We start from the raw sequence: 211,528 nt of genomic DNA, 5'->3' as shown, positions 1-211,528 counted from the left end.
ATCTTGGCTTCTCAAGCAGTCTTATCCTCAAAGTGTAAATCTGTCTGTAAGAGCTAAGGGAGAGAAGTGTGATGAACTGGCCAAGGATCAGATGAGAAATGTCCAGGATTTTGCCTGTAGGGGGTCAACTGTTACGGTCAGTTCAGGCCTGCAAGGAAAGAAGGGTGCATTTAAGAATGTAAGCACATTCATTTTTAATGCCTGATTCATTTCCATTCCCTAAACTGTAAAATAAATAATAAGACCTTGAAGCCAGATAGCATCGCAATGCCAAGTTTCTTATATAATGACAAACACCACTCTTCCACTCAGCATGTTCCTCAATGTGAATTGATTGAATATATGCCACACATTTGAAAGGCACTTATGCCCGCTTTTAATAGAGGCGGCATTAACTAATTGCCTAAAGCCATAAAGTGTTTACATGACGAGCAGGGACAGGATCCCCTCCCTACACCTTCCCGCTTCTGCTTTTTCCGCGGGCCCCTCTGCGCTCTGCCTCAAAAGCTATCCAGACCGAAGACAAAAATCAGATGTCGTAATACGCGTTCTGTTGCACCGATTGAGTACAAAGAGATGCTGTTCAATTTGTAAGTTTTTATTAATGCAGCTCAAACATGACTCCGACGTCCCGGGAGCTGGGCCAATGCAGCCGCAGACACACCTTTGCAAGGCAGAGGCTGTCAGGCTTCAAGGCTGGGGCACGAACACGCCGGGGGCTGCTGCAAACGTGTGAGCCCTCTCTAACAAAGCAGGAGTCTTTCCCGTCATAAAATGCAAAGTAGCCAGCCGTTTTCCATTTTCCCCATCCCCAGCCCTCCTCATCAGGTGCCCTAGGAAGGGGCCGGAAGGATGTTTACTCTCCGCTCTGGCGGCCTCCTATTTAACCGAACCCAGAGGCAGCTGCCTCGCTGAGCGCAGTGCCCTCGGGGTCAGGCCCAGCCGCACCTTGCTGGCAGGCTGCCCAGCTGACCAAGCGCTCAGGCCAAACCTGAGCCGGGCTGAGGCGTCCGGGAAGCGGAAGGAGCCCGTCTAGGAAACGAAGGGTGTGTGGTCGTGTCGCTGGTGTGCAACCCTCAACTTAGGGGTGAAGAGTTCAACCTCGCCCCGGGCGCGAGGCTTCCCGAGGCGGACGCCCGGCTCGGTTCTCCTCTTCCTGCAGCTGGGGGGAGTTGAGGCTGAAGCGGGCGAAACGCGCTCACCTGTCAGAACCCGGATCTGGGTAAGAAGCAGGGCCCCCAGGCCGGAGCGCGCTGGTTCCCGCAACCTCGGCAGGCGGCCCTCCGGGTGCAAGGACTTCACGGCCACCGAGGCAGGTGTGGGAGCTGCTCCCAGGAACCCCAGACGCCCGGCCCGTGCGCCCCAGCTCGTGACTGGTTCCTCTCGCCCCCCAGGCGCCTACGGCTTGGCGTGCCCCGAAGGCCTACTGGGGCGGGCGCCAGGGCTGCAGGTCCGAGACGCTCCGCCTCCTTCTGCCACTTAGAGCCACCAGCGCCAGCAGAAACCCTTGAGCTCGGTCTTAATCTGCGGTCACTTTCAGAACTTTCCAGGCAAGGGCGAGCTAGGCCCTTTGCCTCCAACCGACGCCGTGCCTGTCGCCTGCCTGGGACCCTACCGGGACGCGGAGATCCCGCTCTCTCCCCCCTCCCCCCCCCCCCCCCCCCGGGCACCGACGCCCCAACTTTTCCCGCGCGGTCTGCGCCCCCGGACCTGGTGTCCGCCTCCTGGGCTAAGGGGCGCGCGCATCTTCCGGGTGCGAGCCCTCCTCCTCCCCCGGGACGAGTGTGGGGCTGGTGCGCCCGGAGCTGCGGGGATCCCCTCAAGTTCCTGGCGCTCCGAATTCGCCCCCGCCTCGGCATCGACCCTCGAGGAGCGGACTGAGCCTCCGAAGGCCAGGCCTCGTACTCCCCTAAGTCAAAGAGGTCTCGTCCTTTTCTCTCCGAACCCGGGTGCCTGTCGCGGCTCGGCCGGGCGAGCGGCCGGCGGAGAATCGGGGCTCTCGGGACCGCGTCGCGCCGTCGGGTGCAGCGCGCGCCATGGCCGGCTGCTGCTGCCTGTCCGCGGAGGAGAAGGAGTCGCAGCGCATCAGCGCCGAAATCGAGCGGCAGCTTCGCCGGGACAAGAAGGACGCGCGCCGCGAGTTCAAGCTGCTGCTGTTGGGTGAGTGACTGCGACTCCCGGACCCCCACTCGCCGAGCGTTTTCCTCCCTCCCTCCCGGCTGCTCCCCTCTCTCAGATCCCCTCCGGGCCTGGAGCCAGAGGGGTGCAGCGTGGCTCCTTCCTGCCCGCCCCCACCCCGGGGTGGGGGGGCTCGGTGGCCGGCCCCTGGGGGCCTTCGGCACCTGTCCTTCGCACCTCCAGTTGGGCGACTTTCAAAGGCACCCTTTCCCTACCCCAAAACGGGTGAGACCTAGCATTTGACCAGGGTTTGCCTTGTTTGCCCCCCTCCCTAACACTGCCTTCACCCCACTCTGCTGCCCCCGGCGCGCACAGCTGCTTCAGAGCCTTTTCTTGGATGTCGGGGTAGGTGGTGGGGAACTGCCTCCTGTACCGCTTTGGGTTCCGCTCTGGCCGCTGTGCTCCCGGTTTTAAGTACGGGTGAGTGAGTGCTCACCGAGTGCGGACTGTGCTAAGTTGTCACCGCGACACTGGGCCATAATGCGGGCGGGTAATAACATCCCCATCCCGGAGAATTAACTATGGAGGCCCGGAAAATTGGTAAACTTGCTTTGAGAAAAGACAAAGCAGATACCAGGTCAGTAACGGGGGTGATGTGCAGGCTCTAGCCACTCACCCTACTGTGATGACAATTGCCTCCCTTCGGTGACTCCCTTTGGCCAGGCCTGTTTGCACGCAGCAGGCCCAGACCTCCCTTGTTGGGTTTCACTCAGCCTGCGCCCCTTCCTAGAGTTTGGAATGGGCTGCCCCAGCTGCAGTGCCTAGTTACTCCTCTGGTTCTTTCAAAAACAAAGAAAATGCTAAGGTTTGCCCAATTTGTGGAGCCCACCTTTTCTGATTTTAGTTCTAGAACCCTGTGCATTCCGTTGGCTGCTTAAGGAGTATTGACATTTTCTTTGAGAGGATGATAGTAGCCGTGAGATCTTTCTAGAGAGTTGGAAGCATTTCGATTCTTTCATCCCTTCCAGACAGGAACCCTCTCACACCAGTTGATGTTTGAATACAAGGAGTGACCCTGTGGGAAAGCTTCAAGAAAAGAAAAGTTGGTCTAGTTACAATAAAATGGAGAAAGCTTTTAGTCCGTGTCGCCTTCGGGCCTGGGCAAAGGAAGCCTTTTGCTCTTACTCCCTGGAGTTCAGAGAGTTTATGTAGGGGTGTCTGGCCTTCACTAGGGTGTACCCCTCCCCAGTGGGCTTGGTGTCTGCCCATGGAGGGGGCTGTCCCCCCAGGATACTCGTTGCCACCCCCCTCCCCACTCACATCGGAATTCCGTGCCCAAAGGCACCAAGCCAGCTTCCACGGCCTCCCCAAGTGTGGGGGGGCAGATCCCATCCCTAAGGAATGCCCAAGGGCAGATGTGCTGGGGTGATGGAAGAGCTTGGAAATGTGGGTTGAGGGTCTACAGGTGTGCCCCACCCCCCTCACCAGGCCTCCCTGGGGGGAGAGGGAGCCTGGGTGGGGGAGGGAAGAGCTTGTGTCCATTGGCAGGGCTGTTTCATGTCTGGCTGGGAACTCCCAGGGATCTGCAATTGTAAATAGTACCTGGCCTTTCAGGTTGTTAAAAAGCTCCATTTGTTAAGGGAGGAGGATTGTGTGACAGTTGGCTAGCTTGATGACCTCTTTAAAGTAATTACTTGGGCCTCCATTTGTACCCTTGCCTCAGGCCCCACAGACTGATAGGGGCTCACCTGGTTTCGGCCGCAAGCTTCTTTTCAAGGGAAGTCTGAACCGTCTCTCGTAGTGTGAAGTATGTTGATTTGTGTCAGTGTATGAAGCACAGTGTCTGGAACATACCAGGAGTTTCCTGTGAAGATTTGAGCGGTACACTGAGCCATACTGAATTGGCATCAAGCCTGGTGTTTGTTTTTTTTGGGGGGGAGGTGTAGTAAGATGCTTGCGTTTGCACTCAAACTGGGGTAAAAATATTGTAGGGAAGTTGTTTGCCCTGGAGGTCAAGTTTAATACTAGTGACTAGAATATCTTCTTTGCCTCCCCCGCGCCTTTGCCCCAGTCTTCCTGCACCCTCCAGGCACTGCCTGACCTCTCAAGATCCCCGTTTTCATTGTGTCCAGCTGTGACTAGCATATTGGCTCCGTGCTAGTTACTTAGAAACCACTAGAAATAGTTTCCAAACCACATAGAGCCGTCAGGAACCCCAAGGAGGGACTTCAAAACCTCTGGTTTCTTCCAGGGAGCAGGGCACACTTGCATTTCTTCCATTTCATCCCTTTCAGACAGGAATCCTCTCTCCCACCAGTTTATTAATTTTGAATACAAGGAGTCACCCTCCTGGAAAGCTTCAAGGAAAGAAAAGTTGGTCTAGTTACATCAAAATGGAGAAAGCTTTTAGTCCGTATCGACTTCAGGCCTGGGCAGGAGCCTCAGGTATTGAGGAGGAAATGACTCCACAGATCCAGGAGGAGGAAAGGACTTCATAGATACAGAAATTTGGGGCGCCTGGGTGGCTCAGCTGGTTAAGCGTACAACTCTTGATTTCAGCGCAGGTCATGATCTCAGTTCGTGAGATGGACCCCTGGGTTGGGCTCCATGATCACCGTTCAGAGTCTGTGTGGGATTCTGTCTCTCAGTGTCTCTCAGTGTGTGTCTGTCTCTGTCTCTCTGTCTCTGTGTGTGTGTGTGTGTGTGTCTGTGTGTCTCTGTGTTTGTGTCTGTGTCTCTCTCTCTCACACACACACACTCATGCGTGCACACACACAACAAACTTTAAAAAAGCTTTTAAAAAAATACAGGAATCAGGACCTGTTGTATGTTGATTTGTCTCTGTGCAGTTTGAAGAATTGATCGGAGTCTCTTTAATGGCACCATTACATAACCCACGCCTCAGATGCCTCAGGTGAAAACCCCACTTTGCTAATGGGAGTGGAGGACCCTGTGTGGAGTATGGAATGACCTGAAAAGCCACCAACTCAGTGACAAGGAAGCATGCTTTTTCAACAAAATGATTTGAGGAGGTTTCCGAAGTGCATTCAATAGAGCCGTATCCTGTTTGCATTTATAATAAAAGCCTAGATTCCTGTCAGCCAGGAAAGCTAAAAGCTGCTGTCTGGTTAGGGCTAGTAATTGTGAAATGTCAGTGTAACACTCTTAGCTGAAGGAGATGGGGGAATAAAGAATATGGTTGAGTTTAGTAGGAGAGATTCCTTATCAGCTCTTCAGATAAAAGGACTGAAACGAGTTCTAGTAAGAATCTTGATGAGTACTACTCAGTACAGGAAGAAAGTGTCTGGACAATGGCAATTAAGGGGGAGAAATGGGATCTTTTATTGATTTTTTTTTTTTTTAAATATTAGACGAGGCTTAGTAAATTGTTAAGACTTAAGCCGTCAGTCTCTGGAAACACTCAATTTTGGATGTAGACCTTCGTGTGGGAACTGTCTGGGAGGCATGTGTGCTGGGGAATTGGTATTCAACTTAGACTGGCATAGGGACTGCAAATCTAAGTGCTGAGGCCAGACCACCTGGGTTCAAACCCTGGCTGTACCCTTTCTTAGCCGTAGACTAACTTCTCTTGGGTTTGTCTGGCAGTGGTTAAATTTCTGCTGCCTTCACTCCATTTTTGAGCATTTTTTTGCCACCAGTGAGGTGTTACTCTCTATTTTAGTCGATCGGTTGCAGGTTGCATAGCAGTTGACCTAAAATGTCCTGGTAGTGCTTTCACGGTAATGTTTGGCTTTGAGTTTCCCTTACTTTCTGAACCATAAGCTGATTTCAGGGTCTACCTTCATACTTACGCCAAAATGGGTGAAAATCTGAGTCCCCTAAAATTTTATTGCATTGGTTATAACAAAATATCATCTTGAGACTAATGATCACGTTCATAGGCTGGAAGTCTGTTAGAGGAAAGGGTGGAGGGAGGGTGGTTGTCTCAGTAGAAAGTGACTTTTCTGGCTCGGAAGAAGCAAAGGAGTGAAATGGTTAAGTATGCCCATGTTCCTTACTCTTCTCTTGGTTCAAACCAACACTTTTCCCACATGCTGGAGATCATTTGTAAGTGCTAAGTTGGAGGTGTTAGTTTGCAAGTAACTGTTGGGAGGATTGTCAAATGCTTAATAGAGAATAAAAGGTGGTTCAGGCAGTGCATGAAGGGGGATCTTCTGGCGGGGGGGGGGGGGGATCATGTGGATAGGGCCGTAAGAAACTGGGTGGTTAAGGTACTGATGGCTGCCCATGTGTGGACTTGTGCAGGACACATAGAAACTTCTCCCCACTATGAAGAGAAACTTTGGAGAAAAGTAACAGTGTTCTTAGGTTGTGGGATGATACGAAGGGGTCCTTGGAGGCAAGATTTCGTTCAGTTTTTGTATTTTATTTTAGCCCTTTACATGAATATTCTCTAAACTGCTAAATAGATGTTACTGTAAAAATGCTTAGTTTTTTTTTTGTCCCGTAATGTGCTTCAGAACGGAGGACCGTGTGACTTTATCTCTGGCTTTTGTCCATTGTGGGTAGAGATGGTCTCTTCAGAGGTCTTCAGGGGACTGCTGTATCATGGATACAAGCAGAGTATTCCTTTTGCCTCTAAACTAATGCAGAACCTTTTCAAACCATGGACTATGAAAGGTACTTTTTGTACCTTTTCAAATAAGCTATACTGAGGTATAATTTATATCCAGTATGGAACTCTGGATATGTGATGTTGTGTTCTCTGAAGGTCCTCGGTGGAAGCACACCATCTCCATCTGCCCCACGGTGATGTTACATTCAGTCACTTTTTCAAGATGTTGCACATGGTCTATTGTCTACCAGTTTTGCGGGGAGACACTTCTTAAGGCCAGGCAAATATCCTGCTCCTCACCATATATCCCTGTATACACCACGATGTATACACCACGATGGCTGCAAAATGATTTTCCAAATCCAGCACTCTCTCCACGTTGACCAGTTGGCACCGCATGTGTTACTGTAAAAGCCTTCCTTTTGTCCCTATTCATTATTAATACATACTCCTGAATCCCTCACTGGTTTTTACTTCATTACTGTACTTAATTATTTTGACACTCAGATTGTACCCAATTTGTGCAATGAGACCACCTTCAAGCTGGTTCTTACGTTGCTGCAACGTGGCCCATCATGGTTTCCACCCCCCACCCCCCAACTCATAATCTCTGGCATAAAGAGGAGCCTGGACCTCCAGTTGACGACCTTCCCAGTTGGGTATTCAGCCATTACTCTACAGGGACTCAATTACTTTGGGTGGAGAACGGTACTTTGTCTTTTCAGATGTTGAGGGCACTAGAAACAAAGCTAGCGGGTTCCCAATTCACATCACTCACCATTATCTACATATCTGAAGAATCCCATTCCTAAAGGCATGGAGTTAGAGGATGAACATCTTAAGGCTGTAATGCTGTGAGCAGATAAAGAAGGGAAAAACTTGACAGTAGAGTTGGGTGAAAAAAGCAATGTTAAAAAAAAAAAAAAAAGCCTTACCCCACAAGGTGTTGTTTTTTTTTTTTTTTTTTCTTTTTTCCCTTAAAAGATGCCTTGTGGTCAATAAAACCTTTTTCTCTTCCAGTTGTACTTGAATGACAGAAGTTTTGTCGTAAGAACCCCCATGTGTGGGGTTGCAGGGAGGAGGGTAGCTAGATTGAGAAGGCAGAGAGGGGTTTTTAGTGAGTCTGTAGCAAAGGTATTACTAAAGACAAAAATTGAAATCCAGGCAAAAAGGGGACTTGAGTGGGAGAATTCTCACCAGGACTTTTCATGAAATGGAAAGATTTGAATAATAAAGACTGGGAAAGAACCAGTAGCAGGGCATTTCTGGGGCCCTTCTCGGGGACACAGCAATCAGCATGGGTTGGTCCATTGCCTTCCAAGCTTGACAGCTCTCTGAGCCTTACTTGCCCCTGTGAGAACCTCAAGTCTTGGTGCGGCATTAGGGCGCATTCCTGGGTCAATCGTTTCTGGGTGGTTGCTATAAATCAAGATGTGCTCTGTGATCTGAGTGCTGATGGCCTGGGGTGGGGCTCCCTGGGGGTCAAGCAGCCCTTGCTGCAAAAACTGTGGAAGGAATCGAAGGGTACCAGCAGAAATCCAAGGGCTCTGAAGGTGGAAGGCACTGCAGGAGGCTTTGTGGGAGCCCTGATTTTGATTAGGATCAATTGGCTCTCTGCTGATGGGTAAATTAATGGGTTGTCCTGTCAGCCAGTGTTCTTGGTTGCAGACCGTTTAAGTAGAAGAATGATTTATTGGAGGGAAAGCAGGAAACTCACAGGACCGATGGGAATTGGAGAGCAGGCTCAGCCAAAGGGCACGATCCAAGGGAGTTTTGACACTGGTAGCAGCCTACACTGCCAAGCACACAGCCAGGGACGATTCCACCCGGGTGGCAGTTGAGGCTGCAGTGGACACTTCACAGCAGTGCTGCAAATCATCTGTGACCACTTCCTGTCTCGTGTGTCACCTTGCAAAATCTCAGGCCATCTGTTTGTGCTCAGCTGCCGGGGAACTGGGGGAGGGCAGGCAGCATGGCATGATGGTAAGGACATGTTTTCTGGAGCCATGCTTCCTGGGTTTAAAATCTAGGCAAGTAGTTCCCGTTGGGCTGTGAGCACCCTGTCTGGGCTGAGGCCACTTGCCTACCACTACAAGGTCACTGGTAGAACTGACATGCAGTTCTTGGAAGGATGGGTGGATAGGAGGGTCAACAGCAAGGAGGCTCTGCAGATGACTCTTCTAAGAGAACAGGCTCCTGATAAGTTGCCATAACTTAAAACTATGAAATGAGCAGTGTCTTAAGACTTTGGAAACTTGAATTGCTTTTTTTCTTTCTTTTTTTTTTTTTTTTTTTTTTTTTGGTGGGAGGGGGTGTCTCTGAGTATGGGATGTGTAACCATGAAGAAGACATTACCTCTCAACCTCAGGGTCCTCAACAGTAAAATGAAAGGTGTGGGTCAGGTGACCCTTGATATCTTTCCAATTCTGTTAGCAAATATTTTATACCAGTGGTTCTCAAAGTCTGTTTCCAGGAGCACACACCTGTGCTCCTGTTTTCAGCACCTCCTGAAAACTCATGAGAAATGCGAACTCGGAGTCTCCATTGTGGTCCTCTGATCAACTTCAGTAACGGCCCCACAATCTGTGTATTAATCCCTCCAGATGATCCTGATACATGCTCAGATGTGAGAACAGGATTGGTCTGGCCTTAAGGACTGGGCAGCCTCTTACCGTACCTCTAGGGTCTAAGGCCGATAACCTTATTTTTCAGCAAATATCCAGGAGGTCCCCAGGACTGACCTGCCTAGGGAATGATTTGTTGCTTGCAATCGAATAAACCTCTCTCTCCTCAACTTTATGAAGGATGTTTAGAGTCTGAGCTAGGTAATTAGTAGGGATATTTAGCATTTGTCCCCATGTGCCTGGTTGGTAAGCAAAGAGAAAGCACATATTTACATTTACCTCAGTAAGAGTCCTTATAAAAACAAGTGTTCGCATTTGTATGCACTCCTGTACTTTTATATACTACTCCAAAATCTATGTTTCTATAAACTGCAGTGGCCTTATGGCTAATAACCATTAAGTAGTTACTTTGTGTCACGGAAAGTGGTGTACAGGAAGCCTATTCTAGTAAGAGCTGCCATATATCCGTCTTCTCTTTGAAAAATCACATGGAACATTGGCTGGTATTTCCATCCAAGGGAAATAAAGGATGATAAACTTTGTCTTAAAAAAAATGTTAAGTGGGGCGCCTGGGTGGCACAGTCGGTTGGGCGTCCGACTTCAGCCAGGTCATGATCTCGCGGTCCGTGAGTTCGAGCCCCGCGTCGGGCTCTGGGCTGATGGCTCAGAGCCTGGAGCCTGTTTCCGATTCTGTGTCTCCCTCTCTGCCCCTCCCCCGTTCATGCTCTGTCTCTCTCTGTCCCAAAAAAAATAAATAAACGTTGAAAAAAAAAAATTAAAAAAAAATGTTAAGTAATGGATGAGTTCTACTTTGTAGTCTTAAAAAATGAATAGGAAGAGAAAACCTTTATCTTTGATTATTTTGCCTGAACGGTGTATTCTGTATTGTTGGCTCATTGTCAATGACCCACAGGTGGATTAGCCATGCTACTGCTCTCTTGAATCTGCTGTGAATAACACCTTCATTTTGAGTAACTCATTCCCCGAATACTTCTGTTTGGCTACTATGTAATAGGGAAATACAAGCTAATTGCATTACTAAGCAATATCCAATTAACAAAGGTGATAAATCATGTGCAACATCATTGTCTAATTTATATAGAATTGTATCTCATAAGTGTATCAGCATGCAACTGAATGGAAAAACTTAAGCTCCTCTCTTATCACAGAGTTTAAGAAAGTGCAAACTTTGATTTTGTGAATGGAGTAGAGAAGGTCCAGAGGAGTGAAGGGGCTTGGCATATGTCATGGGGCTCAGTAACTGGTAACTAATTGGCAGTAAGCCAAGACTGGGAGTCCAGTATTCATTGCCAACTCCTTTTTTTTTTTTTTTTTTTCATGAAGTCAGTCTGAGTCCTCTTGTTGGATTTCTTCGTTTCTAAGGCAACATTGCTTGTAAGACATGCTATTGATTTGAAAACAGGTTTTCAGGAAAGCAAACACCTTAATAAATGCTCACATCAATGCAAAAGCATCTCGACCTTAAAAATGTTAATTTCTGTGGCAATAAAACTTGGAATCAAGGTATTCATCCCCTGCCCCTGACCCCGCTGGCTCCCAGATAGTACAAATTTAAAATAAGCGAAACTACTCCAATTATTGACATAGAATAGAATTTCATGAAACCAGTTTAAGTGCTGAAATTAGAAAAGAAACCTCTGTGTATTGCCATCAGTCTACTGGGCTCTATTTCAAGTAAAACTTGAAAAAAACTGTTTCCTGGATTAGTGGGGCTGTTCTATATAAAGAAGGTTAAGAAAAAAATGGGAGCAACCAACTGTGGTGACAGTGTCTGAGTGATGGTGGATGGGCCACGTCCAGGCAAATGCTTGAGTCTGGGAAGAGTTTTATATGAGACCTTGAACTCCTTGAGGGTTTTGTTCACCACTTACTGACCTCAGCCCCCACCCCTGCCCTGCTGAGGATAGACCTTAGCTTAAATATTGGCTGAATGAATATGTGTGTCTCTTTGTCTCCATGAACTAGCAGATGGTTAGTATCAAGAATTCCATATAGAAGCTAGAGGTCTCTATTGTTTGAGCTACTTTAGGAACATTCATGAAAGGAAGACTGTCATGGGTTGGGTCTTCCAGAAAAGCAAGGTGTAGATAATTTCAGAAGTGATTTTTTTTTTAACATGTCCAATATGTTAGCTACCTATTTCTGTTGAATGTTTATGCCTAGATTAGTGGTGTCAGAATATGAAAATTGAGCCCAGGTCGTAGAAGTGAAATGCTACCTGGAAAATAAATTCCTTGTATTTCCATAAAGAGTTTTCCTAATAATCATACATAAGATTTTGATACGTAACTGGAATCATAGTTGAGAAATTCGTTAGTCTTTATTGCTTCGTTCTGAAATAATTTGAAAAAAATTCTAACTCCTCATCTTTTTCATGTAACTTTCCTAAATTTGTGGTAGGTCTGTCTCTATAAAAATTAAGGAGTTAGGCCTCATGATTTTAGAGGCTCATCTCCTACTTAATTTTATGGATAAGAAATTTGGAAGATCTAAAAAGAGAATCAGTCATTATTAAGACCTAAATGTTGTGCAGCGTGAGACCTAGTTTTGTGAGTTTGGAGCCATACCATAGCCTGATCAAATTTCGTAGGAAATTGACCTTTTTCTGTGCAGCTAATAGAAATCATCATCTTCTATTGCACAGAGTGGGGATGTTTAAAGTGACAAACATGATGTACTCCATGTATATTTGTATTTGTTGATGTAAATCTTTGTAATCGGTGTTATTAAAATCAGTGGCTTGTAGATTTTAGGATTTTGAGTTGGTTGTAAAAAATTGGAGAAGGTTAACAGAATAGTACTATTCACGAAAAAACTTGCCATGTTTGAGAGTGTTAAAAATACTATAGCATATTCATCTACAAAACCATTTAAAAAGTGACATCAGACAGAGTTAACAACTCATTTCTTTCTTTTTTTTTTTTTAAATTTTTTTTTCAACGTTTATTTATTTTTGGGACAGAGAGAGACAGAGCGTGAACGGGGGAGGGGCAGAGAGAGAGGGAGACACAGAATCGGAAACAGGCTCCAGGCTCCGAGCCATCAGCCCAGAGCCCGACGCAGGGCTCGAACTCACGGACTGCTAGATCGTGACCTGGCTGAAGTCGGACGCTTAACCGACTGCGCCACCCAGGCGCCCCAACAACTCATTTCTTAACATACCAAAAATGGAACTGCTTGAACAAAACTGAAAGGTCTTCCCTTCTGTCCCTGATTGATCCAATTCTACCTATCTTTATCTCCATTATTGGGACCACTGGCCACTGAGGTGCTCAAGACAGAATCCACAGAGTGTTGAATTTTCTGCTACACTTAACACTAGAAATGGAAATTAGAATAATAAAACAGTAACATTTATCCATCCAATTCTCCGTCTGGGCACTTGAATGATCTCATTTATTCCTCATCATTTGAGGTACACTTAGTATTATCCTTTCCATTCTACAGATGAGGGAACTGAGGCCCTAAAGAGAGGTTGCCAGCCAGGGCAGAATTTTGAATCCAGGCAATCTGACTCTAGAGCCCTGGTTTTTTTTGTTTTGTTTAACTTTTAAAAATTTTTTTTAACATTTATTATTGAGACACAGAGCATGAGCAGGGGAGGGGTGGAGAGAGGAGGAGACACAGAATCCGAAGCAGGCTCCAGGCTCCTAGCTGTCAGCATAGAGCCCGACGCGGGGCTCGAACTCACAAATCATGAGATCATGACCTGAACCGAAGTCAGACGCTCAACCGACTGAGCCACCCAGGCACCCCTAGAGCCCTGGTTCTTAATCACAGTCTTGCTCCTGTTTCCCAGAGCCAATGTTTCACCAAAAATCTACTCCAGGAGGCCAAATCTCTACTGTACCTGTTTCTTAGAATTCTTTTTGTCCTATCTCTCCTCTGAATTCACTAACCTGTCCCTAGAGTCCATTCTCCACACTGCAGTCAGAATGACCTTGTAAAAATGGAAATTGGATTGCTGTTTTCCTGCTCAAAATCTTTTTAGGGTCTTCTCGTTGCCCTTGGATGCAAATCTAAAATCTGTGCATGGTGTGTGAGACGTCTATCCTGTCCCTTCCCACCTCTGTGCCATTATTCCCTGTGATCACTCATTCTTAGCTGTAGGGCTTTCTTTTAGGAAATTCATTGGGCCAAACTCATCCTCCTTAGGCCTCTGCTCATGCTGATCTATCTGCTTCCAACATGAATACCTAAAAGTCTTCCAGCTAACTTCTACTTATTTTCAGAATGCTTCTTAAATATCTCTTCCTCCTGGAAGCCTTCTCTGACTCTGATCCAAATTAAGTTCCCCCAGAAAATTCTTCCATAGCCCATTCTGGGTTTTTTGAGATTTTTCTTGTTTCTTGAGGTAGACCTGTATTGTTAAAAACTTCCCTCTAGAACTTCTTTTGTTGCATCCCAGATTTAGACTGTTGTGTTTTCATTTTCATTAGTCTCTATGTATCTTTTTTCTCTTCGATTTCTTGGTTTACCCATTCATTGTTCAGTAGAATGTTATTTAGACTCCATGTACTTGTGTTCTTTGGAGATTTTTTTCTTATAATTGACTTGTAGTTTCATACCTTTTGTGGTTGGAAAAGATGCACGATAAGATTTCAATCTTGTTGAATTTGTTGAAACTTGTTCTGTGGCCTAACATAATCTATCCTGGGGAGTGTTTCATTTGCATTTCAAAAGAATGTATATTCTGTTATTTTTAGATGGATTGTTGTGTATAGATCTGTTACGTCCATCTGGTCTAATGTGTCATTCAAAAGTACTGTTTACTTGTTGATCTTATGTCTGGATGGTCTGTCCATTGATGTTAGGGTATTAAAGTCCTCTATTATTGTATAACTGTTGATAACTTGCTTTTTGTCTGCTAATAATTGCTTTATGTGTTTAGGTGTTGTGATACTGGAAGGCAGCTATGCTCACCACTATACCACCAATGCTAGGTACCTCCCATATTGGGTGCATAGATACTTAAAATTGTTACACTCTTTTGTTGGGTTTTTCCTTTTATCATTATGTAGTATCCTCTCTGCTTCTGGCTACAGTCTTTGTTTTAAAGCCTGTTTTGTCAAAGTATTGTTACCCAGCTTTCTTGTTTTCATTTGCATGATAAATGTTTTTCTATCTCTTCAGTTTGAATCTGCATGTGTCTTTAGGTCTGAAGTGAGTCTCCTGTGAGTAGCATATAAATGAGCCTTGCTTTCTTATCCATTCAGTCACCTTATATTTTTTGATGGGAGCATTGAGTCCATTTACATTTAAAATTCATTATTGATAGACATGTACTTCTATTTTGTTACATACTTGTTTTGTGGTTGTTTTTGTAGTTCCTTTCTTCTCTTGCTCTCTTCCTTTGTGGTTTGATGATTGTCTTTAGTGTTAGCTTTGAATTCATTACTCTTTATTTTTTCATGTATGTATTACAGGTTTCTCACTTGTGGTTACTGTTGGAGTCATACATAACATCTTCAGATACAGCAGTTGATAGCTGATGGTCACTTAAATTTGAACCCATTCTGAAAGCACTGAAGCGCTGAAATCTTTACTCCCTTGCCCTGTTTGCTGTTTGTCCTATTTTTACGTCCTTTTATTTTGTGAGTCCCTTGACCGATTTTTGTAGACAGAATTGATTTTTAATGCTTCTGAGTTAAACTCAATACTGGTTTTATAAGTGATTAATCTACCTTTATCATGTTTGCCTTTACTTGTGAAATATTTTTTTCATGATTTTCCTACTTCCTCTTATGGCCTTTTCTTTCCACTTAAAGGGTTTCCTTTAAAACTTCTTAAAAGTCCTGGGACACCTGGCTGGCTCAGTTAGCTGAGCGTCTGATTTTGGCTCAGGTCATAATCTCATGGTTTGTGAGTTTGAGCCCTGCATTGGGCTCTGTGTGGACAGCTCAGAGCCTGGAGCCTGCTTCAGATTCTGTCTTCTTCTCCTTCTCTGCCCCACCCCCTCCATCTGTCTGCCTAAAAAAAATATATATTTAAAAAAATTTTTAATTTCTTAAAAGTCTGGTTTATTGGTGTTGAACTCTTTTACCTTTTGTTTGGCTGGGAAACTCTTGCTGTCCTTCTATTGTAAATGAGAGCCTTGCCAGATAAAGTTTTCTTGGATGCAGTTTTTTTCCTTTCAGCACTTTGAATATATCCTGCTACTCCCTTCTGGCCTACAGAATTTCTGCTGGTTAATATGCTGAGAGCTGTAGGGGGTTTCCCTTGTATGTAACTGTTTGCTTTTGCTGCTACTCAAATTCTATTGATCATTACTTCTTGCAATTTTAATTACTACATGTATTGGTGTGCATCTCCTTGGATTAATATTAAAGGCTTTCTGTGCTTCCTGGATCTGGATGCCTGTTTTGTTGCCTAAATTATGGATATTTTTAGCTATTCTTTAAATACATTTTCTGCTCCTTTTTCTCTCTTCTCCTTTTGGGATCTCTATAATGCAAATATTATTCTCGATGTTGCTGAGTTGCCTTAATGGATTCCTATTATTTATTTATTTATTTTTGGCTGTTAGGCTAGTGTTCCATTACCCTGTCTTCCAAATTGCTGATCCATTCTTCTGCATCTTCTAATGTGCTTACGATTCCCTCTAGTGTATTTTAAAATTTCAGTTACTAAGTTCTTCATCTCCGACTGGTTCCTTTTTTTTTTTTTTTTTTTAATGTTTTTATTTATTTTTGAGAGGGAGCACAAGCTGGGGAGAGGCAGAGAGGGAAATCAAGAATTTGAAGCAGACTCCACTCTCTGAGCTGTCAGCACAGAGCCTGATGTGGGGCTTAAACCCATGAAATGTGAGACTGTAATCTGAGCCAAAGTTGGATGCTTAACTGACTGAGCCACCCAGGTGCCCCAGGTGCCACCCCCCCCTTTTTTTTTTTTAACTTTGAAGTTGAGTTGAAAACCTCACTGATACTGGCATAAAAACAGACACTCAGATTAATGGAACAGAATAGAGAACCCAGAAATGGACCCACAAAGTATGGCCAACTAATCTTTGACAAAACAGGAAAGAATATCCAATAGAATAAAGACAGTCTCTTCAGCAAGTGGTGCTGGGAAAACTGGACAGCGACATGCAGAAGAATGAACCTGGACCACTTTCTTACACCATACACAAAAATAAACTCAAAATGGGTGAAAGACCTCAATGTGAGACAGGAAGCCATCAAAATCCTCGAGGACAAAGGAGGCAAAAACCTCATTGATCTTGCCCGCAGCAACTTCTTACTCAACACGTCTCCGGAGGAAAGGGAAACAAAAGCAAAAATGAACTACTGGGACCTCATCAAAATAAAAAGCTTCTGCACAGCGAAGGAAACAATCAGCAAAACTAAAAGGCAACCAATGGAATGGGAGAAGATATCTGCAAATGACATAATAAGTAAAGGGTTAGTACCCAAAATCTATAAAGAACTTAACAAAATTCAACACCCAAAAACCAAATATTACAGTGAAGAAATGGGCAAAAGACCTGAACAGACACTTCTTGAAAGAAGACATCCAGATGGCCAGCTAATACATGAAAAGATGCTCAACATCACTCATCACCAGGGAAATAGAAATAAAAACCACAATGAGATCCCACCTCACACCTGTCAGAATGGCTAACATTAACAACTCTGGCAACAACAGATGCTGGTGAAGCTGTGGAGAAAGAGTATCTCTTTTGCACTGCTAGTGGGAATGCAAACTGGTACAGCCACTCTGGAAAACAGTATGGAGGTTCCTCAAGAAGGTAAAAATAGTGGCACAAAAACAGACACATAGACCAATGGAATAGAATAGAAACCCCAGAACTAGACCCACAAACGTATGGCCAACTCATCTTTGACAAAGCAGGAAAGAATATCCAATGGAAAAAAGACAGCCTCTTTAACAAATGGTGCTGGGAGAACTGGACAGCAACATGCAGAAGGTTGAAACTAGACCACTTTCTCACACCATTCACAAAAATAAACTCAAAGTGGATAAAGGACCTGAATGTGAGACAGGAAACCATCAAAACCTTAGAGGAGAAAGCAGGAAAAGACCTCTCTGACCTCAGCCGTAGCAATCTCTTACTCGACACATCCCCAAAGGCAAGGGAATTAAAAGCAAAAGTGAATTACTGGGACCTTATGAAGATAAAAAAGCTTCTGCACAGCAAAGGAAACAACCAACAAAACTAAAAGGCAACCAACGGAATGGGAAAAGATATTTGCAAAGGACATATCGGACAAAGGGCTAGTATCCAAAATCTATAAAGAGCTCACCAAACTCCACACCCGAAAAACAAATAACCCAGTGAAGAAATGGGCAGAAAACATGAATAGACACTTCTCTAAAGAAGACATCCGGATGGCCAACAGGCACATGAAAAGATGCTCAGCGTCGCTCCTTATCAGGGAAATACAAATCAAAACCACACTCAGGTGTCACCTCACGCCAGTCAGAGTGGCCAAAATGAACAAACCAGGAGACTATAGATGCTGGAGAGGATGTGGAGAAACGGGAACCCTCTTGCACTGTTGGTGGGAATGCAAATTGGTGCAGCTGCTCTGGAAAGCAGTGTGGAGGTTCCTCAGAAAATTAAAAATAGACCTACCCTATGACCCAGCAATAGCACTGCTAGGAATTTATCCAAGGGATACATAGGGGCACTTGTACCCCAATGTTCATAGCAGCACTCTCAACAATAGCCAAATTATGGAAAGAGCCTAAATGTCCATCAACTGATGAATGGATAAAGAAATTGTGGTTTATATACACAATGGAATACTATGTGGCAATGAGAAAAAATGAAATATGGCCTTTTGTAGCAACGTGGATGGAACTGGAGAGTGTGATGCTAAGTGAAATAAGCCATACAGAGAAAGACAGATACCATATGGTTTCACTCTTATGTGGATCCTGAGAAACTTGGCAGGAACCCATGGGGGAGGGGGAGGAAAAAAGAAAAAAAAAAAAAAAAAGGTTAGAGTGGGAGAGAGCCAAAGCATGGGAGACTGTTAAAAACTGAGAACAAACTGAGGGTTGATGGGGGGTGGGAGGGAGGAGAGGGTGGGTGATGGGTATTGAGGAGGGCACCTTTTGGGATGAGCACTGGGTGTTGTATGGAAACCAATTTGACAATAAATTTCATATAATAAAATAAATAAATAAATAAATAAATAAATAAATAAATAAATAAATAAATAAATAAATAAAGGTAAAAATAGAACTATCCTACGACCCAGCAATTGCACTACTAGGTATTTACCCAAGGGATATAGGTATGCTATTTCAGAGGGGCACATGAACCCTAGTGTTTATAGCAGCACTACCAACAATAGCCAAAGTATGGAAAGATCCCAAATGTCCATTGATGGATAAATGGATAAAGATGTGTTGTGTATATATGTACAATGGAAGATTACTGGGCAATCAAAGAGAATGAAATCTTGCCGTTTGCAACTATGTGGTTGGAACTAGAGGGTATTATGCTAAGTGAAATTAGAGAAAGACAGAAATCATATGACTTAACTCCTATGAGGACTTTAAGAGACAAAACAGTTGAACATAAGGGAGGAGAAGCAAAAATATTATAAAAACAAGGAGGGGGACAAAACAGAACAGACTCCTTAAATATGGAGAACAAACAGGGTTACTGGAGGGGTTGTGGGAGGAGGGATGGGCTAAATCTACCCCTGAAATCACTATTGCACTATATGCTAACTAACTTGGATGTAAATTAAAAATAATAATAATAATGAATAAAAAAAAAAAAAAGGGAAACCTCACTGAGATCCTCCACTCTTAAGTCCAGTGAGTGTCTTTATAAGCATGACTCTGACTTTTTAAAATCAGGCATATTACTTACCTTTGTTTCATTCAGCTCTTTTGCTAGGCTTCTTTTATCCTATTCTTTATTGGGTACATATTCCTCTGTCTCCTGATTTTGTCTCTGTGTTTATTGCTATGTGTTACGAAGGTCAGCAACATCTACAGATCTTGAAAGTAGCAGCCTTATGATTCAAGAGGTCCTGTGGTGCCCTGTGTGCAGGGTGCCCTGGTCACCAGAACCACGTGCTCCAGGGCTGTCTGCTGTGTGGGTTGTGGGCACTCTGCTGTTGTGGCTGAGCAGTGTTTGCCTTTGGTCTGGTCCGCAGCAGTGACCTGCTTGGCCTGCTCTGCATGCACCAGGCAGGTTTGGTGTCTGTGCTTGGAGGAGCCTGTCTTTGGCTATTTTAGGCCTGCAGGCCAGTGGTGTTGGCAATTGGGCTACCTGCCCGCATTCTCCATCTGTTGTGTGCACACTGGATGGTAGGGTACTCTGTGTGCGGCCCCCGGAGCTACTTGAGTTGGTGGTGGCATGGCAGTCATCCCAGATATTAGCCTGGGATGGAGTCCTACCATCCCAGTGCATGGGGCACTCTCCCCGCACTGCCAGCTAAAAGGTTTGGCTGCTGGAACTGCTGGCATGTTGGTGTATGGTTATGTCCCTGTCCCCGTAGGGTGGTAGGCACTTGGGAGTGGTGGCAGTCCCTTCCAGGGCTGTTTGCGAGGTATATTGGGGTAGGAGCTGCTTTGGGGGAATGCGTGACAGTTGGGGGGGGTGGTGAGGTTGGATGGTCAGGGCTGCAGAGGAATGCGGGACCAAGCACACCGTCTGAGCAAGATGCGCGGAGAGTGTTTATGCTGGTTCCTGCAAGTGTCGAGCTGTTTAGGCTTGGGGAGGGGAAGGGAAAGGGTGCCCACCAGCACTTTTTGTTCTTAGAGAAGTCTCTTGAGGATCTCTGCACCTCTGGGGCACATTCTGAGGTTAGTGAACAAATCTCCTTCACATATACCCCAGGCACTTTTCAAACTGTGGCTTGTGAGCTGTGTCTCAGCAGAGTTACTTATTATGCTGGTTCTTTAAGGGCAGGGACCCAGTTTCTGATTGCCCTCTGGCTCTCCTGGAGCTAAACACGCTGATTTTAAAAGTACCTGAAGTTAAGCCCCACTGGTTTTTAAAAGCTCACAGAGTTAAATCCCACAGGTTTTCGAAGCCAAATGTTAGGGGGATTTGCCTTCCCAGTGTGTGTCTGCTGTGCATGGGGTGCCTGGGGTGGGCCTGATCCTCTCCCTTGTCCGTACTTGAAATGACCCTCGCACTTGTAATCCGTCTAACTGGGGGTTTAGTTCCCAGCAGAGTCTCTGCCCCTCCTATTCTCTTCAGTGTGGCCTCGTCTCCACAATTAACTGTGGAAGGTCTGTTCTGCCAGTCTTCCGGCTGTTTTCAGAATTAGTTGTACGAATGGAGCTGTTGTCTTAAAGTGTCCTTGGGATGAGGTAAGGTCAGGATTCTCCTATTCTGCCATCTTTCAGACCTCCTCCGTGTTTCTTTTTTAAAATCATGCTCATCCTGGTTTGAAACTGTCTCTGATAGTGTATTTACAATGGGTCTTTCCTTATAGTCTCTAAATTTTGTGGGGTGTAGGGACTACCGGAATCAGTGAATCTTCAGCATTTCGTATAGTGCCCGGGTGTTCCAGAAACATTTGCTAAACAAAACAAATAATTAGCCATGTGGTATCAACATTCTCACGTAAAAAAAAAAAAAAAAAAAAAAGGGCTATTTTACCACAAAAAGTGGAAAAGGCTTATTCTTAGTAGAAGATAGTGTTCTAATTTTTTTTTTACATTTATTTATTTTTGAGAGAGAGAGACAGAGCCCAAGTGGGTGAGGGGCAGAGAGCGAGAAAGAGACACAGAATCTGAAGCAGGTTCCAGGCTCTGAGCTGTCAGCACAGAGCCCCACATGGGGCTTTAACTCACGAACTGTGAGATCATGACCTGAGCTGAAGTCGGACGCTTAACGGACTGAGCCACCCAGGCGCCCCGAAGATAGCATTTTATATGGAATAAGCCTATGACTATTGGTCCGTTTTAAACTTTTACTTTTAGACGAATGAGCTTCATTACGTATTGACATTGGACTGTGAGCTGACGTTCTGGAACAAATGATCTATGCATGCATCTTACTTGTTTCTTAAGCTTTTAGATTTATGCACAGAAGTGGATACTGTCAATATTAAAAAAAAATATTTTTTTTTACTCTCTTAAAAAGAAAACCACAGGCCCAAAATGACGTCACTTAGGTTAAGGCCCCAAGTCTGTAAACCAAGACTTAATACCTAACCTAATTGCAGTTTCAGTACCTCTAGATCCGTAACCTTTAACCAGTCTGTGTTGGTTAACGCGAGAATTTCCTGGTCAGCGCTGGGAAATGTACTGATCGACCCCTTCCATTCCCCTTTTAGGCAAGTTTGCCTAAAACAACAGATTCTTTGCTAATAATTTCCTTTTCCCTCACTTTCTACCTTTTAAAAACCTTTTATGTAGCCCTTTGGAACTTTGTTCTATTTATTAGATGTGATGCTATTCAGTTCATGAGTTGGTTAATAAAACCAATTAGATCTTTGAAATTTACTGAGTTGAATTTTTGTTACCAACTTGAAAAGTGGAATATTTGTAGCAGAGGCCGCTAGCAGTTTTCTGAATGTGTGTTTTTCCTCCTTCTGTAATACGAGAAGTTTTATCAGGGCCATGGACACCCAGGTAAAGACTGTTGTTTCTTGGCTTGCCTGCTGTTAGGTGTGGTCATGTGGCTAAGTTATAGCCCATGAGATGTAAACTGTGGTCATACAGGCAATTTTGAGTTGTGACCTTAAAGGAGCCTTTCTTCCCTTGTGTAGAACGATGCTAATGTTGGAAGGAGCTAGAGCAACATCTTTTACCATGAGATGGAAGTTGGGTGTTAAGGAAGAAAAAGTTAAGAGGGTAGAAAATGTCCCTAAAACCCTGAAACTTCCATATTAGCCCTGAGCTAGGAATGACAGGACTCTTGTAATAGCTGCTAAACTGGTATCCTGGCTAATACAATACTAGACATTCTGTTCTGCAGTTACCATTTGCATTCTCCATGATCGATCTGGAAGTTTTTCCCCCAGTCACTTGCAATTCTAAGGCACAGAAACCGGAATGTAGTGTGTGTGTGTGGGGGGGGGGGGGGGGCGCGGATCTAAGGTGATAATGATATGGGCCAGCTGGTGGGCAGCACTGTATCTGGGGCTCTCATTCTCTGTCATGAATATTGTACTGATCTGTGACAGACTTGCCAGGATTTTCTGCAACTGAGTTGTCAGATGTCAGGGGCTTTTCTGTGAGCAAATAAACATTTGAAGCTGCTGGTTGTAATTGATAGGGAGTTTATGAAAACTGAAAAATATAAAAAAACCTGGCTTTCCTAAGCATGTAATTGTTCATTTTAATTTTTAAAAGTCTAATAATTTTTTGTATAAAAATAATCATGCATTTCACTTAATTCTTTGGGTTGGTAACCTACTAAGTTAACTCACAGGGAATTAAGCGATTAAATTTCCTTTAAATGTTTTAAAACCTATTTATACATTTAAAAACCTGAGGATCATATATTTCAAGCTTCTGACAAAGGGGGCAACTAAGGGGCGCCTGGGTGGCGCAGTCGGTTAAGCGTCCGACTTCAGCCAGGTCACGATCTCGCGGTCCGTGAGTTCGAGCCCCGCATCAGGCTCTGGGCTGATGGCTCAGAGCCTGGAGCCTGTTTCCGATTCTGTGTCTCCCTCTCTCTCTGCCCCTCCCCCGTTCATGCTCTGTCTCTCTCTGTCCCAAAAATAAATAAACGTTGAAAAAAAAATTTTTTTAAAAAAGGGGGCAAATAAGAGCTAAACATTTAAGATGTGCCAGTAGATCTTTAAAGTTAGAGGTTAAATTCTACCTCTAAGTAGAGGTAATCCTACCTAAAGTAGAGGTAGAGGTACCTCTAAAGTAGAGGTAATCCTACTCTTAACATTCAATATATGATCTATAAATGTAATAAAATACTATTTCTAAATGAAATAATCATTTATACTTTTAACTCTTGTAAATTTATCACAACTCTAATAGATTATTTCATAACAGATTGAATGCCTTCAATAACACAAAACTCAGTCCTGACTCCTGGCTTCCATATTTACTCTTGAAATTGAGTAGAAGTACTATATGTTTGGTTGACTTATTCATACAGGGCTTGCAAAGCTCAACCCAACCAAGAAGAGATTTACAATCTCAGACTGAGAAGATGGTTTTTCAAGCCCAGGCTTCCCCCCCCCCCCCCACTCCTACCCCAAACCAAAGCAGCACTTCCTCCTATATTCCAACTTTACTATTGTAAAAAAAAAAAAAAAATATATATATATATATATATATATATGTATATCTTACTTCCCTAATCTTTTTTTTTTTTTTCAACGTTTATTTATTTTTGGGACAGAGAGAGACAGAGCATGAACGGGGGAGGGGCAGAGAGAGAGGGAGACACAGAATCCGAAGCAGGCTCCAGGCTCTGAGCCATCAGCCCAGAGCCTGACGCGGGGCTCGAACTCACGGAGCGCGAGATGGTGACCTGGCTGAAGTCGGACGCTTAACCGACTGTGCCACCCAGGCGCCCCTTACTTCCCTAATCTTAATTCACTGGATTCTGTATGCCCTCTCACCTACAATGACAACTAGTTTCTTCACCCCCTGATTTGTATTGAAGAGACTCCTTTCTTTTCTTTTTCTTTTGTTTCTCTTTCTTTGCTTTTTTCTTTGCTTTTTTCTTTGCTTTTTTCTTTGCTTTTTTCTTTGCTTTTTTCTTTGCTTTTTTCTTTGCTTTTTTTCTTTGCTTTCTTTGCTTTTTTTTCTTTGCTCCTTTCCTCCTTTCTCTTTTCCTCCTTTCTCTTTTCCTCCTTTCCTTTCAAGAGAAACAAGGACACAGTGGGGGGGAGGGGAGAGAGAATTCCAAGCAGGTTCCTCTCTGTCAGTACAGAGCCTGATGTGGGTCTCTAACTCAAGATATCATGAGATCATGACCTGAGCCAAAACTGAGAGTTGGATGCTTAACCAACTGAGCCACCCAGTTGCTCCTTTGTTGAAGAGATGCTGTACTTTCTAAGTTCTTCTGTCTCGAGACCATCATTTCTTTTACTGTCCCTGAACTTGAAAGAAGAAAAATTCAGATCACAGACCCAGGAGATGAGAGAGATGAGGTCATGTCTTAATGCTTGTCTGTATTCTGCTTTTGGATATGCTGAGTTTAAACACATCAGTCTAACACTGCTGGCACGTTTTTTCCCCCTTTCTGTGGAAACTTTAGGCCATTTATTGATTTTAAAAAAACACAAGATGAAATGGAGTGAACTAAATATGAAGTTCTAATCACAAATCATGAACTAGCAAAAACTCCACTAGCTGCAAACCTTCACATCAAGTACTTGGGTTTAAATGCTGCTTCTAAAACGTCTAAAAGTTGATTGACTCACTCCTTTTAATAACTTCTCTCTCTTTGTATTTGTCACTATGGAATTGGGGGGCTATCTATACGTAGCTCATGCATGAAAAAACTGCTCAAACTTTCTATGACCATTTTCAAATTACCATTCATTTAAGGTAATGAGCAAGTTTTTTCTTCCTTGCAAATTGGTGTTAGAATTGGAGGATGGACAGGCAGAGAAAATGAGGAGGGAAGCTATGGTTTATTTGACCCAAGTTCTACAGGGTAGGACTGGACACTAAAGGTAATGTCTACCAATTGGGAATGGCCCCAATGAAACAAATTTATTGTATGTGTGTGGGCGTGTGACGAGACAGATGTACGCCTACCACCCCAGATAATTTGAAATCGATTAGCACTTACAAGGCAGTTTGAATTTGCTATTAGAATTAAACCACTTCTGTCTATGATGGAATTGTGTCTTGGTACAAACCAGAAAATGGCCAGAAAGCTTTTTATCCAAGGAAAGTATATTTATTTGTTCAAAGTTTTTATCTTGAGTGTCTCAATTTCTGTTTAAAGTCCTCTTCCTCTTCAAGGAGAGTCATGTTGGCCAAAACGAAGGGTTTTGCATTCATTATGATGGTGAAAACTCAGTACCTTAATTTAGATTACATCTCTCAAGCTATAATTAGAAATAATTTCTAATTTGTGTTTTTTCCAGAATTCTAAACATTCCTTATTATACTTACTGCATTGCCTGTTTAATGAATTGCTTTTCCCCTTAATACTCTTTAAAAAAGCTGGATGTTGTCTAAAGCTTTGTGGGTAAATTGCCAAAAACCTTTGGTATGAATCCCAGTTTGGCTTCTAATTTGTAGTGTGACCTTGGGCAAGTCACAAAATCATAGAGGCTCCTCATCCATAAAACATGCAGCCTGGATTGAGCGGTTTATAAATTCTTCTAGCTCTGAGTTGCCATGGTGATTCTTCATTCATAGCATAAGCGTTAGTTACCTTGATGACTCAGGATAGACATGACTGTGTGTGTGTGTGTGTGTGTGTGTGTGTGTGTGTGTGTGTAGCGTGCCTCCACAAATGAAGAAATAGTATCTGGTTGCTGTTTGCCTTGGTGATAGATGACAGAAAGAGTTCTTCATATTCCTTTGTTCTCTAATTGTGTTTGAATTTTCATGTAACATGAGACTTTACATGTGCAGGAATCTTAGTGTATTAGAACAGGTTTGTCAGGGACAGAAATGTATTGCATTGGTAATCTGGAACTTCTGATGGTAGAAATATCTATTGACATAAAGATGACTCCAAAACTAACACTATTTGTCACTAGCCAGAACCCTTCCAGCCTTCAATTTATTTTAAAACAGATAAGCACCTGAATAATAATAAGAATAATGTATAAATAGTAAATTTAAAAATCCCTTAGAATTGTATCTGGCATATAGTCAGTGTTCTATATCTACTAATGCATTTCATCTTTGCAAGTTAGTGACGTATGGAATAAACTTTTTTCTATCTTAGGAAAACGAGGTAAAGAAAGACTGAATGAGCTGCCTGAAGCCACTAAGTGTGGGGCTGGGATTTGACTGACCCAGGTAGTTAAGGAATTCCTAGAACCTACCACTCTTCCCCACTGCCCCTGGTAAAGAACTCACTATAGAAGCACCTGGATGACTCAGTCACTTAAGTGTCCGACTTGATTTTTCACTCAGGTCATGATCTCATGGTCAAGAGATTGAGCTGGCATCGGGCTCCATGCTAAGCATGGAGCTTGCTTAAGAGTCTCTCCCTCTGCTCCTCCTCTGCTTGTGAACTGCTTACGTGTGTGTGCTCTTTCTTGTAAAAACAAACAAACAAAAAACCCTCACAAAAAAAAACAAAACAAAAACCCTCATTGTAGTGCATCCGTAGCTGGATTGGGCATTAGAAGTCTGAATGGAGGAAGGGTTCTGGTGTGTGGTCGTCTGTCTTCCATTACATACAGTGTGTCCTTGGGTAAGTCCTTCAACCTCACTGAACCAGTGCTATTCAATGGAAATGGAATATTTGCTGGAAGTGTGAGCCACATATGTAACCTCAAACTTTGAAATAGTCCTATTTAAAAAACATAAAAAGAAACTGGTGAAATTGATTTTAATAATTCTATTTAGCCCAATATATCAATATAATTATTCAACATGATCAATAATATTTAGAATTGGGATCTTACATTTTTACACTTTAAATCTATGAAATCTGATGTGGGTTTTACACTTAAGCACATCTTGGTTCAGAGTATGTCTATTTGAAGTGTTCACTGACCCTATGTAGCTAGAGTCACAGCTCTGAACCCTTGAGAGCTACCATAAAAATGAGACCACAGTGATGGATGATATCTAAAATATCAGCTCTGAAGTTCCAGAAATCTATAATGAGAAGTACCTGTACCCCTTAATGGTTTACCATGACATTACTTCTTCTCTGCTTAAGTAGCATGGAGAATGCACTCTAAGATGAAAATTCAACAGTGAAATGATTTTTGAAGCATCACAGAGGCAGTATAATGTCAAGAGACACATCGAGTAAGGACTTTCAGAAAGTGACTGTGCTCTAGTGGGTTAAAAAAATGATTCCACAAATACCCAAGAGCTTACTATGGGTCAGGTCCTGTTGTAGATCTCTGGGATTCAGAAGAGAACAATTCATGGCCTCTGCCTTTATGATACTTAAACTGAAGTGAGACAATAAATGGATGTGTGGATGGTTTTAGGTTAAGTACCAGAAGGAAAAGTAGAGTAAGGGGTTATAGAGGAGAAACTGAAGACCCAGGGGGTTGGTAGGTCTGGTTTCAACAGGAAGACTTCTCTGAGGAGGTGACTCTTGAAGTTGGATGTGGTTGAGAGAAGGGACAACCTTCATGAAGACCTGGGAAAGTGTATGCCAGGGAGGGATACAGGAGTCTAAGCTGGGAAACAGCCCGAGGTGGAAGAGACTCCGTGGTGTTGACGAAGAACTAAAGGCATTGTGCTGATTTGAGCGAGGAGGTGACAGGAAGCATAGTTGGGGAAGTAGGAGTTTGGATTTCATTTTAAGTGCAATAGAAGGCCCAGAGAGAACCAAGGTTGGCAGAGAGAGGTTGATTGGCTTGTTTTTATGAAAAAAACTCTGACTGGTGGACAGAGAATAGTCAGTGTTTGGTCAAAAGACATCCAGATGGCCAACAGACACATGAAAAGATGCTCAACATCACTCATCAGGGAAGTGAAAGTCAAAACCACAATGAGATAATCCCTCATACCCATCAGAGTGGCTATAATGAACAACTCGGGCAACAACAGATGTTGGCAAGGATGCAGGGAAAGGGGATCTCTTTTGCACTGCTGGTGGGAATGCAAACTGGTGCAGTCTCTCTGGAAGATAGTATGGGGGTTCCTCAAAAAATTAAAAATAGGGCTACCCTACAACCCAGTTACTGCACTGCTAGGTATTTATTCACAGGATACAAAAATGTTGATTCAAAGGGGCACATGCTCCCCAATGTTTATACCAGCACTATGAACAATAGCCAAATTATGGAAAGAGCCCAAATGTCCATTGACTGATGAATGGATAAAGAAGAGGTGGTGTGTATGTATATACAATTATATATATGTATATATGTAACATATACACAATGGAATATTACTTGGCAATCAAAAGGAATGAAATTTTGCCATTTGCAGCAACAACATGGATGGAACTAGAATGTATTCTGCTATTCTGACATCAGAGAAAAATACAATATGATTTCACTCGTGTGGAATCAAAGAAACCAAACAGATGAACATAGGGGAAGGGAAGGGAAAATAAGATAAAAAGAGGAAGGCAAACCATAAGAGACTCTTAAATACAGTGAACAAACTTGAGGGTTGCTGGGGGGGGGGGGGTGTTGGGTGGGGGGATGGGCTAAATGGGTGAGGGGCATTAAGGAGGGCAGTTGTTGGGATGAGCACCGGGTGTTATATGAATCACTAAATTCTCCTGAATCCATTATTAGACTATATGTTAACTAACTTGGATTTAGATTTTAAAAGATTATTTGGTCTTCCTGCTCCCACTCTGACCAATCAGGATACCACAGGATAGTCTAGGTGACTTTTCATGGTGACTTGGAATAGTATGGGAGTTAGGGAGGTTGACTGAGTTGGTTAGGTTGCATATATGTGTTGAAGGTAGACTTGATTGGATGTATTGGTAGATGGCCCAGGGGTATGCAAGGACAGAATCCAAATGGCCCCTGGGTTTTTGGCTTGAATGACTGGGTCAAAGGTGGTTCCATTTACCCAGATGGTGATAGTGAGGGGAAAAATGGGTTTGGCAGCAACAAGGGGTTAAGGGGATAGGGAATCAACTGTTCTATTTTTAGACTTTTTGAGATAGGTTTATATGAATTTAGACAGCAGGATTGAAATTGGGGTAGAGAGGTTTATGTCTTTATCTTAAGCATTCAGAGAGAAGACTTTGCTGTGGTTTCATCTGGGTACTGACTTTGTTTTCTCCAGGATAAAGATGAGGCCTTTATGACACTTGGTTTTGGATAATGATAGAAGTGTTAGGGCTAGGAATCATGACCTAAAGAAATGTTTTCCCTCTAGTGTTAGAAGGTTTTGGCTCTGGGCTTGAGAAAGAGCTGGAACCAGTGCTGGTAATGAGCTGGTGAGCATGAGCACACCTATAGTAGGGGTTAAACACTGACCTATTCTTATGCTAATTGGTAAATAGCCATCAGCCACAGCACCCTTTCCCCTGAGGCTATCAACCTAGTCATCAGGGCCTCATCTCTGGAACACTCTAGACCTCTCTCTACTAAGTAATGCCTCACACTGCAGTTAACTTGCTTGGCCCCATTCCACCCACTTAGGTGGAACAGCAACTGTTCTGATTGGTCAGTGCTCATACTGTGCCATATGCATCACTAACGTTTTGAGTATTACCTATGGTTCTACCCTAAGTGGGCCATGACCAAACCATTGGAATGGGAAAGAATCACCTTCATGAACCGGTCACTTTGAAAATATCTGAGGTGTTGAAATCCTTCATCTCTTGCATGAATTATGTTTCCTTTTACTTTATTCTGTGAACACCGCACATATTTGATCTAGTAGTGAAGTTGACAAGGCCTTACATGCTTAGATTACTTGTATCCTGGCATAAATATTGCAGACTGAAGACTCCCTGTATTACTCTGTGACCAAGAACTATGAAATTTCAGACCGAGCCTTTATTCCTTCATACCATGTTTATACCATAAACTGTGGCTCCAAGACTGAGGAAATACTTGATTTACTATAACAAAACAAAAGAGCTTGCTTGCTCCCTTTGACTCCATGTTCTCTCTTGTACTTTGGGCTTTCTCTGATAAAAGATGAAAAGAACCCCCAAAGAACTGATGATTCTGTACTACCTTGAAAGCTTGAATTCATAGTGAAGTCTTGGGCCTGGTAAAATTCTTGAGTCATTATTTAAACAACTACACTTAAATGTAACATAAATATAATATGCAAATATCTGTATAATTCCATGTATTTCATTTTCAACCACCAACGCTGAGATGGGATATTCTCAGTACAGACTGTATATGATGATAAAGAGGTTGGTGAAGGGATAAAAAGCCTTGTGACATGGGGTGAGGGGAGTGAACTCAGTTCCTGCTTGTCCATTCTGCTCTAACAGAGGGTCCCATCCTCTTGGAGAGGGGACACAAACATGGAGTAGTGATGTACTGCAGGATGAAACACTTTCCGATTGCCTGGTGAGGGCAGAGCAGAATGTGCTGTTTCCCAAGGCTTTGGGCCGGAGGTGGGAAGAACTGATCAAGATCTTGACATATCCATGGTACTTGAGTAGAAAAAGAGAGGAGGCACTTCTGATGTTCTAGACTGTAAATAAATGTCCCTTCTGACTGATTTCTCTTCAATGGCTTAAAAAACATTTTCTCTTACCTCTCAGTTGGGGATAATTGATGAGAGGCACTGGGAGAATTTATTCTCTGAAAAGTTGAAGGAATCATGTGGCCAGTCACATTTCTTACTGTATAAAGGTTCTATGATAGTGTTCTTGGCACATCTGTTTCAACAATTTGAGAACTTTATTCCACTGGCAGTTGAGAACTTTCTCTATGCCAAGAACTGCATGTACAGAGAAAAGATAGACAAATGTAAGTGGATTTTTGGTTAAACTAGACTTTTAAACCCCTTGGTCTTTCCAAGTCTATAACCCTTTAGGAGGCAGGCTGGCTTCTGTTGCTTTACATACTTTTGGCATTTACATTTGAGAGTATTTGCAATCTATCACACCCATCTTCCTCTTTGAGGACTATATTCTTTTTTTTTTTTTTTTCAACGTTTATTCATTTTTGGGACAGAGAGAGACAGAGCATGAACGGGGGAGGGGCAGAGAGAGAGGGAGACACAGAATCGGAAACAGGCTCCAGGCTCTGAGCCATCAGCCCAGAGCCTGATGCGGGGCTCGAACTCCCGGACCGCGAGATCGTGACCTGGCTGAAGTCGGACGCCTAACCGACTGCGCCACCCAGGCGCCCCGAGGACTATATTCTTTTTGATTAGATCAGCTGATAGGCTCTGGATCTGTAAAATCCAGGTAGTGGATGGTGCAGCGAGAATGCTAAGGAGAGGTGAGGAAGGCCAAGTTGATTGGTAATACAGAACTGAAGTGGGGGAGAGGAAAGACAGGGAAAAGCCAAGTCAGGAGGGCTTCTCTGGATGGGGTGTTGAGACTAGGAAAGTGTCAAGGAACATTTTTCTGATTGTGGAAAATACTAAAAGTAACAGTGATGAAGAGCGATCATTCTGAGAGTACATTCTGAAAGTTAAGAATTCACCTCCCTGTTGGCATTTTGTAAACATTGGGATGGAATTGGAGAATTAAATCCACATTAGTTGACTCATTAGTGGTTATTTGAATGTGACACACTGTCAAAATTGAGGCTCACGGGGCACCAGGGTTTAGAGAAAACACCAAGATAGGAGATTTGGACCCAGACACCCCAAGAATGGAGGAGCCAGGGCGGTTTGGCTGACTGTATAACAGCCACAGTGACATGGATGGGACATGTGTCTAGTGTTGGTCATTGGAATGTGGGAGCAGGTGATGTGTACCATTTCCATTTATTAATTGGTACATCAGGATAAAATGGTTTTTAAGCCATTAAAGGGAAATCGATCTTCAGAAAATTACTTACAGTCTTCCCTTTCTACCTAGGGAAGTACCACCTCTTTGGCAATAAAAAATATGTAGCCCATAATAAATCCCCTAGTCACAGTCCTCTTAATCTTTTTGTGTAGTCACATTTGAGTCCATTAGCTAAAGAGAGCAATGCTACAAGATTCACACTGTCCGGTGGTTTGAGTCATCACTTGGGAGGAAAGCTGCCCAACTACGAACAGGGACATTGGGCTTGATATATGGGAGTGAAAAATAAGTTTTTGCTATGTTAAGTCACCAAGATCTTGGGTTTTATTCGTTGCTGCAACAGAACCTTGCCTTCTCTACTGGTCTATTTTTAAACAAGTTCAACAATAACCCCTCTGCTCCCCTCACTGACTGTGCTGTTAGCTGCTGTTTCTTCCCTTATACTGTGGGAGGAACAGCTGTTAATCTTTAATGAAAATGATGCTGTCATCTCCAACATGTTTTCCAACTGGATTAAAATTGTTTTTTTTTTTAGTTTACTTAAAAAAATTTTTTTAATGTTTATTTTTGAGAGAGAGCATGAGCAGGGAAGGGACAGAGAGAAAGGGAGACACGGAATCTGAAGCAGGCTCCAGGCTCTGAACTGTCAGCACAGAGCCTGACACACAGCTTGAACTCGTCAACTGCGAGATCATGACCTGAGCTGAAATAGGATACTTAACCAACTAAGCCACCCAGGCACCCCGAATTTTACTCATTTTGATAGATTGTGCGAACCAGGGGAGGGGCAGAGAGTGAGGGAGAGAGAATCCCAAGCAAGCCCCACATTATGAGCACATAGCCCAACATGGGGCTCGATCTCACTAGCCATGAGGTGAAGACCTGACCTGAAATCCAGAATGGAATGCTTAATCAGTTGAGCCAGCCAGGAGCCCCTTTCCCAACTGGATTCACGTTCTTCATGATCCTGCTTTGTTCTAGGGGAAGACTGGGGTAGGGGGGAAGCATATGGAGCAATTCAGTGGCAAATGGTTAGCACATACCGAACTATAATGGAATTTTCCTGAGGCCAGTTCATGTTCTACAAGCCCATGAATGAGTGTTTGTCTTACTTTGTTTTGCCTGTGTGTCTTTGTATTTGTTTGCACTTGGTTTTTGTTTTTGTGTTTTTTATTACATATTTGGCCTGGTTATAGACTCAAAGAGCACAAGATCTTGCAGGGAAGCTTTTGGCCTTGCTAGATACAGGTTATTTGGAGCTGCCTACCTTTCTGGGTTGGTAGAAATGATCTGGAACATGATCTTGGGGGGAAAACCTTTTCCATAGTTGTGTCATCTTGGCTACCTGCTAGCTATGGTCTTGGGGGAGGATTTTGCTTTTGCTTCTGTAGATGGGTGTGATCTTATTTTTTTAATTTTTTTTCAGAGACAAAATAGTAGATTTTATCAGAGCTCAGTCTTTGGTGTCTATATTCCATCTGTTACTTTCTGTCTATATGACCCTTGGTGAGTGACTTAATTTTTTTAGGAGTCCATTATTTCCTTATTTGTAAAATCAAGTAAGATTAACATATAGGTCTTTCACATAGCTTATACTTAAAAATTTTTTTTTAAATCTTTATTTTTGAGAAAGAGACAGCGTGTGAGCAGGGGAGGAGTGGAGAAAGAGGGAGACAAAGAATCTGAAGCAGGCTCCAGGCTCTGAGCTGTCAGCACAGAGCCCATTGCAGGGCTCGAACCAATGAATTGCGAGATCATAACCTGAGCCACAGTCGGACGTTCAGCCGACTGAACCACCCAGGTGCCCTGCTTCTGATTTTAAATAAGCATTCAGTAGCTTTTTTGTTTATATTTTCATTGGCACTACTATGTTTCCTCTTTAGTTTTTCTTTTTTTTTCAGTTGTGTGTTGATATGGGTCCTTAGTACCTTGTTGGGGCACTTGAAATTTAGAAAATTCTAGATCATGAGAGCATTCTGAGTACATTTGTGAACATAATAGCAGCTCATTGTAGAAGTCCAAATGGCTAGATGCTGTTTGGGTCACCCAGAATATCATCATCTCATTTTTAGCTTGAACATCAGGCTGTGTTGGGTGCAAGAAGAAAGACAAGTTACCCAAATCCACCACCAGCAGAATAATGAATTCTCACTTGTGTTGCCTTGCTTTGCCTCTTCCTTTTTTCTTGGGAGTGACATGTAAGAAAAGGGCTGGAGAGAGTGCAGTACAAATGGAGGGTAAAGTCAAGGGATATTCATTGTCTGAAATCTCTCCTTTCCACCTCACTGGCCAGAGTTGGGAGGCAATTTCCCATGGACCTCTCATGATTCTGCATGTCTTGTAAGCGAGCTACTGATAGCCTTTTGCCAGTACTTTATTTTCAAGGATGTTGGTATAATAAACAGTCTGAAAGATAAAGTGTCTTTCTCCAGATAAAAACAACAGGTTGTCTTATTGCCCACTATATAGAATTTAAGTTTCCTAAGCCCAGGATTTTCCTATAATGCAGCCACAGAGCTTTCAGGCATCCATCTGGTCCTGTTCACATGGGCTTCTTGGGACTTTGGAGGCAGAAGAACTGATAAAAATTTGCCGATGCTCATGGTTCTTTCTATATTATGAGCAATAAAGTTCATTGTCTTGGACCCTGGAGTCTCATGTCTTCTGCCATTGTGCATGAAAACTGTGGCAGCTAACTTGTTAGAGTCAGATCTCAGATCTTTCTTATTTATTTTTATGTTGTATTTATTTAGAGCAGGAGCCAGAGAGGCAGAGAGAGAGAGAGAGAGAGAGAGAGACAGACAGACAGACTCCCAAGCAGGCCTTGCACTGTCAGCGCAGAGCCTAATGTGTGGCTCAGACCCACGAACCATGAGATCATGACCTGAGCTAAAACCAAGAGTTGAAGGCTTAACCCACTGAGCCACTTTGGTGCTCAAGATCTTTCTTAGTTCTTGACAGCCATCATCTTACTTTGCTTTTAAGGCAACTCGAAAACTATTGAGAATAAGACTGGCTAAAACAAATGTAGCTGGATTAAAGCCATAAGCTATGTGGTACAGTCTTAGTGTTTCTTTACCACTTCTCATTCCTCCTCCTCTATCTTGATATAACATTGTTAAAAGCCCAGTTTGACAAGGGCAAAATCATCCTCAAGGGGAGAGGGACAACCTTGATTGAAACCAGAACCCTTTTTAATACAAGTGAGATGGGGGAAAATAAGGGCATTAATATGTTTTTTTTTAATGTTTTTAAACTTTTAAAATTTATTTTTGAGAGAGAGGGGTGGGGGGAGAGAGACAAAGCATGAGTTGGGGAGGGGCAGAGAGAGAGGGAGACACAGAATCTGAAACATGCTCCAGGCTCTGAGTTGTCAGCACAGAGCCCGATGTGGGGCTCGAACTCAAAAACCATGAGATGATGACCTGAGTCGAAGTTGGATGCTCAATTGCTTGAGCCACCCAGGCACCCCGGGGCATTAATATGTTAAATCCTCTCTGCTCCATCACAAGTAAGAGTCCAGTCTTTTTAATTTTTTTTTTAATCTTTATTTATTTTTGAGAGAGAGGGAGACAGAGTACGAGTGGGGTAGAAGCAGAGAGAGAAGGAGACACAGAATCCAAAGCAGACTTCAGGTTCTGACTTGTCAATGCAGAGCCCGATGCGGGGCTTGAACTCAGACCGTGAAATCATGACCTAAGCCGGGTGTTGGACGCTTAACCAACAGAGTCACCTAGGTGCCCCCAAGAGTCTGATCTTTTATCTCACAAATTGTTAAAATAGATGATTCTTGTTTTTCTCTGCTCTAGTCTAGAACATAACAAAAATATATAACAGAGGTAGTTTACCTGTATTTAATCAAACTCTTACAGATGTTGGCATTATTGAATGAATGGCTTATTTAGCTTTGGTTGGTGAGTGTAGAGGAGCATGTTTTGGACTGAATGGTTGTGTCCCTCCTAGATTCATAGGATGAAGACTTAATCCTTAATGTGATATATTTGAAGATAAGCCTTGAGGAGGCAGATACAGTCAGATGTGGTTATGAGAGTGGGGCTCTACTCCAGTCAGATGAGTGCTCTCATGAAGAGACACCAGAGAGCTTGTGCAGCTGTGCTCTTTGTCTGCCCCCGCCTGTCTCTCTCTCCCCCCCATTGTCTGAGGACATCTTGAGAAGGTAGCCATCTACAAGCTAGGAAGAAAGCTCTTCACAGGAATAGCAGTGATCAGCACCTTGATCTTGGACTTCCCAGCCTCCAGAAATAGAAATTTCTTTTGGTTAAGCTCCCTAATCTGTGATATTTTGTTATGGCGGCCCTAAGAAACGAATAGAGAGCAGCATGTATGCATTGAAGGGATACTGGGCAGTCAGAAATGTTGGTGAAGGTCTTGGGAGTTGGTCTCCTTAGGAAACTAACTTCTGGTTTCATAGCCATTCTTTATGAGGCACAGATGATGTTAAGCTGCCTAAGGCATACCTGAATGGGTTGGACCCAGCATGCCTTCCTCTAGAACTTTGACTAAGCCATCCCAACTCCCATTCATGCGTACTTGAGTCATCTGCCTTAAAGAGTGTTTTCCGCAAGCCACCTTCCCTGTTCATTGATTAACAGTGGGGTTTTCCCCCCCTGGAATTTCACTTACTCTGGTTTCTTACTCGTGCCTTTTCAGCATGTCCCTTGTTATCTCTGGTGTGTATGAGCCAGTGACTAACTTGAAATTCTCTTACTCTATTTATGTGGTAATCTGTTCATTCTTTTATTATAATAGATTGATGAAGCTCCATAGAACCTCAAATCATTTTATGCAAATTCGTTGTTTTCCCAAGTTTCCTTATAGAGATAAGGAAGGGGAGGTGTCTTAGCTTGAGCTGCTGTAACAAAATAGCACAGACTGGGTGACTTAAAACAGCTGACATTTATTGTTCAGTTCTGGAGGCAGGGACCCAAGATCATGGTGCCATCATGGTTGAGTTCTGGTGAGAGCCATCTTCCTGACTTAGGGATGGCCACTTTGTGGATGTATCCTGATGTGGTAGAGAAAGGAAGCTCTTCTGTCTCTCCATCTTCTTAGAAGGGCACTCATCCCATCATGGGTACTTTACCCCTATGACCTCATATAAACCAAATTAACTCCCAAAGCCCCCACCTCCTAATGTTATCCTACTAAGGTTTAGGGATTTAACATAAGAATTTTGCAAGGACCCAGATACTCGTTGGAAAACAAAAAGCTTCGGATGAAGTTTTGGAGCCATACAGCACTTTGTTCTTGCGCATCTACCCAGAAAAGAATTCTTCCATGAGCTGCAACTAATTAAGCTCTTTATAGCCCATTTCATGGCAGCGTTCATGCAACAATTCTCTTTTGAGCCTTTGCTAAGACACACTGGGTATACCAATATGCAGAAGACACAGCATCCGAAAATGGATCTCAGTTTTGATATTCATTATACACTCGTTTTAATGGTAATGGCCACTAAACTTTTAAAAAGAAGGAAGCTGTACATATTAATGAAGAAATAATCCAATAGGTTGAGTTTCTGGTTTTGTATAATCACAGGACAATATCCATTAACTAGCTCCAAAAATAACAACCACCTTAATGGGTTTGTAGGGAGAGATGTTGCTTGACTTGAAAGAGATTTGTACATACTTGGACTAAAAAGATTTATTAAAAAGGAATCTTATTTTTTTTTAGTCATAGTAATTGGAAAATTACTTCTTTGAATTTTCTTTAGGATAGGAGTTTTTTTTCTTAGAAAAAAATAATTGCTGGTACTTTTTTGAGAATAATTAGATGCCTTGTTCTGGGTCGAGATCCTAAAAGAGAATAGTTTTCCTTCTTTGGGGAGAATAATAAAGCACTTAAAATGTTTCTGCTAGATTTCATGGCTGCCCACCTTAGGATCTAGTTCATCTTGCTAGAAGAATCTAGTTCATTAGGCTTTCTGCCTGCTACCTCTTCTGTTAAAGGGAAAAGGAGAGGTGTCTCAGTATATTACACTTATCAGAAATTGTTCTTTGCTGGGGCACCTGGGTGGCTCAGTTGGTTAAGCGTCCGATTCTTGGTTTCAGCTCAGGTCATGATCGCACAGTTTTAGGAGTTTGAGCACTGCATCAGGTTCTGTGCACTGACTGGGTGGAGTTTGCTTGGGATTCTCCCTCTCTCCTTCCATTCCTCTCTCCCTCTCTCTCTCTCTCTCACCCTCCCTGGCTCCCACTCTGTCTGTCTTCTTGCTCAAAAAAATAAAATTGCTCTTTGCCATTGCATAGTCCTGGATAGTCTTTTACCAAGTTTTGTTTCTGGAATGGAAAGGTAATACTGCTTATAATAGGATCTGAGAACACGGGAGGAACTTAGAAATCATATAGTTGAACTTGATTATCTCAAATTGAGGTAACCAGCACCCAAAGAGGAAACTTCATAATTCATAAAGACTCAGAACTAGAACCAAGGTTCCTTGGCTTCCAGTCCATTGTGGTTTCTGCCCCATCATCCTGCCCTCTTTTCTCATTGGATGGGCCTTTGTCATCCCTATTTCATCCTCATCCATGGTAGAGGACAGAAACAAACAGCAAATCTCATGGCAATGCTGATGCAGTGATTGTTCTTGGAGCCTTCTCCATGACTCAAAGCTATATGCAACATGTCACCAGAAAACAGAAACTAACCTCTGGGAAAATTCCACAAATGTTTATGGAGCATTTCTTTGTGCCGTGTGCAATGTAGGTTCCACATCCATCCCTGACGATCATGCCAAGTAGACATTCTTGCTCAGATTCTTCTTCATGGGATGGGGAGAAAAAAGAAAATCCTGACAGTGACTGTAGTGTGGGAAGGTGTCTGCTAGTCCAGTGAAGAGACGATGGGGGTTTACTATGCCTCAGAGTACAGAGGTCCAGTTCCTGAAACACGAGCTAGTTGTAAAGCTGTGTGCTAGGTTATTCTTCCTCTTTGACTTAGCCTGAGAGAAGTTTCTCTGGGGTTTCCAGCCTCTTCTTCCTTGACCTTTTCACCTTCTGCTCATTCTTTCCCTTACCAGAACTTTGGAACATACTTTCCCATGCACCTGCTGGCTTCCCTGCATGAAGGGAAGACTCCGTTGCTGGGCATTTGCAGCTTATAATTGAAGCCAATCATTCTTGTTTACCAGGGCTATTTATTTTTTAAGCCTAATCTCTGGAAGTTGTGGAAGGAAAGCTTTTTTCATGGAAGGGCAGGGACCCAAGCTTTTAAAAATCTGGAGTGGCTGTGAAGTCTTCTGTGTATCAACATCTTCGTCCAAGCACTTAAAGTTGAAGTAAGGAGTCTCTTGTGGCCATCTTTCCATCCTAGGATTGGTAATCTTTTCAGTTAACATAGCTGAGATGCAGATAGACTCTTTATTGTAGAAAATTTGACAAATATGTGAACAAAATGGAGCACTGGTTCCCTTAGTCATGTTAGCCCAGTTGGTCTTGCATATTTAAATATTTTAATTTGGGGCACCTGGGTGGCTGTCTCCATTGAGTGTCAGACTCTTGATTTTGGTTCAGGTCATAATCTCATGATATGTGGGACCGAGCCCCAGCTCAGGCTCTGCTGACAACTCAGACTGCTTGGGGGGTCTCCTCCCTCTCTCTCTCTGCCTGCCTGCCTTTCCCCTACATGTGTGCATTCCCTCCCCCTCCCCCTCCCCTGTATCTCAAATAAACATTAAAAAAAATAGTAAATATTTTAGTTAAAAATGAACGGTGAGGTATTTAGGTGGTTTTTATAGGGTTATAGACCAATTTTTATTAAGTTGGACTGTTGGGCAATGCTGAAATCAATGAGGGTAGAAAAAATAATGGTTACCATCCTACAGTTCACATAGTGATTTCCTCTCTTTAGTTTGATCCTTATAATGATCCAATAGGCAGTCAGGTATTATTTGTATGTTCCTTTTGCAGAAACTCAGACACCTTTTAAAAATGTTTGGTGTTTGTTTAATATTGAGAGACAGAGTGTGAGTTGGGGAGGGGCAGAGAGAGGGAGACACAGAATCCGAAGCAGGCTCTGGGCTCTGAGCTGTCAGCACAGACCATGAGATCATGACCTGAGCTGAAATCAGACATTCAACTGACTGAGCTACCCAGGTGCCCCAAAACTCAGGCACCTTTAACCAATGGTGGAGCCATGACTTGATCCTGGAATTTGGAGCTCTGTATTATGTGTTTTTGCTTCATGTTCTTCTGCTTCCTTGATAAGAACTGAAATGTAGGCCAGCAGGACTACCAGGTGGTGAGTGATGAGAGAGAAGCCAGGTGAAGTTGATCATGCCATGTTTTCAGACCATATCCATGGCAACGTGGACTTGAGAGAGTAATTGGCCAGTCCTGTTGCCCGTGTGACCAGATTCACCTTAGTGATGATGTGTGTAAGGAATAGCATCCGCTCAAAATCCCGCTCTCCTTGGCTGACTTTGCACTTCTACCTAGGGTTTTACCAAAATGAGAGTGGCTCAGCTTGAACTTTTGAAGTCGTCACTTTAATTGGTTTTGGGAACCTCTTTTTCCACCAGATAGGTGATTTCTTCTAAATACAAATCACGGACTGTCCTCCTGTGAGAGCTTGTCATTGCTCTAGTTTTGGGCATAGCAGAACTGAATATCTCAAACTTGTTCATCAGAGTATCCTTAACAGCAGGGGAGAATAAAGGATGCATCCTGGACATAAGCTCAAGCAACCGTGTGTCAGCAGGAAATATATCTGAAATCTCACGTTCATGAAAATTAATGGGGAGTTTATATGATGCTCTGAAATACTTATTTCTACATTAAAGATTACATTACAGGGGCGCCAGGGTAGCTCAGTTGGTTAAGCGTCCAACTTCGGCTCAGGTCATGATCTCATGGTTCTTGAGTTTGAGCCCCGTGTCCAGCTCTGTGCTGACAGCTCAGATCCTGGAGCCTGCTTTGGATTCTGTGTTTCCCTCTCTGCCCCTCCCCTGCTCATGCTCTGTCTCCCTCTCTCTCAAAAATTAACATTAAAAAAAAATTTCTAGATGAATTATGGTGAGTGATGGTGACATTTTGTCTGTGACTTTGTGTACCCAGCTGCCCTTAGGTTGTTCTTCCCCGATTGAATAAGCATAGACCCAAGCTAGCACTGGAGCTCCTCCTGTTTCCATCAGGACTATAGGATTCTGGGGTCATTCCTGATAAACAGGTAGGTGTGGTTTGGGGTCTGCATCAATGGCTCTTAGATAATTACAGTCACCAGACCCAAATGTTAGATCCCACACCAACTTGTCATTTTCCACACATGAACCATCACAGTGGAATAGCTAGGAGGAAGGACATTGCTTTAGTTAACAGGAGGAAGTGATGTCTGGTTTTAATATAAATGTAATTGTTCTTGGGAGAAGAATCTAACCATGCCCATGTTACTTCAGTATGAGCCTGCTGACTGGGTCAAACTTTGACAACCATTGATTTGTCTGGAGTCTGGTGTGACCAGATGTTTGCCCTACTTTAAAGAAGGCAATAAATAGCTGGCAGTGAGGAAATCAAATCCATTGCATGTAGGGCGTTTATGAGTTGGGTGCCAGGTTAAATAATATTCGGGAGTGGCTACATAATTGGTGGGCCGGTGAAAAATGAAACTGTCACATCCTCTCCAAAAATTAGAGATTGCAAGATGGCAACAACAGAGCATTAAATCAAGCACAGAGCCCTCTCTGCATGAAGCCCTGTACAATTGACAGCCTGATCAAGTTTGTTAAGTTGGGAAAGTTCTGTGTCTAGCTAGAATGAGAAGGAAGAAACCATAACCACAAAGGTTATAAGAGAAAAAGGGAAGGAGAATGACCAGGGGAATAAAGTTTTCCTGTAGGTGGAGTGCAGAATGGCTGTGGTCCACATGTGACATGTGGGAGAGGAAAGGAGAATGTTGCAGCTGGGAAGAATGGAAGCGGATGGAACACTGATGTTGTAAACCAGGTCTATCCCAGAAATTGACTCTAAGGGCTAGTGGTTACATCCTAGTGGACAGCATAACACACAAAGCACAGTATTGGTTGATTGATTGATGGTAAGATTCTGTTTTACACCATTCATGAAAACTTAGTGGCATTTAGTTGCACCTGCTATGAGGTCAGAGAATGGTGAGTTACTACCGTCAGTTTTGTCCACCTTGGAACAATATTTATAGTGTGGAGAGATTCAGGAAATTGGCATGGATGGGGGTTATGGTGTCTTTCTAAAAGATGGAAACTTGAACATCAGTGAAGTATAAAGAGCATGAGCATGATGCAGGCTTTATGGAAGATGGTAATCAAATGCAGTGCTCATTTATTGCTCAGTCAATATCATTAATGGGATGAGAGGCAAAACTCAAACATAAATAAGACCAGACAGGGAAGGTGTATGCGTGAGGACGATGAGGAACACTGGTGACTAAGGCATGCCAGAGAGCATAGAGCCTGTTTAAAGATGCTTGGAATCCTGTAATTGCAAAACACAGAGCAAAATCCTTCCTTAGGTTAGGTTTAATTGCCTGACCATCAGTTTACAACCGCTGATAGATGAGTTTTGGGGAAAAAGCAGGCACATTGGTGGCTCTGGAAACTATTGAAGTGAAGCCTTGTTACCAAGAGTGGAGAGGTTGAGACGATTAATATCCTCTCATGAGCTTAATGCTACCAACCAGGAAGCAGGTGCCAGGGGGTTCTACCAGGTGTATATACACCACCTTCAACTGCTCAACACCTATGTTGTCCTCGGTCCATAAGGTGGCTTTTGGATTCTGTTGCCAAGAGAGATCCCATAGGCTACTAACAAGATTGAGTAGGTTTTAAGGACTAATCAGGAAGTTTTCTTTAATTGCTCTGCATAAATTCACTTAAGTTTCAGCCTATTTCCTCATTTTGTAGAGCTATCTACTCTGAAGAATGATGTATTTATGTAGAATAAATCCACTTTGTTACAGGAATGTGTCATTTCCCCTATTTGAAAATATTGGAAACCTTAATTCCTAAAACAGTATGTATGGCCAGAGAGTTTTAATCTAATGCTATTTATCCTATCAGAATAAATGTTCTGTCTGTGAACACTGATATTAGTGACTGATTAATCTTGAGTAAAAAAGATTCTTCCTTTGACTTCATTCTTTTGCCCCAAATCCCTAGATCTCCTCATCACTCATGTTCTTTTCCATGCTCTGGTTCTCCCAGAGAACCCTGCGTGTCCCAAGCGCAACTGCATGGGAATGTTCGAGCAATTCAGGTTGCCATGTGAAAAGCAGAGTTTGCACATTTGGGGCCCAGGAAGGAGAAAATGGAGGCCACAAATTTCCCAGTTGTGTTGAGAACCCTCACACATACCTGTGTACTCCAGTGGGTAGTGAAGGAGAAATAAATTGCTTCCAAACTGTCCAAAGAAAATAGAGTTTAAAACAAAAAACAAAAAGAGCTTTACTGACAAAATCTCTACTTTTGGTAAGCATGCTTGAGCTCTGTTGCCAGAATAAGAATTTGACGATCACTAAGTTTTCCTGGTTTGAATCACAAGGATGGAAAGGATATGCTTGAACTCTGCTCTCTTCCTTTACTCATTAGGTAGATAAAATGTTTGGACCTCAAGAAATCTGGACCTGCAAAAAAACTTTTTTAAGTAGAGAGCTGTGGAAAGTACCCCCAAACAGGGACATTCAGGTCTAGTTACAGATGGATCTTAATTAAAAATAAGGAGATGGGGGCCTGGGTGGCTCAGTTAAGTGTCAGACTTCTGCTCAGGACATGATCTTGGGGCCCGAGGGTTAGACGATGCTGTGCCCTCAGGACGGGGCATATCTAAATTACAAAACTGGTTGCGTTTGTCCCCACTCAGCTGTTTTCTGCATGGTGACCAAATTTTGTTTACCAACAGAGCTGCATTTAGCCTATATTCTACATACATAATAGATGTAGTGTCTTTGTGGGAAGTAGGAAAACGTTGCCTCTCAGAGCTAATGTATTGGGCCAGATTCAGCCCTCATTTTCCACCCTTGGTGCTCGGTATTTGCTCCAGGGTTTAGCCTTTCTCCTTTCCCCCTACTCAACGCTTCCCTGTTGTGTGGCTTTTGCTTCTAGGGCCTTCATTTTACCACATGACCTAATCAGACAGTGAATAACTTCAAACCAAGATCTTAATAGCAATGGCTTTTCCAAGCATGCTGTTACGTTGCCAGTGTTATTGCCATTGTTTAGAATACTGCTTCCGGACTTTACATCTGGTAAAAAACAAAACAAAAAAATTCTATTCCTTTTTGCAAGGCTTAACTCTGATGTCAGTTTCTCTGAGAATTCCTGATGCTCTCAACTGACTGACTTCCCTCCTTCTCTGATTGCTGGTACTTGTTGGTGTGTGAATCTATTTGCATATTTCTTATATTGCTTACTAAGTACTTGCACTTAGTGGGCTATAATACACTGGTCAGATTTTAGTAAACACAAAAGGAAAGTGGTTCTCTCTGTTCAAAAAAAAATTTTTTTTTATGTTTGTCTCTCTCTCAAAAATAGAGTATGAGCAGGGGAGGGGCAGAGAGAGAAGGAGACAAAGAATCCGAAGCAGGCATCAGGCTCTGAGTTGTCCGCACAGAGCCCGATGTGGGGTTCGAACTCACAGACCATGAGATCATGACCCAAGCTGAAGTCGGAGGCTTAACCGACTGAGCTACCCAGGCGCCCCAAAAAGTTTTTTTTTTAATAAAAAAAAGTTGGAGAAAGTTAAAAGGGAGATTTCTATCAAATCTTACTTTTCTGTATGCTTGGAAAGCTTCTGCTAATAACACTGAACATGAACACCAGGCTAGACCAGTATTTGAAAACTGGCTGAAGAAGATGGATCAGAAGGAGAATCTTTTATTTTATTTTTTTAATATTATTTTTGAGAGAGGGAGGGAGGGAGACAACGTGTGAGCAGGGGAGGAGTAGAGAGAGGGAGACCTAGAATCCAAAGCAGGCCCCAGGCTCCAAGCTGTCATCACCAACCCCGACGTGGGGCTCGAATCCACTAGCCATGAGGTCATGACCTGAGCCAAAGTCAGATGCTTAACCGACTCAGCCACCCAGGGGCCCCAAGAGAATCTTGAATTGAGGCAGAAGCTGGTTGTCAGGTTTGTCAACACGACTGTGTACGGTACTGCTGGTTTTGTTAGCAAACCTCTGCTTCATCTTGGAAGTTATCTTATGCCGGTCAGGTCCATTTGATGAGCCATTTCTGTGAACCTTGTTCTGCCACCTGCTAAGGAGTTCAGACTGTGAGACCCACAGGGTTTCCTGTGGGACAAATGCCACATCTTTAGAAGGGACCTGGATGCGACCAAGAGGAACTTGAGTGTGTCAGGGAAGTTGTGATTCGTCAAGGTAGGTCCTGAATAATGTGGTCAGTCTGGAGCGCAGCCAATAGCTATAAAGTCATCTTTGAACAAATTCACCCAGGCTTGAAATTCAAAGCTGGGAAGAAGATCATAAAATGGCCAAATACTTTTTTTCCCCTCCATTGTGATTATTTGAGGGTCTGTTGACTCCCTCATTCCTGTTTCTTTCCCCTTATATGTGCACCTGAATATTCCAAGGAGCATTTCATCTATGATACATCACAACCGTATCTGAAGCATGGTTATGGGATGCTGGGGGAGGACACTGAGGGGGGAGCAAGAACCTGGGTTAAAAAGGGACTTTTATGACTTCTCAGGTTTCTGTTGCTAACGCTAGATGAAAACTGTCAACAAATAGCTGTTGTGCAATAGTATGTTATGTACAACTAGTCCCTTGGACAGAAACAAAGAAATAATTGTCAAACACTGTTGTCCTTTGAAGGTTTTACCATTCACTTAATGAATGTGACTTAATTTGTTCAGTCATTTAGAAAATTATATTTTTAAATTCCAACATTGATGTTGTATTTGGTACAGTCAATAACATTTGTTTAGGGACCCCATCTGTAGACATAGAGCTTAGGTGTCGCTGGCATTAGGAAAGAAGCATGTCCGAGCATAGGAAAACGTGAGTGGCTTTGCATTTTTCTGTTGAGAAACGTTTGTGGTGCTGGAAACCTTCAGGTGCATTTCGTGATGTGTCCATGGACTCGGAACAACTTGATCCCTCCAAGTCCGAGAGAGTCCCAGCCTGCCATTTCCAGTCTCCTTGTCCTGGAAGAGAAACCTATCCCTGTGCTTGGGCAGTCTACCAAAGGACTCCTAGCTTGTCTTTGTTTCAAAAACAAATCAGGCTGGGTCCATGAAGAGGTGCTTGTCTTGAAAACCTCCCCAAAAGCCTTGAGTGCTGCTTTCCTGTCTTCCTCTTGTCAAAATGGTTGCAATTGGAATTTTGCCGTAGCGAAATCCATTTCCTGTCTGTGGTGCTGTCCAGATTGACTTCCTCACACTCACATGCCTTTCAAGTGCTAGCGTGGGTGAGTTGAGAGCCGCAGGAAGTGAAAAGGAAATGAGAAGCACCGTGTTCTCTAATCACACCATCAGTATTTCACTTTGTACACAACGGTTTGGAAAGGAGTACGATGATGGACTGACAGGCTGCCTAAAAGCGGGGGCTCTGAGGCCAAATCCCACTGCTACTCCTTCTCACCGTGGGATCACAGGCCCAGAGAAGTTAAATAGCTGCCGGTTTCCTCCTCTTGAAGCTGGGTGGAGTGTGTGTGTGTATTACCCTTAGGACGGTATCCATGGAAAGGCCTCAATGAATGGTAGTTATCATTAATATAAATAAAAAGGAAGAAACAGTGAAGGCATTTGTCACTGAGAATCCTCCCCTGTGCTCATGAAACTGTGACAGCCCCCATTTGGGGTAGAGAAGGCACATTCCCATCTGTAATCCATCCATTTAGCTCCTCGAATCCTTACCGAGCTAAGCCAAGGAATAAATCCAGACATGAATTGAGCAAATATTCATTAAGCATCCGCTGTGTACTTGGGGTTCATGCCAAGTGGTGTGGAGAATGCAAACATAAAAGATGCGGAAACAGTAGCCAATAGCCCCATGGGAGCGTGAGGCCTGGCGAATGGCTATATCACAGGGCGTGCCTTGTGCCCAGCGAGGGGTGTGAGGTGTTGTGGTTGTTGGGAATTTGTCAGAGAAGATCTCTTGTAAAAGGTGGCATTCGAGCTGGACATTGAAGAGTGGTAGAGATTCTGAGGAGTGGCAACAGTGAAGGTCAGTTTAATTCTCCACAATTCCACACAATCTGCTGGTCCCTTTGTTTCCAGGGGCCTTCAGTATTCTTGATAGCACAGTGTCTTCTTGATTTAAGCAAAAACAGTTGTTGGCAGTGGGCAGGGACTTGATAAGTACAGCCTGCTCTCCCACACATGTGGGGAAGACCCTAAAACTTGAGCAAGCTTGCCAGGGTCAAGGTCAAGTCCGGGGTCTTACTTCTTAAGCAACGGTTCCTAGTGACAAATTCAGTTATAACTCAGGAGAAGGTTTCTCATGATCACAGAGTCCTTCAATTTCTTTTCCCTTTCAAAGACACCAAAGTATTAACTTTTCAAAGCCTTCCTGGGATCCTTATCAAAATGGGGAGGTTAAGGAAGAAGAACATTTCACCACAACTGATGGGGTCCTTGGCTTTGGTGTCCTCTAAGGTTGTTCAGGACTTAGAAGCCTATCCAAGGACACCTGAAACTGTGGGTGTAAGACCATTCTGATTTTAGTTGTTAACCTATTTAGGGCCAGCTAGAGGGCAGAGCAGGAGTGTGATCTATGGAGACCTACCTTTTCTGTCCACTGCTCTGAGCTGTGGTAGGGAAGCCTGGGGAGTGACGTTGTACTTTGGAAACTCTGACCCTGACTCAGCAGAGTGGACGTAATCTCTATCTTGGACTAGAATAACTGAATATCTGGAAAAACAGAAACCCAGATTTCAGAAATGGGCCTTTCCCAATCTCTAAACTCAGTTTCTGTTCCCTGAGCCTTTTTTTAAATTTTTTAAAAAAGTTTATTTTGAGAGAGAGTGTGAAATGGGGAGAGGGTCAGAGAGGGAGAGAATCCCATGCAGCCTCAAAGCTGTCAGCATAGAGCTGGACACGGGGCTCGAACCCACAAACCGTGAGATGAGCCAAAACCAAGAGTAAAGTCAGTCTCTTAAGCAACTGAGCCACCCAGGTGCAAACCCCTACCAGTTCCCCTCCCCCACCCACCCACCCCCGCCAGATTTCTTGAGTCCTGCTGTTCCAGCACATTACTGCTGAGTTATTTCCTTATCCCTGGCAGTGATGCATTCTGGTCCCTCCCCACCACCCAGATGAGAAGCCTCCAGCAGATGAGGCCTTGCTGTGAACAAGCTTTTTAGATGCTGATGCGTTCGGCAAATGGAAGTGGTTCTAGGAAGTCTTGTCTGAACAGTGAACGACAGTATAATACAAGGTGCTTTCAGCTTTTTCAGACCTTTGCATTGCCTCACTAAGAGGGAAGAGGAAAAAAAAAAAAAAACCCGGCAAACAAAAACTTCCAAGAGAGTTTTGAAAACAGTGTGCATTTTTTGGCCTGGATGTGTCTTTTACCCCCCTTGTCTCTGCTTTGCCAAGATGTAGCTGGAAGTGAGAATCTGTAGAAAAGAGAGGGGTTGTGAACGTTGGCAGGATGTGTTGTGACAGCCTTGATCACCGTAGATGGACATACCACCGTCAGCTCGGAGATCGGATATCGGAGTGCTCCCTGCTCTGCCCTGCCCTGTGCAGGGCTGCACTTGATTTCTGCCTTCAGAAGTCGGGAGCTGTTTGGGAGGACGTTTTGTTCTTGCAAAGTACAGCTTGGGCTTCCAGCTCTAGCTAGAGGGAGTAACACTGCCTCCATAGCTCAGGGTTTTTGTGCGATTCTGAAGGAATGGTATCTGTGACAACACAGAGAACAAAATGAAGTGCTAGCCAGACACAGGGATGCAACACAGCTGCTAAGAAACAGTTGAAGGAATTGCTTCCTGCAAATGAATCTGGGACAAAATTTAAAACTACATATCAGGCCTATAAGTATGGCTTCTTCTTCTTCCTGTCCTCTCCTTCCCCACTGCCAGCTCTTACTATTTTTTTTTAAAGTTTATTTTTGAGAATGTGCATGCATGAGTGGGGAAGGTGCAGAAAGGGAGAGAGAATCCCAAGCGGGCACCATGCTGTAAGCACAGAGCCCGCTGAGGGGGTCGATTCCATGAACTATGAGATCATGACCTGAGCCGAAACCAAGAGTCAGATCCTTAACCGACTGAGCCCCCCAGACATCCCCTATTCATTTTTCCTAGGAGGAATTGATGGGAAACTTAGCCCAGCCCAGGGGAAAAAAGTCTGCATGCCTTGTGATGTGTGAATTTCCTATGATTAAATTTAGCTGGTTTTTGTTCATTTAAAATGATTAATCCAATACCTGCTTGTATTTGGTGCTAAGCCAGGCACAGTCCAGCCACGGGTTCCATCTCATGGGGCTTGTACTTGAGGAAGGGCAATACAGCGAAAATACACCAAAAACGGTTCCAATATACTGCAGTGACATGCACCTTAGCAAATACAGCTGTGAGATCTGAAAATGAAAAAGAAAAATCATTTTGAAGACAGAAGAATCAGGAAAGAAGTCCTGGAGGGCTGAGGACAGATAAGATGTACATGAGGGTTGGCAAACTCCAGAGCCTTCAGAGGACCAGGCAGGTAAACTAGTGAGTAAGTGAGGCAGGTGTAATAGTACAGGGAGTAGAGCGACTGGGGTGAACTGGAAAAACTTTGTCTCTCCCAAAGAGGTGGCCACCACTCAAGCCAGGCCAGAGGTTGCCACTTGGAAATAAAGGTCCAAAGTCACCAGATACTTTATTTCATGAGGATGTAGAAGTGCAGTCTTAGAGGTGAGGTGTTCCCATTGACAACTAGTAAAAGCAAGCTAAGATCCTGCGAGAGTAAGCATGCATGCGTGCATGCGTCCACATGGTTCCGTGCACCTACACATTAGCTCACAACCCTGGAGTTAAACGTTAGGGGATGGAGTCTAGCACCCTAGGCACAGAGAGCAAAGTTTTGGATGCAAACAAGAAACTTAGGTGGTTCACAAAAAGCAGGAACATTGAGTATATGCAGGACCTTGTGGGGAATGTATATGGAAAGCAGGTCTGAGGACCTTGAATGCCAAGTAGGAAGTTTGAACCTTATATCAGAATAGAGAGCCAATGAAGATTTTTGAGCAAGGGTGTGTATTTATCAGGTGGAAGAATAAACTAATCTACTGTAAGGGATGCATTAAATCAGAGTGCTAGGCACTATCCTACTTGATGGCATACCACTATGTCACATGGTTTATACATGTTATAGCACTCATCCTAACACACTAAGGTAGAGGTATGTGTTAATTCTGTTTATTTAACACTTGAGAAATGGAGGCTTTGGGGGATCCTCTAAAATCTTAGAACCAGGAAGGGAGGGGACAGGATTTGAATCCGGGAATATTTGATCCCTAAGCTTGGATAGTCAGCCTCTCTGATAGATTCAGATTTAAGAAAGAGAAATATATTTCTCTTTTAACTTATTAACTATCTTCCTATAAACTTCACCAGATCTTTAACGATCCAAGAGCAAGGATGGAGCATTCAGTTCCTCCAGCAGGGCTGATAGGACGTAGCAATTTGATGTAGGAGGTAGAGCCCTGGCAGGGGGAAGGGTGTGATCAGTATGGTTTTTCATTTGAATAGCGGGAGATTGTCCTGATAAGGGGATGTCTGCCTCCCTGGAGGATGAGGCTCCTCTCTTGAGAGCATGTTACCATTGTTGTGGGTCACCTGTTGCTCAACAGGCAAGGACTAAGTTTACCGATTGTTTCCAGGTTGTGACCCATGTCTCCCTATTCCTTTGGGAAGAATGTGGACTTTCTGACACGAAAGTCCAGTCTCGCATATTGTCTGTGCTCCTGATTTGTGTCAGTAGTGATGTCGGGTGTTTAAAAATAGGTTTAATATGGGTCTGATATCATTCTTAGGTGTATGCTTGACATGTGGTTTTCTAAATGGAAAAATCAATAAGATGAGGTGTGAGATCCACTAACATTTCAGAATTTGTTTGAACATGTGTTGATTGGGGGTGTGGGTATGTTTTGGTAACTAATAGTCTCTTCCTAATGACTTCCTGCATAATCTTTTTTTAAAAGTATGACCCAGGGATATCTTTTGCTTGTCCCCATAAGTGTATGGATGTTTGAAGAAGTTTCTTCCCTTGCCCTGTGCTGTGCTATGTCTGCCTCTCATTCTGAGGGAAAGACTGGCTCACATGTTTAGACAACTGTCAGGAGACTTCGAGGATAGCAGGGCAGAACATAGAAGTTTGGGCTGCCATGGAAAAAGCAGGCCATCTGGTCACCATCCCCTGACCCTTCCCGGCAGAGATGAAAAGAGGAAGGCAGCTCCATGGCATGTAAAAACAAAACAAAACAAAACAAAACAAAAACAATGAAACATGAAATTGGGGCAGCTGGGTGGCTAGTTAGTTGAACGTCTGGCTTCAGGTCATGATCTCATAGCTCGTGTGTTCAAGCCCTGCATTGGGCTCTGTGCTGACAGCTCAGAGCCTGGAGCCTGCTTCAGATTCTGGGTGTCTCTCTCTCTCTCTGCCCCTCCCCCACTCATGCTCTGTCTCTCTTTCTCTCAAAAATAAATATTTGCGTGAAATTGCCCTTCTATAAAATGAAATTATACTTACTACCTATGTCTTGAGGTCATGTGGTTTTGTTATGAATTTTATCTGCCCTCCTTCAACAATGTGGTCCTACCAGCTGCCCTCAGTGCAAAGCCTGAGCCCAGAGACTGTATTTTACAGGGAGAAATCACTTAGGAATTGACTATAAAGGGTTAGGAAAATGATGGCAAGTTTGGCTGAGTTGAAAACTGGCGCTATACTAATTTTCATATCCTTGGCGTTAGTCTCCTTATCCTTTCTGGGGAAAAGGGGCATGACTTTACTCTCAATGTTTCCTGGCTATAAAGGATGTAAGTTGCAGAGCATCATTTTAGGGAGTTACCTTCTCAGTACAGAAGGCAATAACCCTGATGGTCATACTTAATTAATTCCAACTATCAGTGTTAGTTTAGGTAACCTAGGGGTTACCCAGTGTTTACCAACTAAAGGTTATAACCAAGGGGAGAGGAAAAAGGCAATATCCAGCCATCCTCCGAGCTTTCTCCACCCTGGATGAACAAACACCCCCTCCCCTTTCGACAAACACTTATCTATAAAGGCAGAGCTGACTCATGCTATGGCTTTTGAGAATGAAACACAGTAATACCTGAACCCCAAGAAGATACATGGAACAAAGAGTGTTGTTTGCCCTTCCAGGAACCCTGACTTCCTAATAAAAACCTAGCTCACTCTGTTTTGCATGAATAAAATTTCTAGGTCAAAGTCAAATGAATTGGCAATACTAACAGTTTGTTTAAGGCAGAGGTAGTTAAATAGATTTGCTCTTAAAAGTCTCAAGGAAATGAAGTGGCCTGGCCTATAACAAAGGTACACTCTGCACAATTGATGATTTGCTCACTGGGACAACAGGGACCTGGCTCTGTGAAAACCAATGCCAGGTTTTGGTAAACTGGTCCTAAAAGTTAGTGAGATTGCTGGGGCATCTGAAGGTTCTATGATTCCAAGTCTGATTTAAAATATATATATATATCCCAGTCGGTAGAAAAAGAAAAGGAAGATGTCTTTAAGTGCTATCTAAAACAAAATAACTCTCCTTTTTTGGCTCTGCTGGCACTTGACTTTTCTCCCTGTAGTTAGCATGTGAATCCCCCACCCCTACCCCCACTATGTCTCCTGGCACTTTCAGGCAGTGGCTCAGAGGTCTGAAGTGTCTTCCCTCCTTTGAAGAAATGGCCATGGTGATGAGAGTTGAGAGCAACACAGTAAGTGCTCAGTACATAGGTGTGGAGCAGAGAAAGTTGTTAATTCTGTCTGGGGACAGAAGAATGACTTCCTGGCTGAGGCGACCTGTGATTCAGGTTCAGAATTCAGAGTAAGAGGGTATTACCCTTAAGGGAAGGGGCGGGGCGGGGGGGGGGGGGGGAGTTGTATCTTCCATGCTATATGTGCTTAACTGTGCTCTAACTTGGATTTTATATTGAAAATCTTGTCTTGTTGCCTGACTCTTGTCTGTACAGTCTTATCCTTGCTTCTATGGCCTCTGATGAAGTGTTTGTTAAACCTGCCTAATTTTATCCTCCCCCTTGTATTCATTCAGTCCTTAGCTGCTTATTAGGTATCTCCTTATCTGGCTTCCTTGGTCCTTGGGAAAGCACTGTACCAAACATAAAGTCCCTATAGATTTCCTCTGCCATTTTGAGGTATGGTCAAGAAGTCCTTGGACACTGCTGGCTACTTTCATATTCCCTGTTCGTTCAATAAGAAATGCTGAAAAATAACAAGCATTTTATTGGTTGGGATTCTGTGGTTATAAGCAACAGAAACTCTCTAACTTAAGAAAAAAAAATTCATTGAAGGGACAAGGGGTATGTTAGATGGAATAATGGCCTCTCCAAAATGTCCATGTCCTAATCCTGAAACGGGTGAATATTTCCTTATATGGCCAAAAAGACTTGGCAGATGGATTACGAATCTTGAAATGGGGAGAGTATTGTGGATTATCCACACCGGTCCAGTGTTATAACAGGGTCTTTATAAGAGGGAGGCCAGAAGGTCAGGGTCTGATGAGGCAGGATGACTGAAGCAGAGGTGAGAGGGCTGCCATCACTGGAGGAGATTACAAGTCAAAGAATACAAGTTGGTCTCTAGAAGATGGAAAAAAAAAATCAAGCTTTTTCTGGATTCTAGAGCCTCCAGAAGAAATGCAGACCTTGACAGGTCTTGATTTCTAGGACTTCTGACCTAAACTGTGAGATCATAAGTGAGTGTGCACATGCATATGTGTTCACTGAGGTGCAATCTGCCTAACATAAAATTAACCATCTTAAAGTGAATATATCAGTGGCATTCAGTACATTCACAAAGTTGTGCAACCATCACTATCTGACTTGAAAATATTTTCGTCACCCCAGAAGGAAGCTTTGGAGCTATCGGGTAGTTGCTTTCCATCCCTCAACCCCCTTTTCCCCAGTAACCACTAATCTGTATTCTGTCTGAATAATTTTACCTGTTCCAGGTGTTCTGTGTATATTATATATTTATGTGACCTTTTGTGTCTGGCTTCCTTCAATGAGCATAATGTTTTTGAGGTTCATCCATGTTGTAGCATATATCAGTACTTTATTCCTTTTTACAGCTGAGTAACACTTCATTGTATGTCTGCATCAGTTTGTTTATCCATTTGTCTCTGGATGGCCATTTGGGCTGTGTGGACCATCTGGCTGTTGTGAACAGTGCCGCTATAAATATGCACGTGCACATTCCAATGAACACTTGTTTTTAAATTTTTAGGTATACCCATAGGAGTGAAATTGCTAGATCTTGTGATAACTCTGTTTAACTGTTAGAGAGTGTGTGCTTGAGCCAGGGGATGGGCAAAGGGGGAGAGAGAGAATCTTCATGCTGAGCCCAACTCAAGGCTCAGCATGCCTCAGAGCTGTGATATAGTGACCTGAGCCAAAATCAAGAGCTTAACTGGTGCTTAACTGACTGAGCCACCCAGGTACCCCTCTCTGTTTATCTTTTTGATCAACCGTCAAGCTGTTGTCCTTAGCACCTGAACCATTTTATACTCCTACCTGCAATACACGAGGGTTTCAATTTCTCCACATCCTTGTTAACATTATTTTCCTTTTTAAAAAAATTTTAGCTATTCTAATGGGATTGTCAATGTGGTTTTCATTTGCATTTCCCTAATGACTAATAATGTTAAATGTCCATTTTTATGTGCATATCTTGTTTGTAGAAAGGTATACTTAAGTCCTTTGCCCATTTTTAATTGGGGTTTTTATTGAGTTGTAGGAATTTTTTTTATATATATTTGGAGGCTAGAACCTCATTCTGTGTTGTTTTAAGACACTAGGTTTGTGGTAATTTGTTACAACAGCAATAAAAAATGAAGGCAGAGGGATTCACAGAGTTGAAGGAAAAATTGAACAACTAAGTGTGGAAAAGATGTTCTGGGATTCAGGTAGCAGGAATTAATGGCTGATCCATTTGAGACGTTCCTTTTAAGATGTAGCTATTCTATATGCCTTTAATTCTCGTGTCCCTGATTTAGAAGAGGAGAGTTGCTGTTGAGCTTGAATAACATACAACTGCTAGGTCAGAAGGAAGCAGCTTCCCTTGATTGCTAGGACCACTAAGACTGCATGTAATCAAAATACAAGTGTTACTACCAGAAGAAGAGCAAATGGAAGCTGCAAAGGCAAAAAATAAAAGGGATCTACATAGGCATCCAAAGAAGGTCATTTTACAGAATAACAAAACAAACCTAATATGATAAAGACTTTAAGAGCTTTGATAGCCAAGGAGATAAATCTGGAATTATAAAATGGGGAAGATGCAGCACCAGGCAAGCACAAGGAAAAAGAAAATCACATAGGTTTAGTGAATAGACATCATAGACTCTATGAATAGAGGCATACCATCTGAGAACAGGGAGGTGGTGATCCTGTTCTGTTCTGCCCTGAGCACAGCTTACTTCAGTGAGGAATTCCACTTGGGGCTCTGTACTTTGAGAGTCATACAGGCCAAGTAGAGCATTTCAGAGAGGAGAGGCCAGAAGATTGGAATCATTCCACTGGAGTGATAAGAGAAAATGGGACGTTCAACTGAAGAAGGCAAGATACTGGGCAAGAGGAGGTAGACCATGATAAATGTACTCAAAGCAGAGAGAATTAAGACCCAAATCTCAGTAGTTCAATAAAATATAAGTATTTCTTGCTTATCTCACAATCCAGGTGGGCCAGTGGTAGTGAGAGCTGAGTTCAGCTTCTTAGGCCATAGTGTTCCACCTTCCTCCAGACCTTTGCCTCCTCATGCAGTTAAGGAAGAGGGGTGGGAAAAAGGATCCTGCATGCCTGAGTTGTGTATGGGTGTTCGTAGACCACACCTGGCTGTTCTGTACATCACTCCTTGCCTTCCATGGGCTAAAACTCATTCACATGGCCATAACCACTGCAGAGAATGCTGGGAAATGTAGTCTTGCTGCTCAGAAAAAAAGCGACCTAGACGTTAGCATGTGTCACTTTCTCAAGACTGTACACAGTGGGCCCACAACTCTGGGGAAGCTAGATTGATTAATTATTGACCCCAGGAGGAAAAAGGGAGGAAGCAAACAGTGCCTTTAGCTGTTTTGTTCTCATTAGCTTGGCTTCTTCATCTTCTTTCTCCCTGCCTTTTCTTTGTCTTTTCCTTCCCTGTCACAGGACTGAGCTTTGTGTTGACTCTGGCTTCATGACTCCTGAACCTTGCTCTCCCTTTTTTGCTCTTTGTCTTAATTATGATTTTGTGGCTACTGGTAAAAGTTGTATTCTATATACAGTGGGTAGAGCACACTGATGACTCATCGTCCAAACGTGGCTTGAAGTCTTGGCAAGTTTGTGTGTGTGTGTGTGTGTGTGTGTATGTGTGTGCACACGTGCATGTGCATGCATGTATACAGCATGTTTAAACATTGTATATCCAGGAAAATTTCAAATGTAAGTTTTCCTTGAAATAGATTATCTGAGACTGAGTCTGCACGTCCCCATAGGCAAAGAATGGAAGGCCAGCATTCTGCTGCCATGGTCTCTACTCCTCTCTACTGCCTTTACAGTACTGGGACCTAGAGTCAATCTCTGCCTGTCACATTTGTGCTGTCATTTTGTTACACTCTTCCCTCCTTATGATTTTGTGATCCCTCCTTGACTGTTGCAGGCATAGGAGTTTGGGATCCCTTGCTTTTCCTCCTGTGACCTCAGCTGAAACCCTTAGTGGCAGTGGAGGATAGGGAGGTCACAACACCAGAAACTAGGTGTGTGGGGAGAGGGGTTGACCAAAGAACACCAAGATGTTTATTCCATGTGGAATGGAGGGCAGAGAATAGGATAGAGCAGTGGTCTCCAAGGCTTGATTGTGCACCTCATGTGTAAAATCACATGGGCACATATATCCCTCAAAGTAGGAATTATTACTAAAAAATCACATGTATATTCTCCTTTTACTTCTGGATGCAGTGTACTCTCAAGGTCGTAGTTAAAGATGACCATAAATCCATATTCCAAATAATCTTCATTATAATTTTGGATTTCTGGGCCAACTTTTCGGTTGGCGGATATAGATGCTTAATGTTATCTTTAATTAGCAGTTTCTTGGCATTATTTAAACCTCTTCTACATTTTGTGAGAGTTTTATTGAAGCTAGATAATGTATTCCATAAGCTCTCTGACATGCAATTCAGCATATTGCAGTAAGCTGAATGGCAATGAATATGTAGGTCTGTCTTTGTCAACCCCTCTGAGATGCAGAATTTTATTTCTACTCTTTTTCTCAGGATTCCTTTGACTCAACCTCATGGGAGGTCATCAGACAGGTGAAAGTACCTGTGTTTAAGACTTAAAAGTTTTAGGGGTGCCTGGGTGCTCAGTTGGTTATGTGTCCAACTTTAGCTCAGGTCATGAGCTCACTGTTGGGGAGTTCAAGCCCGCATTGGGCTCTGTGCTGACAGCTCAGAGCCTGGAACCTCCTTTGGATTCTGTGTCTCCCCCTTTCTATTCCTCCCCCATTTGCACTCTGTCTTTCTCTCTCATTCTCCCATAAATAAACATTTAAAAAAGTTTAAAAAGACTTAAAATTTTTAGATAGAAACATTCATGTTAATTTTAATACTTTTTTTTCCTGTGCATCAATGGAACATCTTGCCTGTTGGTCTTCTGGATGACCCTCTTGGGTCCACTGGTAGAGGGTTAGAGCTTTGCTCTCAAGCAGTGGTCTGTAGGGCAGCGTGGGCATTGCTTGGGAAGATGTTAAAAATGCCAACTCTTAAACCTCACCTCAGACCTACTGAGTCACAATCTGCATTTCAACAAGAGTTCAGGGAGATTTTGTACGCACAGGAAAGATTTCAAAACACTAGTTAAGGGGCCAGCCAAGGATTTGGGGTGGGGAGGGAGGGGACAGTGGAGGGCTGAAGGCATGAAGAAGAGATAATGGGATCTCATCATAACCTATAGACACTGGACACAGTAGTTGGGGCGTTAAACATCATGCCTAGACCCACACTCAGAAATGGGTCAGTTGGAACCCAATAGGACTAATCTGGAAAGATCTTCTAAAAAAAAATCCCCAACCCCTCCACCAACAAGAAGATAAAACAAAAACAATTAAAATTGCAAATAAATGCTTACAGGAATTTCATGAACTTAAACAGAGAAAGCATTTGTTTTGGAATCTGGAGTCAGAGGAGTCCAGATTCCCCCAATGGTATTTTTTTTTGGCTGCCAGAGCCTCTGCCCGTTTCCCAACTGTTTGCAATTAATCAGCCTGAAGTGCTAATGACCTCAGATGTAAATTTGATGCTTTCCTTGCCTCCCTTGATTGTTTTCTTTCTTTCCCATCCTCTCAAACCTGAGTTCATTCTTGAAGACCTTGCCTCCATTTCCTGAGCAGATTCACAAAACAAAGGCTTGACTGTCTCTTAATTTGTTTGAGAATTAGGCCAATTAGAGAGGGGTGAAGCTTTTGCCTATCCCAAGACAGCTAGGCCTTAAACCAGCAAGTGTTGCTGGGAAATTGCTCCACATCCTTCTGTATGCAGTTCAATCAAAACAAATGTCAAATGGCACTGCAGAGATCGGTGTGGAACCTGATTTAACATGCCTTGGGTGGAGGTGTGAGAACTCAGCCCTTCCATCCAGACTGGGGTTTGTGTCAGTACAGTCAAGGTTTTGGACCTCTCCTGGAGACTGCTCAATGCCCTGAGAATTCAAAGATGAGCAAGACCAGGCATCTGACTTACAGAGCCCAACGTCATAGGGCAATTAGAGATACATAGATTCCATGGCAACCATAGATATGTTGCACAACAACCAGAATATGTAGAAGATGTCAAATATTTAAGAGTAGAGTGAAGGATCAGGGGCGCCTGGGTGGCGCAGTCGGTTAAGCGTCCGACTTCAGCCAGGTCACGATCTCGCGGTCCGTGAGTTCGAGCCCCGCGTCGGGCTCTGGGCTGATGGCTCAGAGCCTGGAGCCTGTTTCCGATTCTGTGTCTCCCTCTCTCTGCCCCTCCCCCGTTCATGCTCTGTCTCTCTCTGTCCCAAAAATAAATAAAAACGTTGAAAAAAAAAATTAAAAAAAAAAAAAAGAGTAGAGTGAAGGATCACACTTTGTAGTAACTGAGAGGAGGGGGAAAAGCGGGTTGTTGTTTTTGAAAATTTGGATGGGGCGCCTGGGTGGCGCAGTCGGTTAAGCGTCCGACTTCAGCCAGGTCACGATCTCGCGGTCCGTGAGTTTGAGCCCCGCGTCAGGCTCTGGGCTGATGGCTCAGAGCCTGGAGCCTGTTTCCGATTCTGTGTCTCCCTCTCTCTCTGCCCCTCCCCCGTTCATGCTCTGTCTCTCTCTGTCCCAAAAATAAATAAACGTTGAAAAAAAAAAATTAAAAAAAAAAAAAAAAAGAAAATTTGGATAATCTTTGTCCAGTGGACTGTCTAGATCAGCTTCTGCAAGATAGATGTACAAATCAGCATAGTGTTGGCCAACTTCAAGGCCAAGGTGATGGATAGGGTCTCAGGAGAGGCAGATGGGGACTGGATTTTATCCTGGTGGACAGTGTCTCTTAAACCAGGGTGTACTTCACTGGGGTGTAAAGCAGAGGAGGAGAGGGAAAGGTTGGTAAAATTTTAAGAGGGTAGTGATGACGTTGGGCGAACTGACCAAAATTGAGGGAAAGCATGGCTCTGAGGGCCTGCTGAAATTGTAAGCTATAATTGAGTAACAGCACACATTTCAAGAATTCTGTCATTTCTTAGAGCCTTTTTGTGTGTGGAGTACAGTCAGTGCAGGTTTAGAAGCTTTGGGTGCCTTGGGCAGACAAACACAGGGAAGTGACGGTCAAATGCCAGGGAAACAGTGTTGAAATGATGAAACACACAATCTATGCAGAAAAGAAAATGAAGCAACAAGGGAAAATAATTTAAGGAATAGGGAGAGCTTGGAGGAAGTCAAGGTGCTTAGTAGTTCCGGGAGCTGAGCTGAGCTGAAGTTGTGGTCAGAGTGTATGATAGTAGCATTTAGTATTTCACAAGTAGAAGTTTCTAGGTGATGTCAAGATTGGAGTCCCAGCTTTTCCTCTCTGTATTAAGTTTGGTCTGTCTCCCTGTATTTAAGGTGGTAGGGGAGGCGCACCAACAGATGAAGTTGGGTAATGGGGAGATTATAACAAGGGTCCACAGGAATTTGGGATCAAGTCTGTTTTTTCTGGGAGTTCAGGAACTCTGGGGCTCAAAGAGTCCATGTGTAGGCCAGACTGTGGGAAGAGGAGCTTCCTGTCACTTGAGATTCAAATGCAGTGACCTAACTTGTTATCAAGCATTTCTTTTTTTTAATGTTTGTTTTTGAGGGGGGGGTGGGGTGGGGGGTGGCGGAGGGAGAGGGGGGGGATGTGTGCACACACACATAGGGGAGAGGGGCAGAGAGAGGGGATAGAGGATCAGAAGTATGCTCTGTGCGGACAGCAGAGAGCCTGATGTGGGGCTCAAACTCATGAACAGTGAGATCATGACCTGAACTGAAGTCAGTCGCTTAACCAAGTGAGCCACGCAGGTGCCCTAAGCATTTATTTCTTACAAGAGAATCTGATCTGGTTGGTTTTTGTTAATACCCAAACCAAAGTCACTTGCACTAAATCTCCGAAAGTGGACCTTCCTTTTGTCTGCCCATTATAGTTGTGTGGGACTCGGATATGGATCCAGGGCCATCCTTTGTGGCAGAAAACACTTGATAGCAGTTAGTTTTCTTGGGCATATGGACTCCTTTTATCTTCACAACAACCTCATGACTTTCATACTGTTGTTATATTTTTTGCATGTGGAGAAATAAGTGCCGAGAGGTTACATGACTAACTCGGGTGTATAGGATTCCAAACATGTTTCTTAAAAGTGGCAGCAGGCTTTATGGTTTCTTCCCTCAGCCTGTCACAGAATAGCAGATAACCAAAGTTTCATGTGGTCCCTGTAAATGTGGGTCCTTCTCCTCCCACACACCTTCACATCCCCAGACTCCACACAAGGCCAGCCACATGGTCTGCTCTCCCAGTTTGATAGGAATGCCATAGGAATACCACTAATGTCCCACATCTCAGAGTTCCCTGGCAGAGACCTGCCCACCCCATCTCCTGCATTTGCCAGGGCTAGATGACCAGAGAACAGGGTAGAGGCAGTGACTTTGCAGGTGCCTCAAACATTATAGTCTGCATCATCCTGTAATCTGAGATGACAGCCATAGCCCGCTATAGACCCGTGAGGCTATGTTTTGGATGAGAGTCAGCTTGGAAGGATTTATCACTTATGAAAATGATCAATCTTCAGTTTTACTGGAGTATTCTAGGTGGACTTATAGTCTCTGTCCCTCTCTCCCAACTGGTTCATTCCTTTTCCAGGTTATAAATCCTCTCTGTGTTACTGTGTTTGAAGTGTGTTTCTTTCTAAGGACAAAATTTGTTCAGAAATGAGGTGCTTGAGGGTTTCAACTAAATTCCAATATGGGAAACATTGTATGAGGGCAAGGTTTTAAGTGAGGTCAGCATTGAAAGAATAGTCCTCATGGCTTAAACTGAGGGTCTGGATGCACTTCCATGAAGTTATGTATTTTTTCACTTCCATTCAATTTTTTAAACTTCATGAGTTTTTTTTAATGTTTATTTTTTGAGAGCGAGAACACAAGTTGGGGAGGGGCATAGAGAGGCAGACAGAGAATCCAAAGCAGCTCAGGCTCTGAGCTGTCAGCATAGAGCGCTACGTGGGGCTTGAACCCATGAGCCATGAGATCATGACCTGAGCCAAAGTCAGACAATTAATCGACTGAGCCACCCTGGTGCCTCTTAAATTTCATGAAGTTTAAGGCAACCCTGTTAATCTGTGTCTCCAAATGGTAGCAGTATGAGAACAAACTTGTTCTTTTCACTTTATAGATTGCTGTTTCCCCATTGTTCCTATTCCAACAGTTGAGTCATATTTGAAGCACAGAGTAGAATAAGTTCTAAACAAGTTTTTCAAGTGATATAAAACTGTCATTGATCCTAGACATAATAATACAGTTTTCTAGAATTATGTGAGAGATAGAAACCACAGAGCCACTGATGCAGGAGAGTCCCAAAGGTCCTCCAATAAAAGCAAGACAAGACTTAATCTTGTTGCTGTGATCATTCGTCATTTCACTCAATCACCCTTGGCCTCCTGTTTGTAGGCTCTGATGATGAGTGTCCTCACACTGCAGTGATAAGAACTCTTAATGGTGAAAGGAGAGTATTTACGATTTCTATCTTTACTTCCATAAAAGACATAACTCCTTGGAGAACAAGAGTTGTGAGATCATTTTATGGGAAAAACAAGTTTACTCAGAGCTGTGTAAGTAGCAGAGTCAGTCACTGGGGTGCTGGGATCCATCAGAGCCTGAGGCAATAATGAATTTACCATCAAAACAGCCCCTTGGAGCCCTGATACTGCTACCAGCAATTCTGAAATACTCTTTCAAAATCTTTTTCTGTCTTTCTGCTTCTAGATTCTATAGAGCCCTCTTTGGAAGTCTTCAATAAATAGGCTCCCAGAGAGTTTGATAGGAAATATCAGAAGTTTAAGGAGGCTATACTAAAATGATTCTAATTGTGTTGATGGTAAACTAGCTCCCTCCTAAGAACCCTTTTGGGAAAGAGAAAGAAGTCTTATTTGATGGGTGACAGACTTGGTGGGAGGGTGTCCCAACGCTGGAAGATGGTTGGACTTGGTTATTTTTTTTCAAAGCACCTTGACTTAAATCCACTAAAAGGCTCATGGCTACCAGACCCACCCATTAAATGTCTGAATATATGAAGGGTAAGGTGTGGTCAAGGCCTGACAACTGTACTCTGTTTTACTGTTATGATAACCAAATTGGCAAAGCTGTGAACTGTGATTAATGGGAAATGGGATTTATCTGATTGTTTTGAAGTGCAGAGTGTTTAAGAAAGTATGGATTAATTGTTCATTCTGACTGAAGGAGGCAGTAAATGCAGGTGTCCAAACTCATACAGTCTGGTAATAAGTAAAATGAGTTTCTGAGTAATTTTAAGATGAGGGACTATTCTCCCCATTAACTCTTTAAGCATCTTGTGGATCTACATATTAGCAAGTGCCTTGATGTCTAGCGTAAAGCTCTTATTTTCCAATTGCTAGCAGAGGACTAGGAACATAATTGTCCCAAAGATACTCATGCATTATTAGAGTTCTGTGCATACCCATACATGCCTTATGGGAAATGCTAGAATTTAGCAAGGAAGAGACATATGTTTGGGAGCTATTTGCTGATAATGTGGTGTTCAGATGTTTGGCATGTTTAGGTTACATCAGGCTCCTATTCTTGATATCATTTACTCTGGAAAACATTTTCTATATTTCTGAGAATGTTCATAAATTTGAGAACACTTAAAACATTCATTTAGCCTTTTTAGCCTTTTTATTACCTAGTTGTTACTTGATAGAGTCATGGAATACATTGCATCTCCATAAAAGTTTGAGGGAATGAGTATAGGCTTTTAGACCATGGAGAATAGAAGAAATTACTGAATGGACAACTCACTTGTGATAATGAAGTAAAGAATGTGGAAGAGAATGTGGGAAACATTAACTGTTAGGTCATATCTAATTATTGGTCTTATAACATCACGTTATCTCATTTATCTTAAAAAAAACTACTCAAATTCAAAAACTGGAAATATTCAGTGGTGATATGATTCAGTAATATAAGATGAAGATGTTACTCTGTGAAAATGGGCTATTTCTTTAAAAATGTCACTTCTCTCTTAAGCAGAAAAATGAAAACTATAAGCATCCATGCATTCAAATTGTAGATGGGAAGTAAAGCATCTCATTTTTAAAAATTCTGTTGGTTTACACTGTGGAAACAATATTCAGACACTGTTACTAACTAAAGAAGTGTTTGGACTTTCCAAGAGCATCAGTCATACTTACTTTAATCTTTGCCCTATGTAATCTCTGGACAAACAGCAAAGAATCCTCTTGAAACCTAATTCTCTACTCCCCATCCACCCCTCACTATATTCCTCAATCTCTGTCCCTTTACAAGCCAAAATATAAACTGAAAATCCACAGAACAGTTCCTGGATTATCATAAGTTTTATATATCTCCAGTTAAAAAGATACCACCGTGAAAGATTTTATCATCTTAGTAAATGCTCATCACCCCGATGATAAAAATTTACTGACATTTCAGCACCACGGACAGCACCACTCAGTGCTGCATCCCCTCCCCCAATTGTAGTCATGTTACCTCTGGTCTGACAAGGGGGTGAGAGATAGTTGTGCTGCCATAAAATGGCAGTTCTTATACTTGACTTCACATTAAAATCACCTGAAGAATTTTTAATATCCCAAAGTCCAGCCCTCACCACCCTGAACCAATTAAATTACAATATGTGGAGTGGATCCCGAGCATTAATTCTTAAAGCTTTCCAGCCTTACAACCAATAAATTGGTAATTGCTAGGTGATGATTGAAGTTTGCTTCTAAAATAGAGGTTCTCAAACTTAATTGCATCTTAGAATTATCCAGGTGACTTAAAAAAAAAATCATTGCTGGTACTCATCCCTGGACATTGTAGCTGAGTTGGCCTGAGTTAAGACACAAACATCAGTAGTTTTAAATAGTTCTCCAGGTGATTCTAGATAATAAGGGTTAATTAAACACTACTCTAATGTAACATCTAGAATTAAAATTTTATTTCATGTGGAATGTTTAGGCCACTTTGATATCTCATAGGAGTCCTACATTCTAGAAGGAAGCAATGTCTAGTTTGCATGACATTGGACTTAAAGTTGGGAAATTTTGGCTCTAGCCAGATTTGCAATCAACGAAGCTACTTTCTGATCATTGCCTACGCCAAACCCAACCCTAAATGTTGGATAAGAGCATGAGGTATGAATTCATAACTTACCAACTTGTTTACAAACATCATCTTCTGTCTTTAACACTAGAGATTTCAAACTATGTTCTAGAGAAGTTAAAAATTACCTTAGCAGCTTCCTTTACCTTCCTTCACAATAGGGTATATCTCTGGTTTATTCACTCTAAATAAGTTGAGAGTGTTCGGCAGACATCAAATAGTGTTTACCAAATACTCTACATGCTCCCTTGTGTTTTCAGTCTTATCTGCAGTAACACTGGAGCTGTGTAATTCTGAGCATGGAGTTTCTTCTTGTATGAGGCACATAGAACTCCCATACATGCCCAATTCCCCTTTATTGCTGCAACCACATGTCGCAGATAAGGTTGCTTCAACATGGAGGAGGGCTGCCTGCCTGCATGAGATTGAGAATAGACTGAAAAGCTACTGAGATTATATGTCAGAGCTTGACTGGTGTGATGGCTGTTGTTAATTATATATAATGAGATATTCAAAGATGAATGAATATTCCTGAGATTTTGAGCTAATGAGAATCCCTATATTCCCATCTATTCAAATTAAGAGGAGAAACAGTATATACAATATATAGATTCCAGATTGTATAAATTTTTCCCATTAATCATTATTAGCTGTACTAATGTGTATATTTAACCACCTTTCCAGATTCATGGAAACTTGGGGAAAAAAATCCTTCAGTGCACTTGGAATTACCAAACAACTTCTTGAAATCATGAATAAGGCACTGAAAATCATGATTTCTCTTTACCTTAGTTTGCCTTTTTCTTTATACTTTGAATATTCTTAAGCTTGATCATTTCTGTTGCTGAGACTAGTTTTAAAGCCATGCCCTTCAATGAGAAAGAATGAAATATGGCCTTTTGTAGCAACGTGGATGGAACTGGAGAGTCTTATGCTAAGTGAAAGAAGTCATGCAGAGAAAGACAGATACCATATGTTTTCACTCTTAGGTGGATCCTGAAAAACTTAACAGAAGACCATGGGAGAGGGGAAGGGAAAAAAAAAAAGTTAGAGAGGGAGGGAGCCAAACCATAAAAGACTCTTAAAAACTGAGAACAGTCTGAGGGTTGATGGGGGGTAGGAAGGAGGGGAGGGTAGGTGATGGGTATTGAGGAGGACACCTGTTGGGATGAGCACTGGGTGTTGTATGGAAACCAATTTGACAATAAATTTCATGTTAAAAAAATAATAAAGCCACGCCCTTAGATACAGTCAGTGGCAACTTGCTCCCCTGTGTTCCTTCCAGGTCTTCTCTTCTGCTGAACTGATTGTGTGCTACATTCCCTACTGGTTCCCTTCTTCCCTGAGCTTAAACTAGTAGCATGCCAACCTCCACATTTCCCCAACTTCTGGTCTAATAACTACAGAGAAGCAGAAACAGGTTAAAACAAAGAAACAGAAGTGGCATTTATCAACGTTTTATTTTTATTTTTGGGACAGAGAGAGACAGAGCATGAACGGGGGAGGGGCAGAGAGAGAGGGAGACACAGAATCGGAAACAGGCTCCAGGCTCTGAGCCATCAGCCCAGAACCCGACGCGGGGCTCGAACTCACGAACCGCGAGATCGTGACCTGGCTGAAGTCGGACGCTTAACCGACTGCGCCACCCAGGCGCCCCAGAAGTGGCATTTAAATGGCACAAGAAGTCTAGTGATTAAATAATAATTAAATAATAGAAGATGGTACTCTGTGAAAATGGGCTATTTAGCCCATTTTTGGCCACTGATAATTTTTGAACTATGATGGTTCTTAACCTGATGTCAGGCATCTTAGTCTCTTGGAGGTTTTGATGAAAGATCTTCCTCATTCTATTGCTCATCCTTTGACTTCCGCAATTTCTTGATCACTCCATCACAGAGCCTGCAGATGCCCTGAAAAGTGGAGCCAGCTTATTAATACTCACTTCTTTGAGCATAGGTCAATTACATCCCAATCGGAGCTGTAACCTAGGTCTTAACCATCAGTGCTCCCCTCTCTTGCAACTCCAGCATCCTTTGTACTTAGTAAACTTAGATTATTCTCTGGAAGTTTTCAAGATTTGAGAAAAGTAATTTTCAAGCAGGCTATTAAAGTAAACTATAATCTAATTTTAGCTTAAACAATATCACTAAGTATTTATTTAGCACTAACAGTGTCTTTGTGGTTTATACCTGCAATTCCTAATCACTTAGTTCTATAGAGTTGTGCTTGTCTATCTGCAATACTATTTCCATGAAGCCATCAGTGGAACATTTAGCAAATTATTGCCATAGCTTGCTAAATTATGACCCCAAAGCATTCAGAAGCATACTGTGTTCACTTTTGTAATTGGATTTGGCCTGACCTTGTTTTAAAATGTGTAGACTCCCCAGGAGACACACAGATAGCAGGTTTTTGCAAGATTTTCAAGTCATGGGATACCTTTTAGGCTAATTATTGCTTTAAGATACTTAATTTCTTTGATAGACTCAATTACCTTGGCTAATTCAAATTATTTGGATATTGTAGCTAGTTAATTTCCATTTCTAATTAGATTGTGATTTTGATATAAACATTTAAAAAATCTGTGAGTCATGGGTCACAGATCAATTTATTACATATTGAAACAAAACTGCCTCTTCTAAGATACCTCTTGAGGTATTCTTAGAAATAGAGTCTAGTTACATACTTGGTAGACCTAAGAGTATATATTTGTTTTCATCTTAGAAAGAGGTGGAAAGAAAAATAAAAAGGTAGGAGTGATCCAATATGGTTTAGTCCATGATCCTTAGTCCATGATCCAAGATGTAAGGTTTAGTCTGGATTTCTTTCCCATTCTAAATAGTTTCATAGACACATCTTATAATCTTTTCTCCCTCCCAAATTGGATCTTCCCCCTAATATTTTTTTTTGGTGAAACATTTTTGTTACTTTGTCCCTTTTCCAATTCCTTATCACTTGCTGACCCCAAACCACCCACTGCTAATGAAGACCAATTGTAGTTTTTCAAACGACTTTTTTTTTTCCTGCTTAACTTACTTTCACAGGTTTCCAGTTCACACTGCTCAGCGCTTCCCCTTAGTACTTTGGTCTCCCCACCATTCTCTTTTGATTGCTCCTCAGCATTGACCAACATTTTCATAGTATAAATAAGGAAGCAGGTTGAGATGGGAACACATTCTCCTATAATGCAGCACCCTAGCATTAAAATCGAAGACTGGTGGGGCGCCTGGGTGGCGCAGTCGGTTGGGCGTCTGACTTCAGCCAGGTCACGATCTCGCGGTCCCCGAGTTCGCGCCCCGCATCGGCCTCTGGGCTGATGGCTCGGAGCCTGGAGCCTGTTTCGGAGATTCTGTGTCTCCCTCTCTCTCTGCCCCTCCCCCGTTCATGCTCTGTCTCTCTGTCCCAAAAATGAATAAACGTTGAAAAAAAAAAAAAAAAAAGACCAAGGCTGCTTGGTATTCTAAAAAAAAAAAAAAAAAAAAAAAAAAAAAAAAAAAAAATCGAAGACTGGTGACTTCTGTCCATGCCCTGAAGGGAAAAATCAATACCTATTTTCTTGGCTTGTCTATAAACACAAGTCTCAGCTTGTGGAATTTGAATTCCCAGGATAAAAGTTTTGTTTCAGGCTAAACAAAATGTGCATTCTGCATTCTGTTGTTCTTAGATATTCTCCATATTCCCAACTACCAGAACCTGGCATATTAGTGGAATATCAGAAAGACTGATGGAATTGAAAAGCAAAAGGGTTGAAAGACAACAATTGCTATCTTACTTGTATTAGGTCTCTGTCTTTCCCCCTCAAAAGTTGACATATGCTTACCGCTTATGCAAATGACTATTGAGTATAAATATAAGTGGCAAAATGAGTATTTTTTCTTTTGACTGTTAATGGCTCATGATATGTACATGGAACAGATTGGCCTTTGCCGTGTGCTATATTTTCTGGGTCTGATCTCTATGCTTCAGTGTCTGCCTAGTCTCTCAGTCTGTCCATCTAGGTTTGCTTTCACTTGTCCCCATTCTGAATTCTTAGTGGGACTTCACTTCTTCATTCTGTGGGCACTTTTGCACCCAGCCCTGTGTACCTCTGGAAAACCTGGGTGTTAGGTGCACTTTGTGAGAGTATGATGGCAGCCCAGTCTTACCTGCCACTTAGCCCCATTCATGGGGATCCCTTTCTCTCAATCCAAAAGCAATAGCACCAAACCTTCTTACATGTCCTCAGCCACCTGTGTCCCCACTCCAAAATAGCCCCATTGCCTAAATGAGTATCATTCTGTACCTCTGGTGGACCTCGGTAGCCCTTACCTTTAGAAGAGCCCATCTGAGATTGTCATCATCCCCTAATTCTCCTGCTTTGATCCTTCTTCCTTCCTTGATCTTTAGAATCACTCTTCTGACTTTGTCTAAATGGGTGTTGTTGCTAAAAAGAGATCATTTAACCTGCATCTCCATCGAGGTGACCAACAATCCATTTGTTCTCCTTGCTTTCTTCTGCTCTAGCCACTGTGCTGATACTGCTGTTTTTGAGGATTTGGGTAACCCTAAGCCCCATGGCAGAAGCACTGTATCATCTTTGTTTTTTTTTCTGCTTGTGTTCAGCGTTTGGCACCATTGGCCCTCCCTCCTTGACACGGTCTTGACTTACTACGCAGCCTCATCTCCCAATTTTGTGGTGCTCTTCCTTTACAAGACCCTACATTAGCTCCTTTATCTTTTCACTGACCTCTCTTTTCCAAGCTCATCTCCTTGCCTTCATTGGGAGGACTTTTTCTAGTGTCACTTATCTGCATATGATTCCATTTCCTATCCTTGTATGTGCAGGGCAGTGACCTGGGTATTGTATTTGATCCAGCATTTTAATGAATTTTTTGGGGGGGTGTGTTCTTAAGCTTCAATTTCAATAATATATTTTATTTCAGTCAGTATACAAAAAGTATTTTAATATGTACTCAATAAACATTGAGGGATTTTATTTTTTTGTACTAAGTCTTTGAAGTCCAGTGTATATTTACAGCACTTTCTGGTTTCAAGTGGCCACATTAAAAGTGCTCAATAGCCACATGTGGCTGGTGGCTACCATATGGGATAGAATAGTCTTAGGGTATTGATTTAAGATGCTCTACCCGTATGTGCCCAACAAGGCCTACCTTCAGTCCCACTTAACCCAAGATACTGGCAATTCCCCTCTGTCAAAATGAATCTCTGCCTCGTCCAGAGTACTCTTTTTGACTGTGAACTCATAGAACTCATGAACTCATAGAACTCATATTACCCCTTGTTCGTCTTAGAAAAATGCCATGAATGGGGCATCTGGGTGGCTCAGTCGGTTAACCGTCTGACTTGGGTTCCGATGATGATCTCATGGTTCGTGGTTCAAGCCCCGTGTCAGGCTCTGTGCCGACAGCTCAAAGTCTGGAAACTGCTTCCATTTGTGTCTCCATCTCTCTCTCTGCCTCTCCCCTGCTTGTGCTCTCTTTCTCTCCTTCAAAAATAAATAAAAATGAAAAAATGAAAAAAAATACCATGAAAATAGAGAAGAAAATTGGACTTTGGCAGAAAACCGACCCAAATGCAAATGCTAATCCTGCCACCTTGCAATGGTGGTGGCAATATGGTGATAGCCTATTTTTTTTTTAAATCTCCATTTCCTCATCTATAAAGAAAGGTAATAAATCTCTAAGACTCCCTGAGCATTAAATAAAGTGTGCCTAGTACTTAGTTAGGGCTCAGTAAATAACTTATCGCTATAGTTCTGTTATTCTAGGATGCGCTAATTTAAGATAGTCCATTAATTTAATAACAAGCCTCTACTAAAGAATATAAAGAGGAGATCCACTATATTAAATGTGCACATGAATTGTAAATCACACACTTATTTTAGAAACATCAAAATTTGAGATATTGCTAGTGGGAATTTAAAATGATGCAGACACTTTAGAAAACACTTTAACAGTTACACGAAAGGTTAGACATGGAAGTACCATATAATCTAGCAAATTTACTCCTATGTATTCATCCAAGAGAAATGAAACCTATGTCCACACAAAACTTGTACAAGAATGTTCTTCTTAATAGCCAGAAAGTTGAAATGACCCAAAGTTCTATCAACTGATGAATAGATGAACAAAATGTGGTTTATCCATACACTAGAATATTTGGCAATAAAAAGGAATGAAGTTCTGAAGCATGCTATCCATGGATGAACCTCAAAACACAAGATGCTAAGTGAAAACTCCACTTGTAAAAGACCACATATTACATGATCTCACACTGAGATGTGAAAAATAGGCAAATCTCTACAGACTAAGTTGTTTAGTGATTGCCTGGGCTGGGGTGTTGGATATGGGGAATCACTGTTAATAGGTTCAAGGTTTTTGGGGGGGGGATGATGAATATGTTCTAAAATGAGATTATGGTGATTGTACAACTCATACTGTACTAAATATATTAAAAACCACTCAATTATACGTATTAAATAGGTAAACTTTACAGTGTGCAGATTAGATCTCAACAGGGATATTAAAAATTTGAGATGCCTGGGTGGCTCAGTCAGTTAGGCATCTGGCTCTTGATTTCTGCTCCGGTCATGATTCTAGGATTGTGGGATTGAGCCCTGTGTCAGGTTTGGTGCTGGGCATAGAACCTGTTTAAGATTCTTTGCTTACTTTTCCCTCTGCCCCTATCCTGCTTGAGCAGTCTCTCTCTCTCTGTCTCTCTTTCTCTCAAATAAAAATGGGGGAGGAAATTGGTTTCATATTAAGGGCAAATATATTTATCTACTTCATAGAGAGATGAACAACTTCCCCAGAACAAGCAAACAACAAAGCAAAAGCTTATCACAGTAAAATTCTTAGAGCAACTGCATGGCTCAGTTAGTTAAGCATCTGACTTCAGCTCAGGTCATGATCTTATGGTTCGTGGGTTCAAGCCCTGCATCAGGCTCTGTGCTGATAGTGCATGGAGCCTGCTTGGGATTCTCTCTCTCCCTCTCTCTCTGCCCCTTCCCCTGCTCACACACACGTTCTCTCAGTCACAATAAATAAATAAATAAACTTAAAAAAAAAAATGCCAGTTCTCATGATGGCCACAAAACTTAAAAAAAAAAAAAAAAAAAAGCTCAGTCCTAAAGTATATGGACACTTTGCTCTGTGCAAGACAAGTAAAGAAAAATAGAGATTTCTCCCCAGAAGATGACTCTTCCTGTGGGTTAGGGACCCAGACACAGAGACTTTTCAAATCCACTGGGCCCATCAGAGAAACTCAAGCCCAAAGGGAGCTTTGACCCTTAATTTCTCAGGGAATTGACTCCTCTTCTATACACTGAAGTGGTCTCCTGTTGAGTTGTCCCTGCCTCACCATTCTTGAAGCTCCTGGGGAGCACAGACTGTCATCTTGTTCACAGCAATCTCTCAGGACCTGACCTGTAGCAGGTGCTTAGGAAACCTGTTGGGTGGGGGCAATTCTGGGACCTCCAGCACTGGAGAGGAGTGACTGAAACACCAGCATGTTCCACCTTGTTGGATCTGGCAATGTGTACTTGACTTTGTGAGTTATGCTATCTTAAAGGCCCAAGTGCTTATAACCTCTATGCCATCATGCTACCAGGACTACAGTCCTCTTGGTCTCTCTTGTTAGTTGTGAGGCCAAGAGCAAGGAGAGGGCATGCCAGATAACGGTTTCAGAAGATGTGAATAGCAAGAGTAAGTTCAAGCCACCTTCTGCAGGGAAGAAACAGGTTTTTCCACCCCATTTATAAAAAAGAGGCAGAGAGCTACATGAGGCTGTATATTCCACTTAAAATTCATTTGGGGGGTTAGAGCCCTAATGTAGGCTAAGAGTGAGCTTCTGGGTTTTGGGTCTGTGATCAAAGCTAAGCTAAATAGAAGACCCTATCTGCCTGGGCATTGGCAAATTTGTCTAATTTGGAGTTGCAATTGAAACTGTCAAGTAGCAGAGACCCCTGTTTATTTCAGAAGCTTCCAAATGGAATCTCGTAAGCATTTTCTGAAGGGTAATTTTGCCTAAATTGCATCTTTGCTACATCCACCAGACTTGCCAAAGGGAGTTTGCTAGGGCCAGCCATGTTTGTGTTAGAGCCTATAGGGAGGGATGAATAGGCACAGAACATGGGAGGGTCCCCCCTGCTCCCCAACAGATGGGTCCTCCCTCCCCAACAGATTCTTAGAGACTTGACCATTCCTACCCAGCCTCCCAGCTTTGTGGACCCCAGTAAGGCACAGCCAGCATCTCTTCCTCAGGATGATTGTTGAGGCAGGCTCTGCCACCCCCCACCAGCCTATCTAGTGTGCACAGCCTTGCTGGGTCCTCATTCATGCTTCTGAATCAAAGTTTTGGTCTAATTCGTATGCTTTTTTACCTCAGTAAGTATTTTACTCCATCTCCCATTCTTTAATCAAGTATTTCAGTTACACTATATGTGCCACGTCATGCCTTAAGAGCTGTGGGTAAAATGATGAACAAGAGGGGCCATTCCCTTTCCTGGGGGTTCGCAGTACAGCCTTTCTTTCTTTCTCATCTCCCTCTTTCTTCTCCTCCCCTTCCCAATCCCCTTCTTCTTTCTTTTGTTATCTAGAATCTATTAAGCCCCAAATAGGAAAATCAGTAAATACCAGTTGAGACCAAGACATGATGAAGGTCATCACAGCTCTTGGTGGCCATGGTTTGAAAACTTGGACTCTGGAAACTACCCCACAAAACATAATTTTTAAAACGTTGTGGGGGGGGGGGGAGCAGAAATGGTGACTCATCAGAACTAATTGTGATTGTTCCAAGGGCTCATCATCTTTTGCATGCTCTCCTGAGAGTGAGTGCATGATTCAACTTCACTCCGGGAAGAAAGTTAAAATGAGCTCTTTATTAGGAGTTCATAGCAGAGGAACCTCAGAAGAGTTACAGTGCTAAAAAACTTTATGGCTGTAGAATACCTTACATTTGACTTGTCATGGAAAAAACTGGGAACATGAACCATGTTGGCTATGATTTGCATTTTTGTAAATATGGAAATTGAAAATTGGTGAAGGTAAATAATCTTGCTTCCTAAAAAAGACTAGGTAAAATGCAAATAGGGGAGTAATGCATTTCCTATAAATTTTACCTTTGAATTTGCATAATGGATTTAAATCTGTAATGTATTTCTACTTGCTGATGTGTCAAGATCATCTCTAGCTAATAAACACATAGTGTTTGAGAACAAACACCTGGCCCTGGCACATGACTTGTATGATCAGTTACTACACATGAAGGTCATTCCAAGGGCAGCATTTGCTGGGAAAACAGTGCTTTAGGGTCTGTGTGTAAGAGAAATACAAGTAATTTTTTGAAAATTGGCACAGTATTTAAGACACTCCGCTTACTCTCCCAAGATGCTAATTTTGGCCACAGTTGAAAAGCAGGGAGAGATATTAGTTAGGTTAGTTATATATTAACATTGCAAAGACCCCAAATGAATTATGTTCTGAAACCAAAGAAGACAATTTTTCAAATATTGAAACTCTGGGATTTAGAGTTGCATGATCATTCCTGTTGATACTAGAAACTCAGAAGCCTTTTGAACTTTTCCAGGCTGGATTTATTTATTTGTTCTTTAATGACTGTTTAGAATATCCTTCTGCTCTGCTGGGAGAAGAAGCTGGCATATTCATCCTGGAGGACAGCTTTGGTGTTTGTAAACATCTCAAAAGCACAGACTATTCCATGACTTACGATTTGCCTGTGAGGGGCACCTGGGTGGCTCAGTTGGGTTAGTGTCTGACTTCGGCAGGGGTCATGATCTCACAGTTCATGAGTTTGAGCCCCGCGTAGGTCTCTGTGCTGACAGCTCAGAACCTGGAGCCTGCTTCAGATTCTGTGTCTCCCTCTCTCTCTGCCCTTACCCTGCTTGTGCTCACTTGCTCTCGCTCACTCTTGCTCTCTCTCTCTCTCTCAAAAATAAACCTTAAAAAAAAAATGATTTGTCTTTGAGAAGCACTGTCATAGGTGGACAAGGATTCATACATAACTGAGTTTCTCATCCTCAGCACTGTGGATACTTGGGGCCAGATAATTCTTGCTGTGTGGGCTATTCTGTGTATTGTGAAATGTTTAGCAGAATCCCTTGCCTATACTCACTAGATGCTAGTAGCATCCATAGTTGTGACAACCCCAAATGCATCCAGGCATTGCCAATTGCCCCTGGGGCAAAATCACCATCCCCCCCCCCCACCATTTAGAACCACTGATAGATAAGAATGTCCACCAGAGTACTTTTTTGTAATGTTACCTGAATGCAAATATCCTAAATGCCCATCATTTGGAACAGAGCCATTTAATAGAACTATAGTGTGAGCCACAAAAGTATTTTCCTGTTTTTTTCATACTTTCTTTTTTATAAAAGCTTATTTATTTTGAGAGAGAGAGAGCAAAAGAGCAAACAAACATGAGTGGGAGAGAGGGAAAGAGAGAATCCCAAGCAGATTCCATGCTGTTAGCCCAAAGCCCTGTGTGGGGCTTGAACTTATGAACCATGAGATCATGACCTGAACTGAAATCGAGTGGGATACTTAACCGACTGGGCCACCCAGGTTCCCCGTGAAATATTTTAACTTTGAAAATGAGGAATATATTGACGTATAACTTGTGCAATATGTGCTTTAAGAAGTGAGCTCACTAGGTCTAATCATCCCCACAGTTTCTTGTTGCCAGTGGTTCTGGTTTCTTCCTGGGTTGTGCCTTAAAATCACTAGGGGAGCTCTCTAAAAATACCCTGCTGCCACCCATTTTGAACCAATTAAATAAAAATCCCTGAAGGTCGGACTTCTAAAACTTATAAAATGATTTTAAAGTGTGGCCAGGACTGAGAACCACAAATATGGCAGAAGGGGTAAACTTTGTGTCCTTAAAGCATCATCTGTGAACATAGATTTTTTCAAGAGAAAAAAAAATTTCATAAGGATCTGGTAGAAAGTACTTTTGAGGCACATTGTCTGGTCATGGTTTTCTTTTGTTGAATAAGGGCAGATCCATATTTTAAAGATAAATTAGGGGTGCCTGGGTGGTTCAGTTGATTGTGTCTAACTCTTGATTTTGGCTCAGATCATGATCTCATGGTTCGTGGGTTTGAGCCCCTTAAGGGCTCTGTGCTGATGACACTCAGAGCCTGCTTGGGATTCTCTTTCTCGGCCCCACTCCCACTTATGCATGCTCCCTCTAAATAAATAAATAAATAAATAAATAAATAAATAAATAAATAAATATTTAAGAAAGATAAAGTAGATCAAATGAACAAATGGATGGGTTTGATATCATTTTGTGTAAATAACAATGCCTGACAAGACTCTTAATTCACAACCATCCAATTTCATATAAGTTTGGCCAAAGAGTGTGTGTTAAAGTAATGCTGGTATTTTGTTAAAACAATTCTAGATAAACTTTAACAAATGAACATACTGGACAGCAAGACCCCAAAGTTGCACTCCATAGGAAATTGTCAATTAGGTATTTCCCAAAAGAAAGGATTATAGACTTAAATTGTTCACTGACATTCATGAGCTTATTGTCCCCATTTGAAAACATGACATTCACCATCCTAGTGTTTAGAAAGCACCAGTGAAAGCCTCTCAGGGCACAACACAAGGTGCCCTGCAGTTTGGTGTGGCTGCAGCCCATATGGACTGGCTCAGGGCAGACCTGTGGTCTGACTGCTGACACTACCCAACTACAAGACCACAGCAGCCCCAGACTGGCCCATTAAAAGCACAGAACCCAGGCTGGTGGGCCTGCAACAGGCAAAGTGGGCTATTGCAGCCTACTAGACTAAAGGCAAACGGTACTCAGCCACAAAAGTAGGGGGCACACAACCCACATGGACACCCCTGAAGTGCCTGCTTCTTCTGGTGAACAGGGGGCATTATATTACAGGACACAACAGGACTTCTTTTTCATAAGGCCACTACTATTTAGGAAACATGGCAGACTTTCCCAATAGAAATAAACAAAGAGTTAGGCAAAATGAGGAGACAGAGGAATATGCCCTAAATGAAAGAATAAGACAAAATCTTGAAAAAGAGCTAAATGAAGTGGAGATGAGCAATATGCCTGATACAGAATTCAAAGTGATGGTCATAAAAACACTTACTGGACTTGAGAAAAGAGAAGAGGACCTCCAACAAAGAAATAGAAAATATAAAAAAGAACCAACCAGAGATTAAGAACTCAATAATTAAAAATAAAAAAACACTATGGGCCCCTCGGTGACTGAGTCAGTTAAGTGTCTGACTTCAGCTCAGGTCATGATCTCAGGGTTTGTGAGTTCAAGCCCTGCACTGGGCTCTGTGCTGACAGCTCAGAGCCTGGAGCCTGCTTTGGATTCTGTCTCTCCCTCTCTCTGTCCCTCCCCCACTTGTACACTCTCTATCTCTCTCAAAAATAAATGTTAAAACAATTTTTTTAATTAAAAATACACTAGAGGGAATTAATAGTAGACTAGATGAGGTGGAAGAATGGATTGACCATCTGGGAAACAGGGTAATAGAAAGCAACCAAGTTGAAAAAAGAAGAATAAAAAATAAGAACAGGTTAAGGGAACCCAGAAACATCAAGTGTAATACATGCATATTATAAGGATCCCAGAGAAGTGGGGGGTGGGCAGAAAACTTCACTAATCTGGGGAAGGAAATGGACATCAAGATCTAGGAAGTGCAGAGAGCCCCCAGTAAAACTAACCCAACGAGGTGCACATCAAGATACATAATAAATGGCTAAAAGTATTGATAAAGAATTTTAAAAGCAAGAGAAAACAGTTAGATACAAAGGAAATTCTGTAAGGCTATCAGCTGATAGTTCAGTAGAAACTTTGCAGGCCAGAAGAGAGTGGCATGATACTTGACAAGTATTGAAAGGAAAAAACCTGTAACCAAGAATACTCTACGTATGAAGGTTGCCTTTCAAAATAGAAGAAGAGCTAGTTTCCCAAACAAAAGGTAAAGGAGTTTTTCACTGATAAGTCTTAGAAGAAAGGTCAGAGGGAATTCTTTGATAAGAAAAGGACATAATCAGGAGTAAGAAAATTAGGAAAGGAAAAAATTAGACCAGTAAATGCAAACATGGAATAAAGGTAGTAGATTAATCACTTATACAATCAGTATGGAGGTTATAGCACAAAAACAGTAAAATTATATTTAGAGAAATCAGTTAAAGGATTCACAAAATAATAGGATGTGAAGTATGACAACATATACTTAAAATATTGATGGGGAAGAGTAAAAATTCAGTGCTTTTAGAATGTTCAGCTTAAGTGACTATCAATTTAACATAGACTGCTATATGCAGATGTTATAAATGAACCTAATGATAACAAAACTGAAAGGAATCCAAGCATAATACTCAGGATAGCTGTCAAACAACAAAGGTAGAGAACAAGAGAGGAAAAAAAAAAAAAACCAGAACTACAAAAACAATTGTAAAACAAGTAACAAAATGGCAATAAGTACATACGTATCGATAATTACGTTGAATATAAATGGAGTAAATGCTCCAATCAAAAACTACAAGGTGACTTGGGCACACGTGTTGCTCAGTAGGTTAAGAGTCCAACACATGATCTCGGCTCAGGTTTTGTTGGTTTTTTTTTCAAATATTTTTTAATGTTTATTTTTTGAGAGACAGCATGTATGTGAGCAGGGGAGGGGCAGAGAGAGATGGAGACACAGAATCTGAAGCATGTTCCAGTCTCTGAGCTGTCAGCACAGAGCCCAACATGGGGCTCAAACTCACAAGCTGTGAGATCATGATCTGAACCAAAGTCAGACGCATAACCAATTGAGCCACCCAGGAGCCCCAATCTCAGCTTAGGTCTTGATCTCACAGTCAGGAGCTCAAGTCCCAGGTTGGGCTCCTCACTGGGTGTGAAGCATACGTCAAAAAATCTGTCTATATATATCTATCGATCAATGACAAATAGTGATTGTTGAATGAATAAAATAGCAAGACTCGTTTATATGGTGCCTATAGGAGACTCACTTCAGACTCAAAGACACATGCAGATTCAAAGTGAAGGGATGGAAAAAATATTTGCCATGCAAATGGAAAAAAAAGCTGGGGTAACAATAGTTACATCAGTCAAAATAGACTTCAAAACAAAGACTGGAGCCAGAAAGAAGGACACTATATAAGGTAAAGGGAAAACGAGAGGATACAACAATTGTAAATATGATCCACCCAACATGATAGCACCTAAACACATAAAGCAATGCTTAACAGACATAAAGGAAGAAATTGACAGTAATACAATAATAATAGGGAACTTAGACATCCCACTTACATCAATAGACAGAAAATCAACAAGGAAATGGTGACTTTGAATTACATGTTAGATCAAATGGGCATAACAGACATATACGGAACACTCCACTCAAAAACAACAGAATATACATTGTTTTCAAGAGCATTTGGAGCATTCTTCAGGGTAGATGACATGTGAAGCCAGAAACAAGTCTCAGTAAATTCAAAGAAATGGAAATCTCATCATGCATCTTTTCTGACCACAGTGGTATGAAATGAGAAGTCACAAGAAAAAATCTGGAAAGACACACATATATGGAGGCTACATAACATGCTACTAAACAATGAATGGGTCAATCAAGAAGTCAAAGAATAAGTTAAAAAAAATACACGGAGACAAGTGAAAATGAAACACAATAATCCAAAATCTTTGGGATGCAGCAAAAGCTGTTCTAAAAGAGAAGATTATAGCAATACAGGCCTACCTTAAGAAACCATAAAAATCTCAACCTAAGCTTACATCTAATGGAGCTAGAAAGAGAGGAACAAATGAAGCCCAAAGCCAGTAGGAAGGAAATAATAATAACGATTGGAACAGAAATAAATGAAATAGACACTTAAAAAAACCCACCAGTAGAGCTGAAAGCAGGAGCTGGTTTCTTTGAAAAGATAAACAAAATTGATAAATCTTTAGCCAAACTCGTCAAGAAAAAAGGACTCAAATTAAATATTCACTAACATTCATGGGCTCATTGCCTCCATTTGAAAATACAAGATTTATCATTCTTAGTATTTAGAAAGCACCACTTCAATTAGACTGATAGGAAAAAAATCTCATTAAAAAAAAGGTTTTCTTATTGCAGTGTTCTTGAATGCATGAATATTACAGTGTCAGTGCTCTCTGGGGGTGAAGCCAACATAATTTCACTTGACAGGATAAGCTTCTTTGAGAATCAGGCAAATTTCACATTCAATCCAGGGTCAATATTGATTTGGAATGCAGTTCTCTTACATTTCCCCATCAGTGGCCGCCTCTGCACTTAGAAATGAAGCAAATCAGTGTTTGGCAAGACGTATGGCCATTATGTGTTTTTTTCCTAGGCTTTGAAAATACCCAGAAATTGCCTGATTTACTGAATGCTCCATTCATTTGTCCTGGAGTTTAAAGGTACACACGCTTGTTACCACGCAAGTAGACTCACATCCTAAGGAAACAGATTCATTGCCTCCCTTCGAATGGTAATATATAGTGTAAGATCTGAAGAGAAAAAAGGATCTACATTAAGTTCCATTGTTGAGATCATAGCATTCTATAGCTCCTTGAATCTCCTCTTCATTTGGTTTTAGGGGGGTTTATGTTCACTGGGCAATAGCACATGGTGAGAAGTTTGATAGTTTAATCCCTTCCTGCTTAATTTGTGTGAACAACCCCAATACTGGATTGGTTTCATACAGGTTCTGAAGTTGTTAGATATTTGAGAACAGATACCCATGTTTGCTCCCAGAGGCCCAGAAATCTGATACTGGGATTGAACTCTGGGCTGGGGCTGGAATAAACTAGTTAAGATCTATAGGAGGCCCCCTGATAAGATGATTAATTCAGGGAAAAGTCCATTTTAACTGAGACCATTTACAATGGGGCCCAAAATCCACAGTAAATAGAGGACAGGTGGCTTAATTAGAATTTTATTTTGAAAAATAAAACAAATTATGAACATAAAGTCGCTCTTGAAAAAATTTTAGGTTTTAATATCAAGAGCGGTTGAAAATATAGTTCGAATCAAGCATGAAGCGAATACTGCTTTTATTGTTACAGATTTTCCAGGTGAATACTTAGCAGGTACCTTCCTGTACATGGGACCTTTGCCACCCACAAGTAGACTATTTTCAGTCATTAACACCACTCCCTCTTCCATTTGGTTTCAGCTCCCTCCCCTGACTTTTCGTGTTATTTTGTCCTTCTTAGAACAAATCCCCTATTTTAGCTTGGTGGCTCTCTTCTATGCCCTCCCCCTACCTCATATGTGATCATCCTTTTATTTTCTGTCTCTCTGTGTCCTTGAACCTCATTCCTTATTCGCTTTAGGTACTCCACGCTTGTTAGGATTATGGAGATTCCATCCTTTCTCCATCCTTCCCATAGCACTTACCTGTTCCACTGTGACTCTTGATAGCACCCTACTTCCCAGCCTCACATAAATGATGTACGGTTATGTCTTGCCTACTTACACAGTGTCCCTGAGAGAAAAAAATAGTGTGTCGCCAGGACTCTGGCATAAAGTCATTCATGTTACTGGAATTCAAGATCCTGCTGCTGAATCTCATTCAAGTGATTGCTGGGTTTCCTGAATATATAGTGTTAACCTATGACTTTTAAAACTTTTTAGAAATGTTTATTCATTTTTGAGAGACGAAGCATGAGCAGGGGAGGGACAGAGAGAGACAGACAGAAACTGAAGCAGGCTCCAGGCCCTGAGCTATCAGCACAGAGCCTGATTTCAGGCTCAAACCCGTGAACCATGAGATGATGACCTGAGCTGAAGTCGGACACTTAACTGACTGAGCCATCCAGGCGCCCCTATGATTTTTTTTTTTTAACAACTCCTGTTTTCTAATGAAATCCCATAGGTAGCTATTCCAGAAACTTCTATAGACTCACAAGATGATTCCAGGGAACCAGTTTTAAATATATGTGGGTAACTCATGTGGGTAATAACTTGACTATGGATTGGAAACTTTGTAATTCATCAGGCTTTGGAACTCTCCAAAGAAATTCAGTACATATATTGCTTGTGCTTTATCTCAAAAGAAAGGTGAAGCAAAACAAAAGAGGGGAGCTTTCCTAAGAAAGAAGGGCCCTCTGTGAGGCCCCATATGATTGGTGGAAAATGGGCAATAGGAAAGTAAGATCTAGATTTGATAGTTTGTTAGTGTAGTGATAAATTAGCCTGCCTAAGGAAAATGTAATCAGATTCTAGCTTCCTGGGTTTTATGCTAAGCATGGTCCTCAGAGTTAGAAGATACTTATTGTTAAACATACTTTTTTATTGTGGTGAAATATGCATGACAAAATTTACTGTCTTAATCCTTTTCAAGCATAAAATTCAGTCACTAAGTACATTCAGAATACTGCACATCCATCACACCTATGCATTTCCTGAACTTTTTGTCTTAATCTTTTTCAAACATAAAATTCAGTCACTAAGTACATTCAGACTACTGCACATCCATCACACCTATGCATTTCCTGAACTTTTCATCATTCCAAAGAGGAACTGTGTACCCGTTAAACAACTCTGTTCCCTTGTCTCCACACTCCCCCCCCTCCCACCCCCGCCCTGGGAACCTTTATTTTACTTTCTGTATCTTTGCCTATTCTAGCTAGGTACCTTGTGCAAGAGAAAGCATATTTGCCCTGGCTTATTTCACTGAACATGATGTTTCTAAGGGTCAGACATTTTGTGGCTTAAATGTGAATTTCCTTCCTTTTTAACACTGAATGATATTCCACTGTGTGTATATGCCACATTTTGTTTATCCATTCATCTGTTGATGGACAATTTTTAGACTATGAAATATTGATACCACTTGCTTGGCATTTTATGGTGTTTTTTCCTGATTCACTACTACTGTTCTCCCTTCTTTAATTTTTTTTTTTAATGTTTTTATTTTTGAGACAGAGCATGAGCAGGGGAGCAGCAGAGAGAGAAAGGGAGACACAGAATCTGAAGCAGGTTCCAGGCTCCCAGCTATCAGCACAGAGCCCGATGCAGGGCTCAAACTCACTGACCTTGAGATCATGATCTGAGCTGAAGTCCGGAGGCTCAACGGAATGAGCCACCCAGGTGCCCCGCTGTTCTCCCCTGTTTAAAAGACTTCTATCCTCTGTTAGGCACCTACAGAGGAATTTGACACATTCGTTTGTTCTGGGAAGGTATTCTGACCAAACAGACTTGGATGGATGAGACCAGGTGTGATGAGCTAGCTTAACGACCCCTCCTTATTGCCCTGCTCAACTTAGGGTGTCCTCAGAGGCCTAGAGGGGATGGGCCATGCCATATATTTTAAAAGGTACAAGGTGATGATGCATGAAGCTTGTTGAAATCTCTGCATAAAAATATTTTTAAAAATGTAGGTTGGTGTTTAGAGTGAAAGCTCTCGAAGGGAAGACCAAACATTTGAGAATTCCCATCCCAGCGAGGCAAGCTCTCTGACAAGGGCTTAATGTGGCTTACCTTTTTTTCATTTAGCCATGTGGCAGCTAGAAAAATTAAGCTCAGGATGTCAGATAGAGTGGGTTTATTCTTTTCCAGAAAGTTAAGGAAACTTTTGTTGGGATGATATTTTTCTTTATTAACTCCCTGCCCCAGCTCGTTACCTTGGGGATATTGGAAACATAGTGTCTCCTCACCGAAGGGAGAGATGTATCTCTGTGTGCAGAGGTCTTTCTGGAGATGCTTGTACTACTCCAGCTAGAGAAGGACTGAGTAGATCCTCCTGCTGTAATAGCTGTCAGAATGGGGGTAGCATGCTAACACGGTGAATTATGTTGGTAAGACTAGTAAGCACCTGTTTCTATCTAAATAGTTTATCTCCATTCTGATTTATACATATATTCATCAAATATAATGCAGCTTATTGTTACTCTCAGAAAGTTAAACAACAACAAACGTTTAAAAAGTTTGTAGCTCTAGCCTAGTAATTGTCAACCATAAAGATGTGATAGAATCACCTTGGGAATTTCTAGGGGTGAGCCCTAGCATAATATAATTTAAAGCTCCCCAGCCATGAATACAAGCATCCCTGATGTAATATGTTGCAAGAATCATCGTCTGGTCTAAGCCCAATGGTTTATGTCACATAACAAGGCTACACTTAACACCACCTGATGGAAGCATTTTTCCATTTGTGGAATTAGTTCAACAGCTTACAATCAGACACTGAAAATGTAAACCTATCAGTCCATGACTGTCCAAAGGAAGGAGCTGGAAGGGCCATTTATGCTGCACTGTAATATTCAGTAATTCGAGGGGCAAGTTGCATATATGAGGTTGTTTCTTTTTTTAATTTGTTTAAACATTTTTTTTTTCATTTTTTGAGAGACACGGAGTGTGAGCGGAGGCAGGGCAGAGAGAGAGGGAGACACAGAATCTGAAGCAGGCTCCAGGCTCTGAGCTGTCAGCACAGAGCCCAACGCGGGGCTTGAACTCATGAACCGTGAGATCATGGCCTGAGGTGAAGTCAGATGCTTAACCGACTGAGCCACCAAGGTGCCCTGAGTTAGTTTCTTTTATTGTCATTTTTTTTTTTTTTTTTTTTTTTTTTTTTGGTAAGCTCCAATGGGGGAAAATGGCCAAGGAAATGGTTTTGTTGAATCAGTCACTTTGACTTTAGCAAGCTCAGAGCTTGATAAAAGAATTTCTTCCCTCAACACAAGCATGCAGAGGGACCTATACACACAGGGTTGCCATCACTCCATGACATACACTGTGTTACTCAAATGCCTTTTTGTAAGCCATAGTCATCTTTGGAGCACATTCCTCTTCCATTTCCACCCATCAAAGTGCTACCTATCTCTTGGCATACAGATCAACTGCCCTTCTTCATTCTGCCCTCTGGCCAGAGAGTGCCCAGTTTTTTGTTCCAGCCTCCACCAGACCTTTGTTTCACTCTTATGGTCTGTTTCTGGTGGTCTGTCATCTCTTGAGTTCACAATAAATTTCTTGAAGCAGAGGCCATCATTTGGACCTTCTGTCTGTGTGCTTCCCCAGGTTTGGTGGTGGGCATAGTGAGCTACTTCCAAGCCAGAGTCTTCCCAGGAGTTGTGCTGCTTGGTAGCAGATGGAGCTTAGGATGAAGCCCATAGAAACAGCCTCTGGAAAGATGTGTCCCATTCTGAGTACTGGGGTTTCAAATGGTTAATTGATAGAGATAAACAATTGAATTTCTTATACATAACAAGACTTGAGGCTCAGAGGAATTTGTGGAATCATAGCTAAGAATCCAGAGAAAAGATCTGTCCTCTGATGCATGAGAGGTGGTAAGAGCTACAGACTTCAAATCAGGCTCAAAGGGAGGAGAAAGAACAGAGTCAAGTAACACTGGATGGAGCGGATATTCAGCCCCATCTGCTCAGATGCTTAGGATAGTTTTTCTGTTTTCACTATGGTGCTTCCTAGGGGAGATACAACACTGGGTTAGATGCTTTGAAGTTGTTTCTCGAGAATACAATGGTAAACAAAAGCAATGACTCTCTTTGTTGGAAAAATCATTATTTTCTATATTCTGCTTTTTATAAGCTACTTCTGACTTTCTATAGAAGGCAGACCTCAGCCTCCCCTCCCCTCCCCTATTCTTATGGGAGGAGTAGTATGCAAAGACATCTGGGTGCAAGCTCTCCCTATTGACTCTGAGTGGACAGCCTCACCTGGTTTCTACTACTCCCTAGACATACTTTATAGGTAAGATTTTGTTATCATTAGGTTTAGATATACTATTTGGGAACCCCATAAATCCTTTCCTCTGGAAGTCCTGATAGGTTATATCACATGAGGCATCTGAGCACAGAGGTGGCTCTGGGCACAATCTGTTCTTTGTAGTTCTGAATGATTGCTCTGTCTTTAAGGCTTGGCTGTGGACTTAAAATTTTGCTGCTTACATTTTATCCAGATTTTCTGTTTGTAGTGGCATAGTGTCCATCTGCATCAATACAGTCTACCATTTTGCTGGAAGTATCACTCTAGAATTTTCTAAGCAGTCAAATAGCAATCTTAGCTCTGACTATCCGATATTTATACTGTGTATTTCTTTTTCTTGTCTTATTTCTTTGGCTAGGACCTCCAATACAATATAGAATAGGAGCAGCAATGGCAGATATGTTTCACTCTTGAGTATAGTGGGGATGCTTTAAATGTATTTCTGTTAGGAATAATATCTGATACAGGTTAATAAAGTCACTTTTCATTCCCAGTTTACTAAAATCAGGCACAGGTATTGAATTTTATCAGATGATGTTTAAATTGATAGGTTAATCCAATAATGGAGCAATATATTTCCTAAACCTGAAGCAGTCTTACCTACCTGAAAAAGAGTCACTTATTCTCAGTTACTGCCATATGTTGTATAATAATGTTGTGTCTAGGGTTAGGTATGTTTTAAAGATTACTTTTCTGCCACTCAAGGCTTTTACAGAAGGAAAAAAAATGAGGAATTTTGTGTTTCCTTATTTCAAGAAATAAGGAATCTGGAGGTATTGCTATGTCTAATAGTTCTATAACAACCAATCCCTGCCAAGACTTTGCAATGGGCCAATTTTCCAAATTGCATTTGGAAAAAACAGTGGCAAAGGTCGTGAGAGAGGGGGCAGATTTCAGCACTAATACACGATTTAGAAAGGATTATTATTAGAAGAAAAAGAATCACAGTTCACTCTTATTGGAAAGTAACAATCAATTGCTAGAAAATTATAGCAAGTTTGAAATAAAAAATCCCTACTCTTAAATATGGAAAAGCTTATGGAACATTCCAGTATGGTGCATGCACCTTTATATATAGTGTTTCAGACTCCAAGATTCTGCCTGACCAGTGTCCTACTTGAATGGGAAGGGTACTACCTGGGTTGAAAGTTGTGTTAATAAAGACAAGGAAAATGGTCCCTGTTATTGGGCCTCACCATGTCCTCTCTGGACTCTGTTGTCTAAACCCAGCTCCACAGTTGTTGTTTTTTTTTAAGTTTGTTTATTTTGATTAAGGGGTCTATCCACCAAGAAGACCTAACAATTGTAAACATTTATGCACCAAATGTGGCAGCACCCAAATATATAAATCAGTTAATCACAAACATAAACTCATTGATAGTAATACCATAATAGTAGGAGACTTCAACACCCCACTCACAGCAACGGTGTGACAGATGCAATGGACAGATCATCTAATCAAAAAATCAACAAGGAAACAATGGCTTTGAATGACACACTGGACCAGATGGACTTAACAGATATATTCAGAACATTTCATCCTAAAGCAGCGGAATATACATTCTTCTCCAGTGCACATGGAACGTTCTCCAGAATAGACCACATACTGGGACACAAATCAGCCCTCAGCAAGTACAAAAAGATGGAGATCATACCGCACATATTTTCAGACCACAATGCTGTGAAACTCAAAATCAACCACAAGAAAAAATTTGGAAAGGTGACAAAAAATTGGAGACTAAAGAACATCCTATTAAAGAATGAATGGGCCAAACAAGAAGTTAAAGAGATAATTCAAAAGAACATGGAAGCCAATGAAAATAACACCACAACCCAAAACCTCTGGGACGCAGCAAAGGCAGTCATATGAGGAAAGTATATAGCAATCCAGGCCTTCCTAAAGAAGGAACAAGGATCTCAGATATACAACCTAATCTTATGCCTTAAAGAGCTGGAAAAAGAACAGCAAATAAAACCCCAAACCAGCAGAAGACAGGAAATAATAAAGATTAGAGCAGAGGTTAATGCTATTGAATGGAAAAAAAACAGTAGAACAGATCAATGAAACTAGAAGCCGGTTCTTTGAAAGAAATAACAAAATTGATAAACCACTAGCCAGTTTGATCAAAAAGAAAAAGGAAAGAACCCAAATAAATAAAATCAAGAATGAAAGAGGAGAGATCACAACCAACACAGCAGAAATAAAAACAATAAGACAATATTGTGAGCACTTATATACCAATAAAATGGGCAATCTGGAAGAAATGGACAACTTCCTAGAAACATATACACTACCAAAACTGAAACAGGAAGAAATAGAAAATTTGAACAGACCCATATCCAGTAAAGAAATCGAATTAGTAACCAAAAATCTCCCAGAAAACAAGAGTCCAGGGCCAGATGGTGTTCCAGGGGAATTCTACCAAACATTTAAGGAAGAGTTAACACCTATTCTCTTGAAGTTGTTCCAAAAAATAGACACTGAAAGAAAACTTCCAAACTCTTTCTGTGAGGCCAACATTACCTTGATTCCAAAACCAGACAGAGACCCCACTAAAAAGGAGAATTATAGACCAATTTCCCTGATGAACATGGATGCAAAAATCCTCAACAAGATATTAGCCAACCAGATCTGACAATACATTAAAAAAGATACTCACCACGACCAAGTGGGATTTATACCTGGGATGCAGGGCTGGTTCAATATCCACAAAACAATTAATGTGATTCATCACATCAATAAAAGAAAGGACAAGAACCTTATGTTCCTCTCACTAGATGCAAAGAAAGCATTTGACAAAATACAGCATCCTTTCTTGATAAAAACCCTCAAGAAAGTAGGGATAGAAGGATCATACCTCGAGAACATAAAAGCCATATATGAATGACCCAATGCTAACATCATCCTCAATGGGGAAAAACAGAGCTTTCCCCCTAAGGTCAGGAACAATACAGGGATGTCCACTCTCACCGCTGTTATTCAACATAGTATTGGAAATCTTAGCCTCTGCAATCAGACAACAAAAAGAATTAAAAGGCATCCAAACCGGCCAGAAGGAGGTCAAATTTTCACTCTTTGCAGATGACATGATACTTTATATGGAAAACTCAGAAGATTCCACCAAAAAACTGCTAGAACTGATTCATGAATTCAGCAAAGTTGCAGGATATAAAATCAATGCACAGAAATCGGTTGCATTCCTATTCACCAACAATGAAGCAACAGAAAGAGAAATCAAGGAATCGATCCCATTTACAATTGCACCAAAAACCATAAAATACCTAGGAATAAATCTAACCAAAGAGGTGAAAAATCTGGAAAAAGATTCCATGCACCTGGGTAGGAAGAACAAATATTGTTAAAATGTCGATACTGCCCAAAGCAATCTACATATTCAATGCAATCCCTATCAAAATAACACCATTCTTCACAGAGCTAGAACAAACAATACTAAAATCTGTATGGAACCAGAAGAGACCCCGAATAGCCAAAGCAATCTTGAAAAAGAAAACCAAAGCAGGAGGCATCACAATCGCAGACTTCAAGCTGTACTACAAAGCTGTAATCATCAAGACAATATGGCACTGGCACAAGAACAGACACTCAGGTCAATGGAACAGAATAGAGAACCCAGAAATGGACCCACAGACATATGGCCAACTAATCTTTGACAAAACAGGAAAGAATATGCAATGGAATAAAGACAGTCTCTTCAGCAAGTGGTGCTAGGAAAACTGGACAGCGACAGACAAAAGAATGAACCTGGACCACTTTCTTACACCATACACAAAAATAAGCTCAAAATGGATGAAAGACCTAAATGTAAGACAGGAAGCCACCAAAATCCTCGAGAAGAAAGCAGGCAAAAACCTCTTTGATCTTGGCTGCAGCAACTTCTTACTCAACACATCTCTGGAGGCAAGGGAAACAAAAGCAAAAATGAACTACTGGGGCCTCATCAAAATAAAAGCTTCTGCACAGCAAAGGAAACAATCAGCAAAACTAAAAGGCAGATGACGGTGAAGATAATTTGCAAATGACATATCAGATAAAAGGTTGGTATCCAAAACCTATAAAGAACTTAGCAAACTCAACACCCAAAAAACAAATAATCCAGTGAAGAAATGGGCAAAAGACATGAATAGACACTTTTCCAAAGAAGACATCCAGATGGCCAACTGACACATGAAAAAATGCTCAACATCACTCATCATCAGGGAAATACAAATCAAAACCACAATGAGATCCCATCTCACACCTGTCAGAATGGCTAACAATTAACAACTCAGAAACAACAGATGTTGGCGAGGATGTGGAGAAAGAGGATCTCTTTTGCATTGTTGGTGGCAATGCAAGCTGGTGCAGCCACTCTGGAAAACAGTATGGAGGTTCCTCAAAAAAGTAAAAATAGAACTATCCTACGACCCAGCAATTGCACTACTAGGTATTTATCCAAGGGAAAGAGCTGTGCTGTTTCAAAGGGACATATGCACCCCCATGTTTATAGCAGCACTATCAACAATGGCCAAAGTATGGAAAGATCCCAAATGTCCATTGATGGATGAATGGATAAAGAAGATGTGGTATGTGTGTGTATATATATATATATATAAATATATGTATATATATGTATATATATGTGTATATATATATACATATATATACACACATACACACACACACACACACACACACACACACAATGGAGTATTACTTGGCAATCAAAAAGAATGAAGTCTTGCCATTTGCACCTGGGTGGATGGAACTGGATGATGTTATGCTAAGCAAAATTAGATAAAGGCAAATATCATATGACTTCACTCACATGAGGTCTTTAAGAGACAGAGATGAACATAAGGGACAAGAACAAAAGTAATATAAAAAACAGGGAGGGGAACAAAACATAAGAGAACCAGAAATATGGAGAACAAACAGGGTTACTGGAGGGGGTGTGGGAGGGGGGATGGGCTAAATGGGTAAGGGGCATTAAGGAATCTACTCCTGAAATCATTGTTGCATTATATGCTAACTAATTTGGATGTAAATTAAAAAAATAAAACTAAAAAAAAAAGTTTAGTTTGAGAGAGAATATGCACATGGGGAAGGATCAGAGAGAGAGGGAGAGAGAGAATTCCAAGCAGCCTCCACTTTGTCAGCACAGATCCCTATGCAGAATTCAATCTCAGGAACTGTTTGATCATGACCTAAGCTGAAACCAAGAGTCAGTTTCAAGACTGAGCCACCCAGGCACCCCTTGGCTCCAAGATCTTGAATGAAACCACTCCCCTGAGCTTTCAAATCCCATATTCCTCTGTCCCCAGCCCCTTTGCCACCCTGTGTCTTACTAGATGTGGTGGTCAAGCACCATGAGTGCTTGCACACTGAACCCTCGTGTCTCCTCCATAGCTAGAAAAAAATCCCTCCTTCTAAAGACTACCAATTACTCTTTGTTAGCCTTCCCTTTTGCATTGAGGCACCTTATGGCCTACGGGGTGGCTGTAGGGAGTCTATTACTCAAAATTTAAAATGCTTTAAAAGGATTATTTTTAAAAACATTTTTATTTCCTCATTTGTATTAAACATTTTAAAGATTAATTGAAGCCATATAATGAACTCCTCTTCTTCCGTCTACACTGTTATTATACACATGTTGCCATATTTGTTTACCTATCTATATGGCATTTTGCTGAACCATTTAAAAGTTAGCTGCAGACTTTATGGCATGGCACTTCTAATACTTAAGAACATTCTTCTACATAAAATACCATTATCCCATCTAAGAATATTAATAACATACTATGAAATGTCCAATCTATATTCAAATATCCTTAAGATTTTTTTTTAATTAAGTTTCCTAAGAGAAGTCTCAGAAGACTGGAAAACTGAGATAGTTTTCCATGGGTGGAGAAGGTGAAGGAAAAACTGAAGTGGTACCATGCAGAAAATAGAAAATGTAGAGGTGGAGTCCTAGGTTGTGGATGTAAATTTTTACCATACCTTGAGCTTTCCAAGTTCATTGGTAAAATGTGGGAGTTGGGGAAAATAATCCCTAAGGTCCCTTCTGTTTCTCCTCATAAATAGGGTTATAAATCGCAAATGTAAAAACATTTTAGAAATGATACCCTCTCTTGGAAAGCATATATTTTTTCTTTCCTCTTCATTCTTGATTAAGGATTGTCTAGTTTAGTGATGGAAGCTAAAGGTAACCTACCCTTCTCTGGCGCCATTGTCTCCCATGAAACAATCATCTTTGAACCGTTGTACTCCTTGTTCCACTGGGGGAGGAACAGTTTTTAAACTTCGCTTCCTTCTTTATAGTGTTTATCCAGGCCTACTCTTGTTTTTCCATCATATTTTCATCAGTCGTTTAAAAGACAGTTTCATTCCTTGCCAAGAAGATTCCCAAATGTGGGCCATTCATATTCCCTGCTAACCAATATTTTGTTCTTAATGATATATGGTTTGAGTAATTATGGAGAGAGAGAGCACTGAGCAAAATGCCTGTACTTGCCCTAGAACATAAAAACACTAGGGGCGCCTGGGTGGCGCAGTCGGTTAAGCGTCCAACTTCAGCCAGGTCACGATCTCGCCGTCCGTGAGTTCGAGCCCCGCGTCGGGCTCTGGGCTGATGGCTCAGAGCCTGGAGCCTGTTTCCGATTCTGTGTCTCCCTCTCTCTCTGCCCCTCCCCCGTTCATGTTCTGTCTCTCTCTGTCCCAAAAATAAATAAAGGTTGAAAAAAAAATTAAAAAAAAAACACTAGAAATAGCAAGGTGGTCTTCTCTGACTTCTCTGTGATTTTGTTGATACATACCACATTATGGTTATTTTCCCAAGGGGCCCAGAATCGTTCTTGGGCTTAATAAATCTGGGAGATGTGGCTGGCTTTGCTAACTCACCGTAGTCCCACTAAATCAGTTGCCTCTTGATCTTTCTATTTTTCTCTCCTTCCCTTTTACCCTCTCCTGTCTCCTTTCTTTCTCATTCACTTATTCATTCATTTGTTTATTTGGTACACATATCTATTGTATGCCTCCTCGCCAACAGGCACAGAGCAGGGCTGCAGTAGAGGGGCCTCCCTACCCCCATTGGTTTATTTCTACATTGACAATAGCCCATGTCAAAAGAAAGGGTTTCAGGAGGGCTATTGTCTTTTTTTTTTTTTTTTTTTTTTTTTTTTTTAGTATAATTTATTGTCAAGTTGGCTAACATAGAGTGTATACAGTGTGCTCTTGGCTTCATGGGTAGATTCCTGTGATTCGTCACTTACATGCAACACCCAGTGCTCATCCCAACAAGTGCCCTCCTCAATGCCCATCACCCATTCCCCCCTCCACCCACACCATCAACCCTCAGTTTGTTCTCTGTATTTAAGAGTCTCTTAATGAGTCTCTTTAAGAGTCTCAGCTTACCATAATGAAAAAGAAAAGGAACCCATGGCATGCGTATGGCATGTTAATTACTCCCAAAGCAATTTCCAAGCAAGCTTCTGATTTGTGAAAGCTGGGATTGGTTAGAAAACACAAGTGAGAGAGCTCAGGGCACACAGTTGTGACGGGCCTGGGTTGTAAAGAGGAGGAAGGCTTGGCTCTCTGGGATTTGCAAATGTACAAATGGAGATGCATTTGTGATGCCATGATGGTAGCCTGAAATGATTCTGTTGTATAATGAATCCATTTTATTCCTTTCTAAAACATTGTATCCATTAAGCTAAAAATAAAATACTGTAAACTTTCCCAGATATACTCAGAATTGGATGGCTTTCATCAGTATTACCTATAAACTGTCTCATGGCCCCTCCCTTTTCTTCATGATCCCCACATGCACCTCATTAGTATCCACCTTCAGGTGCCTACCATGACTTCTCTGAATCCATTCTCCGTATTTTTTATAGCTTTGCAACTATGAAACAACTCAGTTTGTGTGTGCTTATAGAACCTCTAAAATATATAGTAGGTGACCCTTGTTTAGTAACCTGCTTTTATTTATTTAACTTTGATTCAACACTGATTTATAAGATCTATCTATGTAGCTATACTCCAGGTCCAGTGCTCTCTTTTTCATTGCTGGAAAACATTGCCTGCAACAAATACCCATTTGTTCCTACACCGGGGCCATGTTCAGTCCTGTGCAATTACAAACAGTGCAGTAGTGCATGCTGCCTTGTACATGTGAAGATGTGCCACATTTTTTCTTCAACTCATTGGTTTTGAAATTTTCAAACCTGTGGAAAAGTTGAAAGAACATATAATACTCAACTGCTTTCATTTTACCTAAATTTTCCAGTTACTTAATTTCACCATATAAGCTTTCTCTCCTTCCTCCCACCTCTTCCCCCTCTTCCTCTCAATCTCTGTGTCCACGTGCATGCTCAAGTTCAGAGGTGTGCGTGTGTGTGCTCGCGTGCGTGCATGTTCAGGCTGCTGTAACAGAATACCATAGACTGGGTGACTTGTAAACATCAGACATTTATTGCTCTTAGTTCTGGAGGCTGGGAAGTACAAGATCTAATTGCCAGCAGATTCTGTGTCTGGTGACAGGCCCACTTCATGGTTCATAGACAGCTGCCTTTTTGCTGTGTACGTACATAGCAGAACGGGGAATAGATCTCTCTGGAGTCTCTTTTACAAGGGCACTAATCCTATTCATGAGCTAAGAAATTCCCAAAGGACCCATCTCCTAACACCATCACCTTGGGGATTAGGTCTCAACTTAGGAATTCTGAGGGAGGGCACAATCATTCAGTCTATGGCATTTTTAAATATAGATAGAGCATACATACCCACCTACATACATACATGGGTAAGTTAAGAAGTTTTGGGGTTTTTTTTTAACTGAATCTTTTAAAGTTTTAGACCTTCCTCCTAAATATTCCATCATTGATCTTCTAAAATAGCCAGGTCATTCCCTTATGTAACCACAGTAAAATGATCACATCTAAGAAAATGAAATAATAATTCCAGAGTATCATATAAGGGCAATCCAGATTAGGGCATATTTTTAATTTTATAAATGTTGCCAAAGTCTCTCCAGAGCATATGTACTAATTTATTGTCCCCAACAGCAATGCATGAAAATTTCAACTTCCATATACATTTACCAGTGTTCAATTATTATCTGAGTTTCACTTTTGCTAGTCAGATGGACAAAAAGTATCACTTTTACATTTGCATTTTAAAAAAGAAAAATCACCCACAAAAAACATGTAATTCGAGTATAAGATTTTATCTTTAATTGTCAAAGTAGAAATGAGATCCCAGTTTGGCCTCCAGCATAGTGCAATAAGCTTACGTGTCTGTGAACAATTGAGAGCACAAAGCTCATATTTTTCTGCAGGTTTAGGAAGAAATATTATGCAACTCAAGTCTTCATTTTAGAAATGTAGATCTTTGGGGCACCTGGGTGGCTCAGTCGGTTGAGCGTCTGACTTCAGCTTAGGTCATGATCTCACCGTCCGTGGGTTCGAGCCCCGCATCGGTCTCTGTGCTGACAGCTCTGAGCCTGGAGCCTGCTTCAGATTCTGTGTCTCCCTCTCTCTCTGCCCCTCTCCCACTCATGCTCTGTCTCTCTCTCTCTGTCAAAGATAAACAAACATTAAAAAAAAAAAAAAAAAAAGAAATGTAGATCTTTAAGCCAAGTCTTATCAGAGAATGTTTTGACCCAATTATCTTGGGGATCTGAAATTTTTACTAAAAGTTAATATCATTTTAAGGTTCATATAAAATGGATAACTTTAGTATTCAAATAGCCGACAGGTTATGAAGCCCTCACACTGAGAATACGGAGGAAAAAAAGACTGTATCCCTGTTCTTCCTGACAGTAAACTGATCCTAATGCTTTTTAAAACTTTTCTGCAGAAACTCTTAGGTTTACACTTTGACATTTAATGTGTGTGATATGCTCATAACCAAATGGGAATGGGATTTTGTTTACTTTTTTGTGCATATGCGTAAGTAATAACACTGTATGCTTACTACCCAGTGACTGTCACTGGTAACTATGTGTATTTATGTGTGTACACGTAAGCATAAAAATAATCCAGATAACTTTTGCCTTAAGGTAATACACTCAGTATTTATTATGGAATAAGCACTGGTCTAAGTGTGCCTACCATTCCCATTCCCACTTTCCTGAGGGAGCAATGAGGTTCAAGTTTAGGCAGCTGGTGAGTGGCAGACCTAGAATTTGAGCAGAGGGAGCCCTCTTAATCTTTAATATACTCCCTCCTTGCAATGTAGGTTTTATGCATTACTTTCTCACTTACTGAACTAGGAATAGTTCCATGTCAGTAAGTACTCATTTGCATTGATTTTCTTGGCTGTACGATATGTCCATTGGGTAGTGTCCCTGTAATTGATTGATTTCATCTCCTACCACTGTGCAATCTTTTAAATTTATTTTTTTGGTGTTACGTATAACATAATCACTGTCCTGTTATGTATGTCTTTGCTACACATCCAACCATTTCTTTAGGTTACATATTCTAGAATTGGAATTTCTGCATAACATAATACCACATTTTGAATGATGATGTAGGCTGTCCTTCATACTCCCATGGTTTTAATTTGTGCTCTTTCATTATAGTGAAGGCAAATATTTCTCATATGCCTCCTTGCATTTTCTTTTTGTGAATTGCCTTTTTGTACTTTCCATGTTTTCTCTGTTGATACTGTCTTTTAAAAATTGATCTGCTCTTTAAATGAAGACTAGGGGCGCCTGGGTGGCGCAGTCGGTTAAGCGTCCGACTTCAGCCAGGTCACGATCTCGCGGTCAGTGAGTTCGAGCCCCGCATCAGGCTCTGGGCTGATGGCTCGGAGCCTGGAGCCTGTTTCCGATTCTGTGTCTCCCTCTCTCTCTGCCCCTCCCCGGTTCATGCTCTGTCTCTCTCTGTCCCAAAAATAAATAAACGTTGAAAAAAAAAATTTAAAAAAATAAATGAAGACTGTAAATTCTTTGTTATGTTGGAGTAGATTTTCCCTAGCAAGGTGTCTGGTTTTTTTTTTTTTTTTTTCATTTTTTTAAATGGTGTATTTTGCATTTTGTTTACACCAAAATAATCTGAATTTCTCCAATGTAACATTGGACCAATATTCACCTTTACTTCCTTGAAGTCTATTGATTATTGAGTGTTTTATTTGTGCATATAAATCTTCAACTCATCTGGGATTTATTTTGATGTGCCATACAAATCTGACTTTTTCCCAGATGGTTAAGATCTAGGTGCAACACTATTTATTGAGATGCCATTTATGAGAATGGCAGGTGTGGTGGCTGGCACAGAGTTTGTCAGTAAACAAACCTTTCCTCACTTTCTCCCTGTGTGTCTCTTGCATAGTCTCAGGCAGAGGTGAAGTGTAAGGAGGCTTGTCTTATTCAAGAGTTGGGTGATAGGAGGAGAAACAAAACAAGATTGATAATTGAGGTTTTACCATTTCATTAATAATAAATATTTATGAACCTTCTCTGAATGATGTATGAGGGTTGTTAGCTTCCAAAAACCTAGTTTGGGATTTTGAGAAGCCTTTGGGGACACACATTTCTTTAGAGTAGATCATGTCACCGCTAGATAAATGGCAGTGGTCCTTTCTGGATTCACTGTGTGTTAACCAACTTGAATTTAAATGAAATCTAAGAAAGAAAGGAATAAAAAGAGAGAGAGGCAAAGATAAAAAGAAACCCCTGGATTGAGTTACCTTTGCTTTTACCTGTCAGCCTACATTACAGTGTTCCATTATCTGCCAAGATTTCCATTGCTAGATACTAGTTGGAAAGCAGGTGAGATCAGATTAGAGGCATTTAATTGTGGTGCTGAACAGGTCTAATTAGATTTGGTTATAATAATGCAAAATGTCTGAGACATTTTAAAAAACCTAAGGTAGGATGGTAATGATTTAATTTTTTTTCATGTTTATTTTTGAGAGGGGGAGAGAGAGAGAGAGAGAGAGAGAGAGAGAGAGAGAGAGAGGGAGTGTGTGTGTGTGTGTGTGTGTGTGTGTGTGTGTACGCGTGCATGAACAGGGGAGGGTCAGAGAGAGAGGGAGAGAGAGAATCCCAAGCAGGCTCCACACTTGTCAGCACAGAGCCTGATGTGGGGCTCAACCCTAGGAACCATGAGATCATGACCTGAGCCAAAATCAAGAGCTGTATGCCCAACCACCTGAATCACCCAGGTGCCCCAAGATGATAATGATTTTTAATTTGCTCCTGTTTCTCTGAGGTATCAAAGCTAACCAGGGCTTCACCGGTAGATGATTCTGGAATAAATTGCCTCTGCTTGCTGGATGAACTGGGTCTTTTATAGCATTTGATTCCTTTATTCTATCAGAATATATATTTGGTGAGGTGAGCTTGAAATTCTTAAAGGGATAGAAAGTAATTATTATAAAAGATATACCATAAGAAAAATCATCAAATTTACCAGCAGGTATAACATGTAACATCCCTCAGATACAGGACCAAGAGGAGCTTATCATTCTCTAACTCCAGTTAGGAAAGCTCATTAATAAATTCTTTGTTTGGTGCCCCAAACCAAGGCTTTAAACCTAAAAATGCTCCAAGCATCTTTTCTACCATTATTCTCATATTTAAATCTTTTTCTTAGATTTGCTCATCTTAGTCTCTCAAGGCCTCTGCATTTTCCTCACTGTTGACCAAACTCCCCATCAAACAAACCAAAAAAAAAAAAAAACCCACCAAAAATCCCACAAAAACAAACAAAAGCAGCAGATAAATAATCCCCCAGAATCTGGATATTGTATATTCTTTGTATTTTATCTTAGAAATTTTTGGAAACGATTGGCTGCCTGAGTTGAAATTCTTTATATTAAGGCTGTATTGCAAATACTGTCATTCTAAAACCACTACATGTATTTTTTTACCAAGTAAGCCAAAAAGAATAAAAATGATTGTCATTTAAGAAAAATGAAGAGCACACTATTCACACACTGCCCCCTTTAAAAAATTGGTTCTAAGGGGGGTCTGAGTGGCTCAGTGTGTTAAGCATCTGATTTTGGCTCAGGTAATGATCTCCAGGTTTGTGAGTTTGTCCCACATGGGGATCTCTGCTATCAGCATAGAGCCCACTTCAGATCCTCTGTCCCCCTTTGTCTCTGCCTGTCCCCCACTTGTTCTCTCTCTCTCTCTCTCTCTCCCTCTCTCTCTCTCTCAAAAATAAATAAATATTGTAGTTAAGTCTGGCTCAGTCAGTTAAGTGTCTGACTTTGGCTCAGGTCATGATCTCATGGGTTGTGAGTTTGAACCCCATTTTGGGCTCTGTGCTGACATCTCAGAGCCTGGAGCCTTCTTCAGATTCTGTGTCTCCCTCCCTCTATCTCTGCCCCTCCCCTGCTTATGCTCTCTCTTTCTCAAAAATAAATAATAAACATTAAAAAACCTCCCTCCCCCAAAATAAACAAAATAAATAAACGTTAAAAAAAATTAACAGCTGCAATTAAAAAATAAATTGGTTCCCAAAGATCTAGTAGGAAAACAATCATTTTTAATGGATTTTTTCCATGACTTTTCCTCCCTGGGCTGGACTTGACCTGACTTTAGGAGCAGGGCAGGTTTCCATGTAAAGAGAGCTTAGCTTCAATCCATAGGCAGCTTCCACACCTGTTGGTCTGGTGACTTGAAGTTATGCGAAAGGATGGGTGAGTGAGTGTATGTGTATGTCTTTGATGAGATCCCAGTTGTTGTGTACCCTTAATGAGTCTTGTATCTGTCACAGATGTATTTCATGGGGGAAAGGGGCAGGATAGGGTAGATAGAAGATGAGTTTATGTCAACTGGTGGTTGACCAGATGTCACAATCTACATAAAGAAAAACCCTGCTTATCTGCAGAACAGAGTTTAAATGATAAAAAATTGATGGATGAATGAAAATTGTATCCTCTGGGAACCCAAGAAGATCCAGAATCTGAGAAAGAATGAGGAGGGGGAGGAGGAAAAGAACTAGAGAATGTACATCAAACTGTGTCAGAAAACATAAGCCAAGGATTTTTGGTTTCGGTTGTTGATATGTGGGCATGTAAGTTCTGTACAAAGTTGAATGGAAATTCTTAGCTAATCTGCCAAGGAGATTGAATTTTTTCCCCTTAAGTCTATAATGGAAAAGCATTCATTCGTGTATGTTCAGGTGGGGGCAGGGACAGCCAAAGACTACCAGGCTGCTTGAAAATACTCAGTTTCATCAGGAAAATCAGAGCTGAATTGCATTTCCATAGAGGATTTAAAGCACAAATTAGGCTTACAGTATCATAACCAGTAAGGGAAAATCTCAAATCTGAGCTTGAGACCTACGGTAACTAATTTTTCAGTGTATGAGAGTGAATATGGAAATGACCATTTTAATATGCACACTGTAGCCTATAACTAATCGTGTTTTTCCTGTGGACAATCTGACTTGGGTGAAATCCTGCCAAGACCATCTCATTTCCATCTCCCATTAGATTCTGTTTCGATTTCAAAGTATAGATAATGGTTGGATCCTAGGAAAATATATGAAGTACAATTTAATGGCTACTTCAAAGATATTTTAAATGCATTTTTCATTAGTATTGTCAAATTGATTTCACACTGGAGTGCCTAACTTGAATGTATTTTATGATAATGCATGCGTTTGGAACCTAGATGTACCCTGTAGTGATGGTTATTTCAGAGTGGATATTGATTTGAATGTGACCATGTGACATCATTCCCAATTTTCCTGGGTAATGTGGCTGGTCCAGAAACACTGGCTAAGTCAGAAGACTCTTAGCATATTTAGCCAATAATAGGTACCATTCTTCCATGCTTTTGAAGTTTTTTCTTCAGTTCTTAGAAGCCCTCTGTGAAAACAAGTACTCATTTTAATCTATAGTCCTTTCAGCAAATAACTGAAAGTCAGTTATTTCTCTAATGAGTAGATCTATGCCAAAATACACTGAGGCTGGAGAGTATGTCCTAGGTAAAAGTGAGAGATAAGAGAATTTTGCCATTAATATTTACCTCTTCAACCCTGAGTGCATATTGAGCCACTTAACATTTGCTGGACCCGGGTGAGAATACACATGGAAGCTGGATGCCAAGCTGTTGTCTCCTTGCCACCCCTACCCCCACCCTCACCCCCACCCCCACACAGAGTGCAGAAGGTTGACATGCACTCGGGCTAACACACCAAGCTTTGTCAACACCCCCTCAAAACATCTGTCCCTTAGCTGTACTTCAGGTTTAGGGATGCGCATTCCAGTGGCATGTTCATGCTCAAGAGGATGGATTGGGGAAGGGTCCACATGGGCAATGGAAGTGGGCCCAGGGCCAGTGGAATTCTAGGATCTTAAGCACCTGGAGCATGGCTGTGAAGCTGGGGAGAGGACATAGACTACAAGTGGCCTGTCCCCTTGGTCCCATAGCCTTGCCATTACATTGGGTAAGGAGGTGAAGGAGGTTCAGGGCAAGGTCGTCTAAAGTTGGGAGCGTCTCTGTCTAACTCTAAGCGTGGCACTGTGTCAAGTCCTGGAAGATGAGAATAATGGCAGGATGTTGTCTTGCTGGCCCTTTGGTTTTTAGCCAGCGTGCATGTGTATGTCTGTTCTGTGCAGATGGTTAGGCTAGGTGCTGTGGGAGGATACAAAATACAAAGCTATTTTTAATCTAGTTGTGGGGGAGACAAAAGCTGAACTGAGAATAATTACAAAACAACCGAATAACCAGGGAAAATGGTTAGCCCCATAATTGTCAAGTGAGGGGATTTGGGGTGAAATGGAGTAAAGTGATGGTCGTAGCTGGGGTGACGAGGGCTAGTTTCAGGGCCATAGGGTATGAGAGGTCACAGAGTTCAGGGCTGGCAAACTCCTATTTTCAGAGCTCCAGCAGGTACCTTAAATGTGTAGTGGGACCTGGGATAAGACAGTGGGGACTAGGGATAGAATGTGGGAGAGTTTCTGTTGAACTAGTGAATGTATGCCTTCTTGAAAGATGTTCAAATTAAAAGAGAAATTGTTTGACCAAATCTCATGGGGATGGGACCCCTGAAACTAAACTTCTGGGGTTGTTGGTGATAAAATTAAAATGATGTTGCCACATCGATGTGGAATCTTAATTGGTCACTCACATTTACTCCTAATAAAGTAACTTCACTGAAAGAGGTTGTTTTACATAGGACACAAGTGTCAGGACAAAAACTGTGAGCATGATGTGAACATCATGGGGTGCCTGGATGGCTTAGTCAGTTAAATGTCCCCCTTTGGTTCAGGTCATGATCTCATGGTTCATGGGTTTGAGCCCTGCATCAGGCTCAGCATTACCAGCTCAGAGCCTGGAGCTTGCTTCTGATTCTGTGTCTGTCTGTCTGTCTGCCTGTCTCTCTCTCCCCCCCGCCTCCTGGATTGTGCTGTCCTTCTGTCTCCCAAAAATAAATAAATAAACTTTAACAAAACAATATAAACATTATGATCAGTGCAGCAATAGTGGTATGTAAAAATATAGTCATAACAAGAAGAGAATGAGTGTTTCTACCTGGGAATTCTGGGGATTCATGGAAAAAAGTGATGTTGCAAGAGGAGTTGGATATGTTGGCAGACCACTGTGGGAGAGGAAGGCAGGCAAAAATGATATGGCCTGACTTTTTTCTAAGGTTATTTACTTATTTTTGAGAGAGGGAGCGTGCACACACACGCATGCACGTGCACGCACGGGAGAGGGGCAGAGAGAGAATCCCAAGTGGGCTTCGTGCTGTGAAAACAGAGCCCAACAACACAGGGCTCAATCCCACCAACCATGACATCATGAACTGAGCTGAAATCAAGAGTCGGATGTTTAACCAACTGAGCCACCCAGGCGCCCCTATAGTTTTCATTCTTAACATGATTCTACGTGTAACTGCACTTTTGTTTAAGTAACACTTAATTTATTTCCATGTAAATTTATCTTTGGGGTGGGGTGAGGGTGAAAGGAAGAGTCAGGGAGTTGTTTTAGCAAAATGCTTTCGCGTTTTAAAAGTTACCCTGCCTCCTTGCCTGCTTTTACTGAGGCTTAAGGATTTTAAATCCGTGGCCTCTTCTGAGAGCTTCTTTATTTTCGTTTAAATAATTTTTGCCTTTGCTGTCCTCTTCCTCCTCTTCTTTTTCAACAGGAGCAAAATCAAACTTTCAGATGATGATAGCTTGAACAAGAACAAGTTTTCCCTTAAGACTCACTATGGTGTTAACCATTCGCGTGTCAATTATTCCTCATGGAAAGACAAATATCACATGATTTCAGTTACATGCAGAATTTAAGAAACAAAACAGATGAATGTGGAGTTGGGGGAAGAGAAGTAAACCAAAAAACAGACCTCCTGACTATAGAGAACAAACTGGTGGTTAGCAGAGCAGTGGTGGAGGGAGCGGGATGGGTGAAATAGATGATGCGGATTAAGGAGGGCACTTGTTGTGATGAGCATTGAGAAATGTACAGAATTTTTGTTTTTTTAAAGAAATTGTTGAATCTCTCGGGGCACCTGGGTGGCTCAGTTGGTTAAGCATCTGACTTCAGATCAGGTCATGATCTCACATTTCATGAGTTCAAACCCCACGCCGGACTCTGTGCTGACAGCTCAAGGCCTGGAGCCTGCTTCGGATTCTGTGTCCCCCTCTCTCTCTGCCCCTCCCCTGCTCGTGCTCTGACTGTCTCTCAAAAATAAGCATAAAAATAAATAAAATTCTACACCTGAAACTAATATTACACTGTATGTTAACTAACTTGAATTTAAAGAAAGACTTGAAAAAGGAAAAAAAAATACTCCTCAGGGATGCCTGGGTGGCTTAGTTTGGTAAGCTCTGACTTCAGCTCAGATCATGATCTCACTGTTTGTGAGTTTGAACCCTGCATCTGGCTCTGTGCTGACAGCTCAGAGCCTGGAGCCTGCTTCAGATTCTGTCTCCCTGTCTGTCTGCCCCTCGGCAACTTGAACTCTGTCTCTCAAAAATAAACATTAAAAAATTTTTTTAAATGACTCCTCATATTCTTCCAAAGGTTGAGAGGTCAAAGCATTATCTGTGCCCTGGTGTTACTATTTCTTGGTGAACATTTCTGTAAGAAGTGGGGAGGGGAATGTTAACTTTTCAGCAGGAATGGTGAAGAGTGGAAGATTATAAAATCATTTATTAAAATGCTTACCATTTGTGTTTTTGGAAAGTAAAACAATGATGAGTCAGAATCATAGAGCAGAAAGTGATCTCATAACCCTGCTTCCAACTGAAATGAGTTGTACTTCTAATGAAATTGCTAATATTTTAGCTGTCAGCTATAGAGTTTGAGTAGTTTTCTCCCTTCCCTTGGTATGGCTTAACCATTTCTAGAAAAGTAATTGATGTCCAGGACATTTTCCAAAATAGAGCATTTGATTTTTAAGATTGTGTATATTGTGTTACTTTTTCAGAATCTGATACAGATGGACTATTGGTACAGAATGAGCAAAATTCTCAAAACTGTGTAACTCTTTATGGAAGGGTCAGTTATAATGTTTGGTAAGTAACAAACACCTCTGGATCATGTGACTACATCCAAGAGGTCAATGACACATCCATCATTGACAACTGTTTCCTGACATAAAGCAGTTAAGAATTCAAAAAAATTTTATTGAATTTGTAAAGAATACCACGTTTAAAACAAATTATAGAAATTTGGTTGCATAGGTAAATAACTCAATTTAGAGTAAAAATTAGCCTCATTGTTCCACTGCAGTTGAACTTTTAAATACACATATGACAACTCTGAGAAGGACATTGTTTTTGATATTTCAAATCAGAAAAATTAATCGATTCTTCACAATTAAAATTGTCAGCATGACTTTTTGGCTTGGCTTTGATATAAGAACTCAGAAATCGTTTTAAACCTGAATACATTCTTCATCAGAATGTCACCCAAAGATGATAGAAAATGGCAGGAATTGCCATTGGAATTGTTGGGAATTCTTGTTCTTCTTGGTTAGTCAGTGAAGATGATTTTGCAGGTTAATGAAACAGAAAGACTATAAAATCTAATACAGCATCTTGTCATTCCCCATTGTTTTATTATTAGGTTTTTTAAAAATCTCAAACTATTTACTGAGCCTTTTCACTTAATTTCTTGTGGCTTCTCCTTTTTGGTTTCAAGAGCCCCATAGTCACCTCTTCTGTTGAGAGAGCAGCCGTGAACCCTGTCTTCAATTGTTTCCAGTTCTCTGTTCCTAGGACACTGCTCCTCCTTTCATGGTGAAAGATCACACCCCCTCTGTTTGTAAGCACAGAAGCTGGAGACCGGTGACATGATTATGCTGGTGACATGGGGGCTGGGCACAAACAGACAGGACTGACTTAAATAAGTGAGTCTTTATGGCACTCAAAAAATGTTTTCCCTCTAGAAATTGAAAAACAGAGCTTCTGTGGGGATTTTATTCATGCAGAAATTAAATTGGAACTTGGTGTAAAAACCCACCAACTGTGAGATCATGACCTGAGCTGAAGGTGGACGCTTAACTGACTGAGCCACCCAGGCACCCCTTATTTATTTTTTTCAAGTCTATTTTTTTTTTAAAGAGATAGAGAGCAAAGAAGGGGAAGGGCATAGAGAGAGGGAGAGAGATGATCCCAAGCAGATTCCATACTGTCAGTGCAGAGCCCAACATGGGGCTCTGGGGCTCCAACTCACAAACTGTGTGATCCTAACCTGAGCCGAAATCAAGAGCCATAAGAGTTGGATGCTGAACCAACTGAGCCACCCAGGCACCCCGCCCCCGCCATCCCAAAGGACCTTTTAATACCATCACTTTGGGCATTAGGTTTTCAACATGTGAATTTTGGGGGAGCAAAAACATTCATTCCAGTGCTGCAGTAAGGAATCATTTGGAATTTCCCCCAACATTAGCCAGCTTGTCTCCTCCATCAGTATCTTGAGAATAACCAGCCCTAGGATTGTAGCACTCACAGGTGCGGAAATTCCTACTGTGTGGGGTGGCTGCTGTCCAAGGTCACCGGTGAGTTACAGGAGCCAGTGCACCCAAGTCCAGGCACTCTCCCGGGGCAGCCCTCCTTGCCGCTGAGAACTGCTCCTGCTTAAAAATTTTACGAAAAGAATTTTTTTTAACTTATCCCTTTACCAGGAAACCCTGATATGGAAGTTGAACCTCCGTGCCTGGCTGGCACGGGGTCTTGCGTGGCCCGGTGGAAAGGGCAATCGGCAGGAGGCCTGCCCCTGTGTGGGGTTGCTTCGTCTACTCACCAGACTCACCCACCGAGTCCTGAGTCTTCTCTTGGTTAGACAAACCTGTTTCCTGTTGCTTTCCGAGATCATGACCATCCTGGTTGTCCTGGTCAATAGATATCCGTTTGCAAATATTAGTTAGGTTTTTCCTATGTGCTGGGTTTTAGGCTCCAGAGGTGTCAGGGAACATGAGCACTAAGGCCCCACAGAGCCAGCCTGCCGGTCTTCATGGTAGGTCCACACCCTTGTCTGCCTGTAGGTCTCCATCCTTTACATCAACATCCAGAATCATGTCTTCATTTATGTTTTGACTTAAACTTTTGCTCTGTGTTTGTCCTCTTGTAAAGCTGAGCTAAAAAAAAAACAAAAAACAATGGCTTCTCACAGATGGTTTCAGAAAACATCCCAGGACGCTGGAGACGGCTCTGCCTATCTGAGAAGCTTAATCAGCTCCTTGCTTTGGCTCTTGGGGAGGCTGTCTTCGCAAAAGATTGTAGGTGAACTTTAGAACAATTGATGTACTGTTCAGATGTCCTTGGTCTATCACTTGCAAAAGATTTATTTTGCTTTGGCCTCTGTTCCCTCTTGGCTCCTAAAAGGCAACGTTTTTCTCCGTGAGCCTTTCTGTGTATTTAACAATAAGTTGAAAGTTGAATCTCACATTGCTTTCTCAAATCTGAGAAAAAGTTTAGAGTTTTAGTGCTGAGACATTTTGTTGGCCCTTTTTCAGTAACATAAATTTTAACTCTCAGTGTTTTGTTTTTTTTAATTTTTTTGTATCTGGATGTGGTTCATGGGGAGAATTCCAGAAGCCTCTAGAGAAAAAGAGGGGGAAGCTCCTTTAAGTAAATGGGTAAATTTCACATAAAGAGGGCAGTAATTTGTGTCTGTTATTTATCAAAATATGATACCTGATCACTGGTGGTAGACATGATTTTTTTTTAGTTGTAATATTGCTGAAGTCTTACTTTATTTTAATACGTTTAATTAGATTAATCATGGCAGATGATACTGGTTTTTCACCTATAATACCCATGTTTCCTTTCATAACAAGCTTATTTGAGTAAAAAATTTTGCTAAATATTAAAATCATACAGGTGGCATATGAGTATGGCAAACAAAAAAAACATCACAAGATGGGCATACAAATGACAAGGTCTTGGGAAACAGTGGTTAAGTACATGCCAGGGACAAGAGTCGTGTAAAACAGCCTGTAGCCCTGCAAGGTCAAAGATGTATACCCCTCACCCACAGAAAGCAAGAAGCCTGTGGTCTATGTTAAGTATGCTAGAGTAGCAAGCTGTGTGTGTGCAATTTTTAACTACTTATTGAGTGGCTATTCTGGGAAAGGAAATGACTCCTATTTAAGGGGCTGGGGAGAGGCAGAGATCCCAGGCAGAGGTTTACAGTGAGAGACTCAGAGGAGTGTGTGAGCCTTACTTGAGAGGCATTTTGGTCTCCTGCCCAGAGCCAGGGAGCAAGGGGGCAGAGAACTGGTACTGGGCCTCCAGGGGATCTGTTACCGGCCAGAGTGCTTTCCTGACAAGTTATCTGCCGATTTGATTACAGAGGACGGTTGCAAGAGGATGACGATAAGCAAGAACCTCAAACTTAATGCAAGTTTAAAAGTACTTATAACCATTGTTGGGTTTTTCCCCCCAAATATGAAAACATTGAGCTAAAAACTAAATGGGACAAAGAGCCGTTTCCTTTATTAATACTTGGAACAGAATCTGGAAATGGAATGGTAATTTTATTCCTTTGCCCATCTGGTGTTTTAACAGAGTTGGGTCCAGGAGTGAAAGTCCTGCCAGTCTGTGGTCCACTCCCTGTCCCGCCACCTCTCCCCCTCCCCGACTGGCCCCTGTTGCTCAGATTGAATCCCTCAGTAACCTGACACCAAAATGCACCTTCTAACCTAAGGCTTTGCCCTCCCTGTGAGTGAGAGGCCCCCAGGGTGAGAGCTCAAGTTGTCTTCACTATCTGTGGATTTTGTGGGCAAGCCTGGGAGAAAGTCTTCACAAAGAGACAAGAAACAAAGCAGAGTAGACTGCGCTCCTGACCGAATCACACATTGTAAAGCGTGATGGGGTGGGGGTGGGGTATGTAAAGCTAAGTCACCTAATCCTCCAGTCACCAGTAATTTTCATTTAAAAAATCATTTCCTTTAGATTTTTTTCCTTTACTTGCATAGAATAGATAGTCGTAGTCAGTGTATGGTTGTCGAGTTTGTGCTGAGAACAGATGAGGAAGCTCAATTCAGATCCTTAGCTTGAGTTTGTTGGTTCCTCTGGTCACGGTCACAGATGTCATTGCAGAGAGAAGCGCCCCCTCCCCCCACCTTGCCCCTCTCTTGCCCCCATCTGCTTCTGGAGACCTCTCATTTAGAGCAGAGCTCTGAAGGATTAAAGATAAAGTCCTAAGTGTTGCAATGTCGGTACCAGATGAAGACTGCTTAAAAAGATGGGAGGGTGTGACTCGACCATTTATTTGGGGAAACGCTCAGTGTAAAACTAGCACATGGTGTTAACATGGGAAGTGCACATACCAGCACAGACCTGAATTTAGACCCAAGACCCAGCACTTGCAAGCTGAGCGACTTTGGACAAATTTCGACCTTGGACAAAAATTTAAAAAAACTATGTAATCTTTATAATTTTCAGTTTCCCTTTTAGAGATAGAAGGTTCTAACTGGGTTGTGCGGTGCCTTACATAAGATCCAGTGCACCTCCCACCCTGAGTCACTCTTCTCTGGACTCGGCCCCCAGGGGACTGTGTCTTTCAATCTCTCTTTCTGCCTTTAACCGAGCCTGTTTTGTTCCATGTTTGGTTTTTTTGTTCTTCAAATAACCACAATATAGAACTGAAGAATATATTAAGGTATTGGTATTCATCAAATGAGTTTATGTCTTCTTTTTGTGAATATTTTTTGATGTCTGTTTTTGAGAGACAGCATGAGTTGGGGAGGGGCAAAGAGAGAGGGGGTACATCAGATCTGAAGCACACTTTGCTGATAGCAGAGAGCCCGTTGTGGGGCTCAATCTCATGAACTGTGAGATTGTGACCTGAGCCAAAGTTGGACACTTAACCGACTGAGCCACCTGGGTGCCACTATTTATATCTTCTTTTTCAATTAACCTTTAAAATCATTTTTAACATTTTCTTCTTGAAATGCTCCATGTCCCAAAGCAAAAAGCAATGACTTGTAAAAAAAAATGTTCCTATCTTTGGGACTAGTAGTGAGGTTGGCTTTAACCTCTTGTAAGTGAATGGCCTGTAAAGCTAAAAAGGATCTTTACCTTGGTAGAAGTTTGGGCTGAGTCTCGAGTGATTTTTCTGGTCTCAGGGCCAAAATCACAGTTTATGCCTTGAGATAGTTACATAATCTCTCCTTTCACATCAGCTTTGTGGTGTATAATATGCAGAAGGATTAGTATTTGCTTGGGGTAAGGTAGCACTGGACCAGAGGTCAACCCTGTGGGGGTGGAACAGAAGAATGCATGGCAGTGTCCTAGTGAGAAGGTGATTCAGGGACCCCAGAATTCTGTAAGAGCAGAGATCTTGTGTCATCTGGAACAGTGGATGAAATTCAGACAATAGAGAGTCTTCAACAGGTTCTCATGTTATCGTATGGGATCTGGGCAGCCAGGAGTAATCATGAAATGGTGGCTTCAGGGGCCGCTGGTGTCACTGCAATCCTCTGGAAAATTCATATCTTATTTTTATGTGATTGATCATGATATAAGACCTATGGAATAAAACTGTGGCTTCTCACGTTTGTTCTCTTCATACCTTTATTTAGCCATCCTTTGACAGCCAACTATGTAGCAATCAGTGTACCTGGCACCCAAATGAGTGACCCTCAAGCTTTACCCTTAGGTGACTAAGTAGCGAGAGGTCTGCAATTAGGGGATGTGCTCCACTGGGGTGTTCCAGGTGCTTAGATTGCTTTGAGGGGACAGGCCTGAGTGTTGAGGGGATGGAGGGGAAAACAATTCCTTCAGGAGAGGTGGTATCCTTGGTGAACCTGAAGGCTGAGGCATTTGTCGCCTGGCTTCTGGGCCCAGCTCTGTACTGGCACCCACCTTGCCTGGTTTCCTGACTCGCAGCCAGTTTCCTCATCTCTGACCCACCTTTCTGCCTCTGGAAGTGGAAGTGAGGTAGCAGTGAGGCTACCTGTGAGAACATGCACCTGTCTGAAGGTTCTTCGTGCTCCAGCCGTATGTCTACAAGATGGTGGTCCTGCTGGGGCTCAGAGTTCAGTGTGGCTGTGAGCTTCCGATTTGTCTTCATTAGACCAGTCTAATGAAGTCCTTTTGGTCATGACCCTGACTTTCTTCCCTGACCATACAGTCTGTCATTAGTCTGACTGAATAAAGCCCTGTGATTACACACATCTTGTAGGGTGGTTGTGTGAGAGATAGGGGGTCGTTTGTCTAGAGTAGCTGCTACACAGTGACTTCTCGAATAGTCATCATTATTGGGAAGGAGGAGTAATCCAGAAAGGGTAACAGAATCAGGACAAGGCTCCTGCGTGGCCACTTGTTGTGCTGCTGCCTGCAGTGGTTGACGGCACTGCTACTCACATAGTACCCTGGGCAGTTGAGAGGGGATAATCCCCTCTCTTTCCCCATGTTGTAGATACTACAGGTAGTTGAGACTAGGTATACTCTTAAGTACTATCATGTACTCAAATACTGCTGTATTATTCAGGCCTTTAAAAGGAAGGAAATCCTGGGGCCCCTGGGTGGCTCAGTCAGTTAAGGGACCGATTTTGGCTCAGGTCATTCTGTCATGGTTTGTGAGCTCGAGCTCCATGTCAGGCTCTGCACTGACAGCTCAGAGCCTGGAGCCTGCTTCAGATTCTGTCTCCCTCTCTCTCTCTGCTCCGCCCCTGCTTGCACTCTGTCTCTCTCCCTCTCTCTCAAAAATAAACACATTTAAAAAAATTAATAAAAGGAAGGAAATCCTGGGATGCCTGGGTGGCTCAATTGGTTAAGCATCTGACTCTTGACTTTGGCTCAGGTCGTGATGTCACGGTTTGTGAATTTGAGCCCCACGTCAGAGGGCTGCATTAGCAGCATGGAGTGTGCTTGGGATTCTCTCTCTCTCTGCCCCTCCTTCACTCTCTCTCTTTCTCTCAAAATAAATAAACTTGATATATTAAAAAAAATGAAGATGGTGAACTGTATGTGTATTTTACCACAATTTTAAAAAGTAGTTTAAAAGCTTATTAAGTATGTGCCAAGTGTCAGACATTATTGTGATTTCTCTCTCTATATCGAATGGGGACTCCCAAATGTAGGGTGACGATCAGGTGGGAGCCGGTGGTGTGGGCGGTGAAAGGATTCAGCCAAGGCAGAACAAAGGAGATAGCAGTTTATTGAATACATTGCAGGAGAGCGGTGGGCAGGACCACAGAGGAGAGGCCATCTGCAATGAGGCAGTGGGAGGGGGCTGTTTCTAAAGGAAGAAGATGAGGAGGTATGGGGATGTATGAATTTTCCCTTTTATGGTAATTAAGCCTGGTTGTAAGTAGCCCATTGGTCAATTAGGGCTTGTGAATATTTTGAGGTGGGGCACCTGGTGGGTCTGTCTCCATTCAGCCTAGTGGTCACTGTGGGCCCTCTTCCCCTGTTCAACGTTCTGTTGCTCAAGCCTGTCGCCCAAAAGTGGCCTCTACAGTAACACCTGGCACAAGGGGAGATGATGTGAGTTAAAAGGAAGGTGGCCCCTGTCTCCCCTTATGGAACGTGCGGACTGGTAGGGGAAAACATGTCAAATGGAGAACGGCATTAATGAGCACAAGTGTGGCTGGAGCACATGCTATGATTGGTACCTGGAGAACTTACAGTCGGGGAACTTGACCTCATTAGGGAGGCCAGGCCAAGAGCCAAGGTGAGCAGGACGAATGTGCAGAGCATGAGCAAAGGCAGCAAGAAGACCAATGTGTCAGAGAGCAGAGGGTGAGAGAATGTGTGTTGTACGAAGAGGGTGGTGAAGACCCAAGGGGCCAGACCACACAGCCTTATGGGCCAGAGTGAGGAAGTTTGTCTTTCTTTCTGAGCAGAGTGGGATGCCACTGAGAGTCTTGAGTGAGGGTGGGGAGGTAGAAGAGTAGGTTTGGGTTTTGAAAAGGTCAGTCTGATGGAACATGTTTTCTTAGAAGGAAAAATCTTAACAAATGTTCACAGTTGTATCTCAACTATCCATGTGGAAAACTTGAGCGACTCTGTTTTTCAGGGCCCTTGTGCTAGGCCCTGCCCTGATGTTTGCAGAGACATCACAGAGACCCACATCCCATAAGTCCAAATAGTTGCAGGTTATAATTAAGCTAACAAACTATTATCACTATGTTCTATCCTCTGACCGTGGCAAACATGTCTTTAAAATGTCAAAAAAGATGTGTACAACTATGGTTTTTATGTGACTAAGTGTTAGCAGAGTTCCAGAGGATGAATTTGTCTGTAATTGCATTGTCTGGTAGTCTGTTGGGCCAATGAGATGTGGATGAGTAGTAAAGATTTTATAATTAATCATTTATGACGCCACAATTTTTTTGCTGCCATTATGGAAAAATCAGTATATTTTAATTAAGGTTTTCATATAATTTGCGCTCTTTTGACAGAAATACTGAGTCAGACAACTTCTTTTTTTTTTGCAACAGCTTTGTTAAAATATAATTTGAGTACAGCACAACTCACCCATTTGAAGTTACAATTTGGCTTGAATCATTTTAGTTCTGAGATAGCTTCTCATAAATCTTCAATTTGAAGAAACTTTGCCCTGCTGGGGGCATATTGACATGAATTGTTACAAAATTCTTAAAACAATACTGAGATTTGAAAATGAATCATGAGTATAATATAACATGACTTGTTCCAAACATGGTAATGGGATCTCCTACAATAAATTATCTTTTTTTAAGCTATAATTGACATGTAACATTATATTAGTTTCAGGTACAATAAATTATCACAGAAAATGTTAGAAAATATTTTCATTGCATCATATCCACCTTTATCACTTACACTGTAACTGTCATTGTCTTGTCAAGCATTATCTCAATCTAATGTTAATGTGGAGTCCTGGTTGAGGTGCCTGGGTGGCTGAGTTGGTTAATCGTCCTACCTCAGCTCTGGTCATGATCTCAAAATTTGTGAGTTCAAGCCTCACATCAGGCTCTCCATTCACAGCATAGAGCCTACTTGGGATTCTCTCTCTCTCCCTCCTCTCTCTGCCCCCTCACACTTACACTTTCTCTCTCTGAAATAAATAAACTTTTTTTAAAAAGTGGAGTCCTGGCATCTTATGTCCCACATGTTATGCCTGGAAATCTCAGAGCAGCAGGAATGGTTTGATCCTGTAAACTGTTCCTCTGCTGCCACATGCAGGTGTTGTGAGTTTGGAGGAGGCCCTGAACAAGTTGGAATAGGAGGAGTAGCCAGAATACAGTCACTTGGCACAACCGGGGATGGTGCTGGATTGTGCAAGGATCACTTGTGCTCACGTATCTGAAAGGCAGGAACTGACGAGTGAATAAGACTTTGATCCTGTTGCTGAGGTCCTCCCCGTGCACTGATGCAGCCTCCATCACCACTGCTGCTGTATTAGCGGTAGTGAAACCCTTAGACGTTTGGGGCTTTCAGACACAGTTGCCAGTTATCAGAAGGAACTTAGGAAAAGGGATGTAGGGGAGCAGTTTCCTGGGGCCTAAACAATGCTGGTTATAAGAGCTGATGGTTAGAATTACTCCAAGGAACAGAGACACTCACGTACCCTTAAGTGTGTGTGTGTGTGTGTGTGTGTGTGTGTGCGCGCGCGCATGCATGCTCGCATGTGTGAGAGGGAGGGAGGGAGAGAAGGAGTGGGAGCACAGGGTACAGAATAGGGACTCCTCTGCCTAGGGTCAGGATACTGACACCATATTACTGGCAGGATACTGGCAGGCCCCTTCCAAGTTGACCCAATCAACCCTGTTCATCACAATACATACCAACACAGCCAGGAGGTCCCCTCTTTCCTAGCGTGTTCCTTTTGAAGACTGCTGACTGCATTCTCCCCTTGTGTTGTCTTACCAGGAACTGGTGAAAGTGGCAAAAGCACCTTTATCAAGCAAATGAGAATCATCCATGGGTCTGGCTACAGCGATGAAGACAGGAAGGGGTTCACGAAGTTAGTTTACCAAAACATATTCACCGCCATGCAATCCATGATCAGAGCCATGGACACCCTGAGGATACAGTACGTGTGTGAGCAGAATAAGGTAAGCGCCACAGGGGTGTTGGCCCTATTTGTGGAGGCATGCGTTCCTTCTCTAGAGAGCATGTACATCTTTTGACAAAAAGATTTATAGAGTGCTTTGGTTTTGGAGGCCAAAGAAGATCTGGGGCCCAAACTTCAGAGGAGTGTGATGAACTTAGTTAGCTCTGTAGTCTTGTCTTTCTGCAGGAGTTCTCTCATGGAGGTACTGTGGTGCTCCCCAGTGCGCTGGGATTCAGAAAGGTGGGCATTAACATTGCTTTTTTCAGGTGCTGAGAAAAGGTAACCCATTAATTTCTTCATTGGCACAGTGGAGATCGTGGGCTTACAATGGCCAACTTTCCCAGAATTCCCAGTCATGGGAAGCAGGGTCATAAATGATCTGCAGACCACTCAGAGCAATTGGTGGGTTTTCTTTCTTTATTTTAGGAGCTAGGTAATGGTTGAGGAGAGTGATACTTACGTCCCAACTAGCAATGGGCTCTCATAAAGTACTAGTTTCAAGCTGGCTTTACTTTTGCTATCACCACTGGTTATTTAAGATATAATTAAGTTTAAAGTCATAGGAAAATAAGATAACCAGGAATGTGGAAGGACAAGGGAAATAAAATTGTATATGGTATGTTGGAATGCAAATCTATTGCCAAATACTATATCTGAGTTCATTAAGAAAATAGAGAGGAAATAGTTTATTTAAAATAGTTGATACTGAGGGAGACGCCAAGGTGGCTCAGGCGGTTAAGTGTCCAACTCTTTTTTTTTTTTCTTTTATAATATATGAAATTTATTGTCAAATTGGTTTCCATACAACACCCAGTGCTCATCCCAAAAGGTGCCCTCCTCAATACCCATCACACACCCTCCCCTCCCTCCCACCCCCCATCCACCCTCAGTTTGTTCTCAGTTTTTAACAGTCTCTTATGCTTTGGCTCTCTCCCACTCTAACCTCTTTTTTTTTTTTTTTTTTCCTTCCCCTCCCCCATGGGTTTCTGTTAAGTTTCTCAGGATCCACATAAGAGTGAAACCATATGGTATCTGTCTTTCTCTGTATGGCTTATTTCACTTAGCATCACACTCTCCAGTTCCATCCACGTTGCTACAAAAGGCCATATTTCATTTTTTCTCATTGCCACGTAGTATTCCATTGTGTATATAAACCACAATTTCTTTATCCATTCATCAGTTGATGGACATTTAGGCTCTTTCCATAATTTGGCTATTGTTGAGAGTGCTGCTATAAACATTGGGGTACAAGTGCCCCTATGCATCAGTACTCCTGTATCCCTTGGATAAATTCCTAGCAGTGCTATTGCTGGGTCATAGGGTAGGTCTATTTTTAATTTTCTGAGGAACCTCCACACTGCTTTCCAGAGCGGCTGCACCAATTTGCATTCCCACCAACAGTGCAAGAGGGTTCCCGTGTCTCCACATCCTCTCCAGCATCTATAGTCTCCTGATTTGTTCATTTTGGCCGCTCTGACTGGCGTGAGGTGATATCTGAGTGTGGTTTTGATTTGTGTTTCCCTGATAAGGAGCGACACTGAACATCTTTTCATGTGCCTGTTGGCCATCTGGATGTCTTCTTTAGAGAAGTGTCTATTCATGTTTTCTGCCCATTTCTTCACTGGGTTATTTGTTTTTCGGGTGTGGAGTTTGGTGAGCTCTTTATAGATTTTGGATACTAGCCCTTTGTCCGATATGTCATTTGCAAATATCTTTTCCCATTCCGTTGGTTGCCTTTTAGTTTTGTTGGTTGTTTCCTTTGCTGTGCAGAAGCTTTTTATCTTCATAAGGTCCCAGTAATTCACTTTTGCTTTTAATTCCCTTGCCTTTGGGGATGTGTCGAGTAAGAGATTGCTACGGCTGAGGTCAGAGAGGTCTTTTCCTGCTTTCTCCTCTAAGGTTTTGATGGTTTCCTGTCTCACCTTCAGGTCCTTTATCCATTTTGAGTTTATTTTTGTGAATGGTGTGAGAAAGTGGTCTAGTTTCAACCTTCTGCATGTTGCTGTCCAGTTCTTCCAGCACCATTTGTTAAAGAGGCTGTCTTTTTTCCATTGGATGTTCTTTCCTGCTTTGTCAAAGATGAGTTGGCCATACATTTGTGGGTCTAGTTCTGGGGTTTCTATTCTATTCCATTGGTCTATGTGTCTGTTTTTGTGCCAATACCATGCTGTCTTGATGATGACAGCTTTGTAGTAGAGGCTAAAGTCTGGGATTGTGATGCCTCCTGCTTTGGTCTTCTTCTTCAAAATTACTTTGGCTATTCGGGGCCTTTTGTGGTTCCATATGAATTTTAGGATGGCTTGTTCTAGTTTCGAGAAGAATGCTGGTGCAATTTTGATTGGGATTGCATTGAATGTGTAGATAGCTTTGGGTAGTATTGACATTTTGACAATATTTATTCTTCCAATCCATGAGCAGGGAATGTCTTTCCATTTCTTTAAATCTTCTTCAATTTCCTTCATAAGCTTTCTATAGTTTTCAGCATACAGATCTTTTACATCTTTGGTTAGATTTATTCCTAGGTATTTTATGCTCCTTGGTGCAATTGTGAATGGGATCAGTTTCTTTATTTGTCTTTCTGTTGCTTCATTGTTAGTGTATAAGAATGCAACTGATTTCTGTACATTGATTTTGTATCCTGCAACTTTGCTGAATTCATGTAACAATTCTAGCAGACTTTTGGTGGAGTCTATCGGATTTTCCATGTATAATATCATGTCATCTGCAAAAAGCGAAAGCTTGACTTCATCTTTGCCAATTTTGATGCCTTTGATTTCCTTTTGTTGTCTGATTGCTGATGCTAGAACTTCCAACACTATGTTAAACAACAGCGGTGAGAGTGGGCATCCCTGTCGTGTTCCTGATCTCAGGGAAAAAGCTCTCAGTTTTTCCCCGTTGAGAATGATGTTAGCTGTGGGCTTTTCATAAATGGCTTTTATGATCTTTAAGTATGTTCCTTCTATCCCGACTTTCTCAAGGGTTTTTATTAAGAAAGGGTGCTGGATTTTGTCAAAGGCCTTTTCTGCATCGATTGACAGGATCATATGGTTCTTCTCTTTTTTTTTTGTTAATGTGATGTATCACGTTGATTGATTTGCGAATGTTGAACCAGCCCTGCATCCCAGGAATGAATCCCACTTGATCATGGTGAATAATTTTTTTATATGCCGTTGAATTTGATTTGCTAGTATCTTATTGAGAATTTTTGCATCCATATTCATCAGGGATATCGGCCGGTAGTTCTCTTTTTTTACTGGGTCTCTGTCTGGTTTAGGAATCAAAGTAATACTGGCTTCATAGAATGAGTCTGGAAGTTTTCCTTCCCTTTCTATTTCTTGGAATAGCTTGAGAAGGATAGGTATTATCTCTGCTTTAAACGTCTGGTAGAACTCCCCTGGGAAGCCATCTGGTCCTGGACTCTTATTTGTTGGGAGATTTTTGATAACCGATTCAATTTCTTCGCTGGTTATGGGTCTGTTCAAGCTTTCTATTTCCTCCTGATTGAGTTTTGGAAGAGTGTGGGTGTTTAGGAATTTGTCCATTTCTTCCAGGTTGTCCAATTTGTTGGCATATAATTTTTCATAGTATTCTCTGATAATTGTTTGTATCTCTGAGGAATTGGTTGTAATAATTCCATTTTCATTCATGATTTTATCTATTTGGGTCATCTCCCTTTTCTTTTTGAGAAGCCTGGCTAGAGGTTTGTCAATTTTGTTTATTTTTTCAAAAAACCAACTCTTGGTTTCATTGATCTGCTCTACAGTTTTTTTAGATTCTATATTGTTTATTTCTGCTCTGATCTTTATTATTTCTCTTCTTCTGCTGGGTTTAGGCTGCCTTTGCTGTTCTGCTTCTATTTCCTTTAGGTGTGCTGTTAGATTTTGTATTTGGGATTTTTCTTGTTTCTTGAGATAGGCCTGGATTGCAATGTATTTTCCTCTCAGGACTGCCTTCGCTGCATCCCAGAGCGTTTGGATTGTTGTATTTTCATTTTCGTTTGTTTCCATATATTTTTTAATTTCTTCTCTAATTGTCTGGTTGACCCACTCATTCGTTAGTAGGGTGTTCTTTAACCTCCATGCTTTTGGAGGTTTTCCAGACTTTTTTCTGTGGTTGATTTCAAGCTTCATAGCATTGTGGTCTGAAAGTATGCATGGTATAATTTCAATTCTTGTAAACTTATGAAGGGCTGTTTTGTGACCCAGTATATGATCTATCTTGGAGAATGTTCCATGTGCACTCGAGAAGAAAGTATATTCTGTTGCTTTGGGATGCAGAGTTCTAAATATATCTGTCAAGTCCATCTGATCCAATGTCTCATTCAGGGCCCTTGTTTCTTTATTGACCATGTGTCTAGATGATCTATCCATTTCTGTAAGTGGGGTGTTAAAGTCCCCTGCAATTACCACATTCTTATCAATAAGGTTGCTTATGTTTGTGAGTAATTGTTTTATATATTTGGGGGCTCTGGTATTCGGCACATAGACATTTATAATTGTTAGCTCTTCCTGATGGATAGACCCTGTAATGATTATGTAATGCCCTTCTTCATCTCTTGTTACAGCCTTTAATTTAAAGTCTAGTTTGTCTGATATAAGTATGGCTACTCCAGCTTTCTTTTGGCTTCCAGTAGCATGATAAATAGTTCTCCATCCCCTCACTCTCAATCTAAAGGTGTCCTCAGGTCTAAAATGAGTCTCTTGTAGACAGCAAATAGATGGGTCTTGTTTTTTTATCCATTCTGATACCCTATGTCTTTTGGTTGGCGCATTTAATCCATTTACATTCAGTGTTATTATAGAAAGATACGGGTTTAGAGTCATTGTGATGTCTGTATGTTTTATGCTTGTAGTGATGTCTCTGGTACTTTGTCTCACAGGATCCCCCTTAGGATCTCTTGTAGGGCTGGTTTAGTGGTGACAAATTCCTTCAGTTTTTGTTTGTTTGGGAAGACCTTTATTTCTCCTTCTATTCTAAATGACAGACTTGCTGGATAAAGGATTCTCGGCTGCATATTTTTGCTGTGTAGCATACTGAAAATCTCGTGCCAATCCTTTCTGGCCTGCCAAGTTTCAAAAGAGAGATCAGTCACGAGTCTTATAGGTCTCCCTTTATATGTGAGGGCACATTTACCCCTTGCTGCTTTCAGAATTTTCTCTTTATCCTTGTATTTTGCCAGTGTCACTATGATATGTCGTGCAGAGGATCTATTCAAGTTACGTCTGAAGGGAGTTCTCTGTGCCTCTTGGATTTCAATGCCTTTTTCCTTCCCCAGTTCAGGGAATTTCTCAGCTATTATTTCTTCAAGTACCCCTTCAGCACCTTTCCCTCTCTCTTCCTCCTCTGGGATACCAATTATGCGTATATTATTTCTTTTTAATGTATCACTTAGTTCTCTAATTTTCCCCTCATACTCCTGGATTTTTTTATCTCTCTTTTTCTCAGCTTCCTCTTTTTCCATAACTTTATCTTCTAGTTCACCTATTCTCTCCTCTGCCTCTTCAATCCGAGCCATCGTGGTTTCCATTTTGCTTTGCATTTCGTTTAAAGCGCTTTTCAGCTCCTCGTGACTGTTCCTTAGTCCCTTGATCTCTGTAGCAAGAGATTCTCTGCTGTCCTCTATACTGTTTTCAAGCCCAGCGATTAATTTTATGACTATTATTCTAAATTCACTTTCTGTTACATTATTTAAATCCTTTTTGATCAGTTCATTAGCTGTTGTTATTTCCTGGAGATTCTTCTGAGGGGAATTCTTCTGTTTGGTCATTTTGGATAGTCCCTAGAGTGGTGAGGACCTGCAGGGCACTTCCCCTGTGCTGTGGTGTATAACTGGAGTTGGTGTGCGGGGCCGCAGTCAGTCCTGATGTCTGCCCCCAGCCCACCGCTGGGGCCACAGCCAGACTGTGTGTGCCTTCTCTTCCCCTCTCCTGGGGGGGGGGGGGGACTCACTGTGGTGTGGCGTGGCCCGTCTGGGCTACTTGCACACTGCCAGGCTTGTGGAGCTGGGGATCTGGCGTATTAGCTGGGGTGGGTAGGCAAGGTGCACGGGGGGCAGGAGGGGCAGGCTTAGCTCGCTTCTCCTTAGGTGATCCACTTCAGGAGGGGCCCTGTGGCAGCGGGAGGGAGTCAGATCCGCTGCCGGAGGTTTGGCTCCGCAGAAGCACAGAGTTGGGTGTTTGCGCCGAGCGAGCAAGTTCCCTGGCAGGAACTGGTTTCCTTTGGGATTTTGGCTGGGGGATGGGCAGGGGAGATGGCGCTGGCGAGCGCCTTTGTTCCCCGCCAAGCTGAGCTCTGTTGTCCGGGGGCTCAGCAGCTCTCCCTCCCTTTGTCCTCCAGCCTTCCCGCTTTCCAAGCAGAGCTGTTAACTTATGACCTCCCAGACGCTAAGTCGCGCTTGCTGTCGGAACACAGTCCGTCAGGCCCCTCCGCTTTTGCCAGCCAGACTCGGGGGCTCTGCTTGGCCGGCGAGCCGCCCCTTTGCCCCGGCTCCCTCCCGCCAGTCCGTGGAGCGCGCACCGCCTCGCCGCCCTTCCTACCCTCTTCCGTGGGCCTCTCGTCTGTGCTTGGCTCCGGAGACTCCGTTCTGCTAATCCTCTGGCCGTTTTCTGGGTTATTTAGGCAGGTGTAGGTGGAATCTAAGTGATCAGCAGGACGCGCGGTGAGCCCAGCATCCTCCTACGCCGCCATCTTCCTCTTCCCCCAAGTGTCGAACTCTTGATCTCAGTTCAGGTCTTGATCTAAGGTCATGATTTCAAGGCCCAGGTTGGGCTCCATACTGGGTATGAAGCCTACTTAAATGAAATGAAATGAAATAAATAAAAAAATTAATACCAGGATACAACATGACATGATAAAGGAATATTCTAAGATGAGTCTTTTGTGGGTCTACTAAAAAGAATTTAGCTGCTACAATGCCAGCATTGCATAGGCTTTAGGATAGACCCCAACAACAACTTTATCACAAACTTGTAGCACCTACATTCATGTATATTTTATACATGATATACGAAGAGTTTCAGAGCAATCAATCTAAATTTTTATCACTCAGTGACCAAGTTACATAGGAACATAGCATGCACCCAAGTTTTGACTTGACTTTACATGATGTCTGCAACCTCACGTCTTTACCACCATTTCCTTGCACTTTTGAAGAAATGAAGGAATGGATCTTGCTTCAACCTTCAAGAACGTTGTGCTGAAAAATGTGTGTATGTGGGGGTGGGGTGGAGAATTAGCCTTTAGTGTATCTGGTGCCAAGCAGTGTAAGAGGTTACACACTGAGCCATTGGAAGCTTCTAGAGGTGACTGTGATGATTCCATGATACACTGGTTTTGTATCTGATTGAAAGTGCAGAATTATTTTTTAATCACTTATCCAGTTGACCCTTGAACAACGCAGGTTTAAACAGCGCAAGTCCGTATACATGGAGATATTTTCAATAAATACAGTACAGTACTATAAATGTATTTTCTCCTATGATTTTCCTCACATTTCCTCTAGCTTCTTTCCTGTAAGAATACAGAGTATAACACACCTAACCTACAAAATATGTGTTCATCAACTGCTTATGTTATCAGTAAGGCTTCTGGTCAATAGCAGTCTGTTAGTAGTTAAGTTTTGGGGAAGTCAAAAGTTATATGCACGTTTTTGACTGTTTAGGGGTAGATGTCCCAACTCTGATGCCGTTCAAGGATCCACTGTACCAGGGATTTGGAAAATGAGGCCACCTGTGGAAATTTAGGATTATTTCAAAAAAGAAGTATGTCAGGAACATCCTTGTGAAGATTTTAGTTAATCCATTTGCCTTTGTTGGAAAATGCATTTTGTTTCTCGTTCATCGTGGGGTGATGGGGGAAGCCTGGAATTTAAGGGATGGACTTGTAAACAGGTCTACTGGGAAGGAAAAGCTCAAGTGTAAGTTCATTCTATTTGCCTTGGCGACGTGTTTTTTTTTTTTTTTCCAACGTTTATTTATTTTTGGGACAGAGAGAGACAGAGCATGAACGGGGGAGGGGTAGAGAGAGAGGGAGACACAGAATCGGAAACAGGCTCCAGGCTCCGAGCCATCAGCCCAGAGCCCGACGCGGGGCTCGAACTCACGGACCGCGAGATCGTGACCTGGCTGAAGTCGGACGCTCAACCGACTGCGCCACCCAGGCGCCCCGGCGACGTGTGTTTTTAAAACCCAATCAGGTTGAAAATCAGCGTCTCTGGATTTTGGTTTTGTGTCGTTTTCCCTCAAGGTCTTCCAGAAGTACTAAGGGGTTTATGTTTTAAGCAAAAACATTTTTATGGGGTTTGTCATTCGACCACTTCCTCTTTCTCTCTTGGTCTTAATTCTTCCTCATAAGGCCGTGTCCACTTGACCACTAATCTGCATTAGGTTCCCAGGGCTGCTGTAACAAAGTACCTCAAACAGGGTGGCTTAAAACAGAAATACATTCTCTCTTGGTTCTGGAGGCTACAAGTCTGAAGTCATTGATTGGTTCCACCTGGAGGCTCTGAGGAAACATTTGTTTCAGGCTTCTCTCCTAGCTTTGGGCAGTGCTGGATATCCTCGGAACCCTTTGGGCTTGTAAACATGGCATTGCAGTCCCTGCCTGTCCTCACACAGGGTTCTCCCCTGTGTGAATCTGTTCTCATGGCGTTCTCCTTTTTGTGTCCAAATTTCCCTTTTCTTCTAAGGACACCAGTCATTGGATTAGGGCCCACCCTCATCCCAAGTAGGATCAGAACTTGATTACACCTACAAGGATTTCCGAATAAAGTTGCTTTCTGAGAAGTTTGGGATTTGCATGAATTTCAAGGGGATATTATTCAACCCAGTACAGTCTGCCCTCTGCGCCCCACCCCCCATTCATGTTAGTCCCATATGCAAAATATATTCGTCCTGTTCCAATACCCTCCAAAGTGAACCCATTCCAGCATGAACTTAAAATCTTGAATCTAATCGCAACCTCAACTGAAAAGGTTTCAAATCTCATCATTTAAATCCTCTAAATGAGGTGAGGTTCTGGATGTGGTCTATGCTGGGGCCAAATTCCTCTCCTATCTTCTTTTCATTTGTTGCATCTGGCTCTCTTCTCAATGCCTTCTTTCTATTTCAAGTACCTACATTTATGCTTCATAAACTTCCTCTTATCCCTCAAACAAATGCCTGGGATGAATCACAGGCTTTACAAAGAGGCATAAGATTGAGTAGAAACAACATTGGTGGTTCGTTCCCAAAAATCTGGGCTCTATTCATGGCTCCCCTGTGGGTCTGGGGCAGAAGTCAGCAGTCTTTCTGTAAAGGGCCAGAAAGTAAATATTTTTGGCTTTCCGGGCCATATAGTCTCTTTCCTGCTCTGCTGTTGTGCAAAATCACCCATAGGAGAGGTGTCAACAAATGAATAGACTCATTGGAAGCTCTATTTGCAAAATGTAAATGCTATTCTTAACCCATGGGCCGTACAAAAACAGGCCACAAGTGGATTTCATCCACACTCTGTGGTTCTCCACACCCAGTCTTAGGGGAAGCCATATAACCTCCCTGGTTTTGCACTTCCCCAAATGTTAAATGTGGACAACACATGCTGTTTCTACATCATAAGCCAACATGAGCAAAAAGAAGTGCTTTACAAATGAAATGGCACTACAGAAATACAATACAGAAATATTATTGGGGCAGTGTCAAAAACCAAAAGTGGACTCATTATTTCTTCTATTTGTTAAGGTCATTTTCATCCCTTCATTGTTTTTCAGATAATTTTTTTCTGTGGGCTAATCCTGATTCCAAATGAGAAACTGTCACAAAGTACCATCCTCAGATCACAAAATGATAAAATGATGAGTGTTCATAGTATTAAATAACTTAAAGAAGCATGGGGTCACCGGGGTGGCTCAGTCTATTAAGCATCTGACTTCAGCTCAGGTCATGATTTCACAGTTTCATGGTTTCCAGGCCCGCATCCAGCTCTGGAATGCTTGTGGTTCAGAGCCAGCTTGGGATTCTCTGTTTGCCTCTCGCTCTACCCCTCCCCCACTCTCACTGTCTCTGTCTCAAAATAAATAAAACTTTAAAAAAAGCACGATACACGTTTTCTCTACCAAGCATTGCATCACTTGAAACAAACGATTAATTAGGAGGGAGATGAATAAAACCTTAAGTAACTTTGAGTTTTACAAACATGCACTCCTTTCCTCACTTCTTATTATGGACTATTTAATTACATTTTCTTGGTTTTTTTTCAGAGGTGGAAGCACTTTCTTAAATGTAGAAGAGAAGTAACTGATTTTAGAGGGTCTTATGTTAAATGTTAGTGATTTTATTGCTCAGCTAGGTTGTTAAAAATCTTTGCCTATTTATTTGACAGGCTCCTTAGGAAAGGAAATTTATCAGAAATTTAGTTGAGCTTTTGGTTTTTAGCCAACATGGTTTTTCAATTAAGATATGTAGCCTGGGGGTTCCTGAGTGGTTCAGTCGGTTAAGCGGCCAACTTCGGCTCACATCATGATCTCACGGTTCGTAGGTTCAAGCCCCACGTCAGGCTCTATGCTGACCGCTACAAGCCTGGAGCCTGCTTCGGATTCTGTGTCTCCCTCTCTCTCTGCCCCTCCCCTGCTCATGCTCTGTCTCTCTCTCTCTCAATAATGAATACATGTAAAAAAAAAAAAAAAAAGATATATAGCCTGGAAGATTATTTTCTTATACCTCACCTTTTATTTTTTTAAAGAAATGATGCACAGATGTTTGCTCACTGTGTTGGTAAGCCTTAACTTTCATGAATGTCTCTCAGGAGTGTCATATGAGCACAGAGTAGAAGTTATGGCTTCTTGAATAAACACTGCTCAGTGGCAGGGCTCCCAAATTGGAGTCTGCTTCTAATTCATGTTTACTAGTGATGATTTCACTGAAGTCCGAAGAGCTTCATATTTTTTTTTGCTGTTTGTAGTGTGTCCAGCTTGGGACATTCTCATTCTAGGCCTGTCCTGCAGTGCAGAAATGCATTGCTTTTTATCCTTCTAAAGGTTCTGCAGAATCTGCATGGATGACGCAGATTGAGCGTTTCCCAAGGGGAAAGGAGAACTCTGCCTGGCTTCTCAAAAACCTTTTTGCTCTATAGTCGCTGATCCCTGGAGAAAAGAGTAAGGTCTTCAGGATCTTCGGCAGCTGACTCTCGCTTCTACCCTGCCTTCCTGCTTATGGGAGTTCATCACAACACTGGGGTCACCTCATATTTGCATGTCATTATGCACAGATAATTGCAAGGGCTCATCACAAAACAAAAACAACATCTTAAAAAGGAGAGTTAATAATTAAGCAACAAGAGGTCTGTTTTGCCTGCCATCCACTCTGAGAACCTAATTAAGGTCTGAAATTCCCTTCAAAAAGCATCTTACTGTTCCATGATTACTTTTGCTGAATTCCAAGGTTCAGCTGAGAAGATGGGCTTGGGCCATCCTGTCAACCACAGCTGAATGGCAGAACTGGGAGCAGGGGAGGGGTGTTGAATTTCCTGACAAGACCTCTGCTAGTTTTGTTTGAAGGTCTGCGGGTCCTGCATTTGGGTAGCAGGATGACTTTGTCACTGGCTCCTTGCAGTGTCTTGAGTTTGGGCACCCACATCCCCCTCTCCTGACTTGTAGGTTTCTCAGGATGTTGGAAACAGTCTTTCTCAGTCTTGGCTGTACATTGCAATCCCCTTGGCGGGGGGGGGGGGGGGGGGGCTGCTGCTAGGGTACCACCCCCAGAGAGTCAGAACTGAGTGTTGTTGGAATGTGGCAACTTAAAAAAATTTTTTTTCAATGTTTATTTTTTCTTGAGGGAGAGAGAGAGTGTGAGTGGGGGAGGGACAGAGAGAAAGGGAGACACAGAATCTGAAGGAGGCTCCAACTCTGAGCTGTCAGCGCAAAGCCCGACGCAGGGCTTGAACTCATGAGTTGTGAGATCATGACCTGTGCTGAGGTCGAACGCCCAACCAACTGAGCCACCCAGGCACCCCTAGATGGACTTTTAGAAGCTTCCCCAGTGCTTCTGATTAGGCAGCCACAATTGAGAACCGCTCCTATAAGTACCTTAACATTATTTGAGGTGTTCAATCTGGGTTCTGGTTTCCTGTCAACCTTTCCAGAATGGGGAGGGAGAATTCTGGTAATCTATTCCATGGAATTACCCAATTAATCTCTACCCAAAGGTAAATTGAATGGCCAGCCCTGAGGATGTTTGTTTTGTTCAGCTGAGCTGGGCTGCCTTGATGAGTTTTGTGATGGTGGCATCTCCGGGTGACATATTTCATTTCAGGGCAGGCTCTGTGTTTGTTTGCTTTGAATTTTGCAGGGGCCTCGCACTACCTCATACTGGGATCTTCCAAGGGTGGGGTGAAGGGAGAAGAAGGAGCTGTATCTTAATCTCCGGAGGTTCTGTCACCAGTGCTTTCTTATCCTCCGTTTCCTGTTGTTACAAAGAAATGATCATTTCTTTTTTGATCAATAAAGAATCAGGGATGATGGTTAGGTTGGTACTATGCCCAAGGTATAGATGCCATTTGTAGTAAAAAATACCTTGCAATGTTGTAAGTGGAGATATTACACTAGGAAATTAAGTGGTTAAATCTTTTTACTCATCATTAATAAGATACTTGTATTTATTGACATGGTAATTCACCAGGTATACAACTGAAATATCAAATATCCTGCTTCAGGGGCACCTGGGTGGCTCAGTTGGTTGAGCATCCAACTCTTGCTTTCAGCTCAGGTCATGATCTGACAGTTCATGGGATCGAGCCCCACATCGGGCTCTGCTCTGACAGCATGGAGCCTGCTTGGGATTCTTTCTCTTAGCTCTCTCTCTGTCCCTCCCCCACTCACATGCATGCTCCTGCATGAGCTCTCTCTCTCTCTCTGAATAAATAAAAAAAATCCAACTTCACATTAAAGCAGTGAAGTGTAGTATTTATGGGTCAAGGTCACAGGACATTACATTTTGTATATAACTCTTCCAGCTTAACTTTATTCTCAGAAGGCAAAGGGATGAAGTTCCAGAAGGATCTATTAAAGACTCATGTGAGGAAGTCAGGCACAGTCAAATGAAAATGGTAAATTTATGTCACTTTTTTTATAGAAGAGTTTCTCAGAGCTTGAAGTATTTTAAGACCCTCTTAATTTCTAATTTTTAAAACATCTGTTTAAATATATTTTTCAGTCCCACTTCCTCATCCAGTTTGAAAAGTCAGCTTCTGCATGAGCTTCTGGGAACAGGGAGGCCAATGTTCAGATTTTGGCTGCAGCCCAGGGTTGCTGGTTCTCTGGCAAATGTGAAATTCAGCCTCTTTCTTTCTTTGTCCATTGGATATTAAAAATTGTGTGGTACATTTTTCTTCTTACTAAGAACTTGGAGTTCTAGCTAGTGTCACAACAACAACAAGAAACTCTCCACCAAAATCTTGGGCTGGAGTTTTTCCATTTATGCCAATTGTTCTCTGATTAATCAATGTTGACTTTAGTGTGAAAATTGCTATCATCAGAACTTGAAATGTTAAGAGTTTGGAAAAGAAGAAAGAATAAGATGGAGTAAGAACTGGGTTTCTCCTTCATCACCATCAAGGGGACCACCCTCCCCTCACCCCCTCCACCACAACACCCCCCGCCCCCCGCCCACCCCACAAGTACCCATTCAGCCTGGATTGGAAGATGAGGAATGTTTGGAGCCAATGAGGAGTGATGAGATTGATTTGACCATTGAAATAATCATTCCTTCCCCCACCTCAAGGCAAGATGTGAATCTACCACATCCCATGCAATGCTTCTTAAAATCTCGTGGAAAGGGTAAATGTCAACAAAGTTACAATCCCCAAAACGAATGTGATCATCAGTCGATTCGAACGTCATCCATCCGACATATGTGAAACATTTTCCTGGAGTCTTTTTTTTTTAATTTTTTTTTTTAACATTTATTTATTTTTGAGACAGAGAGAGACAGAGCATGAATGGGGGAGGGGCAGAGAGAGAGGGAGACACAGAATCGGAAGCAGGCTCCAGGCTCTGAGCCATCAGCCCAGAGCCCGACGCAGGGCTTGAACTCACGGACCGTGAGATCGTGACCTGAGCCGAAGTCGGACGCTCAACCGACCGAGCCACCCAGGCGCCCCTTTCCTGGAGTCTTTTGAGTTGCATCCAACTTTGTTGTCATTCTAAAATATAAAGGGGAACATGTAAAACACCCTCATGATCAAACTCTTTAATAAAATCTAGAATGATCTTCGGTGATGCTACATCCACATTTTCTGATGGTAGAGGTGACTGGTGTGATGGTGGTGCCCTCAGACCTGCCTTCTCTGAACGCCCAGTTACCCCACTGATGAATGAATGTCATAAACATGTGCCAAGGCATATATTCCCACCGCCCAAGGTTTTTTATTGGAGTCCTGCCAAGGGAGGCATGTTCATCTGGTATTTTTTAATTTAGACGTAGATTTTCTTATTAACTGGTTAATAAACTCTGCATATTATCCGAGGCAAAACATTCTAGAAAGCTGCTTCTCTTTATTAAAAGTTTTTGTTGGGGGGAGGGGGCCTCAAACGGTATACAGTAATGAATCCAACAGAAACAAATTGTTAAAAGGTTTTGTGTGTGTGCGCGCGCACGTGTGCCTGCAGGTGCATAGCTGTGTTTAGCAATAAACATACTTTTAAAGTAAAAACCATGTTCCTTGGAAGCCAGAAGAGTTGCCTCTCTTTTTTTCATTGACACTTCTTTTTGGAAGCTCAGAAGTTTTGAGGCAGCTTTGAGACATTGCATATCATGTACTTGCTCTTGATTTTTGACACCTAAAACTCTGTTGGGTTTAGTTAAAAATGATCTAGAGTAATGTAAGATAGCTTCATGCCATTACTATTACTTTGTGTTTTGCCTAAATCAAATCCTAAAATATTTGGGCACTTTGATTGGAAGTAAATATGTGGTGCGTTTAACTTGGCCATGTACAGGGTCTGGTTAGGAAATTGTTTGCTTTTTTGTGTGAGTGTATAATGTATTAAGGTTAGAGGACTTAAAAAAAAAAAAACTAGAGAAACCAACTTCGAGTTTTTTAAATCACTCAAATAATTGAGGTGGCTTTAGTTGCAAAAAGGTTGAAGATGATAAGAATGATGCTGATTATATTTTAAGTGTCTCTGAGTTTCCTCCCTTTTATACTGGCTGAATGATGGTATGTGTGGGAGACCATTGTGGTTGGGCAGTGGCTCCCCCTTTGCCCCAGGGACCAGAACTTCTGCCCTGTCCCTTTGTATCTGTGCTTTGTGTTGACATGGAATGCCTTTCCTGTTGAGTCTTCCCTGTTGAGCTGTGGGGAGGCTTCACTTGAGGGTTTATTATCACTGTGATCGTTATGATTTGGATTAGTTGGGGTGTAGAGTCCTAACAATGTTAATAATTACCCCAAACAAAAAAGTCTTTCTTTCCAAGGTCAGGTTAGCTCTTGGTGTACTGGAATGAGACAATAGCTGACATAAAGTTGAATTCCTGCCCTGCCTGTCATTTACATCCTTAATAGCTTTGGGCACATCACCAAAGCTGTGTTTTTCTTTTTTTCCTCAGCTGAGGGCAATGTTGGCTCCTACTGATAATACAAAATATATGGGTAACCTACCTTCAAAAGCAAAAATCCTATTCTGCTATGTCTTCAACATGTTACTTTTTTCACCAAAATTAAAAAAAAAAACTTTTATTCTTATTTCTTTTACTCTTATTACTAACTTCCTGGTTAATGAGACTCTACATCAAAGTGTAATTATTTTTGAGGTATAATTAACATTCAGTGTTATATTAGTTTCAGGTATACAGTGTGTTTCTGTACATTACTCAGTGCTCATCAAGGTAAACGGGAGTTGGTTAAGCATCAGACTCTTGATTTGGGTTCAGATCACGATCTCACAATTTCATGAGTTCAAGCCCTGTGTCTGGCTCTGTGCTGACAGTGCTCTAGAGATGCAGATTAGTGCAGCCACTGTGAAAAACAGTATGGAGATTCCTCAAAAAATTAAAAATAGAATTACCATATGATCCAGTAATTCCACTACTGGGTATTTACCCAAAGAAAATGTAACACTGATTTGAAAGGATACATGCACCCCTATGTTTATTGCAGCATTATTTACAAGAGCCAAGATATGGAATCCTGCTTGGGATTCTCTCCGTTTCCCTCTTTCTCTCCCCTTCCCCTGCACACACTGTCTCTGTCTCTCTCAAAATAAATTTTAAAAAAGGGAAATGTATGTATTTTGAATCTCCTTTATTTCACCCATCCCTGCCCCACCCCCGCCACCTCCCCTCTGGCAACCACCAGTTTATTCTCTGTGTTTGAGTCTGTTTTTCTTTGTTCATTTATTTTGTTAAATCCCACATAAGAGAAAAATCATAAGGTATTTGTCTTTAGCTGAATGACTTATTTCATTTAACATTATACCCTGTAGGTTGTCCATGTTGTTGCAAATGGCAACATTGATTCTTTTTAATGGCTGAGTAATATTCTTGGGTGTGTGTGTGTGTGTGTGTGTGTGTGCGCGTGCACGACATCTTACACATTCATCTATTAGTGGACACTCGGGTTGCTTCCCTATCTTGGCTCTTATAAATAACACTGCAATAAACATAGGGGTGCATGTATCCTTTCAAATCAGTGTTTTATTTTCTTTAGGTAACTACCCAGTAGTGGAATTACTAGATCATATGGTAGTTCTATTTTTAATTTTTTGAGGAATCTCCATCCTGTTTTTCGCAGTGGCTGTGCTAATCTGCATCTTCACCAACAATACATAAATGTTCCTTTTTCTCTACATCCTCAACAACACTTGTTATTTCGTGTGTGTGTGTGTGTGTGTGTGTGTGTGTGTGTGTGTGTGTTTAATTTTAGCTATTCTGAAATCTTGGTTTTGATTTGCATTTCCCTTGATGGTTAGTGATGTTGGGCATCTTTTCCCCTGTGTGTTGACCTCTTTGTGTATGTCTTGTTTAGAAATAAGTCTCTTCTGGTCCTCTGGCCATTTTTAAATAGAAGTATTTGGGGTTTCCTTGGCATTGAGTTGTATTAGTTCTTTATATATTTTGGGCATTAGCCCCTTATCAGATACATCATTTAAGAATATCTTCTCCTATTCAGTAAGCTGCCTTTTTGTTTTGTTGACGTTTTCTTTGCTGTGTAAAAGCCTTTTATTTTGATATAGTTCCAGTGGTTTAATATTTGTTTCCCTTGCCAGAGGAGACATATCTAGAAAACTGTTACAATGGCTGATGTCAAAGAGATTACTGCCTACATTTTTTTTTCTAGGACTTCTATGGTTTCCGGTCTCACATATAGGTCTTTAATCCATTTTGAGCTTATTTTTGTGTAGGGTGTTAGAAAGTGGTCCAGTTTTTTTGGTTTTTTTTTTCACAATAGCTATTCAGTTTTCTCAGTCATTTGAAGAGACCAGACTGTCTTTTCCCCGTTGTACATTCTTCCCTTCTTTGTCATAGATTAATTGACCACATAAGCATGGGTATATTTCTGGGGTCTCTGTTCTGTTCACTTAATCTATGTGTCTTTCATGGTGTCTGTATCATACTGTTTTGATTACTGTAGCTTTGTAGTATATCTTGAAATCTAGGATTGTGACACCTCCAGCTTTGTTTTTTTTTTTTCAAGATTGCTTTGGCTATTTGGGGTCCTTTGTGGTTCCATACAAATTATAGGATTACTTGTTCTAGTTCTGTGGAAAATGTTGGTATTTTGATAGGGATAACGTTAAATCTGTACATTGCTTTGGGTAGTTTGGACATTTTAATAATATTTATTCTTCCAATCCATGAGCATGAGATGTCTTTCCATTTGTGTCATCTTCTATTTCTTTCATCGATGTTTTATAGTTTTCAGAGTACAGGTCTTTTACCTCCTTGGTTAAGTTTAGTCCTAGGTATATTATTGGTTTTGTGCAATTCTAAATGGGATTGTTTTCTTAATTTGTCTTTCTGCTACTTCTAATATTATTGGTGTATAGAAATGCAACAGATTTCTCTATATTAATTTTGTGTCCTGCAACTTTACTGAATTCATTTATCAGTTCTAGTAGTTTCTTGGTGGAGCCTATAGGATTTTGTGTATATAGTATCATGTCTTCTACAAATACTTCTTCCTTACCAATTTGGATTCATTTTATTTCTTTTCCTTGTCTGGTTACTATGGCTAGAACTTCCAATACTATGTTGAATAAAAGTGGTGAGAGTCGACATTCTTGTCTTGTTCCTAACCTTAGGGGAAAAGCTCTCAGTTTTTTACCATTGAGTATGATCTTAGCTGTATGATCTTTTTTATCTTTGGCCTTTTATTATGTTGAAATATGTTCCCTCTAACCCTACTTTATTGAACGTTTTATCATGAATGGATGTTGTACTTTGTCAAATGCTTTTTTGCATCTATTAAGATGATCATAAGGTTTTTAACCTTTTCCCTGTTAATATGCCCTATCGTGTCTATAGATTTGTGAATATTGTACCATTCTTGCATCCCTGGAATAAATCCCACTTGATCATGGTGATGATTTTTTTAAATGTTTTATTGGATTTTGTTTGCTAGTGTTTCATGGAGGATTTTTATACCTGTGTTCATCAGAGACATTGATCTGTAGTTTTCCCTTTTTTGTAGTATCTTTATTTAGTATTGGTATTGGGGTAATGCAAATAATAGGATGAACTTGAAAGCTTTTCTTCCTCTTCTGTTTTTTGGAATAGTTTGAGAATAATACTAACTTTTCTTTAAATGTTTGGTGGAATTTACCTATGAAGCCATCTGGTCCTGGACTTCTGTTAGGAGTTTTTTGATATCTGATTCAATTTTATTCCTAGGAATAACTCTGTTCAAATTTTTCTATTCCTGATTCAGTTTTGGAAGGTTAGTTGTTTTTAGAAATTTATTCATTTCTTCTAAGTGGTCCAATTTGTTAGTATATTACATTCTATAATACTCTTTTATAATCTTTTGTATTTCTGTGGGGTTGGTTCTCATTTCTCCTTCATTTGTTTTTATTTGCATCCTCACTGAATACAGTGTCAACATAGCCTGTTTTATTTCATATAATATAGGAGTTTTTTTCAGATACAATAAAAATTACCAGAAAGATACATATACCAGCCTTGAAATAAGGAAATCCATGTTCCAGAATGTGTGTGGTTTGCAGATAGGTTCTCACTGCCTTCCTGAGGATAATACCAAGTTTTACATTTTTAGTCCTTATTTTTGAAGGAAGAAAATGAATGAATGGCCCTCCTTCCTGCATATGCTGGCATCCACATGTCCCGCAGCTCTTACATATTACCATGAGAACATCTGTTGGCAAGAACATGCCTCACATAAATTGTGGGTCAGATAGGCAGAAGGATGAGGCAGAATTCATGAAATACCTTTTAAGTTGCTTGATTCCTTAAAAAAAAAAAAAAAAAGTTTTCTTGTAATGACAAGCTTAAAGGATTGGAGAAAGAATCTTCCCTAACAAGTGATGCTAGTTCTGGTGATTTCTTCACTCCCTCACTCAATGAGAAAAGTCCAGGCTGGACCAGGCAGCTGGCTGGTTCTGGTTGTCCAAATGTCTGAGTCTCCCCAGACAATGGGCTTTGTTTTAAGGGAAACCAAGAGCTTATCCTTTTGAATTATGCTCTCCAACTTTTCATCTATAAGGGACAGGTCATCATTACAGCAGCTGGAGTGGTTTGCTTTTATTTTTTCTATTTGGCTAGAAATGACCCTAGTCACTATTGCCCTCCCTTAATTTCGTTATGGAAAACTGCTTGCGATAGTTTTGCTTCCTTCCTTCCGGGTATTTCTGCCACTCAATGTGAATAGCTGATAATGCCTACTCGTCCCTTCCAGCCAGGGAACTCAGAGCAAGGACCCAACTCCCAGCAGGAGTAGGCATCTGATGCATATTTTTTTTATGAAGTAAATGAATGGCACCAGCTAAAAATACTCTTCCAGTGAAAGTTGGGCCCAAGAGAAGAGAAAATGGGGACAACTCGTTTAGAATCCTAGGTTTTCAAAGATTTAATGGTCTCTGTTTCCCTTGAAGTACAGTCCCCTGAGTGAAGGTTTCCCAGTGGCCTTTAAGTCCTCAGTGATTCCGCCACATTCCCAGGGCATGTGCCGCATGCCTTGATGAGTGCATGTCTCTGTCCCCATGGTGTGAGGCTGTTACAGGGCTGTCTCCCCCAGCTCACTCTGAGCTCCTCAGAGGCAATGCTGTGTTCATGTCTGTTTCCTCCAGCTCTCAAAAATGGTGCCAAAACAAAACAAAAAACTGCTTTTTAAAATTCCACGTGGATGACATCAGAAATTTCAACTACATCATAGTTGTAGTGTTTAAAAAAATCCACCCATTAAAACAGAGCAGACTTTTTTAAAAATCTTTTTTAATGTTTGGGGCTCCTGGGTGGCTCAGTCAGTTGGGTGTCCTACTTCGGCTCGTCATGATCTCACTGCTCATGGGTTCGAGCCCCACATCGGGCTCTGTGCTGACAGCTCAGAGCCTGGAGCCTGCTTTGGATTCTGTGTCTCCCCCTCTGTCTGCCCCTCCCATGCTCGTGCTCTGTCTCTCTCTGTCTCTCAATAATGAATAAATGTTTAAAAAAATTATAATGTTTATTCATTTTTGAGAGAGAGATAGAGAGCACAAGCAGGGGAGGGGCAGAGAGAGAGAGGGAGACACAGGCTCCAGGCTCTGAGCTGTCAGCACAGAACCCGACAGTGGGACTCGAACTCACAAACTGTGAGATCATGACCCGAGTGCTGAAGTTAGACACTTAACCAACTGAGCCACCTGGGCCTCCCAGACCAGACTGTTACTTATTTTTTTAAACTAGCATTATGGCTGTTGATGGCAGCAACATGTCTGCTGCCCTGATGCTTGCTCATTCAGGCCCGATCACAGTGACCTCCTCTCTTTTGGCCTGGTATTGACGACAGTCCTTCAAGTCCTAGCCTTGACACACACTCTTCTCGCCACTCTACCTTTCTCTCCTTGCCTGGCCGTCTTTCTTGTCTTCGTCCAGAATGGAAGCTTCATGAAGGCCCGTGACGATGTCTGTCTGTATGTGCCTCGTTAGCTCCGGTGTCTGACTAGGATGCTGGCCGATTGCCAAAACCCTATCTACTAATTACTATAGCAAAGGAATCTGATTTTTTAATAAGCCCGTGCAGGTGATGTTAGGGTAACATTTTGGCCTTTCCTGAACTTGACTCTGATACTTTGCCGCCTTATCTGTCTTCCCTAATCGACTGCGGTTTGCTGCGTATCCCATGCCAATTTTTGCCAATTTTTTCCACCTGTTGGCACATCTTGACAGCAATTCCCTCTACGCTCATAAATAGATAACTTCATTTAGGCATCTTCAATAAGCCGTCCGGTACTGTATCCAACTTTGGCAACCTCCCTCTTGCAGAATTCTCCCTTGGGTTAGGCACTCTTTCCAGTGTACCTATAATACCTTACATTTACCATACTACATTATACTTCTTTAATTATGCATCTCTTCTGCTTCAGACTAAGGATTCTTTGAGATTGGGAATCATGTTCTGTTCATCTCTGCATCCCTTTTGGGCTCATTAATTGTGGAGTGATGTTAAAACCTTGTGTGAAGATAATACAAACTCAGTACTTGGTTAGAGGTTTGTCCAAGGACTGATACCCACAATTTCCCAGAGGATGACTGGACTCTTCTTTCCTCTGACTCATTTTTTGCCTCCTTGGCTTTAGGATCGTGATACTGGGCAAAAATGAAACTGAGAGTCTATGTGGTCATGTTTTTCTTTTCCAAAGAAATATTTGGCATTTGGAAATGTTGCTTCTGAATTGCATGATAATCAAGAAGCCTTGCATAGTCATAGGACTCAATAATCCAGTGTAGGAAGCTTGGGATTGGCCAGTGCAGCTCTTGAAATGTGTTTGGTGAACTGCAGATGTACTCTGCCTGTGAAAGTTAGGCCAGTGGCAATGATTCTTTTCAAGCTGACTCACCAGGCGGCTGTTTTGGAATCCAATGGGTCCAAAACATGGTGCCATAGAGAAGGATGGCTTGCTTATGAGCTAGAAGAGAGACTCCGTAAATCACATCCTTTTCACCAACCAAGTTCTAAAGTAACTGAGAAATAAGACAAAGAAGTAAGGCTTACGGTGATTACAGTATCGTGTATTAGTGCCAAAGCTGCGAATAGAGAATGTGGCCCATGAAGGAATCGTGTGAGCTTTCTACTCCTGACCCCAGAATGTGGTAGATTCACCCATGAAGTCATCATTAGTTCTGGAAGACCCCAGGCTTCACCCCCAAGGCAGGTCTCTAACAGCACAGAAGAGAGGAAAGGGCAGGGGTTAGGAGTAGGACTCAACTCCCATGCCTCCACAGGGAGAGTGTTGAATGTGTCACCTGTGCCATCACACTTATCACAGGCCATTTCCTCTCCTGCTCGGTGGCTCCTTCTGGGTGGGGGCTGTATATGCTTTTGGGTGCCAAAACATATATGAATCTCTGCCAGGCTTTACTGAGAATGTGTCATTCCATCCTAAACAGTTCTTCAGTGTGGGTACTATCAGTTGCTGCATTTTGGAGATATGGAAACTGAGGTTTATTGGGGTTAAATAATTGCCCCAACATTGCCCAGGTATTACATATCAGAGCTGGAAACTGAACCCAGGTGACTTTACTTCCCAAGTAAAGTGGGTAACCACAATGCTTCATGCCTCTCTACAGGTAATAGAAGGCCATGTCCAGTGGGAGGTCTTGGGTAATCATTTAAAGCTTTGATTATGAAAGCAATAAAGGATATGAGTGGAGGGTTCTCTGTCTCAAAATCTCTATTCCTGGCCACTTTCATTAATTTTCATTCTTCCTGGCTGGGATCCAACTAGCTCACACAACTGTCAGTATTATCTCTATCAATATTTACACGAAGGGGTCATGCAATTAAAAAACGGAAATATCAGGATTAGGGCATCCACTGAATGAAGTTTGAGGATTGAAGAGCTTACTTAAGTGGATTTGAAACAGCTGCATGGAGAATATTTAAAAATTTTCTTGTTAACTTAGAGGAGAGTCATAAACAAGCCAGAGATGACTTAAAATTTATTTTGAAAATGGAGAGAATCAGAGCATGACATTGACCCTTGAACCAGTGCTGGAGAGTCAGGAAGGATCAGATAAAACCTGGAGAATATGTTCTGATAGTAGTGTCAATGGGACTCATTTTAACTTTGGGGTTCTGCCTGGATTATATCTCAAGTACGGTATTAACTTGCCCCACCCTCAGTCTGTTCAGACTCTCAGACCTGCTCCTCAGTTGGGTTTACTTTAGGTGGAAAAAACATACGAGGAAAAAGAAGAGAGACATGGACACGATTTCTCCCCTTCTCCCAGAAAAGCAAACATGTTTTGCACCTCCAAGTTCTCTGTCTTACTGAGAATGGTCTCTGATGCCCAACACCTTTCAATGAACTGGTGGGTGGGACCCATATGAACAGTGTGTCTTCATTTTGTGTGCCACCTTAAGAACACTTTGATGTTCTTGGAGTTTAAAAGTAAAGTCTGTTCGGGGGAGCAAAGCAAGAATTGGGGTCGTGCCTCCGTGGCTGGTTAGCAGGATAACTTGGGTACGTTCCCGGCTCTTGCTGAATCCGCTTCCTTGTTTGTAAAATGAGGGAACTAGACTAGATTATCATTAAGTTCCACACTCTGGAGGAATAGAGGATGTGTCTTAGAGTCGGAGAATAGCAAAATGTAGACATTCTGGCATTTCATAAGATTACGGTCATTTTGGCAAGAAGGTTCTTTTACCCTTCTTTCCTTCTTGCCTTAAAAAAAGAACTACATGGGTTTGGGCCCTGCGTCGGGCTCTGTGCTGACAGCTCAGAGCCTGGAGCCTGCTTAGGATTCTGTGTGGGTCTCTCTCCCTAACCCTCCTCTGCTTGTGCTCTGTGTCTCTCTGTCTCAAAAATAAATAATAAACATTAAAAAAAATTTTTTTAATGAACTAAATTTTTTGAGATGAGAAAATGTCATGTGCCCTGTGATTTAGGGGCCTGAGATTCAGCACTACTGGGCAGCTCTACTATGGAGACAGTTTGGCCCCTCCCCTACTTTGGTTAGTTCTGAGGGCATCTCCCTTTCTCCAAGAGCTGGATTGCTTCATCATTTATCACATAATGTTAGAATCTTAGAATCTCCAGACAACATGCCTCCTTACTCTTTTCCCCTTTCTCTCTGTGGATGCTTTCCAACCTAACTCCCTACACATCTGTTAAGGGAGCTGCCTCCTAATTATATCCTAGGAGCTTGATATAGAATAGACCAAAGGGAGCATTCCATCTCTGTCTCCCTGGATGTCCCAGGGGCTTCTTAGGTCATAGATGGAGATTTGCTCCTTGGTGAGATGCCCAGAGGCCACAGACTGGGAACCAAACCTTAAATGTACAATAGGACCCATCTGAGGGAAGTGTGATTTGGCATAAGGGCCATGGAATGTTTCCACCATGTTTAGGCTGATATGTATAAATGTGATTAAAGATTTTTGGTCAACATTAAAATAAGGTGCTCATGCCTTTTGGGATGAGCACTGGGTGTTGTATGGAAACCAATTTGACAATAAACTTCATATATTGAAAAAAATAAAAAAATAAAATAAGGTGCTCACGGGATGCCTGGGTGGCTCAGTTGGTTGAGCATCCGACTCTTGATTTTGGCTCAGGTCATGATTCTAGGGACGTGGGATCACACTCAGCACAGAACCTGCTTAAGATTCTCTCTCCCTCTGCCCTTCTCCCTCACTTGCATTCTGTCTCTAAAATAAAAAAAAATAAGGCGCTCATTCCATGTAAAGTTCTGTGAAGAGAAGAGAAGCCCTAAAATGTCACCTCAATAAGAATATATTCAAAGGGAGATTCATCCTGAGTTCTGCTTAAGAATTATGATCATAGAGTCATAGAATTTCACAGCTTGATGGGACCCTCAAGTACCTTCTAGGTCAACCCAGATTTTTTCAAGGTCAGAGAACCAAGGACTAAAGAGGTTAAATAATGTGCCTAAGGCAAGTTACAAGGACTAAAGAGAGTCTCAGTAGGGTTCTGTTTCTTGTCAATCTAGCCTGGCACTAAACATGAGTCTTAAAGTGAGTTTCCAAGGCAGCTGGTAATTTTCCATAAAGTATTTCTTCTTCCTCTTTTTAAAAATATTCTGGGCCTCAAAAAGTTAAACATAGAATAGTCCTCTGATCCAGCAATTCTACTTCTGGGTATGCATCCAAAAGATTTGGAAGTAGGGACCCAAACAGATACTTATATGCTCATGTTCATAACATTATTTACAATAGTCAAAAGGCAAGAATAACCCTCATGTTTATCAACAGATGAATGGTTAAATAAAACGTGGTATGTACATATGATAAAATGTTACCCAGCCTTAAAAAGGAATGACCCTTGCTGGGGCACCTGGGTGGCTCAGTTGGTAAAGCTTCGGCTCAGATCATGATCTCACAGTTTGTGGGTTCGAGGCCTGCATCGGGCTCTGTGCTGACAGCTCAGAGCCTGGAGCCTGCTTCGGATTGTGTGTCTCCCTCTCTCTCTGTTCCTCCCCCGCTCATGCTCTGTCTCTCTCTCTCTCCTTCAAAAATAAATAAAAGCATTAAAAAGAAATTTAAAAAGGAATGACCCATGCTACCGCGTGGTTGAACCTGGAAGACCTTATGCCAAGTGAAATAAGTCAGACACAAAAGGGCAAATACTGTATGATTCCGCTTACATGAGGTGCCTAGAGTGGTTAGATTCATAGAGACAGAAAGTAGAATGGTGGTTGCTGGAGCCTTGGGGGAGAGGGGGTAGGGACTTCGAGTTTAATAGGTATGGAGTTTTAGTTTGCAAATTGAAGATGTTGTGTAGACGGGAGACGGTGACGGTTGTCCAATAATATACTTAATACCACTAAACTGTACATTGAAAAACGGTTAAGATGGTAAATTGCATGTATATTTTACCACTTTAAAAAACCCTCTTATTAGATTCTTGTTTATTTTTACTTCAATGAATTGTCATAATTACTCCTCTTGATGCCAGAAATAGGCCACTGGTAGCCCCTTCATGCTGCTCCTTGTCCCTCATTGTTCTTTGAGTGTTTTGGATTTGTTTGTTTGTTTGTTTGTTTGTTTGATTTGCTCCTTGGCACAAGAGATTTCCGGTCAACTCTCACTTTCTGCATCCCAGTCTTGCGCACAGCTCTTTCTCCAAGGAGACCAGGTTCCATTTACAGGGAATTGTAGTCATAACGCAAGATCTGGATGCTAGGTGTGACTCATTGCTACTTGGTTATCATGTGCTTCTCCCCGTTTCGGTGGACAGAGCTAGGAAAACAAACATATAGTCACATATACACATGTCCACACACACAATAATATGCACATATGTGCTTATACACACACTTAAAAATATACACAGACTTGTTAATCATTAATCTCCAATTTACATGCAACACCACATTTTCCCCCACTGCACGGCAATCCATATTCATTGCTCTTCTCCAGTAGTGACAGCTCTTGTTCCCAAAAATACCCACACATTTACTCATTTCCTCCATCCTTCAGTAAATAACATAATTTTTGATGTGCTGCCCCAATACCACAAATCATTTTAAAAACTAAATAAAATTCACATCTCCTGATTCTCAGTATTGCTGTGTGCATTTTCTGGACCTGTTTTCTTTTTTTCTTAATGCGGGAGGTGGGTGGGAGTGTGATAATGGTGGTATTGGTAGTGATGACAACAGAGAATAAAAGAAAGAGGAAGAAAGGTGGGGGGTAGGTGGGGAAGAGAGAAGGAGAGAGGGAGGGGTAGGTTGGGAGGAGAGAGGGTGGGGGCAAAAGAGGGAGAATGAGGCAGAGCTTTTTCAACATTTAACACTCTCACGTGACTGAAGGCCCTAAATAAGGGTGAGGTGTGTAAGAGGTAAGGGTTGGGAAGAGAAGAGTCAAAAGAAGCATTTAAAAAGACAAGAATCTGGTTTTCTGACTTTTGGAACACACGCTTTGTTTACTTCAACAGAAACTAATATGTAATAATACAGTGAAAATAGAGCAAAAGACAGCTGTTTTTTATGAATTACTGATAAGGTTTTATCCTGTTTGGGGAGGTTCAGTTGCTGTACTTGGCTTTGATGGTGACATTTTCTCGGACGTGGCATTTGATCCCAGCACACAAGCTCTACATGGTTGTTCTTAAAATGAGGAATTGATTTATTTTAAAAAGGTTCCCCTGCCTTTGGAAGAGAACCAAGTATCTCTTTCAAGTTGGGGAAATGACTTCCTTTGGAGACCTAACCTCTTTCTCACCCCAAGCAGGCACTTGGCCTTTTGTATTAGGAATTGGCTAAGCATACTGAAACGAGGAGTTCTTTTTCTCCACTAACTCCCGAACAAGCTGTTTTCCCTGCTATGAAAAATCCTGATTCCTATGGGAGAGGGTGATAGAAAAACAAAGACACTCTGGAGCAAGTGTCCCAAGACCTAGTTTAAAAAAAATTTTTTTTTAATGTTTGTTTATTTTTGAGAGAGAGACAGAGACAGAGTGTGAGCTGGGGAAGGGGCAAAGAGAGGGAGACACAGAATCCAAAGCAGGCTCCAGGCTCCCAGCTGTCAGCACAGAGCCCGATGTGGGGCTGGAACTCACAAGCCACGAGATCATGACCTGAGCAAGAGTCGGACGCTTAACCGACTGAGCCACCCCGGTGCCCCCCAAGACCTAGTGTTTAGTTACCACCTGAGACTGACTAGCTGGGTGACTCGAGGCCCCTCAAGATCAGAGCTTCAGCACTTCACCTGTGACATGGGGAGAAAACCTGCTGTGGCTTTCCTTTCATTTAGATTTTGTGCCCTATACAAAATTTCCAGAAAAAGATTTCAGGTGAACTTAAAAGAAATGACACAAGTCTAATGACTCTGGTAATGTCAGGATTTTTTTTTTTATTTTTTTATTTTTTTTTATAATTTTTTTTTTCAGCGTTTATTTATTTTTGGGACAGAGAGAGACAGAGCATGAACAGGGGAGGGGCAGAGAGAGAGGGAGACACAGAATCAGAAACAGGCTCCAGGCTCTGAGCCATCAGCCCAGAGCCTGATGCGGGGCTCGAACTCACGGACCGCGAGATCGTGACCTGGCTGAAGTCGGACGCTTAACCGACTGCGCCACCCAGGCGCCCCTGGTAATGTCAGGATTAAGATGAAGATGATTAGTAAATTAGGAGGCAGGTGGAAGAAATATTCATGACACTAGGAACCCAAACTACAAGCAGCTGCTGCAGATGTGAGCACAAACTTTGCTGTTCCCTATGTGGACCACTAGCCCTGTGTGGCCAGTGAGTCCTTCAGCTGTGGTTAGGTTGAAGCAGGATGTGTGCTAAGTAAAAAAAACACACTGGGTTTCAAAAACCTGGTACAAGTACAGGCGGTTATCACAACAATTTTTTACACTGTTTATATGTTGAAATGATGTTTTGGATATATTAAGCTTAAACATATTAAAATTAATTTTTCTTATTTCTTTTTAGATATTTTTGTACAATGTTTTTTAACATTTATTCATTTTTGAGAGGCAGAGAGAGACAGAGTATTAGCAGGGAAGGGGCAGAGAGGGAGACACAGAATCTGAAGTAAGCTCTGGGCTCTGAGCTGTCAGCACAGAGCCTGACGCAGGGCTTGAACTCACAAACTGCGAGATCATGACCTGAGCCCAAGTCGGACACTCAACCGACTGAGCCACCCAGGCACCCCTTGTACAATTTTTAATGTTTATTTTTTTGAGAGAGAGAGGGACAGACAGTGCAAGCAGGAGAGGGGCAGAGAGAGAGGGAGACACAGAATCCAAAGCAGGCTCCAGGCTCTGAGCTCTCAACACAGAGCCCAATGCTCGGCTCAAACCCACAAACCACGAGATCATGATCTGAGCTGAAGTTGGATGCTTAACTGACCAAGCCAACCAGGCACCCCTCTTTTTATATTTTTAATGGCTACTAGAAAATTTTAAATTTCAGGAGAGATGGTAACATCACATGTTTTCTAAACATCTCATTATATTTCTCTTAGTGCTGGTCTAACCTGTTTTCATCCAAGGCCAAGGGAAAAAAAAAAAGGAGTTTGTTTTGTCAGCCTGCCATACATTCATCGTTGAGCTGTGGGCTTAAAGGTTTTGTATAAAAATTTGCCAAAATGATGGTGTCTTGCTATAACTATAGTCCTTTCTCTCTATTGGAAAATCTGTGTCACATAGGGAAATTTCTTACTAGCAAACAGTCTGTGGCATAAAATCTGCTAATTTGTTCCTCAGCAGTCATTCATTCATTCATTCATTCAGACTCCCATTTATTCAATCCACGAGTTTTATTTAGGTGCTCTGTTTTGTCCTCAGAGTACAAGTAATTACGACTCAGTCCTGCCTTGAAGAATTTAAAAGAGTCGGAATTGGAGATGAGCATCAGGCATGTAAACCGTAGTTGAGAACACAGCACTGTGGGCCCTGGTCTGGAGCTCTGTGCAAAATATAACTGGGAAGAGAGAAAGATGACCATGGCTTGACTTGGCTTTGGGGTAATTCAAATTTGATTATTCATACTGTTATTCTGAGAGGCTTTGCCAAGTTTATTTAAGGAGATTGAAAGATAGCAAATATAAACATTAAAATAGTTTCTTATTCAGTCTATACTTTCAAAAGATCTTTACTGTAAATATTTTTTATTCATCAGATTGGTTCTACTTACGCTCGGAAATTTAGTCTGTCCACTAAGCTGTACGTTGGCTGGATTCGTTCTTTATAAGAGCAAACATGGGTTATTTATTGATGACCAATTCGTCAGAAACCCACCTGGTTGGCAAGAGTTTCCCTTGAGATTCCCTTGTTTGGATCCATACGTCTAACTCTGTGTCCTCTCAGGCAAGGGTGAGTACAAATGATCAAGGGCAAAGCTGAAAAGAATTTTAAGTAGGCCAGCCAGCCAGAACTCCATAGCCCAGCAGGGTCATGGACTTCTCCAACAGAGGATACAGTCAGTTGAGTTGAATATGGACTTGTTTCTCAATTGAAAAAAAAAAAAAAGCGGGGAGATCATACTTTCAAAAGCTGTTTCTTTTGGTTAGGAATATGCTGAAAACTTGGTCATGGTAATGAGTCTTCTGAGGAGCTTTTCCTTCTTTAAACATTTCTGGCTCTTGGCCTTTGGAAGAGAGCTCTGTGTGGTCTTAACAAGGTTGCCCTGTGGGCTGAAGGCTTATGGGAAGCAGGTTCCTCGTGAGAGCAAGCCTTGTGAAATGAAGATCTGGTTTGTATAGTCTCGAGCAAAAGCGATCAAATATTTAAGGCTTTAAAAAAATGATAGTGTTTATAAGGGCGCTTGAAAAGAATTTCTGATGGAAGGTGGTGAAAAAGATTTGTTTCCATTACTCAGAGCTTAAGTTGGCTGTGATGGGAGTTGTTTAAATTTTCACTTCTCAGATGGAAACCTAACAAAAGTGGGTGTTGAAGCCTGTTGGAATGGGTGATTTGGGGCCAGAAGAAGTTGAGAGGTAGATACGGTCTTACTGGAGGCCATTTTGTGTACTTGTTTTTATACACATCTCCTCCATTGTCTTCTGCATTGGAATCCTGGTCTTCTGGCCAGTGTGGGGCAGAAATACCTTTGTGTGCTTATGCAGTCAAGTTAAGTATTTGTTATATTTCCACAGAACATTTTTGGGAATCTAGGCAGGCGCATAGCTTGTGTCCAGAGGAATAGGGAAATGGGGAGAGACATTACAATTACATATTCCATAAAAAAGCAAACAAGCACGGATTTCCTGAACTCTTTTCAATTTAGCAAGTTTCTCTATATTTCTGTGGGAAGTGCAGTTGAAGCTTTTGAAATCACCGACACTTGTATAGAAGTGGTTGGTTAAGTAGGAAAGGGTTTGTCAGGTGCTCCTTTCTGAGTCCCTTACCTTTTGCATTTTCATCTCTTCCTAAAATTCCTTGAGGATCAACCCACAGGGGCTGGTTTTCCTCACATCTCAAGGGCACAGTTGGTCAAGCTGGGAGGACTGGCATTTAGCACAGGTGCTGCCATGTTTGTGCCTTAAAATGAAAGGAGGACTTCTGCTTTCAGAAAGTTGGAATAGAGGTCCTTTTGCCTAGTCCTCCTGTTAAGTACAACTAAAAGCCTTGGATGTCATATAGGAAACAAACATAAAACTTGGAAAGGTGGAGAGGAAAAGGAAGACCAGCAGGGACCTGAGGACCCAAGGAAAAACCAAGTGGGAAGTTCTTGGGTTTCCGTGTTGCCTCATATGTTCCAGACTTGAGGTTGAAGACACCAGTAAGTTGGCAACAGAACACGATCAAACAAAAAAGAAAAACAAAAAACCCTGCTTTCTCTGGCCAAAGGACCAGGAAAAGGCAAACTTAGCAAGACAGAAAACTTCTAAGCAATGGCCACTCTATTCCAGCCAGATACATTTTTAAAAACCTGGGGCTTGGGGCTCCTGGGTGGCTCAGTCGGTTAAATGTCTAACTTCAGCTCAGGTCATGATCTCGAGGTCTGTGAGTTTGAGCCCTGTGTCGAGCTCTGTGCTGACAGCTCAGAGCCGGGAGCCTGCTTTAGATTCTGTGTCTCCTTCTCTCTCTGCCCCTCCCCTGCTTTCACGCTCCCTCTCAAAAATAAACATTAAAAATAAATTAAAAACAAAATGAAAAACAAAAAAAAAAACCCGTGGCTCATCCTACCCATGCCAGCTAAGGCCCAGTGGGGAACTACATGTCCACTCTCACCAGGCTGTAACAGGATGCCCAAACTCCCTTGCTGGGGCAGTTCAGAGAAAGCCATGACTTAAATCCCCACAGGGAGGTAACGAGGAGAGCTCCTTCTTACACTGGGTTGATGTCAGAGGAAGCCGAGTGGAAAGTTGGGACTTTGCTATCCAGCAGTGTTTTAAGGGTATCCAAGATTTGTTTTAATCAGGTGTGGTAAAACATGCAGATATGGAAATAACTATCATGAATTGCGAAGTTTATACTGACGGCTCCCTAGAAGTAGGAGGCATGGCACGCCCATTATGCAAGGCCACATGGAGAAGCACCAGAGTGGCTCAGGAGGCAGAAGGAGCAGGAGAAAACATGGGCAAGAGCCTTTCTTGTGGTTTCCATGTGAAGGAGCAGGTGAGTCCAGGTAAGCAGGCTTAGGAGTGGCTAGTTTGAATAGTTTCAGCAGACTTTGTCCTGAGTTGTCTGATATCTGGAATAGGGCAGAAGAATAGTGGCCCAGAGTATAAGAGCCCAGTAAAGGAGGTGGTTGTGGATCTGGGCTCTGGATTGCTTCGTTTGTGTATGGAAGGTGCTCCTGTTGGGGAGTTTTATGGTCTCTAGGAATTGGCTAGCCCAGGGTGGGGAGGCCATGCCTCCAGGATCAACAAGGCACCAAGAGGTCAAAGCATCAGAAAGGCATGGTTGATACAAAGAGTAAAAAGATCACCCCTGCGTGGGTGGTATAGATGGAGATCACATGGGGAGGAGAAATGAGGCTGTCCTACCTCTCCCAGTGGCAAAGTGTCAGCAGAGGTCAGGAGGAAGCTTGGACTCCAGTCCTCACCCAGCAGTATCAAGGAGCCCTGGCCACCTGTTGCCAGAGCAGGGTAAGCCAGTTGAAACAAAAGTCAGAGATAGATCATATAATAGCCAAAAATTTCCAGGTTCATTAAAAATCACTCATTATTCCAAGTATCTGGATGATCTCAAACTGATGGAAAAAGATAATCTATGCCAAGAGCAAATTACTGAGATGTTCGTATTATAGGGAAAGATTTTAAAACAGCCATGATCAGAGTTTTGCAATGAGCAATTACAAACACACTGGAAACAGTCACAACTGCGACAACAAAAATAAAAGATTTAAAGAACTAAATGGAAATTTCAGGATGACCAAATACAATAACCAAAATGGAATACTCAGTGATAAGCTCTACCACAGAAAGGAGGAAACAGGGGGGCACCTGGGTGGCTCAGTGGGTTAAGTGTCTGACTTTGGCTGATGTCATGATCTCACAGTTCATGAGTTCAAGCCCCGCGCTGGGCTCTGTGCTGACAGCTCAGAGCCTGGAGCCTGCTTAGGATTCTGTGTCTTCCTCTCTCTCTCTGTCCCTCCCCTGCTCATGCTGTGTCTCTCTCTGTCTCAAAAATAGATAAATGTTGGGGCGCCTTGGTGGCTTAGACAAATATTGATAGCCACTTTATTTGTAAGACTCCCATACTGGAAAGAACCCATGTTTTTTTCTCACAGGTGAATGGTTAACTCTGATGCATCCATACCACACAATACTACTCAGCCATAAATAGGAATGAACCATTGATAGGCTGAATGAATAAAGCCAATCCTAAGAGGTTATATACTATATGATTCCATTTATATAATATTCTTGAAATGACAAACTCATAGAAATGGAGAACAGATGAATGGCTGCTGGGAGTTATGGATGGAATAGGGGAGGAATGTGTTTGTGGTTCTAAAAGGCAACATGAAGGACCTTTGTGATGGTAGAAATGTTCTACCTTGACTGTATTAGTGCTGCTATCCTGGTTGTTGGAGGAATCTGGGTAAAGGGTACACAGGGTCCCTCTGTGTTATTATTTTTCTTAACTGCCTGTGAATCTATAATTCTGTCAAAAATTTAAATTTAAAAATGGTTATTGGGGCACCTGGGTGGCTCAGTCGGGTAAGCGTCCGACTTCGGCTCAGGTCATGATCTCATAGTTTGTGGGTTCGAGCCCCGCATCGGGCTCTGTGCTGACAGCTCAGAGCCTGGAGGCTGCTTCAGATTCTGTGTCTCCCTCTCTCTCTGCCCCTCCTGTGCTCATGCTCTCTCTCTGTCTCTCAAAAATAAACTTAAAAAAATTTTTTTAAATGGTTATATATCCTAAGCCCCATAAGTTCACTCCGAAAAATTCATCCTAAAGAGATAACCAGAGATTTGCACAAAGATTCTAGATCCTAGATATTTAACAGGGGAAAGATTAAATTATGTCACATCTCTGTATTTAAATACCATGCAATCATTAAGAACCATACACCAGGGTATTAATTTTATTTTTATACTTGTTATGTGCATGTATGTTATGTGGTCCTTTTTGTATGTATGTCTCACTTTTCAATAGACTAAAAACATTTAAAATTTAAATTTATTTAATAACATGGTCAGATGTATACAGTCTAGATAGAAAAAAACACTATACTCAGTTCTTAGGACTATGGTCATGAGTTTGTTTTGTTTTTTAAGTAACATATAAATTATGAAAACCTGAAGGAGGCTTCTGAAAATACTAACAGTGGACATCTCTGGTGCTAAAGTGCTCATATTTCTGAATCATGCTTATGGTCTTTTCCAGAATTCTAAAAATGAACTTGTATAACTATAAAAAAAAACCAAACTGGAATGAGCTTTCAAAATCAGGAAAAATACAAATGTTACTCAATAGACCAGGAGCCTGAAGGGGATGCTTCAAGGTGGCAAGGGTAGAGGCCCCCGGTTAGCCACCTGGCTAAATTACTCCCCCTTCCCTTAATACCATCTCATGTTTCCAGTATGTTTGTGGAATCCCTCACATAGTAGCATTTTTCCTATTATCCTCTCCAATCTAGAACATACTTGACATTTGCTCCCTCACATCAGGCCAAAGTGCCAGAAAATTCCACTCATGTAATTCCTCACAGCTGTTAGCATTTCTCTGCCAGCTTGTGGATTAAAAAAAAAAAAAAATTTTTTAACGTTTATTCATTTTTGGGAGATAGAGCACGAGCAGGGGAGGGGCAGAGATAGAGGGAGACACAGAATCCGAAGCAGGCTGCAGGCTTTGAGCTGTCAGCACAGAGCCAGATGCGGGACTCAAACTCATGAACTGCAAGATCATGACCTGAGTCAAAGTTGGATGCTCAACAGACTGAGCCACCTAGACACCTCCAGCTTGTGGATTTTTGTATGTATTATCTAGTCTACTGGATACTTGTGTGCTGGAGGCTTGATAGAATGCAGAGGAACGTGGAGGTGAAGGAGGGCAAAAAAAGATACACACTCACTGCCTGTGGTCTTTCCTTCTGTCATCCTAGGAACTGCCCCACACAAAGCCAGGAGGATCAGAGATGCCCATAATTGCCTCTGAGATCAGTCACTGTGCTGTGGGAAAAGCTAAGCTCACAGCATCCCTCAGTGTAGGGGAATCTGGGGGCTATGAGACCACGATTAGGACTTATTATGGCATTCTCTCAGAGCCATGAACTATTATTCAAATGTTTTTTAATGTTTATTTTTGAGAGCAAGAGAGTGAGCAGGGAGGGGCAGAGAGAGAGGGAGACAGAGGATCCAAAGTGGGCCCTATGCTGATAGCAAGAGAGCCAGATGCAGGGCTTGAATTCACAAACTGTGAGATCATGACCTGAGCCGAAGTCAGATGCTTAACCAACTGAGCCACCCAGGAGCCCCTACTACTCAAAACCTTTATCTTAAAGAGGTGTAAGTGTGCTCCATGCTCATGATGCACCAGAAATCCTGCTGGGCACTTCCACACGCATTAAATCATGTGATCTCTATGTGACCCTAGAAGGCGGGTCCTAGAAGCTATTTGTTCACTAACTATACTGTATATTGACTTCCCACAATGGGCCTGGCCCCATTCAAGGTATGTGTTAGGTTAGTGATGAAAATAGACCCAAATCCCTGTCCTGGCCCAACTTGTGTTCATGTGGGCTAATTTGCAGATGAGGAACTGAGAAGCCAAGAGGCTAAGTGTTTTGCCATAACAAGTTGGTGGCAATTCCTGTATTTGACCCCAGATGGCCCAGCTTCAGAGGCCGAGAGGTTGGTCACCATCACACGCACATTGCCAGGTACAGTAATCCAAGCATCAGTGTTAACCAGCATCACCCCATGTAACCAGTGTCATGCTCATTTGTGTTGCCAAATGAGAATTACACCTGGTAGTTCACGCTATAGATCATAAATACATGTATAGATAGGTCAGACCATAAATAGATCTATGAGCAGTTGAAATTATCCACTTTGTATTGAGTACCTACTGCATGTCAGTCACACGGATCCTCTTCTCAAGAAGCTCATAGTTTGGAGAAGGCAAGCGAGCCAATAATCATTACACAGTTATGAAATGCTCCAATAGAGGCAAGTTGAAGGTGCCAAGGAGGCATGCTAAAGGTAGACAGCCTTGGTGGGCTGGGCAGCTCAGGTATGTGGTGCCTTTGTTTTATAGATAAATAAATGAGCTCTGAGAGGTTGAATGTCCTGCCCATGGTCACATTGCTAGGAGTTGGAGGAGCTAAGGTTTGAAACCAGCATTTCTGACTGTTAGTCTAGTGTAGTCTTTGTCTCTCCCGATGTGTGATTTCTGGAGTGTCCACTTCAGGCCCAGACTAGCTTCTGGACAATTGAGGAGCCAAAGGGTTGACCCAGTTAGGTCTTTCCTCCACCTCTTAGGTTCTAAGCCAACTGGAAAGGTCTGGAGTTAGAGGCAAGGTCAGTAGGCTATATCATTCATGCCAACCTCACTCAGAGTGCCAGGTGGAGAACGTTTTTAAGGATTGTGGGAAAGAATGAATATTCTATTAGCAGTGTTTGCCAAAGAGATACAAATTCCAAATAAGAAAAGTGGGTGGGTTACTTTTGGAGAGAAAGAGAAGAATATGAAATGGAGGGCTCCCTAGGAGGCTTCTGTGTGATATTAAGACCTAAAGCAAATACCATAACATATTACAATTTGACAAAACAGGATAGCAAGTACAAAAAACATTTGCTATTTTATTCTTTATACCTTTCTGATTGCTTGAAATATCATATTAAAAACATAAAGCATACATACCACGAATGGGGCATAAAATATGGATCAATCCCAACCCACAGTGAGCACTTTACTGATTATCAATAACCTTGACCTTTCCTATACAGGTTCATTGTTAACTCTAAGGTCTAGTTCAAATGTCACTTCCTCCCTGAAAACATCTGATTCCCCTTTATGGCTAAAAGAATGTGCCCATGAATTCCTGCTATACAAATTACTACCTCTTCCTTGGCAGACTCAGGTCACAACTCTCCTACTACACTGTCTTGTTTAACTCTGTGCTTTAGGTGGCCCACAAACCTGGAAATTGCTCAGAGAATCATCCATCAGTTTGCTAAATGGAAGAATGAGTCTTGAGGCCAGAAGTGGCAGCCAGTTGTTCAGTAGTTTGAGCTCTGAGAGTTTCAAATTTTACTTCCTTGAGTGGGTCACTATGGCTGACTGTTAATATAAAATGTGTAATCATGGAGGGAACGTGTCCTAAGAACATTGTCCCAGGACCAGCAGCGAGGTTGGAGGAAGTGATGTAGTCAAAGGCACTGAAGCTCTTTTAGATGGGAGAGCCCCTTTGCTGCCATTCCTATTGCCAGACCAAAGACGGTGCTAGGAACATGTCAGGGGTTAGAGTGTCCTTAAAATTTTATAAATCTGAGGGGCACCTGGGTGGCTGAGTTGGTTGAATGTCCACCTTCAGCTCAGGTGGTGATCTTGCATTCGTGGGTTTGAGCCCCACATCAGGCTCTGTGCTGACAGCTCAGAGCCTGGAGCCTGCTTGGGATTCTGTGTCTCCCTCTTTCTCTGCCCTTCCCCCACTAGCGCTCTGTCTCCCTCTCTCCCTCTCTCTCAATAATAAATAAACATTTAAAACAATTTTTAAATAAATAAATTTTAAAATTTTTACAAATTTTTATAAGTCTGAGCTCTGAATAAGCAGGGCATTATAGGCAAAGCTCTTCTTGAAGGAACTTAGTGACAAGTGGTTGGAGAACCACTATTATATCCTGTGACAACTTGACTCTTGATCCTGAAGATTTCGATGGATCAAGGAGGAAAGTAACCCAACCAGCATTCATTCTTTGATCGTGCAGGCATGATTACATAAAAGTTTCCTAAAAGTCAACTGTTTCAAAAATGGTACTTTTCCACTATCGTGATTTGAAATGTCATTATTTGCCAATGGAAGGAAAAACAGTAAATTCCTTCCCTGTTTACTCATCTTCAGAGGATACAATAAAAGGTTCCAAGAAGAATGAGATCTCCTACCTCCTCCAGAGCACCTCCCAGTGTAGGAGGTGTCCTGGGCATCACTCTTGCTTGCTTTGGGATCTAGTTCTTACACGACAAGTCCAGGGTCAACTTGGTATCATGCACATCCTCCCTCCCTTTCATGAAACATTATCTTTTCTGGGATGAAAGCTGACTGATTATGATTTTTAATTGTTTAATAGAGCAAGTAGCTTTTCTTTTATGTTTGGCTAAATTATTTCAGAGCAACTTTATTTTTTTAATTTTTAAAGTTTATTTTTGAGAGACACAGAATGTGAGCAGGGGAGGGGGCAGAGAGAGAGGGAGACACAGAATCTGAAGCAGGCTCCAGGCTCTGAGCTGTCAGCACAGAGCCTGATGCAGGGCTCGGACTCACGAACCACAAGATCATGACCTGAGCCAAAGTCAGCCACTTAACCAACTGAACCACCCAGGTGCCCCTCAGAGCAACTTGTTTTTAAAGAAATACAACATTAAAAAACAGTTGAAACCTCTTGTATATACTTTACCCCTTCCCATTTGTTTTCTTTTTTCTACCTATAATCTAGTGGATTTCTCAGAGGGCCTAAAGGCATGGAGCATCCTGGTTTCTTATTACAAAAATATTCTAAATAGCAAACTGTAGAGAATATAATAAATGGCTTTATGTGTGCTTTGTTAAAATCCGTTGCCATATTTGCTACATGGTCAGGGAGAGTAATATTAGCTGCTGTAACAAACAACCCCTTGACACGAAAGAAGTTTGTTTTTCGTTTGTATGATATCTAGGGATCTGGTCACTGCGGCCCAGAGGGCTAATTGGCCAAGAAATTACCTCCCCACATCTTTACATTACTATGGGTGAGAAGAATTCGTTCCTGTCTAATGAGCAACTATTTCCACATTTCAGGAGGGTTTAGGGGGGTTTTTTCTTTTTGTTTTGTTTTGTTTTTTCTCTCTAAAGCAGCCTACTCACTGTGTAGCAGCCTGAGATCTTACATCATTCTTCCTTTGGTCTAACCTAAGTCTCTACTGAGTCTGAGCCACATTTCCTTGTATTCTCTCTTCTAAGTGATGCAACAGTCTCCAGTATTTATAAAAACAACTCTAAAAATTTGAAAGCCCTTTCTTCTGTCTTTGGCTTTCACTTTGAAAGTGAATATTGAAAGTTCAATATTTTCTTGTAGATGTTACCAGATCTTTTAAATCAGAATTTCCCAAAGCGTGGTCCTCAAGTGGAATGAAAATAAATGTTAAATCTAAAATGGTCACATGTTTTTGAGAAATACTGTGCTAGAAAAAGTAAAACTGGTTTCTTTTTTGAGGACATGTTGGCAGCCCTGATACGCTAACAGCCATTGCGAGTGTCTGGAAATAAACTCTGCCGTGTTTCCCGAACACTTTTTGATGGTGGAATTTTCCTTTAGAGAAGCAGGATTGGTAGAAGGTTTGGGAGAATATATTTTAAGATAAAATGCTTTAAGCCTTTTTCTTTTTTCTCTGATTCTTTCAAATTATCGATTCCCTTTTACATAGTGGTCTTAGTGTCAAATATGATGTTAGCTAGGTTTTTTGGCTTTGTATTAATGAGCTGCAGAGCCCTGCTTGGTTTGTTGAGCACAGTGATGTTCGTGATGATGATTCTGTGAGATGGTAAGACCCGGATGCACCTTCTGAAACTCTAAAGAAAGATTAGGTCACAGTCAGGAGGGCTTTAGTGTTAGGTGCTTGTAACTGTTTTAAACTCAGTAATTCACAAATGGCTAATACTGCAATTGCTTACTTGCCACAATTTTTAATTAACCACAGTATCTGAGCAGTTCAGGCTCTCTCAACTGCTTAAGTATTTGTATTTCTTTTTTTTAATTGGAGTAACACAAGTATATACTATCTTTATTTTTTTTTTTTTAATTTTTTTTTTCAACGTTTATTTATTTTTGGGACAGAGAGAGACAGAGCATGAACAGGGGAGGGGCAGAGAGAGAGGGAGACACAGAATCGGAAACAGGCTCCAGGCTCTGAGCCATCAGCCCAGAGCCCGACGCGGGGCTCGAACTCACGGAGCGAGAGATCGTGACCTGGCTGAAGTCGGACACCTAACCAACTGCGCCACCCAGGCGCCCCAAGTATATACTATCTTTAAAATTGTATACTGCAAGACTTAAAATGAAAACAGCAGTCCCCTGCCCTTATCTGATTCAAACTACCCACAAATGATCATTTTCAAAGTTTGAACTATTTCTTTTGTTAATTATCTCTGTATTGTGAACATTTAATCTTACACTTTTATTTACTTTCTGTTATGGAAACAATTTGTCTATTCTCAACACACACACCTTTCTTTTATGGTTATATAACAGTTTGTGGTAAAATCATTTATCACTTATTCACAATGGAGCCACTTTTTTTTTCTTTTTTACCATGGTTACGTTTTCTTTTTGAACACATTTAAATTTTTTAAAGATCATTTTATGTGCCGATCCTTAGTACATTTGTGAGCTTTTAGACAAACTTACAAAATCCCTTTTAATGTGATAAAACAAACTATATTTTTCATTCCATTTTCCTACATTGGATACAGTTTACTTGAAGCCCTTTATCCTCCTGCTCAAAATGGATTGATTAATTCTCATGGTAAGTTGCACAACTCTGATCATGAGACTTCCCTTTCCATCTTGCAACCCCTGCGTTTCAGGTGGTATTTCTTCTTTTTGGTTCGCTACTTGTTTTCCTGGAGCACATCCTTCAATAGCATCCTAAGAAAAGGAGCCTGAAATTTGGTCTTCCCTCCCCCCCATTTTTAAATATGTTAAATGTTTTTATTCTACCTTTATGCTTGATTGGTATTTGGGTATTGAATTCCAGGTTGACAGTCAACTTCAGATTTTGAAGGCATTATTCTGTGGTCTTTTAGCCAGAATTTGTTTTTTTGAAAATTCAATGCCATTCTGATTCTTGATTGTTTGCACATAATCTTCTTTCTCAAAGAATTTCTTATCTTTTTATTCTTTCTGTTATTGAGGTGGGTATTTCCTATACATTGTGCTAGGAGCTCTGGAATGCTTTCAGAAAATTTATGTGTTTATAAATAAACATACTTATTATGTTATTTCATATTATGTTATTATGGGAACTTTTATACAAGACTCCTTTGAAATAGTCTCTCCATTTTTTCTGTTGTTGCTTTCTGAAGTCTTGTCAGCCAGATATTAGAATGTGTGGATGATTCTCTAATTTTCTTCTAATATCTACATCTTTATCTTTTATTCTGTATTTGGAAATTATTTCCCACCTATCTACTGAATTTTTTAAAATTTTATGCTTGTTAGCCAACTGTTCCTTTTTTATAGCACCCTGTTCTTGCTTCAACGATTTTTCATTTATTCCTAAAGATATTGTTATAAGGTTTTATAAAATTGTTCTGTATGCTGTCTCTGTTTTCTCCCAAGTTACTTCCTTCTCTTTTTATCTTTCTGTTTTATGTTGAAGATTGTCTTTAACTGTTAACCTCTGACTGTTCTTTTTTGAGGGTGAGATACTGTAAAGGATCATAGAAGGTTCTGTGTTATGGATGGGTGATGAGATGGTACACTGCTTTGTTATGGAGTTTCAAATGCCTATAATTCTGGTTTTTTTTTTTTTTTTCAGGGAAGGTCTGTTTTCCCAGGGGGGGAATGTTTGGATCTCAAGTATGGCTGCCATATTTCAAGCAAGAGAATGAGGCTGGAGGGCTCACCACTCAGTACATAGCCTTTTACCTAATTATCTGTTTTCAAAATGCACCTGCTCCCCAAACTATACTTGGTGCCCCTCTGTCCCCTGATTAAGGGAGAAAACTCTAGATTTCTGGCAAGGTAGAATGGTTGTGGAAGATGGGGAACCCAACTGTTACTCATACAGACTTTGCATCTGCTAACCCACTGCCTTTAAGGGCACCTCCTTTTTAACCTTTTTCTTAAAGTTTATTCATGTATTTTGAGAGAAACAGAATACAAGTTGGGGCGGGGCAGAGTGAGAGGGAGAATCTCAAGCAGACTCTGCACTGTCAGTGCAGAGCTCCACACAGGGTCACACCCACGAAACTGTAAAATAATGACCTGAGCCGAAATCAAGAGTCAGAAGCTCAACCAACTGAGCCAACCAGGCACCCTGGGCACCTCCTTTTTAAATGTTGGGCCTCTGAGGAGCTTCTGATGTGTTTTGAGGTATAAATAAGCTAGCTGCTCTTAGTTATCTTTCTCCACAGAAGACAGGAAGTTTTGGCTTTTTCTACTATTAAGTGCTTAGCACTTACTCATTTGCCATCTGCTTCCCATTTCCATGATTTTTCTTGTTGCCTCTCCACAACGTCAATGCATTCTGTCCCTTTGAGTTGACTTTTTTTTTTTTTAATTCTATCATTTTAGTAAGACTTTAGGAGAGGGCATATGTACAGGGCATGTGTGTATTCTGGACTGAATTCATAATTTAACATATTCATAACTGAATTATCTCAAAATCTTTATGTTGAAGCCCTAACCCTTAGTGTGACTGTATTTGGAGGTAGGACCTTTGAAGAGGTATTTAAGGGGCGCCTGGGTGGCTCAGTCAGTTACATGTCTGACTTTGGCTCAGGTTATGATCTCACCATTCATGAGTTCAAGCCCCCCATCAGGCTCTGTGCTGACAGCTCAGAGCCTAGAGCCTGCTTTAGATTCTGTCTCCCTCTCTCTCCGCCCCTCCCCTGCTCATGCTCAGTCTGTCTGTCTGTCTGTCTCTCTGTCTCTCAAAAATAAATATTTTAAAAAAGAGGTATTTAAAGCTAAATGAGGTCATAAGGGTGAAAACCTAATCCAGTATGACTGGTGTTCTTATAAGAAGGAGAAGGGATACATGACTGGTGTCCTTATAAGAAGGAGAAGGGTTATGAGGAGTGTGTGCCCAGAGGGTAGGTCATGTGAAGACACAGTAACCAGGCAGCCATCTGCAAGCCAAGAAGAAAGGCTTCAGGAGAAAGCAAACTTGGCAACATTTTGATCTTGGACTTGCAACCTCTAGAACTGTGAGAAAATAAATTTCTGTTGTTGATGCCACTATGGCTGTGATATTTTGTTACAGCAGTGCAAGCAAACTACTACACCCATTTGAGAGGATGTCTAGCTCACCTACTTTCTACACTGTCTCTCTGACACAAATATTCTTCATTTATGTGGCTGTTTCCTCTCCAAATGGGAAATTCTCTATACTTCTTTGTGTGAAATGTATTAGTCTCTGTGTGAATTATTATTCTGGTTTCATTCATTCAAAAAACCATGAACCAGCTCTTAGGCTGTGCTCTTTGGTTACCCGGAGAGAATAAGACATCGTTTCCTGTTCTCAAAGGGCCTCCTCCTCATTTATAGAGGTGGCAATGCCAGTTTTCAGAATCCTGATACCTCTGCTATTTTCAAGTACAAAGACGGGTGTTTTTGTTGGTAAAATTTTGTCATTTCAGTATTTTTAAAAATCTCAAATCTGAATAATTCACCTGAGATGTTGGATGCTATAAATTCTTCCATTTCTAAAATATTTTGACCACTCCCTCCCCTGCTTAAATCCTTCTGAGCTAAACTACCATATGAATTCCCATTTCCCAAATTACTCATAAGGTGGAGCATCTCTTTTCCCCAGTTTTTAGTCATGTGTGTTTCTGCTAAGCCGATTTAGTTCTCAAAGATCCAAGCTAGAGTGCCTCACTTGGGATTTTAAGGGGCTAACAGGACATGCCTAGCTGGATCCTGAATCAGAACCCCTGAATCTCCTGCCCAGTGTGCCCAGCTGCTTCCAGGGTGCATGCAAATCCCTTCTCCAGGTGTTTCTAGTGGATAAGGGAAGCACACACAATCTGAGACCCACAGGCATCATACAAGGGACCTGAGAGCATGCTATGTCCCTTTAATTTTGTGCCCACATCTGCTGCTTGCCTCAGCTTTTGAGGATGCTAGAGAACAAATGAAGTGTGTTGAGAGTTAGGGGAGCTAACAGGGAAAGAAGTGTGCTGGCTCCCACTTCCCCTGGAGTCAGACCACTCATAACTCCAAGGCCAGATTTTTTCCTTTTACTGAAGGATCAGAGCCATTCTCCTGGCTTTTCTCCACCATTTTCCTGAGCCCCACAGCCCCAGGATACATTTTCGGTAATGTGAATAAATACTTAGGTACAAGTATTATCATTTAGCCTCAATATTGCAAGAACTATAATCCACTTAAGCCTTTCCAAATTCTGGTCCTCGTGACCAAAATTTCTTCATTGAGACCAACAAGTTTCTAGTTATCTTTTATAAAAACCAAACCTGACTAGAGCTATCAGGTGAGCAAATTCCTCCTCCAACGATGTTGGAGAAGAGGGTTTATATCAATACTTTGTCTTCCAGTTCAGACCCTGTTCTTATTTTGTTTTTCCATTATTTTGATGTGATTTGCCATCACTCAGGAATGGGAAGCAACTGGTAAGTTGTCTCTCTGTTGCCTCTGGGCTTGTATCAACAAACAGCTGCCAGGCCAAGGTCACTCCAACCTCTTTGGAGTACAGCAGCAGTCCTCAAACTTCAGAATCACCTGGGGCACATGTAATAACAGATTGCTGGATCCTACCCTTACACGTTCTGATTTTGGAGATTGGGGTGGGGTAGGAGAATTTGATTTGTTTTGTTTCTAAACAAGTGCTCAGGTGATAGAGATGCTGCTGGTGTGAAGCACACCTTGAGAATTTTGGAATAGAATAGTCATTCTGACCCATGCCCTGAATTTAGAGCTGAACAGCCGAGAAGGAGGAAGGTACATAAGAATGATGTCATTCTCTCGAATGAGTCTGAATTATTGCTTCAACCGCTTTTCCCATGTTCCCAATTCCAGACCTCTCTATCTTCTGTCTCCTCTTTCTAAACTACTACTTACAAATTTTATACCTTTATTAAACTATAATTCATATACCATGCAATTCACCGCTCCAAAGTAAGTGTATCATTAAATGGGGTTTTTTTTTAGAAAATTGTTGTCCTCCATGAAAGAAACCCTGTTCCCCTCACTACTTCCCAGCCAGTTCTAGAAAACCACTAATCCACTTTCTGTATCTATAGCTTTAACTATTTGGACATTTCATATGAGATGGAATCATACAGGGGCGCCTGGGTGGCTCAGTCAGTTAAGCGTCCGACTTCAGCTCAGGTCACGATCTCGTGGTCCGTGAGTTCGAGCCCCGCGTTGGGCTCTGGGCTGATGGCTCAGAGCCTGGAGCCTGCTTCCGATCTGTGTCTCCCTCTCTCTCTGCCCCTCCCCCGTTCATGCTCTGTCTCTCTCTGTCTCAAAAATAAATAAACGTTAAAAAAAAAAAAAGATGGAATCATACAGTATGTGGCCTTTTGTGACTGTAGTGGTTTTAAGATTTATCCATATTATAGCGTGTGTCTGTACTTATTTTTTTTTATTGCCAAATAATATTCTGTTCTATGGATATACCACATTTTGTTTATCTATTTGTCAATTGATGTGTATTTGGGTTGTTTCCACTTCTTGGCTATTATGAATAGTGCTGCAGTGAACATTCATGAACAGATTATTTTGTGTGCGTGTATCTTATATGCTCTTTTGTATGTACCTAGGAGTGCAATTGCTGGGTCAGACAGTAATTCTGTGTTTAACTAGGTGAGAGAATGCCAGGATGTTTTTCAAAGTGCTGAATGATTTTCTAATCCCACCAGTAATGTATTAGAGTTTCTATTTGTCTACATCCTTATCAACATGTGTTATTTTCTGTCTTTTTGAATGTACCAATCCTAATGGGTATAAACAGTATTTCCTTGGTTTTCATTTGTATTTTCCTGATGGCTCATGATGTTGAACATCTTTTCATGTGCTTATCAATTATTTGTGTATCTTCTCTGATGAAATGTCTATTAAAATCCTTTGTTCGTTTTGAGTTGCTCATCTTTTTATTACTGAACTGTTAAGAGTTCTTTATTCTGAGTAGAAGTCCCTCATCAAACATATGATTTAAAAATATTTCATCCCACTATGTGAGTTTTTTTTTCACTTTCTCAATAGTGTCCTTTCAAGCACAAAAAATTAATTTTTATGTAATTCAATTTACCTATTATATTTTTTTCTATTGCTCTGCTCTCCATGTCATATCTCAGAATCCATTACCTAATCGGAGGTCACAGAGATGTACTCCTATGCTTTCTTCTAAATGTTTTATAGTTTTAGCTCTTACATCTACGTTGATGATCTATCTTGAGTTAATTTTTGTATATTGGGTGAGATAAGGATCCAGCTTCATTCTGTTCATGTGAGTATCCAGTTGTCCCAACACAATTTGTTGAATAGACTGTTCTTTTACCATTGAATTGTCTTGGCAGCTTTGTAAAAAAACAAAAACAAAATCAGTTGACTTTAAATATAATGATTTATCTCTGGACTCTCTATCTTTGTAACACCACACCATCTTGATGACTGTAGCTCTGCAGTAAGTTTTGAAATAAGGAATTGCTCTTTTTAAAGATTATTTTGGTGATTCTGGGTCTCTTTCACTTGTATATGAATTTTAGCACTAGCTTGTCAGTTTCAGTGGGGGAAAAAAAAACTCAAAAACAAACAAACCAAAGCCAGCGGGGACTTTGGTAGGGATCATATTGACTATGTAGATCAGTTGGGAGAATATTGTCATCTTAAAAAAATTAAGTCTTCAGATCCATAAATATGAGATATCTTCCCATTCATTTAGGTCTTTAATTTCTTCCAACAACCTTTTGTAGTTTTTGACATACAGATTTTGCACTTTTATTAAATTATTAAGTATTTTCTTTTTGACGCTGTTGCAAATGGAATTGCTAATTTTATTTTTGAAATGTTGATTGTTAATGTATAAAAATACAGTTAATTTTTTAAATATTGATCTTGTATCCTGCATCCTTGCTGAACTTATGTATTCTCATAATTTTTAAATATATTCCTTAGTGGGGGCGCCTGGGTGGCGCAGTCGGTTAAGCGTCCGACTTCAGCCAGGTCACGATCTCGTGGTCCGGGAGTTCGAGCCCCGCGTCAGACTCTGGGCTGATGGCGCAGAGCCTGGAGCCTGTTTCCGATTCTGTGTCTCCCTCTCTCTCTGCCCCTACCCCGTTCATGCTCTGTCTCTCTCTGTCCCAAAAATAAACATTGAAAAAAAAAATTAAAAAAAAATATATTCCTTAGCGTTTACTACATACAAGATCATGTCTTCTACTTCCTCCTTTCAGACTGGATGCTTTCTATTTTTTAAATTTATTTATTTATTTTGAGAGAGAAAGAGAGCATGCAAGTGAGGGTGTGGCAGAGAGAGAGGGAGAGAGAGAATGCCCTGGCACTGAGAGTGCAGAGCCCAGTGCAGGGCTTGAACTCATGGGTCATGAGATCATGACCTGAGCCAAAATCAATCAAGAGTTTGACACTTAACTGACTGAGCCATTCAGGCGCCCCTCTATTGTGTGTGTGTGTGTGTGTGTGTGTGTGTGTGTGTGTGTGTGTGTGTGTGTGTGTGTTTTACTGCCTAGTTTTCTTGGCCAGTATCTCCAGTAGAGTTTTTTGTTAGAAGGTAAGGGCTCAGAAATGAAGTCCTCCATCACTATGGTTGAGGCCATGCCATGGAAGATTCAATGAACAGAGAAGAACTTTGTGAAACTGGGAATAGCATGGTTCCACTCAACACACCTTCCCATAACATTTTGAAACCTTTCACAACAGAAAAATACTGATGCGTTGTTATCCCTTTTTAAGTTATCAATGTAAGTTCTAGTGCACAGATTTGCAAGGGTATTTTAATCTGTAAATAACTTAGGGGCAGTGCTCGACAGCAGTGCTGATGTTAAGCCATATGGAGTTGAGTCCACTTGGACAACCACTGCTCGATTCAGCACTCTGTCAAAAGCCAGAATAAGACAAATCCAATTCTAGTACCATTGGCCAGTAATAATTTTATTAATGGAGTGATTTACATGGAGAAGCAGACCTGCAAATAACTCTGATAGACTCCATCTTACTGATGCATTTGGCACATACCTTTTATGTATTTGTTTATAATTGCTCATAATAATTTTCTGGTGGTGTATTTTCTCCTCTATTATACTTGAGAACAGAGACCTATTTATTACCTTTCCAAATACCTGGTGTGGTTCAGTGCACAGACTTCGTGGATAGTGCATCCTAGCTCATGTATGACTATAGCCAGTGACTTGAGTGATTGATTTGCCACCATTAGGACCAACCTGGCTTTTCTCCTATGCTTTCATCTTCCCTTCTGAACATCTCCCCTAAAATGCATCCCTAGAGTCTCAAACGGTCTGTAGCAAACTGACCCCCCACTGCCCCTGCTCAGCCTGCTCTTCCTCTAAGATTTTCAACTTCTCATGATGTTGCCATTATTACTTCTTGTCTGGCTCCCACATTTATTTAATGTTGACATCTTCTGATCCCTTGCCTCCTTTATCTCATCTTTAATGGGTCATGTTGAGTCCACCTGCTTGGTTTCTGTCAAATGTACTCATACTTTCCTCTCCCTGCATTCTCAGGGCTCTCCCCCAATATAAAGTGGCCCAGATTGTTAGAGCAGCTTCTATCCATCTGTTTATTCAATCAATAATAATTTCTTGACTAGCCTTCAAGCATTGTTATGATCATATCTCTTTCCTGCTTATACAACCACAATGGCTCCCCGTTACTTGAAAAATTCTGTTCAAACTCCATTGCATGCAAAGGTTTCTATGAATTGGCCCCAGCATTTCTTTTCCATCCAATGTCTTGCTGAGGCCAAACCACAACCTCTTCCATTTTTGTCCTTTGCTTTCTTATTCCCAGATCTTTGCTTCCTTTGTCTCTTTGGCCTTGAGTACCTTCTGCATTTATCCTATTGTGCCCTTAGAACTCATCTCAAATGCTTCCTTCTCTCTGAAACCTTTCTTGGTAGTAATCTCATGTACTTTCTAAGACCCCGTAGTACTTTAGCTATGGCTTTCTTTGGCATTTGCTATTTACTCCCTTAACAATTTTAGTTATGTGTAGACGTGTGAATAACTTTCTTAAAATATAATTTGTTGTCAAATTGGCTTCCATACAACACCCAGTGCTCATCCCAACAGGTGCCCTCTTCACACATGTATAACTTAGTGTCCTATAAGCTCTTTGCAAGGAAATGATCATCGACTGAATCCATGACAGAGCATTCGTAGCCAGTACAGTTGACATTGCTATTTGATGGGATCAGACTTTGGTCATCTCTCACATGTGCATTATTGTCACCTGTATTTATCTCCTGACTTAACATTTTTGTCTTTTCAGTCTGTTCTCATTGAAGATACTATCCAGAATTATGAGATCAGGCACTTCCCTTCCTAGTATGATTTGAGTCTACTCCATGTCGTCAGGACTCGTTCCAGTGTCCTTACCCCTACCAGATTAAATCTGCCCATTCCCCACACACTCAGGCTTATTGTACACCCCAAACCTACCATGTTCATTCTGTACCCTTGAGCATTCTCTACTTCTCAAACTGTCCGGATGCCTTAGTGACTCCTTGCTCTTTTCCATAATGGAGATGATTTTTCTTTAAGCCTCTTTCTTTTTCCTGCCATCACTGTGAGTCTAAATAAACTCACTCCTCTGCATAGTTAGCTTAGCCCCCTGAACATACCAAGGCATGGTTTTGTTTACTTAATTATGTATGGACATGTCTGTCTCCCTCCAAAGGCATTGAACTCCCTGAAGAGCAGAGACTATCTTTCAATCTTTATAACATGAGCATTTAGCTATCTGGCAGGTATTCAATAAATGTTTGAATGAATGAAAACAAGATCCAGGAATGCTTTTTAATTCTAAAGAGGAAACTGATGAGTGGACCACAACCAGTCAAGCCAAGACTGTCTCTTTATAGCCTCCTGAGAAAGAAAAATTGTCCAAACCAGATCTACAGCAAAACTTTCTGCATGATGTAATTCTCAAACTCCTTCTGGGAAATAATTTGCATTCCTGATGAAATGCTTGGGCAATTTTCTGATACTCCTAAATGATTAGGAACTTCTGGGAAGTTAGAGCTGTCCACCCCACTGACTGACTAACCTAATTATTTAACAGACTGTTCAATAATTTAACAGACGGTTTTTGTTGGTGTTGTCGTCGTCGTCATTGTCATCAGTCTTTCCTTGCTGAGTTTGCAATAAAATTTTGACGAATACTTGTAAACAATTTTTTGGGAAGTTCCTCTTTTTAACACAGTTCATTTTAAGACTGTTTGTGGACTCTCCCTGTTTCACATTTTCTATATGAATGCAGTATCTTGTCCATTCCTTCTTTTCACCCCACCTTCCCCTCCCAGCCTTCCCTGTACCTAGAAAAGGGCACAAGCTGCACATGCTGAGTCTGGAAGGATGGATGGTGGTACCATGCAAAGAAGGGAGAGAACAGATGGCATTTATGGGGTTGGGAGTCTCGTAGAGTTGCATACAACAAGAGAGGGAAGGAGAGGTGGTAGAGTGTCCTCAAAGGAACCGAGACCAATAGATTAGCAGCACACAGAAATTGTCGACTTGCTAAGGAGTTGGATCTTATACATATTACTAAGGGATGAATTTGACTTTTACCAGGATCTTTGGAAATTCAGAAAAAAATTACATGTGATGGGATCTTTAAAAGGAATAGCAGTCTTACCAATAAGAATAGGCTAGGATATACTTCAGAAGCAAGCAATCCCCAAGCCTCAGTGGCTTAGAACATTGAAGATTTATTTCTTGTTTACACCACATGTACAACCAGAGGAGTGAAGGCTGTGCTCCACATGATTGTCGTTCAAGACCGAGGGTAACAGAGGCTTCCCCAGTTCATGATGATGTCATCTCATCACAAGACTCCACGGTTTGTTGCAGCAGAGAAGAGAAGAGAGAGAAGGATATGACAGTGATGAAACAATTCCAAGCAAAGGATTCCTCTTGGAAGTAACAAACTTAGTACATTTCTTTAGCCAAAGAATATCACAGGGTTATACCCAGCTTCAAGAAGGTTAAGAAAAAGTCATCTTTCCCAGTTCCTACAAAAAGAGAAGCACCTGAAATACTGCTGAATTCTAGACATGTCTACCCCCTCCTAGCAAGCATGGTACAAGGGAAGAATAGCCTCTTCAAATCTTGGAGTGTGTTTTAAATGGTGCTGGAAAGAACGTGATTTACCTCTGTACATGTGAACATGAGAGAGGATTTCAGACCTTCAGAGTAGTGGTGTGAGGAACTTACTAGACCCTCTCTCCAGTGAGACCATGTAATTGGTGAAAATTACAATCATCTAAAGTCTCTAGAAGTTGTCCTAACAGCATACATCAAATGGAGAAACATTTATTCAAGAAAATCTGTATCCCCTTAAGAACATCAAGAGTTAGTAGCATTTAAAGCATGCCCTATGCTCACATCCCCTTTCCCTAGCTCCATGTAATGGAGGCTCTATTCCAGGGCGGGGGAGGGTGGGTGGGGTGGCTGAAAGGATGGGGTCCACAGCTCCTAGTCTCCTCTTCCCAGCTCCTAGTCGAGGGCTATAGTTAAACTCTGGGAGGGGGAGGCTGCCAACTTATCTTATCCTCTCCAGCCCTGGTGTGGAAACACACTCTCAGTCAGATTATGGGTTGAGAAGTCTGGACTTCCTTACCCTGCTTAGCTCTTACTCATGGAACAGATCCTCAGTCCCAGTCTTGACAGGCTAAAAATAGACCTATATTGCCCCACTCAAGCCTCCTTATAGGGTAGAGGTTCCATGTCAAAAGGGCCAAGAAGAGAAGACCAAGGACTATTAACTCCCCTTCTCAATATGCAGTGCCCACCTGAAGAGCAGTTTCACTCCAAGAGAAGCAGGCCATTGACCCCACCCCCAGCTCTGGCACAGGGGTTCTATCCTGAGGGAGGGACAGGATGTGAAAATGCCATTCCTGTCAGAGAAGAGTGCCTTGACCTGGATCACAGCATGGAGTTTACACCTAAGGTCACTGTGGAAAACATTTGGGATCTTGGTGGTGAGCAACTAAGGGCATGCTAGTAGCTTGATGATACCAGTAGCAATAAACAAAATGGCAGATTGAAAAGAGCCAATAATGGTCTTCCTGAGATCGCTCTCCCCCTAAGGGGTCCAGAAGGCTGTATGCATGCAAAGTGCTGAAAGGAGAAAAACTGTCAACCCCAGATCCTATATCCAACAAAGCAATCTTTGGAAAATGAAGGCAGCTCTCATATATTGCTGGTGGAAATAAAAAAAAAATGAGGTGCCTGCTTTGGAAAACAGTTTGATAATTCCTCAAAAAGTTAAACATAGTTTACCCAGGACTTTGACTCCCAGGTATGTATCCGAGGGAGATGAGACTATATGCCCACACAAAAACTTGTATGTGAATGCTCATAGCAGCATTATTCATGATAGCCAAAAAGGATTTAAAAAAAAAAATCCAGATGTCCATCAACTGATGGATGGATAAAAGTAGCATATTTATACAATGAAATGTTTTTAGGCAATAAAAAGAAATGAAGTACCAATACATAGTACAGCAAGGATGAACCTTGAAAACGTTATGCTAAATAAAAGAAGTGAGTCACAAAGGACCGCATATTGTATAGTTCCATTTATATACAATTTCCAGAACAGGCAACTCTGCAGAGATGAGTGTACTGTTGGTTGCCTAGAGCTGGGTGAGTGTACCGGGAATGGGGTGTGACTGTGTATTGCTTTCCTATCCTAGGGTTGCCCTATCAAAATACCATAGACCGGGGGGCTTCAAACAAAAGCTGATTCTCACACTTCTGGAGGCTAGATGTCCCAAATCAGGATGTTGGCAGGCCATGCTCCCTCCAAAGCCTCCAGGAGAGGATCCTTCCTTCCCTCTTCCAGCTTCTGTTGGCCCCAGGTGATCTTTCAATCACTCCAGTTTCTGTCTTCATCTTCCCTATATCTGGCTTCCCTTGGTATTCTCTTCTGTGCATGTCTGTGTCCAAATGCCATCTTTCCTTCAGGGATACCAGTCATATGTTTTAGGGCCCCCTTCATGGCTTCGTCTTAACTTGATCACGTCTATAGACGTCTTATTTTTCAAATAAGCGCAGGTACGACGGGCTAATATTCACCTTCAACATACCTTTTCCCAGAGGGAGGAGGCACAATTTATCCCTTAACAGGCTGATAATGAATACAGGGTTTCTTTTTGGGGTGACAAAAATGTTAGGAAATCGATTATGGTGAAGGATTTGGTGATCCCTGACTACTCTAAAAACCATTGAGTCCTACATTTTCAGTGGGTGAGCTCTATGGTGTATGCATTATATCTGAATAAGGTTGGTTTTAAAAAATGAAAGAGAAATCAAGGCCTTCTCAGATGTAAAAAGAAAAAAACAGAAGGCTAGCTGACCTTCCTTAGAAGAAATACCAAAGCAAGTTCTTCAGGCAGAAAGCTAGGCACAACTGACAGTAATTCAAATCCGTATAAAAAATCAAGATTCCAGTAAAGGTGGTTATGTAGGTTATGATAAAAGAAAATACAAGCATATAATTATATATTTTCTCCTAATTGTGTTGATATAAAGAGAAGTTTTATCCAAGAGAGGATTCCATGAGTGACTTTACCCACATGAAGCTAGAATGGTCCCAGCATTGCTTCTGGATTTCAGCCATTCACTCTGACTAGTTCTGTCTGGCTTCCCACAAGTTCCCTGATCCTATGATTTCTAGGCCTTTCTTGGGGCTCATGGAGTATTGGCCTGTTGAATTTGGCATTATTCTACCACCACCCACTCATGCAATGAAAACCAACTCATCATTTTTTAAGACATTTTTAATCGCTTTTGATATTGCTTGAGAAACTACATATGTTCTCTGCTGAAGAAAAAAAAAAACTTATCTAAAAGCTGATCACCCTTTCTAAATGACAGAAATGTTTGGCTGGAGTTAAAAACTAAAGGTTAAATATAAAGGTCCATTTTCTCAGATTTAATCCCCCTGGTCATGGTCCTGCCCTGTGCTGCACAGGGAGATTTTCTAAAGCAAAGGTCAGCATCTGTCTTAGAACTGACCAGTCCATGTATAATGCAACCTTTTTAAATGACATCAACTGATTTCAAACTATTTGCATGAGCAGCCTTGGGTCTTGGGTATCTTGAGTGGGAAGCTATTTGCCTAAATTGTGGCAGCTGTTCTAGATGCATCCTTGCTGTGTCTGGTTATGATGGAGATCCAGAGTGTCTGTTCTCATCCAGAGAGCAAATGAGTCTTCATACTGATGTGAGAGAGTTTTAGGATGCAGTACACAACTGTGTATTCTGGACTGGCATGTTTTGTATGAGCCAAAGGTCAAGAGCTTGGTCTTCTGAACTCTTTCTTACTCAGTGTTTCCAACCCCAAGCTGCTCAGTACCCTTGACTTGTCACCAGAGGGCCATGGGGTGGGAACACGGCTGAAGTCACTCTTGAGTGACATCAGGAAGGAGCTCAACTGGGCCCGTCCCCCACGGGAGGAACCATCTACTGGAGAGAGAGGCTGTCAGATCCCAGTTTGGAGGCCCAAGGACAGCTCATCTCGCTGGAGGAAGCTGGTGTTTGGGGATCTGAGGATATAGGGGAAATTTGAAGCTGCCTGTTCTCCCTGAACTATAAAAAGCCAATAGAGGCTGCAGAAAGAGTGAGCTGTCTTTCCTAACCAAATTTAGGAGAATGGGGGAAAGACCAGGGACCTCTAGAGAGATTTCATCCAGCTATTTCAAGAGCTAGCAAGAGCTATCAGCCTTTCATTGCCAGACTTCTCCTCTGTTATGGGTGTGCCAGTGACCAGTCTTGAGCGCAGATGAGCTTGCAGGGAAAAAGAACTGCCCGTGTGAGAGGCACAGACTCCTGGTCAACCTGGCTGAGCACAGGCCGAGGGAAAGAGCCAGAGGTTGGTGTTAGCAGTTTGGCTTCTTCTGGAGCCCTGAGGGAGAACCTGTTCCACGACTCTGTCTGAGCTTCTGGTAGTGCTGGCAGTACTTGTCATTCCTTGGCTTCCAGATGCATCCTTCCAGTCTCTGTCGCCATCTTCACATCGTCGTCTTCTCTATGTCCCTGTGTCCTTTTCTGTTTCTTCTAAGGACTTCTCAGGGGATTAAGGGCCCACACTAATCCAGTATAATCTTATCTGGGCCCTCCCCTTAACTACACCTTGGACATAAATTTGTGTGGGGGCTGAGGGGGACACTATTCAGTTCACTAGAGCTTGATAGAGCTTTCTGGCGGGAGGTTTGTGTGGTGGGAGACTACAGCAGGGAAAGTGAAGCAGAGGAGGAGATAAGCTTGTTGAGAAGTGCATGGAGTGCTCGTGGTATAGCGATGCGGGTTGGGAGAGGAGCCAAGTGACTCATTGGTGGCCTCCCAGGACCTCAAACTGCTCACTGGGCAGCTCCCCTCAGCCCCAGGGAGCTGCGAGCTAGCGGGAGGGGGGGGGGAGCGGGCAGGGCATGGAAACCCTGGCAGAGGGCGGCCGTGAAATGCCAGGAGGATAAAAGGGCACTTTGTGGGCACCATGAGTTGTGAGAAAGATTTGTACCTGCAAGTCAGGGGAGTCTGAGGTTGAATAAGGACACGTTATTGTGTTTGGCTACTGAGAAGCTAATTTGACATTTGGGGGGAAAAAAAAGAAATTGTTGAGGGATCAGGCTTTGCTAATATTTCATAAATAGCAGGAGGAATCATGGGTCCAGTCTCCCCTGCAAGTTGGTCAACATAGGAGAGCTCGGGAAGGAGTTTGCTGTGGGACATTGGGGCTGAGGGGCCTGGAGGTGTGGGGCTTTCTTGACAGGAGGTGGGTAGGGGGGTCCCTGTGTGGGGGACAGAGATACAAAGGGACACATCATGGGAGCATGAAAGACTGGGTTTGCGCACAGGTGAAGTCAAGAGCCATGGAGGCGAATAGGAGGTGAGCTCAGACATCATTTTGATGGAGTTTTGCAGTCAGTAGGTGCCAGGGCATGGCAGGCTGGGCTGCATGGTCAGCAAGCCTCTGGTGAGACAACTCCAGTTCTGACTTTTTCTTTTCTAAAATTGTGGTAAAACATATATAACGTGCATTCTATCATTATAACCACTTTTAAGTGCCTAGCTCAGTGGCACTAATTATGTTCACATTGTTGGGCCACGTGGGTGGTTCAGTCGGTTGAGTGTCTGACTTTGGCTCAGGTCATGATCTCGAGGTTCATGAGTTTGAGCCCCACAATAGGCTTTGCAGTGACAGCATGGAGCCTGCTTTGGATTCTCTGCCTCCTCCTCTCTCTGCCCTTCCCCTGCTCGCTTGCGCTCTCTCAAAAATAAATAAACATTAAAAAAAAAATACATTCATGTTGTCCGTGTTCCTAAGCTCTTATCATGTGTGAGGGATGAAAGGCAGTGATGCATGGGTGTGGCATGTGTATATTTAAAGTTGGTGACAGGAAAAGCCCCATGAGGGGAGGTGTGCCTGGAGGCTTGGGTGAGGGGGAGAAAACAGATGATCCTTCCACAGTTTGTGATAAAAAGAGATTTGGTTCTGCAGAGAAGTGGACTTTTGGGGACACTGGGAATAGACCATAGACATCATTCAGAGACAAATGGGGACTGATTTCTGCTTTCACCCCTTGAGGAGGGAGCCTTGCTAATGCCGAATTTGTTTTGAAAGCCAGGAAAATGCCCCCAGTGTTCACAAGCAGGCCCCGATATAGAAGCACCCAGATTTCTTTAGTGTTATTACTCTAGCAAAATATAACAGTAAGTGAAAAAGATATTTTTTTCTTTTCAATGCATGGGGCACCCTTATACTAAAAGCGTATTTGTTGTGTATCTAAGAATCAAACTTGGGGCATCTGGGTGGCTCACTTGGTTAAGCGTCTGACTTTGGCTCAGTTCATGATCTCATAGTTGGTGAGTTCAAGCCCCGCATTAGGCTCTGTGCTGACATTGCGGAGCCTGCTAGGGAGTCTTTCTGTCTCCCTCTCTGCCCCTATCCCACTCATGCTCTCTTGCTCTCTCAAAATAAATAAACAAACTTAAAAAAAAAAAAAAGAAAGAAGGCTAGAACCACTATCCTGGTGGTGGATGTGGGAAAGCAGGCACCTCATGTATTGTTGGACAGGTGCACATCTGTAACCAGTGAAATTTAAATTAAAACTTAAAACCTAAAATGAAAATATACCTATTAAAAAAAAACAAAGTTAACTGGGTGTCTTCTCTTTCTGTTGGTAAGTGTATTCTATGGAACTTCGATATCTGGACTAATTAAGTCCAGAACTTATGCTAACTGTACCCACTTGTGGGGCATCTCTTTCCACCAGCCCATGACCCATGGGAAATGTTGCAGGCTCACGTACACTCATCAGCCCATCCCTAGCCCCCTCTCTGTTCTGTCACAAGTGCTACCAAGACAAAGCACCCAGGTCTCCCCCAGGCCCTTCAGGCCCCATGGCCTTGCCGGGAGACCCCTTTTCTCCCTTCAAAGTCATCCCCTTGGACCTGGTTTCATCCATAGAGAAGTGGATTAATGGCGGACAGAGGACATATGGGCCACTTTGGCGCCCCCTAGCGGTACTCGCTTCTCCTCCACTGTCGCACCCAGAGAGAGTCTAAGACACACACTGAAGACTGCCGGGTGGGGGTACTGGAAGGGCCTCCCTCAGAGCTGAGGATAAGGGAGCCCTTGGGAAATCTGGGGTGCCCTACTGTCCTGATGCCACTCCCAGCAGAAATGCCTGCGGATTCTTAGCGCAAAAGGAAAACAACAATCAAAACTGCATCCAGGATTAAATCCACTGTTTCGAAAGCACATCATTAAAGCAAGCTGTGACCCAAATATTTGTTGTGGTGTGCTTAAGAGTGTTTCAAGTTATTGAAAAGAATGGAAAAAGTGAAACACCAAAAACAAAACAAAACAAAAAACAAAACAAAACCCAGAGCCAGGAATGTTGTTGGATGATTCTCTGGAAGTTGTGGCAATTTTTAATTTCCAGAAACACAAGCTTCAGTGTGGAGGGAGTACTGTAGAACGAGATGTGAAGCATCACGGGGGCATGATTTTGAGAGTTAAAAGCGTCAACAAGGCAGAGTAAGGGTGTCTGTAGCCCAGATGGTTGTGCGTTTGAAGTGAAGGGCCGGTCAGTGGGGAATATGAGCACCTGAAACATGTTAAGTTCAGTGCAAAGACTAGGGTGACCTCCCTCAACACCTCGTGTGCAAGGGAGACCGGTTGCCCTCTTTGGATGGAGCTCTTCCACACCCTGGCAGGGTCCTGTTTGTCAGCCTCTCGGAGCTGGCGGTGGAGGCATCAGGAAAGCAATAGGGACAGCTTGTGGATGTGGGCAGTTACCACTCGTTTGCCGACAGCTAGTGGAAGCAACATAACCTCTCTCGTCCATTTTTATACACTTCAAAAGACATACCAGTAAAATTTGAATTTGTAGAGCACTGTCCTCCGAGTGGTTGAAATCCTACTAGCCTTCAAAGTAGCAGCAAAGATGTGCCTTTCACTAATCTCTCTGAATCTTTCTCTCCATCTCCCTCTCAGAGAGAGAGAATATTTCAATCTTTGCCCGGATGTTATTAATTCTGATATAGACTCCAAGATAAAATGCAGACCATGGATTCTGGTTGAAACATTATGGGTGTGGGATATAAAGCAAGGGAGAGCTGAGTCTTTCTACTTTCAGTGGCTGCAATCAGAGAAGCTGTCACTAGGTGGCGCCATGAGTCATGGTGGCAAATGGCCAGGCTCTCCCCATAGATATTTATGGGCCTTGGGAAGTACATAAACTAGTAAGTAATACTTACTTTCCTATAAACCTCAGTTATATTGATATTGATATAAACCACCAACACAATCATGAACTGACTTTAAGAAGGATTTATTGTATAAATGATATTCTTTAGAATAGGGCTTAAATATCAGCGATGTGCCTTCAGAATATGCATTTCTAACTCTGGTTTCTATATTCTGTTCTAAGGACGCATTTATTCCTCAGTAATGTGGTGTGTGCCTGAGATTCTTCTATATGGAAACAGCCGCGTTGGGCTTGGGGGTCTGATGCTCTCGCTCCTGCTTGCAATTCACCGTGGAAAAAGTTGACTTATTTCTAAGGCATTCTTTTATCTCTGCCTCTTTCCTCCTTTGTTTTGAGAAGGCTGTTGAATGCTGTATTCCAAAGAATTTAGTTTTAGGTTGTAGAAGAGCAGTTGGCAGCAAGGTGTGCAGAAAACAGTTCTTACCCTCACATCAGTGATGTGTTTCTAGCCTGACGGATTCAGAGGCAGCCACTGTCACCACTCCTTCCTCCCTTTAAAATGTAAATGTTTTGAAGTTGGTAGGGCAGGGTGGTTAACTGGTGTCGGGAACACCTGGGCTTGAATGGCTGTTCCACAAATAATACCTCTTCTTGCTAAGCCTCAATTTCCTCGTCTGTTTCATCAGGATATTCAGAGTATCTAATTTCTTAGTGTTGTTGTAGTGATCCAAAGGGATAATGCTTATTATACAAAATGTTTATCCAGCTATTATTATAATATCAGGGTCTACCAGCTATTATTATCATTTTGCTTATATTAATTTGTATTTATGTCCTATTTCATGGAGACTACTTATAAGAATATGTACTTTAAAAAACAAACTCAGTGCCGGAAAACTTTTGAATTAAGATAAAAGAGTAGGCTGTAAGGGGGTGGGATAGGACCTAGGTACCCATATACTTCTGCATTATTTAGAGCTAACTGCGTATTTGTTTCTGAGCTTTCCACTAGCTAAAGCAAAAAGAGAATCCATTTTAAATGATTTCTATGGATCACAACCCCAACAACAGCCCTATAGGTGGTATTAGAAGCACTCCTTTATTACAGTCCAAAAGAAAAGGCAGTTATGCTGCCCAGGACTAGGTGGTAGGCAGGATTCCAAGATGGGCCCCCAGAATTCATGCCCCACTCCTGTACCTGACTTGCATAATTCTCTCCCCTTGGATGTGGACAGGAGCATGAAGAATGTCATTCCCATAATTAGATAATGTGATAAGGCAAAGGCAAAGGAATTTTCTAGATACAACTGAAGTCTCTAATTCATTGACTTTAAGTATCTGGAGTGGCCTGACCTAATCAGCCCATTAGAAGGAAATCTAGACATATGGAGGTTCTCGTGATAGTCTCAAAGAAGTAGCTGCCATGTTAGGAGAGAGCCATGGGGCTACAACATGAGGGCAGCCTCTAGGAGCCAAGGGTGACTTTCAGGTGACAGCCAGTGGGAAAGTGAGGACCTCAGTTCTACAGTCACAAGAAACTGGATTCCTCCAAGGATTTAGGTGGGCTTGGAAGAAGATCCTGGGTCACCTGGAAGGCTCAGTTGGTTAAGCACCCAACTCTTGATTTCTGCTCAGGTCATGATCTCATGGTTATGAGACCAAGCCCCACATGGAATTCTGTGCTGCTCATGGAGCCTGCTTGAGATTCTCTCTCTCCCTCTCTCCCTGCCTCTCCCCTGCTTGCACCTGTGAGTTCACACGATTTAAAAAGAAGATCCCAAGCTCCTGATGATAACCCAGCCCAACAAAAACTTCGATTTCAGTCTTGTAGGACCTTGAGCAGAGAACTAAGTTCCACCTTCTTGACCTATAGAAACAGTGAGATATTAAAAGCAGGTTGTTATAAGCCATAAAATTTTGTGTGATTAGTTGTACATAAAAAAGAAAACTCATCCAGATAATATGGCTGAAGTCCACAGCTTTTGGGTAGATTCAGAAATAAAGCCTAGAGCAAACAGGGCATTTCCCAAACTAGATTTAATATAACATGAATAGAGGGAGACGTTAATAGATGTGCAATGAGAAAAAGAAACTTTTTATTGTAGACCCTGACTGTTAACATCAGAGAAAAGAAAACTCATCCCTACTGGTGAGATGAGTTAGGCTCTTTGGTTGTAAACAACAGAAATAGTGGGCTAACACACGCAGAAGAGAGTTTATGGAAAGGCTGTTGTGGAGGTCATGAAATCAAGAAAAAGACTGAAGTAACAGCCTCAAGATGGACAGGAACCTGGAAATTCCAGGGTCAAACTACCAAGAACCGTGATGGCTCCATTACTGTCCAAATACAAGAATTTCATCTGTGCCCTTCCTGTCCTTGCCATTATCACTCTGCCCGGGGTTCATGGTCTCAGCAAAGTGTTAGTGTCCTGGCAGGTAGCCATGGGAGAGCAGGACACCTGAATTGAACCTGCCAAGATCCATAAAAGAGATCCTCCAAGGATGATTGGAATGAGTAAGAGGGGTAATGGATGACAGACCATCCAAAAAGCAAAGGGGGGGTGCTCACAGACATAGGATGGACTTGTAAGCTTGGGATAGAACCAGAGTTCTGCTCGCTTTCATCAGAGTCTTTGAGGAAAGAAGGAATCACTCTTACAAGAAAAGGTGGAGAACCTGGGTCCCTGCACTCTAAATCTTCGGGAGAGAGAGCTGAGCCAACAGAGATGCGGGTGGGGGTGGAACTGCTGAGATGGGAGAAGGTTGTGCATTGGGACCCTTCCTTGTGAAACCAAGGTTTTGAACACATTGGATGTTCTATGTAAGCGAGGGGGCTAAGCTTTGGAAGAGCTTCTGACTTCAGTAAGCCGTGGACCTGGCTAGAGTCTGAGCCAGTTAGACCCTGTGAGAAAATGGGGCCCCAGCTGTCATTGAAGCTGTGTAAGTTTGTCACATACTGAATCCCAAATCCCCCTTCTCTGGAAACACACAAAATGAGCGTCTTAAAAGTTCTATGCTCTGTTGGGTGTCCCTACACAATGGTGTTCTATTTGTCGTAGCTGCTGTAAGCTTGTGACTGCTGATTCTCTCTATTCAGTAAGTTATCACTCAATTCTGCATTTATTAGTGGAGTCCTATTGTAGTTTTAGGCTTTTTTTCCCCCCTGTCATATGTGTTTTTTCATTCTAAGTGATTGAATGTTTGGGGCACCTGGGTGGCTCAGTAGGTTGAACATCTGACTCTTGATTTTGGCTCGGGTCCTGAGCCGAGGGTCATGGGATCGAGCCCCACATTGGGCTCTGTGCTGAACAAGGAGACTGCTTGGGCTTCTCTCTGTCCCTCTGCCCCCTTCCCCAGCTTGCACATGCATTCATGCTTGCTCTCTCTCTCTCTAAAATACATGAGTGTTTAGAACTTCGTGCACATAGTTATGTATTTTCATGAGCTCTTGCATCTGTTAATGCACATTTAATATGTTTTATCAGTTTTGACTAAATGTGAAGATTTTCATGTGACATGGATGCATTTGAACAATTGGTGTGCCAGTCACTGTTCTAGGCACTTGGGGTGGATCAGTGAAGCAAACAGACTAAACTCCCTGTCCCCAAGGGTACATGCAACACACACCCACGTGCACGTACACACACAACTTCTGAGAGGTCCTGCACTTTAAGAAAAGCTTGAAAGCTTGAGTGACTGTTTCAGATCTTGTCCTAAACTTATTTGGCCGAGGAGCTTCTTTTTTTTTTCCGGTATACTTACAACATTTTGTAGAGGAACGTTCTCTATGATACATCACTCTGGGAAATACTGACAGAAGCATGGCTAGACTCTGTGCGCTTAGAAAAACCATGCATAAATACCATTTGTTTCAACATTTGATAGGAGTCAGCCAGCAGAAAGATTACTGATAAATTCTCCACCAGCAAATGGAGGACGGATATTCTTTGTTGCTGCTTCAAAGGAAATGTATGTGTCCGATGAGTGGGTGACTTGGTGATCACTGAGGTCTTATCTGAGAGTGTTCATTGATCACTAGATGTCCAGTCCCACATCTGACAGGACCAGGATATTTCTTTCTTTTTTTTAACACTTTATTTATTATTTTTTAAAGTTTATTTATTTTGAGAGAGACAGTGTGAGTGGGAGAGGGGCAGAGAGAGAATTCTAAGCAGGCTCCATGCTGTAAGTGCAGAGCCCATCATGGGGCCTGAACCCACGAAACTGTGAGATCATGACCTGAGCCGAAGCCAAGAGTTGTGTTCTTTTTTTTTTTTTTTTTTCAGAAAAAAATTTTTAATATTTATTCATTTTTGGGGGCGCCTGGGTGGCTCAGTCAGTTGAGTGTCCGACTTCAGCTCAGGTCACGATCTCGCGGTCCGTGAGTTCGAGCCCCGCGTCGGGCTCTGGGCTGATGGCTCAGAGCCTGAAGCCTGCTTCCGATTCTGTGTCTCCCTCTCTCTCTGCCCCTCCCCTGTTCATGCTCTGTCTCTCTCTGTCTCAAAAATAAATAAATGTTAAAAAAAATTTTTTTAAAAATTCATTTTTGAAGGAGAGAGAGACGGGGGGGGGGGGGGCGGGCGGCAGAGAGGGAGGGAGACACAGAATCTGAAGCAGGCTCCAGTCTCTGAGCTGTCAGCACAGCCCGACGCGGGGCTCGAACTCACAAACCATGAGATCATGACCTGAGCCGAAGTCGGTCGCTCAACCGACTGAGCCACCCAGGCGCCCCAAGAGTTGGATTCTTAACCGACTGAGTCACTCAGGTACCCCAGGAGCAGGATATATCTAAGAGATGTTGGATCAAACAGTGTTACAGTCGTATGTGTATGGTCTTTGCTACTGGATGGTGACTCTCTTAAGTCAGCCTCTGTGGATTTCTTTCTTTCTTTTTTTTTGTTTTTAAGTTTATTTTTGAGAGAGAGAACAAGCAGGGGAGGGGCAGAGAGACAGGGAGACACAGAATTCGAAGCAGGCCCCGGGTTCCAAGTTGTCAGCATAGAGCCTCACACGGGGCTCGAACCCATGAACTGGGAGATCATGACCTGAGCTAAAGTCGGATGCTTAACAGACTGAGCCACCCAAGTGCCCCCAATTTTTTTTAAGTTTATTTATTTTGAGAAAGAGAGTTGGGGAGGGGCAGAGAGAGTGAGAGAGAGAATCCCAAGCAGGCTCTGCGTTGTCAGCGCAGAACCTGATGCGGGGCTCGAATTCACTGACCGTAAGATCATGACCTGAGCTGATGTCAGACCCTTAACTGACTGAGCCACCCAGGTGCCCCTCTGTGGACTGCTGTCTGCATCCGCTGGCACCCAGTGTGACATTTAGCACATAGTAAGCATTCAATCCATTCTGTTGGACTCAAGAAACCTTAAGAGACCATGTCCAGTTTTTTACACACACACATACAACCTCCACCCCCTGCACCTGCCCAGCAGCTTGCTGGGTTGGGATTTTTTGAGAAGGAGTATAAAACTTGGCTAAATGTCTGTGTAGCTTGGGGACGCTTGAGGGGAGAGGCATGTTGCACTGATCCCAACAGATCTTACCCAGTTCCTACAAAGAGTCTCCCTTATTGCCTGGAAGAGTGGCTGACGACTTGGAGGCATTTGGCCCTTTCCATTTGAAATGGGGAAACCTGAGGCCCAGAGTTCTCAGCGTTGCTGATAAACGTGATAAGGGAAACGTTTGACGTGATAGCATCTTCTGGGGTAGCTGCCTGTGATGCTGCCTTCTTGGTTGCTTTGAGGATAGGTAAGACGTGAGAGAGAGATGCACCGACACATTGGTCGTGCTGGGGATTTTTAAGACCAACCCAGAATAGCCTTGACCCTGGGACCCTGGAGCAGACATGGCCTCTTGTCCTTTGTGGTTCTGTGCTGCGTGTTCCATGTACTTTGATGGAGCCAATCCCTTACGTGCTCAACTAGGTGTAACTTGTGCGTCCTCCCTTGATAATGATAGTGATTGCTTTTTCTAGAAAGAGCGAGTTTTCCTTTATACTTTGCAAGAAGGGTGTCCACAAGATGGAATGGTTACAAAGTCATAGAATCAAAGAAAATATTTTTCACTGCAGAATGCTAATGTTGAAAAGACACTCCCCTGCCACCTGCCCACCTTATTTTACTGATGAGGAAACTGGGGCCCTGGGGTAGGATGAGTAGAGGAGCACGAAGCTTCTCTCACATGTGTTTTCTCCATAAGGAACGTCCAAGCCTTCTTCTTTTTTTTTTCTTTTTGTTCTTTTTTCAGTTTATTTATTTATTTTGAGAGAGAGGGGATGGGCAGACAGAGGGAGAGAGAGATTGGGGGATGGGCAGACAGAGGGAGAAGAGAGAGATTGGGGGATGGGCAGACAGAGGGGGAGAGAGAATCCCAGACAGACTCCACCCTGTCAGCACGGAGCCCAATTCAGGGCTCCAGCCCACACACTGTGAGATCATGACCTGAGTCAAAGCCAAGAGTTGGACGCTTAACCGACTGTTCCAAGCGCTCCTGGAACATCCAAGCACTTCAACACTGTCCTGCGGGCCATTTTAAACAGCAAAATTGCTGTCAAACAGCACAAAAGTGCCGAAACATAGCACTAAGTAGACTGCAAAAAGGGCTCTTGTTTGTAGTATGAGAGCTGAGACAAGGGGCTGGTGCCTGTCTCCGCCGGGAAAACGGGCACCAGGCAATTCAAATGTTTCTCAGCTCTGTGCATGCCCATAAATGGCTGTGAAGGCACTGTGAGTTTTGATTGGGGGCTTACAAATACATTTTAACAAGTAGGTGAATGTGCAAAACTGGAATCCATGAATAATGAGGACCTGACTGTATGTTTTCCTTATTTCGAGGGGGCACGGGAGCACCAGCCATCTAGGAAGGGGAGGTGCCAGGTTAGAGTCGCCACCATCTGTTGGGTACAGGGTACTGTGCTGAGCACTTCATATGTTGCTCAGCTGACTGAAAGCCCATGAACAGAAATGTTTAGACACGAAAAGAACCTCTCATCTTGCCTTGGTGTATCCCATTTTATAGAACAGGACTCAAGACCAGTGAGCCAAAGGGCAGTTTGTTTAGTGGAACAGCTGGGAGCCCAAATTTCAAAGTCCCAGAATCCTGCTGTCCTTGGAACAAGTGTCCTTAGGATGCAAATGTCCTTCTGCCCAGCCCGAGCTTCCAATCAGTCCGGATGGGAGTACGTAATCCGGCTGATTTTCCATGTTTTCTGCTGTTTCTAATGTTCATGTCTGGGCAGCGGGGAAGGGAGGTGTCTGATCACTAGGAGTCACACATAAGGAATTTCTAGAATTATGCCCAGGCCTAACATGGCTTTTAAAGAGAGAGTTGTCCAGATAAGGCTCTGGCTCAGTATCATTTGAAGAACTTTCTTAATGTTTGTCCTTCGGCTCAGCCTTGGAGGTACCTGCCTGGCTGGTATTGCTGAACTTCTGAACCTGCCATTTCCTTCCCCTTGCTTTTGTTTGAGTAGAAAACCTGCTTTACAGGAGGGGGAGGGGAGGATTTTTTTGGAGTTGCCTTAAAGAAGCTCCTTCCCTACCCCATCTTCTGGCTTCTCTTGAGTATCAGCAGTGTCCAGGGAGGATATGGGGCTGTCTACTTAGTCTAGGGCCAGTCGGCTTGTCTTGGATTTCACTTCAGGGTTTCTGGAAACATCTGTTTGTTGGTTCCCGGCTGGTAGACACAGCATAGACTTGACAAAAACAAACTGCATAATACTACACCCCAGGAAACTAGCACATAATAAATGGCCTGCTTAAGGAAGCCATGAAGAAAAACAAAAAAATGCAACCGTTCTCTAAATTTTCTGAAAATAAGTCAGAATCAGAAACAATTCCAGCTTTTTCCACTGGGTGGTGTTGTGTTGAGTTTTACTGGATGCTTCCAAGTCTTTAGGCAGGTCCCCAATCCAAACAGAAATTCTGAAAGCATTGGGAATTTTTGTTAGGTGGAATTGTCCTGCTTTTTACACTGAATGAGTGTGTTTTTTCAGAAGATTCTTTTTCCGTGCCCTCCACACCTGTTACCATTGTTCCTGCAAAGACTGGAAATTCCTTTTCACAGTTGCAGACTCGTACCTAGCGTAGTACCTGGCAAAGAGTGGGTGCTTCATAATTACATGGGCTCTGATTCAATGAATGTAGGAGTTAAGGTCACAGCAGTGTCCTACTTGGATGCACTTAATTAGAAATTACCCATCTACGCCTGGGCTCAGCAAACATTTTCTGGAAAGGGTCAGAGAGTAAGTATTTAGGCTTTATGGACCCTACAGGCTCTGTTTCAACAACTCCACGCTGCTGTCCTAGTTGTGAACTCAGCCGGTGTGACAGGGCCTGGCTGTGTTCCAGCTGAACTTCATTTACAAAAACAGGCAGAGCTGGGTGTGGCCTCCCACCGGGAGTCCACCCTGGTTTATCCAAAAGTGCGTGTAGGCACGACACAGACTTTAGAGGTCACTGTGGTGAAGAGATTCTGAGAATCTGTGAGTGGCAGAGATGATGGTAGGCATTCACCAAATTCTGTTCTGCTTTCCACCCGAGTCCAGGAAGACCCTGTTTCCCAGCCTCCTTTGCAGTCAGGGGGCACCTGGAGACTAGTTCTGGCCATTGAACAGTGTGTCCAGAAGTCAAGTCTGCTGTGTTCAGACCTGGCCCATAAATCATCCTACCCACTATCCCCATGCTTTCTTCCCTCACCTGCTGACAGGGTGCAAATAATCCAGGGCAGGACTTAAGGGTCGTGGGGGTTGGCAGAGCCACTTGCTGGAAGGAGCTGGGTCCCAGGATGACTGCATGGAGAAGAGTCCCCCCCACCCACACCCTCTGCGCACACTGGTATGGGAAGGAGCATAAAATAAACCTGCATGTGCTGTTCAGGCCCTGAACTTAGGGAGTCATTAGTCTATCCTTTCTGTTAATACCATGTTTGGGCTCAGATATGGGTAAAGAAACTGACACGTAAGAGCTTAGAGCTCTTCTCTCCAGAGCTAATGCCTTCCCGTCAGGCAGACCTGGTCTTTGATGAGAGAGAAGGGGAATGAGGCTGCTTTGGTGTTCACGCTCTTTAGGAAAGTGGGTGTATAGGAAGTATGTATTACTGCAGTTTGGGTCTGAGAATCTGGGAGCACTGAAGAGAGAGTCACTGGGAGGTAGAATGATGATGGAGAAATGAGGAGAGTTTTAAAAGAAAGTGGCCGAAACAAATCATACATGAACCACACTAATCCTTGTACCCAGGATGCAGCCCCGTGCCCCCAGTACAGTGGTTCATCTCTGGGCGCGTAAAAATGCATTTCTTTGAGGGAGCCTGGGACACCGCCCCCCATCCTAACACCATTTTTCTTTCTCTGTCGATGAAGGAAGTAAAATTTGATAGCCTCTGTAATAAATCAGCACTAAAACCTTGGCGGCTTAGCAAAATCAGCGTTTATTTCAGTGTTTACTTCTCTGTCACGACCATCTCAATCTTACGTGAGTTAGTGGTCATGGGCTGTGCTCTACGTGGTCCTTCAAAGACCCAGGTTCTTTCTCCTTTCTGCTGAGAATCAGGGAAAGGCAAAGTGGAGGAGGCTTGCATGGGAGGTTTTTAAGGCCAGGCCGGGTAATGGCATGCTTCATTTCAGTCTGAATTCCATCACTCAGAACTCAGTGACATGGTCCCCGCTGACTGCAAGGGGGTGGGGAAATCACAACCTGTGAGCCTCCCCGGAAAATACAACAGGATTTGGGGGATCTGTAGCAGTCTCTGTTTATCGGGGAAACACTTTGAGCTCCCAAAAGCTAACTTTACAAACACAGCCAACCTGTTCGTGAATGGAGATCTTCTGCCTTGCTGTCGAGAAGGGCCGCAGACATAATCCAGTACCAAAGGGAATGGATTCCTTATAGCTGACCGTGATGCTACAGGAAGCCAAGGGGGCAGGGGGGGAGGTGGAAAGCACTTATTACCCTCCCTGTGAGGGGGGTGACAGAGGGTTGGTGGAGGTCAGGGGTATCTAGGACCAGGCTCTCTGCCACTCTAGACCTGCCTGTCTCTAATCTCTCTCCTTCTTCGGCCACTCTGCCTTTCCTTGGCCTTCCCAACATCCAGGCCCTGGCCACAGTCATTTTGGCTTTGTCTGAGGAAGACCTGGGTAGATACTGGCACATATCCTGCTAGCCACCCCCGTACCCCCTGCCGCAGGTTCTGCAGATACGCACAGACACATAGGGACAGATCTTCCTCTTATAAATTTGAACTCTCATAACACAATTTTGATCTGCTAACAAAACTAAAAGAACTTCCCTCAACTTGGGGAGGAAGGAGACAAACAAGATGGTGATAGGGACCAAAAAAAAATCCCATCTTGCTGCATAACATAGGCCTCTGGACATAGACGATTAAACTGGCTCCCAAACAAGTGATCTTCTGAGAGGCAGCTTCTGTTGGCTGAAGCTTCTTCATTCTGAGGTGGGGGGGGGGGGGGGGGAGGGGAGTGGTCGGTGCAGAGGGGAAGCCACCAGATGCTGCTGGTAAATTCTACCTGAATATGTTCAGCTACCCTGGGACCTGAGGGGGTTCTGATGCTTTCCAGAGCATCTCAGGGGGAAGCAATGACGTGTGAAAATTGATATAGCAAAGAGCTGATCTGGTCACAGTGCTGTCGTTGACAAGCAAGCAGGAATCCACATTCATGCAGGAAGGAGGGAATGCGGCCGCCTTCTCATTACAAACATCAGGCCGCCTCTGGTGGGAAAATCGTAGCTCATCCCCTCCTTCACCCTTAGTTGAAATTTCTCCTTTTCTTTTACTGTTAGCATTTGTCTGGGGATCTGATTGGTTTCCACCAAATGGGTGTAGCTCTAATGCTGAAATCTTCAAGGGCAGGGCAACGGTCCTGTTTACATTCTGTAATGCCAGTCCTGGATCGAACATAGAGCAGGTGTGGGATGGTGTGCCTTGAAGGATGACTGAGTCTGGCTGCCAGTGTCCAGCTGACTTTGGGACATTTAGGTCACCCCAACTGAGGTCTAAGATGCTACCACCATCTGGACCTAAGGTTATAGGGGATTTTGCCCCTACATAAAATTGAATGGACTGGAATGGAAGATTCTGTGCATCAGTTTGGGTTTGGTCAGGAAATCAGTCACTCAGAGTGATATGGAATAATGGATTTACTGTATGTCTTGCACCATATGTAACTGGTGGGGCTTTGAAGAATGTACTAGAAGGTTGTTCCCTCTGCGTATCTGGTGATTGCTTAGCAGGACCGGCAGTGGGGGAGAAGAAAAACCAGATGTGAAGCAGGCAGAGCAAATACAGACCAAACCCATGAAGGCAAAATGGACCCCATGGGCACTAACTGGGGCCTGCGTGTGTCTCTCACCATCTCTGTGTTAACAGTGCAGGTGACTTGTAGCAGAAGCTGGCGTCCTTGGCCTTGGACCTGCACACATGTGTCTGCCCCAGGCTATGGGGAAGCTGCTCCAGGATTTGGAGAAGCTGAAGGAGAAGATCCAAGCTGGTGCTGAGGGCGTAGCTCCTGCCGGCAACAGTGAGGTTGACCAGAAGATCAGCCACAGTGCGAGCTGAATCAGAGCTCTGACCTTCAGAGCAGAATGGCCGTGTTCCGCCTCTGGTTGCCAGAGCTCTTTCAGATTTCTTTGTGGCCCACCCTCACCCAGGAGCATACAATAAGGGGGTTCTGGGAAGCATCATTACAGCCGAGCCAAGTTGACACAGAACAAGGCCACAGCTTCCATCTCTCACTTGCATCATTAATACTCAGTGTACCTACAGATGTTTGTGCCAAAGTAATTTATCACAGGAACATTTGGGACGAGCCTTTTTAGAGAAACCCACTCAAGTTTTGACTGACGGGAAAAGATAAAGTAACCTGGCCTTTCCTGCCAACACTTTGTGGCTGGTGAATTCTGTTATTTATTTTTGTTGGGAAAAAAAGACGAGGAGAAAGAGGAAGACAGATATTGGAATAGAAATAAAGACTTCTTTTGAATTTTGAATTGAGTTAGGAAAGATTAATTTCCAGTCTGAGTGTGATGGACGATTGCCTTTCTACAAGGAGAAATCTAGGTAGCTTTGGACCAGGGGTGAATTAGTCAAATGCCTACCTAACAAGTGGGGTGTCCCGGGTGGCACCCTGGTGGCAATGGTGGCAGGTGTCCCTACCGGAGCCAAGAGTTGTTGAAGAAGCTGGAATTTGATCAAAGGAAGCTGGAAAACCAATTTTGTGTGTGAAATCTTAATAAGTAAATGGTCATTTTGTAAATATTCCAGGTGTGCTTGAAAGAAGCACATATTGTACAGTTATTTTGAATATAGGGCTCTACATGTGTCCCTGAGGTCAAATTTGCTGATCAAGATGTTTGAATTGACTATATCTTTACAGTTAATAGTTAGATGATTTTTCTTATTCTATCAGTTACTGAGAGAGTTATGTTAAAATTTCCTGTAAGAGGAGAACAAGTGTTGGCAAGGATGTGGAGAAAAAGGAGCCCTCATGCACTGTTGGTGGGAATGCAAACTGGTGCAGCCACTGTGGAAAGCAATGTGGAAGTTCCTCAAAAATTAAAGTAGAATTACTATATGATCCAGTAATTCCGCTACTGGGTATTTCTCCAAAGAATATGAAAACACTAATTTGAAAAGATCTATGCACCCTTACATCTATTGCAGCATTATTTACAATATCCAAATTACGGAATCAACCCAAGTGTCCGATAGATGAATGGATAAAGATGTGGTACATATGCCATGGAATATTATTCAGCCATTAAAAAGAGGGAAATCTTAACATTTGCAACAACATGGATGGAGCTAGAGAGTATAATTCTATGTGAAATAAGTCAGAGGAAAACAAATACCACATGATTTCACTCGTGGAATTTAAGAAACAAAACAAGCAAAGGAAAAAACAGAGACAAATCAAGAAACAGACTCTTAATTATGGAGAACAAACTGATAGTTACTAGAGGAGAGGTTGGCAGGGTGATGGGTGAAATAGGTGACAAGAACACTTGTCATGATGAGCACTGAGTAACATATAGAATTGTTGAATCACTATATTGTACACCTGAAAAAGAATATAACAATGTATGTTGACTGTACTGGAATTAAAATTTAAAAACTTGATAAAAAATTTTCCTGTAAGATGATCTATTTTGCCATTTGGGTCTAAGAAATTTTGCTCTCTATATTTTGAGCCTATGTTATTAACTGCATAGAACTTTAAAACTGTTAGGTCTTTCTGAATCTTTGTCCTTTAAAATATTCCTATCTCAAGTTATGCCTTTAAGCTTAAAGTCTTTTGTGGGTTTTTTTTTTTTTTTTAGCTTTGTGGAGGTATTATTGACAAACCTTATAGTCTACTTTGATTGTAATATGGAGGCTTCAGCTTCCTTCAAGTTAGTGTTTGTGTGGTATATCTTTTTACATTTTTCTACTTGTCCCCCTTTCTGGGAGTTAGCTTCTTATGTTTGGTTATTTCTGTGGTGTGCTGGATGCATGTGAAGAAATAATTTGAGGGTAAGGAAGATACTGTCTTCTAAACTCCAAAATGGAATTTCTTTTTCTTCTCCCAGGTGCCTGAGGATATTCAATTCTGAGATTGCGGTGATTCCATGCTGAGTTGCAGCCCCCTCAGGGCTACCCTTTGGGATCCAAACCCAGAACCAGAGGGCTTTCAAGGGCCTTTGGCCCCTGCTAACCTTTGAATTTCAACCCCTGTCACCCTAGTCCTATGATCTTGAAAAAGGAGCTGCTCCACCTTCCAGAATAAGCAGAAGCCCCAAGGAGAAAGGCTTCCCAAATGCTGGTTCAACTTTTTAGATGCCATTCTTCCTGATATTCCGACCAGTAATTATTTACTATTTCATTAGTTTTATGATACTTTCAAGTGTATTTTTTGAAAATACTTTGTTCATCATTTCTACCTGTCCTTAGTGGAAGAATTGATTGAAATTTCATAGTTGTTCTATACCAAAAGCAGAAGTTTCTTATTTATTTCCTATAGCAAAAATTCTGTCTCTAGTATAGTTGACTGGCATTTTTCTTTATTTTTTTAAATGTTTATTTACTTATTTGAGAGAGAGCGTGAGCAGAGGAGGGGCAGAGGGAGAATCCCAAGCAGGCTCCACCTGGGGCTCGACATGGGTTTTGATCCCACGACCCTGGGATCATGACCTGAGCTGAAATCAAGAGACTCTTGACTGGGCTGCCCAGGTACGCCTAGCATTTTCTTTATAATGTAACATTTGAGATGCGTTAAAAGCTGATCGTAATGGAGCACTGAAATTTTACTTCATAATTTATGTTTAATAGGATACAGAAGTGCAATTCTGGATTTTGATGTAGCTGCCAAAACAAGTAGGGGTTATTGTACAAAAGTCAGCAATACTATGTTACAGGGAACTTAACTTTTTAATCCTATATTTTATTTCAATCTTGTTTTCAAAAAGTTTGCAAAGCTCATAGGTACTACATATGACAATAGACACTTGCAATATTATTAAATTAGATTTTTATCATATAGAATATATTAATATAAATTTTGAATGAAAATGCTTGAATATCTGACAAAAGAACTCTGGCTTCCAGAATACCCTCCCCTCATTAGTAATAAAGTCAATCTTGGAGAGAAAGCTCTGGGCCCCGCAGTCCTGGGAGGTTAATGGTGTAAGAAGCTCTCCCATTGAGGATCTGGCAGAGAACAGGGTTGCCTGCTGGGCTCTGAATTCCAGCCGGAGGGGCTTGCTGGGCTCCACGGGGACTGTCATCTGGGCAGCCGTGGATCCATGCGTGAAAGTAGCAAGGCGCCACTTCATGAAGAGCTCCTTTCATGGTTACCCTGGGAATTTCCGAGTGAAACGCACATGTAGGACATCTGTTTTCTGTGTTCCTCCTTCAGAGCAGTAAAAATGGTGATTTTGTTTGAGAAAGAAATAGAGGAAATGCCAGATATGAGCTCAGTGTTTAAGAAACTGGTCATGTTTCTTGATCTGCTGAATAGCCCCCATCATGTTTACTCTTTTGAGATTTTTTTCTTTGTTACTGAAACAAATGTGTTAGGCAATTTCAATTCAGTATGCTGCTCTAACCTAGGACTCTCCTGAGAACTACAGACCCATTTTTTTCACCCACTTCCTGGACATCTCCACTTAGATGTCAGCCACCTCAGACTCAGCATCTCCTCTACGCGAGTCTGTTAACATTTCTCGAAACCTGATTCCCTTCTGACTTTTCTTCCCCTCTTTGCATGAGGTAAAGTCAGTATTTTTATTATTGAAGTATACTTGTCACACATTAGTTAGTTTCGGGTGTAAACTTAGCGAGTTGACAAGTCTATACCTTATACTATATTCACTACAAGTGTGGCTACTGTTTGTCCCCATACAACTCTACTGCAGTATCCTTGACTGCATTCCCTGTGCTGTGTCTTTCATTCCCATGACTTACTCCTTCCATAACTGAAAGCCTGTATCTCCCATTCCCCTTCACCTGTTTTGCTCATCCCCCCCCCCACCCCTCCCCTCTGGCAACCATCAGTTTGTTCCCTGTATATGAGTCTGTTTCTGCTTTTTGTTTGTTTGTTTAGATTCCACATATAAGTGAAATCATACAGTATTTATCTTTCTCTGTCTGACCCGTTTCACTCAGCATGATACCCTCTAGGTCCATCCATACTATTGCAAATGGCAAGATCTCATCCTTTGTGTGACTGAATAATGCTCCATTGTATACATATTTCACATCTTCTTTATCCATCCATCCATCGATGGACCCTTGGGTTGCTTCAATATCTTGGCTATTATAAATAACACTACAGTTAACATAGGAGCGCATTTATCTTTTTGAATTAGTGTTTTTGTTTTCTTTGGGTAATTACCCACTAGTGGAATTACTAGATCATATGGTATTTCTGTTTTCAATTTTTTTTTTGACGAACCTCCATACTGTTTTTATAGTGGCTGCACCGATTTACATTCCTACTAACAGGGCACAGGGGCCCTCTTTTCCCCACATCCTCAACAACACTTGTTCTTGGTCTTTTGACTCTAGCTGTCTGACAGGTATAAAGTGCTACCTCATTGTGGCTTGATTTGCTTTTTCCTGATGATTAGTGATGTTGAGCGCCTTTTCGTGTGTCTGTTGGCAATTTGTATATTTTCTTTGAAAAAAAAAACATCTATTCAGGTCTTCTGCCTGTGTTTTAGTCAGATACTTTTTTTTTTTTTTTTTTTTGGTGTTGAGTTGTGTAAGTTCTTTATATATTTTGGATATTAACCTCTTATTGGATATATCATTTGCAAATATCTTCTCCCATTTAGTAGGTTGCCCTTTTGTTTTATTGATGGTTTCCTTCCTTGCACAGAAGCTTTTTATTTTGGTATAGTCCCAATAGTTTAATTTGACTTTTGTTTCCCTTGCCTGAGGAGACATGTCTACAAAAATGTTGCTAAGGCCAATGTCAAAGAGATTACTGCCTATGATTTCTTCTATGATTTTCATGGTTTCAGGTCTCACATTAGGTCTTTAATCCATTTTGAGTTTATTTTTGTGCATGGTGTAAGAAAGGGGTCCAGTTTTATTCTTTTGCATGTAGCTGTCCAATTTTCCCAGTACCATGTATTGAAGAGACTGTCTTCTCCCATGGCATATTCTTGCCTTTTTTGTCATAGATTAATTGACCCTATACACATGGGTTTATTTTGGGGCTCTCTGTTCTCTTGCATTGATCTATGTGTTTATTTTTGTGTCAGTACCTTATATACTGTTTGGATTGCCACAGCTTTTTAGGACATCTCAAAGTTTGGGATTGTGATACCTCCAGCTTTGTTCTTTCTCAAGATTGCCTTGGTTGTTTGGGGTCTTTTATTATTCAGTAAAGATCTTAAGATTATTCTAATTTTGTGAAAAAATGCTGTTGGTATTTTACCAGGAATTGCATTAAATGTATAGATTGCTTTGGGTAGTATAAACATTTTAAAAATACTCTTTTAATCCATGATCATGGAATATCCTCTTCTTTGTATCATCTATTTCTTTCATCACTGTTTTATAGTTTTCAGAATACAGGTCTTTCACAACCGTGGTTAAGTTTATTTCCTGGTATTTTATTCTTTTTGGTACAATTGTCAATGGAATTGTTTTCTCAGTTTCTCCTTATGCTACTTTGTTATTAGTATGTAGAAACACGACCAATTTCTGTGTATTAACTTTGTATCTTGCAACTTTACTGAATTTATTTATTCTAATAGTTCCTTGGTGGAGCTTCTAGGGTTGCTTATATATAGTATCATGTCCTCTGCAAATAGTGATAGTTTTGCTTTCTTACCAATTTGGATACCTTTTCTTTTTCTTGTCTGATTGCTATGGCTAGGACTTCCAGTAGTATGTTCAATAAAAGTGGTAAGTGGACATCCTTGTCTTGTTCCTGATCTTAGAGAAACAGGTCTGTTTTTCACCATTGAGTATCAGGTTAGCTGTGGGTTTTTCATATGTGGTCTTTATTATATTGAGGTATGTTCCCTGTGAACTTTGTTGAAAATATTTACCATGAACACATGTTGACTTCTGTCAGATGCCTTTTCTACCTCTATTGGGGTGATATTATGATTTTTACCCTTCGTTTTGTTAATGGGATGTATTAGTTGATTGATTTTTGAATATTGAAACATCTTGCATCTCCAAAATAAATCCCACTTGATTTTTGATGAGTGATCCTTTTAATGTATTGTTGAATGTGACTTGCTAATATTTTGCTGAGGATTATTAGAACTACATTCATCAGGAATATTGTCCTGTAGGTTTCCTTTTTTTGTTGTATCTTTGTTTGGTTTTGTTATCAGGGTAATCCTGGACTCATAGAATATATTTGGAAACTTTCCTTCCTCTTCTATTTTTTGGAATAGTTAGAGAATAGGTATTAATTTTTCTTTAAGTGTTTGGTAGAATTACCCATGAGTCCCTTTGATCCTGAACTTTTGTTTGTTGGGAGTTTTTTGAGTTACTAGTAATGGTCTGTTGAGATTTTCTATTTCTTCCTGATTCAGTTTTGGAAGACTGCCTGTTTTGAGGAATTTATCTATTTCTTCTGTAGTGTCCAATTTCTTGGCATATAATTTGTCCTAGGATTCTCTTATAATCCTTGGTGTTTCTACAGTGTTGGTTGTTACTGCTTCTCTTTTATTTATAATTTTATTTATTTGTGTCCTCTCTCTTTTTTTCTTGCATCTGGCTAAAGGGTTATCAATTTGTTTATCTTTCAAAAAAACTAGCTCTTGGTTTCATTGATCTTTTCTGTTTGTTTGTTTTTAGTCTCTATTTCATTCATTTTTGCTTTAATCTTTATTATTTTCTTCTACCAAACTTGGGTTTTGTTTAATTTTCTTTTTCTGTTTCCTTTAGGTGTAAGGTTAGATGGCTTATTTGAGCTTTTGCTTGTTTCCTGAAGTAGGTCTGTATTCCTGCATATTGCCCTCTTAGAATTGGTTTCACTGTTTAGCAGAGATTTGGGACTGTTATGTTTTCATTGTCTCAATGTAATTTTTAATTTCCTCTTTGATTTCTTTATCGACACATTGGCTATTTAGTGGCACGTTGTTTAGTCTTCATGTGTTTTGTCGCTTTTCTCCCCCAGTTTTTTTCTCATGATTTCTAATCTCATACTGTCGTGGTTGGAAAACATGCACGATACGAGTTCACTCTTCTTAAATTTAATGAGGCTTGTTTTGTGGCCTAAATGTGACCTCTTCTGGAGAATGTTTAATGTTCGCTTGAAAAGAATGTGTTGTTTGGGGATGGAATGTTTTGTGTATATCTGTTATGTCCATCTGGTCTAATGTGTCATTGAAAGAAACTGTTTCCTTATTGATTTTTCTACCTGGACGATCTATCCCTGGATGTAAGTAAAGGTGTTAAAGGCTCTTGTTATTATTGTATTACTGTCATATTTTTCCTTTGTTTTATGTATTTAGACACTCTAGTATTGGGTGCCTAGATACATATAATTGTTTTATCCTCTTGTTGGATTGACCTTTTTATCATTATGTAGTACCCTTCTTTGTCTCTTATTACAGTGTTTGTTTTAAACTCTATTTTGTCTCATATAGATATTGGTACCTCAGTTTTCTTTCTTTTTTTTTTTTTTTTTTTTTTTTACCTCTTCTCTTTGCACGGAATACCTTTTTCTATCCTTTAATTGTCAGTCTGTATGTGTCTTTGGGTCTGGAGTGAATCTCTTGTAGGAAAAATATAGGTAGGTCTCATTTGGCTTGTTTTTTATTTTTAATCCATTTCACCCCGCTGTGTCTTTTGGTTGAAGCATTTACACCATTTACATTTAAAGTAACTATTGATAGGTATGTACCTGTTGACATTTTCTTTTTTTTTTTAATTTTTTTTTAATTTTTATTTTTTTTATTTAAAAAAAAATTTTTTTTAACGTTTATTTATTTTTGAGACTGAGAGAGACAAAGCATGAACGGGGGAGGGGCAGAGAGAGGGAGACACAGAATCCGAAACAGGCTCCAGGCTCTGAGCTGTCAGCGCAGAGCCCGACGCGGGGCTCGAACTCACGGACCGCGAGATCATGACCTGGGCCGAAGTCGGCCGCTTAACCGACTGAGCCACCCAGGCGCCCCAACATTTTCTTAACTTTTCCAGTTGATTTTGTAGTTCTCTGTGCTTTTCTTCTGTTCTTGCTCTCTTACCTTGTGACTGATGACTTTCTGCAGTGTTAAGCTTGAATTTCTTGCTCTTTATTTTTTATCAACTAGAAGTTTTGGGTTTGTGGTTACCATGAGGTTCATGTAGAACATCCTAAGTATATGGCAGTCTTTATTGAGTTGATGGTCATTTGAATTCGAACACATTGTCAAAGGCCTTTTTTACTTCCTCCTCCATGTGTTATGCATATGTTGTCCTATTTTACATCTTTTTATTCATAGTTTTCTTCTAATTATGTCCTTGAAGTCCCTTTAACATTTCTTGTAAGGCTGGTGTGGTGGTGATGAACTTCTTTATCTCTTGGGCTTTTTTTTCTTTTTCTCTCATTTAATTCTAAATGGTAATCTTGTGGGTAGAGTATTCTTGACTGCAGGGTTTTCCTTTCACTTCTTTGAATATACGATGCCACTTTCTTCTGGCCTGCAAAATTTCTCCTGAAAAAATCAGCTAATAGTTTTATGGGGTTTCCCTCGTACATAACTTTTTGCTTCTCTCTTGAAGCTTTTAAAATCCTCTCTTTATCTTTAACCTTTGGCATTTAAATTCTGATGCGTTGTGGACCTCCTTGGATTCATCTGGTTGGAAACTGTCTGTGCTTCCTGAATCCGGATGTCTATTTCCTTCTGCAGTCTAAGGAAGCTATCTGTTCTTTCTTCAAATATGGTTGGGTGTTTTTTGGTTTGGTTTTGTTTTGTCTTGTTTTGTTTTTGCCCCTTGCTCTCTCGTTTCTCCTTCTCGGACCCCTATAATGCAAATGTTTCTTGGCCTCATGTTTTCTCAGTGGTCCTTTAACCTGTCTTCATTTTGAAATTCTTTTCTTTTGTGCTCTGCAGCTTAGGTGCTTCCCCTTCCCCTGTCTCCTGATTGCTGAGCCGTTCTTCTGCATCTGCTCATCTGTGGTTAATTTCCTCTAGTGTGTTTTTTATTTCAGTTACCGTGTTCTTCAATGCTGATTGGATCTTTTTTATATGTTCTGTCCCTTTGTCGAAGCTCTCACTGAGATCCTCCACTCTTCTCTCCAGTCCAGCGAGCATCGTTATGATCGTTAGTTTAAGTTCGTCGTCAGGCATGTTGCATATCTCTGCTTCATTTAGTTCCTTTTCTGTGCGTTCGTCTTGTTCTTTCATTTGGTGCATTTTCCTCTGCCTCCCCATTTTGATTGATTTGCTGTGTGTGTTTCCATGAAGTAGGTACGACAGCTACTTCTAAACCTGAAGGAATGTGTGTGGTCATCCCTTACGTAGACTGTGTGTGCCTTGTGACTTGGGCTGGCTGGCCGGAGCTGTGTCTGGTATGGGGTTGGGGTCCTGGGGCATGCTGTGCTGGGGCTGCACTGGTGGGCTGACCAGAGCTGAAGTGGGCACGGGCCAGGGCAATGTCGGGGCTCTTGACACAGAGGGCGCCCCGGCAGGATAGCTGAAATGGGTGCATCCTGGGGCTGTCTGTGCAGATGGGTCCTGGTGAGCAGCTGGAGCCAGGGTGGGGTGTATGCTGGGGTCCCCAGGTGCTCCATACAGGACAGCTGTAGCTGAAGTGGGCACGGGCTAGGGCGGTCCTGGTGCTGTCTGGGCAGAGGGTGCCATGAAGGGACGGCTGTAGCCGAACGGGTGGAAACCAGGTTGTCCTGGGTGCTCAGAGCAGCGGGTGTCGGGAGGGATGACCGAAGTTGAGGACAGCACTTGCTTGCGGTGTTCTGGGGCTCTGTGCAGGTGGCCGGAACGAAAGCAGGGTGTGGGTTACTCACAGGGTGTCCTGCTGGGGCGGCCGGAATGGAGGCAGGCACGGGCCGGGGTGTCCCAGGGTGCTTTGCACAGGGGCTGCATGGGTGCGGCCGTTGGAGCCAAAGCGGATGTGAGCCAGGAGGTCCCAGAGTGCTCTAGGCCGGGGGTGCCCTAGCAGGCCGCCTGGAGCTGAAGCGGGGCAGGTCTGGAGCGTCCCAGTGTGCCTGTGGCTGTGTCCCCTTGGTGCGGTGGCTGGGGCTGCTCTGGGGTGCACCGCGGTGCAGCTGCCTTGATGGGACAGCTGGGGCCGGTGTGGGCTCGCTGAGGAGGCGAAGTGGCCCCTGGCACCTGGATTCTGCTCCCGCGTGGGTGGCAAAGTGGAGGGCAGACGTAAACCGTGGTGTTCCCCGGTCCTTCCAACCTGGAGAGAGTCCCAGCAGCTCCCCTGCCGTTTTGTGGAGGCTGGATCTTCTATATGCTAGCTGCTCTTTTAAACTGCAGCCTTTTGCCGTGCCCCCGGGGCAGATAAATCTGCTCAGGGCCCTTCAGGACTACCCCTCCCCACTGCACTTGGCCGCGTCGGTGCTGGGGAGGGGGGCGTCCCCGCATTACTGTGTCTCTTTCTGTCTTGCTGTTCTCTGTGCGGTCTCTCTAGCTTCTGTGGTACAGAAGCTGTTCAGTCAGCCCTCAGTTTTGCTGTATAGATAGATGTGGATTTGGTGTGTCCCCCAGGGGGGTGCCGCAGGGGAGCTGAGGGACTTCCTACCCTTGCCATTTTAGACCTTCAGCTCAAGGAGCCAGTCTTTTGAGAGAGAGAGAGAGAGCACAAGTAGGGGAGAGGGGCAGAGGAAGACAGAAAGAGAATCCCAAGCAGGCTCCACACTCAGCCCTGCGCCCAACACGGGGCCCAACCCCACAACCCCGGGATCACGTTGTCAGCGGTAATCAAGAGTCACACGCTCCACGGACTGAGCCACCCAGGCGCCCCAAGGGGCCAGTCGTAGACAACATAAAAGTGTTCCCACGTTGCCTCAGGGGCCCTCTGCTCCTCGTGCGCCCTAGTTAGAATGTGCTCATCAAAGTGTTCCTGCTGTGCTTGGAAGTGTTTCACCAGGCCATGGGAAAATATGTATAAAACCCCACTTTTTATAACACACAGACATCGTTAACAGTACAGCAGTCATTCATCCTTCGTTTTTTATTTTATTATTTTGAGAGAGATTGCGGGCATGCGCAAACGGGAGAGTGGCAGACAGAGATGGAGACAGAGAGAGAATCCCTAGCAGGCTCCACTGTCCGCACCGTGGGGCTTGAACCCATGACCCGTGAGATCATGACCTGAGCTGCAGTCGAGATTCAGATGTTTAACCGACGGAGCCACCCAGGCCCCTCAAAGTCATTCATATTTCAATAAAATGTATTTTAAAATGGGTCACTCACTTTCTCACTCCTCTCCACCCTTCACAATATTTTTTCCTAGAACGATCCACAGGGGTCCACAGGACCCACAGTGGGCGGTGGCTGGGCCACTCTCCCTCCCAGCCAAACTCATGTCCTCGTCAGGCCATTCTCGATCAGGTGACAAAATGATATCCGACCGTAGAACCTTTCCAGATAAATAGAGACCACGGAGGCAAGTAACTGCGTGATGTGATCCTAGATGGGGCAGATAAAGGGCATTAAGAGGAAAACTGACAGGGGTGCCTGGGTGGCTCAGTCGTTTGAGCATCCGACTTCAGCTCAGGTCATGATCTCGCGGTCCGTGAGTTCGAGCCCCGCGTCGGGCTCTGGGCTGATGGCTCAGAGCCTGGAGCCTGCTTCCGATTCTGTGTCTCCCTCTCTCTCTGTGCCTCCCCATTCATGCTCTGTCTCTCTCTGTCTCAAAAATAAATAAATGTTAAAAAAAATTTAAAAAAAAAGAGGACAACTGACAGACTTTGGGGAAGGTCTGAAGATGATCACAATATTGTGTCAATGCTACGCTTCTTGCTTTTGGTCATTACACTGTGGTTTTTATAGTCCAGGGTCCTCGTTTTTAGGAAATCACACCAAAGTCTTTAGCAATGAAGAGGCATTGGGTCTGCAACGTCCCCTCAAGTCCTTCAGGTGGCAAGGCTATGTGCGTGTGTGTCTGGAAAGGGGATGGATGATAAGGCGTGGCCATAAATCGTCAACATTGGGACAATCTTGAAAGGCACAGAGGAACTCTTCTACCATTTTCCCCATCTTACATTATTCCAAAGTAAGTTTAAACAGCATGATCTCAACAGGTGGGAGCCTTAGCCAGGAGGAAAGCTCTAAACTTGGAATACGTCTGGGCTCCTTGAATTCACTGGGTCCCAAATCCAGTTCCCAATTGCTGGGTTTGTAAGGAGACTGAGGTCCCTTCTCCTTTCAAGCCCGGGTCCCTCCATAGTCCCCTCACTTGGCTGAACAGACACTAGATCTTGCTCTCCTGGCTGAGCTCCCCTGGTTACCTGAAAGCTCAGATTTGTCTTTCCACAGCCTCTGTAACCCCTTCCCTGCCCCCCCCCCCCGACTGGGTGCCCATGTAGAAGCCTACATTCCTCTGGGATATCTCACTGGGCTGCATTTTTTCTCTCTCTCTCTCTCCTGCCAGAGTCAAATACTGGACTTATCCATTGTAACACGGGCCAGTCAGAATAGAGTCGGTTGTGCTCCGGAAATAAACTGCCCCCACAGTTCAGCTTACTTAGCACAATGAAAGATGATTTCTCACTCATGCTAGGTGTCCAGTGTGTTGGGGGAATCTCCGCTCATTGAACTTGCTCAGGAAGCCCGGCTGATTGAGGCTCCATCTTGTCTCCTGACCATCACCACCGTAGATGAAAGGGAGTGTGGTAAATTACTCAGTGGCTCTTTAAAGTTTCTTTCTAAAAGAGACAAGTGTTGGTTCCACTTCTGCTTCACCCTCCGTGAAGTACAACTCTCCATGACATTTGTGAGGAGGGGAGGTGGGAATATTTGTAACATCCCGATGATTCTCACAGTGCTCTCTCTCAGGAGTTAAGCTGAGAGTAGTAGTTATATTTAGGGGGCACTGGCTGGCTCAGTCAGTGGAGCATCCAACTGGATCTCGGGGTCGTGAGTTTGAGTACCACGTTGGGTGCGGAGATGATCGTTTTACAAGTTAAAATAGTCCTATTTAGGAGAGCAGCCTAAGAGGCAGGCATCCCTGAAGCAACGATTCCGCCTGCCTGCCACCAGGGGCAGAGTGACAGACTGGCCAGAAATCACCCGAGCGTTTCCTACTCTGAGACACTTTCTTGTCTCCGAGCTCCTCTGTGCTCTTGCTGTGACTGACACGGGCTTCTGTCATACTGTCCTCAAGTTCTTTTGCTGTTATTTTCTCGTGATGTTCTGTTAGGTAGATTTTTTTTTTTTATGTGCCCCAAATGTTGGCTAGATGCCTGCATCACTAGAACACCTGTTATTTGCCAGGCACTGCACTAGGTTCTGGGATATAAGGACAGGGAAGACATTGGCTCTGCCCTTGTGGCATTTCCTGACCGGTTACGAAGACGGGGAAGAAAACAGACACTTTACGTAGAGCCATGCCCCAGGTGGGAAGAGATCACCAGATTGTACGTGGGAGGAGGAGGGTGGTGGGAGGCAGGGAGGAAGGAGAAGACAACCCTTTGGCTCCCTACAGACTCTGTCCATGTTCTCCATTCTTCGTTCTCTCTGGCTTAGAGTAAGGCAGGTGATGTCCAATGTGCTTGTGGGCGGATTGGAAGTCATGGTTTAAAGGCTATCAGCGTGCCCTCTTTTTGCAAACAAATATTTATTAGGCGTCCACCACAATGATAAGGCTAATTTTGCTCACATTTGGCTGGTACTTACTAGCTTTAAATCAGACTCCTTGAAAAATCGCTGGCTTCTTTCACAAACGAGGATGCCGAGATCGGTAACCATTGGAGTCTTTAAAAGTCCCAGCTGCACTAGTCGAACTTGAGCTCCTTATTCCCAGCCCGGGGCACTTCCCACTGATCCATTCTGCTTACACCTGTTTGAGATTCTACACCCGGGGTCTTCTACCTGCCAAGGACCAGGCAGGACCTCCCACGGTCCAGGCAAAGAGTTTATATCCACCCTCGGTGGGTGGGGTGCAGAGCCATGCTGATGTCATCCCAGCCCTCGGTTTTGCCCTGAGCCGAGTGAATCTGTAAGATCTCCCTTTTCTCCAGCTTCCTGTCGGGCTGTTAATGAGGATGAATAATGCAAGATAGGAGCAACTTTTCAGGGAGTACCGTATAGACTCCAGGAGATCACAGCTGCTAAGCGGATGCTTTGCTGACAGCTGCCAGTGGGTGGCCGGCCCTGCGTGATGTCATTGCCCTGAGATGTGGCAGGACGGCAGAGCAGAGGAAAGGTGGGGTTCCCGTCTCCTTCGGCAGGATTCTCTTGTCCGCTGCAATATGCGGCCAAGGGATGGGATGTTGGACCTCTGCGGCCAACACGTGGTCGTGTTGAGGATGTAACCCAACCTTAGCATTTTCATTGGCTGAGGTTTGGTGAGAGGTGTGGCCCCGTGCTTGCCCTACATGGATTAAATGAGATAATGTGTGCGTACCTCTCAGCACATGCAAAGTGGGCAATACATGTTAACTGCTGTAATAGTAGTAATTACAGCCATGGCAATCTTAACAAGTACGGTAATAATGGAGCAGTGGTGTAGGAGCAAGAGTTATTTAATGACAGTAACGACAAATATCACGATATTACAGCAATCATTGGCATGGGGAGTTGCAATGAGAGCGGTTCTGCAATGGGAAAGGGTCGTATCAGTGATGCGTGATGATAAACAGCAGAATGGATGGGAACTCTCTGCACTTCCTCTGCTTTGCTCTGAACCTAAAACTGCTGTAAGAAATTAAGTCTAAGTTACTGAAGGAAAAAAAAAAAAAAAAACAAAAGAAGGGAAAGAGGACAAAGACAGCAGACTGACATCGAATTGGCTATTCTCTGAAGGCACGGCAGTCCCTTACTGCACGGAGGTGGACCTCCTTCACCACCCCACCCTTGTACGCCAGGACAATAAAAATGGTTCTTTTCAAATTGCCCTGCGATGCAGACGCCCCGATGACAGTGAGGATCCCTCGCGCTTGGGTTTCTCTGTTCACAGTTGGGTATTGAACTCTGGTGAAACTGGCCCCTGGGTCCCGCTGGGACCGAAAGCCACGGGTCTTGGTCTGTCCGTGGCTCTGCTCGGTTTCAGCAGCCACGTCGTCTGCACCGTAGCTGAGTGCCTGCCTGCGAGCGGCTCCCCTGGAGGGCCCCCGGCATCTAGTGAGATCTTCCCGGATCCACAGACCGGGGGAAATCTTGTCCCCAAGTCACCAGCGGGGTGGCTTCCTTTGCCTTTGCCCATTGAAAGCATCTCTCTCCTTCGCTTAGGAGAATGCCCAGCTCATCCGAGAAGTGGAAGTGGACAAGGTCTGTGCGCTCTCCAGGGACCAGGTGGAGGCCATCAAGCAGCTGTGGCAGGACCCAGGAATCCAGGAGTGCTACGACAGGAGGAGGGAGTATCAGCTCTCGGACTCTGCCAGATAGTGAGTACAGAGCCCGGCCTAGCCCCACGCGCATCGGGCACACGTGGCCACGCTTCGAGGAAGCTTCTGGCTGGGGAGGAACTAGCTGCCTATAAAACGTGGGCCCTCGGTTGCAACACTACCTCCTTCCCGCTTGTCAGCGTCCCCTCTGACTTCTTGGTGCGTCTCTTACCACCCCCGAAAAACTCTGTCCTTGTCCACGTTCACCTTTCGTTGCTGTGTTCTAAGCCTCTTTTTCTTTTTTTTCTTAAAAAAATTGTTGTTAACGTTGACTTATTTTTGAGAGAGAGCGAGAGAGCGCACATGTAAGCAAGTGGGGGAGGGGCAGAGCACGAGCGAGGGAGACACAGAATCCGAAGCAGGTTCCAGGCTTTGAGCTGTCAGCGCAGAGCCGGCCGCGGGGCTCGAACTCACAAACCGGTGAGCTCGTGACCTGAGCCACAGTCGGTCGCTTAACTGAGCCACCCAGCTGTCTCTTTTTTCAACAAGAAGCTCAATCCAATACGGGCTCCCTTTGAGGGGACTCATCTCATTTGGGGTGCTGGAATTTTCTGACTTAAATACGGACCACCACTGCTTCTGGATTCTACTTTCCTCTTCTCCGTATCCCTCTGCCTTCTGGTTTCCTGATCAGTAGACAGCAGGTCCAACTGTCCTCAAATCTAAAATCAGAGTGAAACCAATTTGACAATAAATTTCATAGTAAGAAAAAAAAAAATAATAATAAAAAAAATCAGAGTGCAGACCAGCAGTGAAATAGGCCCACGCCCGTGGCTGATCTGGTGCTTCCCTCTAGTGGGCAAGACGGGTTCTGCAGGCCCAGTGCACGCAGGAAGCTCAGTCCGGGGGCCCTTTGCTTATTGACTCCCTGGGAAGGCCTGCACACTATATTTTTGATTCATAAAGCTCTAGTTTTAAATCATTAATCTCTAAGGAAAAACGAAACAGATGGTCCTGCACGCAAACTATCCCGTGGAGATCACAGCATTTCATCGTCCTAAGAATTTCTTGAGGCCGTGCCTCTCTGTCATCTAGGTCACTGGACAAAACAGATCTATCATATTCCTTCTTGAAGAGGTGATGATTCCTGCTTCTGCATCTCAGCTCTTTCCCCTTTGCCCCATGTCATCTTCCGTCGTCTGAGGGCCCCAGAATTCTTTGCCCTTCCCCGCGGGTGCATCCCCTTCCCTTCCGGCGTTGCCCTTGCCCTCTGAGCTGGTGCGGGGAGGTGGTTCACCCGCATCGTCTGGACAAGGCAGTGGTCAGGAAAGGAAACCTGAAATCTAGAGGTCCTTTGATGCGTGTGCCCGGCCGAGTGTCCAATGCCATTAACCCAGGTTTGCACAACCACCCTGAGCACAGGAATATTTAGCTGCAACAGAGCAGTCAGTTAGGAAAAGGAAATAAAAGAAGCCCAGAGAAGGTGTTGGGTCAGCTCAGAAAAGATCCAGAAGGAAGGAAGGCGGTGTCCCAAGGAAGAGGACAGACTGCCATTGGCAGCTGTAGAGTGAGACAACCTCAAGTCAGTGAAGCCATCTCCGGTCCTTCCCTGAGACAGCCTAGTGTCATCGGCTTCTGTGAAGGTCCTGGGGAGTGGCCGGGGCTCTTGATGTAGATCCATTTGGAGGAGACCCGGTGGAGCCTTGAACACCAGAGCTCACGCGCTGGCAGGAGTGTAGGGAACAGCTAGGTGGACAGGGCTGCAGACAGAGTGGCCCTCAGAAACCCGGTGTTGCCCCGCCTTTGGACTTGGCAATATTCAAGGCGCTTGTGCAGCCTCCTTGGTCCGGGTCCGTAGTTGTCATCCGCTTATCGGGCCAGGCGTTCCCTCGACAGAACTTCAGTGTGTGCCTGCTGTGGGCCAGGCACCGGGGCAAGAGCTGCAGGTACAGCCAGTGCTCTCTGTCCTCAAGCGACAGACGGTCTGACGGAGTGTGGTTTGCTTCCTTGGAGTGAGGGCTGCACGGTGAATAGGGTTGGCCTGGCCCCCCCCCCCCCGGGATCCCCTTCATGCCGCCTGCTGGGCACCGCTATCCTAGCCCGGGTCTGTCTGCGCAGGGAGAAGACAGGGCCAGACCTTACTTTGCGGCGGCCTCCGAATCACCACCTCCATCGTTAGCCAGGGCCTGGTTACGGTCCTTTTTCTCAAAAATGCCTTTTTTTTTTTTTTTCAACGTTTATTTATTTTTGGGACAGAGAGAGACAGAGCATGAATGGGGGAGGGGCAGAGAGAGAGGGAGACACAGAATCGGAAACAGGCTCCAGGCTCTGAGCCATCAGCCCAGAGCCCGACGCGGGGCTCGAACTCATGGACTGCGAGATCGTGACCTGGCTGAAGTCGGACGCTTAACCGACTGCACCACCCAGGCGCCCCTCGAAAATGCCTTTTAGAAAGGACTTAGAGCTTAAAAAAAAGGGTCTTCTCATTTGACCACAGAAAGAGTGATTTGTTTTCGGCTTAGGAATTTAATGTATGGCCAGAAATCATCTGAGACCGGTTTTGGCTTCTTGTGGATGTTCAGCTTCCCAATAAACAGTAAACTTTTTCTTGTGAAGGAACTTTGAGATGGCCTGTTAATACCTTTATATTCTCATAGAAACTCTAATTCATCGAGCAACGCCCTTGAGAACAGCATCTACATTCTACACTGTTTGTGGAGGGGGGTGAGTGTGGGATGGGGGAGGGTCAGCGAGCCCATCCCAACAGCCTTTCCTTCCAACCCGCCGGCTCCCTCACTGGCCAGCCAGAGAGAGAGAGCTTGGAGCCTGGAGGAAGAGATGGCATGATTTACAGTTTTCCCAGGGGCTCATGGGAGCTTCTGATCCACATTCCCTCCCAAACGGTCACAGTTGGGGTGGGGTGCCTGGTCAGCACCAGGTCTCAAGAAATCTTGGCTGGAATCCTTGAGCCTGGCGGGGCGGGGGGGGGGGCGGTGCAGTGAGTTAGGCTGACTTCCCCGATGTCTGACACAAGTCTTGGCGCCTTGCTGTCTGCTCTCACAGTTACCTGACCGACATTGACCGGATCGCAATGCCATCCTTCGTGCCAACCCAGCAGGACGTGCTTCGTGTTCGCGTGCCCACCACCGGCATCATCGAGTATCCGTTTGACTTGGAGAACATCATCTTTCGGTAAGACTGTCTCCCTGATGTGGTCCATTAAGAATCTATCCGGTCTTGGAAGTCCCCAAATTAAGTCCGTTATTCCTAAAAGCGGTTACAGCTCCTAGAGCTGTATGACCCTGTCCGTCACGAGGTGTTTAGAATTGTGATAGGTCTCCGCTCCTAGAATGGAGAGGAACTCCCCTTCCTGTTCCCCGTAGAACATAAAAGTCTCCTTACCTAAGTCTGGAGTGATTCCTGTGTGTAAAACACATGCATACATAGATGTATACTTCTGTAACCACAAATTGAAAACACTGATGTCGTTTCCCTAAATTTGACTATTTCTCTTCCCTTATATTCCCTTCTCTAACATCTATTTAAAAAAAAAAAAAACAAAGAGCCAACACAAAAGTGTGTATTAAAAATTACTACTGGGCACCTGGGTGGCTCAGTCGGTTAAGCGTCCGACTTCGGCTCAGGTCATGATCTCACGGTTTGTGAGTTCAAGCCCCGCATTGGACTCTGTGCTGACGGCTCAGAGCCTGGAGCTCAGATTCTGTGTCCCCCTCTCTCTCTGACCCTCCCCTACTCATGCTCTCTCTCTCTCTCTCTCAAAAATAAATAAATGTTAAAAAAAGATTAAAAATTACACAATACATATAAACTATTTACAGCTGTGTAAAATGTATGAATTCCCACATATAAATATAGGAAGTACTTTTAGGATGACTTAAGTGGACCTTCATTGCATCTAATTATGGCAACAAATTAGTAATATGGTACATATGCCCAGCATTGCAAATTTCAAAGCAATTCTATATCCCTTGGTTCCCATGTTCCTCCTTAGGGCTAATTACATTATGCTTTTCCAGTGGAGATGGACACAGGTCCCACCCTGCCACACCCAGGCCGTCTGTAAACCCTGTTCCATCTCAAGGCTTCGGAGCATTGTTGCTCTGGTCGAGCCCCTTGAAAATCTGCATCTGGGGGTGCCTGGGTGACTCAGTCGGTTGAGCATCTGACTTTGGCTCTGGTCATGATCTCACGGTTTGTGAGTTCGAGCCCCACGTCGGGTTGTGTGCTCGTAGCTCAGAGCCTGGAGACTGCTTCGGATTCTGTGTCTTTCTCTCTCTCCCGACCTACTTTTGCTCTTGTTGTTCCCCCCTCTCTCTCTCTCCAAAAAAAATAATAATAATAAACTTAAAAATCTGTATCTGAATGCCATGAATTTGTGAACACAACTATTTCAGAATCAGTGCTGCTTGCTACTTGGAAAACTGGTATCTGGTCCACAGATACCACCATCTTTGGCCCACATGGTGTTTTTAAACAACTTTTGAAACTTGGTCCATTTTGCTTAAAACACTTGATAACTGGTTTCTCTGAAAGGTTGAGGGTACGGTCATGGGGTGCGTTTCTATCCAGCTGCATGGCAGTCGACCCTGCAGACAGGGCCCCTAGCATTCTCGAGTTGCCTGTTGTTGTGCTTTGGAGAGACCCACTTGACTCGTTTCCAGAAACTGCCCGACTGCTGGAGCGTTCGAGCTCCGGGGCCATCTTGGGGCTATGACTCTGAAGTCTTTCCTCAAGACACAGAGGAAGGCCTTGGGTTTCCATATAGGACGGAGGAAACTTGTAGGTCTTTATAGGGCAGAAGGGGTGGCATCCACCTAAGGCAGAGAGGATTTCTGGAGAAATCTGAGGAGTGGTGAAAAACAGGCGGGGGTGAGGGCCCGAATCCGGCTGAGTGGACCTGGAAAACCGCCCACCTTTCTGCCCCTTGTGTGTCTGGTGTCCTGACACTCGGCCGTGGTTCGAGCAACAGCTAAGTGGATGCTTGTGCTTCCTGCCTGGACTGTTGCAGCAGCTTCCAAACCAGCGTCCCCGAACAGGCTCCCCCCGAGTGACCTCTACATCTGTCTTCAGTAACTCTGCTTGCATCCTGTGCCTCCTTTGCTCTAGGAAGCATCCAGGGTTCCTCACTGCCTCATGGAGCAGTGCTCACACATTCTAACCGTAAGGCCCCTTTTTGCTCGAAAACAATTACTGAGGACCCTAACGAGCTTCCACAATATAAGGACTCCTGCCCTTTTTTCCTAGAGAGCCATGCATGCCAACCTTTGAATGATCTCTGTTCCTGTTGAACAGGATGGTAGACGTTGGTGGCCAGCGATCTGAGAGACGGAAATGGATTCATTGCTTTGAGAGCGTCACCTCCATTATTTTTTTGGTTGCTCTGAGTGAATACGACCAGGTCCTGGCCGAGTGTGACAACGAGGTACGCTGGGCGGGGAAGGGGACGGCTGTGGAAAACGGGGACTTTTTCTGCAGTTTGCAAGAAGCCCGCGCTCTGGACTCCGTTCTTGAGGCTAAGCCGGCTTGGCTGGTCCAAGCGTGGTCTCTGGCTTAGCAGCACCGCCATCATCTGGGCGCTTGTTGGAAATGCGTGCCTCGTCAGTCAACCCAAACTGAATGAAATACACGGGGAAGCGGGAGAATCACTGGCCTAGAAACCTGGTCCTCAAAGTTGGATACGCACTGCCATTCCCCGGGGATCATTGCGAAAAACCTGGCACCTGGGTCCAACTCAGGATTCTGGTTCAGTTGAGGTGGGTGTGGGCTGAGCCTGGGATCTAAGCTCATGTGCTTAGAGTCCCTGGAGACTTTGGTTCTCAGCCGTGGCTGCATATTGGGACCCCTTGAGGAGTTTTAAAAAAGACCATCTTTTGGACGCCACAGGAGAGATTCGTATTTCCTGGGTCTGAGTTTGGAGGTATCTTTTCCAAGCCCTTTATGGGTACTAACATATAGCCAAAGTTGAGCAATGTTACTTCTTTCTTTTTTAAGACAATGCTTATTTTTGAGAGAGGAGAGCACGTACAGGCAAGCAGGGGAGGGGCAGAGAGAGAGGGAGGCTAGAATCCGAAGCAGGCTCCAAGCTCTGAGCTGTCGGTGCAGAGCCTGACACGGGGCTCGAACCCACAAACCATGAGATCATGACCCGAGCCGAAGTTGGATGCCTAACCGACTGAGCCATGCGGGTGCCCCAGAGCAATGCCATTTCCAGTAAATATAATGAGAACAGACTTCCCAACCTCCATGGTGCACCCTAATTAGGTCCCTAACTGAGCTGGCATGGGGAGTGGTGCCAGATGCTTGGAGCTGTTCGGACCTACCCCAGTCAGGCATCCCGTGTCCCCTGCAAAGTTGCCATAGTCCTAGCTGGGTCAAACTCCATTAACTGTGTCTTCCCAGGAAGTGGGGAGAGCCATTCCTGTCACTTCGTTGTGAGGTGGAGGTGTGCTCTGTGGGACACCATTGTCCTCCCCTGGTCTTTTCCCCACCCTTGCACGACACATCCTGACCTCGTAGAAAAATGTCTCTTGCTTCTGGGTCGTGATCGTAAAGCAGTGAAGAACTCTGCCCAGGATTAGGCAATCACCAAACAAATGGGATCTTGTATTTCTTGAGAGCAGACCTTTCTCTGTGGAGCACAGTTACATTAGCTAATTAGTGGAGGATTAACCCACTTACTAGCGTCATTGTGCAGAGAAACACGGCAATCCTGGCTGCCCCCCAGCTCCTCCAAGGGAGACATTTTGTTAAAAAAGCAAAAAAGGCGTCATGTTATCAATGTGAAAAATTAGCTCCCAATTTGTCTCGGGATTACTTAATGATGTTTCTCAGAAAACTCCAAAGATCATTCAGGTGCACAAGGGACCAACGCCTCAGCCCTATATGTGTAGAAATTAGACATTTTCTTTTTTGCCGAAAGTCACAAGGTATCTGGAGAAAGATTAAGTGGCTGCCACTCAAACCTTCCTATCCCAGTTGTAATTATCTGTTGCGTCCCCTCCCCGGGCTGCATAGGAATTGTTTCTTCGTATACACTAGACCCTTGAACAACACAGGTTTGAACTGCATGGGTCCACTTATACGTGGGTTTTTTTCCCCGATAAATACAGTACACTAAGTGTATTTTCCTTACGATTTTCTCATTGCTTTTCTCTAGCTTTGTTGTAAGAATATGGTATACGACACCCATAACATATAAAATACGTGTTAATCGATTGTTGGTGACACTTCTGGTCAACAGTAGGCTACCAGTAGTTAAGTTTTGGGAGAAGTAAGAAGCTATATGCACATTTTCTTTTTTTTTTTTTAAGCTTATTTATTCTGAGGGAGAGAGAGAGGGACCAAGCTGAGAAGGGCAGAGAGAGGGAGAGACAAAATCGAAGGCAGGCCCTGCGTTGTCCGTGTAGAGCCCAGTGTGACGCTCGATGTCACAAACCATGATATCATGACCTGAGATCAAGAATTGGAGGCCTAACCGACTGAGCCACCCGGGTGCCTGTGTGTGCACATTCTCGACTCTTCCAGTAGGTCAGCGCCCCCGCCTCCTGCGCTATTCAAGAGTCGGCTGTGTTGTCTTTCCTCGGAGATCATTACTGAAAAGATAATAAATTTTTGTTAAGCTTTAAAAACAACTGAGGGACGGGGCACCTGGGTTGCTCAGTTGGTCAGGCTTCTGACTAAGTCGGCTCAGGTCATTATCTTGCAGAGTGTGAGTTGGAGCTCCAAGTCGTTGGGCTCAGAGCTGGTAGCTCAGAGTCTGGAGCCTGCTTTGGATTCTCCCTCTCTCTCAAAAATCAATAAAAACATTTTTAAAAATTAAAAAAAAAATACTAACAACTGAGGGGTTACCTATCTGGTAATAAATGCCAGATCTTAATTCCCAAAAGGGTACCGAGCAAGAGAATGAGTCCCAGTGTACAGGACTTGTAGGCAAACAGATTTACAGCATGTTCCTCCGCAGTGGGCATGCAAGGCTTTCCTGGTTTTGTCTGAGCACTTCCCTCTGTGTAAAGGGAAGCTGCTGTTTCTTTACTCTTAGAGCAGGCATGCCTGGCTGGCTCTGTCTGTTGAGTGTCTGACTTTGGCTCAGGATATGATCTTACAGTTTGTGAGTTCGAGCCCCGCATTGGGCTTTCTGCTGTCAGCCTGTCAGCAAAGAGTCTTCTTCGGGATCTTCTGTTCCCCTCTCTTCACCCCTCCCTGGCTTGCGCTCTCTCAAAAATAAAGATTAAAAAAAAAAAACCCTTCAGAACAGAGTACTATCTAGAACAATTATTGTCACCAGATGAGATTTGTATGTGCCCTGTCTACTCTCCCTGAAGTAGGAACATTTGGTGTATTCTTGCCAATGTCAAATGTTAAGAGATGTTGACGGTGTTTCTACATAATTTTGATCAGGTCCTACTACGACATGGGCTTGGGATGTAATTTAAACTTGTGAACACCACTATGCTCATCCATCAAATGGGGACGCTGTGCCCCAAGTAGAGCTCCTCCGTATTGCCAACACGTGAAGTGTGTCAGCAGCGTGCGCTCCCCGCTCTGCCCATGTCCACAGCGTTCCTCTGGGCGGCGGCTAGGCTCCAGGAGCTTCCCCCTCATGGTCTGGGAGCCCAACCCCAATGACACAGGGCTTCCGGGGTCTAAGTTACTCACTTCCCCCACTCAGTAATCCCAGTAATGACCCAGAAAACTTTTGTCAAATAGGATAGGAACTTTCTTCCAAGTTTCACGAAAGCCTTTCTTACATGTGTTTATTTGCTGTGCCACAGAACGCATACCGAAGAGAGTGACTAAGAGAGCCGGCGGGGGTGTGGGTGTGGGGGGGGGAAATAGAGGCCGGAGACCTGGTATCCTGAGGGGCCCCAGGTGCTCACCAGCTTCAGCAAGGACAGTGATATGGAGCCGGTAGCTGGGTGAGGGGACAGATGGGCGGGACCAGACATTTCGGCACGTTGCTCCCAAAGTACCGTTTTTCTTATTAACCCTAAGCCCGTTGTTTCTCGCTTAGAACCGCATGGAAGAGAGCAAAGCCTTATTTAAAACCATTATTACCTACCCCTGGTTTCTGAACTCATCCGTGATTTTGTTCTTAAATAAGAAGGATCTTTTGGAAGAGAAAATCATGTACTCTCATCTAATTAGCTACTTCCCAGAATACACAGGTGAGTGTCCATCTTGTTGACTTCCCCGGGCATCATCCAGCATTATTGGTCAGGCCCCTGGGCCCCCCCTGCCCCCCGATCTGCCTCTAACACCCTTTCTCACCGAAGCTGCAGGTGCATCACTGTGTTTTGCCTCAGCACCTCCACGCATGCCAACACCTTTTGTGAACTTCACCCTGTTCTCCAAGACCCAGCTCAGGCGCCTCCTCCGGGAAGTCCTTCTCACCCTCGCGGCACCCTCGTCTGCATAGGTGTGCCTCCCGCGTGCTCCCCTGGCAGCGGGGGCTCACTCTGTTGTCCCCTGGCCTTCGTCCCTCTGTGTAGTGTTGTCCGCGTGGGCAACTCCCAAGGCAGAGACTGTGCCCGCCCTGCCTTTCCGGTCTCTGTCCGAGTGCCCGGTACTACTTCTGTGTATGTTAGTGTGGCAGTCCCCTTCCTAGGCACAGGGTAGACAACCATTTTTATGAATATGACCTACCCCTGGCTGGAAAGTTTATATCTTGTTGCTAAGGATTTCTGGTACAGGAGGTCTCGAATATCAGGAAGTGTGATACTGATGTTTAGGGTTTTAGCGTCCTATGACCAAAAGGTCATAGCTGCAGTGGCCCTATCCGGTAGAGCCCTCACGTGTTAAAATGAGACGTGGGGGTCTAATCATGTTCCTGTATCCTTCCTTTCCCTAGTCCTAGCTCACTTCTGTCTGCCTCTGTGGTCCAAATCCAAAAGTTAAGTTGGCTATTTTTCAACAAATTGCTTTAAAGTACAATTTTTAGATGGCAGTGAACACTTTAAAAGACTCTTTTATGAGATATAATAAAATAGAATGAAAGTTAATGTCCCCAGGTCAACTATCCTCTAGAACTAAGACAACTGAAAGAAGGATCCCATGCAAGAGCAAGACCGTATCGAGAATGATTTGGGGGAGGACCTGTTGGTTGGTCACTATCTTTCTTCTTTATTCCTGTAACTACACTCTTGACTAGGACCAAAGCAGGATGTCAAAGCTGCCAGAGACTTTATCCTGAAGCTTTACCAAGATCAGAATCCTGACAAAGAGAAAGTCATCTATTCTCACTTCACGTGTGCTACAGACACGGAGAATATCCGCTTTGTGTTCGCTGCCGTGAAAGACACGATTCTCCAGCTCAACCTGAGGGAGTTCAACCTGGTTTGAAAGCTGCTGTGCACTTCTCACCCACTCCAGAAGACAGGATTTGCAAGCTCCTCACATATTTGCAAGTGCTTGTGACGTCACGGAGCCCGTCATGCAGGCCACGGGGCCAGGTGTCGGACCTTACGAGATATTTGAGTGTGGCACCCTTTTTCAAAGTCTTGATTCCCAAATTGTTTTTATATTTCTTTTCTTGAGTTTTGGCTCTAAGATTTTGTGTAAGTTTTGAATTTGATATTTTATAGAATTTTTAAAAGCCACTGTGATTTATGTTTTTTTAAGTGTGTTTAATAGGCATTAACACATCATGTAACAGAGGCGTCTGTTAGTTTATAGATCATAACTTGAGACCTCTAGGATGAGTTTGGGTGATATTTTCAAAAAAGAAAATTAAGGGGTTTGAAGCTTTTTATTAAATCTTGTAATTTAGAGATTTTAGATTGTTTTTCTCTCTCCATGCTGAACTATGCATTTAACATGCCATCAAAGATTTTTTTGGTTTTGTTTTTTTGTGTTAAATATCTTTAAGCCAAACTGATGACTATAGTAATATATCTAACTTAGTTTTGCCATAATTTGATCACATGCAGCCAAAGTTGACATAAGTGGGCTCAAGATAGCATACGTGCTGTACTGGTAAAAAAATGTGTGTGTGTTTTATGTGTGTATATATATACATGACCAAGTCTTGTAAACTTACGAAATGGCTAAAAGCCTAAACTGTTTAACCAGTGTAATGCAACCCCTGCCAAAGTTCTGATGGCCACCACAGTTTTGCTGTTTGAACCGTGTATGCTGTGCCTGAGGAGGCTAAGAATATACCATTCTGCCATTAGCATTGAATTACGTTGTGTTTCTTTGAGCTGGTCGTTGACTGATGGGTCAGCTCCTAAAAAGAAAAATGCTGTGACTTTAATAGTTGGTAACTCAAACTTTCTACATGTCCTTGCAGGAGAGGAAAAGTAAATTTCCTTTTACGTTCTAGCTTCCTGGCTGAGATCCCCCCCCCCGCTGTAAAACAAACAAGCAAAACAGATTAACAGGAGAAAGCCCAGGAGTTTAATAGTATGTATGCCTCCTGTACACATTAGAGGTCTCCAGAAGAACTGAACCACTTCCCAAACAGGCCAAGCTCTCACCTTGAGTACCTTCTTCAGCTAAAGACCTAAGAAAGATGTTGGAGGAGGAAGAACCTCTCATAGGTGGCTGTCAGGCAAAGCACAG

The 211,528-nt window shown here is 42.6% G+C and overlaps 1 protein-coding gene and 1 long non-coding RNA gene across 3 annotated transcripts; both read left to right on the top strand.

The window, feature by feature from the left end:
* The first annotated feature begins 2,036 nt into the window (after positions 1-2,036).
* On the top strand, positions 2,037-211,147 carry GNA14 (G protein subunit alpha 14). 2 transcript variants are annotated; one of them, XM_045469048.1, is made up of 7 exons: positions 2,037-2,160; positions 113,891-114,075; positions 199,854-200,008; positions 203,012-203,140; positions 205,262-205,391; positions 208,980-209,133; positions 210,117-211,147. In XM_045469048.1, exons 1-7 carry the CDS (start codon positions 2,037-2,039, stop codon positions 210,305-210,307), a joined length of 1,068 nt encoding a protein of 355 aa, XP_045325004.1. In that variant the 3' UTR covers positions 210,308-211,147. The 2 variants fall into 2 exon arrangements, with proteins under 2 accessions (XP_045325004.1, XP_045325005.1); XM_045469049.1 differs by lacking the exon at positions 210,117-211,147 and adding an exon at positions 209,242-210,110.
* LOC123593349 lies at positions 17,050-18,715 on the top strand. Its single transcript, XR_006710275.1, has 2 exons — positions 17,050-17,086; positions 18,539-18,715. It is a non-coding gene; the product is annotated as an uncharacterized LOC123593349 (long non-coding RNA).
* Positions 211,148-211,528: the final 381 nt, after the last annotated feature.

Source organism: Leopardus geoffroyi, chromosome D4, assembly GCF_018350155.1.
Source record: "Leopardus geoffroyi isolate Oge1 chromosome D4, O.geoffroyi_Oge1_pat1.0, whole genome shotgun sequence".
NCBI classification, from domain to species: Eukaryota; Metazoa; Chordata; class Mammalia; order Carnivora; family Felidae; genus Leopardus; species Leopardus geoffroyi.
Note: the sequence above shows the minus strand (reverse complement) of the source record. Positions and strands in the feature narration are given on the sequence as shown.

Bases quoted from the DNA above. Each gene is read 5' to 3' on its own strand.
- GNA14 (XM_045469048.1), top strand. From the start codon at position 2,037: ATGGCCGGCTGCTGCTGCCTGTCCGCGGAGGAGAAGGAGTCGCAGCGC. The intron at 2,161-113,890 runs GTGAGTGACTGC...TTGTCTTACCAG, and splicing joins GTTCAAGCTGCTGCTGTTGG to GAACTGGTGAAAGTGGCAAA. The intron at 209,134-210,116 runs GTGAGTGTCCAT...ACTCTTGACTAG, and splicing joins CTACTTCCCAGAATACACAG to GACCAAAGCAGGATGTCAAA.